Here is a 257,605-nt window from a genome sequence, read left to right on the forward strand (position 1 = left end):
GCTAAGCAGAACCAGAGAGGACTCAAGGAATTCCTTGAAAATTCCTCGCCTAATAAAAATTTGGTTTGTTTGTATGGAAGTGTTATTAACCTGAGATGTAGTGTTGTTCTCCAGTGCTGCATAGTGTTTTGAAAGAATGCAATGAGTGATGGATGTATTTTGTACACGTGTAGGATATGTAGCAGCCAACTGTGTGGAACACTGTCGAATGCTTTTCTGTAGTCTATATATGCCATGTGTATGTTTCTGTGTTGTCTGTGTGCTTGCCGTAGAATGACTGAATCTATGAGTAACTGTTCTTTGCATCCCCTGTGGTTTCTACGACAACCTTTTTGTTGTTCTGTTAGAATGTCGTGTTCTTCAACATGTTTGTATATTTTGTTTGCAATACAGGATGTCAATAATTTGTAGAGTGTTGGAAGACATGTAATTGGTCTGTATTGTGTGGGGTCTGTGGTATTGTTGTTTTTAGGTTTTCATGTAGGTGATGCCCTGAGTAAGAAAATTTGGCATGTCTTTGTGGATTGATGATGATGTGTGTTAGATGTTTAGCTAGTTCCTGGTGCAGTGATGTAAACTTTTTGTACCAGAAATTGTGAATGTTGTCTACACCAGGTGTCTTCCAGTTGTGTGTTCTGTTAACAGTGTATTGGAAATCATGTATGTTTATTTCAACACAGGGCATAGTTGGTATGTTGTGCAAGTTTCTGTTCTCCTCCTCGATCCAGCCTGCATCAGCATTGTGCGTGACAGCACTGGACCAAAGAGAAGACCAATATGTTGTGAGTTCTTCTTCTGTTGGTGTGCCACTGTGCTGTGTATCAGTGTTTGCTTTGTTATTAATTTGTCTGTAAAAGAGTTTTTCATTGTTTGTAAATAATTTATTTTGTTGTTTTCGTAGTGTACATGTTTTGTATCGTTTGAGTCTACGTGCTTTGACAGCAAGTTTTTGTTTTAGTGTATCAATGTATTCTGTAATGTGTGTGTTGTGATGTTCATTGTTTTGTGTGTGTTTTTATTTTCTTGAAAATGTTTTTGAGCTGTTTCCTTAATTTGGGTGTTATGTTGTTTTTAGTGTATTGTGTTAGCCTGCCTAATTGCTGTCTAATGTCATTTATTTGTGTTTCTATTCTTCTCTGCCAGGCAGGCTTGTGATAGAATTGTGTTTTTCTGTGTATTTGTCTGTGATTGTACTTTCAGTCCATGGTGTGTCACTACTGTGACTGCCCCAGCATAAACTAATGTATGAATGTCTGCGAGTGTAGAAATTGCAATGAATGTAGTGTGGTAGTAAGTGAGTGTTTACATAATTTAGTGTTTTTCCTACTTCCTTTGACGTGTTGATTTTTGGTATTCGTGGTCGTTGTGTGGGATCTGTACCTGTATGTTTAGTGAGTGTTTTCCTGAATATATAAGTGAGAGCGTATTAACTAAATCCAAGGTCTATGTTATCAGTGATGGATGAGGAAGTGTCTGTAGTATCATTAGTGGTAATTGTTGTATGTGTGTTATTATCAATGCTTGTTGCTGGATTATCCTGACAGGTTACATGATCTTCATTAATGTTAGATGTTTCTGTCTGTTGATGTATTTGATCAGCAACCTGTTGTTTTGATAAGTTCAAAGTGTTGTTTGTGAATAAGGTTGTTGTGTATAATTGTTTCTTTTTTGATCAACAACCCTTTGTTCGGTTTATTATTATTATTATGTTGGGTGTGAGATATACTCGGTTAACACCGGTGGCTGTGTACTATGCCGGACCAAAGTCAAGGCATAGTAACCAAAACAGAAATTAAAGAAGTGTATCAGTGTGTGTGTCTGTATTCAGGAATTTTCTCACAATATGACATGTATTCAATATAGTGGCCTTCTGTAGTGTGATGTATGTGTTTCTATTCAATTGTAATGTGCCCAGGCTTTTGTGTAGTGTGTGTGGTATGACACCTGTAGAGGAGAGAACAACAGGTACAATAAGCACCCTATCCATCCTCCACAGATGCCTTATTTCCTGGCAGAGTTCTGTGTACTTGCTAATTTTTTCAGTGCATGCGTTTTGTATATTGTGAGTGTTTGGAATGGATATGTCTATAATGTATGTGATTTTATTGTGTTTGTCAATGAGTGTGATGTCTGGTCTGTTGTGGTAAATTGTTTTATCTGTGATTATGGCTCTGTCGTAGTACATTTTGTGCGTGTTGTTTTCCAATACTGTCTGTGGAATGTATTTGTAATATGGTTCGTGGATGTCTACTAATTTGTGTTTCCTTTGCAAGCTCTTGGTGTATTATATTTGCTACTTGATTATGTCTGTGTAAATAATCTGTCTGTGCCAAGAGCTTGCAACCAGAGGTGATGTGTTGTATAGTTTCTGGCATGATGTGACATTTTCTGCATGTGTCATTTGTGAGTGTTGCATCTTTGAGTATGTGTTTTCTGTAGTTTTTAGTATTTATGACCTGATCCTGTATGGCAATCATGAATCCTTCCGTCTCCCCAAAGAGGCATCCCCGAGCTAACCAGCTGTTTGACGCAGTTTTGTCAACAAAATCCTGGGCCAGATCGTAAGGATGCCTGCCATGGAGTGCCTTTCGAGCCCACGATTGCTTAATGGTGTCTATGCTTTTTATATGTTGTGTTGTGTCCATATGATGTGAGTGTAAGTTTAATGGTGTGTTATTCGAGTCTGCTAGAGTTACTGCTTTATGTAATTGTGATGTTTCTTGTTTTTTGTAGAAAAACTCTCGCAGTGACTGTATTTGTTTGTAGTGAAGGTTAACTATGTCAATCAGGCCACGTCCGCCATCTTTACGTGGAAGGGTTAATCTTTCTGTGGCGGATTTAGGATGATGTTGTTTATGCTTAGTAAGTGTTGTTCTTGTTTTCCTTTGGAGTTGCTCAAGATCTGTGTGAGTCCAATGTATAACTCCAAAAGAATATGTGAGTACTGGGATGACATATGTGTTTATTGCTTTAACTGTGTGTTTTGCATTTAATTGTGTTCTGAGAATAGCATTTAACCTACTTTGGTATTCTTTAATTAATCTTTGCTTTATTTGTGTATGTTCTGTTAGTTTGGCCTGTTGGAATCCTAAATACTTGTAGAACTCGCCCTCTTCCATGGATTCAATAACGTCTCCATTTCCAAGTGCAAAATCTTCTTTCTTCAGGATTCCTTTTTCTATGTGAACTGTTTTGCATTTATCTAGGCCAAATTCCATTTGTATGTCCTTGGTGTATGAATGTGTGATTTGTAGGAGTTGATGAAGTTGTTTTTGTGTGGATGCATAAAGTTTTATGTCATCCATGTACATGAGATGTGACAGTGTAAACTGTGTTGTTTTTTCGTGTCTAATATTGTAACCATATTGCGTGTTGTTTAACATGTTGGATAATGGGTTCAGGGCTAAGCAGAACCAGAGAGGACTCAAGGAATCTCCTTGAAAAATTCCTCGCCTAATAAAAATTTGGTTTGTTTGTATGGAAGTGTTACTAACCCTGAGATGTAGTGTTGTTCTCCAGTGCTGCATAGTGTTTTGAAAGAATGCAATGAGTGATGGATGTATTTTGTACATGTGTAGGATATGTAGCAGCCAACTGTGTGGAACACTGTCGAATGCTTTTCTGTAGTCTATATATGCCATGTGTATGTTTCTGTGTTGTCTGTGTGCTTGCCGTAGAATGACTGAATCTATGAGTAACTGTTCTTTGCATCCCCTGTGGTTTCTACGACAACCTTTTTGTTGTTCTGTTAGAATGTCGTGTTCTTCAACATGTTTGTATATTTTGTTTGCAATACAGGATGTCAATAATTTGTAGAGTGTTGGAAGACATGTAATTGGTCTGTATTGTGTGGGGTCTGTGGTATTGTTGTTTTTAGGTTTCATGTAGGTGATGCCCTGAGTAAGAAAATTTGGCATGTCTTGTGGATTGATGATGATGTGTGTTAGATGTTTAGCTAGTTCCTGGTGCAGTGATGTAAACTTTTTGTACCAGAAATTGTGAATGTTGTCTACACCAGGTGTCTTCCAGTTGTGTGTTCTGTTAACAGTGTATTGGAAATCATGTATGTTTATTTCAACACAGGGCATAGTTGGTATGTTGTGCAAGTTTCTGTTCTCCTCCTCGATCCAGCCTGCATCAGCATTGTGCGTGACAACACTGGACCAAAGAGAAGACCAATATGTTGTGAGTTCTTCTTCTGTTGGTGTGCCACTGTGCTGTGTATCAGTGTTTGCTTTGTTATTAATTTGTCTGTAAAAGAGTTTTTCATTGTTTGTAAATAATTTATTTTGTTGTTTTCGTAGTGTACATGTTTTGTATCGTTTGAGTCTACGTGCTTTGGCAGCAAGTTTTTGTTTTAGTGTATCAATGTATTCTGTAATGCGTGTGTTGTGATGTTCATGTTTTGTGTGTGTTTTTATTTTCTTGAAAATGTTTTTGAGCTGTTTCCTTAATTTGGGTGTTATGTTGTTTTTAGTGTATTGTGTCAGCTTGCCTAATTGCTGTCTAATGTCATTTATTTGTATTTCTATTCTTCTCTGCCAGGCAGGCTTGTGATAGAATTTTGTTTTCTGTGTGTTTGTCTGTGATTGTACTTTCAGCCCATGGTGTGTCACTACTGTGACTGCTCCAGCATAAACTAATGTATGAATGTCTGCGAGTGTAGAAATTGAATGAATGTAGTGTGGTAGTAAGTGAGTGTTTACGTAATTTAGTGTTTTTCCTACTTCCTTTGACGTGTTGATTTTTGGTATTCGTGGTCGTTGTGTGGGATCTGTGCCTGTATATTTAGTGAGTGTTTCCTGAAATATATGTGAGAGCTGTATTAACTAAATCCATGTCTATGTTATCAGTGATGGATGAGGAAGTGTCTGTAGTATCATTAGTGGTAATTGTTGTATGTGTGTTATTATCAATGCTTGTTGCTGGATTATCCTGACAGGTTACATGATCTTCATTAATGTTAGATGTTTCTGTCTGTTGATGTATTTGATCAGCAACCTGTTGTTTGATAAGTTCAAGTGTTGTTTGTGGAATAAGGTTGTTGTGTATAATTGTTCTTTTTTGATCAACAACCCTTTGTTCGGTGACAGTGAGGTGAGGATACTGTTGTGTGAATCTATGGTGTAGTTGTTGTCTGTATGCTGTCATGTTTGTTTCGAGTTTTGTGATGGTGTAGTAACTACGGATGATAAACTTATTCATTTCTACTGTCCATTTCATCCGTTGGCGTGGTTTTCCAGTCTTTGTGGTCTGTGGATGCATTGCCACAGAAACACCAAGGCTGGGTTTGTTCCTCACATCTGTTGAGGGCATTGCAGTAGCCATGCTTGGGCCGGTGCTGCTTTCGCCACCGGTAACCAAGGGAGACTGTAGCCTATTTTTCGAACATGAGCCTCTGCCTAACCCACGAACGCGGACCTTGTTAACCCGGGCGACGTCCGAGCCGGTATCACACTTTGATCTAGTTATTACCATAATAAATATCTCCACAGAATGTGGGTGTGGTCACTCTTAGCTTCATTTCTCCCCATAGACCTTACTGGCATGGGTGTCCCTACCAGGAGCTTATGCTCCAGCCTGCATTGTCCTATGGATCAGTAAAATTACTGGGCTCTCCCACCACGACCAGGTGGTGACCACGGGAGAGTTATTATTATTATTATTATTATTATTATTATTATTATTATCAACTCGTCTCGATTATATATATAGATTATTCTAAATGTTAGCAGTTTAATTTTGTATTTTATTTTTTAAACTGCATCTAAATTCTACTTAGAGCTGGTTGATACTGAACTAAACTAGTCCAAAATGTTCTTTTCAAAAAAAAAAAAAAAAAAAAAAAAAATAAACTAGTCCAAAATGTTCTTTTCAAAAAATAAATACTTTGGTTAACTTGGTAATTATAATATTAAAAAAAAAAATTAATTAAATCAAAAACATTTGGATTTGATGACTACTTTCATAAATCATTAAAAACTTTATATTTTCTTTGTAAAACAAATATAGATAACATACATTTAAAATTTTTGTGAAATAACTGAAAAATAAACCTATTAACATACAATAATCTAAATTATTTATTCAATTTTATATTACTATAAGTCTATTTTCAACTACAGATTTAAGTGATATTAAAATATTAAATAATAAAATTTCATATAATTTTTTTAGAATTATATTTTTAGCTGCAGTAATTGCTTCTCACATTATGCTGTTTTTAAAGAGAGATTAAATATACTGAATATAATTTTACCTTAATTGTACAATCACTTGATCCAGATACAAGTCTATTTCCTTCAAGATGTAAACAACGAACTGTACCAGAATGGCCAACTAAAGTCATTACAGACCATGGACTATTAGTACGAATATTCCAGACCTAAAACATAAATTAATGATTTTAATAAACATGATAAAATGGATTTTATACAAGATTATTTCCAAATTAAAATTAAATTTATCTTTAGATATTAAATATATTTATGTTATAAAAATAACAGGATATATTCATACAAATTAATATTTATCTAAATTGAAATAAACTTTATGTGACATATTTTGTCATATTGTTTAATCTAATAATAGTGCACTAAATATTATTCTGATAGGCCGTTCAATTGAAATTATTTAATATAACTTTAAAACTTTAATAAATGTATATTTTTTCCCTCTTATAAAAATAATAAAATACATATATAAATATTGAAACTTGGCATACCAGTTACAGATGACATGTTAATAAAACAAATAGATAAATAATGATAACTTATAAAATGTATACACAAGTATATAGATTTTGTATTTGCTTACGATTTGTTTTCTTTTTTAAAAATTCCATTTGCCATAGTGTTTTAATAACTGCCAAATTCTATATTGATTTCTAACTTAAATACTTTTACAACAAACTACTTCAAACAACCTTTAATCTGTAGTTAAATTATTTACTTAATCTAACATTTTCGGGGGTTTACAGAATACCGGTGCAGGACAAAAGGCAGAAAAAGGAGCTATATTATATAGGGGCACTAAGAGATCGCTGGCGATAAGGATAGAAGAACATAAAAGGAATGTAAGATGCAGGCAACCTGTTATGGCGTTAGTGAACTATGCGATAGCGGATTTGTCTGAGGTGTCTATCAATTGGGATGATGCAGAAATTATACAGAAAGTGACAGACAGAAGACAGCTTAAATATACAGAGACGTGGCATATTTGCAAATACAATGAAAAAGAGCAAAGTATTAATTTTAAAGAATCGTATCGAGTCCCATCCGCTTGGAGAGCGGTTGGTATGCAGCTGTGAGAGAATGATCTGAGATTGCACAGCTGAAAATTTTAAAAGCATTCTAAATTGTAGAAATTTTTTTGAAATAACAGTTCTTTTGTCGATCCTGAAGAGGTTTAGTAAAGCTAACTGAAAATGTTAGATTAAGTAAATAATTTAACTGCAGATTAAAGGTTGTTTGAAGTAGTTTGTTGTGATTATAATAATGCAGTTTATATGGTAATTAAATACTTTTAGTAGTTTTCTATGTTTAATATTCTTTCTGTAGTTGTTATTATTTAATTAGCAGTGTTTTGGTTTAGTTTATTTATTACTCTCTTCAGATAATCAAAGAAATAACTGGTGCAAACATTAAATCAGAAAAATCTAATATCTTAACAGTTTCTTAAATAGTCTAAGTATAATATAAGGTTTAATAGTTTATATCCACACACAAAAACACACTGTATGTATATGTATAGTTAATGCAACATAATGAAATTATGATAAAATAAAAATTAATGCAGAACTAATTTTATCATAAGGATATATTAAAATAATTGCAGATTTTTATATTTAATCTTCATATACTTGTGAATAAATATGAATTATCATACTAATTTGATAAAATTTTTAAAAAATTATAAATTGTGTTAATTAATAATTAAAAAATATTACCTTTATTGTTTTATCTGAAGAACCACTAACAATTCTTGTATCATCAAACTGAACACAAAAGACACCTATAAACAAACAAAGCAAAAACTTTAAAATAATTGAATTTTATTAAATATAATAATAATTGATAATTTGTTACTAAATAACAACTAATTATTAGTTGACATTTAGTAGTAAGTAGTTAAGATTATACCCAAATTAATTTATAAAAAATTTTGAAAATAATATTGTAATTATGAGTGATTGACAAAAGCACTAATGAAGATTCTGAAAGATGGAAATTGTTATAATATGAATCAAAAATTACTATCATAGAAATCAAAATCTGGAAAATTATATTTTTAATAAAATATTTTTATGAAATTTTTATGTAAAAAATTACATTTTATAATAAAAATTACAACACCAATAAATATTATTTTTCTAATGTTTATTCACTTTTAAATATGATCAATTTTCAGACAGTATTTATAGTTTTCAAACTTACCAAAATATAATCTGAAAGATTTATGAGAAATTATTTAATAATAATTGTTCCAAATTACAAAACAGAATCTTAGCATTAAAATAATATATTTATAGTAAAACTAAGTTAAATAATAATAAAAAGAGCAAATAACTTTAAAAAGTAAGACTGCAGAATATTGTATGTGTTTAAAGCTTATTAAAACCATTTTTTATTTCATGTATACAAAAATCAGAGATTACTTATTTATTTACATCTGCAAAGTAGAGCTTATATACTGTATATTCTTCTCCAGTTAACACAGTTTCTAATAAGGAAATCAAAATATGATATCTAATTATATAAGCACTACTTTAATATTCTTTGTATTTGCTTTTATGAAATTAATTGTAAAACATATCTGAACATAATTATAAAGATTAAACAAAAAAACAATAACTATCATAACAAATTTGTTTGATCATATTTTACAACATAAACACATAAAAGTTTGGAAAAATTATATTAGTATTAGTTATAATAAATTGTAGAAAGAACAAGCAAAAGCTTTTATCAAATATTAAAAAATATTGCTGGATTTAATTTGAACCATTAAGCTTCAAGAGATCAGTCTAATACTAACCTGATCTAGCAGTTGTCAATGAAATTAGGAATAACTTGATGGCAAAATTAAAGTTATTAAATTCATTAGCATCTAAATATAAAAAAGCAATCTGCCAAAAATCAGTAGTTTAAATCTATCATTTTGCAATACCATCATCTACTTTTCATGTATGATAAAAAGAAATTTACATCTGATTTAAAATATCTCTAGAATTTTAACAACTTCTCCTTTCTAACAAACAATTAACTTCATTTTTTGTTAAAAATCTTGAAATACAAATAATACCACACAAGTCAAGGAGTCAAAACAGATTATTCCTAGTATAGATATTGAAGCACTTTCTCATTAAAAAAAGTAAACTAGAATATAAAGAATGTAACAGGAAAGTAACTCTTTAATAATATCATTAGTAAAAATTAAAATTTTTTTTCTGCCAAACAAAAATAAAGATTTTATATTAAACATATGTAGATATTGATGTACACAGGAATTACAAATTTTTAAAGTAATAAAAATTAAAAATCACTATGAGAATGAACTCTTCACCCAAAGCCAATTGTGATATAATCATTCTGCTTATTATTTTTGTAACATACAGGTTGTTAAAAATTCAAAATGCTATTATTAATATAGTAATAACTATTTTCACCTTATTAAAATATTTAGTAATTATGATTACCAATCACATTATTATATTCCTTCAATATTTTCATATTTTTTATCCCTTCTAAATCATGTAATTTAAAGTTTTTGATAGCTGATTTGTTTAGCTTAAAAACTCAGAAAATATTTAATCTCAATTCAATATTAAAAACAAACAAACACTTATCTTTTTTATAAACAATATTTAATACTTGTTTGGTAATCTTTCATATTTTTACATTCATAAAGTAAAAAGTTTCTTTAACCAGAATCTAATAGATATTAGCTTTAATTGTTATTAAATACATAAAATAATATACCTTGAGTATGTCCATGGAAAGTTCGAACATGACAATACCCTTTTAACCAGTTTCTTTGCAAACGATATCTTTCAGCAAAAGCTTGTTTCCAATCAACTCCACCATTTGGAAGACGATAATTAATCATCTGTTTCTGTTCAGCTGCACGAGATAATTGCCACTGAGGCTGGCGACAGAACCTTTGCCACAAACACGGTTCACTTGCTAATACATTCCATGATTTGCAAACCATAGCACTCATAGAGAGGCTAACTAATAACAAAAAGAATTAATAAGAATTTATTACCTCTTCATAAAAAATTCGTACATATATCAAAATAATTCAAAAATCTACAACATATCAAATAATCTACAAAAACAACCACTCATACCTTTAAATGCAGTAAGAATTTTACTTTTTGTAATGTTTTCAGTCTTTTTAAATGCCTTTCCTCAGGATAAAAACCAATTGCAATTTAAAAATAAGAACAAAAGCTGTTCTCTGGAACAATTTGCATTTGGAAATTTTAATACTTTAGAATCCCAATCATTTAACTGCACCTGTCAGACTGCCATATAGATTACAAATATAAATTGACAAAGATGACATATTCTAACATTGAAAATTAATACTTACATGTCAGATTTAAATATAAATATATAAAAAATAAACAAGAGTGACAAAAAATCCTGACCTTAGCAAATAACATGCAAATATACAAAGCATTTACAAGTGCAAATAGTAAAATAAAGACGGTAACGCAATATCCAGTGCATGGAAAGCTCTAAAACTGAACTAAAATGTTAAAGTACAGAAGTAGAAAATATTGTATATTTCATGTAAATTATCTGTTAAGGACATGTTTTCTCATCATTCTTGTTGTTTATTTTTTTATATATTCATATTTAAATCTGTCATATACATGTTAATTTTCAATGTTAGAATATGTCATCTTTGTTGATTTATATTTGTAATCTACATAGAGGTCCAACACGTGCTGTTAAGCAATTGGGATTCTAAAGCGTTAACATTTTGAAATGCAAATTGTTTCAGAGGACAGCTTGTATTCTTATTTTTATATTGTAATCAATTTTTATCCTGAAGAAGGGCATTTAAATGACCAAAAACATTAGAAAAGGGTATGAGTAGCTGTTTTTGTAGTTTATGACAAATGCAGTTTTACTGAATGGTGGTATCAAGTAATATTTTATATATATTGTTAAAATTTTTTTTGTTTATTGATACTTGAAATAAAATTTGAATTAAAATATATCATAGAAATTTATCATTTTAATACAATAATTAAATTTTTTATTTTATATATGTAAATAGTCATATAATTATTTAAGCGTTATTAAATTTTATTTTTAAAATATCAAATAGATTTTTAAAACAACTTAAAAAAATTGATGCAATTATTGTTTGTGATATTAAAACATTACAGATTTTATATTTTTGTTCAAATATTTTCTAAAAAATCAAAAAATTATTTATAATTTATTTATTCATCTTAAATTCATAAAAATTTGAATAGAGGTGTTACAAAAATCTTTGTCAAACTGAAGTAATGAGAATGAGCTTCACTAATGCTAAATTTGTTGTTATTTATTTAGTGTTCATCTGACATTTAACATTTGTAATTGTACCATGTCAGCATATTTTATGCAGAAATGTCCATCAATTCATATAAGATTTAAGTGATTTTATTGCACATTATTTATACAATTTATGTTATTTTGTCAGGTTTATGTTAAACACCAAAATTCAATTTGAATTTTGGTGTTTAACATAAACCTGAATCTTCCTAGGCAAAATAAATTAGATAAAATGGGCTACAACTTTTAATCATATTTTAATTTTAAAAATCATGTGACTTTTGGTCCAGACCATAAAATTATATATAGTTAATGAGGCTTCTGGCCCCTAAGTTTTCAGGCGAACGGACAGACAATGGAAATGTATAGGTCTGCAATTTGAATTGCAGCCCAATAAAACTAAACTAATTCTAAAATATAATTTCTGAAGGAGAATGCTTTGTTTAATTATTTTAATAAATGTAATTTGAAGCACAAAGACAACCCTATACACTTTACTATGTTAAATGAGTTTAACAAAACAAAATTCCCCAAAAATTATATAGGGTTAGTGTTTCAAATTACACTAATTCCAAAAGTGGAAAAGATTTTTGGGTACTACAATACCAAAAATATGCTAAATCTGGCAACCTGCTCATCTGTACTGAAGCCTACTGAGTGAAGGGAACATTTGTGATAGAAGCACTATATTAAGAGTACCACATTTTGATTCCAAAAATGAGTGATAAATTGAAATTAATTAAAAAACTTAATTTACTATATAATTATCACTGTAGAAAAAGAAAAATACTGTATATTTTACAAGTATAATAAAAAAAAATGTTCAGCTAAATGGAGATTTATCATCATAGAAGATGCCATTCAATCAAACTAATATAACTTGTGCAGAAACTATATTTCTTATCATTATAGAAGGATTTATCAGTATAATGATAATTATACTGATAATGCTGTGCCAAGGTTTAATTGTATGCAAAAATTTATAAACAGTTATTTACAAAATATATTAATTGGATTGTTAAAGCCACTGCAAACTGCAGCTTTGTGAGAGCAAAATGAATGATGCAAGTGTATGCTCATATCACTACACTAGCAAAGGGATAACTACATGGGCACGAAGAAAGGAGCAGGGCCTTTGATGTCATCAGGTGCGCTAGTGCACATTTGCTAGCGTTTTGCTCTCACAAAGCTGTAGTTTGCTGCAGCTCTTATGTTGAGTAAATGCTGTAAACCTTTAAAACTGTCAGAAAACTTTTATAAGTTATAACTAATTTTAAGAACAATTTATTAGAATTTATGAATTAGTTAAGTTAATATTATAACTTAAAATGCAATTATAACAGTATCAAGATATTTTTTTTAACTTATAATAACAAAGATATAGTATAGTTGACAAATTTTACATATTAACACATCTTTTATGTCCATATTAAATTTATAGAACAGAAATAAACCATTTCATTTTAACAAAAATTTGTCAAAGAATCTGAAAATTATCCATTCAATTAAAGATATCAACTTTATAATATTCCCTTAAAAAAATAATAATTGTATTATCTTTATTTCAAAGGAAAAAAAACCCTAGGTTCATATGAATCATATGGAAATATCATTTAGATCTGGGATTGTCATGAAAAGAATGTCAAAATATAGTGAAATGTACTGTACTTTTTAAAATGCCTATATATTTTTATTTACAGAGAACATTGTTTGTTCCATTCAAGTAAATATTTTTTCTTACATTCTTAAATAGCTCTTATTAATCTAATTGATTTTGGTTTGAAAATAATTCATAATTAAAATTTTAAATATATCATAATATCAAAATTTGAATCATTAATTTGTATTGCAAATTATCTTAATTGTTAAAATCAATATTACTTTCTATGTTATTTTTTCTTTTCCTTTATTCATAAAATTATATGTTGAGAGTAACATATGCAAAAACATCTGTTTTCATGTACCAGTTCATAGGATATGATATAATTATTACCAGCTGTTTTCATAAATAAAAAATTTCAACTTAAAATTTTTAAATCTTATCTGTCAGACTTCTTCATTAGAATCTGTTACACATAATTTGTGTAATTCTGTTGATTGCTTGAATAAAAATTTATTAAGTTTTTATTATTTTACATTAAATCAAAAATAAATTAATTAAATAGTAATTTCATGTTAAAAATGAAAACAAATCATATTTCTAACCTGTATCAAGAAAAGACAGTATATATAAAGCTAAATTTTGTGGTAACCATGATAACAAATCTTCACAATTTGGAGGACAAAACTGATGCATAATTGGAGCCATTGTTACAGATAACATGTGATTTTGAGAAGCACCACACTGATTCTGAAATAAAATATTAAAAATATAAGAAAAATTAACATTTTAGCTATGAAATTACTATTTTATAAAATTTAAACAAATCAGTATTAAATATATTTAATTTTACAACTTAAAAAAGCATAATAATTAAAAATTTAACAAAGTTATTTTTAGAAAACATATTTTACATTCAAGTACTAATGTAATAAATTCTGTAATACTTACTTTCAATTGAAATTGCTAAGTTAGTGTTAAATAATATGCATAAAATTTAAAACACTATTAATTAAATCTAGAATGATGCGGTGCATGTTGTGTGTTCCCAATCTGCGATATATTGTTAGTGAGTGGAGAACAAGTACCAGAGTACACGCTGCATTGTTCTAGATTATAACCACATGATAAGCTTATATAAAGAAATTGTCCGTCAGAAAGGTGATAGATTAACATATAAACGTGTTCCCACTATCTATAATATCCTCAGAAATGGAAAGGACAACACCGACATGCTTAGGGTACCATGAGTTTATAGAATTATGTTGAGAGACAATAGAGTAGTGTGTGATCTTGAGTACATCGACACCACCAAGCAATCACTTAAAATAAGGCTTGCAGAACACAGATATGATATTGATAAAAGAAAATACAACACCACCCTAGCCAGGTAAGCCAGAGACAATGACGTTTAAGCCTATCTAGCCAAAGCTTCTATTATACGACAATCTAAGCATGACAACCAAATCAAGATACTAGAAGCTCTTGAGATATTCAAATTTGAAAAGAAAGACTTTTGCATCAATTTCAAGGATGAAAAACAATTATCTTATGCCTGGCAATCTTTACACCAACAATGATGATTGATATAAAATTCTTTTTTATTTTTTATTTTTGTAAATTCTTGTTTATATTTATATTTTATTGTGTATTACAGAATTTATATTATTGTATATCACATTATATACACTTGTGCATTTTTATGTATTTGAGCATTTTCAAATAATCTTAAAATGTTCCTTTCCTTGCATTCCATTTTGGAACACTTTAACCTGAAGATAATCTCCTATGTAGATCAAAAACAATTGTATTTTATCTGCATTAAACTATGCTAGAATTTCATTTATAAGGTTCATAGGTTTGCGTTTTTTATGACATACAGGTAACTCCCATATAACATGGGAGTTGTTCCAAAAAATTGCCATGTTATGCAAATCCGTGTTATATGAAACAAAGAACTAATACGAAAAGGAGAGTTAGGTTCCAAAAATTAAAAAACATGCTATTATATTTTCATAATTAAGATAAATATCTTTATGAAAATTTTAAGTGATACGTATTAATATAATTCAAATAATGTTTTCTTTGTCATCACTAAGCACTATTAATCAAGGGCATTTTCTTTTTTGCAAGTTATCCTTATCCTCTGAGCATTTTCCTGCATTATCTTCAGATCCATGCTTTACCTTTTGCAAATTGTATGTAATTTTAAATTGCTTGCTTTTAGTTAAAAGATCTTTATAAATTTCCTTATATGGTGCTAAGCACTTATGAAGAATAAAGCAAGTATGGAATAAGGGAAAAACATCTGGCAACATCAAAAGCAGAAGCGTCGAGATCTGGCAACACTGAAACAAGTTTTGAGAAGGACCATGTATATCAACAGAAGGCGGGAAAAGAAATTTACATGCTTAAGTACTAATAGTTCACGAAAATTATTATTAGTACTTAAGCATGTAAATTTCTTTTCCCGCCTTCTGTTGATACACATGGTCCTTCTCAAAACTTGTTTCAGTGTTGCCAGATCTCGACGCTTCTATTTTCGTGAACTATTAGTACTTAAGTATATAAAAATTTATTAGATTTCATGTTGTACGAGGGTTTTACCCAATTCTCGAACCATGTTAGAGTGAATCCATGCTATAAAAGTGCCGTGTTATACAGGGATTACCTGTGCTTTATTCCAGTCTTACAGCATTTGAAGTATTTGGTATCAAAATGATTACTTAAGGCTTCATTCAGGAACAAAACTTTTATTTACTTCAAGAAACATTTTTATTCTTTTGAAAACAGCTTCAGCTCTATATTTGTATCAAATCAAATTCATTCTTCCAGAATTGAACAGTTTTGAAAATCAAACATCTTTAAGAATCACTTTAATTTATCAAGTAACTTGAATACTAGAGCAGAAAAATCATGCAAATCTAAAATGGCTTTCCACCTAATATTTGAAAAAAACGAATCCTGCTTATTAATCACATTTAATAACAAATGTATGTAATATCATTCCAACTTTCTAATATAATTTGAATCTGACCATTACTTTATAACTAAAGGTCTTTCCCAATACACCTGCCCAATACGTTAATGTAGTTCTTGTCCTATTACCTTTAGCAACAGATTTATAAAGCTTTAGATACCATTTTAATGTTCTATACATAAACTCCACATAATAAAAATTATTGTATCATCTTGTCAGTTTAATTACACATAGATGCCCACCATATCTTATTCTTTTAACCTATCCTTGTCTTCTCTCAACAGCTGCATTACATAGGAAGCCTCTTAACCCTGAGTGTTATTCTTGGCTTACGGAGTAAGGAATGCCACTAACTGTTTTCCAGATACAGTACTTATGCTGTTTCTAGTTCCCTTTACTTCTTGCTTATTTCAGTTAGTCTTATTTTCTCCTAAATATGTTTTAATTAGATCCCTGATAGTAAAGAGTGGATAGCCATGGGATATGACTACTTAGAAAATTGGCAACAGCTTGTCTTCTATCAACCTGTAAGGCTATAAAAGGTCTTTTATGAGTACAAAAAGCAACTAATTTGTGTCCTATTGTGTCACTAGAGCACCATATACCTAAAATTCTAAAGTAGTGTAATTCCTATACACTTTACTACATTTTTAAAATTAAACTAACAAACTTTTTAATTTTAAAGATTACAAAAAGCTGAACTGCAGACAATAAAACTGCCATTGATTTATTATACCTTGATAAAAAAGTGTGGTATTTTTAATTAATACAGTATCACCAGTTTAATTACATTGTGTACTTAAAAACTGATCCCTACTTACAGTATTTATTTCAAGCATAAACAAACAAAAAATAAGTTCAAATTACTTGTTATACTGTATAATTCTTAATTATTTCAACTATATCTTGCTCGTCAGTATTTTATATGAAAAATTCCTTAAATGAAAATGATAGCATTTATAAGGAATATGACATTATTATTTTGTAAGCAACTTCAATGCAACTTTATAATGACAACTTCCAACACAAGCACTCCAAAAAACAATTAATAATAAAATAAAAATAATTACATAAGAAAAATAATTCTATAACAGATAACACAAATGTAAAACCAACATCTGTTCTTTAACAGATGTTGGTTTTACATTTGCGATTGCATTTTAGATAAGACTGATATTGGGTCGTACATTATCATATAATATTGGATTTCATATTGTAACAAAGGATGTTATAATGAAGTTCAAATGTATAATATAAAAACTGTAAACAGAATAACTAAATATCAATAAAAATAAAATATGTATTATTTTGTTAGAAGTTGTAAACAATTAGAATGTAAATAAAGTGCATAAAATTAAATCACTATACTTTTTCATTTCTTCAGAATAGCTGAACAACAGAAATAACAAAATAGCAGAAAATTTCACAAAATTTTACTATAGGACATCACTAAATGTAACAAGCAATTATTTATTGTGACATCATCACAATGCCGGGCTGCAATTTTTAATCATATTTTTTTAAAATTTATTTAATTTAAAGTAGATGCTCTCCACCTCAAATTAATAGTACCTTACATCATACTTTCCTGCTAGCAATAGATTTATCTAACTCCTTTCAGGGGAAATTTTTGAATTGAAATAACATGACTTCTAGTACAAACCAGAAGTTCATGCATAGTTAATCAGAATCACCTGCCCAACCTTTCCATATCTAGTCTTGACTTTCATATATCTAACTCCATTTTCAAGATTAAGGAAGGACAGATAGACAGACATACAGATGGATAACAGTGAGAATTTATAGGTCTATAATTTTTTTCAAATTGTTGCCTAATAAAACATTAATAGTTGAATAACATTAACTTTAATATTTGTATTTAACAGCTTCTAATGCTACTCATTATTTTTATTTACAATTATTTTTTAAATATAATTTTATTTTATTTACATTAATTGTACTGTATTTTATTTTTAAAATACAATACAATTAATTCATTCTAGCTAAATTTAAATTAAATAACTAATGATCAACAAGAATGCTATTAATATAATATTTTTGTGTATCAATATAACAAATAATAAATAAATTCTAAAAGACTATATTCTCAGAGAATTTTTATTCCATATTAATTATTATATACTGTAGTTCAACAAAGGCAATATATTAATACCAGATAACACATATCTAATTATTAAAAAAAAAAAAAAAAAACAATTTATCTGCAATACCTGTATTTTTTATTAAAATTATTATTATATTCTATTGTGTTAGAATAATCTACTATATAAAACTGAAAAACTGGGCAGTCTCTGTCACAGTATGCCAAAAACAGCCACTAGGGGCACCCCTAGCTATTATTTAAATTAACAATAAATTCAGTTTTTTGCATAACAATATTAAAATAACAATAAATGCGGTCTCGTGTGTTTTTGACTGCGTTTTAGTAGGGTATACCACGAGAAATTCAGTATATTATTTTTATTTGTAATATGAATTTATTATTTATACCACAAAATGACATCATAGATGCTAGAATGCCCACTAAGATTTGTCCTGGGCTACTAGTAATAATAAATACAGTCACTGTGAGTTTTTCTACAAAAAACAAGAAACATCACAGTTACATAAAGCAGTAACTCTAGCAGACTCGAATAACACATCATTAAATTTACACTCACATATAAAAAGCATAGATGTCGTTAAGCAATCGTGGACTCAAAAGGCACTCCATGGCAGGCATCTTTATGACCTGGCCCAGGATTTTGTTGACAATACTGTATCAAACAGCTGGTTAGCTTGGGGATGCCTCTTTGGTGGATCAGGTCATAAATACTAAAAACTACAGAAAACACATACTCAAAGATACAACACTCACAAATGACACACGCAGAAAATGTTACATCATGCCAGAAACTATACAACACATCACTTTCGGTTGCAAACTCTTGGCACAGACAGATTATTTACATAGACATAATCAAGTAGCAAATATAATACACCAAGAGCTTGCAAAGAAACAGAAATTAGTAGATATCCACAAACCATACTACAAATACATTCTACAGACAGTATTGGAAAACAACATGCACAAAATGTACGATGACTAGGGATTGCAATCCAGCAGTATTTTCAATCCAGCTGGATTTTTGCTGGACCAACATCATTCCAGCTGGATCCAGCGCGGATGTATTTTTGGTGCAATAAAGTGTTATCTATCTATTTATCCAGCAATTTATGGTTTTTTTTTTAAAGAAATAAAACATTTTTTAAAAAGTACTTAAGAAACTTTTATAATTTAAACTAGTCAGTATAAATCAGTAAAACTTCTTACACATTTAGGTAGTAAACTTAACTTTGGTTTGGTTTAACACTTGGAATATAGATAATTAACTTTAAATGTTTAGTTAGATTATAATTATAATGTAATCTTTAAGTTAAATAATAGCAAAGGTAATTCTACTAATTAATTTATATTAATATATTATAATAATGTAAGGACGGATAATCAGTGGCTAAGTGGCTATCAGTCTTACAAGTTTTCTTATATAAGCTCTACTTGTAAGTCTGTAGTTATTTATAACTAATTTAATTATTCATGTTAGTAAAGTAGTGAGTAAGTAATTAGTAGTTAGTTATTATTATCACAATCAAGAATCACATACATTCATATCATCATATATCTAACTGTAAGATACTGATAATCATTCATTTAATTAACTATTTAACTAACTAGGTAGTCTCAGTTTCTCACTAATTTTCACAATAAAATTGCCTAGCCTAGCCCACTAACCATTTATAGAATAAAAGTTAAAAACTCTTACTTAATAGAATTAGAGTAAAAGTTTTAAAATATTAGTCTTGTCTTAAATAAAGTATTTTAAAGGATTAAATAAAATTAAATCAGTCACTTCTGTTAATTTTTTTACTTTTCTGGAAGTAGGATCTCAAGAAACAAATGGTATTGATGGTCTTGTCTCCCAACCTACTTCTTAATGAACTGCATATATATCCTGCTGCAGAGAAGGCCCTTTCTGCCTCTATGTTAGTTGGTTTCAGGGTCATCAAATAATCATAAATCATTCCGTCACGTGATTCATTGATGTCACAACCGACCGTAAATTAGAATTATGCACCAGGACTAGGAGAGGAGTTACTTGTTTTATTTAGCACGAAGACACTTTATTTAGCGAGAGCGCAAAGTCAACTGGCAATTAGATCAGCAGAGGCAAAAGGGCAAGAGGTGTGGTGTAGAGAGGGGGTGTAGCACATGTCGTACTGAACGGCAACGTCACTTTTGCCGCCGAGTGATTGCACGCATAGCAAAGCGGCAACGGGACAACATAGACTTTTGCGGCATTATTTAGAAAGTTAACTGAATATTTGTGGATCTGCAGTGCTGGATTCAACACCTGGTGCTAGATCCAGCAGGCCAAAGAATTTGCTGGATCCAGCTGGATTGCTGGATGAGAGGTTCAGCAATTGCAATCCCTAACTACGACAGAGCCATAATCACAGATAAAATAATTTACAACAACAGACCAGATATCACACTCATTGACAAACACAATAAAATCACATACATTATAGACATATCCATTCCAAACATTCACAATATACAAAATACATGCAATGAAAAAGTCAGCAAGTACACAGAACTTGCCCAGGAAATAAGACATCTGTGGAGGACGGATAGGGTGCTTATTGTACCTGTCATTCTCTCCTCTACAAGTGTCATACCACACACACTACACAAAAGCATGGGCACATTACAATTGAATAGAAACACATACATCATACTACAAAAGGCCACTATATTGAACACATGCCACATTGTTAGGAAATTCCTGAATAGACACTGACACTGACACACTTATTTTATTTTTGTTTTGTTTTGGTTGCTATGCTTTGACTCTAGTCCGGCATAGTACACAGCCACTAGTGTCAACCGAGTATAACGCACTAAACCCAACATAATAATAATAAATTATAAAAACCAAATGAAATTTTTTCCACTCAATTTAATTTTGACAGATTTAAATTTCAAATTTTTTTTTTCTTTTTGAATTGAAACTAGTAGCCTAACCAAACTGCTGTATTATCAGGCTACAATAAGGCTAAACTGTAGCCCAATACTACAACAGTTCACTTGGTTCAGCTTTAATTATTAATTGGGTTTGTGGATTTGTTTATATGAAGCTAGTAATTTACCAGGAAATTCTTTCTTTGTATATACAGTAAAACCTGTCCAAAGTAAAACCTTAATAAAATAGAAACCTGCCTAAATGGGATAAATTCTTAGGAACACAACAATTTTCTGTGTTAAAAAAAAGCCTGTTCAAAACAGAAACATGCTAAACTGCAAAAATATTCAGTAACATATGAGTGCAATTTACACAGGTTTCACTGTATTTGTTTTCAACAAGATAAATTCCATATTTCATCTTAATGCAGAATCGTTTGTTATTGAATAATTATAAATAAAACAAGCCATCACTGCACAATACACTCTTGGTTTTACAATTGCACTCTTAATGCAGTGAACTACATTACATAATTATAAAATTCAAGATGTTTTTACAAGTTAAAATAATTTGTATTAACAATTTTAAAATTAAACTTACCATAAGGGTTTTTAACATTATATTTTTCTGTTCATCATTAAATTCACCAAACCATTTTTTCATTACCTGCAATTAAAATTTATGATTTTTTATACTGACTTTCAATATTTAAAAACTACCACATTTAAATAGCACAATGTTCAAGGTCATACTATCACCACATTATAGAATAAATTTAAATACAAAACAACAAAATATCACACCCTTAATGAATATAAAGTTAACAGCAACTTGAAAAATGAAATCTAAATGTAACAAATATAAAGTTGCATGGTGATTATGATTATCTCATCATGTTTATATAATCATATTGTTACTTAAGTAAAATATATCATGCATTGGATAGTGTCCATATCATTATGTTTTATGCAGGCACTCGTAAATCTGTGTTTATAAATTTTGATGATCTCAAATGCAGGATCAAAAGATCACTGATCCTGCACCTGGCAAAAACTTGAATCCACTTTATACATGATTCATTCCAAAAAAATCGCATTAATCTGGTGGAATGCAAAAGCCATCAATGTGGCTGAAAAGTTGTTTTCTTCTCACACATATCAGTGTTTATCTTATTTAGCAGCAATCTCGAAGTACTACCTACAAAGTTACATTCCTGAAATATGATCAAGGTACCACTATTAGTAAGGTATTAATACTCTTTTTGATACCGACTAAAATTTTACCCAATATTTGTTTTGATACTTTTAGCAACAATTATCAATAATCAGTAATTAAGTAATTGGCAATAAATGATTATTTTTAAAATTCTTTTAGAGTATATTTGTAAAGAATGCCTTCTTTTCATTCTTTTCAAGAATGCCTTCTGTATCTCAACACATGGTAGCATGAATTCATATTATTCTTGATGATATAAAATATAATATATTCTATTCATATTCTATAATTAATTCTTATTGATTCATATTAAATTTTTAAAAATTTGTGTTTTGTTCCTTTAAATAATAAAAATATTCTTAAAATAAATAATTTTTTATAAACAACCTTTAATAATTCTGAATTTTTGTTTGGTGACTATCTTCTATAATTAAAAATAAATAAGTAAATTAAATAATTTAAAATTTCCATTAAAATAATTTCCATCTTTATTTAATTTACTTATTTATTTTTAATTATACAGTGAAATGATGTTATGTAAATTTAAAATGAGAAATATTATCCAGTTGTACTTGGTGTTGGAATATGTATTTATTGTAAGTTTTAAAATAGTATTTTATTGTCAGGAACTTATTATATACAATGTCTTATTTATTTTATTATTATTATTTTTTAGTGTTTTGTAGTAAGGGGCAGTCCATAAATTACGTAAGGTATTTTAGGGTGGATAGGGGTCAAGGATTTCTTATAATTTCTTACTCAGGGGTAGGGGGGGTAATAGATCTTGTCTTATGTAATATTCTTATTTTTATTTTTTGATCTTGTTGAGTGGTGGAGTTTTGAATTTGGCTTCAATTTGGCAGTTTCTATTAAGAACGCTCGTTGTACCAATACCATCTTGTATGACGTGACAGAATAATAATGCTCGCAGACTCGCGCTCTACACATTTTTTTTTTATCATGGAAGAAAGGCCATGTGGTGGTTTCTCTCGCTTGTTTTGTTTTGTATGATGTTTCTGTTTACATGAGCATTAGCTAGTTGATCTGTCAAAGTATTTTGCGTCCTTTTGTGAAAATTAAAATTAATATAAAAATGAATATTATGACGTTGATTAATGATGATAATAATCAAAAGATTGTTAATAATTAAAAAATAAATTTCTTAAAATAAATTGTTCATTCAAATTCATTAAATTTTTATATTTTTAAATTTGTTCACATAAAGTCTTTTATAAATAATAGTGCATATTAATTAACTAGTTAATAATTATATATTTTGGACCTAAGATTTTTAGGGTTTCATAAAAAAAAATTTTTTTTGTTAAAATCTTTTTTTAAAATTATGCCTAAATGATAAGGAATAGGGAAAGTTTCTTACACACGGGTGGGTGGAGGTCTAGAATGGCCAAAATCACCCTTATGTAATTTATGGACAGCCCCTAATACTGCTGATGAGGGGCATACAAACCCAAAACATGTGTAATATGTGTACAGGGAAAATTATTACAGGTGATATAATAAAGAAAATTTGTTTTTTCTGAACTAATTCTCATTCTTGTGTCAATATCTATACACCAGTGTAAAGTCCTAATAATGAGTAATGTCCATGTAGACAATTAAAAATAACTTTAGAAATACGGACTATAAGGCAATTATAATTAAATAAATATAACTAAATTGACAGTCGCTATCATTTGGAAGGAAAAAGACACAATACCTGTGAGTTTTGAATTTAATAATTTGAATGCTAAAAAGCTTAGAAAATCATCATATGATGAATTATATCAATTATCGCTAAAATGGTTTTCTCAACAGAGACTTAAAAACACAACTATTAGTGGTGCTATATTGCAGTCAAAAGCAGAAGAGTTAGGAAGCAAATTGAAAAAGAGTACTGAGTTTAAAATGCAGTAGAAGTTGGATCAAGAGATTTAAAAGAAGACATAGTATTGTAAGCTGAAGCCAATTGTTGGAGAAACAGCTGCAGTAAACATGGATATGGTAGAAGACTGGTTGCAAAATAAGTGGCCCAAAATTAGAGAAAATTTTCAAAATTGTGATATTTTTAACACAGATGAAACAAGTTTTTTTTTTATAAGCTTACACCAAATAGGATGCTAAAATTCAAAGGAGAAAGATATGTAGAAGGAAAATTATCTAAAAAAAAAAAAATTACTATTCTACTAGCTGCATATCTTATGGGAGCAGAAAAGAGAAAATTGTTAATAATCGATAAATCAAAAAAAAATCCAAGATGTTTCAAAAATTGACAGCTACCGGTAAACTAAAAATCTAAGCAAAGAGCTTGGACGACCTTTGACATTTTCTGTAGCGAACTGCAAGAATCAGATGAAGAACTGAGGAAAAAAGAAACCCAAAATTTTATTATTGGTTGACAACTACCCAGTGCATCCAGACATCAAGAATTTGCATTGCATTACACTGGTGTTCATGTTGCCCAATACAGGTTCAAAATCACAGCCTTTAGATCGAGAGATTATACATAGCTTAAAGAGCAGCTATTGGCAAATTCTTTCAAAAATGGTAACTTCTATAAATAATTATAAAGAATCGTTTTCTATAAATCTTGATGCAAAAACTTCATCCATATGGCATGGCAAAGTGTATCAATGCAAACAATAGCAAATTGTTTTTCACACAATGGCTTTTTATACAAACTAATGGAGAAGAGTTTGATTCAGAACACTGTATCAAATGCACATTTATATTGATGTTTTAATGAGCAACTGTCTATGTAATAATTTGTTACATTTTATCTTTGAGACATTAAACTTTAGTTTTTCAAAATTAGATTATGTTTATTTTTTATCCAATATAACAAATGTCTGTTATAATGAACCAGTTCTGACAGTTATAAGCAGACACAACTGTACAGTACATGTTCTCACACCAATGGTTAACACTTGGTTAAGGTCTAAATATTTGTAAAAGTATATAAAAAATATTTTTGTATCGTACACAAATACCTTGTTATTATAAATCTCAATCTCATAAAAGAAAAAATAAAGAAAATATCAAATGATAAAATTGTAATCATCATCAATCTCTTATTATTTCTATTAAATTTTAAAGTTTAAATGTCAATTAAACAACAAAACTGAACCAAATTATAATTCATAAATGTCAGGTAAAAATTGGTCCCCATGGCCAATCCATCAGCCAGGACACTGTATCAAGTAAATTACATAAGAAAACTACCTAGTGAGGGAATGCACCATCCTGTTGAAACAGCACCTGGCAGGAAATCAGTTATTGATTGGACATTCTTCATGCAACTAAAGAAGCACACGTTGAAGTTCATTAAATGTACAAAAAATAACTTCAGCTTTTGTATTAATTTTTGTACTAAAAATCTTTTTGAGTTAATCTTTTTTTTAATCACCAACTGCATTTTGATAAACTACTTTATTTTTTTAAATAAAATTTTATAATAATATAGATCTCTCAGACACCCTGTATTATTGCATAGGCCTATTTGTTGATGCAACAAAACCAGATTAACACAGACCTGTCAAGAAGTAATAAAAATCTGTAATGTTGATTCCACCTCTTGAAATTAATGTTTTTGTGACACCTTCTGGTGAATCCCTTGATATAAGTCAGTTATGTCTATTGAGTTTAGCAACATTTAAATATGAAACTAGGAATTTAAACAAGTTTTAAATGTTTTAAATTTTTTCTTAGTAATTAATGCTTAAACTTCCAAACTTAAACATATCATCATCTTCAATTTGGTATATTATCAACTAATAATACTCTAAAAAAATAAATCAATCTAAATTTTAAAAAGTAATCACTAAAATATTTTCACTGAAGAGCTCAAAAATAATCTGGATAAAGAAATTTTTTCCTTTGTTTTTTGGATTGTTTAAAATAGGCTTTTGGCCATAATGGTCTGTTCAAATACTCTAGATACAAAACTTGAGTTAGAAATTTTTGCTTTTCCAAAGGACCTAGAAAAATAATCATCATAAAGCATTGAGGAAGCACAGTGGGTGATCGTTAACGAACAGTTCGGATAATGAACACTTTTGCAAAAGATTTTTATGTTCAGACAACAAACACATGTTCGAATAACGAACACTTCACAGAACATACAGAAAAAGAAGTGACATAAAATAGTGAATACCGATTTGTCTTCCCTTGTCTCCAGATGACAATTTGAAACTTTTTGGAGTTCTGGAGATGTTGACATCGACCTGATACCGATCAGATAGTACTCCTCAGAATTTTGAAACTCTTCTTTGTAATTCCAGCTTTTTGTTTACCTTTCTGACAAATAATTTTTTATAGTCTTCACGAGACTGTCGAGCAAGTACTCATTACGTTTTGCGTCAGTTTTTATTTACGAAAGGTGAGAGTTTAACTGTCCTATCGGATATTCATTAATGTTTTAATACCAAATTTCAAATTTTATCCAGGCCTTGCATTTAAATGATTTTCTGCGCACTAGTTGATTTCTGTTCTCTGAATTTTTGTAAGTGCTTTTCTGAACTTATTATTTAAAAAAGAAACTGATAATATTATGGAGCATATAAAGAGTGGAGTGTCAAGAACTGTGCTCACCGTAGAAACCAAGCAAGATATAATAGCCAAGGTAGAGAGTGGGCAGAATGGCTTGAACTGATGTTGCTAGGCAGTATGGCTTGAACAGGTCTACAGTAAACACAATCTTAGCTATGAAAGAAATATCAAGAAATCTTAAGCAATTAGAAGAAGTGGGAGGATGTCAGAACAACAGGCATTCAAATGGCATCCAAACCAGAATGAGGTTAATAGGCTTGGAGATCTCTACAATTACAATGCTATTAATTACTTGCCAAAAACAATTCGCAATCGACATTGGACAGATTCTTTAACTCCACAAACAAAAAAACATCTAATAAAAATGCAAGACTGTGTATATATGTATTTTTATTATTACATATATACTATACAACCACCAAAGCCAAATTATCGGGCTAGAGTCAGCTATAATAAATAAATAATTAATAAGACAATTTGGTACTAGAGTTTGGTGTTAGGCGCCATCTCTTACTAAATTTAATAATTATAATTAAATTAAATTAAATAAAATAATTTTAATAATTTGGAACTGGAGAAAAAGAAATCAGCCTGAAGCGGGACTCGAACCCGCAACTTCTGCTATCCGTGCAGACACATTACCAGTTACGCTACCCAGACCTTCAGTCCGACCTCCTCCTCCAGTATATATAAGCTAACAGGATAGAGAAGTTGAAGTTGAAGTTGCACGGATAGCAGAAGTTGCGGGTTCGAGTCCCGCTTCGGGCCGATTTCTTTTCCTCCAGTTCCAAATTATTAAAATTATTTAAGTTAATTTAATTATAATTATTAAATTTAGTAAGAGATGGCACCTAACGCCAAACTCTAGTACCAAATTGTCTTATTATTTATTTATTTATTATAGCTGACTCTAGCCCGATAATTCGGCTTTGGTGGTTGTATAGCTTTGTAACGGGTTAGTTGTTATTTATTTATATTACATATATACTTTCTTACTATGTTTATTCATATTTTTTATTTTTTGGAGCCTCCACAACAAATTAATCAAATTTCCATAAAAACCTATGGTAAATCAATAATCAGTTAACGAACAATTCAGATAGTGAACAAAATCTTGGAACGGATTTTGTTCGTTAACCGATCACCCACTGTATTGCATTTGAACGCTATCTTCTTTTTCCTTAATTATGCAGATTTTAGTTGGTTTATAGGATTCAAAACTGTTCTTCATCAAATGTTAAAGTTATTTGCTATTTTATGAGATTTTGCTGCAGTTGTTTGACAGAATGAAAACTTTATTAGTTCTAAAAAAAATTTAAAAAAAAAAACAATGTTTATAAAACTATATCACAAATAGCAAACTTAAAAAATTTGTAAAAGATTAAAAATAAATAAATATATTTTTTTTTATTTTTGTGTATTTTTTACAACATATAAAATTCTAGAGTTTGTGCTATCAGATCCTGCATACAAAGTACTCTCAACTCCCACATACAATTTCTTACCATGATCAATGGAAATCATAAGATGGCACCCTGGTGCTAATGTTAAGTCACAATTTTTAGCCTTACTTGATGTGTCTGTTGCAAAACTTTATATATTTTTAAAAATTCAAAATTTAATTGTTTAGAACAGTTTCACTGTTTTAAAGTGTTACTGTTCTAAACAAGTGTTGTAATTATTGTACTTTAAAACAGTGAAACAGTTTTAAAGTACAATAATTACAATTAAAATTAAAGTAATTCTAACAAAATTATAAAATTTTAAGTAATTACAGTGGAACCTCGCTTAATGAGCATAACTCATTCCAGAATGTTACTCATTAAGCGAAACAATTTTTCCCATATAAATTAATGTAAAATACAATAATGTGTTCCATGCCAAAAAAAATGCTCAAATATTTTATGTATAACATTTATTCAAAGAAAATTATACAATATACATTGTTAAAGAGCATGAATCATCATCATCTTTTCTTCTAGTGCAAAATGAACCAACCTGGAATGCAAATTTGATTTGCAGAAAACAAACAAAAAAATTGAAATACAGTAATTTCCAATATTTAATTATAGCCTTAAAATAGCCCAAGAATTTGCCATATCGTTTAGCATGTTTATTATATAACAGGCTATGGTTGTTGATGTTTATATGTAACAAGTGAAAGGCCTGATGCAGGCATTGGGGCATACTAAATAGTTAGCATGTATAGCAATGATAAATAATTACAAATGGTTTATCTAAAATGCAGAGACATTCAACAGAACACTGTTTCAAGTGAACTGCCCAGGTAAATCGCATGGAGATCTCTCTGCATGTTACCCCACTAGCCTGCAGTACTTTGCAGGCACTGGTGGTTTTTCAAAAACCCACAAAGCTTATGTTTTTAAAATCATGATTAAAGTATTTCCTGAAACACGACATTTCAGGTAAATACTATCATCTCCCATTAAGTCCCCTTGTAAAGGTGTTTTAAGGATTTGAACTTTTACACCTGTTCTTATAATAATGAAACAAAAAAGCATAACTATCATTGCCATGCACTATAACCTACATCACTATATCCAATTCTTTTTAAATAACACAGCAAGCAGCATGCATGCTGAATACCATCAAAAAGAGTCGCGCATGGACTCTGGCAATTCCTAGGTTTGCTGCTATGCTTTGCTGGCACTCAATACATCGACAGAGACTGGCCCTTTTTTCAGTTTTAAAATAGATAGATAAAAATAATAATAATGAATTCCTATTACAAATAAAAATAATAATATACTGAATTATACTGTAACAATATAAAATATGTATATAAAATATATATATATTGTTATAAATAATTTAAATATGCCAAAAATTTAAATTTTTGGCATACCGTGACAGAGACTGTCCAGTTTTTCAGTTTTATATAGTAGATATGTCTGAACACAAGTTTGGAAAAATGTGTGATCATAAGCGACACTAAGATGCTAGTGGAACAAGTGCTAAATGTGCACACAGACAATATAGCGCACACACAATTTGGGAGTCCCCTCTTCTCGTCACTCGTTATGCAAAATGTCGCTCATTAAGCGAGTAAATTTTTTATACAATTTGCTTTGCTCGTTATGCAAATTACTCATTATGAAAGGTGCTCATTACGCGAGGTTCCACTGTATAGTGCTTATCATAAGTAAACAAAATTAAATAATTTTTTCTTGTAAAAAATAATTTTCTTCTGTTCAAAAAAAATATTCATTTCTTACTGTCTAAAATTAATAAAATGAATTAACCAACTTCTGGATTTAAAATGTACAAATAATGAAGATGAAATAAGAAGTATTTTTATTACTTTTAATATTTTCAGAAGTATTTAAAGTTAAGATGTGAAAATAAATTTAATTGGTTTGATGACATCAGAATAAAATTAAATTTAAAATATTCAAGTTATTTTAAATAGTCCTAAAGTCATTAAATTAATGTAAGAATTAAACTTATTTTTTTTATTTGTTATTTTACACACTTTAATTCCAGAAATAGTTTTTTTTTTTATATCTTTTCATTTGGGCTGCAGTATAAAATTTCAAAGTTATACTTACATCCAATTTCATTTTAAATTCTGATGGATTAATTCTTTTCTGACTGTTAACATGGTTTATTTCAGATTCTGATGTTACTGTTTTGTTTGTTTCCCGAATTTCCCATTTTGGTGTACATTTTTCATCTTGTGCACAACCACAGTTTAAATTTAAATGAGGTTTATAACAGTGCGGGAGACTAAAACATTTCCTTGGAAAAATGATGCTTCTTAGTTCTACTGATGATAATGAAGAATCTATTCCAATAGTTTTAGATGAATATGTTGTCGTACATAAACACTCTCTGTTTGCAGCTTGAACAATTCCTCTTGTAACAATATTAGCACAAAGATCTGAAACACTTTTAGCACTTCTTGTCTGCAAATGTCTCTTGTTAAGTCTTATATTACAGGAAAGAATTTTGTCACAAAGTTCTTCTACAGTTGTGTGCTCTAACTGCCGGCTATGTCGAACAATTACTGGATATTTACAATAACAACATTTCAAACTTTGTCTCTGGTGATAGAAAAATTGTTTTGAATGATGATGATCTGTACATTTACGTGGCATTATGTAACTGTCTATATCCATCATTTATATTATATACATGTTGTAAATAAGTTTGCATAAATATTTTACTGCACTTTTGTATTCAAAAATTTTAAAAAATCCTTTAAAAAATTTATATTTTATTTTATTTTTTCATCACAACTTAACTTATTTATTATATAATGTCTTCTTGAATTCAATAATAATGGTTCTTTAAGACACTGCATTCTTTTCTAGAAGATACCATTTTCTCAATACCTGCAATAAATATTTTTGTATAATAAGAATACATACAGAAAATTAAGATAGACTAAATAATAATAATAAGTAAATTAAATGTAATAAGTATTACAAAAATTGCATAGTTACAATAATAATTGTATAAACTTCAGAATAAGTTAATTTGTTTTTATTTTTCATATGAATTTCACATATTAACTAATAACTACTTTACACAATTCACAAATTTATTTATTAATCTGCTATTCTCATTGGGCTGCAATTTGAAAAAATTATAGACCTATAAATTCCCACTGTCATCCATCTGTCTTTCCTTAATTATGAGAATAGAGTTAGATAGATGAAAGACAAGACCAGATATGGAAACCTTAGGGACAGGAGGGCACAATTAACTGTATAAGAACTTTCAATGAAAATTGAAAGTCACATTATTTCAATTCAAAAATCTCCCCCGAAAGGTGTTAGACAGATAACTGACACAACTCAATTGTTAAAGGAAAAGTATGATGTACAGGGGCAAGCCACTACTAATTTGAGGAGGATAGCATATACAGTAAGACCCTGCTTAACGCTGCCTCGATTAACGCTGATTCGATATAACACGGTCTGCTTGAAGCCTAAAAAACAAGTTCAAAATTTACACTGATTCAAATTATTGTGGCAATTCATTGTTTCGTATATAATATGATTATTCCCAAACACGAACCAATCAGCAAAAGGTGGCAATTCGTTGTAGCACTGTACTTTCCTTAAATCTATGTTTGTTTGGTGGAATTTTGGAAAAAATATAACATTGTGGATGCCATAGACAATATCAATTTCACTTGGTAAGAATTAATTGATAAATGCATGAATGCACTGTAGAAGTTATGGCTTAAAGTATCCAAGAATTCTCAATAAGAAGAGCCTATTGCCATATCTATACAGCAGAACTAGGAGATGTAGACAAGCAGAATATTGAGGAGTTACTACAGGTTTCTGGTGAGAGCCTTATCAATGACCTTCAAAAACTGGCAGAACAAGGAATTGATGTAGAACTGGAAAACAGAGATTCTGAAAACAAAGAACCCAAAGAATTTCTCTACAGATTTCCTTAGTAAAAGTTTGGTAACGATAACCGAAATCATTGATAAAATTGTAGCAAATGATCCAGATTTTGAAAGGAGTGCAATCTCTTGCTACCGACATTTGCTTAAGGAAAGAAAAAGAAAGTGACGAATGAAACTACGCGACTTTATTGCAAAAAACAAGAATTTCAGAAGAGCCAGGACCTTCATCACAAAAAATGAAACTTAATTTCTGTGTGCATATGTTTAACACTGTTTCTTTTAGCGTTTTGTCATCTAGGAACGTATCCCCCTGCATTAAGTGGGGTTTTACCATATTTCAAATTAAATAAATTAAAAATATTATTAAAAATTGCAGCCCAGCATTGTGACAACGTCACAATAAATAATTGTTCATTCTATATAAAATTTTATAATAAATATCCAATATGTTCATTTTACAATAAATCTAGATTTTAGTAATTATTAATTATCAAAAAAATTGAATTCTGCACCAGTTAAATCATTTACAGGTATTGTAAAAGATTTAACTAAAATAAAAACATATATGAATATGTAAAAAGCCTTAATTGTATTACTTTCATTACATAAATCATATTTCTACCTTAAGTTTAAATAATGTTTTAAAAAATTTAACATTTTAAATGTTTCGATTACAAAAGAAATAAAAACATTCAGAGTTAAATTAGAAAATAACTTTAATATTCATGATATACTGATATATAATTATGTTAATTTATGCTATTGCCAATTTCTTCTTTTACAAAAAATAAAGTTTCCAACCTTTTTCTTGCATTTAAGAAATTCTTTTTATGTACCCTTTAAGAAAAATTGTTTCTTATTGACCTCCTTCAATATTACATATTATATGTATGTACAGTACAACAGTTCTTACATATAATTTTATAAAGGCATCTTCCTAAATTTATTTAAAAGTGAAAAAATTATGTTAAGTGTTTAATATTTTTGATACTTTTTTTTTTAATATTTAAAAAGTTTTATTTACCTCACTCAAACTTTCAACTTCCTAAGGAGTCAATACCAATCCCATTGGGAAGCCCTCCCCTAAAAGAAAATTGAAAATTATTTGCTAACCAGTGATGACTGCTTCAAGTGAAAAAGTAAGCAGTTAAACAAATTTAAAAGGAAAAAATTAAAATAATAAGCCAAACACACAAAGTCCTGTAAATGTACTTAAAATTGTTTATAAATAGCTCCTACAAGAATTTCAGAGTTAAAAGTGCTCTCCATTGACAACCTTTCTCAAAGCAGGAGTAACTAAAAATCAGTTTCACCTCAGATGCAAGTTAGCATCAAGCTATACTGTAGCTAACTACAGAAAAACTTCTAGTTATGATCCTCTACAAAGACCAAACTTTTCTTGAATAATACTAAACATATGCATTTTCTTTGAAATTAAACCTGTCTAAAATGACCAGTTAATCAAAGCAACCCTCCAAGTAAAATCAAATTTAACTTATCAGTTTGGGAATTCCCTATCATATTGTAAGGCACTAATACTTAAAGGTGTAGTTTGGTAGATCTCTAACAATTACATTTATCTTTACTTAAAGTATGACTTTTCCCATCCTCTACAGAAGACAAAATTATTTTTAAAAAGTAACATTTTATTGTATTTCCTTTGTTGCTCATTATACATATAAACTTTTCAGTTGTTAATAATTGAGGTATAAATAAATAAAATTGTATTATATCTATATATATAAAAACGAATGCATGTCTGTCTGTGTGTGTGTGTGTTTGTCCTTCATGAATTACCACACCATTTATCCGATTGCCATGAAACTTTGGGAAGTTGTTTAATACATTCCTGCGAAGGTTTATGGCATATGTGAAGATCACCATTTCCCCCTTTTCAAAAATATATTTATATATGGATTAAGGCTTTTATGTCCAACAGATGGCGCTAACTTCCGACGACCTAAGTTTGCTTTTCTGTGAGAATGGACCTAAGCAGATCATTTTCTACCTATCTATATAAATAAAATACAACGTTTGTTTGTTCCTACCGATTCCTTTGAAATTTTGACACAACGTTGCATTCGAATATGCACGTGTTTTTATATAATATACATGTCGAAATTCCCCCTACGGGGGGAGATGGACGGAATTAAGGCTTACCGTGAAGAACTCCGCTTCTATTTATACTATTTTACATGCGGTTTTTTGCGTTTTTAATTGCGTTTTAATAGGTGACGTCAACAGAATATACACTAAAAAGGGATTTTTTGAAATTCCCCCCATGGGGGAAGTGTTACACATTTATAATAGATACATTTTGAGCCACAACAACGCGTGGCTGAGTCAGCTAGCAGCATATAAAAATCAATGTTTATATAGAAATTTTAAAATATATTTTAATTTACTTAAAATACTTTATATAAAATATACACATCTTTATTTCTAAACCTTAACTGTCTGGCAATTTAAAAATTATATTAAAATAAAAAACATTTAGATTTTTACTTAAAAGAGAAAAATAAACCAATACGAAATGGCATTAAGAGCTTTTAGTTCTTTGCAAGCACTTTTGACATTCCTATAAATGTCGTCTTCAGGCAATAATAGTTATTGTCTGAAGACGTTTATAGGAATGTCGAAAGCACTTGCAAAGAATTAAAAGCTCTTTAACACTGTTTCGTATCAGTTTATTCTTCTCTTTACATAAAATTGTAATTTCTTTCTAAAGTAATTTTTTATTTCTTTTCTTCTATAAAAATATATTTCTGCATGAAAAGTTATCCACAATTTATTATATTAAAAACGATACCTTATTGTAAAGAAAATCATTATACAAATTAAATTAAAATAAAAATATTCCAAATAGAAACATTATTTAATACTAATTTAATTTAATTAATAAAAAAGAAGAGAAATGTGAGAATATATTAAATTTGGCAATTGTTTTTACATGACAAACTTATTCAGTTATTGAATACTGTCATTTATTATAATCAACTCCATATTTATTAAACATTACTGTCAAATATTTTGTTTTCAGTTTTAAACTTACTGTATGTTAATATGTTGTGTGATCAGCTTAGAATGTATTTTTGAACTTATATTGAAATGTGAATATTGTTAACTGAAATGACATCCCCTTAAACATATCAAATTATACTACATAAAAGTTCATTCATACAAATTCACTGAAATATTGATAGATTTGTAAACTAAATGATGATAAAACTATCATTGATACAGATGCAATTTCATCTTAAAATCTTATGTTCAACCATAAATACTTTGCAAATATTCTTTTTCTTAGCTATCGCAGAGTATAGTGATTTAAGGTATGGATTTTATGTAACCAGGATGATACCGAGTGGAACTTCGTTAGATGCCTGGGTTGGGTCTAGTTCTTGGCAACGGTGTCATCTGCAAATCAATTTACATGCGATGGTAGGATAACCATAAATACTTTAAAAAAAAAAAAATTTTAAATGAATGTGATATATTCATTACATTTTTATTAATCATCATCATATTTTAAGATAAAATTGCATCTGTATCATTGATATTTTTATCACCATTTAGTTGACAAATCTATCAATGTTTCAGTAAAATTCATATGAATGAACATGGTTAATGTTACCTATGGTTCCAAGATGGCGGCTCGTCTGATTCCAGCAAAGAAACAGTGGGAATGCACGTTCTAATCTAACCTAACCTAACCTAACCTAACCTATTCTAATAATTTTGTTGTAATAATTATGGTAATTTATTAGAATAGGTTAGGTTAGGTTAGAACGTGCATCCCCACTGTTTCCCTTCTTCTATTTGCTGGAATCAGAGACGAGCAGCCATCTTGGAACCATAGGTAACATTAACCATGAACATTAAGCAGAGCTATCAAGAGTTTGTGTGGAGTATAGCAAACTTTTTTTGCCATTTCTTGCTTTAAACAAATGGAACACATAGAATGTTTCTTTATTAATAAACAACATTCCTAAAAATTCTTTATTCTTTAGTTACAACTATAGGTAAAGTCTTAATGGCATAAAGTAGAATCTACCATGATAATAAAAATAGAAATCCCAATAAAAATTTCTAAACAAATAAAAATATCAATTAAACAAAACATGAAATTTTTATAACAATTTTAAATTTTATTTTTTGTTAGTAAAAATAACATTAATTTATAGGAGTAGGAACCACTATTGGCCCCTAAGTTTTCTACAAACCCAAGAAAACATCTCCAGCTCCCTTTCTTGACAACCCTGATATTATACCAATTTGGGTCTATCTTTCAATTTATATATATATTTTATTTTTCAGAAAAAAATTACACATAAGCCTATTAACAGTAACATATATTACATACACATAAAAAAAATAATAACAAATTATACTCTACAGTTGAATATCATATTTTTCAATTTCAATATAAAATTTTAAATTTATCAAACCTATTTATTTTTAATGCGACAAAAACTGGTAGGACTGTAGCTATGAATGAAGGGTGGCAACTCACTTAATTCAGAGCTAGAATCTTACCAGAAAGGTTCACAAAACCCGAACGTAATATTCAAATTGGGTTGGTCTTCAATTTGTCATCAATCCAGAGCTGGATTTGCACAAATGTTAAACAAGCTGCAACTTAAGGCCTCACATTATAAGTCTACAGCTTGGGGGCTCACATTATGAGTCTATTGCTTAGGTCCTCGCATTTTTACTTATATCATTATCTGGTGAAGGGGAAGGGTCTGTATTTTATAGCAGAAGGCAGCAAGTTTAATAAGTCCAACTCTATCTATCAGAAACTTGATGTTTTAAATATTTTAAGGTTAGATTTAATTTGTATGCATTAAATAGTATGTGTATATTAAGAATATATTTATTTTTTTAAAGTAAAAATCTCAATATTGTAGTTTCAATATGTAATGTATATATTATGTACTGTATATACAAACCGTCATATCAGACTTAAATCTATTATAAAAGACTCAAATCTTTCTTATCGAAATAAAAATTACGGTTTATATTACCTGCATTCTTAAATATATCATCCGAAATTTCATTCTACAAAATCCAATAAACTGCATTCACATCCAACGCTAAATTTAAGATTAATACATGCCAAATCAAACTTCGAGTATGCAGAGTTTCTCAATTCGGTCGCTAGAGTTCGCTTTCTTCTGTTCGTTTTTTTTTTTCCTATGTCGTTTGGTCGAATTCAATGACTTTTAATTATGTCATTTTTTTTAAAATTCGTAAATGAATAATATGTTATTATTAATATTGTTAAATATAATTATTGTATTTAATATAAAATGTGGAATTACACATTTACGAGTGAAACTTGTTCCGTAGATGCTCTGGCAATTTTCATTCATTTGCTTTTTTTATATAATTTTTAAAAAAAATGAATATTCTTTAATGGTTTTGAAATGAGTCATGAGAGATCAATTTTATTATCTTCAGTTCGTCGACAAAAACTATGAAAATAATATTACAATACTGATTAACAAAGATTTTTTTTCAACTCTTTCTGCCCTGTGGACACTAAGAGGGCCTCTTTTAGCAAGCCCATTATGGATTCATCCGGCACAATGGGGCGGTCGGGTAGTGAGAGACGGGGCTGGACATATCCGGTCGGATCACCCCCGAAAAATTCCTAGGGATTTTCTACCAGTTAGAATTCGATTCCGAGTCCCCCAGAGCGGTAGGCTGCCACCTTGTCCGCTCGGCCATCCGTCCGATTAACGATTGAAACATTTGTAAACATTTTAAAAAAATGTCTTATACTTTAATTCATAAAATTAATTAAGGATACGAACGCGCGACCATCCGACCAAACTTTTCTGGATTATCGTTTAATCTAGAGACACTTGGCGGGATGGCCGAGCGATTAAGGTGGCAACTGCCGCTCTGGGGAATCCGGGATCAATCCGAACGAATCGGGGAAAAAACCTACAAGTAGTCCTATTACTATAAATGTTTGAATTATAATTGTTGAAATCACATTTCTGCTCTTTCTATGCTCTGAAGGTGGTATTCGTTTTGTCCGAATAGTATACAATTTTACGTAAAATTGACGTAATCAATCATACTTTTTCGTAAGAAAACTAAGAATGACGTCAAACTGGATTCTATTCATTGCGGGGTGAATATCCTGGTTTGTACATATTTTTCTCGAGTAATATACTTGATATGGTATAAAAAAAAACATTGTTTTTTCCGTATATTCAGAAGAATCACACTAAAATGTTATTCGTTATAATAAAAAGTGGTTGCCTAAAGTACTAAACTTGTACAAATATCAGAGAGCAGTAGTTAAAGTAGATGGTCAATACAATGAGGTAGTCAAGATTGAAAAGGGTGTTAGGCAGGGGTTGCCTATCACTGCTTCTTTTCAACATATCTAGAGGAAGAGGAAGGCAGATTCAGTGCCTAAGATATGCTGATGATACGACAATTCTGGCAGAGAGCGAGGGTAAAATGAGAAAGATCCTGAGTGGACTGGAGAGGGAAAATGTGGTCTTCAAAATAAAAATTAATGTAAACAAAACCAGAGTCCTAAGCTGATCTAAGCTGATCAGAGAAAAGGAAAGAAGGGTCAACATCCATACAAATTGAGTTCTTAACCTTTTTTGTTCCCTTTGCCAGTCGGGTGAAGACGACAGACCTCTTTTCAGAAAAATGTTTTTAAATGCAAAACAAAATTTAAAGTAATCCAGTTTTACTGAAATATAGAAACCAAAATAAAAAACAGTGATTCTTTCTTCACAGATTAATAATAATACAACATATTTAAAGTATAGGAAAACTAAAGTTAAATTATAATTTTTAAAGACATGTCATTGTGAAGATTGGTGTTATTTATCTTTAATCAGAATATCAAACTGGTGTGGTATTTGACAAGGCAACATGCATGTCATGTTGAACATCTAATCGATTTTGACATTTTGTTTTCATTGTTACAAATGTTGAAAATACCAATTCTCAAAGGTATATTGTTGCAAATAGAAGCAAATGCAACATAGTTTATTGTTGCTATCTTAAGGTAAAAATCTTATTATTGTAGTTTCAATATGTAATGTATATATTATGTACTGTATATACAAACTGTCATTTTACAACATGAGGATAGTCTCTTAGGGAACACCAGAATTCTCCAAGACTTTTTGAGTTAAACTCCAGCTGTAGTAAGTTTTTCGTCCTAAGATCAATAAGTTCATTTTTTGTTTAAGTCAGCATCTTTGATACAGTTTATATCAGAAAGAAAAGGATTATAAATCCACAATTCAATTTTCATACCAATTTTAGAGAAATGCAACAACCATAACATGATATAAAAATAGCTGTTGTTTTTATTGGTATGCCGACATATACAGCTAATACTACCATCATTTATTACATACATTCATAAGTGAAAGAAATGTTAGATTTCAATAATAGGTTAGGGAGAATAAAGATAATGAGTTCATTTTTTCCAAAGCTCATAGACCCTCAATATAAATGATGACAAAGTGAAACAAATGAACAGGTTTAGATACCCGAGTGCTTGGCTTGACTGAGTGCAGAAGTGGGAAAGAAATCAAGAGGAAAATTGGAAAGGCAAGAGGCATTTAGCAGATTAAAAAACAATTCTGGGTGGGTCTCTGAAATTAGAATTGAGAAAAAGGCTTGTTTTCCTTTGTGGTGCTGAAACTTGGACTTTCAGACAATACATTAGAATAGAAGTCCTAGAGATATGGATATGTAGAAGAATAGAGAAAGTCATATGGAGCAATAAGGTGAGAAATGAGGAAGTCCTAAGAAGATTGGGTAAAAAAGGAGCATATTAGAAGCAAAAAGCTAATTGGATGGGACACATGATTCGAGAGACAGGCGATTCAGTATGATGTTATGGAAGGAATGGTTACAGGCAAAAAGAAACTAGTGAGAAGGAAAATTAAAATGATGGATGACTTAAAAGAGGATAGTTATAAGGAGCTAAAGACAAGAGCTAGTAGCATGGAAAAAGAGATGGTGCACTGCTTCTTTTTCTGTGCTACTAGCAGAAACTTTCTTTTTTTCGTAACTAGAAATTTTTTCCATAACTAATATTACTACTATAGTTCTCCGCTAAAGTAAATAATAAATTGAAAACAATTTGTTTTTAAGTTATTTGAGTTAAGTTTTAATGAATCCAAAGCTTGCAATAATATTGAAGCAATATTCATTTTACATTATAATCTAGTGAAACTTAATACTGTAAAATTTTCATATAATAATCTTTAAATTTTTATTTGTATTAGAATAGCTATCGTCAGCTCTGCTTTTTGAGTACAGGCACTGAATTGAGATCAAGTATTATTATTTTCTTTTTGATTTAGTATTAAGAGAAGTAAGAAATAAAATTCATTTGCATAGTTCTTTAACTGCAGTTAAAGCATACTGGCTAATAGGTTTAGGTTTATTTTGTACGTATTGTTCACAGTAATGCAAAATGTGGGAAATCTGCCAAGGAAACTTTCTAAGGGAAACTAGTCCCTATTTAGGTGTTGCAAACTTGAAGAAAACCTGAAAAACTCCACATGGCAAGTCTGTCAGTGAGGTGTGAATCCACGACCAACTACCAATTTTCAGTGGTTTTATCCACTCAGCCACTGGTGGGCACTGACTAATAGTATCTTACTTGATGAGAGATGAAAATGAATAAACATATATTCAAATAAATATCAGAAATTAAGAGACAAAAATGTCCAAATTCATAATTTTATTTTAACTCTTTTGGCATTAAGAGGGCCTTTTTCCATACCCAAGCCCACAATGGGGCAACTGGATGGTATGGAACAGGATCCAATATATTCAGCACAGATCACTTATAAAATATCCCTGTTAGTTCTCCATCCAGATTTGATCCCTGATCCACCAGAGCAGTAAAACTGACATCTTAAACACCTCAACCATTTAGCTGTCAAAATGTTCCTTTGCCAGGAATCAAACCTGGCACTTCTGGGTGAAAGCCATACATCCTAATCATTAGACCACAAAAGAGAAATCACATAGTTATGCAATTACTAGTAAATGCATCCTACTCAAAAAATAAAAACGTAATATTGAGATGCATAGTTTATAAGCTCTAAAATATATTAAAATCTATATTTTTAAAAATAATTTTATGTAGCAAAATATATAATCATTTAGGTAAAAAAAAAAAGGATATTTAAATCAAAAAGTTTTAATTTTGAAAATAATATGCTTAAAAAATCCATACAAAAAATATGAATGCCCAAACATTAATTTGTTTTTCTTTAACATTTTACTTGTTTTTAATGATCATCATTTATTAATATAAAATGTAAATATATTAATAATACATTAACTTTGTTTTTATGTAATTCTTATTTGTATCAGTTTTTAAAAGAATCTTAAAAAAAATCAGAATTTTTTTATAAAAATTCTATTATTTAATGTTTAGTAAAATTATATAAAACACATATACAAATAAAAACTGATAAATTTTTGATAAAAAAAAAAATGCTATTACAAATTTCTATTTTCAACTAGAATAAAAACTATGATACACCATAAAAAATAGTCAAGATTTTTAAAAAATAGGCACATTAAATTTAAAAATATTAAATTAAGTGCACAGAAACAAAGAATATTCTACTTTAACATAAATTAGAAACAGGTTAACAATTCTTTCTTTTAATATTTTGGCACTTTTAACAATTTTATGTTACTGTTCCAAGTATTTATACAAGACTTTAATAAAATTTTAAGATTTTTTTTTTAATTAAGCAATGTGCCAATGGAAACTATATACGAAATAAATAACTGTTTTTAAAATTTTACGTTATATATTTCTGTATATTATAAATAACATTGGAACATGCTTTCATATATTAGTAGAAAGAGGATTCTTTGTAAGAGATTCTAAAGTTGCCTCATAGAGACAAGTAGATTTATTGCTGTGGTTAAGTCTTACACGTTATAATTATTAATATTTTTTTAATATAATATTTAATAAAAATATTTTAAAAAATTAATATACATTTTTAATTGCACAATTTTCACATTTCTTTAAGTAAAGAAATGTTAGATGATTTTTTTTAAATGTAAGTAGACAGAAAAATGCAATATCGACAGCGTTTCAGATGATCAAATAAGATATGATCATATGACAACTGTGTTTCAGAATATATAAAATAACAATAATTCACTTTTGCATGGATTTATCTTAAATGACTGTTCAACAATTTATATAAAATAAAAATGCACAAAAGAATATATAGCACCATGTGGCAGATGATACTGCAAAGGCATCAAATATTAATTTCCGATTTCATTTGGCAAGGAAACTTGAGGTAACTTGTAAGACATGGCAGTGAAATATGAAGTATACTTGTTAAGGTTGACATTCACGATAGTGGGCAGATCTTTCTTCAATTACGTTCAAATGATTCATCATTTCTTCGTTAAGTCTGTCCAGAATTTCAGAATAATCTTTTAAACGCTTGTCATTCTGTTCAAATTCCTCTTCCATTTCTTCAGAAAAATATTTAAATTTTTTAATAAAAATTTTTAAAATTTATTATTATTTAAATAAAAATGTTAAAGTATTTACCTTGTAATGCTTTAAGTTTACTGTTAGCATCTTCAGCAAGTTTTCTCGCTCTTTCCCTTAATTTTTCTGCTCTATCTTTAGTATCTCCACTTAATTTAGCTTTTCCATTCAGTTTCTGTAAGGCATCTTCGTATTTCTGTTCTAATTCTTTTGCATTCTGTATAGTTAATATAATTATAGTTATCATAATCCTTTTATTCAAAAATTTCAACTAATCAATATATTCAAGGAAGATATGAATTATTATGCTACAATTTAAAAAACCAAACTGTTTCCTTTAATACAATTACTAAATATCCATTTACAAAAGTATCAGTTATCCAAAATAATCTTGGCTGGGCAATTTTTGATAACTTATCCCACTTGGTAAGAAAATAATAAAAAGATAAATACCTTTAATAAAGTAAAAAAAAAAAAAAAACATTAATTTTCCTTCTAGTACAATAGTAAAAAAAAAGATTCTGGCATAAAAATTTAATACATACAAATGATAAGTAATAGTGAAAAAATTGTCTAGTTTATAATAACAAGTTCTAGTCTAAATTAAAAATTATTTATTAAAGTTCTGTTTTTGAAAGAAGTCACTTATTATGCTTTATTTTACATATTTTTTCTATTGTATATCAAACGCATTATTGCTGAGAGACTTTGTTTATTATGTTGAACAAACATTTTCAACCCACTCAAGTGGTCATCAAAGGTGACCTTTTATACATCCCATTGACCTCCAATGACCCACATACCTATAAACTTTCAGCATTTAGGGCTGTGATTAGAAGGCCTTTCCAGTACTGCTCCAACATACATGACAGACTGGAGAAGCTTAATAGGATTTGGGATATGACTAAAATGTTGGGCTTTGGAACGAGTCATTGAAGAATTAATTAATTCTTATACAAATCCTAGAAAAAAGAAGACAAAAACTGATAGAAACATCAGTATCACAAAATTCACTTACAACAGAAGTTTATCCAGTGTTATGAAGAAGATTACGAATTACAAAAACAACAGTACTGTACAAAAGAGGGCCCACGATATATAACTTACTCAGAAACGACAAGGATAAGATCAAAGAGGAAGGGCAAGCAGATGTATACACAATACTGTATAAGAACAACCAGTTGGGTGACAACAAAGAGTATGTGGGTGTCACAACCAGAAGCCTAAACAAAAGAATAAAAGAACACAAGTATGACATAAACAAATGGCACTATTCAACAGCATTATTGAAGATGGCACAAACGGACAGATTCATTGTGGAATGGGATGAAGCCAGAATTGTTGCACCAATACATTCACCAACTCTTGCGTTAACATTAGAAAAGTGCGAAATCTATAAATCTAGCCTGATTAGAAAACGTTTGAATTATAAAGATGTCACAATTTTACCTTCAGCTTGGAAGTATGTAATCAAAAAGAACTTGTAGTTTAATGCATAACATGCAATCGATGCAAAAACCCTATGTTATTATGTTTATATTTGTATTTATTTATTTTATTGTATTTTATTTCATTATTTATTTTGATTAGTTCAATTTCAGTATTTAATGGACTAGTTAGATAGTTTATATTTTTATATATTTTGAATTTAACATATTGTTAGAAACACTTTGAATTCAAATTCCTTGGCGATTTGATAAAAACAGTTCTAAAAGAACTATTGTAAAAGTTCAGGTAGAATCAATAACCTGATGATGACCCCTTGAGTGGGTTGAAAACATTTGTTCAACATAATAAACAAAGTTTCTCAGCAATAAGGTGTGTTTGACATACAATATTCAAAGAGTCTGAGTATAGATTAAAGTCATATTTTTTCTTTTTAACTCTAAATCCTTAGCTTGCTTGATCATTATGAGATTTTGTTTCTAATACATCAAATTCTTTACTGTGCTTAAGCCTAGTGAAAAATTTGGTGCATTAGAGGTTTATGACCTCATTAAGCACGCTTTTCTATTTGTACTGTAATAAATAAGATCTAATACTAGTGTCGATAATGAGATAGCACAATAGTGGGTCTATGAAGATTGTCAACAATCATTATGTAAAAATTTCATAAGTTCGGAAATTAATATTCTCTGAAGTTGATTTTGGTTAATCAATTATTCAGATAATTGAAGATCTACTGTATTTTATTTGGAAGAATTACTTTCTGTCAATTAAATATATTTCTGTTTAGTCACAAAAAAACAATTGCTGTAATATAACACAATCATATCAATATTCATAAAACAAATTTCCTTAACAAAGAAAAAAAAATAGTTACAGAATTTTTATGATATATTTAAAATATTTATCAGGTCAGTCCATAAGTCCATGAGCATTTTATGACCTTGAGAAAAATCTTGTTTTGCTGTTAAAAATGTCAGTCTAATGTGATAATTTTTACATGGAAGTGTTAAATTGGATCTCATTCATATAATACTGTTCAGAATTGTGAACATTTCAGTTGTTTATTTTTGTTAAAATGGAAGTAACCGACGAATATAAAAGCATGTTTTATACTTTTTATTTTTAAGTGGTGAGAATACTACAAATGCAGCCAAAAAAATAAATACTGTACATAATCAAATTGTAATTAGTGCAAGGACTGCGCAGAAGTGGTTTGAAAGATATGGAAACAATGATTTTAGTGTGGAGGATAAGACCCGTTGACTTTGATGATGATGCTCTCTCTGCACTAGTTGAAGCAGAACCATCTTTAACAGTTGATGAAATTGTGGAACGTTTAAATTCATCCCATGGAACTGTTCAGAGACACCTACAACAAATCGGAAAAGTTTCAAAGCTAGGAAAATGGATACCACATGAACTGTCAATAGCTAACCGACAACAACGTGTAAACATTTGCATGTCTCTTTTATCCCGTATTGCTTTAAAACCTTTTCTTGGTAGGTTGGTTACTGGAGACGAAAAATGGATCCTCTATAATAATGTGACGAGAAAAAGACAATGGATGGATCGCGATAAGCAGCCAAAACCAACTGCAAAAAGTGGGTTGCATCCAAAAAAAATTCTTTTGTCTGTTTGGTGGGATATGTCAGGTGTAATTCACTTTGAGCTGTTAGAACCTAATCAAACAATTACAGCTCAAATGTATTGTGAGCAATTAGAGCGTTTAAATGAAAAATTGAAAAAAAATCGACCATCGTTAGTGAACAGAAAGCAGGTTCTCTTGCAGCATAACAATGCCAGACCACACGCTGCAAAAATAACTGTACAGAAACTTGAAAGCTACAACTGGGAAATTTTACCTCATCCACCATATTTGCCAGATATTGCTCCAAGTGATTATCGTCTTTTTCGCAGTTTGCAGAATTTTTTAAAAGAGAAAACTTTTGAGGATGAGAACAATGTAAAAAAGGCTATTTCTGAATATTTTGATTCAAAACCGAAATCATTTTATGAAGACAGGATTAAAAAGCTACCATCAAGATGGCAAGAAATTGTACAAAATAATGGTGAATACATTATAGATTGAAATAAAATTTAATTAAAACTTTTTGCTGCTTTTTTTGTAGATAAAAATACACGTGAACTTATGGACTGACCTGATAGATAAATAGTATTATGTCTTCCTTCTGCAAAAAGAAGTGCAATCATGAATTACATATTAGGATTAATGGAATAAGGAAATGCACCGTTTGGGTGATCTGCCAAGGGAGAGAGTGCCTTCCAGAGACTTTCTATGAGAACTTTCTCCTATTTAGATGTTAGATATCTGAAGATAATCTGGAAATCACCACATGGCTAGCATACTACTGAGGCCATAACCAATTACCAATGTTTAGTGGTTTTAACTCAGCCACTCACAGGAGTAAATGCATAAAACAAAATTTTTACAAATTTAGACTAATTTAGACTTATCCCTTAAGAATACATTCTGCATAGCAAATACACATTTACTGATATAACAAGTTTTCCAGCTTATTTTATGCAAATAATTATAAAAATGTCTTTTTAAATTTTATTTTGATATAAATAAGATAAAATTTAGTGAAATTTATTGCAAAAATTTATAATTACTGCATCAGAAAAAACAGTGTACGGTATAAAAGTACACAGAATAATTCAGTTGACTATTTTTTTAAAAAAATGATCTACTAAATTATGCTGTATAGACAACTTATACAACTATAAAGACTTTCATCACTTAATGTAGTAAAAAATACATATAACTTCTAAATATCACTTGCATTTGTCTGATTTCTTGGTTTAGAATTGATATTGCAAATGTTTTCTAATGATATGTAAACAAATATTAAATTAATTCAATATTCATGAATATGAAAATTTATTTATTATTGAAAGAGAAATAAATCATATTTCAAAATTGCATAAAATAAAACTGCATATGTAATGACTGAACTATAATATCTCTAATGTAGTATGAAAGTATTCCTGATAAAAAGAAGTAAAAAAATATTGATAAGCTATAAGTAAAGAGATTAATCAAATAAAGATTCTTACTGCTTCTGCTTCTTCTGCTAATCTTCCAGCTTTTTCAGCTTCATCGTTTGCTTTTTTAGCATTCAGTTCATTTTCAGCAAATTGTATTTTTAATGGTATTAACTTCTTTTGTAGTGCTTCTATATCATCCATTGATTTATTTGCTATATCTCCAGCAGCTCTAGTTTCACTACTAATCTAAAAATCATAAATAAAATAATTATTAATTCTTTTTGTTCTTATCTAAATTATTAAGATAATTATTGAGATTATTTGATTATTTTTATAAATATAATAAAAAATCCAGCAATGAGTTGCTTAACTCTCCTGGCAATATTTGGTGCCACCATCTTTATGATATTTTATTTAAAAACTTTTTATATTTTTAACTATTATAAAATGGCAAAAAGCTTAATTTTGAAGGTAGGAATGAGTTTTATAAAAAAAAAAATAACAACGAGCAAAATAGTCATTAGTCCGACCCTACTGGAGATATGACACATGATCTCCTTTATCTCCCACCCCTCAACCTTTAATCACCAAAATTTAACAGTATCGATCCCCCTAATAAATAAACCTCCCTACAAAATTTCAGAAATTTTTGACAAAAAGCACAGGAGTTATTAAGCTTCAAAGAGGGTGAACAAAATCGTGCCCCCTATACACACTAACATCCATACCTACAGAAAAAGCCCCCAAATCTTTTTGCATTTCTTGACGTTTCAAGGTCCTGAGTCCAAAAGTTAAAAATCTTGGGGTCATTTTTTGACTGATCCCCATACGTTTCCTCTGTTATATATAACAGCAAGGAAATTAAAAAAGAAATATATTAATCCGTTTTTTATACCTGTGCTAAATCACTTTTTGCAGTCTTAATATCATCTTTTGCTTTATCGATAGCATCTCTTGCAAGTTGCTGAGCTTCTTTTGCTTTTTCCAATGCTTCCAAAACTTGTTTAGCAGTATCTAAAATAGCATCTGCATTTTTTCTGTATAAAAAATACAGTAAAATAAATTTTAAATATTCCATAAAATAATTTTAAACAAAATAAATTTTTAAATAAATTTACTTTGCTTTATCAGCTCTATCTTTCAAAGCTTTAGCTGTATTCTTATCTTCAGCAGTCTCTCTTAGAATTGCATCAATATTTGTCAGACTTTGAATAGTATCATTGATCATTTTTGCTAATTCTGTTATTTCTTCAGGTTTGAGTGATATGCTTTGCTTTAAACACTAATAATAAAAAGATATTTTTAATAATTTTATTTATTATTAATAATATATACATTTTAATATTACAATATATAATAAATACATTCTGTTATATATACAGAATGTATTATATACATCATAAATAAATATAAGGATGCTATAATGTTTAATACAATCAAGCAGCATGATAAAAGTTATCAAATATTTTAAAATAAATTTATTAAAATTTTGAAATTGAAAAAAATAAAATAATTAAGATTTCCTCTTCAGTTTTTTTATCTTTTGCTAGTATTAAAAATTAAAATAATTTTAAATTAATTTGTAATATATAATATACCGAAAAATATGATAAATTATTTAGATATTCATTCACTGAAATTATGATTAAATAATTGCTCATGGTATGCCGAATACTCAAATTTCACATGAAAAAAATAAGTGTAAATTTTGTAAATACTAAATTAGTGTTTTTTGTTTTTTAAAATAAAATAAAAATCTTATAAAACATTTACTTTATTATAATAAAACAACAATGTCTCAGTATAAAAACAATATCTATTGCTATTTATGGATTACATCTTACATTGTGTTTGATATTTTTGAAATTTCAAGCTGTTTCTTGAAAATAGAGTTTGTTGGTTTTTAAAACCCAGTTTTGAAAAAACCATTTTTTTGAAGAAATTTGTATAATTTGAAAACCAAGTTTTCACAAGTAAAAAACCCAGTTTTTGAGCCTACACTTAATATATAAAAATAAATTAATTATTAGATTAAAAACATTCACACTCTGACACAAAATCGTCTCTGGTGTAAAACGGGAATATCATTAAATAAATACTAAAGCCTGGACTCCACATTACCGGAATCCGCGACGTAATCGTAAAACTGAAAGCCAAACTGACAAAACTTTCAGTTTTGGAAGGTTCAGTTGGGCAGAAACAAGAGGCCATGCTTTTTATGCAGTGAGAGTGTAGCGAAAATGACTCACGAGCAGCTATTGCTACACATCTCTGCATCATAGTTTAGAAACGCTTTCCGCTCAAGCTAAACATGGATGCCATAGTCTATCCTTTAATTCCACAGTTACAGCCGAAAGTAGCACTTTAGTTAAAGAACTACAATATTTAAATAAAGAGATATAAAAAATTGAGCATTTCTCTTTCCGAAAATGTGAACAAAGTAAAGAGATAGATGTATAATTATATTTAAAATATAGTATTTTCTTATTCTTTAGATAACTTTCAGAATCATTTTATAAAATTGAATCCTTCTTAATCTTATATATAAAATTCTTGTGTCACAATGTTAGTTACCTTACTCCTCTGAAACGGCTTTACCGATTTTTACCAAATTTTATATGCATATTCAGTAGGTCTGAGAATCGGCTACTATCTATTTTTCATACCCCTACACCATTTCCCCCTTTCAAAAATATATTTATATATGGATTAAGGCTTTTATGTCCAACAGATGGCGCTAACTTCCGACGACCTAAGTTTGCTTTTCTGTGAGGCATTCTGCTTTTCTGTGAGAATGGACTGAAGCAGATCATTTTCTATCTATCTATATAAATAAAATATAACGTTCGTTTGTTCCTACCGATTCCTTTGAAATTTTGACACAACGTTGCATTCGAATACGCACGTGTTTTTATATAATATACATGTCGAAATTCCCCCCAGTGGGGGGAGATGGACGAGATTAAGGCTTACCGTGAAGAACTCGGCTTCTATTATACTATTTTACATGCGTTTTTGATTGCGTTTTAATAGGGTACGTCAAGAGAATGTACACTAAAAAGGGATTTTTTGAAATTCCCCCCACGGGGGAAGTGTTATACATTTATAATAGATACATTTTGAGCCACAACAACGCGTGGCCGGGTCAGCTAGTTTTTCCATAATATTTTTATCAACAGTCACTTCGACATTTTTATTTTTGCAGCATAATATCGTATTATACACACAAGCATCCATTTTGCTTTACACGTGTAGCGGACATAAAAGCTGCTTTATCTTTGCTGCAGCAACCTCTTGCAGCAAACATTTAGAAACGGTTCGCTACATTGCAGTGCTGCATTTAGAAACATATTTCACAGGGTTTGCTGTAAAGCACTGCATAAAGAAATGCGGCCAGACTGAAAGCAGAGTTAAAAATTATTTAACTTTTCCGTTTTCATTCCGTGCTTCTGTCGTACTGCAACCAATAAAAACACGAGGATTTGTGACACGTAGTCATGCGTATTAGTCACATGTAGTTTTATTGTTGTAATGGCAGAAAGTGTATCGAAAAGATGAGGAAACAAACAGATTTGGAATTATTCATTAAAGAAGTTAGAAAATACGACAAAAAATGTAAATAATTCAAAGATTATTAACAATGAAATTGTTAATAAATGTAGAGAAAACAAGGCAAAATCCGTAGCATCGTCCATGTTTGACTCTACGACAATTACAAAACTGATCAATAGATGGCGCACTTTCTCGTAACGTGATAGTAAGTCAAGTTAAAATGAAAACATAACTGAAACGAAAACTCTATGTTTCAATTCTGTTTCTGAGTTTCAGGTAATGTGGAGTCCAGGCTTAAGTTTCATAAAACTAACTACAAAAAAAAAGAAAAAAAGAAAAATCTCCCTATGCCTGAAAAGAGTCAAATTTGGTTCAATTCAAGCTCCAAATGAGATGGTTGGGACCTTTATGCAACCTTATCAGAACTGTAGAGCATGTCCACAGGAGCTAAAAAGTCAAAGGAAAAATACCTCTACAAGTGACCATTCACAAGTTACAGCCCCCCAAAATCGGGTTGCGTGAGATCGATTACATAAACATCTTCAAAAACTTGAAAAAGTGACTTCGTCCAGCCCTAAGACACTAAAGCAAGAGTTTTTAGTATTAGAGGGTATAAACAGAAGAATGAAAAATTTAGATTTATTATTTAATGCTTTCAAGACAATTAAAGTCAACTAACTGGCAAGTGAGAGTTTTTTTCTATTTCTGGCAATTTTGTGTGCAAAATAAGAACAGTTGAGCAATAGATCTATAGACATTCTTTGCTTTCTAAAATCATATTTTCTTAGGAAAAATAAGAAATAAAATATTATTTTGTAGGCATTCATTGTTATTTGTTTTTCTTTATGGTTTTCTATGGAGTAAATTTTATGGTTTAATGTGATATTCTGGCATTTGTTTTTTTTGTTTTGTTTTGTGTAGACATTGGTTGATTTTATTTTGTTATATTTTTGAAATGTTATAAATATTAAATAAATTAAAGCGTTTTAAAATAAGTTGTAAATATCTCTATTTTCTCCATTTTTTGAAAAAAATTCAAAAACTGGTTAAAACTGGTTTCATAGAAAAGTTGAGCTTTGAAAACTGGTTTTTTAAATAGTCAGTTTTTGTATAAACCATACGTGAAAAGGACAATGTTATTCCCCTTATATTATGAGTATAATATTTCTTTTTGATTTTTTAATAATTTGAACTATTCTTTTGAATATGTTCTTTTAAAAGTGCAATGTAATAGTTTTTACTTTTTAAATGATACTACCAGAATTTAATTGAGTTATAATATGGCTAATTAATTATGAACATATTACATAATTTGAACTAATGGTAGGCAATTAAGCTGCTTTCTTATGTTAAATTTAATAATTAGAAAAAATTAATTTAGAAGTGCTCTGAAAGAAAAGATTGATCCAGAGCAGGAATTGAACTGTGCAGATGAGTTACCGATGTTACCCAGACTTTTGTCCTATCTTTGCTTCCAGACTAATTAATTTTAGAATACATACAATTCAAAAATATGGGTTATTTGTGTTCCTAACCAAAGTTGATTAACTATATACAGCATAACCCTCCATGGCAAATAGTCAACTCAAGCTTTTACTCCAACATATTATATACAGTGTATAAAATTACATGTAAACAGAGCCGGACATTTAGTAATAAATAAATGCTACCCAGACAGAAGTCCAGGTAGTGTAATTGGCAACACATTTTGCATGAAAGTTGTGGATTAGAATCTCATTCCAGAGAATCTTTTCTTCCAGAATGTTCAAAAATAATTAATTTAACCCAAGATGGCTGCTTAACTACCTACTTTAAGTCCAAATTTTGTAATACCTTTATAAGCTAATTAAATTTCAATGAAATCATTTTTTATTACTATATATCATGACTTGGGTTTCTTTATAAGTATGTACAGCTTTGTTAGAAAAAAAAATTTAAAGTTTTACAATTATAAATATATTTCTTTGAAAAGCTTTCCAATTCTTTCAAAGCAATATATTTATATTATTAAAGGATATTCTTGATATTTTTAAATTTAGATTCTTGGTATATATTTTAACTTTTTCTATCTTGCAGACATTAAGTAAAAATTTTAATAAGCATATTACACATTTGACCAAGCCCAAAATGGATTTGTCATGTAGTAAAGAATGGATGTAATAAGTCACATATAAGAGTACAATTAATGTATTAAATATCCAATATAATATGAAACAATTAAAAATATTTGATATAGCCTATGATTAAAATTTTTAAAAATTTTCTTACATTAATCAAATACTTCAATCATTAGTTTGTGTATTCTTTATGACTTACTTTTTCAGTTTGTATGAAATACTACAGAAAAATCCATACAAAAATCTATCAATGATAATTTAAATAATAATCACTTACTTCTTCAGCTAGAACTCTTATCTCTGATGGACGAGCTCCTTCTGAATCCAAAAACTTTTCAATATTATCTAACAATAATCCTACTTCTGCTGAAACACCTTCAGATTGATTTTTAGCTGCCTGAGCTCGTTGAAATGCTAATTCTGCTTCATTCAATGCTTCTTCAGCATCTTTTTCAGCTTCTTTAACCTAATAATTTTAAAAAACTTAAATTGTATTTTGAAATACTGTATTTAGAAACTTTGCAATTATTGGTGAGATAGTAAAATTATGATTATACAGAATTGATAAATTACAATATAATTTATTAACTCTAGTAATTTCAAATATTTTTACCAAGTTTTATTTAAATTTCTTTAAAGAATTTTAAACTGTAGTAAATATAATGATTAATTATTGGTAAATTATGAATTTTAATATCACATCGATGACTGATATTTTACAATAATAGAATTTAAAAAAATCTATTCTGAAGTAAACTTGGTTTATTAAGATATTACAATTCTATACAATTAACTTTAGAATAAATCTGAATTTTTAAAAATATTCTAATATTCAACAATATTAATTATTCAAGCATACGTTTATTAATTTAAAGTTAAATATTTATATAAATAAAATAAACTTACAGCCGTAAGTAAATCTCTTGCAGTTTTTTCATTTGTTTTCAAAATTGCCTCAGAATCTTTAGCTAAATCCAATGCACTACGTGCTTTAGAAACAGCTCCTTCAGTACAACTTTCTGATCCACATGTTGGACAGTTAGCACCACCACAAAGTCCTCCACATTCATTAATTCTAGTTTTTTCTCCACAAACCTAATTTTAAATTGTTTGAAATGTTTAAAATTAATTTTTAATAATATAAATTTATTTACAAGGTAGCAGTGTTTAAATATTATATATTGTACATTAAGGTTTCATTATTGTAGCTATGAAATGTAAAATGAATTATGCAAAATTTTGAATTACTACAGATAATTGAACATGTATTGACTGAATTAAATATTTTTTTCTGAATTAATCTTTTATAATGATAATGATTATAATATTTAAATTATATAATAAAGAATTTTAGATTATTATTATTATTTAATTTCAGAATAAAATTTTCAATTCAATCAGTATATTAGGTTGTTTTTTTACAAATATTTTTTTTAAAAATTTCAATATTAGTTATTTTTATTACCAAAACATTTATGTCAGGAATCTGATCTTCTAATGCAATAATCATTGCTTCAGTTTTATTAAGAGCAAGTTCATTTTCGTAATAAGTCTGATTGTAGCGTTCAGCAGTTCTTCCTAATAGCCTTTCAGTTCTTCCTCTATTACCTTCTGATTTATACAAAGTCGTTTGTGCATCTCTCACTTCACTTTCTGCGGCCCTCGATCGTCTTTGTGCTTCTTTCGTTATATTAAGTGCTCCTAATTAATTATCAAAATATAATTATTAATATAACTATGACAAATAATCAATAATTGTATAAAAATGCTTATATTTCAATAAATATTTATACTAACAAGTACAAATAAAAATAAATATTCAGAATAAAAATAACACATCATTTTTATTATATACATCATTTAGAATAAAATTTTAATAACCACTGAATCTTCTTGAAACCTTTTAACCGGTGCAGTATGCTCAAAAATTTTAATAATTCAATGAAGCTCTTCAGTGATTTCATTTTGCAAATAAATGATGTATAATATTATACATTATCTATATTTTACTTTATTCATACAGGAAAGTATATTTTTATATTTAATTGATATTGTCTGAAATTTATTTCTATCGTGATCAAGTTTCATTAAAAGTAACTTAACTATTATTTAAGCAATATCAAAAATTTCAGTTGAAAAATTTTAAATATATGAGAAGGTAATTTGTTTAAATATATATATATATCATGAAAACAACTGCTTAATTAAGATAACCAAAATATCTAATCATTTCAAAGTATTATTAGAGTATGAAAATGTCTCTAAGTAAATATATATTTTACCTTAAATTAACAATTAATTTCACATTTGAATATAGTGGCAAGTTTTATATAGTCCTTTATAACTGTGTGCATTAAAACAAACTTAAATCCACTTAAATGATAAATCATCCAAAAATTATATGATGAAGTGTAAATTTCAAGTCATTAAGTGTAAAAAGGTTTAAATAAATTTGTATGCAAATATGACAGATTGTAGAGTTAAAATCTGATACTTAAACAAATTCTTATAGCTTTTTCCTTAAATAATAAATATTCTTAATATTAAATAATGTTACTTTAATATATATATATCATAATATAAAACGTCATCTAACCTTCAACATTTGCTTCCTGAAGTGCTGTTGCATTATTCTTCATCAACTCAGAATCATGTTGCAAAGAATTTTTTCTTTTTCTTAAATCAGCAAGTTCAAGATTTGCATTTACTATTCTTTGATTTGTATTTTCTAATTCCTGCTCTAAAGAATCTAGAATGTTTTGACTTTCAGTTAAATTACTCCTGAAAATGATAAAATATAAATATGTTGATTTAAAATACATTATGTCTTTAGGTATAACATTATATTAATATCTAAACATTAAATAATTTAAAATTAAATTCTTATATATTTAATAAGTCAACAAAAATTTAAACCATTACAAATGATTTAGAATGATTCATTCAAATGTTTTTCTACAGTTTATTTAATTTTTCATAATTAAAGATTTGTTTTTATAATACAAATAAACTACACTAATAACAATTTCAGATCTTTATAAGTTTTATATATTGATATATTGATGTGTGTAAATTATCATAGGACTTTCATTATTGTTTAAAGGAATTTGAATAAGCTATATTTTGAAGAATTGAAAAATTTTAAAAATGCTTTATGGATACAAATTAATAAACTTATGTCCTGATTTTTATTACTGCTTTATAACAACAAATATAGGAATTTTCAAATTACATGCCTTATATATTTTTATACATCTATTACAATTTTTTTTTTTAACTCCTATCATATAAATGAAAGCCTGACTCTGTGCTGCAGTAAAGTTATCTATTAATGGCAAATGAAAGTTAAACATTTTAATCAGCAAGGTAATAATCAGAATGCTTACATAGTAATTCTTGTCTAAATTAAAACAAGAATCCTTTGTCAACCAGTTTTGAAATGATGCAATTTCCAATAAAGGACTGAATTAATAAAAATATTATATTATTATTTAATATGTTTTTAAGTTTTGACTCTTTTTTTACTCTGTGGGCACTAAGAAGGTCCTTTTTCCTTGCCCACAGTGAGATAGCTAGATGGCGAGAGATGAAGCCCAACATAGCCAGGACAGACTGTCATGAAATGTTTCTGGGGTTGCTCAAAAGGATTTAATCCAGGGTCTGAAGACATGTAGGCTGATACCTTTGTCAATTGGCCAATTGGGTGGCAATTAATACTTTGATTACAAATAAATTATTCATAATTAATACTGAGGCAATGGATTTTTCATAATATTGGGATCATAACAGATCCTTTACATCTACTCTAAAATCAAATTTTTTTTTGTGTGAAAATCCTAAAAATCATTCATAAATAACAATATTTTATAAATTATTCATAATTAAATTCTTTTTAGCTACTATTACCAATGCCATAAAACTATATTGATCATTTTATAAACATTTATCTAGACCAGAGATGGCAAACCCATTACCTGCACAACAATTTCAAGGTACCAACATTGAATGTTTAAAAAGCATTATGTTTTTATAAATTACAAAAATAAAAAAATATCTGATAGATTTCAAAATTATAAAACTGTGATTAAAAAAAAAATATGTAAAATTACAACATACTGAAGCTGATCCATAAGAGCCTTTAAGTCTTCAATATCGCTTCCAGTAATATTAGCACTTGCTAATATTTCACGCACTTCTTCTAATTGTTTTTCCATTGTTTCAAATTCTTTGGTATAAGCACCTGTAGTACCTGTCTGTTTAATTCTTTGAGCAGCATCAATTAGTCGTAGTGTGCGATCTATTAAATAAATTTAATTATATTTTTAATTATGTTATAGATAGATAAATTAATATAATATATTTTCAAACATATATTAAATATAAAAACTAAATTTATTATAGATGTTTCAAAATTTTCATTAAAAAATTATTTTTATCAAAAATTATATTCCTAATTCAAGATGCAGTAATCTTAAAGAGATCAGACTGACTAAATGCAATGTTTAACTCAGAGATAATTAGATAGTCCTAAAAAATTTAAAATCTAATTTTGGCAAAGATACAAAATATTAAAAAAAATGGAATACTCAGACCTTAGACTAAAATAATTGAAGAAGCATTAGAGAGAGAAAATAATGCATACATTGTTCTGAGTATTCTGTTTAATAATGAACCAATAAAAATTTAAATAAGAAAAAAACTATTTCAAAATTGATAAAATATGACTGTTAAAAAGAACTTTCTTTAAATTTTAATATATAGTATTAGTTTTAATAATAAATGTTAAAAAGCAACTAATTACTTACCGAAATTTTCAGTAAGAGGAACTGAGAAGCAATAATTAGAAAAAAGAAATACATTTAAGTTTGTTTATAGTTTATTATGTTAGATTGTAGTTATCCTTTTAAAATTAAGAAATGTTAAGATAAATAAATTTTAAAATCTTTTAATAAAACATGCAATTTGACAAATTTGATAATTCAGTTAAAAGTAAAATGATGATGATGAACTAAATTAAATTTTCCTGCTTTCTATTGAAACATTTCTAATTACAGACAAAAATTACATTTCAAAAAAATGAAATGCACAACAAACAAAGAAATTATTGTTTCTTTCATTGTAATTCTATGTATCTCATATATACATATAACAACAATAATAATAATGCTAACATAACTGGTAAATTAAATATGGAATTAAATTAATTAATATTTGATTAATATAGTGTTACAAATTCTCCTTTTTTTAATACTTTTAGATTTAATCATTTTATCTTTAAAAACAACTGATAGTTTTAAATTGATTGGATTTTTCATAATATTCTGATCATAATAGATTCTTTACATCTACTCTTACATCAAATTTTTTTTGTGGAAATCCTAAATTGTATATGTAATTAAAAAATTGTGTAAAGTGAAATTAATTTTACGCTATTTTTGATTATTCAATGTCAGTATTTTTATTAAATTAATACCAATTTTACAAAAAATTTTTTCAATAAGAATTCAAGATTGATTAAAATTTGATTATTTATAAAATTAGGCAAATACACTAACTGCATTATAAGAATATGATGAAAATATTATACCTTTCAATTCTTGGATAATTTCATCCCAATTGTTAAAGCATTCTCCACAAGGTTCACAATGAGGTGCTTGTCCAGTAAATCCTCTTGCACACTGATCACAACGATCACCTGCAATACCTTCTATACATACACAGGTTCCGTTATCTCTACGGCATTGGGTAGTTGCAGAACCTTCTCGATTGCACTCACATGCTATTAAAATAAAATTTTAATAATAAAGGATTTTGTTTATTTGCAAGTCAGGTTCATAAATGTTGTTATTCTACACAGTCTGGCAATTGAATAACAAGAAAAAGTTTTAAAAATAAAACAGACTTGAAAAAACTGGTTTTACTTTCTACTCAAAATACATTACTCCTGCATTGATACAATCAAATGGTCAACCAACTGGAACTTGGACATGTTCTCATTCGGCACAGCATGAAAAGCAGATGTCAAAGCCAACTGAATGCCTTTCACATCTTGAAAAAGTTTTCCTTTCAGTAACTAAGTAGTTGAAGAGAAGCATATCTGAACACAGTATGATAGACAGTTAAGCACAAAGATCCTCATTTGGGTTAGAAATTCCATCAAAGCAACCACCCTGTGAGCAAACACATTTCACAAAACATAACCAACTGCCTTAACAGGATAATTAGGCCTGATACAAACAATCCACTTCTATAATTGTTGCAAAATACTCTCCTCAAAGATTTTCTATTCATCTTTGAAATGTGCATACCAGAATATTTGTAAATGATATAGAAACTACACTTAATGTTGCTACTCAACACTTCAAATTGATGTCAAAATGTCAGTTAAATAATCAGTCTGATTGACTATTATTTAACTGCCAGATTGCATAATTAAAATATCAAATTATCATCTAATACATATTTTTTAAATTTTATTAAAAAAAACTTAAACTATATTTATTATTAAATGTTTAAAACAATTTTAACTTCAAGTCATAATGAAAATATAAATTTTAATAAAAACTTTATAATTACATATAATAAATTATATTTTTATCTATTAAATATAATTTACTCTATTTGACTTGTAGTATGGAAACTACTCTTAAATACAGTTATCTACTGTTGCTAATTTTTTTAATTTATAAGAATTTTTCTGCATTTGTTGTTATATTCATGATTACTTATTTATATATTACTCATAAAATAAATAAAATACTTACGATAACATTGTACATTTGGATTACCCCAATAGTTTGTTTCACATTCATTACATCTTCGTCCTCCATAACCAACCTTGCAACTACATTCACCAGTAAACTAAAATTAAGTAATGATTTAATAAACAGTTATATAAAAATATCTTTGGTATTTATAAAAGTATTATTAATTTAACAACTGAAAAATTAAATAAATATGCTACTTAATTATACAGTGGGTGATCGGTTAACAAACATAATCCATTCCAAGACTTTGTTCACTATCCGAATTGTTTTTTAACTGATTATTGATTTACCATAGGTTTTTATGAGAATTTGATTAATTCATTCTGGAGACCCCCCAAAATAAAAAAATATATACTTCTTATTATGTTTATTTATATGTAATAATAAAATTACATACATACATAATCTTGCATTTTTATTAGTCATGCTTTTTCTGTTTGTGGGGGTTAAAGAATATGTCTAATGTCGATTGCTTTTCTCTCTTCAGGATTTTCCAGAAGTAATTAATAGCATTGTAATTGTAGAGATCCCCAAGCTTATTAACCTTAACCTGGTTTGGATACAATTCTAAGACCGTTGTTCTGACATCCTCCCACTTCTTCAAAGATCTTTAATAGCAGATATTGGCATTAATCCTCTTTTTCAGAAGAAAACATATCTCGCAGAGTTTCTTGGTGTTCTTCATTCAAGAGTTCTTGGCCTTCTTCTGTCGTCAGATATGTTTCAGGTTCCATTATGAGCTCTTCAATGTTCTTTATTTCTCAGATGTGATTTTTATTACACCTTTAGCTGCTTGAGTCTTCTTGATTATACTGTATCTTTCTTAGATAAGATTAAACTGCAGCCTACTGTAGACCTGTACAAGCCATACTGCCCAGCAACATCAGACATCTTCTGCCCAGTCTCTACCTTTGCTATTATACTCTCACTTTTCGAAAATAAAAACTGATGCAAAACTTAACAAGTGCCTGCCTGATGTCTTGTGAATACTATAAAAAATTGTTTCTGTCAGAAAAATAAAAGGCTGGAATTACAAGAGAGAGTTTCAAAGTTCAGAAGAATACTATCTGATCAATATATACTGGGTTGAACGTCAATGTCTCTCGCACTCCGAAAAGTTTCAAATTGTTGCCTGAAGATAAAGGAAGACTAATCAATATTCATTATTTTACGTCACTTCTTCTTGTGTTTGTTCTATGAGGTCTTCATTGTCCGAACATAAAAGTCTTTTGTGAAAGTGTTTGTTATCTGACTTATTCGTAGTCTGAACTGTTCATTAACCAATCACCCACTGTACTGTTAAAATTTTTTAATTTGGCAACTTTGTTTAATTTTATTAGCAATATCATAATTTATATTTGATAATCATAAATATATACTATATATATTAAATTCAATGATTGGATAAATGAATTTTAAAAAATCAATAAAGATTTCAAAATTTTAAGATTTGTATATTGCAATCCAAATTTGAAAATTAAACTCAAAGAATTCATACACATGTATTTAGTACTACTTTATTAAAAATGAACAAATATTACTAAATTAAGAGAAGATTGAAAAATGCTTTAAAAAAAAAATAATAATAATAATAAGCTATAAAAATAAGCAATTATTTATTGTGTCATTGTCACAATACTGGGCTGCAATTTTTAATCATATTTTAAATTTATTTAATTTAAAATATATGCTCTCCACTTCAAATTAGTACTGTAGTGTCTTGTCACTGTACATTATACTTTTCTATTAGCAATGAAGTCATACTGGTCATCTATCTAACTCCTTTCAGGGGAAAATTTTTGAATTGAAATGTCACTTCTGGCTTGTACCAGAAGTTCATTTATAGTAAATCAGGTCCTCCTTCCCTTAAGCTTTCCATATATGGTCTTGAGTTTCATTTAGCTAGCACTGTTCTTGAGATTAAGGAAAAACAGATAAACAGACGTTGGGAATTTATAGGTCTATAAGTTTTTCAAATTGCAGCCCAATAAACTATAAACACACACCTCAAATGGTCACAGAAAACAACACACAAAATATACTTTTATAACTCTAGAATATATTTAATCAACCTGGATTATATGGAGTTATACAAAGTATACTACTACTTTCATTTGGTTATGACACAGTTTTGGATTATCAAATCTTGTACAGCTGTCATACTATATACATTATACAAAAGTCTAGAAACAGAACTTCACAACAGCGCATACCTCACACTACAGAAAACTGCCTTACTAAACACGTCCATATAATCAGGAAATTCTTAAACATAGCATCAAGTTCTCTGATCCAAAGTGTCTTCCAACTGTATGTTTTCTGTATTGCATTTTGGATATTCTGTGTGTTTATTTTGACATAAGACATGATTGGTATATTGTGCATGTTTTCTTCTTCCCCTTTGATGGGTTCATTCTTGTGTGTGACTGGATTGGATCACAGATCAGACCAATAGTATGAGTTGTTTTTCTGTTAGCATACAACTGTGCTGTCTGTAACTGTGTTATGGTTTGTAGTTACCTATACAAAAGCATTTCATTGTGTGTGAATAATTTACTTCTTGTTTTTGTAGTGTACAGGTTTTGAATCAAAATTAAAAAATCAATTATAGGTAAAATTTAAAATATCAGAATGAGAGGAAAAAACGAATGTCAAAGTTAACAATCAATAACACATCACAAGCAATATAAAAGTTAGACAGATAAATTGATTAGAATCATGTATTGGTAATTTACAGTGGAACTTTTCAGAATATTTACTAATAATAAAACTAAAAAAAAATCAACCCTATTTTGTTTTTATTTATGTTATCCAGATACATATACAGTGATTTAAAATTATTAAATAAATACATTTTAAATTTTTAATTAAAAATGTGTTTATTTAATAATTTTAAACATATTGTAAAGTATTAATGAGTGTGCTAAAGAAGCTGAAATTCACATTTCTAAAAACATTTGAAAAATTTGAAAAATGCTTTGAGTAGTAACTCAAAGCATTTTTCAAATTTCCTATAAACAATTTGTAGACTCATGTGTACTGTTATATAAATATAGCATTCAATTTAAAATAGATTAATAATAAACAATATAAAACTGATTAAATAACTTACTACAGTGCAAAATGACTCCTTAAAATATCATTAAATGTAAATTAATTACTGTAAATTAAACATATTTACAGTAAGGCAGACACTTTCGATGCCTTATCAACTTTCGATGGTAGGTTATGCGCCTACCATGGTCGTTACAGGTAACGGGGAATCAGGGTTCAATTCCAGAGAGGGAGCCTGAGAAACGGCTACCACATCCAAGGAAGGCGGATATTTACAGTAATTAATTTAAAACAGAATTGTTAAGCACAAGTGAAAAATGTCATGCTAATTTCTAACAAATTACCTCATTACATTGTGATGAATAAGAACCTAATGGATCACAATCACATGCTTCACAGCCACTACCACTAGCTATCTTCCAATAATTAGTAGCACAAATACCACAGTCTAAGCCAACAACATTTGGAAGACAAGGGCATTGTCCAGATTCAGGATGACAATATCCTCCATTTGGATCAGTTCCTAAAATACTGCATCCACATTCTAAAGAAATTTAAAAGTAATAATTATTATTATAAAATTATCAAAATCTTATTTACATAATTATACTCTATTATAAATTTTAACAGAATTTTTTGTCTATTATTATATAATCTCATTTGTGATCTGAATTTTTATTTCAATCTTTTCTTTTCTCATTAATTATAAATGACTTCAAATTCAATAATAATTATACTTATAATAGTTGTTTTCATATGCTTATTTTTGCTGTTTTCAACAGTATTTTAATAAAAAATATCTAATCAAGATACTTATACTAAACAACAACAGATCTATGATCCGGATCAATGCTCAAACCATTATTAACTTGATATTATATTTGTAATTAAATATGCACAATTTGATTTGGACAAATAATAATTATTAAAAGTACAAATTATGTAAAAGATTCACAAGTTAATTATTTAAGTAAGCAAATTACTGATGACAATCATTAATTTGCATGTACAAAAAAAGTAATCATTATATATATTAAATATACAAATACACCAAATGGATAAATTTTAAATAAATATATATTAACCTCGGCATTGTTGTCTTGTTGCATCACCAAAGTATCCTGGTTTACATTTCTCACAAAAATAACCATCTGTATTATATAAACACTTCAAACATTCTCCAGTGCGAGAATCACAATTTCCTGGTTCGGCAATATCAATATTGTTATTGCAATTACATTCCTGGCAACTCTCTCCTCTTTCAGTAGGATTTCCATAATAATTATCACTACACCGATCACATCTTTCTCCTAAACAAAATTAAAATGTTAAAAAAATTTAAAAATCAAAATATTTCATATTCTATTAATACACAAAAAAACATTTTATATAAATATCTTTTTATATATTATATATTATCATTATAAAACTTATATTATATAATGATAATATACTGTATATAATATAGAAAAGTATTAAGATTTCTCTAATAAACATGTAACATTTCTTTTAATTGGAAAACTAAACTATTAAGAATTTTTCTTTTTTTTTACTTAATTTATTGTAAATGATTATGAGAGAATATCATTTTTAAAGAGTCTAGAATTTTGCATTAACATTTATAAACAAGTTATATTCATATTTTACTACAATAATTGTAAAATATATTCTCAGTAAATAATAATTGATTAGTTTGGTTTAATATAGATTTCAAAAATAGTCCAAAAATCATTTGTTACTAGAATAGTATGATTAATTCATTTTGTTAATAAATAAATCCATAAATTATTATTACTATTATTTATAATTTCTTAAATATATATACACACACATATATATATACTTCCTATTCATAATCTAAATAGTAAAGTTAACCAAATAGTTTATGCAATCTTATAAGTTACTAAAGAGACATATGCAGCAGTACTAAATAGGGTTTGAAGTATAATACAATTAGTCATTTCTATCTATAGCTTATGAGCATAAAAGACTAATTTAATTTGAAAATTTATTGTATAAAAATTTAGCTTAAAATTCATCAATCCCTACCCTATCTTAACAATTTAGTAAAAAGTTTTTATGTAATGTAGTTTCTATCATTTGTATGGAAAAATTAAATAAATTATATATAAACAATTTTTACACAATAGAAATATAATCATGATTATATTTAATCTACACATTAAAATTTCATTCATGAATGAAATTTTATGATTTAACTATATATAATTTTCAATTCATAAATATAAAAAATAAAATTACATTAATGTAACTTTATTAACATATTCAACTACTTTCACATATCATAATCAAATTTAATAAATTCAAGTAAAAATAAAATTCTCAAGAAAATATTACATTTTGAATTGTTCACATACAATCAATCAAAGATGCATAATGAGTGATGCATGTTAAATTTATACTACAGTAGTTATATTTGTTGAAATTGTTTATTTTTATTTTATGCATACATGCACAGTTATTTATTGTTTATGTTCTGTTAGTTTTAATTAATATTATAGTTTTAAACATAGGATGTGAAAAATTCAAATCATCATATTCTAGATAATGCAGAATTCTATTTAAAATTACATTTAAAACTGATAAAGACTGATAAAAGCAGTCAAAAAACATGTTTATAATAAAGTTATGCTGTTAGAAAGTTTATTTTTGTGATTTTTGAAGTAAACAGTTTGTTTTCACTTCTACATAAAAAATAGTCATGAAAGATTAGCAGAAATCATATTGAATTTTAACAGCAAAATCTGTCTAAAACATTAATATATCCTTAATGATTGAATTATAAATTACAATTTCATTTAATCTGGACATCTAATATTATACTGACATGTTTTTCTTTAAAATAATTGTTTTACATAAATTATTTTAATAGATTTAGACATTAGATAATTTATATTCAATATATATAAAAAAATTTATACTTATATAAATTATTCAACTTTTTAATTTAACTAATAAAATTTAATGAAACATTTACAACAAATTATTTTTTAATAACAAACCTGAATATCCAATATCACAATGGCAAATAACATTTTGAGTGTGTGGATCAATTTCACAGCCTCTAGCATGATTTATTCCACTATCAATTGTTCCTGGACAAGCACATGGTCGACACGGAATATCAATTCCAATCCTTGGGTCTCCATAAAATCCTGCTTCACATCTAAATAACATAAGATTCTAATTAACTAAATATTAAATTCACATAGATAATAAAAATATACTATTTGATTACATTATTTAAATAGACAAAACAGTAATAAGCAATCACTAATTAGGAAAAATGTTATTCAAATTTACAATATAAATGAAAACATTTGTGATCTCAAGCTAAATCTGTTTATGTTAAGTACTGAAATTATAAATGTTCAAGACAGTATACCAATAAATATAGCTTTTCTGACTATTTACATCAATCTTATCACTGAAAACAGAAAATAACTCCATATCTGTCACATGAATGGAATAACATTTGATTATTTCTGTGGCTTATTTCATCAATAGAACAGGGGAAAATTTCAATTTAAATCGAAAACTATTACACAAGTTGATGACAAATGAAATACTTTAAAATATTTTTTTATAATAAAAAGTTTGTACGTCTATATTTGAGTTTGTTTCTTGTTATGACTAGATAAAAATATTCACTTAATTCATATTTAACAATAGATAATATCAGATGTAATTAACAAAATATTTTTATAATGCATCTGAATGCTACATCATGTAATTATAACAAATATACTGTACCTATAATAAAACTAAAATATTGATTATTATAAATTATAAATCAAAACTAAAACTTAATTTATAAAAGATTTAAATTTTTACAACAGATTTCTTTTTATAACTTATAATTTGCATTATGGATTTTTTTCTATTCTCAATTTAATCTAGAAATAATAAAAATAATCCATTTAAATTGGTTGAACTAAAAAAAAAAATAACTTTAAAAAGTGAATGATATAAATAAAAATAAAATTCTAAGATATTACAGTTTTGTCATTTAATGAGAGTTAGGGTTGATGATGAATTAATGATTTGATTTTATTGTCATCTATGGAAAATCAAGGAAACCATGAAAATGTGACCATTCATCTCGGTGACCACTAGTGAAGGTTTGTCTGCAGCTATCGTTATTGCTATATCAAATTAAATAAAGATATGTATGTAAAATATATCTGTATTTTACACATATTGTAAGAAACTGAGTCCGAGCTGTATTTTTATTTTCTAATTTTTGTTTTCTTTACATATATTTTGTTTTGGGGCTTATATTTAGTTAGGGTGAAGGTTCCCCACTCACCCTCTATAACGAACGAAAATGAAGAAACCAACTTACCGAATCAGACGTAGCACCACAGGAAAAATTAACGCGCCATTGCACTTTCCCCAACTTGGAAATCCAAACGGAAGTTCCGACATGAAAAGGGGGAGAACCCCACACACACTTAGCATAAGAAATCATTAAAAGGCTTAAAACAGAGACATCTCAAAAGTGTACTTTTATTTATCAGACAAAATTTTAATGTAAAAGTCTCTAGTGAATTATTGGAAATAAACTGACCAGACAACAATGAAAAAAATCTTGTTAGTCATTTAAGTATGTAAATGAGGGGGTGGTCCCAATAGTAATTGTAATGTCACCTCACAGAGTATAAAATGACAAAGCTGACGGATCAACAACGATGGTGAGCTTCTGAAGAATCGAAAGCGAGTTGAGCTGCCAATAGGATAGAAAGTGAGGTTCGAGCAAGGTGATTTCCAGATAGAGAGAATAGGAAAAGTTCATGGTGATTCGAAGGAGTTGGATAAAAAGGTTCCTAGTATTTGAAGTGACGGATAGTCATAGTTGATAAGTTTGATTGATTGTATATAGAAGTATGTCGATTTTGAATTGTAGGATTTCCAAAGGGGAATAGTAATAGATCTTAGTTGCTAAGTTATCTTATTTTTGTCAGGACTAAGAAGTTGTTAAATAAATTGTTTTTTGAGTTTATTACCTTGTACAGTACATAGTATTTTTTCTAGTTCAAAGAAAACTTGATTTGTTTTTTATTGGTGTTCTATTGTAGTTATAATTTCCAGAGCACGTGAAAGTCTAGGCCTGGCTTTCTAATCACAAACCCACATAAAGTACCCGTTGAGTTATGGTCGGCAAGTCAAACGATTGTTTCCGCACTCAACAACAGTTTTGTCGTCGTTTAGTCCAAAAATTAATTAGTACTTTACAATATCTTTTAATTATTTACTTGAACTATATAAGAAATTTTATTAATAAAATAATAAGTACTAATTCACTGCTCTTTTTTCCTCTTTCATTATTACATTTCTTTTATGATGTTATAAAATATTTACAATTTCTAGTTAAAAAAGTAAAAACTAAAATAATAACTGATTAATAAAGGAATTTCAATTTCATTGTTGACATCAGAAGTCAGTTATAAATGTTACGCATAAATGAATGTATGCACTTTCAGTATATGAAGTTAAAATTAGCATTACAAAACTTACCTGTCACATTTTGGTCCTGCTGTATAGTCTCTACAATCAATGCAATATCCTGTATGTGGATCACATGTATCTGCATGACCATTGCAGTCACATCTTTGACAATTGGGATAATTCCAAAAGCCAGGTTGACATTCGTCACACTGTCGACCATAAGTATTAGGACGGCATTTACACTGTCCACTTTGAACATCACAAAAGTTGTCCAAGGAGCCAATGCTATTACAATCACAGGCTATAAAAAATATATATATATATATAATATTAAAAATTAAAGAACTTATGATAAATTTCCAATATTTAACAAAATTAATATTAAAATTTTTTAAATATTTATTTCAAGTTTACTTCTGAAGCTTCGTAAGATAATAAGCATTCTATATTTTTAAAATAAAAATATTAATAAGGCTCCAGTTCCACATAAATACTAATACAAAAGTTACAAATAATTTAAATTTAAAATAAGTTATAAATATATAAAATCCATGTAATAAACAAAGCATTGACAAATATATCACACTAACCTTAACACACTTTTCAGATATTTTTTAACATATCACAAATGTTTTTGGTCCACCCTAGGACCTTCTTAAGGTGGAGTTCTACTACAGAAAACTCTTTACTGGTGCAATTCCATTTTATTCTGTTTCTGATGTGTTCTAATTTCCCTTTTAAATTTTAAATTTCTGACGATGTGTGCTTGCATCAGATGTTATAATGCTGGTTCATACATAGTCTGCCATGCCCTCAAGAGTTGTTTTTCATCCTTAAAATTGATTGAAAGGCCCTGGCATTCTACTTTAAAAATTTCTAATGCCTCCAAATTCCTAAGTTGGTATATATAACAAGTTTGCCAGATCATGATCGCTTGTAATTCAGGTGTAATGACATTTTCATTGGCATATACAGTGGAACCTCACTTAACAAGCAATGTTTCGCATAACAAATGACGAGGAGAGGGGCAGTCCCGGATTGTGTGCATGCTCCATCAGTCTGTGTTTAAGCCCTCGTTCCACTAGCATCTTAGTGGAACGAGGGCTTAAACACAGACTCTTGTGATCACACATTTTTTCCAAACTTGAGTTCATACATATTACATATAAACATCAACAACCGTTACATAATAAACATGCCAAACAATATGCATATTCTTGGGCTATGTAAAGGCTATAATTAAATATTAGAAATTAAATCATTTGACTAGAGGCAGGCAGTTATGCTGCCATCTTGTATTAAATTTAATAATTATAAATAATTAATTTTTAATTTAGACATTTCTCGAATTTAATTTGGAATTGGTCATTATATTTAATATGAGATTGCAGCATAACTGCTAACCTCTAGTGAAATTAATTAATTTCTAATATTTAATATGGCTTTTAACATAGCCCAAGAATTTGGCATATCAATTGGTGTGTTTATCAGATATATTATCTGTGATTTTTTTGTTTTCTCCAAATTGAATTTGCATTCATTCTGTGCTAGAAAAAAAGATGAAGAATGTTCATGCTCCTTAACAATGTATATTATATAATTTTTTTTGAATAAACATTATACATAAAATATTTGAGTATTTTTTCGGCATGGAACGCATTATCGTATTTTACATTAATTTATATGGGAAAAATTGTTTCACTTAACAAGTGTTTCGCATTACGAGTAAGATTCTGGAACAAATTATGCTCGTTAAGTGAGATTCCACTGTACAGCTAAGTTGGTAGTGTTTTTCTTCTTTTCAATATCAGTGTTTTATGCTCATGAAGGCATTATTTAAGCAATATTTTTGTAGATCTGATATATACAAGATTTCTATTGAATCTGTCATCTTTGAGCAGAATTTTATATACTCCTGGCACTCTTTCAATGTCTGCTCGATCTTTCTCATTCCTTAGTATGCCAAATACATCCAGCTTACATCTGTAAGCTATTTTTGAATTAGTATAAGTCCAATGTCTCGGTATAGAGACTGCATATGGCACTCATACATTATAGTAATATGATAGGGAGATGCATTTCACTGCGGACTATTTTCTGGAGCCCCACTCAATTGATCCTCAAGTTGGTTTTTTTGCTTGTCTGCCATTTTAGTAGAACTCCACCTGAAGAAGGTCCCAGGGTGGACCAAAACCATTTATATTTGAAAAACAAAAAACAAAAGGAAATAATAATAATTAAACAAGATTTAAAAAATAATTTTGTTTTATTCTATATTTTGTTATTTTTTTTTTATTAAATATATTTGTGTTCTATACATATCATTTATTAAATATCATTTGTGTTTATTAAATATCATTAAATATCATTCAAAACAAATATTTATTACATTAGTTAATCCTAGTAATTATTCAAGGATAAAACAATTAATTCTACTATAAATTAAATTAATATTACTGCTTTTAACAATTTTCAAACATTTTTAAAATAAATCATAAGACAAAATATATAACTGTACAAAATAATAATATACTTTAAATATAGAGTATTTATTTAAAATAAAACGTAGAAAGAATTCTAAGAAATTAATTTAACTTTTTTCTTATTTAAAAATGTTTTTAAAGTTTCTTCAAAAACACTAAATAAAAAGTTATAAAAAACTGTTTAGAGCATGCGTAGCCAACCTGTAGTCCCCAAGCTGCAGGATGTCGCCTGCCAAAAGTTCTTACCTGTACTATGTTTGATTAAATATCCAAAAACATAATGCTTGTCTCACATGATTAAAATAGATATATATGTCATCATATATCACTCATATTATAATTTTTAAAAATCTCTATAATAGCCATTGGATACAGATGGCTCAACTATAAAATTTGCTTTGTTGTCTTATGACCAAACAAATTTCACACAAAAATTAATTTGAATTCTATAAATTGCATCCAAATAAAAGCAATAAAAATTTGAAAATAAAAAAGTGTAGTAAGTTTTCTTTTTAAATGAAAAGTATACATATTTCTAAATCAATGACAAATTATTAAAAAAAAACTTATTTCAAGCTAGTGAATGCTCTTAAATTCATTGAACATAAATGTGAGTATCTCATAGTTTTAAATAAACCATTTTAACATTTATTTTTCACTAAATGTGAACATTAAATACTGAAATACTTACGTCTGCAACCAGCAGGGCCAAATCCATAAGTTCCTGGTGCACAACGATCACATTTTCTTCCAACAACATGAGATTTGCATGCACATTTTCCACCAAGCAAATCACACTGTGTACTAAGAGATCCCATTGGATCACATCCACATTCTGAAATGAAACTTTTGAGTAAATTTATTCTATAAATCTAAATTATAGAATATACCACATACAAACATATAATCTAAGATAATAAGCATTCTATATTTTTAAAATAAAAATATTAATAAGGCTCCAGTTCCACATAAATAATAATACAAAAGTTACAAAATAAATTTATATTACAGAAACAAATTTAGAAACTAATTAATATAAAGAAACAAGAATCTATTATTTACCATTGAAAAAATTCAAGAAAATAAATTAGTTTTGTTTATATAACTTAATATTTGAAATATTTGATTATTGGATGATATTGACAAATTTAATTGTCTAATAAAGAGAAAACAACACCTTTCTTAAATTCCAGCAAAAGTTTAACTATATAAGAAGGAACTATAAAAGTTTAACTATATAAGAAGGTTTAACTATATAGAGAAGGGTAGTGAACCGTCTAATTACAGATATACAGAGACGTAAACATCAACAACACAGAACTGAACAGAAAAAAACAGTGGTCATGGACTATATTCCGTTTATTAAAAGTATTGTTAAGAAGGTATCCAAAGAAAGGAACTTACGCATAATATATAGGCGCAACCCGACAGTATACCGTCTGTTAAGGAATGATAAGAGGAAAGAGAAACCAAATGAGCTAACAGGAGTGTACTCAATTCCAATCAGGGACCAACGTTTTAAATCCGATCTAGTGTACATTGGGGCCACCTTGCGTGGTTTACAGCAAAGAATAAAAGAGCATAAGCAATCAGTTAAGAGGACAGTTGACAGCACAGTCCTAGCAGCATTTGCTAAGCAACAGGAGATCACGGTACACTGGGATAGTGCTTCCATCATAAAAGCCACTAGATCTAAACAGGCCGTTAGACATTTGGAGAAATTAGAAATATATAGGGCACAATTAACATCCCATTGCATCAACCACAGGGACGCAGATGGGCTATCGTCTGCTTGGAAATCGTTCATTGGATAACGTAAGATTGTGATATTATATATAGTTTGTCAAGAATCTGCATTTTTTGTCAAGAATTTGCATTTTTTACCGTTTATCGGTACATCGTTTTTGCATAGTCTGCGCAATCACGAGAATTCTTTCCATTCTCGTGATTTTGTAAATTTGAATTTGGTTCGTTCTTTTTGTTTTTTTGTTCGAGTAACTGAAGAAGACTGATGAAATCAGTTGAAAACGTTTTTATATAGTTAAACTTTTGCTGGAATTTAAGAAAGGTGTTGTTTTCTCTTTATTATACCAGTTCCAGTAGGTTTGTTATTCATTTTTATTAATTGTCTAATTATTTAAAAAATAAAAATAATTAATGTGCAAAACTTTTTATTAAAGTAAAATTATTATTATTTTAAAAATAAAATCATATAAATTAGATTAAAGTGAATAAAAGCATTCAAATAATGCATGTTTAAGAGAATCCTCTATTTTATCCTCTGTTTTAGTGAATAATCACTAAAACAAAGAATAATTACTTGAAATTTCACTCTCATTATACAAGATATCCGATGAGAGATATTACAGCTCTTAATATTTATTCAAATTATTTGATCAGATTGGTCTAACAAGCTGTATTCTTTATGTTATAATACTAATCTGAAAGATTAGTTGGTTAACAATGTAGCCTTTTGTCTTTTAAGAGTAAATAAAGCTGAAAAATGTCATAATGAAAATTAAAGTTTTTAAAGCTTCCATTATACATTTTCACTAACAGGAAACATTACTATCATCAATCTTTCTTTAGATGCAATTATATCAAATATGAAATCACAATCAGTAAATCTTTTAATCACAATGTGAAATCGGTATTGGTTAGGAAACTTTTAAAATTAAAAAGATTTAAATTTTGAAATTTTTATTCAGTTTTCTAAAAATTTGCTTGAAATGTTATGAAAAAAATTGAGTATATAATGAGAACTAAATGAAGTAAGATTAGATCAAATTATTTGAAAAATTTTCAAAATTTTTCAAATAATTTGATCTAATCAAAATTGAAAATCAAAAATGGGATTATTATTTTTTTCTTATCAATTAAGATCATACCTTTGAAAATTCTAAATTTTAAACTAAACTAGTCATATTAAAATATGAAATTGGTTGTTGTTATTAACACACAAGAACCTTTTTATATCCCAGTAAGAACAAATTTAGTTAAAACTGTTTTCGACCATACTCATGGTCTTCCTCAGGCTTTTGACCAGTACTGTTTGAATATGGAACGAGTCAAACAACACGTTTAAAATTATTTTATATTTCAAAATATTTAAAAGTTAGAAAATAATTTTTGGCCGTATGCACTACAATAGTGACAAAAATATCACCACATCATCACAAATAAATAATAAAATGTAATTAATGGTGTATAAATGGTAACTACATGCTAGTGTTGCTCTCGTTCTTTTTCATAGCACCATCTCCATGCAGACGAAATATTAGCAGCATTCTTTGCATTAATACAGCTGCCAGCCAGGCTGGCTTTGTATATTTCTAATGCTTCCAGGTTACAAATATGCTCGACCTGACCTTTTTACCAATTTGGCCTTATGGAGGTCGGCTTGTATTTCAGGGTCTGTGGTGTAGGTGGCTAGGATGGTGGTATGCCTTTGGTTGGCGATATCATAAGCATGTTCCTGCATCCTTTTGTTTAGTGAGCACTTTGTGGATCTGATATATACTAGATTACACCGGACTCTGTGGTCTCTGAGAGGAACCATATAGACACCTGGTGCCCGACTTTCCTCAGTCCTGTCTTTGTTGTTGCACAATAGCCCATATACTGTGCTAGACCTCTTATAGGCAATCTTTGTTCCTTTATGGGTAGCAATCTCTTTATAGATAGAGCTTAAGTGTTGGTTGTATCGCATCACCGTGCGTGGTAGGTTTATGCTGTGATTATGCGTGTCGTTGAGCTTTACCTGTGCGTTGTGAGTATGGCGCGCAGTTAGCAGGTTGGTATATGTGCGTGATAAGTTATGTATCATGCCTCTACTGTATCCGTGCTTTACTGCTATGCTTTCAATGCACTTCAATTCTGGCAGAATTGAAGTGCATTGAAAACATAGCAGTAAAGCACGGGTAAAATAATTTTAAACATGTTGTTCGACTTGTTCCATATTCAAACAATACTGGTCAAAAGCCTGAGAAAGACCAGAATATGGTTGAAGATGTTAGTTTTAACCAAATTTGTTCTTACTGAGATATAAAAAGGTTCTTGTGTGTTGAGTATCCTTCCCAGTGATTATCCAAGAAGTGGTTTTATTTTGTTATTATTATTCATAATTTTAGGAAGAAAACATTAATTATATTAATTTCTACATTAATAGTTAGTTAATTTATTTATGATAAAATTGTTCTTGTAAATTAAAAATGTCATTATATTTTTATGTAAAATAAGTTTGATACTTTTATTTCTAAATTTCAGAAATTGTAAATGCAATCAGAAAAAAATAGAGACCAAAAAGTATAATAAATTAGGATAATTCATAATTATAAAATGTGCATTAATAAAATATATCATAATCAGTAAAATTTTTATGTATAATCTAAATATCAATGAATTTATTTAAAAATATAATAATGTTTTTATTTTCCTGTTATAATATTATTATTATAAAATAAATAAATAAAAATATTTATCAATTTTGTCAAAAATTTTTCTCACAAATAACAAATTGATCAAATTACACTGCACAGTTTGGAAAAAAACTGTAAATAAACATTTTAAAATATTATTTACAAAACATAAATATATAAAAAAAAACATTATTTACCATATGCTTCACCATAAACATAAAATCCAATGCTATACAAGTATTTTTTGCAAACGTCATGTGGAACTGGTCGAAGAACATTATAATATGCTGAACCACAACGCAAACGTTCATATTCCTGTCTTCTATAATCATTTATTGGCGTCCCTTGAAAAAATGGTATACTGTCTGCTCGTGGTATAAGAACAACCTATATGTGTTATAATTACCAATTAAATTACTCTTTCAAAATTTGTTTTCTACATAATTTATAATTTACAAATGAAACAAATAATAATAATAATTATTATTTTGTTGGGTTAAGTGAGATATACTCGGTTAACACCAGTGGCTGTGTACTATGCCGGACCAAAGTCAAGGCATAGTAACCAAAACAGAAATTAAAGAAGTGTATCAGTGTGTGTGTCTGTATTCAGGAATTTTCTCACAATATGACATGTATTCAATATAGTGGCCTTCTGTAGTGTGATGTATGTGTTTCTATTCAATTGTAATGTGCCCAGGCTTTTGTGTAGTGTGTGTGGTATGACACCTGTAGAGGAGAGAACAACAGGTACAATAAGCACCTTATCCATCCTCCACAGATGCCTTATTTCCTGGGCGAGTTCTGTGTACTTGCTAATTTTTTCAGTGCATGCGTTTTGTATATTGTGAGTGTTTGGAATGGATATGTCTATAATGTATGTGATTTTATTGTGTTTGTCAATGAGTGTGATGTCTGGTCTGTTGTGGTAAATTGTTTTATCTGTGATTATGGCTCTGTCGTAGTACATTTTGTGCGTGTTGTTTTCCAATACTGTCTGTGGAATGTATTTGTAGTATGGTTTGTGGATGTCTACTAATTTGTGTTTCTTTGCAAGCTCTTGGTGTATTATATTTGCTACTTGATTATGTCTGTGTAAATAATCTGTCTGTGCCAAGAGCTTGCAACCAGAGGTGATGTGTTGTATAGTTTCTGGCATGATGTGACATTTTCTGCATGTGTCATTTGTGAGTGTTGCATCTTTGAGTATGTGTTTTCTGTAGTTTTTAGTATTTATGACCTGATCCTGTATGGCAATCATGAATCCTTCCGTCTCCCCAAAGAGGCATCCCCGAGCTAACCAGCTGTTTGACGCAGTTTTGTCAACAAAATCCTGGGCCAGATCGTAAGGATGCCTGCCATGGAGTGCCTTTCGAGCCCACGATTGCTTAATGGTGTCTATGCTTTTTATATGTTGTGTTGTGTCCATATGATGTGAGTGTAAGTTTAATGGTGTGTTATTCGAGTCTGCTAGAGTTACTGCTTTATGTAATTGTGATGTTTCTTGTTTTTTGTAGAAAAACTCTCGCAGTGACTGTATTTGTTTGTAGTGAAGGTTAACTATGTCAATCAGGCCACGTCCGCCATCTTTACGTGGAAGGGTTAATCTTTCTGTGGCGGATTTAGGATGATGTTGTTTATGCTTAGTAAGTGTTGTTCTTGTTTTCCTTTGGAGTTGCTCAAGATCAGTGTGAGTCCAATGTATAACTCCAAAAGAATATGTGAGTACTGGGATGACATATGTGTTTATTGCTTTAACTGTGTGTTTTGCATTTAATTGTGTTCTGAGAATAGCATTTAACCTACTTTGGTATTCTTTAATTAATCTTTGCTTTATTTGTGTATGTTCTGTTAGTTTGGCCTGTTGGAATCCTAAATACTTGTAGAACTCGCCCTCTTTCATGGATTCAATAACGTCTCCATTTCCAAGTGCAAAATCTTCTTTCTTCAGGATTCCTTTTTCTATGTGAAGTGTTTTGCATTTATCTAGGCCAAATTCCATTTGTATGTCCTTGGTGTATGAATGTGTGATTTGTAGGAGTTGATGAAGTTGTTTTTGTGTGGATGCATAAAGTTTTATGTCATCCATGTACATGAGATGTGACAGTGTATACTGTGTTGTTTTTTCGTGTCTGATATTGTAACCATATTGCGTGTTGTTTAACATGTTGGATAATGGGTTCAGGGCTAAGCAGAACCAGAGAGGACTCAAGGAATCTCCTTGAAAAATTCCTCGCCTAATAAAAATTTGGTTTGTTTGTATGGAAGTGTTACTAACCCTGAGATGTAGTGTTGTTCTCCAGTGCTGCATAGTGTTTTGAAAGAATGCAATGAGTGATGGATGTATTTTGTACATGTGTAGAATATGTAGCAGCCAACTGTGTGGAACACTGTCGAATGCTTTTCTGTAGTCTATATATGCCATGTGTATGTTTCTGTGTTGTCTGTGTGCTTGCCGTAGAATGACTGAATCTATGAGTAACTGTTCTTTGCATCCCCTGTGGTTTCTACGACAACCTTTTTGTTGTTCTGTTAGAATGTCGTGTTCTTCAACATGTTTGTATATTTTGTTTGCAATACAGGATGTCAATAATTTGTAGAGTGTTGGAAGACATGTAATTGGTCTGTATTGTGTGGGGTCTGTGGTATTGTTGTTTTTAGGTTTCATGTAGGTGATGCCCTGAGTAAGAAAATTTGGCATGTCTTGTGGATTGATGATGATGTGTGTTAGGTGTTTAGCTAGTTCCTGGTGCAGTGATGTAAACTTTTTGTACCAGAAATTGTGAATGTTGTCTACACCAGGTGTCTTCCAGTTGTGTGTTCTGTTAACAGTGTATTGGAAATCATGTATGTTTATTTCAACACAGGGCATAGTTGGTATGTTGTGCAAGTTTCTGTTCTCCTCCTCGATCCAGCCTGCATCAGCATTGTGCGTGACAGCACTGGACCAAAGAGAAGACCAATATGTTGTGAGTTCTTCTTCTGTTGGTGTGCCACTGTGCTGTGTATCAGTGTTTGCTTTGTTATTAATTTGTCTGTAAAAGAGTTTTTCATTGTTTGTAAATAATTTATTTTGTTGTTTTCGTAGTGTACATGTTTTGTATCGTTTGAGTCTACGTGCTTTGGCAGCAAGTTTTTGTTTTAGTGTATCAATGTATTCTGTAATGCGTGTGTTGTGATGTTCATGTTTTGTGTGTGTTTTTATTTTCTTGAAAATGTTTTTGAGCTGTTTCCTTAATTTGGGTGTTATGTTGTTTTTAGTGCATTGTGTCAGCCTGCCTAATTGCTGTCTAATGTCATTTATTTGTGTTTCTATTCTTCTCTGCCAGGCAGACTTGTGATAGAATTGTGTTTTCTGTGTATTTGTCTGTGATTGTACTTTCAGTCCATGGTGTGTCACTACTGTGACTGCTCCAGCATAAACTAATGTATGAATGTCTGCGAGTGTAGAAATTGAATGAATGTAGTGTGGTAGTAAGTGAGTGTTTACATAATTTAGTGTTTTTCCTACTTCCTTTGACGTGTTGATTTTTGGTATTCGTGGTCGTTGTGTGGGATCTGTACCTGTATATTTAGTGAGTGTTTCCTGAAATATAAGTGAGAGCGTATTAACTAAATCCAAGTCTATGTTATCAGTGATGGATGAGGAAGTGTCTGTAGTATCATTAGTGGTAATTGTTGTATGTGTGTTATTATCAATGCTTGTTGCTGGATTATCCTGACAGGTTACATGATCTTCATTAATGTTAGATGTTTCTGTCTGTTGATGTATTTGATCAGCAACCTGTTGTTTGATAAGTTCAAGTGTTGTTTGTGGAATAAGGTTGTTGTGTATAATTGTTCTTTTTTGATCAACAACCCTTTGTTCGGTGACAGTGAGATGAGGATACTGTTGTGTGAATCTATGGTGTAGTTGTTGTCTGTATGCTGTCATGTTTGTTTCGAGTTTTGTGATGGTGTAATAAGTACGGATGATAAACTCGTTCATTTCTACTGTCCATTTCATCCGTTGGCGTGGTTTTCCAGCCTTTGTGGTCTGTGGATGCATTGCCACAGAAACACCAAGGCTGGGTTGGTTCCTTACATCTGTTGAGGGCATTGCAGTCGCCATGCTTGGGTTGGTGCTGCTTTCGCCACCGGTAACCGAGGGAGACTGTGACCTATTTTTCGAACGTGAGCCTCTGCCTAACCCACGAACGCGGACCTTGTTAACCCGGGCGACGTCCGAGCCGGTATCACACTTTGATCTAGTTATTACCATGATGAATATCTCCACAGAATGTGGGTGTGGTCACTCTTAGCTTCATTTCTCCCCATAGACCTTACTGGCATGGGTGTCCCTACCAGGAGCTTATGCTCCAGCCTGCATTGCCCTATGGATCAGTAAAATTACTGGGCTCTCCCACCACGACCAGGTGGTGACCATGGGAGAGTAATTATTATTATTATTATTATTATTATTTGTTTATATTTGTTTATTTGTTTTTGTATTAATTATTATGTATTTTGTATTATGTTTATTAGTTATTAGTATTTGTTTATTAGTTTTGTTTATTAAGATTAATAATAATAATGATTTATTATTATTATTATAATCTTTATTCATAATAAGGAGACCTTGTTACAGGGGGAGTTGATTAAAGTACAAAAAACAATAAGTAAAAATCATTAAACTAATTATATAGATATTGTGAGATTCTGAATTTTTTTAGATAAAATATTTTAGAAAATTAATAGAAAATCTTTTAGAATTAAATATAATAATTTGAAATTTTTATCAAAGCTACACATCAAAGAGAACAAGGAACAAATGTTTCCTGTGTTGACAGTCAATTCCTGAGAGAGACCTTCATCTACCATGACTAAAGGGCTGACTAAACCAAAAAGACTCACATCACCCAGTCAGATGATCTTAATTCTTAATTCTTCTATTAGAGGAGAAAAATAATATAAATACAGGATATGTGCCAAACTCCACGCACAACACATTGTCCAGTATCCTTTTATTATGAACTTGCGTGCCATACTCCCTGGGATGGAAACTTCCGCCCAAAGAAATTAATTTGCATAAGTGAAGTTATTACAGAGGTAATATAATATCGTCTGTAAACTCTCTCTCTTATCTCCCATATTAGGGATTATTATATTGTTAACGCTCTCTAGTTAGATGGAATATTTAGTTATTTTATTTATTTCTTTTTCTTTTTGTCATTAAAATTTTGTTGTTTACTTGTTCACTTAGTTGTTGTCGACTTAGTGCATCATGGATTCCTATCTCTTATTCATGTGTCTCCCCACTCGTCAGTTAATTAGCCCTCCTTTTAATGATAAAAATTTATAAATTGTGAGTTAAACTACAATTAGAAATAACAGTTTAACTGGTGTCAGCATCCTAATATGATCGAGGTTCCGCGATCTTCGATCCCAAATATAGTTTATAAGCCATCCTAGAACATTGAGGTCAAATCTTATCGATTTAGTGCCAAGTAAGTGGTCACCTGGTATTGCCCCTTGACCCTCGGCTTATCTCACAATATTAATAATTAATAACTTCAACATATAGTCATTTTGTATAATAGTCATTCAAATCATTAATAATTTGAGTAAAAAAATTAGCAATTTTATACATATTCGTTTTTGATAAATTGCCCAAATTGGATCTATAATTTAAGTCAATATTTGTAGAAATTATATCTGAAATCTGAAATTTTTGTTAATAGTTTTCAAAGCAGTAGTCTCTGAGAAGATGAAGTTCAGAGAAAGTGTTGGAATTACATCAATAACAGGATCTTGAAAAGTCAATAAATGTATTGTTTGCAATTAAGGCGTATTGGTTAAGTAAGTCTCAGTTGAAGTAAAGTATGTTTAATATTTAAAGTTGTATTCATTGTAATAATGTTCAATTGTGTAGGAAGGCTTAAAATATGCAAATACCAAGGGCAATATGTTGCGTTAAGTATAGCATTTTGGTCACTAATCATCGAATGCGAAAACGCAGAGTCCATCATCATAGTATAGGCATTTTTCCAATTGTCAATTGAGTTGTCAAATAAAGAACTAGATACTCCAAATGACTAAAAACTTTATTAAATTTATAGCACCATGTTGTTTTGTTGACATTATCGTTTTTCATTTGAGTATTCATAACGTGAAATAAAAATTTAATATTATCATCTTTTGAGTTTAATAAACGGTAGTAAAATTTAATTAATCTTTTTCATAAAGAAGGGGAAAAGTTGACATCTGTTAGTTTCTGAGCATATCACATTTCCTGGAACAGTACATTTGAGTTTAAATAGTTTATGTAAATATATAATATGGAATTTTTCCAAGTCATAGAATAGATCAATGGCCCAATCGAACTGTCATATAAAAAGAGCTGACATTATTATTAAGTTAAACATTCTCATATGAAGTTTTAAGTTTGTGATTTTTAAACTAACACCTAAATAGAGAGTATTATTAATTAGTTGATTGATTTTTATATTGAGGTATTTCAAATGCATCTGGAATTTACCATTCCAGTTGAAAATTGTACCTAAGTATTTTATATTATTGACCAATTCTAAAGGTTGATCATTTATGTAGAAAGATTTCTCTTGGTTTGCAAATTTAATGTTGTTTCTGAAAATAATTATTTTTGATTTAGCAATGTTAATCGATAAGAATATGGAGTTCAAATAGTCATTAATTTTATTAAGCTTATGTTGTAGGGTAACTTTGGTTAGGGCCAATAAAACCAGATCATCAGTGTGTAAAATGTAATGAAACGTTCTTCCGTATATATAAATGCCTTCTGAATCCAAATGAAACAAATAATAAATACTGACATATTGCAACAAAATAAAAACATTTCTATTTTGCTGTAAGTTAATTTTTTTGAATTTGTTATTGAAATGTGAGAAAGTGTAATAACAAAAAAATATGCAAATTTTTATTATTGTTACATTTAGGAAAAGTTATATATATCTTTGAATATTCTGTTTGTAAGAAGTATTTTCTAAAATATTCTAAACATCAATAAAAAAAATTTTTTAAAGGTTCTGAATAGAGTATAAATATGCACTGATTTTATTTCAGACTGAAGCTCTGTTATTTTGTAGTTCTGAAGATTGAATTAAAATTAATCTAAATCTAAAATTTAAAAAGAAATGTACTTTTTAAAGTTTTTGGATTTAACACTGTGAAATTTTGTTTCTTTTTTCTTTCATTAAAATGTATGAAACTTGGTCACATTAAAAAGACCAAGCTGCTAAGTTTTAGGAAATCAAAATTATTCTTTATTTAGTAGCAAATTTGGCCATTCTATATTCATTTTCAGCTTGCAATAAATATAAACCAAAGACGTTACTAAATAAATAAAAATTCTGATTTCCTGAACACAGCAGCTTCATCTTTAAACTTTGTTTCATTGAGAAATAAAAATTTATAATTAAAAATATTTTGATTTTTGTTCTCAATGTCAGAATCTTGTTAGATTCTCGATGCCAAAATCTTACACAATCTGAAATAAAAAGCTTTATGGCTTATTTATATTTTTATGTCCAATACATCAGATTTAGTTAAATAATATAAATGTATCTTATGATTAAAAATTTACTTAAATATCTACTGTATTTTATCTTAAATAACCAAAAAAAATTTTTTTCAATTTTAACAAAATTCTATATAATTCTGTTTAGTAATAAATATTAATATATAATAAAAATTACTAATTATTGCTTTTATAATTTACTAATTAGAAAGTAGAAAAATTAACTAAAAACTAGTCTACAGAATCAACTTTTACAAATCATAAAAATTAAATATAAAAAATAATAACATAATTTAAATGTTAATTGCATCTCAGAAGTAAATTACTTGACTTTACAAGAGCAAATGAGTTGAAAATATTTGCTCATTAAGAGACACTGAATTATATTAATTATATTTTCAGTGTACTAAAATCATTTCTTATAATATCAAATCATTATAAATATCATTTAATATTAAGTAATATATGCATAAAAATATAAAGCAAGTAGTTTCTTCAGAGAACTATTTTAAGAAATGTATTAATTATTCAAATTAATATGAATAATTAATACATTTCAATAATTAATGGTTTTTTAATTAAATGATTATTTATAAAACTGAAAAAAATTTAATTACTAAGTCAAATAAATAAATTAATTAAATCTATACGATTGTATCCTATTTAATCTATCCTATTGTAAATACTTACAGAATCTATTAGGACTGAAGCAGAAGGGGTGTCAACCTCTCTGTCATAATGTTTAAAATCTATTATAAGTTTATAATTCTTTCCATTCTCTAGGCAAGTTGGAGGATAAACTACTACATAACGTTCATCTGAAAGTATTCATTTTTAATTAAATTACTCAAATCATCACTATAATAAATCAATATAATATACTGTACATCAACTAAATGTGTACGTGTACATAAATACAAACATTTTTTACTACTATTTTCTTAATAATTTCCTGTATTATTAGAGAAACATTTCTTCTGATTTCATGTATAAAACCCTTATATTTTCAAAATTATAGTCAAAAGGAAATATTAAAAATATCAGAAGTTTTCATATCATCAAACATGTTCAAATTGTTAATAATAAACAAGTGAAATAAATTAAAATGATCAATAGCATGATTTTTCAAAATTTAAATCATTTAGAAAAAACAAAGTACCATTAAAAATCTCTTTCAGCCTTAGAATAAGGTTTGAAGTATAATTTAAATGTTTGATATTTTCTCTACAAAAAATGGTCTAAAGCCATATTTTATATTTACCATGAGGAAGAGAGACTACTTTTTTGTCATCTTGCGGAATAGTGTTAGCACATGGTCCAGTAGGATCTATTGGTCCCGGACGTTCTAATGTCACTCTTGCATCCTGCCAGTGTGTTCTAACCTAAATAGTACATAAAATTTAAAATTATTTAATAAAAGTTCAAATGTTCATTCAAAGTCAAAAGAAAAAATAGAAAATATTAAATATAAAACAAACAAAAAATTAATCAATCATAACAGATTTAAAAAAAACATAGAAATCTGAAACTCTCAATCTTAAGCATCTAGATCAATAAATAAAAATGTTACATTACATAAAATAATAATAGTAACCTTTATTGATTTGATTTGCATCTTTACAAGGGGGAGAAAAAGAAAACAAGATAATAGGTACACATACCAGAATAAGTATCATTTACATATACATTAAAACCTGTCTATGGAAACCATCCACAGTTCCTTCAAAAAGTGGTCTTTTAGACAGGTGATCGTCCAATACAGGTGCTGCTGCAATACCATATTTCCAGACATATTTTGTGCACTTTTTAGCCATTTCTACCAAGCAAAACTTGAGGCGAGCAAAAATAACCAAATTTTTTCAACAATAGAACTATATTGGTATTGTATTTTATTTTTATCAGATAACTTGATTTACAGGAGTCGTCATGTTTTTATAAGACAGATTTAATACCAATTTTTTAAAGATTAATACAATACTCGCATTTTCTCAATTATAATGCACACTTTGTTTTTTCCAACTTAATTAATTCAACTTAGTTTTTTTCGTTTGCCCCTCAATTATGTGTATTACGTCATCGATATGGAAGCATGTCATATCTCTCCACCACTTCAGTTTTGGTTTTTGTTAGTTTAATCTTATATTAACCTTCCTTTTTTGATTCCACGATTGTCCAGTTGCCTGTACAACTGAGTTTTGCATTAATGTATTTATTGTGTTTTGAATATTTTGCATGTGAAAATTACTTGGATATTATTTTTCTAAAAATATCATGGAAATAAAGTAAGTTGATGCAGAAACTATTTATTGCACATGTACTGTATATGAGCATAAAAAAATAAATAAAATAAATTTTACCAAATGATGAGATCAGCCGATTAATTGTATTATGTACAATATTTTATACCCCTAAAGAAAATACTAGGTCTAAAGTAAAATAAATTTTATATCCCACAGTTAAACTTTGCGGCTAATTGCCATCATGATAAACCATTTTCACTTTCTCTGATAACTTTAACCCAATTTTTTAATGGCAGCTCTTTGCATTTCTTTTGTTTTTTGGACAATTTCGAACAAACTGAAATGAATTTCCTTTGTAGCTAGACTAATTCATTAACACCTGCACCTAATTTCAAGGGTGGGAGAAGTGCCCGAGGTGGGTTCGAACAAGAGTTTAGACTAATTCATTATATTAGGAGGGGAAACATTGAGATGGGTTCAAACAATAGTTTAGACCAGATATATTTGCGGAAGTGGTCGCTTATTACAGTTGTTGTATGTTGTTTTGGACCAAAAATTGATGCCTGTGGTCGTGTTACACAGGTGGTCATTTAATACAGGTAACTTATACGAAAACTCTATGTATAAACTATTCCGTGCCAGAAATTTTTGTCCATTTTTACAGGTACCCGTCAAATGCAGGTGGTCACCTAAGCAGTTTTCACTGTATTATTAATAATTAAAAATAATTAATAACAGCATGGTGTGAGACTGCAGATTTGGCAGGAAAATTTTGTAAAATGAAAAGAAACGTTCATTTTTATTTTTTTTTTCAATCGGAAATTATTGTAAACAGCCTCCTTCAATTATAAACAGTTAGGTGGGAAAGTTGACACTTAGCTGTCAAGAACTGCAAGTCATCGTCAACAACAAACTGCTTTCCCACGTTAATGCTATAAAAGCTCATGCAGCCAGAAACTTGGCATGCATCAGCACATGGAAGTTATGATTTTACTTGTGCCAGTCAATCTCCATGCTTTGGACTTGATTCCTGTCAGAGTAGACATTCAACGGCAGATCTTCCATACCGTCAGCAACCGCCATACTTCAGCCATACCATCTGATCTCACATAGAGGTATTTTGTTAGAATTCTGTGAACTCTCTCTCCCTAGCAATGGCATTAGGTTTAGCTCATAGCCATCCCATTTTGAACGTGTAAAGCATTGCATTTAATCCTATGTTAACCGCATTTAATCTAGTAGTGCCTTTAATGTAATCTGTATCTGTAATGAATCGCATGTAATCTAGTAGTTGTAACCAATTTTGTTGTTAATCTAGTTAACCAATAAATATTTTATTTGTTAAGACCTTCTGTTCAATTGTCTTCTGTCAATTTAAGGACACCTGTCCACTTACCGATGCATCTTCCCACTTGTTTTTGCCCTCCTAAGCCATCCAACCGGCAAGGAGATCGGGTTTCGCCAACCGTGCAGTATAAGTGGTCAGTGAGGATTAACCCCTGACCCTCTGCTTATCTCACAATATCAAAACACAACAAATACATATACATAAAGTAGACTTAATTATTATACAGTCATTAAACAAAATTAGTTGTAGTTTGTATTATGCTGTAATAGATTTAGTGAATCTTGAAAAAGTTTATATACCTTGAACAATGTTATGAGACTTATATTATCATTAAGCAAAGAATAAAAATTAAATTCATATCCTAACAAAGATTCCTTTAAATGTTCTAATGGTTCACAAGAAATAAATATATGATTCTTAATATCCTCATCAACCAAATCACAAAAGGAACATGTAGTGTTTTCCATAATATTTATTCTTCTGCCATTAAAGAAAATAGAATATAAGTCAAAGCTGTATTATTGAAGATTTAATCCTGTAATTTAGATCTGACAATAAATAATTACATGTAAAAACAATGAAGTATCCAACCAATTATATTTCTGACTAATGTACTGTACATTCTATCTTGCAGCTAATATTTATCACTTAGTGCTTGTAATAATTCAGCAGAAAAAAATGTGGTCATCTAATACTTGAGATTGATAAGCATATGAAAAACCCAGTTCCTCCAACCAATTTTTAATAACATTTGGCCATAAATCAACAAAAGATGATTGCTATACTGCCATCAATTTGTTGTAAACTAATTTTCTAAAGTCACATTCAGGCAAATCAAGAATTTTAAACCAAAATTGAAAGACGTTCATATAAAGATCAACTGCCAAAGGTGGTCTACCTGTAAGGAACTGAGTCCGAGCTGTATTTTTATTTTCTATTTTTTGTTTTCGTTATGTATATTTTTATTTTGGGGCTTATGTTTAGTTAGGGCGAAAGTTCCCCACTCACCCTCTGGAACAAACAAAGATTTAAAGCACCAACTCACCAAACCGACGAAGCACCATAGAAAAAAAAAAACTAATGCACCATTGCACGCCCTTAATCGGAAGTTCATACGGACGTTCCAACTTGAGAAAACGGGGGGGTCCCCCCACACACACACTTAGAATCAGGAGTTACTAAACGACTTAAAAATAGACATCTCAATTGTGTAAAAAGTAATTAAGTGGAAGTAATGTAAAAGTCGTTAGTCGATTGTCGAAATACGCTGACCAGGTAAAAATGTAAACCATTGTTAGCATCTAAGTATGTAAATGAGAGGGTGGTTTCAGAACGATTGTAACATCACCTCACAACTATAAAACGAGCAAGTTCCGACAAGAGAGCGAGGTGAGTTTCCAATTGATTGAGAGCGAGGTGTGCTACCTAGGAAGTCGAAAGCGAGGTTCGAGCAGGTGATTTCCAGATTGAAACAAAAGAATAAGAAAGTTTTTCGACTTGGAGGAATTAGATAGAAGATTCTTATAGCTGAGGTGACGCATAGTCATAGATTCTAAGTTTAAACTGTACATAGTTATAAGTTGAATTTTGATTTTTGTCGGAAGTCTCAGGGAGCTAGTTTTAGATAGTAATTGATAAGTTATCTTGTTTGTTGGTTCGAAATAAGTGTCCTTTATAAAATAAATTGTTTTGGGAATTACTGATTTGTACAGTCTTATTAGTTCATATTAAAACTTGATTTTGTCTTTAGTATTGGTTGACTAATTATAGTTATAATTTCTGGAGCCCGCGAAAATCCAGGCCTGGCATAACTTTTTTTTACGCGAACCCGTTGGGTCGACGGTTGGTAAGTTAGTGATCGTCTTTCAATAGTACTTTAGTTATTCGGATTCGATTAGTACTTTACATACTTAATTTGCATCTTATCAAGAATCCAGAAACTGAACAGTTTAAATGAAAAATCCATTTAAAAAATCATAATTGAGCCTTTTCTAATTTTTCTACAAAATTAACATCCCAAATTGGAAACATATAACTTGAACTCAATTTAAGTATTGAATCAAAGAGTCTAAAATAATTATTGACAAAAAACATCTTCATTTTTGTTAATAATTTCATTATATTTGACATTTTTTGTTTGGAATCTAACAAAACCCTTTCAAGATGAAAAGAAAGCAAACCTTGAGAGGAAAAATAAATACCCAAGTATTTGAAATGAGACACTATTTCCAATTTTTTGTCCAACAAAAAGAAATTCTCTCTCTTCCTAAGTTTTCCTCCTCTGTGAAAAGGCATTTTTGATTTGTCTTCATTAATTGTTAATCTATTGACTATATCATGCCTATATGATATATACAATAGGAAAAGAAATGATACAAAGTATAATTTTCATTATTTGACATGGTCATTTTCATTCACATTTGTTAATATACTCAGAATATACTCTTAATAGTATCAAATAAGTTAGCAATTACCATATATTTAATCCTGAATCCAACAAAAAAATCAGTTATTTAAGATAATCCAAAGGTTTAAAACAGTAAGTATATTATAAATTTAAAACTCACTTTATAATGTTAAATTGCTTATTTTGAATAATATATAAATGCTAACAAGATGTGATTAAAACTTATTGATTTCTATTGCTGACTTATATTTTCTTTAATATAAACAACATAAATCAAATAAATAAAAAATACTGATAAAAGAATATAATTAATTAACAAAACATTAATTAATAACAATATATAAAAATATGTGTGGTATATTAAAAAATTATTACATATATTTATCATCTCACCTGCGATTCATATCGAATAACAATATCATATTCCATAGACGTAGGTATATTAGTTATATCAAATTCAAGAGTAGAACCTTCAAATACTCTCATAAAACCAAGTCCTGTCCAACTAGGGTCTCTATCTGCGTAAGGTTCACGAACCAATACTTGACAATCCTTGAATATAAAAAATTATTATGAATTAATCATTATGGAATTGTTAAATTAATTATTAATCTTTTTACATTTATTTTTTAATTCTCAATTTTCAAATATATCAAAGTTTATTTATTTAACGTGAATAAATACGAGTTGTATTTTTTTTAATTTTTATTAAATTTTAATTTTAATTTCTTTGAAAAATAAGTATTTAGTTGTTTTTTTTTTAAATATGAAAACTTGACTTGTCATTTAAAAAGAAATCCATTCAAAAATTGTAATTATCAATTGATTGTAGTTATTACTTGTTATTCTTTAAATATTTGCATAAAAATCTATAATATAATCATAATAATTTTAATAATTATTTATGCAAATATTTGCAGATAAAATAGCATTATTTGTTACACCTTTTTAAAATTGTAATCACAATTAATCTAATTTTGGAAATTCACACAATGAAATAAATATACAAAGAAATACAGTTTCTTTGTATATTTATTTATTTTTATTTAACTGCAGAAGTTAAATAAAAATTATTTTTACTAAACAAGAAGAAAAAATATATATGCCAAACTTTAACAGGTCTCATTATATTTGACACACTTTCTCCATTAATAACTGGTTTCTTTGAGATACTTGTTGCTGATTCTGAAGTCATATGCATACCACCTACTTATCATCTGATGGAGAGTGATATCCTTTCAGTACAATTTTTTATGGACAAAACAAGTAGTCCTCTCTGATAAAAACAGAGGATGATATCTCAAATTTCATCTCCTGTTTTGGTTATAATAACAAAATAGAATGTAGTGAGAGAATTCTACAGACAATTCTTTTATTTTACTCAGAGAAAAACAAACCACAGTTTTTAGCAAAGACTGTTAACTTTAAACTATTCAAAAATATGTAATAATAATAATAATAACAACCATTTCTCATTTTTCTTCATTACAATGTTCCAAAATTATTCTTTTACAATCCCGAATATTATTATTACCAATTTGAATTTTTGTGTTTTCCTTCTGAAGTACAATAGTGCATTTATAATTTATTTCCAGTAATAATGCATTCCAATAAAATGTCTTCCTTGTATTTCTATCATCAAATAATAATAATAAAAACATCTGTATGTCATTCCTTCAGTTCTATTGGTAAATACTGATGAATCCATTAAATATAATTTTTTTGAAATTATAACTCCTCATTAATGATATATATATATATATTGAAATAGCACTAATCTTGACAATGCAAACATTTTTTCAATAATAATTAAACAACATTCTCTTAAGAGCTTTATTCCATAACTTCTTGTAATTTAATTCAATGTTTACAATTCTCCATTGTCATCAAGACCATGAAAAATCTCAAACATTTTAAATATTCTTAAAAGTTTTTCATCAATTTTTCAATTTACTATTGATTTCTGCATATTCAAAGCAAAGAGTCAACATTTTCTAATTCATTTCAATAAATTTTGTTCTTTCTGCATTCAAGAACTATTAATAAATTATAAGTCATATCTGTATTTCAGTGTTTGTATGAATATAACAATGCTATTGTCTTGAAAACTATTTACAAATAGAGTCAACAGATTTCAAACAATAACTGTTGCAAGATTGTATTCTGTTTTAGCATGTTATGTAATATAATGCTGTTTTGCAGTCTTCAGTTAGGACCAGACTATTTTTCTGCTCAGAAACTTTTAGGCAGTAATTCCACAAGTGTAAAAAGAGTGTCAAAATTGAAGACATGAAACTGAAAGCAACAAAATTTTTCAGTTTACATTAACTGAAATATGGCCAAAAAGTTGAGAAAAATTTAACTTATCAGTACCATGTGGTGTTTCTGTTTTATGTCAACCAGTGAACAGACAATAAAATATTATGTTACATTACATCATGTACAATTATGTCAATTCTAAATTGCAATGGAAAATTTAAAATGGCAGAGGGTAGAAGAAAGCGTGATGCCAATTTAGATACATTTGTAGAAGTAAGGAAATATTATTACATATACAATAAATCAGATCTAAATTATAAGGATTTTATATTTAAAAAACTGTCTGGTTGTTTGGACAACAATGTTCATAGCTATTTTGTTAGAAAAAAGATTTTGAAAATATTTTTGTGATATGTGTATTTGTTCTTCAGAAACAAAACCAAATGTCTAGTTAAGCCCCCTCTGTTTTTACAATCTTGACCCTGGTCTCTACCTCCATTAGCCATCAATGTGTTGTTTGTCTTCTAGATTTGCATTTTTATTAAATAAGTGAAACAGATTCTTGAGGAAGTGTTTCCAATATGGAAGAACAAGAAAAATATTTTCAACTATCAAGATTAATCAATGGGTATAAAAATGTATTAAAGTGTTTTTTACAATATTTTAAATAAATTTTTCAAACATTCAATTGAAAAAATCTGGAGTCACTCTCATACATTCAAAATAAAACTTTCAATCGTACAAATGCATTCTGCAAACTAAATGTTTGTTTATTGTAATCTAATATTTCACATTTATAGAATATTATTTCACATTCATTCAATTCTATGTGCAGTACCAAAATACAATGTTTTAGTTCTTCAATGTAATTAAACAAAAAGACTGCTGTAAATAAAGATTAGTAATTGCATAAATGTCATTCATGTCGAATTTTAATTACTTTTTAGCCTACTAAAGTGCATCTTGATTTCTGTATTTGGAATCCTATAACAACAAAGAAAACTGAAACTAAACAGAATATGAAATAGCTGCCAACTTCTGTTCTCTGCTAAAGATGTTACGCCTATAGAGTTGCTGCTTTACAGCAAAAAATATGTTTCAGTCACTTTTCTGTTTCCTTCTTTTGAACAGAGATATATTGGACAACCAAATAAAATATACAATGCCATCTAGAAACACAAAGTTATAAATCAAATATTGCTACTAACTTAGAACTTTCCATACAGAATACTTCATTGCCAAATCCTCATAATTTTTATGAATTTTATCATATAATTCAGGATGTTTTCTTACATTTGCGAGAAATATTTCTAATTTGATTGTGCTGTGTCATATCTTGTTTTCTACCATATTACTTGAATAATATGGCATTTCATTGTACACAAACAATCATTCTGATTGTGTCACATGCTAAACAGAGAAATTGAACAGTGTTAAATTTTGCTTTTAGCCCTCTTTTACTCATAAATAATTTTCTTGTTTATCATAAAATGCATTTTTCTGCTTAGAAAATGTCTAGTGTGTCACCACCTTTCATTTGAATGATTTTTGTAAAGTTTCATACATTCAAAATAATAACAAAATCTACAAATGAGACTTTTTTATAATGTATAATGTAAAGAAAAAACAATAATATATTTATAAAAATAAATAATAATAATAAAGCAAGCATTTTTATTATGAAAGTCAGTAATTTTATCTTTATTAATTAAAAGTATTTTAAATTTATAGTCAGTCATCCTATTAACTATATTATTATTTTTAAACATAATTTTAGGATTTTATGAAAATGAAAATTAGAAGAAAATCAAATTTAAATGAATTGGAAAAAAATTAAACTTTATTAAGATTTCATAATTCTCTTGATTACAGTAGAGAGTCGTTAATTGGAACCCTGGTAATCGGAATCGCCGGTAATCGGCACGATTTTCAGTCGGACTGTGTCGTGCTGAATCAAACACTTTTGATACTAAATTTACTTCTAAAGTATAATTTTCATGTTTTTATATTCTTCAATATATTTATTTTGTTTGTACAAAATGCAGAAATAATTTTTAACGATACGATAGCCTCGATTATTATTATAAAAATTTTCGTTAGGCTTAAAATCGACGAAAATTCAACACGAAGCGACACGCAACGGAGAAAAATTCAACACGAAGCGACACGCAATGGAGAAAAATTTGAACATCAGACAGGTTAATATATTTTTTCGTACATAATTGGTAATCGGAACAAATGACTAATCTGAACCACCCCAGTCCCCAATTGATTCCGATTTTCGACTCTCTACTGTATTTTCATCAGGATTTTGTTCTAAAAAATTATTTTTATAAATATCTATTTGTTATTCAATTTCAATACTGAATATAAAGTAAGTTTAAAATTGATGATAATCAAAAATTTGGCTCTCATAAATAGTGACTATTAGTTTAAAAAATTTGACAACAACTAAAACTAATTTAAATAAAAATCAATTTAAAAGCTTTAAATCATTAATTGAAATTAATTAGTAACTTTCTAAAATATATTAACACTCACAGAGCTGCCTTTTCCAAGTTCAGCTTCATACACTAGATAGTCTAAATCAGGAACGAAATATCCTGCTTCTGGTTGATCACATCGTCTTCCCATGACATGAAACCTGCATCTACATTGACCTGTTTTCACATCACAATTGCTTTCGTATGAGCCACCAGGATCACAATCACAAGCTTTGCAGCCATCTTCATCAGCACTCAATCCCCAATATTCTGGCTAATTAAATATTATATGTTACTATATAACATGAATAATATGTATATTATATATATGCACATGATAAACAAATTAAAAAACAATTTCAAACTTGTGTTTTCTTAATTCTTAAAATTTTTCCTTCTCACATGGATAATATATATATATTATTTATATATAACAAACGTAATTTCAATTAAATGTAAAGAAATACAAATCGCTAACAAATGACATAAAATTTGTTTCAAAAATTTGGTAAGCCATTATACAAAAATTTTGCCCAACAGAGATGATAATGCACCATCAAAAGTATTTGTATATATATTTTATGCTTATATAAAAGCTTTAATGCCAAAAGACAGTTGTTTAATGTGTTACTTATGTAATCTGGTATCAAACTTTATTAATTCCGATGATAATTCAGCTCTAATGAAACTATAAACAGTCTTATGCTTTAAACTTATTATAATTTTATTTCATCCTTAAAAATTTCTTATAGAAATAATTTACTATAACATCTAATAAATTCTTCTTACTGAATAGAAACGTAAAACTATTAATATTCATTGAAATTATAAAATTATAATTTCAATGAATGAAAATATAAGAATAAATAACTGAATAAAAAAAAATTATTTTATAATTTAAAAATGAAACTGTAAATTTTGATTATATAAAGATATGGTTTTAATTAATATTTGTTACATTACCCAACTAAACCTACCTATACAGTCAAATCTCATTACAGTGATTATCAGTAGTTCTCTATGCAATTCATATTAGCTTAATGTAAAACATCTCATAAATGAACAATATCCTCTTCTGCAATAAATCTGTTCTTACTGTACTTTCTCTACAGCAATAATAATATAAATTTTAATTAATTTTGATAAATAGAAGTCAATACAGACAACAGTATAGTTGCCAGATTTAGATTGTTTTTGGTATCTTAGTGGTAGTTTTTGGTATTTAATTTAATGTAACATAAAGTTCTCTTTAAAAATGCACAGGAATGTCTTAGTGTTAAAAATTACACTTATTAAAATAATTAAATAAAGTATTCTCCTTAAGAAATTATATTTTAGAATTACTTTAGATTTACTTAGTTCATTTTTGACTAGGAAAATTATGGTTTTGACTGAATTTGATTTTTAACATATACTGTATGTAAATCATTTCAATCTTGTACTATAGGAGGCTAACAAAACAGAAAAATATGTTTTTCTGTTCTAACATTGTTTAACTGTAGAAATTATCCTATTTGCAGTCTGACAGTGTTAAATGAGGAAGGAGGTATTTTTTTTAAACTTTCATTACACTGATAAATCTGTCTATAATAAGATTGTTTTTCTTGTTCTGCTAAATATTGCTATAGAGAGATTTGACTGTATGATGTCACATGAATTACAAATTCAGATCAGTTAAATTTTGTGTCTTTTTGAATGATTCTGTTGAATGAATGATGTTTTTACATGGTAAGCGTATACTTACTATGTGATAATATACCATATTCTGAAATTAATTTTTTCTGTCAAAAATTCTTAATTATAAAAATTATAAAAAAATAAATTGAAAGTGTATCAATAATATTTCAAATAAGTATTGTTTCTGCAGATTTGCTGAAATAGATAAAACTCTGTTAAACTTATATCTTCTAATGAATCTATTGTTTAAATAAAAAATAGTTCCAAAAATTTTTATATTTAAGCAAAACATATTTTGTAAGTTTAGCTAAAAACATTTGTCATGTAAAATTTTCTTGCTGAGAGTATTTTTAATTTAAAAAATAGATCCGATAAAAAATATAAGTTTAATAAAGTTTATCCATTTCAAATTGTTTATTTTAACTTACAAAACAAATCACTGCTAGATTTAATAAAATAATTTTAATTAAATTATTATTTATTTAAAAAATGTATTAAAATATGATTCTATTCAAAGAATTTTTATATACTTAATATAAAATTTATAGAATTATAAAGTTTAAAATTAGCTTTCTTAAAACTTACTAGACATTGATTACAATCTCTTCCTACAACATTACGTTTGCAAACACATTCACCAGTATAGACATTACATCCTTGATTGTCAATAGTTCCAAGAGTATCACAAGTACAAGCTTTATTAAAAGAAATTTTTTATATCAAACATAATGTAAAGATTAAATAAAATATTTATTTGTTACAATCATTTATCTATCTTCCTACTTTACCCTCACAACCATCTGGATTTTCAGCTTGAAAATTCCAAAATCCATTTTTGCAGTGATCACATCTCCAACCTTCAACATTATTCTTACAGTGACAACTACCAGCTGTAAGTCCAAGCAATGGATCAGAATGAGAATCACAAATACCATCGTCTAATGAACCTCGGGGATCACAGTCACAAGCTAAAAAAAAATTATTTAATAAATTCTAAACCCATTTAAATATTTTAGAATAATATATACAACAACCCAATTAAATTAGCATTGTCAAACAATTCTCCAGATTATTTACTGAGCTATACTTAATGATAATTTAATAATTAGATGTACAGCAACTTGGCTAGATGTAGATAGTCGTCTTACAATAAATTTAATAATTAGAAACACTCTGAATTTAAATTAAAAATGAATTTCTCTAAATTTGAATTCCATTTTTCTTGAAAACATTTCAAGAAGCAGAGTCCTAAAGCATTACAGAATGGTTAAACTCCCAACCTATTATAAAATTATAAAAGTTTCATGGTATATTTATTACCAAATTTTAAATATTTCTTATTTCAAGTAAAGAAACAAATATATAAAATACTTAAAACTAAGGAATCAAAACTTTTATTTACTAAGATAAACATTTTCATTCTTTAAGAACAGAACTAATTTGAATTTATTGTAATATATAGAGCCTAAGCTGTTCTTAAAAGAACAAAAGTGTTTTTCTCTTAATAAATAAAAGTTTTGGTTTCTGAATTAGGCACTTTGTTTTAAGTATTTTTCAGGTACCAAGTAGTCAGGAAAGTTCAAATGTATAAAATTTTAACTGATAAAATATAATCTGAAGTTAATGAAATTCAATCGCTTGTAAAATAAATGTAAAAATTTCTACCTACGTTGACAAATATTTGGATCAGTCAGATCACGTCCAGGATCTTGAAAGAAAAATGGTTTACACTGCTCACAAAGTCTACCCATAGTATTATGTTGACAATCATCACAAACTCCACCACTTAGTCTACCAGTTGCTTCAAAAACAGCTGCATCGAAATGGCATTTAGTAGCATGTCCATGACAATTACATTCTGAAATATACAAAATGACGATATATTTAACATATTTATTTATTCTGTTTCTATATCATTGGCAGGCTAATCCTAATGATACCTTGATATTAAAGTTATTGCTGTAATTTTTTTCTTACAAATTTTTTAAATATTTTATTAGAATATCATATAAGTTTTATTATTGTTCTGTTCTTTTCTTCTTTTGAAGTTTATAATGAAAAAAATACAAGCAAGTGAAGAGTCATTTCACATCTGAAGTATTCAATTCAACTTCTGCCTTACTTTTGTAATTTTAAGATTCTCCTTCTAAGTAATATCAAAAAAGCCTTTTGAAAACCAGCATAAAAGAGAATTAAATTAATTTGTCATAAAAAGTCTTGCATGGGGTAGATCAAACAGAAATATTTAGTAAGAACAAAAACCTGACTATTCTAATAAATTAATCTAATAACAAGGCATAAATCAAAATAAAATTCACCAACCTTATGTAGGCCTTACACATAAGTGAGAAATCTATAACTAGCATTTTCTGTCTAAGACCTTCTTTGAATAGATTTTTTTCAGTATGATTTCTCACTTATGTGCAAGGCCTACATAAAATTGGTGAATTTTATTTTAAGAACAAAGACTTTGATAAAATATTTACAGCCGATATTAAACATCTGTTTTTACTATCTTCTTCAGGAAGTATGATCATATAATACAATTTACTAATCATAATGAAATATTTGATATTTCAGAGCAAGATTTTAGATTTCTCAAAAAGATTCAAAGAATATGGAATAAATGCAGTCATTCAGCACAGTTCTCAAATATTTATCAAATAATAATAATATCAAATCAGTTTTGTTGATACCAAAAAAAACTTTATGTACAATGCAAGACAAGGTTATATCAATTTGATCTAATGTTCTCAAGTGTTTTTATTCACTTTCAAAAACAGAATTTTAACAAATGTAACATTTATTGCATTCTTTACTGGAAAGCATTTTTTTTAAATGTATGTTTAATGTATATTTTTTTAACATATATATTCCAGAAGAATAACCTCCTCTAAGACTAGTAACCTAGGTTCCATCTTATGTAATCTGTTTTAATCAGGAGACAAAGATCAATTTGTTCAAAATGCTTTAATCATACTTGTTATAGTAGCAATGCATTTCAGGATTGAAAAAATCATCCCCTCAAGGCTACAAACAATGTATACAGCTGACATTAACAATTAAAATATAAAATCAAAAATGTTTTCAATTCTAAAATGCATTGCTACTATAACAAGTGTGATTAAAGTGTTTTAAATGAATTGATCTTGGTCTCCTATTTAGAACAGACTACATAAAATGGAACTTAAGATTATTAGTCTTAGAAAAGGTTATTCTTCTGGAAAATTTCCATTTATGTTAATGAAAAAGTCTGTCATTGCAACTTAGTTATCTAAGTCGTTGTGTGAGCAGTTTTTTAATTTTAGAGCATTCTTTCTCTTAACTCTTTCCACCCTGTGGGCATTAAGAAAACCTTGTCTTTTTATACATCTATAGTGGATTCAGCCAAGCCCACAACAGGTTCTACAAGTATTAAGTAAAAAAACAAATTAAATTGAATGTCAAAACATATCACACTGTAAAATTGTTAAAAATAGAATCCAACATTTCATATTTTGATCCAAAAAATGATTAAAAGAAAACTTTCATTTGGTGTGAAAAAACCTCAATAACTTGAATTTTTGGAGCAATAATCAGGATTTTAATATCAAAGTAGTATCAGCAATAACTCAAAGACCACATTAATTGAAACCAAAATAATGAGTTTTCCTGTATATCATTTAGAATATGCCAAATACCCCATATATGCAATTACACAAAAGAAAACATCATCCGTATTGTTAGAAGTTTTCTTAAAGTTAATATTAAATCTTAATTACTTTATTGTTTACTAATGATAATCTTATATTTCTAAAATTCTGTTTTCATGTTATACTAACATTAATAAAATGTTTATTTTTTTCTCAGGAAACTCTTAGCATTATATAATTACAAATTATTGCAAAACTCAACATAAAAACTGAATTATTAAACAAATTCAATACTTACTTTTACAAGCATTTGTTTGTCTCCCAATTGCTGGTTGCCATTTTTGATCATTGTAAAGGTCTTCACATTCTTCACAGTTTGATCCTTTAGTATTGTGTGTACATTCACACATCCCATAAACCTAAAAATTTAAAAAAATCCACACAGACAATTTAATTAAAAGACTTTTTATTGGAATTAAATATTTAAAGTTTTTGATTAATTTTATGCAAATTTAAGTTACATTTTAATAAAAATTTATTTATAAAAATATTTTACTGATAGTAACCAAATGAACACCTGAATTCATAACAAGCTTTATTAAGATTACAGGTATTATTAATATTGATATAAATTTGGCTGTTTGTTTGGTTACCAAATTGTAACAAGTTATTTATATAAATTATTATATTTTTATAATTATATAATAATCAGATAATTCTAAGTTTAGTTTATATTGTAATCAGCATTTTATCTGTTGTCATAAATTATTTTATTGTAAATTATTATTTACTAACTTCATATATATTTTCTTGGCTGCCTTATTCTTAACTTATTCAGAGTTGTAATAGTTTTATCATTATCTTTCATTAAATTTAACAAAATAATTCTCAAATTAAAAAAATAATTACTATTTATATAATTATGATATTTGGCTATTGAAACACATTACTATTAACTTAAAAGTAAGATGAGATAGATACTTTATTAAACTAGTTAGAAAACCTTTATCTTTCAAATTGTAATACCATAGAAAGCTTTGAAAAAAAATACAGGTTATATTTTACACATATTAAAAAACATGATAAATAATTCATTTTGAAAACATAAATTAATGGTAGTTTGTAAAAATAATTGTATGTTTATTTAAGAAAGAAATTTTTGACAATTATTTATTAATTGGAGTAATACAGATAGAATTTACAAAGTATTATGTACTATTTTTATAATAATATAATTAAATTTTTAATTAACTAATATAGTAAAATCTGTGTAAACTAGAATCACATGGTACCAAATATTTCTTTCTGTTTAGACAGGTTTCCATTTTATTCAGGTTCTGTTTTGCACAGGTTCTACTGTAATTAATTAAAACTTTTTAGTATTAATTAACTAAATTACCATATCTGTACGAGGCAACTGATCAGTTTCATCTGCAATACATCTACTTGCATGTCCATAACAAGAACAACTTCCTCTAACAATCATATCATATATTGAATAATAATACTTTTCTTTGATTTCTTCTCTTGAATCTAGAAGGTTATCTCCTAGTGTATGTAGCTTTGTAAAGTTTATCCTAAGATTTGTCATTTTTAAAAGATTCTGAACAGAAATGCTATATGGATCAACAACGGGAATGTTAGGTGGAAGTACTCTGAATATGACCTATGGGAAAAAATATAAGATGTTGTAATTGTTTATAAATTAATATAAATATATGCAGTATATTAATTCAACTGAAATAGGAAACTGTCTATTTAAAAAAATCTTATTTAGTAATTTTTAACTGCATTGTCCAGTAATTAGTCATTGAACTGTTTACAGAATATTTATACCCAATTGTTTTATTTTTAAATAAATTTTTTATTATACAAACCTCTCCGTCAGTAGAAGGTTCGACACTTGAATAATGAGAATCACACACAACATCATTTATATGCTGACGAGGTCCAAATGGCACTCCAGGAAAAGACTCTGCACAGTCATATGCATAATACTGATAAACCTAATATGATTGAATAGAATAATGAAATATATAAAAGAAAACATTACAACATAATAAATTACTTAAAAATTAATCATTGTAATTTTTTTAAAGAATTATTAAAATAAAAACGCAAATAACCAAATGAATAATGCATCACAATGAATACAATAACTTTTCATTAAAATCTTGTTGTAAGTTTGCAAAAAAGAGAAATTAAATTTCATAATTTATAATCAAATGAACTATCATTTGTTCATAAATTACCTGAGAAATTACATAACACATTTTAATCAAGTGAATTATAACTAGAGCCGAAAATTTTTGCTTTTGGCAAATTTCTCAGCTATATTCACATGGAATGAGCATCTTTCAATTAGTATAATTTAAAAATCCAGTCTCAATATGACTAAGTTTTTTTGGCAAAAATCAACGATTTTCACCCTAACTGGCAAATTTGGCAATAGGTGGCAAAATCATCAGTTTCCCATGTGCTTCATGCAAAAATGTCTAGAAAACAGTCAATTGAGTTTAAAATTGTTTCTGTGATTAAGGAATTAGGTGGCAATATATTTTGCCATACCAGAAAAACAATTCTCTGTGTTAAGTGCTCTACACACGTCAACTATGAACATGATACACTTAAACGACTTTCAGAACATCTCAACAGTGCAAAACACAAGAAACATAACACGCTACCGTCACAAACACTGTTGTTTGAAAATGGAAGCGATTTTGATAAAGAAATAGTTGAAGCATTCACCAGTGCAGCTATTCCGCTTGAAAAATTAAATAACAAAAAACTGAGATTGTTTCTCGAGAAATATATGAAGAAGCCGATCAAAAGAGTTCCAGGTATTTTTTTTATTGTAATTAGTTTTTTTAATGAAACGTTTATTTTATTGAAATTGATGCTGCTGTTCACGATTGTGCTCATAATTTAGCTGAAATATGATTTTACTTGAAGTCTCATTGTGTTATTTATTTTTTTAGCACTGCGGGCACATCTTCAACTCAGTAATTTGGAACTAGAGGTAGGCATTAGGTGCCATTTCTTATTAAATTTAATAATTATTATTAAATGTATTAATATTAATTTAATTATAATTATAATCATAATTAAATTTAATAAGATATGGCATCTAATGTCTATCTCTAAATTACTCAATATTTAATTATTAATAGCAGCAGTAGTGTAGCCTGATTTAATCTGACAATCGTTTGGCTTTAACTAATTACATATATATACTATACTATAAATGTGACTAATATATTCTTTTTATTTATCCAATTTTCAATATTAAAATATCTATACGCTAAATAAGTCAAACAATTATTAATAATGTAAAATTACAGTGAATGATGATCTTCCCCATACATTAGTGATTAAAATTACATATAATTTGTATAAGAGACAAAAAATTGCCATTAGTCAATTGAAATGCTAATGTATTAGATATGACACTGCATATAAATTTTTTGTTGAAATTAAAATTATTTATTTATAATCAAAATTTATTTGAAAGTTAAATTTTAAATATTAATAATAATATTATTAATATTCTAACCTTCCAAGAATTACCAAAATCATGAGAACGTTCTATTAACATGGCTGCAGGACGGAAAGTCTTAAAAGTTATAATTAAGTGAGTAAAATGAAATTCTGCTTCCAAATCCAATTGAATTGCCACATTTTCAACACCATTTTCAGATTGCCACCAAGTTTTCCTCTTTTTTCCAATTCTATAAATTAAAAAAATATATTATTTTTACAAAATTTGTCAATCTATTATATATTCAACAGAAATTAAATAAAAATATTTTTACTTTATATTAGAAAATTGTTACTTAAAGATAAAAAATATACCCATACTAATTATTGAAGAATAATCAAATATTCATAAATTATTTATATAGAACTAATACATTTTTATGTCAGAATATTTTTCAAACCAATTTTGATTCATTTACATCCATAAAATCTAGAAGAACTGACTTCAATTTGTTTTAAAAGCCAAATTTTTTAATAAAATTTTGAAGATAAATAAAAATCAGTGTAAACTGTTTGGAAATAAAAATTCATTACTTCAATATAAGTAGTTTATAAACACAGTCAAACCTCTGAACAACAGCCAGTGAGGAGAGCATAAAATGGCCATTGTTTGAAGATTATTATTACTTATTTATTTTTAAAAACAAGAAGACATACAAAAGTTTCTGAAAAAATGTCCTCTGTTTAGAAGAGCCATTGTCAGGAGCCATTATTAGAGGTTTGATAGTATTTAATATCTGTCAATGATTCTTTCTGTGTGAATCCTATGCATTACCTAAACTGTTCTTTATTCAAAATTTTTCTAAACTATAACTATAACAAATTTCTTGAATAATCTCTTTTTAATATTCTTATTAGAAATTATTTAATTACTTCAGTTTTATTAAAATTTAGATATGAAATTTATAATTTAAAATTACTATTTTTAAAATGAAATTAAAAAGAATTAACTTTTTAACAATATTAATTGATCTATTGATTAATATTGATCAGAGTCAATTAATTTAATTTAATTAACTCAATTCATGACTAAAATAATGTAAAAATGCATTCCAAAAAATAAAAGTTTATTTTATTTATATATATATTTCTATACTGATTATTTATACATTCAGTTAACAGTTTCTCCAATTTTAAAAGTTAAAAATTACTACTTTCCTTAATATAATTAATATTTTTCTTTTATATCCATTTTATTTGAAACAAAAAATGAATTAAAAATTATCGACTGTTAACGAATAGAATAATACACATTTATAAGATAACAGAAATTCAGAATATGATGAAGTAATAAATAAAAATAAACAAACAAACTTGAATCTAAACTTTACAGAAAAATTTAAAAACTTATTTTTAAATTCTAAATATATAATCAAAAGTAGTAATATTCTTCTGAATGCTAATTTAAATAATGGTATTTAGTTTTATTTAATTTATATTTTATTTCATAAATAATAAGAAAAACAAGTAAACTGGATGAAATAAAATCAAAATAATCAAAGTAAAACATCTTAAAATCCAGCATATAAATTTAAATTGATCAAACGTTTTAAATAGCTATCTTCGGTATGTATTTAAACAATTCTGTTCCAGAATATATAAAGATGGCCATGTAAAATAACCAAAAGCATCCATTTAAGTTAAGATTTCAATAAATACCAAAAATTCTTATTCTATTACAAATAACGTTAAAAAAGAATTTAAATTTAACTGAAACATACCTTTTTCTTTATATCCATTGAATGATAAAGGGTTTAAAATATTATTATCATCTTTTTTAATCAAATATTTTCTTTAATTTCTATTGAGGCATTATCATTTATAATAATTTTATTATAATTAATGTTTAATATAATTAATTTTGTTATAATAATTAACGATAATGTTTTAATAAGTGCAATCTGAATAATGAAATTATTTGCTATGTATAGTTGATTAAAGTATTTTAAACTTAAATATAAATATTAAGATTTTACTCATGTAATTCTTGATTTATTCCTAATAAATATATTTTTAATTGTATCTTTCTCTAATTTGGTAGCAAACTTTTCTAAAAATATCCTGTATATAATAAACAGCTTTCTGTAGCTCTATATGATATTTTATTGACATATATAAGCTTGATTATTGACAATAATCAGCTTAAAATAAAACTGATCTCATCTTAGCAGTTCTAAATATCAAAATCTTAGAAATGATAACATTTATTTTTTTTTTTGCAATAAATTAGTGTAATGTTACCAATTTCATGAAAAATTTAACATAAAGAAATACAAGAATCAAAATTAAAATACTTTCATTATTTATTTTTAAAAAATTATTAAATAAAATAATAAAATTTTTTAATAGTTTCAAAAATTATTTATTTAAAAAAAAAAAATCATTATCTCTATTAAGCAATTTATACAAATAATATAAATTACTTAATAAATTGATACTTCACTTCTATCATTTATATCAGTTGTATCATTTTATTTTAATATTTAATTTATATTATTATTTTATATGTTCTAAAATAATAATTTTTTTATACCTTGATACAATATTTTCTATACCATGATATAACTTTGTATTATTTTTCTGGTGAGGTCGAGAATCACAATAGAAACATTTCTTTTTCTCTTGTAGGTGACTCACTATACAATATCTTTTAATCTCTGTTAGACCACATGTTGACGTTGCTCGAAGCTTATCTTCTCTTCCAATCAACAGATTCCCAGTAGCTGGATAACAACTAGATTCTTCACAAGCATGTGGTGAGGAGGAAATTTGATTATATATACCTATAAATATTAATATTTATTTATTAATATAAAAGTCTATATAATTTAGAAATTTAAAAAATATGCAAAAAAAAAATATATATATATATATATATTTTTAACATGAAATATTTTAAAATTTCTTTAAAACAGAAATATAAAAAGCATTTTTTTTAAATTTTATTTATTGTTAATATTTAATTAATAGATCTTTAGCAAACTTATCTTCAGATTATACAAATATCAGTTAATGTTTTAACTCTTTGAACTCTGAAAATGTCTTCTTCCTATATATCTGGATGTAAGATTTTTTTTACTCATCAGGTTAGCCTTTAGTGGTGAGAAATTTGTGAAACAAAACCAGTCGAACAACTTTGCATTTGGCAAATTTCATCTCAAACAGATTAATGCAATTTTGCCAATCTTGCCTTTAAAGAGTTATACCAAACATTTTAATGCAGATATCCTAATTAAGTTATTATTATTTTGATTTAACTAATCAATTTTATATAAAATTATTTTAATTTCTTAAAATAAAAAATGTATTAATTTGAAATTAAAGGTCAAATCATTGTTATAAAAGAAATTATGCTTAAAATTAAAATGACAAAGTTATATTAATAAATTATTTGTATTAATTACTTGTATATGTTGTTGTTATCATCTGTATTTAAAATAATACAAAATAATAAATATAATTAAATTCTCTATTTAATATTGATGTATATTTTTATCATTTCTGAAACATTTGTTACTATCTATGTAAAATCATAAATATATATAATTAATGTGGCAAACAACCACAATCATACCAGGATATAGTTAATCACGTACTCTGGTTTGACAACTTGGTTTAGCTGTGTTGTCAATCAACAGCTAAACTGAGTTGATTGACAACATGGTTTAGCCATTCGTTGAGTCCTGGTAGGGCGACTCTTTGCGCAGGTGCGACATGGCTTTAATAATTTTTTCTAATTTATATTCAAACTCTTGTTTGAATTTTATTCCAAAACGAAGAACCATCAAGGAATAATTAAAAAACCTGATGAAGAACTTGGAAGGAGTTTGAAAACGTTTGTTTTTGTTTGTTTTCATTATCTACACACCACGGAGTATGTGATTAATATGGCAAATCTATTTGCTGTAATGTCTTATCATACAGCTTCATTCATCATTAATTGTTACATACAAGCATCCTCTGTTTAACATCTCATTTAAGGTTTTCTGATATAACATCTTTTAGATCCTAAACTTCAAAGAACACACATCTCTCTCAATATAATGTTTTTTCTCCAAGGTTTATACAAATTAAAAAATATGGTTAGATCATTGAAGAACAACTTTGTCACAAATGTTACAAATGAGTAATAACAGTCTTATTCTCAAACTTACTGGGGTAAGTAAATAAACAATCACAAACAAAACCATTTTAACCAGTAATTGAACTTAAATGTAGTTTCTGAATGTTTTCGGCCTTCACTAAGGCCCGCCTCAGGTGTTTAACTAAACTGACTCCCAAAAATTAGAACGTTAGAACGATGATGCTCAACCTTAAACTTTGAATGTATCAAATTCATGCGGTTGATTGACTTTGTTTGAATTTCTCATACAGGTACTTCCAGCAAACATCGTCATTTACAAAAGATACGTGGATGACCTGTTTATCCTATGGAAAACTGAGCCAAACGTTGATGAGTTTTTAACATGCATGAACAACAACTCTTAAGGTCTCACCCTTAAGCTTCATCAAATTAGTTACTATAACACTCATTTCTTAGATGTCAGCATGAATCTCAATAGGGGCAGGGTGGAATGAGTGTTTAATACAAACCAGGCCACGTACCACTATTCATCCCCGCAAACTCGCCGGACCCCTTTTCATATAAAATCGCCGCATTCTGTGCCCTAATCACATGGGCCTTCATGCATCACACCAATAGGCATGACACTCTACTGGAGCTAAAACATAACAGTTGAACACGGCTACAGAAGAAGCATGGTACGTAGTTTAGCCCTTTAGCCAGCATCTATGCCAACCAACTCCCAGTCTACTTCTAACAGAGGCCAATAACGCATCACAGGCTCCAGGTGCACCATTGTTCAGTTCAATCAACATTTGAACTCCATATACAAAGATATTGCAGATCTGACAAGCACAGAAATCATGTACAGGAGATCCAGTACAATATACAAGCTGCTACACAATACAAAAGATAAAATAGATCAAAGCAGAGCACCAGGAGTGTACTCTATTCCTCTTAGGGATGATAGATTCCAAAGAGACTTAGTATATATTGGCTCAACTATTCGTTCAATATGTAAAAGGGTACATGAATATCAATATGACCTTCCAAACAACATGCATACTGCATACCACACCCTGTCCACGTATGCCTCCGGCCCAGAAGTACATGCTGACCTCCAGAACACCAGACTAATTAAGCAAGCCTTTCAAATAGACCACATTCGTAGCCTGGAGTCTTGGGAAATTTATAAAGCCAACTTGAAAGAAAACTATTCACTTTAAAGACTGTGAGACAGTGGCACATGCATAGAAGTACCTGTATGAGAAATTCAAACGAAGTCAATCAACCGCATGAATTTGATACATTCAAAGTTTAAAGTCGAGCATCATCGTTCTAACGTTCTAATTTTTGGAAGTCAGTTTAGTTAAACACCTAAGGCAGGCCTTGGTAAAGGCCGAAAACATTCGGAAACTACATTTAAGTTCAATTACTGTTAAAAAGGTTTTGTTTGTGATTGTTTAGTTACAAATGAGAAAATGGCCAAGTCAATCTTACACTGGCCAATTGCATTAACTGCAAGAGACAATGTGAAATTTCTGGCAAATGATGGTCCAGCACCACCTTTAATCCAGACAATATTACAAGAAGGAACTTGAAATTTCTATGGCTACCAGACTAGTTTATTGGGTGGCCACAGATAATGTTGCATGTACAGAATGCTTATTTACATTATGTATAATGCACTTATTAGTGGTGATAATTGCAATTTTGTGATATTCTTAGTTTATACACTCAAACCTGTTTTTGTGCGGTCTATTTTTGTGCGATTTTTTATTTGTGCGATTTGTTTTGTGTGATTTTTTGTGTGCGATATATGAATTTCAATCAAATTGGTATACTGCACAAAAATAATTGCACAAAACACATTGCACGTATAAAAAATCGCACAAAAAAAGACCGCACAAAAACAGGTTTGAGTGTATTGCTTAAATTTAACCACAGTTATGACTTCTAAAAGAGACGAGAGTGTCAGTGGTGATGTCAAACAAACACCAATTAATATTGATCCAAGATAAAGTGAAACTATTGAAAAAAATGGACCATAGTGTATTGGTGCATAAGCTGTATCACATACCGTATTTTACGGACTATAAGACGCACTTTTTTCTTCGAAAAATTGCCTCCAAAATTCAGGTGCGTCTTATAGGTATTTTTTTTTTTAAAATTGCTTAAAAATTAAGGTGCGTCTTATAGTCCGTAAAATACACTATATGGAATTGGTTCATCAACTGTTTATGATATAAAGAAGAGAGTGTTGATGTATTAATATGCAAGTACCTGTACTCATTTATTTGTTTATTTAATTTACATTTAATATTCATTTAAATTAAGTTTCTTTCACTCCATGGTATACTTTAGACACATGAGAAATGTAAAATTAGTGGGTTAGAGGTACATTGATGAATTATTATAATATTGATACATGACCATGATTGGTCAGGAAAAATGGCTAATCCAGAAAGGCTTTGGAACCAAGGGTGCTGAAAATTTAGTGGTGTATTTGTATAAGAAAAATTTACATTTGTGTTCCAAAAACTCCATTATATCTTTAACATAAAAATATGTGGAAAATAGTCAAATTACATTCCAAATGCAACTGATTAGAATGTTAGAATCATATGCAGATAAAGGTGTCAAGAAATAGAATATGCATATTGAATATATATACGGCACTTGAATAAGCATCATAACATATAAACACTTCCTATAGCAGAAAGCCTAAACACTTTTGTGACACTGCTAAGAATAGTCAATCAATTCTTCAACTTATTTGGCTGAGATACTGTTAAGAATGTGTTGCAATTTATTCCTTACTTTTTTATTTTTAAATAATGCAAACAAAAATTTACAAGGTATCGCTTTATTACTGTGTATTATTTGCCATGCTGTATTGTTAACATGGTACTTGTAGTACAGCATGCAGACTATATATGTTACTGCATACAAAAAAAACTATTTATTAGCAACTATATTAAGGTTTGGTAATCAGAAAATGATCTATTAAACATTTTATATTCTAATATGATAGTTTGTAACTTATTTTTAACCATTGTATTGTGTTTTAGTTGTTTTTGGAAATTAGTTGAAGGTTTTGGGTTGACATTGTAATACATTATACTTTTTCGTATTTAAAATAACGGGAAATAGGCCCCCTGGTTAACATTTTTCTGCAGAGCATCTGATTTGAAAAAACAAATTACTGATGTTAAGCAGGAAAAGCTTGTATATATTTCAATATGAAATTGTTTCTGTATAGTATGTCATATCAAGGACATTATATAGAATGAAAGTCTGAAAAACATGCTTATTGAAATATAAACTTTTATTAACAAGTAGTACAGTTTGTTATTAGGTAGGAAAGAAACCTTATCCTGAAAAGTATTGCTTATAAATAAAAATGAAATTTTATACATTTATTTTTATAATTTTTGACTGCAAAAAGATATGGGCAAAACTCTTTATACAGATTTTATCTGTTCTAAGTGTCCTTCATCTGCTATTCTTAATGCTATGAAGGCTCCCAAAGTAACAATTAGTCATTTTATTCTATAATAATAGAAAACAAGTTTAAGCTTGAGCATATAATTTACATTAACTGAGCTTTGTTAGTTTTTTAGCAGTTATTGAATATTTTGAATTTTCAAAGGTTAATTAAGTAAAAATGTAATAGTTCAAAATTAATTAGGTAGCCTAATTGCTAAAAAAAATCATTGAAATTCAGCAAATTATGACTGAACTAATTAATTATGGTTAAACTTTCAACAGATGATGATATGCTTAACAGTAAATGTTAAATAAAATTTTCTATGAAAATAATTAAATTTTGATAATTATGATTAGATTAATTAGAAAACTTATTACAAATTATTATATTAATATAAAAATTCAATGATGTATTTAAAATTATTTGTTTTTATACAAATTCACCTTTATACTTCTCTTCTTTGAGACGTGCATCTTTTTTTCCGTGACGAATATGTTGGCAGTTATTTTCTAAAAAAATAAACATAAAAACAAATATAATTTTAAATATGAAAATAAATTTATTATTATTACTTTTAAAATCTATTAGTCAAATTTTGGGTATTTTATAAAATATTTATTTCTCTACCTTAAATATATAATACAGTGTATTCTATTATTTTGATACTTAAATATGATTTCAAAAACAAAATAAAGAAAGAATAAAACAAACTTTCTACTACTAGAAAATTTATGTTTCTACTAACCTATATTAGATACAACTAAGTTAATTATACTTGTCTGATATTTAATTTTATTTAAAACTATTGCTATTTCTTGATCTCTCTCTTCATTGAGATTTATTAATTTTAATATTTTTACACATTACTATAATAGCAAAAGAAAATTATAAAAAAAAAAAAACATATTTCAGAATTTTTGATTAACAGATGAAGACTGCAAAAAAAGTATGAAATGAGGATTTTTAAAAAAGTCTCAACAATCAGGATTGTAAAAGTATTTGTAAATGGGATTAGCTCTGAAACAGCAATATAAATCATTCCATTCATTTTTTTTACATAAAATATCAATTTAGGAGATACATTATAAAGAATACTATAAACTAAGATAAGATACACTATAAAATGAAGCAGCAATAACATCAATCCAAATTTAAAATTTATATTTATTTGTATTTATCATATAACAATTAAACAAAAACATATATAATCAAATTATGGTAAAACAGTGCATTACAAAAAATGAAATGTATTATACTTATATAATACTGAACTATTGGGTGAATAATTTGTACATTAAATGAAATTTATTAAAATAAATTTCATTTTATGTACATTTTATTTCATTCAATTATTACAGTATGAGAAATGGCAAAACAATATAAAACATTATTTTATTAAAACTGTATCTTGATTTCAAACAAAACAAATTTTTTGTTACCAAATTAATTTATGTAAAATAGTGATTTAGACAAGATCAGAATAAAATTTATCAGAACTACTAAAGTCAATTACATACATGTAACTTATTAAACAATTCAAACATTAAATACAGCTATAATAATTTATCTAAAGAGTTCTAGCCTGTTCCAGCAATAATTTTTTATTCATCAAATGTTTTTGGCTATCTGAATAGCCATCTCAGAATTGAACATTCATGTATAATAATTCAAATAATTAATATATACTGAATGAATGAACTTCTATTTTAAATTCAATACTCTATAAAACCTGTTTTTGCCAGATAGACAGGTTTTATATAAATGAATGATAATAGTAGCTATTTCTCAGATGTTTTGAAAAATCTGTATTATTAAATAATCACAACAATGATCTTAATTTAATATTTGATTTAAGTTTTACAAAATACTCATATTATTCACTAAATAATTCTACGGTAACAAAATGAAAAAATTACATTAATAGCAATTTAAGCTCAAATTGATTATTATAATTATTTATACATGTCACTTATTGTATTAAATACACTAAAAATATTGCTGAGTGCAATATTTCAATAAACATTTTGCCATATGTCAATATATATAAAAAAATTTTCTTTCTAGTAAATTTTAGAATAAAACTTACAAAGCATATTGAGATAACTTTTTATTGTTGTTGAGATATTTCAAATTGTACAGTAGTCAGTAAAACTAATTGAAACTAACAGAATTACAAAATTATTGCTTGATGTCTCAAATAATAAATTTATAACAAAATTACTGGTAGTTCTATTAGATTGATATATTAAAGACCATCCAGACAGATTTTTCTTATTTACAAACATATATTGAAAGATTGATGTGCTACTTTTGGAAGATTGAATCATCATTAGCTGCATCAATTTTTCAAATCTAATGTTAATTCATATCATTACAGTAGACCTCCCTATAACATGGGTTCATATAACACGGATTTGTATAACACGGCGAAAAAATTGCAATCGTATTCGTATAACATGCTAAAAGAGACTCTTATAACATGGTAAAACATCATCGCCTGCTCATGTCGCGACAGGATTGGTCGAATCTGGACCAATAGCGGATATTGTACAAACCGTTGAGTTTAAACGAGCACTGGACCTACTAAAAAACACTTTATTATTTCAATGGCCATAAAATTATATTTTTATTAATGATGTCTCCAAAGTTAAGTTATTTTTCTGCAAAAAATTCGCTGATCAGGAAACACGTGCCCGCCACTCGATGAGCCGCTCCGCGACAAAAAAAGCTTAAGCAATGGCGTCGTCGAATGGTGCACATTCGGTAAATAATCCTACAATTTTTTGTTTATAGCATAGTTTATATGGATTATTCCTAAAAAATTATATGTGTTTTGGAAATGTTGAGTCAAATTAGTCTAGAATCGGTTAATTTTATGAAAGAAAACCTTTCAAACAGCTGTAGCCCCTAAACTGCACACGTGCCTGGCTGTGATTGGCTCATGTATTTAAGTGACTTGTACAACACAGATTCATATAACACGGAACGTATCTACCATGTTATAGGGGGTTTACTGTATTGCAAACATTTTTTTTGTGATATTAAAATGATAGTTTCAATTGTCTTCCAGTTCTTATTCATCACAAGATATTAAATTGAAACTGTTAATATATACCATTTCATTCCCACTTCAAATAAAAAGTGTTAGGAGTGATGATGTGAGCCAACTTTAGTGCAAGAGTGTTGCCTTAATGCACATGACAAAAAATATTTTTTGTTAGTTTCAATTTAAAAAAATTTAATGATGTAGTTTTTTAGTTGATGAAACTATTCTTTTAAGTTATTGTTTTCTTGTAAACAGTGCTCTTTTTCTAAAAAAAATTACCACTGGTGAATGAACACAGTATATAGAATTGCTTTCACTAAGCAATTCTCAGTATCATGTATTGGCCACTGAAGCTATCTACCATATAGCATACCAGCATGTTCTACTGAGAAATAGCCCTTTTTATAAATATGAAACTTTGTGGATGATCAGTAGAGCCTTAAATTTTAATTGTTTTGAATATTTGTCATATTGATATTTAAGAAGATTAGGACATATTATTATAAATAAATATTATATTTTGTCTTCTCAACCAAACATATTGAATGAAATTTAAAATAAAACAGTTTTTCTCACCAAAATAATGCAATAAATAACTCATAGATCCATCAATGGCTTTTACAAAAGCCATTGATGGATCTATGAGTTACTCAAACAAATTGACAAAATGAAGAATACCAACTTGTAAGTATTTAAAATAGTCTTAGACTCAATTTTATTTTGTTTTCAAACTTAAATTTCAAATTTTTTAAATAATAAAAACAAAAATATCACCAATTTTTCATCTCTTTTAACAATTTTGACAAAACATCATCAATAAATGTGTGAATCACATTATTAAGCATAGAAACAAAACTTTCTTATCTTTGAAATATGCATGATTTTTCGTGTTAAAAAATTTTTTTTATACATTTTGATAGCAAGATCTTGATATCAATGTTCTGTATGAAATTACATTAAATTTATTGTCTTCAATATAATACAATATATCTCTTTGTTATACCACTCATTTAGATATATCACGTTATTTTTTTGTCTTCCAAATATAAAAGTGCTTTATCTTATAACTAAAGCAATTAAGTTTTTTTAATAATAGTTTTAATCTTCAGTTTTTTATTACTATTACAAATGTTTGTATTTTCATTATTACTTTTGTCAAAACTATTATTTTTTATAATTTTAAGAATGGTAAAAATATTGCATTTTTTGCTCTATTTTCATTAAAAAAAATAATAAACTCCATACTAAAAAAATACAATGTGTACTTTACAAAATTAAGTTTTAAAATTAAAACTGATATTTAAGTTTCTGTTTTGATCTGGAATTGATTTTCAGTTTTAATTTCATTGTTTTTATTTAATATTTATAATTAAATATAGATAAAATAATATAAAACACAAGCAAAAGTTTCAAAAATAATAAAAATATTTGCAGACATCAATTTCTCTTTTATTCTTTTATTTATCAAAAATTATTATTATTATGCAAGCTTTTAGCTGATCTACTTTATAAATTATAATTTAATAAAAATATATAAAGAATATTTAAAAATTTGTTGTCATTTATAATTGTAAATAAATAAATATATATATATAATTAATAATTATTATAGGGTAATAAACTTTAAAAAGTTTTAGCTCTAATCTGTTGAGTATTTAAAAATATATATATCAATAATATATTTAAATTGCTGACTCATATACTTCTACATATTTAAATGATATAACAATTTTAAAATTTTGCTATATATAGTATGAAATGTTTGATGCAATCATTTGAAATTTCAGCTAGTACTTTATTTTAGAAGTAAATTGTTTAATAAATTTTATATTTTTTTCTATATAGGCTTATATTTAAAATTATTTAATTAAATGAAAATTCATCCAGATCTCGCTGGAATAACTCGTTCTCTACCTTCACAATTTTTGCTATCGTAGAATATACGTTCTTCCTGGTGCATCTGATAGCCCTTGTAAGGCACATCTATCGTACCTTGTTAATTATAGGCTCATTACCTGAGGGTAGTTGTACTCGGAAAATGGTCATCGGGAACACTCCATTATTTAAATGAAAATATTAATCTTAATAGAAAATTTTTGTTGTACAGAAAAATAAAAATCATATCAACTTTTTGTAATATTAATATATACTTTTGAACATAAAAAAAAATTTGCATGCAGATATATCAAGAAAAAAAACTAGATTTATTAAATTAATGTGTTTCAATATTTAATTAAGTAGCCTAATTTTGAATATAGAAAAAATGAAATATAAAATTTATTTGTAAATATTGTATTAATATTAAAGACGTATTCAAATTCAGTTGACAGTTTGATATCATTTCTGCTTCTATAAAATATTAATGTAAATAAATATTATGTGCATAATTATTATTAGCAAATATTTAAAAATATATTTACTTATTGCCATAAATGTATTTCAGATAATTTTTTAAAGATAACGCAAATAGTTTTTTAAAATATAAACTTGAAAAATAATGCAATAGTTCTGAGATAATTTTAATTTAGATTTAATTAGGAAGCAAGTTAACAATTACAACAAAAATTCGAAAACAGTAATGAATACTTATTTTAACTCCATCCTATCCATTTTTATCATCACCACAACAGCATGTTATAGCTTTGTGAGGCACAGGCAAATTTGAATTGGGGCCATGTACTATACAGTGTTGACGTCAGACATTTTTCTTTGAGGGAATTTTTTTGGAGAAACTATTTTCTTATAAAAGATTGGTTTGGGGTCCCCTGTTGGCGGGGACCCAAGCAATTGCCCTTTTTGCCCATAGGGTAACACGTCACTGTATCATCAGTATAAATTGCATCTTATTAGATATCTCTGTATTTTGTAATTATAAGTCTATGAGGTTTTCTTAATTATAATGTGTTAGTTATGTTTTAACTATTATAACTGTACATAAAAAATGATACTAATGATAAAAATAAATCATACAGAATAGAATGAAAAAACAGAGGGTATTTGCATATTTTTCACTTTATTTAATATGAATTAGTAACAAGCATCATGTTCATTACTGATTATTCCTTTACTTCGCATCATAAATATAAAAGTCATAAACTGAAAGCAGAAAGAAATTATCTGTTAATACTAATTTTAATAAGCAATATTTTGTCAAAAAAATTACAGAAAACATCAAAGTTTTATAATTAAAATTAATTTTAGAATAGAAAAGTTTATGTTCCTTAAAAATGAAAATGTCAATTGACTAAATATTATTTTTCCTTTGTCTTAAGTCCAGAAAAGTTTCTCCTTATAATTTTTAAATTCATTTTAATTATTGAATTAAGAAAAATAATGCAACTGTAACTAAATTATGCACTCATTTTGTACATAAATAGTTCATTTATGACATGCATACTAAATATGTACTTTATAAATAAAACAGTATTTTTTTTGTAAATAATCAAAATGTAGTTTTAGATATTTAAATGATTTAGTTTACTGAAGTTATGTAAACTTTCAGTAAACTAAATCATTTAAATATCTAAAACTATATTTTGAGTAATTTTGAATGAGTAATTTTAGCATAGAAAATCTTCTATGCTAAAATTTCTCAGTTTAAATTAAAAAATGAATAAATAACATCTGTGAATTACACAAAAATTCAAAATACATCAACAATTTTCTGGCAAAAAAGTCCTTTTTATTACCATATTTATGAACATATAAGAGCATGCTCTAAAATACAAGTATATGGGTATTTTCTTATAGATTAGCACTATATTTCACAAATCACATAAAATATACTATTTTTTAAAAACTTTTATGGTATCAGGAGCTTTTTTTTAAATAATCATTACCACAGAGATGTCATTTTATAGTTACTGCATCAGTACATTTACACTGATGTAGCAGTTCAGTGCTCTTAAAAGCCAAAACAATTTGACATGCAAACAAGAATGATCTTAAAGGCATACTGTATGTTTCAAAAATGCAAAAAACAAATTATTTTTACATATAAAAGCATACTCTTACTTGTGCAGAAATGTAACAAACACTAAACTTTTTGGACACTTTCAATGCCCATCGTTAGGTACTTTCGAAAATTAGTGCTCAAAACATTCAGTGTTTGATAATAAAAAGCCATTTTTGTTGCTGAAAAATGAAGGTGTGTTGATAAGTGTTGAAGTAAAATTCAGTTTGAAACTCTCATTTTTCACAGAAATTCACATTTAATTAGCAATTATTATTATTAACATTATTTTGCACAATAAATTTTTATAACATTTTATCTCTAATAAAAATTTCTCTATTCATAACATAAAAGCATATTATGGCTTCATTAAATAAAACTGTTCAATAAACAAAATCAAGTTCTCTCTTATAACTGATATATCAGCTTTGTTCAATTATTAATCATTCTTTATATAGGGTGTGGCAAATTAACCTGAAGGTTTTTAAATTAAAATAACTTACAAGTTATGTAATTACACTAAATTAATCATCATCCTGCACTTAACCTGAAAGCATTTAACATAAGATTCAAAAATAATTACTTTTTGAATACTGTGTTCGTGAGATAGCATCTATCGTTGTCTATGTCTACACACTCTTACAACTGTTCTTTAAACTTTGCATGACTTTCTGCAACATTTCAGGAAGAATTACTGCCACAGTTCTTGAATTGTTTCTAGTGTCAGTCATTGCCTGATCCTGTTTAATCCACAGATGCTGGTATTCAATATCAAATTGGCACAAGCCCAGTTCAAGAAAGTTGTGAAGCATTTTGATGCAGTGAGCTGAATTTACTGTGTCAGTCCTGCCTTCTTCGTTTTCAAAGAAATAAGGACCAATCATTCCAAAAGTACACCATGCCAAATAATAACCTCAGCACTGTAAAAGTTGTTCCTATAACTCATTAAGGTTTCTCATAAAACAAAATGCATTTTTATTATTTTATACAAATTTCAATAGTTACTAAATGGCTTTGAGTTAAATGGCATGTGTGCTCAATTTACTCTCTCCACCCCTACAATTTCAGTCATGGGTATCTTTAAAAACCATCAAGTTAATCAGCCATCCTGTATATCAAAACACATCATACCACTAAATATTATTTACTTTACTAAGGCATAGAATTATTGTAAAAAATGTTCTTGCAAATTTTTTAAAAACTTTTTATTTATTATATTTCAAACTGTTATTTCAATATTAATAATGTTATTAAAGAAACATTAATGTTAAGAATATTAAAAGCACAAAAGGAAGAGTCCTAGAATAAGTAAAATACAAAATAATTACTTCAGCAAAAGCTAAGAAAACATATCTTTAGAAATTATATAAATTACAGCCAGGCAGTCTTCCCAAATTATAGAAATAACTGAACATTCAAAAAGACAAAAGATCAGAGACAAAAACACTAAGATCAGTATCAATATGCAACTGAAAAGATAAGAAACATAGTTAAAGATATATAAAGGATTAAAGGTTAGTAATATAACTGATATATCACAGCAAGTATATAAGATAAAACTTGAGAAAATATGTAGAAAAGATAGATATAGATGACAAAATTAGCAATAAAAACATAGATGCAAAAGAAATAAACAAAGAAAAACTGAAAAGATAAGATTTGTTTTGAGATTGAGACAGGACAGAAATTGTAAAGAGATAATTTATAAAATCAAAATTAAAAAGGAACAAAATGTAAAATTTTTGTGAAAATAATAATACTGTATTTGAAAAGATCAATATATTAAGACTAAATATTGCCATATTTAAAACATTGTTTAAAAGAAGACAAATTTTAATCTAACGAACATGTATTCTAATGAACTCTTATCACTCGATTTGTAAAATGTTTTTATACAGAATGATGACAAACAATTCATGTGAATTAGAATATTACATTCAAGTCCACTTAACAGAGCATCAGATATGGGAGCAGTTTGCTTAATTAAGAGAGCACGATTCAAAGTTTTCTCTCCAAGTTTTACATGTAGCATGATTCCTGTTAACAGAGCACTGAATAGTAGAACAATCTGTTTAAATAAGCACCAAATCAGCAGCAATCCACATAAGAGAATACTATGCTAAGGAAGATTTATAAGGATCAATCTTTAATTTTACAGTAAATTACCACATAGGGTGCATAGTGACAGGACTCTCTACACTACAGTATTTGTTGAGATTTGTTGAAATATGCAATATGACTAAAAGAAAATGAGTGGAGGAAGTTAAAAAGATTGAACAAGATGAAGACAAAATAGAGTGTTCACAAATCAAGAAAACGCATTTCTCATAAAGATGCATTGTTTTATTTAGGCATGATGAAAAAATATTTAGAAGAAAATTTTACTGACTGTAATACATTATATGAGATTGAGGAGATAACTGAAAATAAAGCTGCGAGTAATCAATCTGAAACAAAATTATGGATTTAAGTAAATTTGTTTAGGTTATTTATTGCATCAATAGTTATAATAGTAATAAACCAAACAATCACCATAATTAGTCTATTAGTACACTAATCAGGCTATTATTGAAAAATAGCCTGATTAGGCTTAGTGATGTTTATATTGATATATATATATAGTTATAATAGTGCAACAGTTCACCTTTTTAACTTATCATAAATTATTTTATATAAACTATCATAATAAAATTTGATAGAAAATAACTTTATTCTTTCAGTATTGTACTTATTGAATGTTTTTTACTGTATGTCAAAATTTCTGAATGCTCTCTAATAAGAACATTCAGAAATTTTGGATCAAGGGTGCATTCAGAGGAATTCATACTATATTTCTGGGAAGAAATGAAAGTAAACTATATTTCTGGGAAGAAGAAGTAGCAACTGGCTAATATACTATATTTACTGAACATTTGATAAAACAATAAAATTGATGATGTAAAAATGATAACAAATAAGTAAGCAGAGTAAATTTATGTGATAATGAATTTTAATATATCCGAGTGTGTTAAAAGTCATATAGATCACCTAAGACACGAAGGAGTGTAGAGAATCAAATGCCACAAATAACTCCCTGGGTGATCTTGTTACTTTGGATAAGGGAACATGATGCAATGATCCCCAAGGATACTCTTTTAAGTGGACTCAACTATATTTAGAATTATTTGACAATGAATAGCAAACATATTATCCATAAAAGATATATACATGTTTATTTATTTATTAAAGAAAATTTCTAATACAGTATTAAATTATAAAATAACAATCTCTGTTAATGCAAATTTGAGTTGCCTTTAAGTTTAAAACAGATTAAATCAAAGAAATTAAAAATTTCTGTGTAGATATGAAACAAAACTGTTTCTGTAATAAATGAAGAAAGATTTCATGAAATGTTTGAAGGATCTAAAATAAACAAATATATTTATATGTGTATACAGAGATAATCTTATATGTTTAACATTTCTGAAATGAAATAAGCTTGTAAAATGTTACTGTTCCATTTTCAAAATAATGCATAAAAATCAATTGTAAAGTACTTTTAAACTTATTAATTATAATTATAAATAAAAAAAGTTTAAAATTAAAATTTAAAATCTATAGGAAAGTTCTTTGGTAAATTTCTCAGCCAAAGAACTTTCCTACAAGTATGAAAATTACAAATATCCATTTTTCATATTACTAATATTTAAAATCATTGTTTCTTAAAAACTTGGAAATACTGATATTTAATGTTCTAACTATATATTAAGAAGCATACTTAATACTAAATAGTAACAAACATAATATAGTATACTTATATTAACTAATGTTTAATAAAATTAATAGCGTAATAGATGTAACAGTTTATTTTTCATTTAATATATTAAAATAATAGTTATTTAATTATGCTACATTTTGTTATTTATGTCATTGATCTTTAATAGTTTCAGCTAAAAATATTATATATACTACCATCTTATAAATTCTTCTTAACATAATCTAAATATTACAGTAAACAGAGTACTAATGAAGGCAACCACTGATTTACTCTAATTTTAAATAACTTTTTAGATAATAAATAATAACAATCCATTACTATTATTTTTATTATTATTGTGTCTGGATGCCCGTTCCATTAATTCATGCAACGTACAGGAAACACTCGAATAAATATAGGAGCGAAAGGAAAATATATTTTAAGCCGACAAATGCATATACAGTATATATAGATTTACATAATGCATATATAATTAACAAACACAGTTGTTTCCATTTATTAGAATTTTAATGCAACATACTTTACAAAATCATTTTTTTCTTTTAATATTTTGAGAATAATAAACAATACACATTATTCAATAAAAATATTCATGAATAAACAAGCATAAGAAGAAGAAGAAAAAGTAAAAATAGGTTTTATTTAAAATGATATTCAGGAATAAATGTTTTTACATCTCCAAATTTCTAGTCTGGTTACTTGAAATTTGATTACTTATCCAAATAAAAAAAAAGGCACATTGCTTAATCAAAAGGAATGAGACATATATAACTATTGGTATCATTTTTGAAACATGTCAAACTTTTCCTATATAAATCTATATTTAAATGTAATTGAAATATTTAAGTTTTACATCTGCTTGAAATTGACACAAAACTATTTTTAACAATGAAAAAGTTCAAGTGGAAGAATAAGGATGAGGAGGAATTCCGCCTTCCGTTCTATAAACGTTCATTTCCGCAAAAAAAGGGGGAAGTAGAAAAATTAACTTTATCATAACTTTAATTAACACGCGCATAATTTACTAATTAAATCATATCGATATGTTTGTACCGCGAATTTGAAACTATAAAATAAGTAATTGATAAGATTTTTAAACGGAAACAATAAAGTTTTACCTGGAAGATTACATAAAACAAGGAAGATGACTAGGAATAAGTTGTAAGTTAACGACGTCTCCATGTTGCCGTCGGTCTCCAAGCCAACTCCCTCCTTCTTCGGGTTCGATCGTCTTCCGCACACCCACGCCCCTGCCGGATGCTTTTACTGACCTGGAATATGTCAATTAAGAAGGGCCTTACATTGGCAACAGGCCTCACCAACTGCTTTAGGCCAACTCCAGCTGTCACTAGTTTGCAACTGAACCGAAAATCAGTACCTTATTAGGCGCTGTACTTTCACCGATCTATCATAAAGTTTGACACAAACGATTTAAAACTAATGTTTTTACAAAAATGGGGCGATTAATTTTCATTATCTGACTTAAAACTCGTTATATATGTAGTTTAATAATAGTTAAAGTAGATAAGAGAGTTGATTTTGTAAAGTTTTATAACAGATGTTATCGCGTTAGTATGAATATAATTAAAAGTATGTCAATATGTCCTCGCTTACATAACTAGCGTACAGTAACGAAGGACGTTAACCAAAGAACAGATTGCCGAGAGTGAAAATCGTACAGATGGAATAGAAGTCAAAGGTCGGCAACTGCGACTCGGTTCATCAGCCGCCTTACACTGCTATCAGTTTATGTAGAACAATATCACAGAAGAATTCTTTCAAATATCGAAGCGTATTAACATTCCTTAAGCTAAATAATTCTGATCCTGTATAAGTGAGGCGATGAACTATGGCAGAAATATTCACTTAATTATTTATAATGAGCAGTAATTTTGTCTTTAACCTTCTCTAAAATACTTTAAAACGGCTCTTAAACTCAGTATTATAATGATTATATACTTTAAAAATGAATTTCTCTAATTATTGTAGGAGGGTTTAAAAAAACCTTGTAGCATAGATGTGACATTTTTTCTCGAAGTTCCTCTCGCTTTATTTCTCACTTTTTTACATCCCAACTGTTATACGTATCAGATTTCTCCAACCGGAACACATTGGAAGAGACTCATCTATAAAAATAATTTAATCTTTTAAAGTAATCATAAATTACTCTTAATTTTTCAATTTGTGTATATATTGTTTGTGTTATGTTCGTTCTAATGATCTTAATTTTATGACGTTAAAGTAAAATTAAATATAAGAAAATTTATTAACATCGGTATGAAAGAAATAAATATTTTAATAGTGACAAATATAAACATATGATCATGATAAAATTTTATTTGCCAATATTTGCTAATAAGCCTGCAATTTCCTTTTGCATTGTTATCTAATAAGCCGCTACTTTATGAATTTCGCATTTAAAAATTTTTATTTTTCTTAAGAATTTTTTTTTTAAATTACTATTTATTATACTAAATAGTAATTCGATATGTTATAGACGAATATGTAGATTTAATGAAATATATACCGGTATACTGTATAGGGCCTTAGGGAGGTGGGAGATGGGATTTCCCCCGCCCGGGCCCGAATAAAACGGTGGGATTCTACGCCTACAAATTAGTGATATTTTTACGAAGAAAAATAAAGATTTTAAGACTGCTTTTTATTAATAAAGAAACGTATTTTATTTGTTAAATAAATGGCCCGTTCTATTCCCAGTCCCATACAAGCTCTCGACGGTCTTGAATATAGGCTTACGTCATATATTTTGCGATAAATAACGCAAAGGATGGGAATAATGCGTCTAAATTTGAAGCTGTTTTTAATTTTTTACAACTAGGGTATATATAAAAGTATTATTTAAATCTTTGCCTCAATTAAACATACGAGAAAACACTATACTTTATTCCTCCTAGTTTTTTTTAATAAAAAAAAAAAGGAAATAGTTATAATGTATGCCAAGTAAATTCTTTAGCGATGTGGAATGAATATTAAAATTTAGCAATCTACTTAAAATTATTTTTTAAATTAAACGTAATATGTCGGATCCTGTGAGCCTGATAGAACCCATAATGGATTCGAAAAAGGCTCTTTTAGTGCCTTTCGAGCAGAAAAAGTTATATAAAATAATTAAAATATAATGATATATGAGATTATTCATAAGTAGATGAATATTATAAATTTTTTATCCCGGTTGTATAGGCATGCGGAAGTATATATAAACAGTAAGCAAGGTTTATTATATTGGGCACGTTGCGTAGTAAAGCGCTTTAAAACAGCTAGATAAGCAAGCCAATGACGATCCGTTTTAAATGAAACGGATTACATGATTGGCTTGCTTATCCAGTTGTATTAAAGCCGCTTTAACAGACAACACGCGTGTTGTATTTACACGTCATAACTGAGACTATCCTAGTAATGAATAATCAAATACACTTTAGAATATATAAATATTCGGCTTTAATTAATAATTTGTAATTTAGTTCTTTAATATCACCGTATAATTTGATGCAAAGTAATTATTTGCATTATATAAGCCTAAAATCATATATTTGTTATTTATATTCTCCATTTTTTGCCGATATTCTTAAATGTCATGAAATTTATATGATTTATTACGCTATCTATGAGACAAAATTCCATGAAAATATTTATATTTTAATATATTTTTTCTGTTTTTTAACTTTTATCTTGATTCAAACTTTGAAATATTATGTAATAATGGTAATTTAAGTTACTGTATGTGAATAACTTAGGCTATATGTTTTAATCATATCAAATAACAGTGCATGAAATTGAAAGTAAATAGTTTTTAAATATTTATATTAAAAAATAATAAGATATTAAATTAAAAATACTATTAAATATTTTTAATTTAAGAATTGAAGTATCAAATGTTGGCTATCGATATTTAAATTTTTGTTTGGCTATGAGTAAACCAATGACATAGTCCGTTTTAAATGAAACGGGCTACTCCATTGGGTGCTTCTAAGTGACGAGCAGATAAGTAAGCAAACCAATAGTGTAGTCTGTTTCACATGAAACGAACTGTACTATTGGTTTGTTTACTTTTACTAACTTACAAGTTAGAATCATCCAATGGGCACGTTGTCTAGTAAAACAACTTTAATACAAGCCAATGACATAGACCGTTTCATTTGAAACTAATTAGCGAGGTTGAGGCCGAAGTTTTAAACGCGAAAACGTATACGTCGGACGTTCAGCGCAGCTTTTCTGTAAGCCTAGAAGTTTGACAATGGTGTTTGGTAAGTCAGTGGAATCATGCTCGACATTCCAAATGCCATTGTCAAACTTCTAGGCTTACAGAAAAGCGGCGCTGAACGTCCGACGTACATATTTTCGCGTTTAAAACTTCGGCCACAACCTCGCTATTATATCATTGGTTTGCTTATCCAGCTATATTAACAGACAATGCGCTCTATATGCTTTCTATTTCATATCTTTTTTATGATGAGGATTATACGGCAAAGAACCCGGATGGGCCAAACAACCCAGAAATTTGATCAAAGCATGTAAATAAGAGAAGTTGAATTGGTATTTTGAAGTCAACATTATAATTTTAAAATGCTTATTCAGCCCTCCACATTCATTAATGCAACATATAATCAGCACTTAATCCAGTTTGTTTTTACTGACATAAATTAAATCTGATATAAATTTACAATAATACATGAACAATTTGTGAATTAGTTATAAAACCCGTCATTTCCGATTTGTAGCTATTTTTTATCTTAATTTTGGGTGGCCAAATTAAACTTACTGTAATATATTAATAATTTTAAAATTAGATATTATAGTTTTTTCCCTAATTATAAATTATCATCTATGTTTATCGTATAGATACATAATTTCATTTACTTCCATTTCAAAACTATACAATTACAAATTGCAAGATTTTAGTATAAGACAATCCAATTCGCGGGCGATCTGCCGAGGATTTTCTATGGGCAATTGGCCCCTATCTAGATTTTACAAACGTGATGAAAACCCGGTAAACTTCACGTGGCGAGGCTCGAACCCGCGAACCATGTTTATTTTTTATTTTTTATTTTTTCACTTGGCCACTGGTGGGCCTCAAGTTCTTAGAAAGTTTACATTAATCTAAATGTATTATTAATTCTAAATAATACCTTAATACATTACATCGAAACTAAGCTGTCTAAATACAGCAATATAAACAGCTTTCAGTGTCGAGTATTCAAGGAAATGGAATCAAATAAATAACTCTTGATTGTTATTTAAACAGTGTTGTCTTTTTTTATTTTTAAATTTAATTTTAGCTTTCAGAATCTTATAGGATGCATCTCCGATTTCTGTTTAAAGTAAGACAATTTTGATTACTATGAAATTAAGCCCGCATTTTTTCTTAAATAGGAGGATTGGAGACAATTTGTAAATAGAATTTATTCGAAAATTTGTATCAACGTGGACAAAAGCGAAATTCTTATTATATTTTATATAATTTCATTATAAACAAGTTCATTTTCAATAAATACTGCGAATAAATGTAAGTGATTAATATGTGCTGTAGTAAAAAGTTCGACACATTTCAGTGTAAAGCCAAATTCAAAAATAACTAGTTTTTTCCATTATCCATCAATATTTCTAATTCATCATCTGCTATCTACTTGTGTAATCTATCGATCAACATTAATAATTGCATTAATAACTTCATGATTAGATTTTTTTTACATTTTCTGCCCTATGAGAACTAAGAAGCCCATTTTTCAGACCTTGCCCATCACCCGGTTGCTCCGTTGTGGGCCTGGCCGAATCCACAATAGGCTGGATAAAAAGGTCTTCTTAGTTCCTACAGGGAGAAAAGAGTAAAAGAAGAGGAAGGTGCTGTTCACCAGTGGCCAAATGAATAAAACCACTGAACACTATAATTTCTATTCACACTATTATATTTTTAAGTCAGAAAATGCCACACAATCAATAAGAGACAGTAATCAGGTGAAAAATTCATTCCTTGGGTCTATTATTTTTATCGACTGAAGGAAGATCACCTATCATAACCATATACAAGCTGTAGAGATTTACAATGTTTCAACAATACTTTTATCCAGCGTATACATGAATTTGAAGTTTGTCCTTTGCTGAAATTGCGACATCGAGACAAAACTCACGATACCATTTCGTCACTTGTTGTTCTAAAATAAATTGACGATGAAAATTAATATCCTAGCTGAGTGTGCAAGAGAGAATTCATAAAAAGAAAAATAAAGTGTCAAAACTTCTTATAGAATAAATATATTTATATTATGTGCAATGAAAGCATGCACCAGCCTTGATCTTGCACACTCAGCTAGGATATTAATTTTCATCGTCAATCAAGGCTGGTGCATGCTTTCATTGCACATAATATAAATATATTTATTCTATAAGAAATTTTGACACTGTTTTTCTTTTTATGAATTCTCTAGTCCGTATTTATATGGACACTACCAAGACCTTTTTTCCCCATGCAGGTCCACAATACGACAACTCTCTGGTGAGGGACGAGAGGGACCACCTCCGAAAAATTTCTGGGTTGTTTGGCCCATCCGGATTCTTTTTCTGATCCCCAGAGCGGTAGGCTGATGCCTTAACCACTTCGTTCATCCACCCGTCTATTCTGGTATTAATTTTAATGTTTATCAGTTTACTACATTATTTAATGTTATTATTTCCTATTTATATATAGTCGTATTATTGCTTTTATTTATATTTAATTTATTATTGTTTTATAATATAATTATTTTGGTTCTCAATGATTATATTTAAAAAGTTAAATAAAAAATGTTTTTATAAAATATAATTTTTATATAAATTGTAAAGCATGTTGCTTCATTTCATAACTTATTAATTAAACATTTTAATAACTTTTATACAGTATTGCTTTTCGGCTGTCATATATAACAGAGAGAAAACATGGCGATTCCAAGATTTTTACATTTTTGGGATCAGGGGACCCCGAAACGTCGATAAATGCAAGAAAAATTTTTCTTTATGTATGGATGTTAGTGTGTTTGTATCGGGGCACGATTTTCTTCACCTACTTTTGAAGCTTAATAATTTCTGTACCTTTTGTCGAAGATTTCTGAAGTTTTGCATATTATGGAGATTGGTGCTATTGAATTTTGGTGGTTAAAGATCGAGGGGGGTCATGTGCCATATCTCGAGTGGGGTCAGACTTAATGAAGATTTTACTCGTTATTAGCATTTATATATACCGGTATATATTTTTAAAATAAAACTTATCTCTACCCTCATTTTTTGTCATTTGATAATACAGTAGACCCCCCTATAACACGGTAGATAAGTTCCGTGTTGTACGAGTCACTTAAATACATGAGCCAATCACAGCAAGGGCTGTGATTGGCTCATGTATTTAAGTGACTCGTACAACACGGATTCATATAACACGGAATTTATCTACCGTGTTATAGGGGGGTCTACAATCAATACTATAAAAAGTTTTTTTGTACATAAAATTTCATAACTGCGCCACTCGCAATTTTAACTTTTTTTTGCCGGGAAAGTTAAGCAACTTGTTGCTGACAATTTAAATTTTAATAAATTAAAAAAAAAAATTATTATAAAAGAAATTATTTCTTTGCTTGGGTTTTATAACTAATTCACAAATTGTTCATGTATTATTGTAAATTTATATCAGATTTAATTTATGTCAGTAAAAACAAACTGGATTAAGTGCTGATTATATGTTGCATTAATGAATGTGGAGGGCTGAATAAGCATTTTAAAATTATAATGTTGACTTCAAAATACCAATTCAACTTCTCTTATTTACATGCTTTGATCAATTACATGTTATTTTATTTAAACGGCATTAATTTATAACTTTATTTTTCGTTTTCAGACAATTGGAACATACGGTACATTAAATACGTATGTAATGTAAAAGTTTTTAAAGTAAAATATAAATACGATCTGCTTATATTCATTTTTTTTTAAATTAGAATATAAATATGCAAAGGTAATTAATTTTTCTGTTTAGTTACATTTAATATAAGCCAATTCAGTTCAGTCTAAACAGCGGCCATTTTTTTCATTTTTTAAATAAAAATGCGTACAAATTAACCTCAAAGCATTGGCAATTTTTTTTTAATGTTCCCGTCACTGGTAATTTAAAGGCTTTCCTGTATGTATGCAAGCCCTTAGCTGGGAGGGAGACCGGAAGTGACTGAGCCACCCCCTATCCATTATCCTAAATGACGAAATTCTGTCAACGAAAACTGCCTGAACGGAAAAACCTGTTTAAACCGGAAAACCATGCGATTCCGGTACAGGTTTTTACCGTATTATAGGCCTATACGTTTCCGTTTTGAATAGGTTTTTTTTTTTAAACAGAAAATCGCTCGATTCCGAAGAATTTTTTTTCCGTTTAGACAGGTTTTCGTTTTATTCGTGTTCCGTTTCAAGCAAGATGGTAATTTCATTAAACGTAACAAGAAACGTGTTTAACTTGGGGGGGTCGTCCATTAATCACATGTACAGTTTAAGAGAAGGGAGGATCGAGAGAAGTACACAATGGGAAAAGAAGGTATCGAGTCATTGTGTACAGTACGTGCTGTAACGTACTGTACTTTTGGAGGTGACATGAGTATCGGATCCCCAGAGGTTTTAGGAATAAAATTTAAACAAAAACCGTCTTAAACAACAAATGTAAAATTAAAATCACTGTAATGACTGTTGTTCGTAAATAAACAGTCTTTATGGTACGCTTAATATTTCTTCATTCTGATTGTACTTTTTAGATCATCCTCCAGAGCAAAATGTCAGTTACGCCACTGTCTACGTGGACTTTTTTTAGTGGTGTTAATGGCATACGAATTTGTTCTTATAAGCTCACTTACCAGTCACGTGGATATACTACGAGAAAATATTTTTAGAACGTTTGTCATTTCTTTATTATCGAAGTATATGAACTATTATATACGTAATTAAAAGGGAGTGAGTTTTCCAAAGGGACAACTGTATACAACAGGGAAGGAGGGGACAAAAGTGACTCAAAAACTATACAAATAATTAATGGATCTTTTCTTTTCTGGAAGAAATTATATAATAATGGATAATTTTCTTGCACAGAAAATCATTTTTTTTACCATTTCAATTATTACAAATCAATGCGTTTTGTTTTAATTTGTTTCACTCACGATACTCGACAGCTAAAACAAAAGGCATTTTACTTCTAAAGTAAACTTAGTAAACTGAAATCGAATGAAATTCGTCTTGTTTTTTAAGACTGAGTGAAAAATAGATGCAAAAATGGCTAAACGAAGATCATTTTTTAAAAATTATTTATACATTGACCTATAAATTGATTTTATTACATTAGAAGATCTATAAAATGGTTATATTTGAAATTTTATTCTATTTTTGAGGGTTAAAAACAGGAGAAATCCGGGATTGTCCCAGACAAACCGTGACTTAGATACACCTTAAACATAAAGGAAATGTATGGATGAATTTTAAATAATGCTTTGATCATAAAATTTCATAAAATCTGTCTACAGTCAACATAAAATGAAATGACTGAAGGAAATTTAAAACCATGTAATGATCCCCTTTAGGCGGGATTGTGCAATCTCCTTTAACACTGTATAAAAATTCACTGAGAGATCAAGAAAGAGTATTTTCACAAGTAATCAAAGCAAGTGATGACGACAAGAATTTCTAATAAAATATATTATCCTTTTCGTTAAGCCATGAATATAACCATGAAGATCGGCTAAATTTATTTAATTTATAATTTTATTATACTGTAAAACCTGTCCAAAATGGAAAAAAAAAAAATTGTTGTTTGGGAAAGTCAGTTAATAAGCATTTATAAATAACAAAATTATTTATTAACAAAATTTCTACAGCTTCCCAGGAAAACATTTCTGCTCGAATGTTAATTTTATACATCACAATTGATATGTAAGAAGTTATTATATATATTATATTATAATATATATAAGAAATTATATGAATATAAATTAATTTTTTCTTTCCAGTATAAATTATTATTAATTGCTTTAAAAATATATATTTAAAAAAAATCACAATTTTCATCCAGTTTTATTTTTAAAATAATATATATTTTACTGTTAAATTATATATTAAAGTTTAAAAATATATAATAAATTTTAAAGTATGATTTATTCAATTAAAGTCAATTAATTCTTCATTTTTTAGAATAAATTTTTGATTTTTAAGTTGTATGATTCATTCCTAATTATTCCCCATTGACAGGAGATGTGAGCAGCAATCTAAACCAGACTTTAGTAGTAAAGTACGGTACTGGGATATATTGTATTTGATAATAGTATATAAATTTTTAAATATTTTGTAACTTTTATGATTAAAAATCGAATAAACATTTTAATCGTTAGTAAACATTTCGATAGCTTTGGCAAATAACGTGAGATTCATTAATGAGAACGGAAGTGAAGGCGCGCCCTTCGACTACCCACAGTTCAAACACCCACCCATTTCCTGGCCTTGAAACTACAGACGTCCTTAAGGAAATGCAATGATTCCCACCTTAACTTAACTATATATAGTGTGCTGCACCATATTAACAATTAAATTTCCTACTTATATTGATGTCTAATGCCCTATAATATATAATTATCTCTTAATGATATATTAATTTAACAATCATAATGAGCATTTGCACTGATTTCATAAGTGGTAGATGATGTACAAACTGATGATGGTGATATTTCTGTTTTGCAAAATTATTCGATTTTTTTATCTGCAAGAAGTTAGAGTGATGGCTGTAATTATGCCCCATATACAGGGCCGTCTAGATGTGACAGCAGGGGATTTTTTCCAGGACATGGGAAAAAGTTAAGGATTCCTATCCGTATAAATTAATGTTATTTTTACTAACAAGAATAAAACTGTTTAAGGCTGCATTATTTGTTTTAAAAACGTGGCAAAAGGGCCCTCTGTATCCAAGGCCCTATAAACGGCCTTGCTCAGATGATTAATAATTTAGGGTCAGAGAGTATTCTTTAGTTCGTTTAGAATATCAAACATAGTGGCGGATTGACCTACAGCCTGTAGGCGGATTAGAGCCTTTGTACATAATTTTACAGCATTGTAAACTAATAATGTGTAATTGAAGCTACAGAATTATTTATAAATTATGTTACATAATTGCAACATTAAAATTGTTCTATTGCAGCAATCCAGTACTGAAAAAATGGCTTATTGTTTGGGATAACTTGTAGAAATTCTTGCAGATAAGAAATTAATGAATTAATTTTATTCTCCTTTATATGAAATTAAAATTAAATGCAGTATTATAGATCTGCTATTAAACAAATAACTATATATAAAATAGTAAAACACCATTGATGTAAATTCTTGTAGTATATTCTGTGATCCTAATATTAAAATTAAGTAAATAATAATATCAAAAATTAATATTTAAAATATACATATTTAGAATGTTTGACTTATAGATGTAATAAGCTTATATAAAATAACTTCCAATTTTTTAAGTCACTCTCAAGCAAAATATAAGATTCAGATTTACAGAAATTTAATAATTATGAAAAAATTCAAATAAGTAACTACAAATTGATATCTGTTTTTTCATGAAAAACACATTGAATTCAAATTTATCTTTAGCTAAATAATGTGACTAATGAGATTCTTAATAAAATTTTAAGTGTTTTTTTTTAATAACTCTTTCTGCCCTGTGGGTACTAAGAGGACCGTTTTATGAAGTCCATTATGGATTCAGCCAGGCCCACAATGGGGCAGCCAGGTGGTGAGGGATGAAGCCCAACATATCCATACAAACCACCACCTGAAAATTTCTGGAATTTTTCAACCCATCCGGATTTCATTCTGGGTCCCCAGAGTTGGAGGCCACTACCTTAACTGTTCAGCTGTCTGGCTATCAGAAAAATCTCAACATTTTATTAATTCTTATACTAAGGGAAGAATGCTTTCCAAATTTTAGGAACTAAGACAATTCGGACAAACATATAATGCCAATTCAACCATTAGACTGATGATTTAATTGTAAATATTTATTAATATATTTAAAAGTTTATGGATTTAAATCTGAATCAAAACTTTATTATATAATCATTTGGTAGATTCTAGAACTAATTATATTTTAATTCTTGTGATTAAAGAGTTTGTGATAATGGCTTATCAACAAATATTTTGTATTTTCATTGTATTTATCTTTATTTGTTAAAATTTTAAATTATTATTATATTATTATTAATTTAAAAAATAAATTATATTTTGTATGTAAATATTAACAGTACATTTATTAAGAATATTTAAGTAATTCATACTTATTATTTAACTTTTAATTAAATGAAGTTTCATATCTGTTCTGTCACTTACCAGATCTTAGAATATTGATATTTCTTTTTGCCACAGTAAATTCATTTATGAGACTATAAACACACAGTACTTTTTTGTTTTTATTTCCATAAACCCATCGTGGATTCAACCAGATTCACAATGAAGTAGTGAGAGACAAAGCTTGACGTAACTGGGACAGATAATCCAAGAAAAATTCCAGTGGAGTTTGCACAGATTTGATCCTGGGTTTCGCAGGGTAGCAGGCTGATGCCTTCCTTAATCATCTTGGCCATCAAGCCATCAATATACAGTACCTAAACTATTTACTATCTGAGTTTTTTGCATATAGAAATTCTTTATTAAACATTTCAACAATTAATTATAATTTTTCATAACCATAGACAGCAGCAGGAATTATGCACATTCAAAAGATAGAATGAAAATATAACTATACTAAAATGTAATCGTAGATTTTTAAATCAATCATAAGGTTGTGGGAAAAACAAAAATCATTTTGTATTTGATTATATTATGCTTATAATAAATAAGCAGAATAATTATAAATAACTTTTTTGGCAGATTTCACAAGCAATAATAATTAATGAAAGAAGAAAACTTTACCTAGGACAATTTTAAGTTCAATTAAAATTTACTTAAAAAAAACCTTATTACATATTACATAATTTATTTATAAATATAATAAATATTGAATATTTAAAAATAAAAAAAATGTGTCACAGTACATTAACTTTCATTTCGTTGATAAACTGTAGATGAAACTTTCCATTTTTATTAAATAATTATCTTATCTCATACTACCCATTCATGGAGATATACAAGGATAAAAGGCTTATCAAACTGTATTGGAGCATTAGAAAATCTAGATCTCATCAAAAAAAGAATGATTTTCTTCGTGGGATGCATTTCGGTCTTCACTAGACCCTCTTCAGCCACTATTACAAAAATACAGTTTTATATTTTTATCTTTCGTCTCTTTGGAAAACAACTCTACAGTTACATATTCATTTGTTATATTGTCATTATATACTTACGACAATGATGTAAGAAATGATAACAAATTTTCAAAATGTATAAACTACAGTAATACCTTGGTTTTTGTTGACTTCGGTTATCAGCGGTTTTGGTTTTTTGTCGATTGCCTCGGATTTCATCGGCGTGCCCAAGTGCTAATTTTGCAAAAACAAAGGGCAACTCGTGTGTTTTCCGGTACAGTGTGGCGTTATTTCTTGTTCTGTGAGCATTACCCTGCGATGGCCCACCAATGGCCAACGTTTCTGTTCCCTGAACACTGGGAGCTGGTGGTGGGTTCACGCTTTGCCAGGACAGGCTGGTCATGTGGAATTTTCCGGGTTTTCTCCACGTCTGTAATGCCTGAATAGGGGTCAGTTACCCTTAAATGGACCTCCGGAAGGCATTATTCTCCGCGATACGACCATCATAAATGCACACAACTACCATTACATGACAATTACATCACACTTTACCACGGGGCAATGTAGGTTAGAAGCTAACTTCTATGTCCAACTAATTTCTACAAGACAAGACATTACTCAGCACATCTAGCCAAGCAATTCCATTGCTTTCCTTTAGATTAGTTTTTTTTTATATTAATTTCTTATTGCTTTTAGTATTTAATGCTACATTAATTCTCTATAAAATGTGTTATGATATGTATTTTGGACTGTCTAGAACAAATTAATTGGATTTACATTGATTCATATGGAAATAATTGCCTTGGTTTTCGTCGATTGTTTTCAGACGGATTATCGACAAAAACCGAGGTATCACTGTATTATTTTTTCTAGAACAGAAATAACTTAATTTTCTAAATATGATAATTTGATTTCCTTATCTAATACCTGCTTTTTCCATATCTGATATAACATTTCAGAAGGAATTTCAGTTTTTCCAAAAATGCAAATATTATTTAAATGAAAAAAATGAAACATTAAGTTACATCAATTTTTTACAATAAACAGAATATAAAGAATTTGGTAAATCACAAAATAATTTAAAGACTATTTTTTTAAAATGTTAACGATTTATACAAGTTTACTTATACTAAATTCAAACGTGTTCAAGTGGAATGTTTGTTTCATTAGCTGTATTTTTCAGTACGACTTATTGGTTAATGAGACAACTAATCACAATATATTCCACATACTTTACAGTCATGTATATCATTATATTTTCTTTTTATCCTATCCAAAAAATATATGCATATTGTTTATGACAAATCATATATTTTATGTAAAGTATTACAACTGAAAGGATTCATTAGAAAAGTTACCATAATTCTATCTACACCACAAAGAATAGAATGATTTTGTTATATTTTAGTTATATACATGCTAAGTTTATTAATACACCATTCTAAGTTTAAAAATCTAAAACAAATTAATAGACTAATTCATATGTCCTGTTTGAATTTTATAAAATTTAAGAAATCTATAAACAATTTTTAATAATTTTAATAAATAAATTCACATATATGCTTTTATTTTCAATTTTCTTTTTGAGAATATATTTACAAACACAACAACAAATAAAAACAGATTTAAAATTAAACGAATAGTTCATATTTCTTACAATTTAATTTTTTCTGTCAAAAGGTCTGTGCAAACTCAATAATAGATTTTATAATCAATGTCAATCATCATCATCATCATCTAAAAGATATTCTTTAAATTTCTCTTTCATTTGATATCTAAAAAATAATTAACAATTATTATTATTTATATTCCATTTTATGATTCAAAATTTAAATTGTATAATAATATAAAATATTTAATTAATATATTACATGAAAAGCATTCAGATTTATTAGAAAATAATGTGATAAAAATTTTAAGGTTCCAAGATATAATTGTTGTTTAATCATCTAATATATAAAATTAAGTAAACAAAGAAAAATATTTTTTCAAATGAATGCTAGAAGTGCATACTCTTCTTTAGTTAGATGTAAATAAAAATAAATAATCCTAGAAACAAATTAGGCGGATTTTTTAAAACGCCATTAAAATCAAAGCAAAAAAAAAAAACAAAACAAAAATAAAAAATTAAAGAACACACCCACTGTAAAACAGATTGTTCACTGCCTGTTTGTTAAGAAATCTATAATAAATTTCAATATTTTCATTTCTTTTTCCTTATTTGTTTTTCAAAATTACTTCATCAATATCAAATTATATCAGCAGTTTTATACATTATAATTTATTCCTCTTATTCAAGTAATTAAATACTATTCTCTTTTTATTACAAACATTTATTTATATTTAAAACATTTTATCAATGTGATTAGTATCATGTTCTGCTTTACATTTAAAATCATTGCAGCAGTTTTCCCTTCTATGTAATATTTTTTTTTTACAGTACAATTGGAAATAAATATCAAATTAAGGCAGTTTACTACAGATTTTAGAATTAGATACTTGTTCACAACCGGAACTGGGAGAGTAGTGTTGTATGGGCAAGCGCCAAATCCGACAGAGGGCGCTTGCCAATTAACCGACGTTCATACATAGGCTTAGCACTTGTAAAGCTTGAGTGATAGTGATACTGTGACTGTCAAGTTCTCGTGTAAATGATTTAATAATTATTAATTTAATTATTATTATAGCTTATTTTTATTATGGATCGATGGTTAAAAATGGGTCGTTTAGAAACGAGACATGATAATCGAGATGATAGTACTGAAAGCTGTAGTGAGGTACCGTTTCACCAGACGAAAAACAAAGGAAATGATGATAGAAAAGGGAAAAAGCGAAAATATGACAGCGACTATCTACAATTGGGTTTTCATTTTACTGGGGATGAGTCGGAACCTAAACCGCTTTGTGTTATATGTAACGAAGTTCTTGCCAACAGCAGTTTAAAACCATCACTTCTTCGTAGACATATTGAAACAAAACATCCGACACACAAAGATAAACCTCTTGAATATTTCAAAAGAAAATTAGCAGATATCAAAAAGTGTAGCCTTTCTTCTTTCTTGACTTCAAACGAAGATAGTAAAATGGCCCTTGAAGCATCATTTCGAGTAAGTTATAGAATTGCAAGATCTGGACAAGCGCATACAATAGCAGAAAATTTAATTGGACCATGTGCGAAAGATATCGCCAAATGTATGCTTGGGGAAAAGGCAGCAAAGAAAATTGAGCTAGTTCCCTTATCAAACAACACGGTGTCGCGTAGAATTAATGACTTGGCTAATTATGTGGAGAACGAACTTCTAAAAAGAATAAAATTGAATTATTTTGCAATTCAACTTGACGAATCGACGGATGTAACAAATGCCGCAGTCTTGCTTGTCTACGTTAGATATCTTTTTACGAATATTGTTCAAGAAGATGTACTATTTGCAAAACCTTTGAAAACCTACACAACTGGAGAAGCGATTTTCGATATGATCAATGGGTATTTTGAAAAGAATGGAATAAGCTGGTCTTATTGTGTGGGTGTGTGTACAGATGGTGCAAAATCAATGACAGGAAAATTTTCTGGTTTTGTGGCACGGGTGAAGAAGATCAACGAGAAAATTCAATGGACTCATTGTTGTATTCATAGACAAGCTTTAGTATGTAAGCGTATTCCTGCAGAGTTATCTACTACTTTAAGTGATGCTGTGAAAATTGTGAACTTTATAAAATCGCGTGCTACAAATTGCCGTCTATTCCGTACGCTTTGTGAGGATTTTGGAAGTTTCCACGTTTCTTTACTACTTCACACAGAAGTTAGATGGCTTTCCCGTGGTAAAGTTTTGACGCGTTTGTTTGAATTGAAGTCTGAAGTTCAAGCATTTTTTATTGATCATCCGTTTCATTTGTCTTCTTGTATATCCGATGTTCTTTGGCTGCAAAAGCTTGCGTATTTAGCTGACATTTTTTGTAAACTGAATGAATTAAATATGTCTTTACAAGGCGAGGGTGTCACCATTTTCAGTGTACATGATAGAATTGAGGCTATGTTGAAAAAGATCAATTTTTGGATTCAATGCCTGCAGATGAATGAGTATGGATGTTTCGATTCTGTCAGCACTTTTTTATCAGAAAATTCAATTAAACTTGACGAAAACATTAAAAGGAGTATATGTGAACATCTGAACTATCTTCGATTAACTTTCGATGACTATTTTCCCAACAGATGCAATATATCCATCTCAAACAACTGGATACGTAATCCATTTCAAGGAAATGTAAGTTCAGAAACCTCTCTAAATATACTGGAAAAAGAAAAACTCATAGAGTTATCTTGTGACAGTTCTCTAGAAGCAATTTTTAAAGATCAATCTTTAATTGACTTCTGGCTCAGTATACAAAATGAATATCCTGTTCTGTCAAAAAAAGCCATTGAAGTTCTATTACCATTTTGCACAACATATCTATGCGAGAAAGGATTTTCAACATATACTTATCTGAAAGATAAATACAGAAACAGGTTAAATGCAGAACCTGATCTAAGACTGAAATTGTCAGATATTGAGCCTAACTTTGAATTGCTTTGTTCTATCAAACAGCCACAAATATCCCATTAAGAGTTTTTCCAAATTAAAACATAAGAACCAGTTTGTTAAATTTATCTTGTTTTCAACTTTTATAGCCATCATTTTAGTCTTATTAATGTTTTATTTAAATGTTTCACGATTAATATAATCAATTATTCTGCAATATGTAAAATATATATTCTATCAAATTTTATTGCTTTTTTTTACCTGTCATTAACAACTACATAGGGGGTTCGTCAAATTTTTTTGGACCTTTCTTTTGGTTCGCGAGGAAAAAAAGGTTGGAATAACTGGTTTAATCATCTAATATATAAAATTAAGTAAACAAAGAAAAATATTTTTTCAAATGAATGCTAGAAGTGCATACTCTTCTTTAGTTAGATGTAAATAAAAATAAATAATCCTAGAAACAAATTACAGTTGTCCCTTGATAGTCCGATGTTTTGTAATCTGACATGCATTATTTTGTACAAACAAAATAAATATATTGAAAAATATAAAAACAAAAAAATTTATACTTTCAAAGTGTGAACACAGTATGTACATGTTTACATATGTACATAATTAATCTACCTACATTGTAGCATTTAGTTATAATGTTTATAAATTATTGTATGTACTGTATTATTTATGCCTATACATACTGTATGTATACATTTATTGGCTTCCATATTTCTTTTAATAAACATGTTTTAGTTAACCGAAATGGGTGTTTCATTTCCATATTCACCTAGGTAGCATTTTACTCATAATACATGTTATGAGTAAAATGCTGAATATTATAGGAATATTATAATATTAAGGAATATTATAGGCTACTGCTAGCAAAACAATGCCAAATATGCAATCACTTTCGGTAATCTGGACACTTTTGGTAATCCAACACCCCTTTGGTCCCATACCTGTTGGATTATCAAGGGACAACTGTACTTATAAAATTGACAATTTTTTTCATTTAACTGTTGTTATTGTTAAAAATTTTAAATAAAAATTTCTTTTTCCATAAAAAAATTTATAAAGAGAAATCTTTCTCAATGTATTATATCCAACACTTTATATGATTTCAAGAAAGGAAATAAAAAAAAAATATGATTGTTTATGAGTATGACATAGACATTAAAAGAAGATAAAGTTTTTCAAGAGAAATTATGATAACAAATTTTTGGTAAATCTCAAATGGATTAACTGATGACAAGACTATTCAGACAGATGATGAAAAGAATAATAATATTAATAAAATGGGCATGTGAATCTTGTCAATACAGTAGAGCGTCATTTATCCGAATCAATTGGAGACTGGGGTTGTTTGGATAACTGATTTTTCAGATAACCGATTATATACAAAAAAATATATTAACCTATCCCATGTTGAAATTTTTCTCCGTTGCGTGTCGCTTCGCGTTGAATTTTTGTCAATTTTAAGCCTAATGAAAATTTTTATAATAATAATTGTGGCTATTGTATCGTTAAAAATTATTTCTTTATTTTGTACAAACAAAATAAATATATTGAAAAATATAAAAACAAAAAAATTATACTTTAGAAGTTAATCTAGTATTAAAAACATTCGATTCAGCACGACACAGTCTGACTGGAAAGCTTTCAGTTAACCAACGTTTCGGTTGATCGGCTTTCAGATAAATGACGCTCTACTGTATTTATTTTGGCAAATTTATATCTATTTATATAAAATTGAATTTACAAGTAATGCTTCTACATCAAATGTTATGTAGACAAAGATCTGTAGAGATCTTATATAAGTAAATGTACATGTATCTACACAAATAAGATTGGATCTATAATCTAATTATATGTATATAAATAATCTTTTAAATCTAATCTTGTGTAGAGCAGTGCTTCTATTGCAATTTACCATCAATTTTATGAGATCATTCATCATTTATTTACTATACTATTATTAAATTTACCTTTGGTTATACAGTTTCTGTATTTTTAAAAGATTAGCAAGTTCAAAACCATTCAGAACAGACAGAAAGTATCTATAAAATTATGTTATCCTGTTTGGTACTCTTATTATCAAATTGTGCATTATTGAATGTTTTATTGTATTGTTACTATTAGTTTCTTAACACAACTCATTAATGATAGTGGACACTATTTAATATAATATTTTAAGCCAAATGCAATATCTTAAAACCATTATAATTATTAAATAATTATGAGTAATAAACAATAACTACAGCAATAAATAATAAAGTTGAAACATACCTTGATAATTTTTGTTTGATTGCTGATGGAAGTAGATTTTGATTGTTCTATTAGAAAAATAATATTGAAATCAGATAATTCAAGAAAATAATGAAATTATAAACAAATAAATAAAAACTTAATAAATCAATCTTCAATTCTGAATAATATTTAATTTAATGAAGTAAAATTAGCATTATTTTCTCTCATTAAGAAATTGTAGAATAATCAGTTTTAATAAGTCCCAAAAGTTTATGCAAAAAAAAAAAAAAAAAAAATGTAAATATGCATGCAAATATGCTAAAATTTTTTCAAACTGTGTTAATGTACTTTTTCCTAAATAATATTTAATAATCAATCATGTTGTTAAAATAAATGAAGTAAGAAGTGTGCAAATAATAGGAAAACTAAAATTTTGCTTAGATTTTAAGATTACATTTACTTAACTTTTATATTGCAATGCACAACTAAATAGTACTGAAAGTTTTCAACAGCAAAACTTTTTCTATTGATTGCTAGTACAGATTTGTACCCAGAGAAAGAATGCTCAGCATCACAAGAGGTAATGGAAGCATATTTTAAACACAGAACTTCTTAGACTAATAGTTCTTCCAGGGTTTCTAGAGAAACATTTTCTTTTTCTCTTAATCAGTCTGCAATAAACTTCAAAATAGTATATCTTTCATTTTTCTCCAATACATAATACAGTTTGGAAATAGCATGTACAAAAGCAACTTTACTAGTCACTAAAGGTAAAACTCTGTTTTACCTTCTCAACTATTTACAAAACATACACACAACAAGTATGCTGTTTTTCAAGCTGCAAAATCACATCATAAAGTAAATGAAAATTGGCTTGAATCTACACAAACTGATTACATATTCTTCTGGAATAATGTCTGTGTTGTACATATAGCAGCAGTTTCCTTGCCATCAAGCTCCATAACTACTTTTTTTAACTGTTTGGAAATTATTGGCATAATTTTTAACAGCATTTAGTAGGGAGCACCATAGAGTAACAACTGATTGCAGAGGGAGTGGAAGATACACTGATAAATTCTTGAACAATCCTACTCTACAAAGTGCTTTTAGAAATATTTTTTCATACATGAAATTAGTTTATCCATATTGCTGTATTTCCCTTTACTTTCTCAGCTATTCAATGCATTGCATGCATAAGGCATGTAACGTATATCATTTTAGAACACAGCACTTTAAGTCCTTGACCAGCCTTTTTCACGTAAGGTACAGCATCAGTAATGAACAATAAAATAGCATTATAAACTATACCATTTGGCCACAACACACTCAGTGAATGATTAAGTAATTTTGCAATTATCATGTGATTGACAACTTCCAAAACTTTCTTCCATCATAAGTAAGTATGTTTTTCCGTATCCATTCATATCCAAAGTTCTTATTATCATGCTTACAGCTACATGATCTACACTACTCAATGTTTCATTGATACTAACCTATATATTTGTTTTGCTTTTTACCTTGTAATGAATTTTATCAGGTGTCATGGTAACTTTTTAGTAGATATGATTTTCTTAATGAAGGTTTGTATATTTGTTTGGATGTTCTTTTGAACATTTCTTTAAAAATCCTCTGATAACATGTTTATTTAATTTTTTACTGCTGACAAGAATGCTGAGTATAGATCCATATTAGATTGAAACACTCAAAGTATCTGTTTATTGCTGCTCATTAACAGGCTTTATCTTTCCTTTGCTCATTTTCTATGTGAAAATTGTTTTTAAATATTGCTTGACTTGAAACAGCTTATCTGATCCAATTTTTATCCAATATCTTATCATATATTTTACGGAAGAGTATCTTTCTATCAGTTGAAAATATAGATTTTCTAAATACACTGACATATGAATTAATTTACTAGCTTTTGTTGAAACCATCACCTTACTCAATACACTGGCTATTTAAGGTTTGAAAGTCTGAAGAGTATTCATTCATGTCCTCATATACACTATACACACTAAATATTTTGTCATCATCAGAACATGGGAACTCTCCCACATTCTCAAACTACATCATGTTTTCTATTTCCATTAGTTTGACACTGTATTGCTTCAATTTGTTGTAATGTTTAGTTTCTTAAATTACTACTCTGTTTTAATAGCAATTAGTATGGTCAACCCTTCTGTCAAACTTTTTTTCACATCTGCAGTCACTTTCATGACCCTTATTTGTACATAGGTCAACATCAAAAAAAATTTATGGTTGTGTCAGCATTTCCATATAATTCATTTACATTTTGGATCAGTAAAGTTTTGTTTATCCAAACATCTCTATGGATGAACAAAAAAAAAGTATATGAACCAAAAGAAATAGTGCAAACTGATACAAAATTAAAGCATTTTTATGTTCAACAGTAAAAATAAAAACAAAGAAAAGATAACAAAAACATAACATTTAAATTATTTCATCTCACTTAGCTCATTGTTTGCTTAATTAAGCAAATAATGAGCTAAATATGCATACAACATTGCTGTAGCATCAAATATTTTTGATGCTACAGCAATGTGCCAAAATACATTCAAATAACATGGCCCAAAACTTTGAAAAACCACAAAAACTTATTTTTACACACTCCCTAAAGATATAAAGATATTTGGAAAAAATATGCATTTGCATGAACTTCTGGGCCTTAGTTTTTAATAACTGGATTTGAAAGAATCAAATAAAGTACACAAGAAAAACTTTTATATGATGTTTTCAAAAATCACTTTTATAAACAAGAGCGTCTGAAAACACAAAAAGCTAATGCAGTCAATTGATCTTGCACAGTTACCAAATTTTTAAAATTATTATAGATAAATTAAACTTACCATATCTTTAACAACAATTTGACAACTGTAACATAAATATTGAAAGGATTCTGTTCTGAAAATAAATTACATATCTAATTTTAAAATAAAATTTTAAATAATAAACACTAATATATATATTTAACAGTTTGAATGTTTAGTAATTATTAACCCAAAATATTTATTATTTAAAACATAAACAATCAAGACTAATATAATTATAACATTTTTTTTTAAATTTTTGAAAATATTAACGTATTATTCAAATAACTCATATATTTTTATTATTTTTATCTTTTAGAATTCTTTTTATATCTGAAGTCATTCGATGCATTAAATTTTTTATTCGTCTGAATATATTAGCTACAGAAACATCACCAAATAGACTTATACTTATTGGGCTTTGCAATGCTTGTTATAATTGTATGGTTGGTTATTCAGCATATTTCACCTGAGGAAGAACTATTTAACAGTTTGAAAACATTAGTGATAAATTGTATTATTCACACACCAGTAACAGGTTCTGGATAAGGTGTTGACTTATGTATTAGTTACATTTTTATATAAATAAATAAATGGAAAAAATATATATAATAATAAAGTTTGTAAAATTAAGAATAACCACTAAAATAATCAAGAAATATTGATCAATCAACTTTGTTGAAATAGTTAATATTTCTTATTGAAAATATCAATAAGAAATATTAACTATTTCAGTTTAATGACTGTAACAATCTTCAAACTTTTCTCAATCATTCTGTCTGAACTGTACAGAATGTTTAAAAAAAAATTCAGCACTTGCATAGTAGACAGTACACATCATACTGAGAAAAATGACTTAGTAAACATTAAAAACTCAACTGTTTCTGAGTTAAATAATCTGATAAAAACCTATTTTTGAGAGAGTTTGTGAGTCTATGAGAAGATGCAAGAGTACAATTAAATAAAAAGAAGGACATGTGGAACACCTGCAAATATCAAGGTAAAGATTTGTTAAGATTATCCTCTCTTTTCATGTCACATGCAGCATATAGAAGCCAAAAAGTCAGTTGTGATACTAACACACAAAACTGTTTATAACTCAGCAAAAATAAGTTGAAAATGCAACCGTTTCTAAGGTTTTTTTTATTCAGTATGGTTTGAACTATCGACCATGTAAGTGCTCAACTCTTTTTTGAACACCTTGTATAATATACTGCACTGTCACTAATCTAAACTATTATAATAATCTATGTTTTTGAAATTTGTTGTGTTTTGAGAAAAATCTATGATTTTTTTTTTCAAAGCACAACAAATTTAACAGTTAATAATTAACAGTATTGCTTTATTTGCTTCTTTTTTGAATTCTATAGTGTAGAAATCTGTATTATTAAATTAAAGTAATATCGTATAAAATTCAAGTTATTATTTAATTATTTTCAAGTTAGAGAGCAGTAGTAAGATAAAGCATGAAACTTTTCTAAACAATAACTGGATGAAGAAAACAATCTTGGCCTCCTATTGGATGGCCTGACCATTACAATCATCAGAAGATTACTATTCAATATATATAAGGTTCATCTTTCATTGAATGAGATATATCGTATTTTACGGACTATAAGAAGCACCTTAATTTTTAAACAATTTTTAAAAAGAAAATACCTATAAGACGCTACGGACTATAAGACGCACCTGAATTTTGGAAGCAATTTTTCGAAGAAAAAAGTGCATCTTATAGTCCGTAAAATACGGTAGTTCATACAATTATATATAAATAATACCTAGATTCTGATCCAATTTTGTTTCTCTGACAACATTTATTATTTGGAAGCTGACAATTACTTCCTATACTTGTTGAAGCTTGATTTTCTAGTTTCTGGCAGAGTCTTTCAGATAACTGCAAAGCTTTCAGAGCAGAACATTCTTCTATGTTTGTTGTATCAATGTATGACTAACAAGAAAAAATTAAGGTATTTAGAAAAATCAAATATATTATTAAGAATTAAAAACAATTTAAAATATTACATTTGAAATAGAGGTAATTAAAAATAACAGCGTTAAACTAAGAATTCGTATACATTGGTATCCAGTAAAATATATGACATAAATATCAAACCATTATTAAGGAACCAAAATATTTAAGTTTTAGATATGTTTTCAGAATATTTGATTTCTTAACTTCAGCTATTGAACTAAAGTTGAAATTTTAAATTTTGATAACTCTAATAATTGTCAAAATTTAAAAATTGAAATTTTATATTAGTCAATTTTAAAGAATTATATTATTTATGTAACTGAAACAATGATATAAAAAATTTCTAAAACTTAATATTTTGATTTCTTCTTGATGGTAGTTTTTTTTTTCATATAGAACTGTTACTCTTGAAAGTTGATGATTCAATAAGGTAATTTATTATTGTTGTTATATTTAAAAAAATAAATGTAATATGTACCATTATTATATTTAAAAATATTCATAATAATTATTAAGTATTTTTAATAATGTGAGGTCCTGGAAGGAATTTGGAATTTAGTGTTTAAATGTTAACGAATATCTGATGGGACAGTTAAACTCTCATCTATATAAAATAAGATGACAGTGTCTCACAAAGATAATTAAAATTTTCTTTTGTCAAAAAGGTAAACCAAAGGCTTAAATTACAAGGGAGAATTTCAAAGTTGAAGGAATTTTATATGATCAGTATCGGGTTGAGTGTCAATGATACACTCTCCTGCCCCCCAAAAGGTTTCAAACTGTCAACTGGAGACAAGGGAAGACCAATTGGAAAGTGATGAGGGAGATCATCATCCAATCAGAATGCAGAATTGAGAAGTGAATTCCTTTAAAAACCTGCGTTTCAAAAACACAAGATTCTTTTCTCCAAGATCCATTCTTTTTTCTCCACAATTCATGTTCCAAGGAATTAACTTTCAAAAACACATCTCATCCCAAAGCTATTCTTTCTACTAAACCATACTACTCAGAATACGATCCAGCCATCTTAAAAGTTTAAGTCCTCTTTGTTGTACCTCGGTGGAAAAAAAATATATAATAATAAAGTTTGTAAAATTAAGAATAACCACTAAAATGATCAAGAAATAGTGATCAATCAATCTTGTTGAAATAGTTAATATTTCTTATTGAAGATATCAAACCAGTTTAATAACTGTAACAATCTTCAAAATTTTCTTATTGGATAGTCATATTTTAACTGATCGAATCTATGACTTTATCCACAATTTCATCAGACAAAAAGAGTCCTGGGGCCATCAACCCATAAGATGTAAGTCGCTGAGGGACCAATCATCAATGACAACAGCAACGTTCGGACTTTTCCTAGACTCTCTCCTCTGATTGAACAATCAAGCTGAATCCTTTGTAGGCAAGATTAACAAAACTCTTGTAAGCATATTTTTTTCTCAATTAAATGGAATTAAAATGTAAATGGTAAGCCTGATTCAGTGTCCAAACCACACCTATATAAGACCCAACTCCTTGTCCATCACAAAAATCGCATACAATCGGTGGCCTTACAATAAGTTATATTTTGGGTTGTCCAAAAGTTCATAATGATTTTTTATAGATGTTAATTGAATATGTTGAATGATGTCAAATCTATTAAAAGGGTAAGATACCTATGAATGTAGTGACATGTTGCATTGAGAAGTGTCCATTAAAAAACTTCAGTAGGATTTTTTAAAATTGCTTTTAATCCACATCTTGTTAAAATGGAACCAAACAAGATGTATTTTTGACATTTGATGCTTTTCTTTTTCTGAAAAGGCAAAAATGCAATACAAACAATAAACGAAATATGTACTGTTTATGGTGATGATGATGATGTTGCTGAATCAACAGTTTGCAAATGACTTAAGATGATGCTCCATTCTTGGAAAGAATTTTATAATTATTTATTTTATTACTAAATTTAAAAAATTATATTAAATTCTATAACTTTGAATGTTCGTTGGGACAAATTGAAAAAGTGAAATGGTTTAAATAAAGCTGTAAACATTTTTTTGTAAATAAAATAGTTTATTACCTTAACAAACAATGTTGAAGATTTGTTCTTATTACAGTAGTGCAAGATTTTTGGATTTCAAACATAATGACTATACTTTGATAATAAAATTCAGTTAAATTACCTGACATAAAATACATTTATTTTTAGATATTTTGTCGGAATCTGCACATAATTTATTGCCTATTCTGAAAATAATAAAAACATAACCAAAATTAATCACCATCAATTAATTTAAAAATAAAATTAAAGGTTTCATTTACTTTTCCGTAAATTTCATGTAAGTAATGATAATATACTTTTAATATAATTATTAAATTACTAATCATTATTTTATTTTATTATTAATACAAATTATTTTTTAAAATAATTTTATAATGTAAATTTGAATATTTTTATTCTTAATTAAATTAAATATAAATTTTTTAACTATGCATTAGTTAAAAAATTTACAAGTAACCACTCATAATTCAGAAACTGTGTTTTTATTTAAACACTTTAGACCATACATTATAATCATAAAGTAGATGCACACAGTACACAGCAACTGTAGAATATGTTAATCAATAACAGATTTTCTCGAATACATGAAAAAAAATAAACTGATCAAATTGTAAAAACGCATTTAAACCTTTAAATTATGTTCAGATATTAACCATTGTATTTGAAAAATCCAGCACTTAAAAAACATTAAGTATTTGAAAAAGAGTTGCTCATTAAGTGGAACAGGAATGAGTGAATATAAGATCAAAAATGTTTTATAAATAAAAATAAGAGGCAGTTCCTGAATTAAGAGTGGTTATTTGTAAAATTTTTTATACAATACGGTGCAGTGATTTACTGAATTCAAGGATAAACATTAGTTTATTCTATCTTAATCTTTTTTGTCATTTTTAACATATAATAATAATAACAATAAATTTAAAATAATTACCTGTAAATTGTAGAAACTGTTGCAGGAAATTGAGATTGTAAACCAACAACAAAATTTTCAGTAAGTCGTAAAATACTAGCTTTGTTGTCTGACTAAATTAAAATAATTTTAAGCATAGAATAATATTAAAAATTTTCTATTGTATCAAAAAATCAAAATTTATATTTGGTTCAATTAACGATTAAATGCAATCGAATTTAATATTTTTTGAAATTGTTACTCCATTATTATGAGATTATCAAATTCCTGACTAATAAGTATTAATATAAAATATATTAATATTTAATTAAATAATACATAATTTGATTGGAGTGGAGCAAAGATAATAAAATCAGTTAAAGAAAAAAAATTAGCTAAATTCATTGAGGTCCTAAAAATTTATTAGGCTATCACATATAGCAATTACATCAATAAAAGAGATTCAGTAACTATTTCAATGCTTGTTGATAAAGCAAGTAATTAAATATTTGGTTTAATACTATAATAACAATAAAAGACTAATTAAATATCAAAAGCTACATATTTATTAAAAAAATATATTCATCTTTAATTTTGATTTCTGTTCTATTTTAAACCAAATAATTCTGTACAGTTTATCACAAATCAATACTAATGATGATAAACTTAATACTAATGGCATAAATTAATTCTGCAAAGAACTAATTAATTTATTAATTCATGCCATTAGTATTAATTTTATCGTCATTAATATTGATTTGCGATAAAAATAAACAGACACCAACTTAAGCTCACCTTTGTAGATAAGGTTTGTTTAACTTGATATGGTATATTTAAAAAATGATTGTACATGGCTATTTCTTTGTTGAGAAATTCTCTGAAAATATAATAAATACTTCTATAAACTTTATAACATAATAATAATAATATATAACATATATATCAGTCAACTATGAAGGTTAAAAGACGAAGCCGAAGCCAAATCCAAATTATTAGACTATTAAATTTTAGATAAAATAGCAAAATAGAAAAAGGCAATGACAAAGGTTTTATCTCTTGTGAATGCTCTGTATTTTTAAATTTATTAAATATTAAATTTTAGATTTATGAAATATAATAATTTTATTAAATATATTGTATAAATAATTTAGAATAGTTGCAATACAAAGATGTAATACTAAAAAAAAAAAACATGCTTATAAATTATTGACAATCTCTGTTTTTTTATGAGAAAAAGAAATAATACCTTACAACTAACTATTTTGATTATAAGAAAACTATGCTTTATTGAAGTAATCATTTAAATATTTTTAAAACCTAAATGCTTTTGCACTTTCCGAGATCAATGTAAATTATATTAAAATTAAATGTAAAAAAAAAAAAAAATGAATTTTCTGAGAACTCTTTTCTTTTTATATTATTTTCCAGAGGTTTGTTAGAAAATATAACTACTAGCACTTATGAGAAAAACTCTCTTTACATTAAAAATAGATGCATTTTTGATGTAAATAAAGAGTTTTTCTCATAAGTGCTAGTTCTGACATATCTCAGAAAGTCAGTATAAAACGAGTATTTCTTGGAAAATTTATCTTTTTTTAAATTCAATTTTATAAAATATAGAAAGTTATAATACCTACATAACCAAACAGATTTCCTGATTTCTTATTCATTTTCATATAACCATTTATCATAGTTAAAAAAATTTTTGTACAGAATATTCTTAGTCAGAAACTTTGTTGTGCATTTTGAATTTAAAAAAAAAAAATATAAGTTATAACTGATAGATATTTGCGAATTTAAAATAAAAATATTTTTAAATTCCATATATAAAGGAAACGTTAATTGTTTCATTCTAAAAATTAAAATTCTTATAAAATTTATAGTTTCACTGCTCATTTACCTGTATATTTCCGCGGATAAGATGACCTTCAGATAAGATGAGGTATAAATTTTCGTAAAAGTTTTATAGTTTTAACATATATCTGTCCTATGAGATGACCCTCAAACTATCAACGGCCTATGAATTTAGTTTAGATCGGCGATCATCTGGATAATAATACTGTATAGTGTATACGGAATTATACCCTATTCCGTAATTTTTCAAATGAACAAATTTTATTTTCTGCCTTGCTATTGTTGCAAACGTTCGCACTGATTCGGGCATTTGGGTAACGACCTTGACTATTCACAAAAACATCGTATGGGCTATTCTATTTTGTGGACATGCCCTACTCTCTACTAGTAAATAATTATGGTTTGTCTGTTTCTTTTATAATGGTTTTAATTTATATAAATTTCAATCTAATTTTTTTGTATCTGTCCTATAAGACGACCCCGGATTTTCGGAGTCTTTTTTCATGATTCAACTATCGTCTTATCCACGGAAATATACAGTATATATTATGAATACTTAATTAAAACTAACAAAATTAAATTCTTTATTTATTTATTTATTTTAGTTACAATGGGAAAAGTCTGAGTAAGACAAAAGATTTCCTCCCCCAAGAATAAAACCTGTGATAAAATAAACGACAGGTAAATAAAAGAGCTAAAAATACATCAAAATTTATGTTTGTGCAATACATCTTCAGATAACTAAATAGATTCCTTTCTAATTTTATTATGTTATTATAAATTTATTAAAATATTAATTTAAAATATAAAACTACCGCATTGGTCTGAGGATTGGTATTGCATATCTGCCATCAACAAAGCCCTACAAAAAATTAAGAATAAAAATAAATAATTTATAAAAGTACAATGTTAGTATATAATAAATACAATTCAAACACATGAAACATAATAAATTATTCAATTATTACTTAACCGTTTCATCAGATATATTAGCTCCACATCCTTGAGCAAGATCAGACAACAACCGAATAGCAAGCAAAGTGGCAGATTCACCAACAAAAATCTTAGAACAGTCAACATTTTTAGCAATATCCATAATTAAGTTATATCTATAAACATGAAATATATAGAATATTAAAAACTCTTTAAATACATTTTTAAGAATGTTTAAAGTAAAAGTACATTTAATTTTACAATATAATAATAATGTAAATAATTAATGTAATATGTAAAATATAAAATTTAAATATAATATCAGAATTTTCTAATGATTAGCATAAAAGCAATTAAATTTAATAATTTATATACAAATTTTATAATTATATTAGAGAAAAGGTCAATTTTGGAAATTCAAATTAGTAATAATAATAATAATAATAATAATGATTAGGAGAAATAATAATACTATATATCTTTGTACACAGATTTGTAAAATACTATTTTAAATTAAATAAACTATAATTTCCAAAATTCAGTTTGAATTTTGACAATTTAATTAACCATGATATTAATAGCAAATTTTAAATTTGAATATATGAATTGAATAAACATAAAGATTGAATGTTAACATAAATCTTAATTTAATCTAATCATTACAGTAGACTCCTCTATAACATGGGTTCATATAATATGGCGAAAAAATTGCGATCGTGTTCGTATAACACGCTAAAAGAGACTCGTATAACATGGTAAAACGTCATCACTGACTTGTGTCACGACAGGATTGGTCGAATCTGAACCAATAGCGGATATTGTACAAACCGTTGAGTTTAAACAAGCAGTGGACCTACTAAAAAACATTTATTATTCAACAGCCATAAAAATTATATAAACTTATAATTATATTATAAGTTTATATAATTTTATATATTTTTATATATTAAATTATATAAACTTATCAGGAAACACGCATCTGCTGTTCGATGAGCTGCTCCACAATGTAAACAAGCTTAGGCAATGGCATTTTTGAACGGTGCACACTCGGTAAGTAATCCTACAATTTTTTGTTTATAGCATAGTTTATATGGATTATTCCCAAAAAATTATATGTGTTTTGGAAATGTTGAGTCAAATTAGTCTAGAATCGATTAATTTTATGGAAGAAAACCTTTCAAACAGCCATAGCCCCTAAACTGCACACGTGCTGTGATTGGCTCATGTATTTAAGTGACTCGTACAACACAAAATTCATATAACACAGAATGTATCTACCACGTTATAGAGGGTCTACTATAATTATAATTTAAGACAGCTCTAATGAAACATTTATAGTTCTTACATTGGTTAAATGGTTAGGCAACTTAATATTTATAGATTCTCTCATCAAATATTAAGTGAAACAAATATTGTTTTCTATACCCTACAACTAAGAATTAAATTACATAAAGATGCTCTTCAACTTAGTGTTTTGACATACAATGGCTGATGCAAGTAAAAAAAGTGGAAGCATGAGAAACATTTAGAATTTGAATTCAAGCTGCTCTACTTATGCATTAATGATCTTTCTTGGGACCATTTTTTTTATATATACCATCTTATAGCTTGTTTTGTTTTACAGTATACTCATTATGTCTGCAAAGCACCCCACTGAGTCTCAATGAGAAAATGAAAAACTTAAGATAATATCCAAGTATAGCAATTATGGCAATCACTCACAAGTTTGGGCTATTGTAATCAACAATAGCCTAAACTCATGTTGTGTTCTGTACAAGTCACAATGTTATGTACTTTATAATCTTGTATATAGCCTATTTACTTTATTTTTTATTTTTTTATAGCCTATTTAATTATTTTATAACTTTTAATATGGTAATTTCTACATTTCATTCTGTTTGTTTAACAAGATTAAGCTCAATAATTTAAATATTTATTATTCATCTGTCTTTAATTCAGTGATTTTTCTTAATGCAATGTGTAGATAAATTATATTGTAGGATTCATAAATTTTATAAAATTATAAAACATATTTGCATGATTTTTACCTAGTAAACTTTATATCCTTTGTGCACTGCTGCTAATTTTTATTAAAAACTAATAATAAACAAAGAGCAAATGTCATTTAAATATTGCAAATGCTTATTATCTTCCTAATTTTGATATAAACATATTTCTTTTACCTAGACTATTTTTTAATTTTATATTGAAAAATACTTTAAAACTTTCAAAAAAAACTTTAGCAATCATTAAACTTTTTATTTATTAATTATTAATTTCAACCTACCTTAAATTTTTTATGAAATTTTCTTTAGAACTCAATGATTTAAAACTATCTAAAGCTTCCATTAATAACTTTTTTTCTTTGTTATAATTAATGAAATTGAAATATGATGCATCCAAAGATTGATAAAATACACTTTTCTCATCATGGTATACCTAATAAAAAGCAAGAAAAATCGTAATAAAAGTATAAAACATAATAAAATTAATCTTCTAAAAAAATAAACTTTTAAAACTAAAACAACATATAGATTCTTCTAACAATCAGATCTTCAGATTTAAATCTTGTGATCTTTTATATTTATGTTTAACTATTTTCTACTATTTAGCTCTTTTAACGAAATGATATTTTAGTTCCGCATAAACAAATTCAATTGGATTTACTGACTAATTTCATATTTAAATTTTAATATACATATATAATATATTTGTAAATGATAAGATTTTAAAGATACGTTTGAATAAGATTCTATCTGAAATTTAAACAGAATGCAGAATGTATATTACTATGAAAGTTTATAGCAAAGTAAAAAATATTGTTGAATTTGATGATTGTGATTGTTAAGGCATCAGCCAACTATGCTGGAAGACCAGCAATTAAATCCAGGCGAATAACTTAGAAATATTTTAGGATATTGTCTGTCCTAATCTGTCACTGCAACCTCAATAGGGGCCTGGCCAAATCTACAATGGGAATAGAAAAAAAGGCCCTCTTTGTGTCCACAGTACAGAAAGAGCAAAACAAAAATATATAATAATAATAATAAAGAATATGAACGAATTAAAAACTTTCTTTACATAAAACAGAAATGAGTGAGGTAAAATTGATTAATAACCTTACTAAATAAATTATTTCATAATGTAATTACTTTCTGGTAATCCTTCATATAGTCAGAATTAATATTTCAACTAAATCTATATAAATAAAAATGTAAATGTTCATTTGTTCAAAATCTTAAATCTCTGAAAGTTCTTCATTGATTGCTTTGAAATTTTGACACAACCGTGTCTCCAACTTCCTGTCCAAGACCGAAACTTTACATAGGAGAAACAGGAAGGAAGTTGGAGACACGGCTAAAAGAACACGAAGCTGCTATTAGGTTAAAAAGACAAGAATCACCGTGGTGTCTACATTGTAATAAATTTAATTGTAAAATAAATAGGAATAATGTTAAAATATTATATAAAGTAAAAAATTGTTTCAAAAGAAGAATAATAGAACATTTTTGTAGTGTAACATATGCAAATGTGATAAATCTGAATACCGGAATGAATGTAAATGCATGCTGGGAAAAAATCACCCAGCATAAAAGGAACAGAAATTGTTAAAGTTCAATATGTTCACTGATGAAGCTTTATTGTAAGCGAAATGCATTTGGATTTTGTGAAATCGACGAACACGAAGTTATTGGTAATTAAAGTTTAGTATTTCTTCGTTATTTGTTTATCTGATAAAATAAATCACTCAAAGTTGGATAAGAAAGAGAAGTTTTACTTGTTTTTAATTTGGAAATAATTTTATTTATTTTTAGAATTTACAAAAAATTTTAAGAATATTACCGATCCCATTATTTTAAAGTTTATGAATATAGTTTAATTTAATTTGTAAATTTAAATTTTGTTTAGAATTGTAAGAAAGGTCACTTTAAGAGACTCTACCTGACAATGGTCAGTCTTGATGGAAGACAAAAATACTCACTTTTCCTGTGAATGTCAGGATGATGCAAGAGTTTTTGAAATGTATGGGGGTAGTAGTACAGGACACAGAGACTCACATGGCTACCTGGGTGTCAGAGTTATTCAAGTTTAATAAGACAAAAAAAAAAAAATGCTTACACTAAGTTAAAGTGAGGAATCATAGATGGTTATACACAGGAGTGGGGAAGATTTGTCTCTGAATCCAGTGAAAGAGTGGGGAAGTTCATCTCTGGGTTCTCTGGAAGTAAATCTTGTCTGCAAATGTCACCTATAATGTTCATGCAACTGTCGTCTGCAATCTTGATGCCAGCTTCTTTGAAGGGCAATCTTGATGCAGACCGCTTAGATGAATGGTCCTGGACACAACCTCAGCCACAACTATGTCCTTGAAAGTCTGAATTTTTATCCTGTTTTCTCCAAAAATCTCAATTTCTAGTTAATCCAAACTAGTGGTTTCTCGCATCTTCATTGGTCCCCAACCTGTTGCTAGGAACATGATTTGGGTCGTGGGGTATGGACCACTTTCCCCAGGACAGGGTCACACTCCTTCCCAAATGACTGTCCCATAAATTACAGACAATAGCAAGGTTGTTGACTGAAGTTTTCAATGCAAAAACGTGTATGTCAGATGTTCGGCACCACTTTCCTGTAAGCCTAGAAGTTTGACAATGGCCTTTGGAATGTCAAGCATGATTCCACTGACTTTCCAAACTTCTAGGCTTACAGGAAAGCAGCGCTGAGCATCCGACATACACGTTTTCACATTGAAAACGTTGGCTTCAACCTTGCTATTGTGTTTTCTCCTGCCTTGGAGAAGATGCAGCTTGGTTTGTATGGTCCCAGTCACCACCTTCCTCTGAGGAAGCTTTCACTTTTTCCCACTTCAAACTCGGTGTAAGGTGACTGCAAAAGCTCCCTTGGCTATTGCTCTCCTGCTCTCCCTTGCAATCTACGACCAGGAATGTGTCAATTAAATCTCAGAAATGCGATAATTAAATCATATTGCACCCTGTTTCTCCACAGCCCTGGTTCTGTTTACAAGTATAAATCACTCATTTATTGACATTGGTTTGACAGATTGTCTCTCGTCAGAGGGTGAGGTCCCAGCCTCACAGAATGAACAAAATTACCTTCTTTTTGATAACTGGATCAATGACTAAGTACATCAAACAAAACATTTACAGGAAATTGGAATGTACAGAATAAATAACTAGTTCTGCACATTAGAATGCTGCTGACCTGAGACAGATCTTGTGTAAGATTGACAATGTTTGTTGAATTTGCATTAAAATTATTTATTCATTCTGTAAGTTTATATTATATGCAAGTGTTACTTCACTTTTTACTCAATCTATCATTATCATTCATTCATAGTTATATCCAATTACAATATTTTACTCAACCAAACAAATGTCTTAATAAATTAGGTTACAGATTTGCTATTAGTATTGAGTATCAATGTATTGGGTTTAGGGAAGTTACAATATTTTATATACAATATAATAGTTACAATATTATATACAATATTTTAGCCTAAAATAACTGATAAAGATACATTACCATTTCTAATCTAGTAATATAAGAAGGAAATCTGGTATCCAACATGATTTTATAAATTTCTTCATTATCATCATTGATTGTTGAAAAAATTGAAGTTTCTATTAAATTAATAGTTATGGTAAATAACAAAATATATAGAGAATATTTAAATGTTAATATATTATTAATTAATTTTTTGTTGTTAACTTATTTTATAAATTATTAAGTGACAATATTTATTTCTTAATCAAATTTATTAAATTTACATGTATAAGATCTACAAATATTTTAGTTATGCTACTAGTTTTATTACTTCTATAATTAAATAATTCAAATTATATCATAAATAAGTTAAGTTTATACACAAAAATTATACTCAATTTCAATAAAATAAATCATAATGAACATTTGTTGTTCAATTGATAAAATAAAATGAAAAACAGCAAAAGCAGGATAATCAGGAAAATACGGATTATATTAATAGTTTATACATAATGATGTGTGTGATAATGTCAAAATTATATCAAAATTACCAACTGTTCAACTCAACAAAGTCACATTTGGAGAATTGTGTTTCACACATTCTTATATATAGTATGTGGTAGAGTCATAAACCAAACTTTTAATATAACTTTTATTATATCATTAGAACTATTTACAAAATATCACTTTTAAAATATGTACTTTCTGCAGCTATATACTTTGACAACTTTCAACCTGTTCTGCATTCCCTCTTTAAGTACAATTGTTGCAGCACCTTTTCACTTTGTTGAGATAGTTTTTTAATGTGAAAAGCCTGGTACATTAAAAGTTTGTTTCCAATTGTAGACACATTAACAAGAAGTTCTATATTGACATTCTCAATTGCCTCTGACATGCAGTAAGATGGAAAAAATGGTCCCATCTCTGTCAAGCAAAAAAGTGGATTCTCCAATATGATAATGCATTGCATTTGCTAGTTAGTGAATATTTGACAAAACATCAGATATCCATACTTTCACATCCTCTTCATGTACAGTATCTGTCCTCACTGCTGCAAACTTTCATGTCAATACTAAAATAAAAGTTCTGCTGAAAGGTCAGATTCAAATCAGCAGAAGTGAAAAGTGCTTATTTTGAAGGTAGAACAATGTTATGTTTACAATGTGAGTATTTCTGCAAATATTCATATTGTTAATATAATAAAAGTTATATTAAAAGTTTAATTTATTTTTGACTCTTCAATGTTTATACATTACATATCTAAAAGAAATAATTTTATATACATTAATATTTTTCTTTTGGATCAATGTTACTCTATAGCAGTACTTCCCAAAGTTTCATATTTAACCAAATGGCTCAACATGAAACTTTGGAAAGGACTGCTATAGGACCATTTGTTTAATGTACAATTTTCAGCTTCCTGAAAATATGTTAGGTTATAATTTAATTCCGTGATTTTTGTTCAAAATGACAAAACAACAAAATGGAGAAAATTCTATCTCTAAAAAGATAAGAAGACAACCACATTGTCTGAATTGCCATCTGTGAAGAATAAAGGTCAATATCAAAAGTATAATGTCTATTGTTTCATTGATAATGAAATATTGAAACTGATACATCCTGAGTGTCCATATCACTTTAAATATGCAAACTGAAGTGAATATTAGATGTATCTATTGGATACATCTAATACGAGATTGAATAATAAGATTGAAATCCATTACTTTCTAAACATGATCATAGCTTCCAAAATATTAAATAAAAACTATAAAGTTATAGATTATCCATAATTTCTGCATTATATTGCCAAATTTTTATACTTTTTTAAGTTTTATAAATAAAAATGTAAATAAAATGGGATTCATCATATATATTAATCCATTCAAGTTATTATAAATAAATTGTACCTAGAAATTTATCTACTTACCATCAATAAAAAGTAAAATAGGATTGAAACTTAGTCTTTTGTGTGAAGCTTCTTTTAATCCCTGAATAAGTACATAAAAGACACATTAAAGTTTAACAATATATGAAATAAAACTAATTTAATGTAATATAAATAAATAACTATAGTTACAAAATAATTCAAATAAATTACAAATTACAAGTAAATCAAATAATTTATTTTTTAAATTAATTTATATATTCAAATTTTTCACCAAAAAATCATAATGAATTTGTATATAGTGCAGTAAAACTCTTAATGAACAGGTTTAAATAATGATGTCAAGTCGATATAAAATGGGCATTGTCCTAATCAAACAGATCTGAGATCAAAGTCTAAAATATTTTAAAATAAAACTTTTTGTCTTTAAACTAACACTTCAATAAAATATGAAGTAATAAATATAATTAAAATTCAAGAAACAAAGTTCAAAACTTAAAATGACCATTGAAATGTCAGTCGGAATCACGCCTTTCAAATCCTTTTGTAATTATCAATAAAATTTTTGATTTCTTGAAGGATTCAGTTATAATTTGTAAATCTGTCTCAGAAATTAAATGTTTAGTGTTTACGTAAAAAGATGATGTAGTAAAAATTAAGTGTAGGTAATTTGTCAGCTAAAATGAACAAGGAAAAAAGTCAAGTCTTGAAAAAAGAATGGAGGAAATCAAAACTTTAAAAGAGCATTGTATACAAATAGAAACATGAAAAAACATACAAGTTTGGACTATTTCCTTTTTAGTTTTATGTAAACATCTAAAAAGAATAAAAATTAATTTTATAAGCTTGTACAATAACTTTAAAATGTTGAAAATTATAAATTCATTTTCTGGTTTCTTCCTAATAATTAGTACTTCTTAATAGCAGATATTTTACAATTCCTGCAGGTGACCACTATTGAGAAATTTTGCTATAGATAAAGAAAATAGAATTATTTTTAGTTCAACAAATGCTAGTAAAAAAAAAAATCCAGCAACAACTTTCTTAACTTTCTGGCACCATCTGATCATATTTTATTAAAGAAACTTTTTATATTTTTAACTATTATAAAATGACAAAAAGCTTAATTTCAAGGATAGGAGTGAATTTTATAAAAAAACTAGTGGATGGGCCCGGCGTTGCTCAAACAAAATTAACGATAGTGGAGATTAAGATTATTACATTATAGTCAACCTTACCCGTTTTCACAGAATGCAAGAATTGGGTTTCCCTGTTTCCAGGCTAATTACAGAATTTTTAGATGGGTCTAAAAATATGTTCGATTTCCCGCAAAAATGAAAAAAACTGCATCTGCGTCTTGCACGTCGCTTTCTCTTAACAATTCCATTGTTACGTAACACTCTCATTGTTGACAATTCCATTGTTATGTGACACTTCCATTGTTACTTAACACTTCCATCAACAATGGAAGTGTTAACCCTTATTCCTGTCCCTCTCCCCCGTGGGGAGGAATTTCGAAAAATCCCTTCTTAGTGTGCATTCTCCTGACATATCCTAACTGTGTACCAAATTTCAACTTTCAACTCCTGACCGTTTAAGCTCTGCGCTGATTATTATTATTATTATTATTAATATCATCAACTCGCCTCGATTATATATATAGATTGCAAATGCTAATAATGAGTAAAATAGCCATTAAGTTTGATCCTACTAGACACATGACACATGACACATGACCCCCTTTATCTCTCCACCTCCTTGACCTTTAATCATCAAAATTTAATAGCATCAATCCCCCTAATATACAAACCTCCCTGCAAAATTTCAGAAATTTTTAACAAAAAGCACAGGAGTTATTAAGCTTCAAAGAGAGTGAACAAAATCATGCCTGCTAGTTAGTGTTATCAATCATGCCTGGATGCCTGAACAAAATCATGCCTGGATGTTAGTGTGTGTATTTAGATACACACACTAACATCCATACATATAGAGGAAAAAACCCCAAATATTTTTTGCATTTCTTGATGTTTTAAGGTCCTGAGTCCAAAAATATAAAAATCTGGGGGAGTCATTTTTTAACCAATCGCAACACTTTCCCTCTGTTATGTATAGCCAAGAAAGTAATAAATATACAATAAATTCATTAATAATCGAAATTCAAAATCTTTTAATTAATTATAACTTTGACTATTTTTAAACTTATAACTAAACCAATAACTGCTACAATCTTTCAAATCTTTTTATAAGAGATAATCATTAATAAAAGGAAAAAAAATCAGAATACTCTAAATTGTTTTTCTACATTTCAGTTTTTAATTATGCAAAACAAGTGAGAAAAGATTAAATGTATATTTATAATTACAGTAACCAGTATAGTTATATATAAATTAGATATGTATTTGAATTAAATAAGAACTTGAAGTATATAAGGTAGAAATTACAGAAATAATATTTAATTATTAATTAGGCTAATAAATCTGATTTATGCATCCCCACAATACACAATTAACTGGTTTCAAGAAAGCATCAGATATAAAGCAAATCGACTTTTATATGGATATATAGGCACACATTCCCAAAATAAAAAAATAATTACCCAAAATTTAGAAAGAAACTGTATTTTTCTAATTAGTACATTAGTAACTTAAATCAGATGAATCAACCAAAGTAAGAATTTAGTCTGGTTCTTTCCTCACCCCTTTAAATGCTCTGGCTTGGTGGATTGGCAAGTTTCAACTCCATTACAGAATTAGTCATAAAATATGGTCTATTATGGATCTATTCAGAGTTTATTATGATTAAAAACAACAAAATTATTCTTTGTAATGTTTCAGATTCAGCAGCTGAGAAGAACTGAACATTTATAATCCACTACATGTAGGGTAGTATAATTGTAGATATAGACATATGGTGATTTTACACAGTCTATTTTGATTTTTTGAAATCACATTGCAGCAAAATCACAAAGTGAGATAATAGAGAGGTTGAGGCACATGTATTCAGCCCAAAATGTGAACGGCGGACGGACGAGCACCACCATCTGGCAATTCTATACAGTCGATAATGGCGTTTGCTACATTTAGAATGGCGAGTAGACAATCGGCTTAAACTTCTTCATTTTTTTTGTGTTTGTGGTTAAAATTATGACGTATTTTATTAAAATAATGATTATTTAAGCATTTACGAATAATATTGTAAAGAAACAGACAATTTTAATCCAGAAATTATTTAATTATTCAATTTATTAGCAAGTGATGTGAAGTGTCTACAGAATTTACATATATTTGTCTTCATAATAGCTTATCATAATTCTGATGGAGTAGGTTTGTTCTTCCACACCATCTTCTACCATCAACAGCGTAATAGATTTGTAAATTTTCTAAAAATTAATTTTCTGAGCTGTTTTCAAATTTACATAAGCCACTACTTCCCTCAACAAAAGTATGAGGTAGTCCTATCGTCCAATCGTGCAGTATGATACACAATGCTAATTAAAAATAATTACTTAGTGTTATTAAACATCCTATAAATACTTTTAAACAGTTTAATTTGTTTATTTACCTTTACTGGCAACCCTCAAAGTTAAATGTATCCGCCATTTTTTCAACAATTTTTCCTGTGGGTCAATGCACGACATTCACTGAGTCACGTGATGTTGTGAACGAGCACCGCAAGCTCTTTTAGTTGGATTTAAAATGTCAAATATGTACTTCTGCTTGTTTAACATTTGTACTGTGCCTCAACCACTCTAATATATAATGAGAAATACCTGTATATTATATATATATATGTATCTTTGTAGAACAATAAAGTACACAACAGTTACAGAATAATAAATTCTAATTTTTTCATCAGAACTGTAAAGTATCAACAAAATAAGTGCATGTAAAAGCATAAAATAAAATTTTAAATCAATAACTGACAGTTCTAAAGTTTCAGATTTATCAAAAATACTTCAATGTATAATATTTACTTACTTCTTTTATCATATGTAACATAGCAGATGATGACATTCCACCAGAAAATGCAATTAAGATCTTTTCTCCTCTTTTTATTTGTTTAGATTTACCTAATGTTCCACGAAATTTGTGTGTACAGTAGGCCAAGAAACAGGAACTAAAAATAATTTATTTATTTATTTAAAAACAGCAAAATGTAAACATATATAATAATTTGTTATCATGAAAATTCTTTACACTGATTTCATTTTGAACAATTTTATAAACAAAATTCCAGAATATATATTCATATATTGGAAAGAAAATAATTCACAATTTACTCTATATTTATTATTATAATTAATAAATCATAAGAAGAATATAGAGGGTGTATCAGAATGACTTTTTAAAAATTTGGGGGATTGTAGAGGATGAAATTTTGAACATTTTGATATAAGGAACCATAGCCGGAAATGTGATATAAAGTTTCTACAGCACTTTGCACTTTGCAATCGGTATGCTGAACGAAACAGCAGAATACAGTATTTATGACAAGTTTTATTGACAAAACAGTAGAGTACAATCAAACTGTACATTGAATCAGTGGCTGCACTACTTTAGAGTAAATGTTCAATGTGACGACCACCAACTTCGATACATCATGTGCAATGATGAACCATGTTTTGTCTGACTCTCTGTATGATGCCACGCTCCCCTCTGATGGTATTAAATGCTGTAAAGATGCACTCCATAAGCTCATGAACTGTTCCTACAAGTGTTGCGTACAGAAGGGACTTTACATAACCCCAGAGGAAGAAGTCAAGAACAATAACATGATGTCAATGGATGGAAGGGTAGCTACCAAAGTGAAGGGTGGTCAAGCACTTCCTACCGCAGTAGAAACTTCATATCACATTTCTGGCTATGGGTTCCTTATATCAAAACGTTCAAAATTTCATCCTCTACAATTCCCCAAATTTTTAAAACATCATTCTGATACACCCTGTATTTATATATGTCAATTGCAAAACTGAGATATCTGAACTTGGTTGTCTTCATTATATCAGAAGTTTCAAAAGTCAGCTTTATCGAAAAAGAACATATTATCCCAAATATTTGTAAAAATAATTCTTTTAAATTTTCTAATTCCACACTCTTGAAAATTTAGACAATTTGTAACTTAATGTCATTATTTGAAAATTCATTGTATGACTTGGAACTAACAAGTGCTCATTAATAAAAAATCATTAGATCATCTAATTAACTATCTTCCTGACTAATGACTTTTTGAAACACATTCTTTTATGTTAATTTTTATATTAAATACATATCAAAACATTTCAATTCATTGAAAAATCATAAAAACTTGTTTCATTCACACTAACTGGAAATATGTTTCACTTATTGCTTTCTAATTCTAAATTTACATGTCTAGAGATGAAAATGGAATGGTATGTATAGTATGCACATCTCAACGAGTTTTGTTATGCGAGCATTCGGTTTTGTTTTAAATCTCCACGTTCTATTTTTTGAAGCATTCCATTGAATTTTTTGCCTGAGGAAGAATTATCTTAGAAAGTTCAAAAACGTTGGTGAGAAAAGGTTTTTTCACATGATTTACACTGGTAACAAGTTCCGGATTTAGTGTTGATTTTTTTTTTAATATTATCTATAAATACTGAAAATATATTTTTAAAAACATTCAAATTCATACCGACAAAAAGAATCCTTTCCATGAACTATAGATGCTTTTTCGTTACATCTTCTACACAAATTTTTAGCCCTGGAAAATAAAATATTTTGTTACTTCTAATCATTTACATATTGTAGTATATATGCATGTATATTTCAGGTATTTACATAGAAAAAAAAAAAATAAAATCAGAAATAAAAATTTTATTTTTGTTTTGAATAAATAGAACAGACTTTTAAGAAATTATATAATTATAAATATTTTGAAGGAATTATGTTTGTTAGATGGAATCTAATAAATCTATACATTATATATATTCAGTAAACAGATGAATTTTGTATTGTATATCATGTGAAATCAATCCTTTACACTAACTACATCAGCAAATAAGCTCATTGAGTTGATTATACAACTTTATATCATATAAGTATTTTTTAATTTTAAACAATGTTTTTTAAGGTACTGTTTCAAGTTTTTACAAGTATTTTAAATTTCATCAGATTTTGTAAATCATTTGAAAAGCAAGGAATGTTAAATAACTGATTGAAAAACAAAGCATCAAAAGCCTTTAAATGAGCAATATATCAAATATTTAATGAGAAGCTAATGTTTTTGATTAAACAGCCAAAAACATTAGCTGCACATTACAATATCTGTTAATGTTCACACAAAATTTCACGAGAATACATTTATATTAACTATGATAATAATCAAGTTTAATAACTATTACATTTGTGAATCTTTGTGAAGATACAAATGCAGCACTGAATGAGGCAGTTGAAATGTAATCAGAGCTGTAGACCATGCCACACAGGAGTAAAAAAGTCAAAGGAACCAGTGTTCTATATATACCATTGGTTCCTCTGCAAGATATAAGCCCCCAAAATCAGCCTATATGGAATTTTGAAAACCCCCAAAAATGGAATAAAATTTAAAAGTGAAAAAATCCAAAACTATTTCTCAAAGCAATACTAAAAATCAACTGTTTCCTACTTTACTAGAGACAGCTAAAAATATCATAAAACACAAGAAACACCATTGCACCGGATACTTCTGGGTCGCACAGTATGTGCCATTAAGCCTATTGAATGTTTAACAAGCAGCCCAGTCTTACCAAGGGTCATAATTAGAGATATGGTTCCTTTGACTTTTGGATATCTAGGGCAGGGGTGGCCGACCGGTCGATCGCGATGCCAATTTTGGTTGATCGCTCACGGATGTCTTGACTTAATGTGTTACACTTGTAACTGAACGCAACGCGTGAACGTAACGCGCAAAACCAACAATATGCATGCAGTTATGACTGGACTCGTAGAAAACACAGCCATTTAGCTTGAATATTTGATACTGTCATGCGGTAGCTTCTTTTCTTTAGTATTAACAATATTATTATTATTAATCAATATTATTTATCCACGGTGACAACGTTGAGTTTCAATTTTTCATTTGTTTAAAATGTAAGTACCTGTTCTTTATGTTTTAAATTAAATTATGGCTTTTCTTACCTATCTATTTACTTGATAAGTGAGCGTTTTTGGCAACAGACCTCTATATTTTTGGATTTTTGGAAATACGTCAATTGAGAAAAATATCCCAGTATCACCAAATGTAGCAAATATATTTATTCCTGTTTCGGAACTACATACCTGTGTGAACTGGCATTTTCATACTTAAAGTTAACGAAGACTAAACATTCTGTCCTGACTGATTCCCATACTGAAGAATCATTATTATTATCTTTGTCAGGATATACACCTAATTATGTTTCCTTGGTAAGAGACGTGCAAACTCAGTCCTCCCATTAATGTAACGTAATAAAATAAATTCTAAATCTGTCTTTACAGTAGCTAATTTGAATTAATAAATATTGTTAATAATTACTCATGTTGTTTTAATTCCCCTGGACGTGAGTTTTTCGCCCGTTAAATAATTACATTGTTTTTTACGTAGGTAGATATACAGGGCGTTTCAGTACAAAGAGCACTCCCGCGAGCTATTGATAGATTAGCAAAAAATAAGTCTAAAAATCTTATATCATTCTTCCATGATAAATTTTCCTCGCCCAAAAAAAAAATCGCGAAAGTAAAATCTTATAATCAAATTATCAGCCGTACTGTGCAGTTTTATAACAACTTTTTTAAGTTTACGAACAAATAGTACCACAATTTATACATTGTAATTGATAAAAAAAATTAAATTATATTTTAAGTTAATAAAAATCTATCTTGAAAGTGTCGAAAAATAGATTTTTTTTTAGGTGCCGCCTGTACGGAAGGAACTCGTAACTGCAAATATCAAAAGTTGGGTCTGGAAATTTATTTTCTTTATGAGCTTATATCTTCAAAATTTAATAAGCGATTTAAAAAATAAAAAATAGTTTTGAACATATATTTTCCTTATCTACCTATAGCTCGCGGGAGTGCACCTCGTACTGAAGCACAGTGTATAAACATAGTATGTATTTCACACCCCCCACGCCACTTAGACTATGCCTACGACAACGAGTCGATCGCGACACATTTTTAAGATAAAAAGTAGATCTTATGTACACAAAAGTTGGCCACCCCTGGTCTAGGGGACCTAAATTTGAGGTCCAAATCCCTCATTCAAAATTACCATACTGAAAATGCACAAGTATTTACTGTAATTATACAATATAAACAAACTGGTTTATGCATAGCAACTAGAAAAGATTGTACAATTCTAATGTCCTAAGGTCATGAGTCTAAACCATGTTCAGAGAATTATGGAGTACAATATCTCATAAATGTTCCATTAATTCCTAAACAGACTGTGATTCTTTATGATTTTGCTTTTGTTTTTTACGAGCAATTTTATTTAAAAGGCTCAGTAGGGTAAGAACCTTACATCTTTAGTTTACAAGATCTAGGGTTCTTCTCAGTGGCTAACTGGTCTCGCCACTGAGCCATCATTTCATGTTTTATTACAACGGGCACGATTTAAGAGCGTCATCCATATTTGAATGAACTAAAATTCAATTAGTTATCAGTGTAATTATCAATAATTATTCAAATAATATTAGATCGATTATCGTTTATCGTTACATAAAACATTGAAATCGTAAAATACAATTTAAACTCACTTAGTTTTTATTTCTACAGTTTCATTTCCGTCTTCGACTGAACACATCTTAAAAATTTTATTTTAATATGTTTAATCGTAAAACGCGATCACAAGCACGTGTCAAATTCTTTTTATGAAATAAACAATTTTATCAGTGTCGCCATCTGCAAAAATTAAAATTGAAAAAAAAGAAATAACAAAATTTATCAAATGTTCTTGATTTTATATTATAATTTTATTATACTAAATAAAACGAATAAATAAGTAAATATTATAATAATAGGAACAAGCTTATGTACAAAATAATTTTATATTTGCGTAAAAGGAAGATAAAACTATCTTGGATTTCAAATAGAATTTCTCTCGTTTTTATTTTCAATCGTCTTAAAAGAGATTTTTTAAAAAACTCTTTTTGCCCTGTGGATACTAAGAGGGCCTTTTTAATCATATCCACCATGGGTTCAGCCAGGTTCACAATGGGGGCATAGGATGGGAGACGGGTCCCAACGTATCTGGGACAAAGAGTACATAAAAACTTCCTGGGGAGTTGACTTGCACGGATTAGCTCTTGGATATTCTAGAACGGTAGGCCGACACCTTAACCTCTCGATCATCCGGCCGGCTCCCAAATATGAATTCGACTAGGCTTGTAATGGATTGACGGTTGAATGGCCAAGTCGATTAAGGGCTTAACCCAGTGTTTTTCACCTTTTTCATTGAGTGGCACCCCTGATTAAAAAATAAAAAATCGCGGCACCCTTGACCGGCGACGGATCTAGAATTTGAAAACGGGAGCTTAATGGGGGGCAGATGAATTTTTTGCGAAAACGAATGTTAATGCGCAATGCTGGGGTGGGGTCCGGGGAGGGAGACTCTCTCCCTGGGAAGAAAAATTTTAAAAATTGACAGTTTGACGTAGCATTTTAATGCAAAAATAGTGTTTCTACGTGTTCAAAATCAAAATTTAAGTCCATTGAATTTTGTCGAAATACTGACAATGAGTTATCTTGAACTACACTTAAGTAAATTTCCAAGAAAATGCCTAAAATTCCTAAACTTTGCGACACCCCAATCATGGCGCCGTGGCACCCTAAGGTGCCGCGGCACCCCGGTTGAGAAACACTGTCTTAACCTATCGCTCTAGGAATCCGGGATCAATTCAGACATGAGAAAAGCTCCATGAATTTTTCGGGGGTCATCCATCACTCAACCTCAACCCATTATGTGTGTAGCCGAACTCATAATGAATATGATTAAAAGACCCACTTTGGTGCCCAAAAGGTAGAAAGAGCCAGAAATTAAAAAATGTTCAGTGGATAGAAGTTCTTGTTTCCAGATGGTTTTTCTGCTTAAACGTTGCCAGATTTATTACTTTTAGAATTTATACCGTTGAATGACAACAACATAATGTATATAAATAGCCTATAAAGTGGAGCGCTCAAAATTTAATCTTGGGGAGTCGAATTGAACGGATAAAAAAATTTTAATGATAATTCAGTACCTTATGTGACCACTAATTTATAATTAATTGAAGACACGACATAGTATAAATAAATAATTAATTTTCATTATTTCTTTATTTATACTGTATTATGTCGTGTCTTCAATTCAGCCTACCGCTGGTGGGTCCGAAATCGAATCCGGGCAGTCGAAAAGACTTCGGATAATGGCCTTGAAAAAGACTATTTTAATGTCCACAAAGCAGAAAGAGAAAAAACAATTAATCCGGCCTTGCTAAAGCAAGGCGAGTTAATTGTTTAGATGACAATATGGTCATCTGGCAATTCTGGCAAATATCAGACAGGCCGTTAACACGCGGCTGAATGGCCGAGCGGTTAGGGTGGCAACCTACCGCTCTGGGGGAGTCGGGATCGATTCCGGACGAGTCGAATAATTCCCAGGAATTTTTCGGGGATAGTCCATTTGGATATGTCAGGTCCCTTCCCTCACCACCCAGCCGCCCCATAGTGGACCTAGCCGAACACCTAATGGGCTTGCGAAAAAAGGCCCTCTTAGTGCACAGAACGGAAAGAGTTTTAAAAAAGCGGTAAGCTGACGTCTTAACCAGAGCCGATACTGGTTTAATAAATATTTCTGCCACTTCGAGCGCTTCGATCGCGTCAAGGCGTAAGTTAGCTGGAGCATAGGGAGAGTCAGCTGTAAATATTCGAAATTCTTTTAATACATGAAATTTTTTGTTTTTAACTCAGATATTGCTTTTGTCTTTTTTTTAAAGAGCTGCTTATAAATACTATTTTAATTCGGTTTTGAACATTATTTATTTGTAAATGTCTTTAATTTTTTTTAAATATTTATATTTTTATTAATTGTCACTTTCACGATTTTAGACTTTAAATTGATTAGACTGCTTGTTTTTTGCTTACAATTTGTGTTCATTTATAAATATTTTTGTGAGTTTTTGTTAAGGGTAAGAAAATATAGTCAAAAAATTTATAGTTAAGCCTGTATATACATTATTAATATGGGATGTCTTCGGAATTCCCGAGAACTCTCTGAATCAGGAAGAAAAGGGAATGATGAGTGTTGTAATAAAAAGAAAAAATATGGCAAGGCTCCCTCTGTCGCGTAGCAGCAGAGTTAACGTTTTTTTAATGTAAACAACCTGCATGCAAGTCAGCCATGTTGTTTACTCGTGAAGTCCACGTGTAAAGTTATTTAATTCAATAAAAAGTAATAGGTTATGGGCCCAGTCCACGTCCAGTCCACGTGAAAATAAGAAAAGTACAGTTTTGAATGAAAGAGATCACTGTGGAGCGTCTGTGAAGTTATACTTGGTTGAATACGTGCGAACGAAAACGAATAGAAGGAAAATGGCTGCCAGCGGGGATTACAAGGTAAACGTAGATAAGCTCGAAGGGCCTGAAGACTGGGCAAAATGGAAATGGCACGTTTCTATGGTGTTGCGTTCATACGGATTAGAAGATATTATTAACGGAAAACGTGTACGCGTTGAGTTACCAAACAGAGCCGACGAATGAACAAAAGGCAGCATACGCTGAGTGGCAGAAAGACGACGCAAGGGCGGCAAGTTTAATAGCAAGTACGCTAAGTAAACCAGTTGCTGAGCTCGTATTGACGTGCAACGGTGCGAAAGAAATTTGGGATAAATTACGTGCGCGATTTGAACGCAGCAGTACGCAACGTTTGAACATGTTAATTGAAGCCTTCTTTCGAGTTAAACGGAATGAGAAGGAGGACATTAGCACGCATGTTGCCAAATTGCAAAAGTTATTTGTTGATTTAAACGACGAATTAACGAAACACGAAGAAAATACTTTGTCTGAAAGAATATTAAACGGCCGAATTTTATCTACATTGGGAAAGGACTATGATAATTTCAAAGACCTTTGGGACACGATTCCGTCAAAAAATCAAAGTTTGAATTTACTCATTGAAAAACTGTGCACGATTGAACTGCGTGATCAAGGCACAACCGAAACAAATGCGTTTGTCGCTTCTGGCGAGTATAAAAAGAAGCAGAATTCTGGAAAAACAAAAATGTCAGTGGAACGGGCAAAACAAAAATTTCCATGTAACAAGTGCAAACAATTGGGTCATTGGGCAGCAGATTGTCCGCAGAAAAAGACAGGTGTCGGGAGTACTAAGCAACGAAGTGTCAATGTATTCATTTCACATGTCATGGGCGCGTCGGTTGGAAATTACATTGATGCAAATAAATGGTATTGTGATAGTGGCGCAACCAAGCATATTACCCCAAACAAACAATACTTCGTCTCATATAGAGAATTTGTTGTTCCTGAAGTAATCTCACTTGGAAAGCAAAATGTGAGTATGTATGCACATGGCCAAGGAACAATAAGGATTCAAGTTCGACGAAACAATATCTGGTATAATGCTGAAACGAAAAATGTTTTGTACGTCCCTGATGCAAGTGTCCACTTGTTTTCTGTCAGAGCAGCAGCATCGAACGGCTACAGGATAGTAATCGATGAAAGAAGTGTTAAAATTCGAGACGAAATTGGTAAGAACACTGTCATGACTGGTTACATGAAAAATGGTCTGTACATGCTCGATATACGCGTTGTAAACCATATAAAAACATTCGAGTGAATTTTGTGACAGCGTCTGATACTCTACAGGTGTACCATGAAAGGTTTGGTCATCAAAATAAACAGCATGTAAAAGATGTTTTGAAGCAAATGAACATCAACGTAGAAGGTTGCAAAGAAGAATTCTGTGATGGATGTGCTTTGGGAAAAATGCATAGACTACGATTTAAGCAAAGAATGTGTGGCCGCCACGCCAGCGCCAGAGATCCCGAGCACTGCCTGGCAACACTTGCCAACGAGATGTTGGCTGGCAACGTGAAAAAGGAAGCGCGAAAGTTCGCGGGTTTTTGCCCGGATGTTGGCCGAGGATGTCGGTGACAGTTCTCACCTTTTTAATAAAGTTTTTTTGTTACTGTTCATGTTTGTCTGCTTAGTTCTAAAGATCAGTAGGATCGAATGACAAAAATGAATCGTCCAACAGTTACTGGAGAATTGATCCATGCAGATGTGAACGGACCAATGTCCACCGAATTTTTAGGAGGAGCACGTTACTACATATGTTTCAAGGATGACTTCAGCAAGTTTCGACGAATTTTCTTTTTGAAACAGAAAAGCGAAGTTTGTGATGTGCTTGAGCAATTTTTAAATGAAGCTAGAACAAATGGACATGTCAAACAATTCAGATGTGATGGAGGTACGGAGTTTGTCAACAAGAGAGTTGCTGAATTGCTCGCAAACAGAGGGATAGAACAATGGATTCCTCCACCTTATACACCTGAGCAAAATGGTGCAGCTGAACGCGAAAATCGTACCATTGTGGAAACAGCACGTTCTATGTTGAATCCAAGCAAATTACCGAAAGGATTGTGGGCAGAAGCATGCAACACTGCCGTATATCTTTTGAATCGTACTGGAAAATCTTCAGTTCAGAACAAAGCTCCTTATGAATTATGGTATGGTAGACAAGTAGGAAGACTTGATCATCTGAGAATCTTCGGCACTGGATGCTACGTACATGTAAACAAGTAATTTTCGATCGAAGTTTGACAATAAAGCTATTTTCGGACAGTTGGTTGGGTATGTTAACGATAAGGATGGATTTCGAGTCTGGATTCCTTCTCAAAGGAAAGTGATTATGAGTCACGATGTGAAATTCAAACCAGAAGTCGTCTGCAATCGGCAAAGTGATACTGTGGAATTTGACTTTCCTCAAGAGCAGCAACCGACATCGGGTCGGTGCACTCCGTTGTCTGAGGTGAAGGAACCGGAGGAGGTCACATGCCGAAACGGAGAAAATCAAATCAAAACTGAAGAATTCGTCACGACGTCTTCTTCTGGAGGAAGCAACAATCAAAGTGAATGTGATAAAAGAGAGGAATCAACGGAACTTTTATCGAAGCAAAATAATGAAACTTCTGAAACTATTCAAAAAATTTAAAAAATCAATGGGATTGGTAAAATTTCAATTCTAAAAAACTTTAAATTAAAATCCAAGGAAAAAGCTACTCTTTAAAATCCGACTTCGAGTGAGTTAAGAAGACAAAAAAAGAACGAAAAGATGCTATACTTTCATAATTTTATTAATTCCATTTCCCAAATGCATTTCGCAACGCCTCATCAGTGGGTAGTTGAGTTTTGGTAACCTCCGTTCCTTTTATGCTGGATGATGTTTTCCCAGCATGCATCTATCTGCATACCGTCATTCAGATTGATTAAATTTGCATATTCTTTTATACAAAAATGTTCTATTATTCTACGTTTTAAACAATCTTCTTCTTTATAAAGTATTTTTATATTATTTCTGTCTATGTTACAAAAATTATTTTTATAATGTAGGTACCACGGCGATTCTTCTCTTTTTAATCTTATTGCTGCCTCGTGCTCTTTTAAACGTACTTCTAACTTCCTTCCGGTTTCTCCGACGTAAGACTTCGTTTGTGGACAAGTACAAGATAATTTATAAATTACACCTGCAACATCAAGTTTGTTTAACATATTGGCATCATCTTTGTTTATGACATTAACTATATTCAACAATTTGTTCTTTTGTTTTGCCACGATACATATAGAATACTGTTTAAAAATTAATTTATATCTCTCATAAAGTTTATGTACATACGGAAATTTAACATATATAATATTATCAATATGATTCTTTACATTATATCTGTAATTTACAAATTGATTGTACCACTTACATAATAAATTCTTTGGATAATCATTCAATAAATATTTTTTAAAAAGTTGTTTTATTTCTTTATCTATGTCTTCTTGTAAGGATGTCCTATTCACTATTTTTTTGAGGTCCATAGTAAAGACGTTTTTCTTGGTTTCTACGGGACAATATGATTTGTAATTAATAGTCTTTTTTGTATTACATAATTTTTCGTACTTACGGAATAGCAATCGGTTTTCCTTTCTCAATATAGTAATATCCAAATAATTTAATTCCTGATTTTGTTCTTCTTCACTGGTGAACTTTAAGTTGTTACTCAAACTGTTTGCATAGCTTTCAATATCTTGGGATGAAGTTATTTGTGAGTCATATATAATTAATATATCATCAACGTAACGTGCGTAGTACTCTATACCTGGAGCCTGTGATATATTTTCATCAATCGGTATCATGCAGATATCAGCCAGTTTTGGTCCGACGACCGATCCCATAGAGATTCCATTCTTTTGTCGGTAAAAGTCTGTGTAAATTTTAAAATAATTATTTTTAAATATAAATTCAATAAAAATTAAAATGTGCTCAGGTATATTATATCTATTTATGGTTTCTTTAATCATTTCTAGTGTTATCGATGGATACATGGATTTGATATCTAAACTCATAAGACAATGACTTTTTTTAATTTTACCTTTTAGTAGTCCATTAATTAATTCATCTGTGTTTTTTATGCTGTAGAGTGATCTATCGATTTTCTGCAAGTAGATTTTCAAGTAATATTCAAGATTATATAAAACTGTTTTTTTAAAATCCACCAATGGTCGACATATATTACCAGGTTTATGAGTCTTAATTCTTAGATTTAATTTTGGATATCGTATATTATTAAAGTCTAATATCTTTTTTACCTGGTGACTTGGGACTTCCTGTTTATATTTCTTCATTAATTTTGTAAGATTTTTCTTTATTTCCTTTAACGGATCTATTGGCAACTGTTCATATTCGTCAGACGTGACTATTTCATTTTTCTTAAATTGTAATTCTTCTTTTGTTAATATAACAAGTTGATGCGATTTATCTGCCTTTACTATGGAAAGGTTATGTTTCTTAAAAAACTTAATTAATCTTTCTGATTTTTTAATTATTTTATTTGCTTTTTTATCAGTTATATAACTATTTTTACCTCTGTACTTGCCCAAGTCTTTACTTAAGTTGGCTCGTAGCTGTGCTTTATCCTCGTTGGATCCAGATATTTTCCGTATAACATTCTCAACTTCTGCTACTATCGGATAAGGTTTAGCGTACATTGGTAAGTTCATATTAAGTCCCCAGGACAACAATCTCAGAAAATCCCGTGGTATATCTACAGAAGTAAGATTAATTACCAATTTATTCAACCAATCTTGTTTTTCTAGTTCAGTAGGATACTCAAATTTAATTTTCAATTTCTTATTTTTATTTATCAAATAAGAATCTAAATTATTGACAGTTACTCTATTTCCACTAGATCTTTTCATTTCTTTTAATTTTTTCCTTAGTAAAAATATTTTTTTACCTTTTATCTTGATTGCTGACTTTATAATCATTTTTTCTATTTTCTTGACATCACCTAGTTGAATACTAGAACGTATAGACTCAGGTAAACGGAAGGTTACCGGTGTATGTTCTTCTCGTAAGAAGCACTTGAAGTAGTTCACATCTATCGTCAATCGGTTTATTTGTCGCTGTAACTCCTCTATCCCCATTCTTCGATTCTCAAAGTGCTAAAACTATTCAAAAAATTTAAAAAACCAATGGGATCGGTAAAATTTCAATTCTAAAAACTTTAAATTAAAATCCAAGTAAAAAGCTACTCTTTAAAATCCGACTTCGAGTGAGTTAAGAAGACAAAAATAATTCATTTGGGAAATGGAATTAATAAAATTATGAAAGTATAGCATCTTTTCGTTCTTTTTTTGTCTTCTTAACTCACTCGAAGTCGGATTTTAAAGAGTAGCTTTTTACTTGGATTTTAATTTAAAGTTTTTAGAAATGAAACTTCTGACAAAGAAAACTGGAGAAGCAAGAGACAGCGAGATAAACCATCCTGGATGGAAAGCAATGAATTTTTAATGATAGCAGGAGTTGTTGCTGGGGAATACAAAGACCCAAACTCATTTTCTGAAGTATTGCAATCGAACGAGAGAGAACTATGGATGCATGCTATTCACGAAGAAATGGAATCTCTAAAACAAAACGACACATGGAGGTTAGTCGAACGTCCGAAGGATGCACAGGTTGTGAAAAATCTTTGGGTTCTGCGCAAGAAAACTAAAAGTGATGGAAGCACTCGCTTCAAAGCTCGGTTGGTTGCAAAAGGTTATGCCCAAAAACCAGGAATTGACTACGAGGAAACATTTAGTCCTGTCGCACGTTATGACACCATTCGAACCTTGTTAGCAGTAGCAGCTGCAAAGAATATGCAATTGGAACAGTTTGACGTAAAGACAGCTTTCCTCAATGGCATACTTGAAGAAAAAGTGTATTTGGAACAACCAGAGGGTTTCGATGATGGTACTGGTCGAGTATGTCTCCTGAAAAAAAGTCTGTATGGGCTGAAGCAGGCACCACGTTGCTGGAATAAACGATTTATCGGATTTATGAAGAAAGCAAGTTTTCAAAACAGTACTGCAGATCCTTGTCTTTTTTATCGAAACCAGAATAAAAGGCAACTGTATATCGTAATTTATGTAGATGATGGTCTTATTGTCGGCAGTGACAAGAAAGAGATCGCTGATTTTTTGAGAGCTCTGCAACAAGAATTTAATATGACGACAGGGTCTCTCGACAATTTTCTTGGGATGAAAATAAAACAATATGAAAATGGATCAATTACAGTAAGTCAAGAAAATTACACAAAAAGAATATTAGAAAGATTCCAAATGGCTGAATCAAATGCAGTCTCAATCCCTGTTGGCTGTGAAGAAAGTGATCTCGACGAGGCAGTGTCATCTGATACACCCTATCGCGAGGCAGTGGGCTGTCTCATGTATCTTGCAACTGCGTCTCGTCCAGATATCGCCTTTGCAGTGAATAAAGCTGCTCGAGCTACAGAGAAACCAACTATTCAAAATTGGAATCAGGTAAAGCGTATATTTCGGTACTTGAAAGGTACTATGAACTGGGGCATCATTTATAATAAAGAAGAAGAACTGAAAGTCTACAGTGATTCAGATTTCGCTGGTGACAAGAAGACAAGACGTTCAACAACTGGAATTATCGCGAAATTCTCGAATGGAGCTATATCATGGACTAGCCAATTACAAAAAGTAGTGGCAACTTCCACAACTGAAGCAGAGATTATCTCAGCAAGTGAAGGAGCAAAAGAATTAATCTGGCTACAACGTTTGTTGTCTGAATTGATTGAAATGCCAAAGCAGCCTCCAACGCTATATATTGACAACGCAATTTCTATAAAGCTAGCAAAGAATCCGGAATTTCATCAACGGTCCAAACATATCGAGGTTCGACACTTTTATGTACGTGAAAGATTTTTAAATGGTGAACTCAAATTGGAGCACATCGACGGAAAGAACCAATTGGCCGATCTGTTGACGAAGCCGCTTGAATGTGTCCGATTTGAACTGCTAAGAGAAAAGATTGGTTTACGAAGATTGTAACCACGTAATCATTAAGCAAGTCTTATTTTTTCTTTGGAGGAAGTGTTGTAATAAAAAGAAAAAATATGACAAGGCTCCCTCTGTCGCGTAGCAGCAGAGTTAACGTTTTTTTAATGTAAACAACCCGCATGCAAGTCAGCCATGTCGTTTACTCGTGAAGTCCACGTGTAAAGTTATTTAATTCAATAAAAAGTAATAATGAGAAATACATACATTTAATTATGGAAATGTTAAACCATGTGTTAAGACAGGATAGACTTAAAGTACAGTATTACAAAAAAAAAAAAAAAAAAAAAAAATGGAATCTAGGGTTGCTTTGGAGTTTATCAAGGTTAAAGCCCATATCTTTATTTATTTATTTATTAATATTAGGTGAATTATTGTAGTTTGCACTGAGAAAAGAGCTATGATATATATTATTCACAATTTATATTGTTTTTATTAATGAGATAGAGAGAGATTAAAGTTGAGCCAAAACGTTAGGAACAGCTTAGAGAGTGGGGAGTCAGTAGATTTAGTTCTTGGATTTCAAATAGAGGAAAAAGAGGAAATTCCAACTATTTAGACAACATATTTAAGTTATTTACAGGCACGTAATAACTTAGAATTATTAGAGGATGGTGAGTTCAGTGGCGTAGCGAACATAACTGGCCCTGGGGCATGACACTTTATTGGCACCCCCTCCCCCTTCCAGAAACACATATAGTTTGTCTTAGAAACCATTTGGGCGCCCCTCTGCGAGTGGCGCTCGGGGCATGATACACCCCCTTGCATCCCCCCTCGCTACGCCACTGGATAAGTTAGAGGTTGACAAATAAAATAGGCAAATGTAGGATGGCAGAAGTTCAAGCAGTATTATTAGATATTGACAGTGATAGTGATTAGTGATGACATGGAGTCTAAAAGAAAGACATGTTAGTGATGTTTTAAACCTATATAAACAAAGAACAGGTTTTTTTTTTTTTTTTAAACTCTTTCCGCCCTGTGGGCACTAAGAGGGCCTCTTTTAGTAGGCCCATTATGGGTTCGGCCAGGCCCACAATGGGGCGACCGGGTGGTGAGGGACGGGGCCCGACATATCCGAACGGACCACCCCCCGAAAAATTCCTGGGGATTTCTCGACCCGTTCGGATTCGATCCCGGGTCCCCCAGAGCGGTAGCCTGTCACCTTTACCGCTCGGCCATCCGGCCGCACAAGGACAGGTGTAGTAGGCCATCAATAAATCTTCATTCATATTCTACTTTTGATAGTGCAGAACATTTTATAAATTACCAAAATATGTAGAACCAATGTGAATGTCACAAGAAATGTAATTTCTCACGTCAAAAACACAAAACTATTTCGTTCCAAATACTATACCGAATCAAGTAAAATTGTATAGCACACTTTATGTAGTGTTAAAGTTTATAAATTATTTAAAATATAGTTTGTCTTTATCTGGATTAAATTTTTATGGCTATTTAAATGTATCAGAGGATAAGCTATGGTTTTCCTAATTATACGTCATACATATATAATAAAACAAAACAGTAAAATGCAAATTTATTTACTTATTTTACCATTACCTATGTATTGAACAGATATGTTATACCCAGAAAAACTTTCATTCACAATATGTAGCGATATAACAGTTTTAAACATCTCTATTTAAAACTTTAATAAATTAAATCGAAAATATAATTATTTTCGATTTATCCACATCCTCATCTGTAATTTCAAATTATTATCTTATTCAACTTTTTTATAAACCAAGTACTGTATACTTTTTCTTTCTTTAAACATGATATAAAATTAAAAAATGTATTTATGAATACGATTTTTTTTGACAGAACAATAGAAAAAAGTTACAAAAAATGCCTGAAAATGGTTGTTTTGCCTTTGCTTTTGGCTGATAGAGGAGTGTATGCTGTGAGCTTGTACTCCGAAAGAATAGAAAGACGATCGCTCAGTGACCGAAGAGTCGGCCTTATAGAAGACAGCCAATCCGGGAAGACAGATTAGAGGTCACTGCTGCAACCAAAGTCGGCCTTATCGGAGACGGCCACCGCGAGAAAGGGGGATAGGAATGCCTTCCGGGAGGACTTGAGGGAAGCTAGCCCCTATTCAGGCGTCATTGGCAAGGAGGAAAACCCGGAAAAACCCTGAAAATGGTAAAACTGCCTACTAACTAAATAGATAAACTAAATTCTCGCCCAAGTGCGACGCTAACGCCAGCTATCGGAAACCTGACATATTAACTCTACTTCAGAGCGTAGCGCAAGGACCAGTATATTTAGCGGCTCTGGTTCTTAACCGTCTCGGCCATCCGGCCTGCTGGTGGATATGATTAAAAAGATTCTAATATAAAGCGAAAAGAATAAAAAAAATAATGAAAAAAACTATATTTTATTTGTTACAATTTATTTTATACGTTAAGTTTTTAACTTTATTTAAAATTTACATAAAAATTAATTTTTATGTATTGAATGAGAAAACCAGAAGGCGCCTCTATCTGCGATATGTTGTAATGTTTGTATTAAGGCTGAAGTATGTTAGAAAATCTACGGGATAAAATTATTAATGTTCAGCAAGATTTATCGGCGAGGTAAATATAATTAATTAATAAATATGAATATGTAGATTCGATATAATATGATTTTAAGGTCAGATAAATTTTACACGCTCAATAATGTCACTAATTGGCTTCGCATTTAACGTTATGTGGTAAAAGTTACTTTTAGTCAAATTCTCTACAGGTTATGTATAGATAATTTATCGAAAGTAACTTCTCATATATTTATAACTGCATTTGTTTCTTTTTGCTTCCTACATCAATGCAATTTGTAAAAAACACATGTTCTTAAAATTATTTTTTATATTCAAAATACCTGAAAAAGAAATATCTAAATTTGCTTTTAAAAAATAAACGATTCTGTGATTTTTCTGGCCAGCTCTGTGGAGCATATATATTTTGCAATATCCCACTGGTGCTCTGGCAGTGGTACCAATATACCATGTATTTTCCCCAGTTGTCGGGTGCAAAAGGGGTATGGTGGTGCATTATTTTATGGGCAAAAAGGGCAGTTGCCTGGGATCCCCACTGAGGGGCCTCAAACCAATCTTTTATCAGAACATATTCCCCTGAAGAAAAATATGTGAAGTTGAATTGACACTGTACGCAGGGCCTCCTAATTCAAATAACACAATCAAATCAACGCTTATCACAACTGTTACTACTTTCCGCCGATAACTCTACACGAAATGTGTCGTTAGTATTAATTTGCATAACACAATGCGATAGTTCGCAGCTCCCTCCATACTGACGTCATTAAGTAACCTGGATCGAGATTACCGGAAGGTCCGCCATCTTGGCTACCTAAGGTAACATTAACTCATGTTTTGATTGACTATTAAAAGATTAGTAATGGTCATTTATTACCGTGATTATAATGATTTTTTTTTTTTTTGGGTCATATTTTTTCTGTTTTTTCATAACATATATTAAATAGGAAAAACTGTTTTTAATATATGGAATTTTTTTATTAGAAACACATTTCTTAAATCTAAACACTTTAATATATTTCTTATTTACATAAATTACTAGAGCTACTGTCAGCTTTTATGGGTCTTGTCAACATGTCAGCTCAGTGCTAACATTGTTTTTTCACCATTTTGGTTTCTTTTTTGTTTTCACTCTTATTTATTCTGGCTAAATTAGGAAATTTAGCTTTGGTTTAAGAATTAAGTATGCTGTTACAATATTCAGTTAATATTATTCATAAGTGGCATTTGTGCTATCTACTGGTTATTTCTATAATATGGCCTGTGATACTTTTCAAGCTAAAATTTAGCTACAGTAAAACCTCACTTATCTGGCTACCTTTGGGATTATATATTTATATTAAAACTTATGCAGTTTTACAGGGGAATTTCAGGAGCTGAGGTAACCAAAATTATATTTTGTAAGTTGTAAAAAATTTATTTTTCAATTATTTTATTCAAAAACACAATTTTTTTTTTAGATCTGTCAGTTTTCTTTTGGATGTTTGAATGAATGATACATGTCGATTTTTTTCCAGATATCAGCTTTCTCAACATTTTGAAGATGACAGGTCTATAACTATACCTAGTCTATATAGGTCTATATATAAGCTTACTAAAATTATTTCTTATTCAGTACATTAAAATAATGAAATAAACATAAATATAAAGTGGTTCAATTCACTAATTATTTTAGCGCATTCCTTTAATTGTGAATTATAATTAATAAATAATCAAAACGAGAATTCTTTAGAAATGTGATTGCCGAATTATATCACAGATGTCAATATATATTTTTAAATATTATTAACTAATAACTTTCAGGCATCTTCCATATTTATTCTAGCAGGTATGTTTGTTAGAAAAGCAAATGTTTTCAGTTACTTTCAGTGACCTTCGTTGTTATACTTTGGCAGATATTGCCATATCAAATTAAAATGCCGCTAAAAGCTGGAAAATAATACAACTTCTGTACTTATTCTAACGGGATTGTTAACTTTTATTATTTATTATTGTGATGCATTAATTCTTGAGCAGCTGTGTATATTTTTTTTTTCTGTGGAGTTAAGGTACATTTGTTTGACATTGAAATATTGCTTTGCTATAGAATAGATATGCAATTCTGATTATTAAAATACATTATGATTGTAATTTACACATTCTTATTTTGCAGTTTTGAAATAATGCTCTATTTTATTAGTAATAAATGTTGTTGTTTATATAGAAATTAAAATAACATTCTATACATTTATGCAGTAGCCTATAAAAAAATTTACAGAATTGAATGTCAACTTAGGAGTTAAATTCAATAATTGTGAATGAAATTTTTAGATTACTTTGTAGATTATTTTTTTAGAATTTTTAGATTACTTAGATTTCATTGTATAATGTAATCCAGTTTTAGTTGAATTTTTTTATAAAAAAAAAAATTTCTCTTATACACTGGTAGACAAAACTTAAGGATGGATGTTTTTTCAATGATTACAGTTTGAAATTGAACTGCAGCAGCCTGTTGAAATAAGCTTGAAATCATGATGTACTCTGTTATGTAAAACTTATGCAAATGTTTGAGTTCCTGTGTTGGTCATGTGACAGCACAGATGAGAGATTTCAAACAATCTGCACGTGCAGTCAGTTTTTGTTCAATTTGAAATTTGAATGGAAAGGAGCAAAATTATAATAATGAAATTCTGGACATGTCTTCTAGGCATCATTTAGATGATTTTACTTGTGGAAGAATAATTGGAAAGCTGGAAGAAGGGCAGCAAATAACAGATGTTGCCCATGAATTTAATATTGCACATAGTATCATTTCTAGGCTATGTGCAGCAGGCACAAGGGGGAGGTCATCCTAGCAGTACAATGCCCCAAGAAGATCAGTATATTGTTCTTTCAGCAAAAAAAACTGATGCAGCACAGCTGGTGAACTGGCAAGTCATTTACAAGCAGCCACAGGAACTAAGATATCCTCTAAAACTGTTGCAAGATGTTTGCAAAATAAAGAACTATACACTTGAAGACCTATTGTGTGTGTCCCACTATTGAGAGTTCACCAAAGCGCCCATTTGCAATGGTGCCGTCTGCATCGCAATCACACTAATGATGACGGGGCTACCATGCTCTTTTCAGATGAGAGTAGATTCAGTCTGTTGTCTGATTCTAGACAGCAACTGATATGACATGAGGCTAGCAGTGCTTATCGTCTTGAAAATATTCAGGAAAGGGAACGATATCCAACTTGCAGTATCATGGTGTGGGCAGGCATCATGGTTAGTGGCTGTACGGAGTTGTGTGTGCTTGACTGAGAGACTATGACCCGCCAATGGTACATTGATGAAGTTCTGTTCCCACATGTTTGATTTTTCCAAGGTGCTGTCGGTGAAAAGTTTTGTTTTATAGATAATAATGCACCTTGTCATCGCACACAGGCTGTAGAGGAGTGTCTTGACAGCGAGGATATTCATCACATAGTTTGGCCAGCCCTTTCTCCTGATCTGCATCCGATTGAAAATGTACAGGATGCCTTGGGGAGACGTATTGCTGGTTGACAATATCCACCAACAAATTAGGAGACCCTCATCCATACAGTGAAAGAAAGTGGGACAACTTGTCTCAACAGCTCCTGGATCATGTTCTGAGTATTCCACATCGTGTACAAAGTTGCAACAGATATAGTTAACTTATTTAATACTGGTATTCAGACTTGAAGATTTGGTAAGATAGTTTTAAAAATTATTGAATAATTTCTGTTTAACAATTCTGGTGTTTGCTTATGTGGATTTTTAAGATGAAATTAACAGATAAATTTTTAAATATCATTTTGTAAAAATTTTCAATATGTTTTCAGATCAGAAAATGTTCTCTGATCAAATATTATTTGACTGACTTTTATAAAATAGACCAATAAAAATTTATATTTTATTAACAAAATAAACATTAAAACTGTAAAATTCAAAATGCATATGATTGTACAGAAATATCTTTTAGGATATTTTTAATGATAGAAGCATATTTTTTGATAGTATTAAGAAATTTATAATTTGAAAAATTTTTAACTTAATTTTTTAAGCAAACTAAGGCTAAATCATAATGAAGTTTAATATTCAGAAATAAAAAATGATTAAATATGATTTAAAAAATGTTTTTCTTTTATAATTGTATTAGCATGACATCAATCTCAATTCATTGATTTTAGCATCGTATCTTTTATGTATCTATGCTTTTGAGTGATAAGCCTGAATTGAATGCATTGTAAGAAGGGTCAACTTAACATATCAAAAGACAATTATAAGTTAACATTCTATTTTAGACAAATTTATTAACTTCATTAAAGTTACAATTGAAATAAAAGATAAAATGAATAACATTTTATCAAATTTAAAAAATTTTTTTTTCCAATTTCCCAGAAACAATAAAAAAAAAAGAATCAATATTTTGGATTTATGTATTCAAAGAATTTATTGATTTTTCTCCACAGAAAGTATAAATTTTAGCATTGGTATTATTTAGAGTAACTCTAGTAAACTCTTGCTAATTTGAATTTAATTACTTAACTTTGTGAATGCCAATTTCTTTCAAACTCTAGATTTAACTTTAATTCTAATTCTGATTACAGATAAAGTCTTAAGGAATCAGAAAATACTTTGAGTTATCCAATATTCAAATTATCAGAAATGTGTGAAAAAGTATATGTTAAAACGTCTTATAAATAGGAGGGATAAAATCATAAGTAATTGAATTACCATATTTCCTGTAATAATTGCCTAGTGGGAAATTTTTTTGGGGGGAGTGATTATTGGAGTATAAAAATATTGACATCGTAGGATGGAAACAAACATAATTTCAAAAGAGATGATAAAAATAGTTAAATCAGAATATTGTAACAAATACAGTGGAACCTCGATATACGACTTTAATCCATTCCTGATGTTTGGACTTATACCAAATAGGACGTATACCAAACCAACCTTTCCCATAAGAAGTAATGTAAAATTGATTAATCCGTTCTCATGTAAAAAAAACCCCTCTTGATATGATATATTAATGGGGTTGTAAAATAATTTAAACACTGTTTGAGCACATTAATAAAAAAATAAATTTTATTATAGATTTTTAAAGTTATTACAGTATATTGTATTATGTTATTTAAATCATTAAATCAAAATCAAATCAAACTTTCCTTAATACTAATAATCTGTTTAGAAATTGATTAAACCCCTTTCACAATGTTACCAGATTTAATAATGTCTTTATTTTTCACGATTGTCGATATCGTCGTTCTCGGAATACGGTATGCAACAGTTAAATCTCGAACATGCATGCCACCTTCATATTTCTCAACAATTCTTTTTTCAATTCCATTGTGATTCTAGTAATTTTTTTAGTTTTCTGTTGCTTTTCATTTGCCTTTTTGCAATTCATGATTAATAAAAATAATAAAATTTTACTTACAAATTAAAATCAGAAGAAATTTAACAAAGTTATAAACCGTGGGACTGCAAATGTCTAGTCTGGTCTAGTACACTGATAGTGCTACTTGTTCATAGATAGCGCGTATAATTGAATTAAGTCGTATACCGAGCAAAATTTGTTTCGTCCAAACAGGACGTATTCTAAAGCAGACGTATATTGAGGTTCCACTGTATATAAAAAATAATTTGAATGAGGTACTTGAATTACCTTTAATTAACTTTGTAAATTTGATCATTTCTGATATTCAATAATATTGAACATCAATAACAATATTGGCCAATATTCATTTTACCAGCTTCAATATTGGAAAGTATCGTATCAATAAATGATTATTTGATAATATTGAACAATAATATACTGCTGCTTAGATCAACTGGTGTGCAGTTTATCTCACAATACAAATTAGATGGGCAATTATTACAAGAATATTTATGCAGGCAATTATTGCAGGAAATATGGTAGCTGACTTCAGATTAACAAAGTTACACTTCATTCCAGTTTAACTATCTTGTTTGATGTTTCTCACAAACATTAATTCTTCCTTTCAAGGATTTTCAGTTACTGCTAGATATCAATGCTTTGACATTTTTTTTTTTTTTTTATAAAATAAGATACTTTGAAAACAATATTTCAAAAAATTTTATCCTTTGTATATTTTTTACAATTAGATACATTATTATTTACTATTAATGAATTCTGAATATGGTAAATTTCTACTGCTAAATTTTTAAAAGAAAGTGACTTGTTAGATTTATCAAAAACTTACTTTATTGGAGAACCAATACAAAATAAATGAACATGATAAAAAGTAATGAATACTTTATGAAAAGTAATGAATAATTCTGCTTTATCATTAGGAGCCTGTTTATCATAAAATGTATAGAAGTTGAAATTCAGAACCTGTTTTTGTATTTAGTGAAATGTAGACATTTCTAATGATGAACCAGTAGATTCCAAAGTACTTGGGACTCGTTATGTTTTGATTATATTCATTTATTTTTTGTTTTCTCTACAATTAAGACGATTTTGGATATTTGTAAAAAAAACAATCCTCATACCGGTACATCTAATATCCAATATAACTTCTTAAGCCTTTTAAATTTCTGGTACTCAATACGAACATTAACAACCAATTAACTAACGTTTTCGATCGCCTCCGCGATCTTCGTCAGGTTCTTTTCCGATGGTTTTGAAATAGAATGCAAATAGAATTCTTTCAAAATTCAAACGATCGAACCTCTCCCACGTGCAATAATTGCGAACGATCCAACATGCATTTAATCTCCATGATTAAATGAAGGATCTCGGAACACAAGTATGATGTTGCCAAAAAAAGACACACCACCGCCCTGTTGACGTACGCCACCAACCCCGATATAAAGGCAGATTTTGATAATACCAGCCTCATTGAAACATCATTCGACACGGACCGCATCAGGGCCTTGGAGACCCTTGAGATTTACAAGGTGTCAAAATCGGGGAAATGTATTAATTTCAAGGATGGCAACGTTTTATCATATGCGTGGCGATATGTCTCCGAAGTGCACCCGCAATGGTAGCATCTCAGAGTAGTGTAGTATTCCTGTACGGATGGACAGAGTCATTTTTATGATGGTATCATGGAGATTAAATGCATGTTGGATCGTTCGCAATTATTGCACGCGGGAGAGGTTCGATCGTTTGAATTTTGAAAGAATTCTATTTGCATTCTATTTCAAAACCGTCGGAAAAGAACCTGACGAAGATCACGGAGGTGATCGAAAACGTTAGTTAATTGGTTGTTAATGTTCGTATTGAGTACCGGAAATTTAAAAGACTTAAGAAGTTATATTGGATATTTGTAAAAATTGAAGATTAATCTCAAAGCAGGTCCAGACTTGTTGTATATCCTCATATTATATTACTGTGGCATATTATTGTGGATGGCATTTTTGCCATTGTATTGAAGGAATTATATGCAATATGGGAAAGCAGTCTGGATTTGGACATGTTTTATCAGTCTATTGTTTGACTTCCACATTGGAGTTCAAATGTATATGTTACTGTGAAAGTTTGTTTTTTTTCCTGCATGTTTGTATTTGGAGTGGTGTGAAGTAAGAAGGAAATTATTAAATTAATTGATGATACAAGAAGAAAGATGTGATTTGGGATCCAGAAAACTGAATGCCAAAAAATACAGTATCACTGCCAACCTTTCCTGAACAAAATTGCTTTTTTTAAACACTATATCTATATAAATAAAAATTTAAATGTTAGTTTGTTCAAAATCTTAAATCTCTGAAAGTTCCTGACCAATTGCTTTGAAATTTTGACACTACGTTTCATTCGAATACGCGTGTGTTTTTATATACTTATATAGATGTCGAAATTTCCCCCATGGGGAGGAACAAAATTAAGGCTTACTGTGAAGAACTAGGCTTCTATTATACTATTTTAGATGTGGGTTTTTGCAATTTTGATTGCATTTTAATAGGGTACATCAAGAGAATGTACACTAAGAAGGGATTTTTCGAAATTTCCCCCCCGCAGGGGAAGTGTTAACAATGGAAGTGCTAAGAGAAAGCGACATGCAAGATTTACAGGTGCAGATGCGGTTTTTTGCATTTTTGCGAAAAATTGAACATATTTTTAGATCCATTACAAATTTTCTAATTAGTTGGAAACGGGGACCTAATTCTTGCATTCTGTGAAAACGGGTAAGATTGGCTATAATGTAATAATCTTAATCTTTGCTATCGTTACTTTTTGCCCGAGCAACACTGGGCTTACCTGCTAGTTGTTATAAATTTTTAGTCCAAATGATCAAAAACTCAAGATCTGATGGATGCATCCTTGTAAAGTTTTTGTACATCCCATTCATTAATTGAAAATTAAGACTTTCAATAGATTTGATCAATGTAAACGTCCCTACTTTCACAGATTTGTGGCATCCACAAATGTCCTGACTACTATTATTTGCAGTCACTGCTATGGATGTGATGATTGCTGCTTAAAATCTGGGTCAGCACTTCATTTCCTGATAATATAAGGAAACATGATATAGGAAGAAAATGAGCCATGTTGTATTGTATTGTATCACCAGATTCATATGCCATGGTGGTATGATACAAGGATACACAAGTCTGGATCTATCTTTAGTTTTAAATTTATTAGATTTTTTTCATTCAATTGAAATTAGATTAATAATAATAATAATAAATTAAGAATAATCTTTATAACTTAAATTAGTAATATATATTTATTATTAATCTGTGAAACCCCAAGCCATCAGTTTTTGATGACAAAATGTAATGTATGCATAGATTCGCCACTCAGCCATTCAAGTTTTATTTTGTCTATGATGGGCATTGCTGTTTCTCTTTATGATTACTTGGCAGTGCTGAATTGTTGCAGATGTAGACTACCATCCTCCTCCACATTCATTGGAAGAGGTGTTGTCCAGTTGATTCTTCTTTTGGTGATATGTGAAAGGCACAGTTTACATATCCCAACAATCTGATTCCTTCAGGATCTCTGGAAAAGATTCACCACATTGTGGAGGTCATCACACTGGAAATGCTTGATTGGGTCTTACAGCATTTGACTATCAGTTGGATTTGTAATGGGTGACCAAAATTGTGCATGTTGTGTACACAGAGGTACTTTGAGTGACACATACTACACTTGACCAGTTGCACTTCAATTGGAGATATGTTATGATTATAAAGTAAGAAATATAGAAAATACATTCTCAGTGAAACCCCACTATTCTTTTATCAGTATCATGTACAGTACTTACATGCATGTAAAGACTTGCAAAAATTTTGTCTAATTAGAAAATACAGTAGATCCCCCATAACACGGTAAATATGTTCTGTGTTATGTGAATTCTGTGTTCTACGAGTCACTTAGATTTTACAAATACATGAGCCGTTTACAGCCTGGCACTTCTGCAGTTTAGGAGGTATGGCTGTTTGAAAGGTTTTCTTCCATAAAATTAATCAATTCTAAACTAATTTGACTTGAACATTTCCAAATCACGTATAATTTTTTGGGAATAATCTATATAAACTATGCTATAAACAAAAAATTGTAGGAATACTTACTGCATGCGCACTGTTCAAAGACGCCATTGCTTAAGTTTGTTTTTGTCGCGGAGTGGCTCATCGAACGGTGGACACGTTTCCAGATAAGTTATTCTTTCTGTGAAAAATTCGCTGAACTTTGGAGACATCATTAATAAAATATAATTTTTATGGCCATTGAATAATAAATGTTTTTTAGTAGGTCTGTTGGTTGTTTAAACCCAACAGCTTGTGCAATGTCCACTATTGGTCCAGATTCGACCAATCCTGTCGAGACACAAGTCGGCCATGACAATCTGTCTCATTCTCTTACTGTGTTATACAAATCCGTCTTATATGAACCCATGTTATAGGTGGGATCTACTGTATATAGAAAAATTTGAAAGTGATGAATTTAGATTTGTTTCAAAATCATGATTGTTAGTTTTTATCAAAATTGTGTGTATAATAACACTTTTAATTTCTTTATAGAAAAGCATGTAGGAAACAAATGAAAATTACACCTTCATAAGCAATGTATAAATTTATATCTTTAGATATAATATGTATCTTTTAATGTATAATAATTTTTCTTTTTTTACAGTTTGAGAAGTCTAACAACTGGAGAATCGTCATCATTTAGGTAAATTTATTCATTTTCAGTTTTTTTTAAATATTTTTATACTGATTATTCACTAATTTTTGAAGAATTTATTATTAAAAGTAACAGCAAAAACAGGATGTTATTAGTATGAACAAGCACAAAAACCCAATAATCCAGTATGAACTAAAACTTATGGTTTTAATAATAAATTGTTATTTTTATACTGGATTACTCTCAACAATAAAGTTGAAGATTAAAAATTAAGTAATTATTGATTTAATAAAGATTAAATAAGATTTTTTTTTAAAATCATATGTTGATGCCAGATGGCTAAGGTGGTTGAAGTGTCAGCCTAATTGCTGGGGACTTGAGATCAAATTTGGGCAATAACTACAGAAACTTTTCATGGGCAATCTGTCCTGGATCTGTCTCATTACCTGGCCATTGTGGGCCTGTTGAATCTATGATAGGTATGATTCAAAAGGCTGTTAGTGACCATAGAATGGAAAGAGAGGAAAAAGTTATATCTTTATAATACAATTTGGAAGATACTGTATGAAAAAACTGTTTCCAAATTATCCTTATTTTGAAAATATGACTGCGAAATTGTGAGCATTCAAATGTGATAGTTTGAATTCATTTTCTACCGTATTTTAGACATTTACATTATGTATTCTTTATTTTGACATTCTCTAAATTAGTGCAATTTAATTAATGTTTTTCTTGATAAGACACTGTACAGATCCTAATTCAAGAATATAAATTTATTGAGTGACATTACACAAAAAATTAATTTTAAGGAAGAAAATTTCCGTAATTGAATTATTTGCTCTTTTAATATTTTTGAAAAATGATGAAATATTTATTATTACTACAGATTCAGAAAATTAAAGGAAAATAGAAAAGTGTTATAAATATTTTATATGTTAGAAAAAAATTATTATTATACTGCTTCAGTCAAGCATAATTATAATTTGAGGAATAAAAAACTTTGTTTAGCTTTGGCATAACTTATATACTGTAGTGATATAGCCATCTTCATAATTGTATCTTTTAAATAGTGAAATAGAATAAAATGTCCACATCCTTTTCAAGTAATGCTAAAAAATAAACAGGAAAATACAATAGGGCCTATAAGTAATTTTATTTACATTCTTTGCTTATATTATTACTAGATAGCTCCCTGTCAAACATGATAGAACTATGCAGTTAATGGTCTGGCCTTCAGGTCCCAGTCAGTGGTCCCGATCAGGTCAATCGGAGCCTCCTTGTTAATATGTTACTGTAACACGAGGAAAGGGTAAAATATATTTATTCCATTTCTTTTCTCTAGTTAATAGATTGTTTCCATCAAACACTACTTGCTTATCAGACTGACCTGAAAGGGACAACATGCAGACCTTGATATATAGGCACTTCTACCATTTGTGTCCCAGATATGGATTCATACCAAAATTTCTATAGCCTTGAAAAAGGTTTCCTTGCTTTGCTTTCTTTTAGATGTTGATATACCATGCTTCTAAATAAAAAATACTGATTCTGATGGAATGAAGTAGTGTCATCTGGTCAATAATCCAATTTTGGATATTATAACAATAAAATTAATAACATTAATTAATAAATAATATAATAATATTACTATTAACGTTTATAATAACAACATAACAATAAAAATAATCATAAATAATAATTAATACAACGTGTTATGATGTAGCACCATCTGTGGAAAAAGAGACATCAAAAAAACATGCAGACATTGATTTTATTAGTAGTATGTAAGTAAAAATAAGTTTAATTGAATAATTTTTTTTCCAAATTAGTTTCTATAAAAAGAGGAACATTTTACCTTTATTAATTCTGATAAAATTGTTAATCATTTGTTATAAACTTCTGTAAAGTGATGAAATATTTCAAGCAATGCTGTTGCTGAAAATAATAAACATTAATCTCTCAAATCTTTTAAAATACAAATATTTTGTGGTTATAAATAAATGTGCATTGTATATTTATTAGAATTTTATATTTTTAGATCAAACCGAGCACTTAATTATAGAAACTGTAATTTAAATGCAGGAGCTGATCTACTACATCAGTAAGTGTATTTTGACAATTAAAAATGAATTTATAATGCACTGTTTTTGCTATAAAAAATTTTTATTAGTTTTATGCTAACTACTGTTTATATTATAAACATTTTATATTAATTTTGCATTAATCACACTTTGTTTTTTTAAATAAAATTTTAATGTAACTTTTTCAAACATTTATGCTACATCAATATTAAAGTAAAATTTTATTTATATTAGTTATCAATGTAAGTGGGAAGATCTTCATAACATAGCAGAAGAAAATGCAAAAACGGCCGAGGTATTTTTTATTACTTTTATTCTTTTAGAAATGCTTTATATGAATATCTATTAAGTAAATTTTTATAATGAATGCTATTTATAGAATATTGATAAGCTGATAGGTGACATTCATAAATATAGTGAAGAAAAATTAAATGCAATACAGCAACTCAACTCTCAGTTAAGTCTTCTGCCAAAGTTGCATAATAGTATTCAAGCACTAATGACTAAAATAGGTAAGTTTGATAACCTGCAAACACTTTATACATTTTAATATGTAAAATACACATTTTATACATGTTCATATACATGTTCTATATAAAATAACTGATGATGTCTGTTAAGGACAGACAAAAACATTCATATCAGTAAAAATATTGGAGCATTTTTTTCTGGTTTTGGTGTCTGTATCTTTACATTATTTGTGGTGATTTGTTTTACTGTGGTCTTAAATTTTTATATACTGTAGTATTTGATTTAATTCGGTTATGTATGCGTATAGTACAGTCAAACCTGTTTTTATGCGCTCTTTTTATGTGCGGTTTTTTTTGTGCGATATTTTATTTGTGCGGTATAGTTGGCGACTAGTCTCGTGCGATTCGTCACGTCTCACGTTGACTTATTATAGCTAAATAAACTTATTATAGCATAAATGCACTTATTATAGTAATATTATTGCATGAATATGCGAAAAATGAAATAATTTACTTTTTAAGTCAACAAAACACCACCTGGACAAAAATATGTAAAACAGACGATAGACGAGACGATGCAGTCAAGTGCTGACATCTGTTGTCAATAAATTCTATTTCATACGGTTTTGAGTTATTTTCTATGTGAGACTTTTTTTATGCTGTCCCTGTTGACCGCATAAAAAAAATATTTTTTTAATTGTGTTGCGAAAACTATTTTTTATAGCCCCTCGTGAAGTTTCGTGCGATTTTTTTTTTTTTTTTTTTTTTTTTTTTTTTTTTTTTTAATGCGGTCCCTATCCCCCGCATAAAAAACAGGTTTGACTGTATATATATATTGGGTGGCCAACAAGTCTATCGCAAAGCCAGTTTTGGTCGATCGCTTGCTATGTCTTCACTTAATGTGTTACACTTGTAATCGAACGCAATGCGTGAACGTAACATGCAAATGCAACAGTATGCATGCAGTTATGACTCGACTCAGAAAAACAAAGCCATTTAGCTTGAATATTTGGTACTGTGATACAGTAGCTTCTTTTCTTGAAAAAGGAAATTGTGGAATTTATATCTTTTCCTTTTAAGAAAGATTTGTGTGAAACGTATTAGCCAAAAAATTTCAGACATATTTCGTATGAGCAAAAGGCATTAGAAAATGAAATTTATAATTTTACAAACTGATTTAATCTTACAAGCCAGAAAATTTGAAGATTTTTGGAAATGCGTCAACCAAGAAAGACAGCCCAGTATCACCAAATGTAGTGAATATATTTATTCTTGTTTCGGATCTACATACCTGTGTGAATCGGCATTTTCATACTTAAAGTTAATGAAGACTAAACAACGTTCTGTCCTGACTGATTCCCATATTGAAGACTCATTATTATCATCTTTGTCAGGATATACATCTAATTATGACTACTTGATTAGAGACGTGTAAACTCAGTCCTCCCATTAATGTTAAGATAAAGACAGATTTAGAATTTATTTTATTATCTGTAACTATTTTGAATTAATAAATATTATTAATAATTGATGTTTTAATTCCCCTGGATGTGAGATTTTTGGCCCGTTAAATAATTATGTTGTTTTTACATAGGTAGATATACAGGGTGTTTTAGTATGAGGTGCACTCCCGCGAACTATTGATAGATTAGCAAAAGAGTGCACCTTGTACTGAAACACAGTATGTATTTCACACCTCCCCCTCCCCATTTAGACTATGCCTATGACAACAAGTCGATCGTGATATATTTTTAAGATAAAAAGTAGATCTCATGTACACAAAAGTTGGCCACCCCTGATATATATAACGTTTGAAAAGTTTCCTGAGACCATTATAAATAAAGTCTGCTTTAATTAAATATTGTTTATTCTTTTTTCCTTTTTCTTCTTATTATTTTTTAAAAGGTGAATTGGAAGGACTTTTTGAAGAAGTTGAAAGTTCAATATTATATTTAGAAGATATGATTGAAACCCAAGAACTTCAAGAAAAACAACTTGATTATAGATTTCAACTTGCTCTTTTTCAAAAAAAGAAATTGGCAGAATACGAACAAACTAAAGGTTTATAGAATTTTATTTTTTTTTTTTAAATGAATTAATATTAAAATTAATCTATGCAACAAAATGAATTAACTCTTGAAAATAATTTTTTTTTTTATAGTTAAGTTGGCTGGTGAACATGCTTGTAAAGTCTTAGAATTTGAACAAAAACAAAAATCAGTTTTACAAGAAAGACAAGAAGCATTTCGCGAAGCATTTGAAGAAGAAATGAATCACTATAAAGCTCATGGACGTATAGAAAGTAAGATACGATGACTCCTGTATGAATTTTTACATATAATTATAAAAAAATCATTTTATCAAAAAAAAAAAATAATACACAACACTCCACACAAATTTTTATTCCAAAATGTAGCCACTATGCTAAATACATTTACAACAAAATGTTATGGCAACTTGGACATAAAACTTTTGGAATAAGATATCATATAAAAAGAAATTTTTATTATTTTTATGATCTAATTAGTTTAATTTTTAAAAGATACTAGACTTAATTCTAATTTTCTGCAAAAGATTTGTTATGAAATACTTTATTTTTTTTTTCTAATTCAGATTATATTTGTTTTTGAAGGTTTTTTTTTCAATGCAATGAAATGAATTAATTTCATTATGCAGTCGATTCCGCTTAATTGGGACACGTTGGGACTAATCCATTTTGGCCCAATTAAATGAATTAATAATAAGTTCTAAAATAAAATATATAATACGTAGGTAAATAAGTGGATACCTATTTTAATGCTTTATTAAACCAAAATACAGAAAATATTTGTACTATAAATTTGTTATACTCATGACGATAGATAACTGATTTGCATCAGGCTAGTGTTGCCAAATACAGTATTAGTAGTGAAGTACACAAGGATTGACTGTTCGATTCGTTCCTGATCAAACAATTTTTCCTTTCTCCCTTTTTAGTTAGAACATGAGAAAGGAAAGGGTTTGTCCAAAAGTCACCTTACAGTCTTCCTTTGAGCACAGTTTCTTTTTACTTGGAGATGGGCCACTTTGGTGGAAGCATCCGTACAATATGCCAGCTCCAGATGCTGGTCTCAACGATCGGATGGCTGCTGTCCAAATCTAAATATAATCATGTACACAATACCTTCCAAGGGAACTCTAGCTGTCTTCCAACTCAGTCAAGAGACCTTGAAAAATTGTCTGGGAATTTTTATCCCTTCACTTTTAAGGGGATCGTCTGGTCCAATCTGGTGCAGGATCAGCATTCAGGTCTGCCTCAGACAGGATCCCCGTGTGATAAGTCCCATTATGCTGATTCCCTCTGGAAAAACCGAACTGCCTGAGCGAAAGACAAAATCACTTTGTCTCTACCAACTGTTAGGCCTACATGACATTAGTGTGTGTAGTCTACATATTTTCAGAAGATCCCTAAAATATATCAAAAATTGCTAAATTTCTTTTCTGCTACTGTCCCAATTAAGCAATTAAATTATGTATTAATTTATTAGTTTGATTTCTGTTCTTTGAGATTTGGTTCAATAAAGAGGCTGCCCCGATTAACCGGTAGCCCAATTAAATGAAGTCGACTGTATATGATTATACATAATTATTTCCAAAACGTTGAAATCATGTTATAAAGTGAAGCATAATTATTAAAATGTTATGACTAAGGCTTTGAATATATACTTTTTCGTTACTTATAAACTGCAGTTTTCTTACAAATGAGAAGGTAAAATATAATTTGGAATCTATAAATTTTTTCCCCATCAAAATTACAGAATTAAACATGCTGCATTTTGAAATAAAATCCAGTTAGATATTTAATACAAAATTGTTTAACTATTATTGTAAATTCCATCTAAATTATTTACAGGAATTTCTAGCTGTAGTAGTGGAAGTGGTGTGATGCTTTCAGATATCAACTTGGAAAATGATCGAACTGATCTAGATGCCTTTTTGGCTGAAGAGGCAACTGAAAATTCATTCATTCCAGGTAAAATTATCATTTTTATCTAAGATGAAAAGATGCTATTTGAGAGGCAGTTTTTAGTTCTTTACTAGTTTGCAAGGTTGGGTGTTATTTGTAATAAGAATAAAGGTAAAAAATATATTTAATACAAAAAAATTTTGTCTTTACAATCCATCATTTCACAATTCAAATGATTAAAAATTTATATTTTTAAACAGTTTACATTTTTTAATAAAAAGTTGTTTTTGTAAGTGAAGATTTTTTTTGTTTCATTTTGTTTTTGTTTGTCAATGGTGACTGTGAAATGAGAGATTGTGAAGACAATTTTTTTTGTATTAGATATATTTTTAACTATTTAAATTACCATTGGCCACCTTTTAATGAAGAATAAAGGTATTGAATAATATCTATCAATGTAGGATTTAAAATTAAACAACAGAATCTATTTAAAATTCATAATTTAATAAACTAGCTTAAAAACTCTGCAAAAAACAAAAAAAAATATATTCTACAGCCTATAAATCTTCAGATTTTAGCTTATTATTTAGAATTACTTAATTGATAATTCTTCTGATTTGAAGAATCAAGTGATTCTTCAAATCACTTAAGTATAGATTGTCAGATACAGAATTTTTCTATTGACTGAAAATGTCAGATTTTGGTCTGTGAAATCTTAGCAGCTTTGTGTTCCTTTGATTGTTTTTATCTCCTTAACTACTTTGAGGAAAGCTAAAATTTGAGACTTTCATATATTGTGAACCACTATTAGTTTGTGGATGTGTCTTTTCTTGTAAACATTTTACAACATCAAATGCTGAAAATATTTTGTTGCAGATGAGATGAAAAATAAAAATTAGTAATTTGTTGCAAATAAAAATAGTCATATAAAATCAAGCTATAATATATAGTTGAACTTTGTTTTAATGAGCATTAGGGGATCAGCAAGATTTCCTCATTGTAACCATGAAGAGCAGCGATGTAACTAGGGGAGAATGGGTGGTTACTTTGGGTGCAAACATGGGGACCCTGTGGGTGGCAAAACAAAATTTGTAGCTATGCCAGTGATAATTAGGAGGAAATCTATCTTTTAGTTTTTAATTCTAAATAAGTTGATTCAAAAAATAAATGAATATATATATATATTATGGAAAATTTGGGTGGGATATATATATATAAATTTCCCACCCAAAAATATTGATTGGATTTTTATACCTAGATTAATTTGTATCTACATTTGATTTGCTGGCTTTACACATACAGCCATCTATTGGCAAAAGACTTAAGAAAATGATAAACTATATATACAGGTATACCTCACCTTACGTCGGTAATTGGTTCCAGGAGAGGCGATGTAAGTCAAAAAACAATGTAAATTGAACCACGGTGGAAAATGCCAATAATGAGCACTTAAAGACCGCTAAATAAGACGACGACACAGAAACACAGATGTTTTCATGTTTCCTTCTCTAGGATTTATGATGATTATATTAACATTTACTGCAGATGTACATATTTTAATATGATTTTATGTGCTTTTAACACTTTTCTAGTGATATTACAACTTCAATATTTGTGGCGGATGGATGTAAAGTCGAATAAAATGACTTAAACTTGATTTTTATTTTTCCATATACTTTTTTGACAAACGACGTATAATCGAGAATGACGTAACTCGAGGTATACCTGTAATTCTCACAAAAGATTTAATTTTAAAACATATATTTATTCATTTAATTACTGCAACAATGATATAGTGTAAGAGATGCACTATATCATTACTGTGACAGGTAGTGCACAGACTTTTCAGAGGGTGACACTTTCAATTCTATGCAGGCAAGTGCTAAGTATTTAATTTTCCAAATCTAACAACTCAGGTTTTTTAATTTCTTAACAGTACTTTCTTAATTCTAATTAGCACTCTCCAGTAGCTGAGTGCATAAAACCACCAAATTCTGATAGTTAGTCGTGGGTTCGGGTATGGCCAATGGGCCGGCCATGTAGTTTTCCCGGTTTTCTTCATGTTAGTAATGCCTAAATAAGGTCCAGCTTTCCATAAGTCTTCCTGGGATGCATCCCCCTCAGCAGATTGTTCACATGTTGTGTTGCCATAACCAAGTAAACCAAACTAATTCTAATGAGTGATTATTTATTGTGACATCATCACAATGCCGGGCTGTGAGTTTACATGAGTGTTCTCAATTCTTTTAGTGGTGGTCTTGCCCTTGTACATCATACTTTTCTGGTTTGCAGCACAGTTGTACTGATTATCTGTCTAACTCTATTTGGGAGAAAATTTTGAATACAAATAACATAACTTCCAGTCCAAACCAGAAGTTTACATATAATTAATTTGGGAATCCTGCCTCTAAGCTTTCCACATATGGTCTCAACTCCTTTCTTGAGATTGAGAAAGGACAGATAGATGAGAGTGGGATGATCTGTAGTTTTTTTTTCAAATTTTAGCCCAATAATTTTTCTATAGATGCAATATTTACAAGAACATACTTCTCATGTAGTTTATACAATCTGTTGCAAAATTATAAACATTTTTTTAACACATGAAAGCAATTCTTGCATTTTTACAAGATTTTTTTATTTATTTATTTATTTAAACAAGTCATATATCTTTCTGATGTTAAGGTCAGAAAGATACTTTGATCATACTTTGTCAGAACTTTGATCATGTACAGGGCCATCACAACCTATCCAACATGGATCTCTTTTTAAATAGTACTAATTAATGACTGGTCTAATAGTAGACCAGTATTAATTAGTTGTTGCTACATATTATATTGACTTTTGATTGAATTACTTCAACCTCCTTCTGCAACAGTCTCTTCCTGTTGTATCCAGCAGTATGGTGGCATTTGAATAGTAATATTACATAACACAAGGTTACCAGCCTGCACAAACATGTTATAGGTGGTTTTCCAAAGCATTGAGATTAAATATTTGATCCACTAGAATTCTCCCATCAAGCATGACAGAATATGTAAGAGAAAGTAGAGATTGAAGAATTGAGAAGAGCTTCTAATCGAGCCTGACATTGTGATGCTGTTTCTGCAGCCTTGACAAAGCCATTTTTACTCGATGTTGCTCAAATCAGACTTTATGGCCTTCAGGGGTCTGTTCTTATTCTTTTAGATCTATAATTTACCTGACCAATTTTATTCTTACACTTTCTCCTATGTAAATTTTTTTTTCGACAAAATAGTGAGTCTTTTTAATTCCACGTTGATAGACAAAGATGAATTGTATGTATGTTAGTTAGATTAGCAATAATACTTCCTAAATAACGGGCTTGTTAGATAGTTATTTCTGATTGGATAATAGAACATCACTTGGTTGCTATGGAAACATTTTTTAAAAAAAATTTGTTACAGAAGTGACACAATGCAGCTATCATTTTTAAAACTTACTCATTAAATTTAAACTTTAAAATATGCCATTTGCCAAAATATTTAAAAATGCCACTTAAGGAAAATTTCCTTGTCAAACATGAATGCCACTGCAATGTAAGTGTGAGCAATGATTCGAAATCTATAAAACGTTTATTCTATAGCTAATATTCTGTAAAATAAGTAGCCTCTACTTTTTGTCAGAACATAAAATGAATATAACCAAAAATTTCATATGGATTAGACAAAAATTGCAGGAGTTAAGATATTGTATTTTCAATTTCTGTCTATTGACCATTTGAATTTGTGTCATTTTGGACTATCAGAGTATCGTGATAAATGTGACATTGGTAGGCTGAAATAACCAAACTTTTTATATGGTTTTTGTTTTGATGTTAACCTTTGTAGTTATATAAATCAAATACAATCTTATGTAAGGGTTTATCATACCAAGTGACCAATCTAACACATTTTAAAAATTCTTTATTCCTCTATTGTACACAATTTTTAATATAACAGAAGGGTTAGAAGTATGAAATAATTTTAATCTTTGATGTTATTTTTGTCCAGGCAATTTGAATTTTTTTTGTTCATTTGCCAGTGATTAATTTTTTAAAAAGACTATTTTTTCATAATTAATATAACTGTGAGATTAATTGAAATCAGGCATAACAAGAGTACTCCACGGATATACTGAGCAAATTTTTGGTAGCTATGCAAACATGCTTAATAGTTCTAGTAGTAAGAAATGTGATACCAAATTCTTAGAAGAGAGAAAACTGAAAGGATTACTTAGTTTTGCATCAATTACAGGCTTATTTATCACTTATATGAACTACAATATAATTGAAATCAGGCATATTATTTATGAAAAAATAAATTGTTATATGAACTACAATATAATTAATATTTAACAATTTATTTTTTCATAAATAATATGCCTGATTTCAATTATATTGTAGTTCATATAAGTGATAAATAAGCCTGTAATTGATGCAAAACTAAGTAATCCTTTCAGTTTTCTCTCTTCTAAGAATTTGGTATTACATTTCTTACTACTAGAACTATTAAGCATAGCTACTGAAAATTTGCTCAGTATATCCATGGAGTACTCTTGCTATAACTGTGTGAATTTATGCATATTCCCATACATTTTCTAACTGTTATGGCGTTTTGCTTGTTATAACCAATTTCAACTGATTTATATATACACACACACACACACACGTTTTCCTCAAATGCAAAAATCCTTAACTTTGAGGAAAGACAACCAAATGACAAACGTGAAACATTTCAAACAGAAAATTATCAACATTTAAGTGCCTAAATAATTTGGATGGCATGATTCGTTATGAGAACAGTCTACTGTTGATTACATTATCATGATTAAAAAAATTCACTTAACTTCGTGTATGATGATAAATAAGCCTTATAGTGATGAGGTTATTGTTATGAGCTAACATGGTCATATTACTTGCTTACAATATATTAATTTGACATAACAGATGAACATTTTCTTTTAATCAACTTCATCTCACTTTTGCTAGTTGTTAATCAGTCAATAAAATCCAAATTTTCTTTTAAAGGTGGTCTTACTCTTCTAGGTAAAGTAAGTAAATGTGTTTACAGCATATATCTCTATTTCAGCACAGAATATTTAAGCTATCTCGTGCCTTTGGCATTCTGTCCTGAATTTTTTTTGCTGTATTCTGGTTTTAAAAAGTGTGCATACTTTTATTTAAATTTACCTACAAAATATTCTACATGAATATGTGCAAAAACTGCTTAGATTTACAGCAAAAATTTTACAATTAAAATACAAATAATTCTCTCTTATACACAGCTGTATTTCTGTTATGATCATTACTTGTACTAAGATGTCTGGTTTGAACTGTATTGAGTATTCTAAAAATAGGAAATGGCAACTGTTCATATTAGCAGACTGGCAGTCATGCCTATGTTTACCTAGGCCAACTGTTGATTACACATATTTCTACTTTTTAAGTAGCTTTAGATAAGACAAGCAGGTTTGTGCCTTGTTTTAGATGCCATAAAATAGTAATTTAAGAGAATTTCTAAATATAAGTTTCCTAAAACTATCATTTTTGGAAGTTTACACTATATTGTTAACAAAAAAGCAAAGATCATATTACATAATTATTATTGCCTAAAGAATAGAAATAAGGACAAAAGTCCTTATTTCTATTCTTAATAGGACTGTTAAAGTTGACAAATATATTAAGAATCATATTATATAAATTATAGAGAGAGATATCAAGAAGTGTTTGGTGCATCTTTTAGTTTTAGTTTTGATTGTATATACATATACAATCATATATATATATATATATAATTTATTTATTTTCACGAGAATAGAGATTATTAGTAGTGTGACTAAATCATGTTTTTATTTAAAATGTACATATTCTTTTATTTTTAATGCTTTCAAGATACCTTCAAACATATGAATGAATATGATGAATTATAAATAATAATGAAATTTAATTATATATTTTTTCCAGTAACAACAGAACAACACCTTTCAAGTGAAGAAACTGACACTTCCACAGATGTTGAGAAAGTCTAAAGAATTTTATGCATTCCTTCTTTAAAATGAATGTAAATATCTATTGTCCTTTTATGTCAAATCTTATAATCAAAATGATAATGTTTTATGTATATTTTGATTTCTTAATATAAAGATGATTGAGGGTGGCTATGTAAAGAAAAAGTTGATTATAAATAAAATTAATTTATTCCCTACTTATGTTTATTGTTTAGAACCGAATTTTCTGTTACGGTGGACACTAACTGTGTTCGAAATATAAAAATGTTGATGTGATGGAAAATATATAAGAAAACAAGAAAAATGGGAATGTATTGTGCCCATCCCCATTTCAAAAGTTGCCAAAATCCTGTTTTATATCTTAATTACAAATTAAGGAATAATAAATATCAATACAGTAGAGCATCAATTATCCGAAACAATTTGGAACTGGAGTTGTTCGGGTAAACTGATCACGTACGAAAAAATATATTAACCTATCCCATTATGAAATTTTTCTCCGTTGTGTGTTGCTTCGTGTTGAATTTTCGTCGATGTTAAGCCTAACAAATTTTTTTTTTTTTAAATAATCATTTCTTCATTCTGCACAAACAAAATAAACACAGTATATTTGAAAAATAAAATAAAATTATATTTCAGAAGTTAGTTTTTATATCTAGTATCAAAAACATTCCGATTCAGCATGATACATAGTCCTCAGAAAAACACTACACAAAACAAGCAAAACTTTTTCTTGGATTTATCTGGAGATGTCAGCCACTTGGGCTATATTCTCTGACAAGCTGAAGCAAAACTCTCCACTCAGCATGGGGAAAAAAGGACATGCCAGTATTTGAATGAGGCTTTAAGTACCCTCTCGTGGTCATGCCAGTGCTGCCAGCTAAAACACGCACACCAACAAAAATATCAGAGTAGCGCAAGACATAGCCAAATATTGCAGCGCCATAGCACTAGCGGAAATTTGAATGTGCAGACTGAAACACTTTCGGTTAACCAATGTTTCGGCTGTTTGGTATTTGGATAATCAATGCTCTACTGTACATGTATAAACATTAATGAAGCATGCAATGCCATTTTTTCTCTAAATGCATTTTATTGAATTGAATTCTAAATACAGGTATACCTCGTCTTACGTCGGTAATTGGTTCCAGGAGAGGCGACGTAAGTCGAATTTACTTGTGTAGTTACAACGTAAGTCGTAGTTTCGACTTACGTCGTAACTAAATGCCAATAGTGAAGGAAACGCCAATAATGAGCACTTAAAGACCGCTAAATAACAAGACAACACAGAAAAACAGATGTTTTCATGTTTTGTTCTCTAGGATTTATGATGATTATATTAACATTTACTGTAAATGTACATATTTTAATATTAATTTATTTGCTTTTAACACTTTTCTAGTCATATTACAACTTCAATATTTGTGGTGGACGGATTTAAAGTCGAATAAAATGACTTAAACTTTGATTTTTATTTTTCTATATACTTTTTTGACAAACGACGTATAATCGGGAACGATGTAACTCGAGGTATACCTGCAAAAAATATTGTGATGATATTAGCTGTATTTTGAAGTTGAATTTATGTGAAGCCACAATGTTTAAAGCTCCAAAGTGAAAGTCAAGTGATTTTTGGCACTTAAAACATAAATGTAATCTAATATCATTTTGATATTCCAGAGAATTTATAACCTAGTGAGTTTTTTGGCATTTACAACATTATGGCATTGCACACTTAGTTTAAAACTCAAAATTTTTAAATGAAAAGGATACACAATTATTTGTTCAGGATAAAATATTGTAATATTTACTGTAAATGGAGAATTATCACCTCTTCCAGTTGTCCAGACAGGATAGGAATGTTTTAAGTAGGTAGTAACTGAAAAATAAAATTATTCAAGTGAATAGAAATATAAATAACTTTGGTAAGTAACACAGACCAATGCATTTTGGACACCTTGTAGGGTATCTGAGAAGTGACTATGCAGTGAGGAATTTGTAATGTCAAAAAAGTTATATGTATGGCATTGCATTTGAGACCTGCAAGTTGTATGTCCTGCATTACCGCTTTCTCCTAGTTGTTTTGAAAAATTTCTTTGCTTATTACTTAATCTGCCATGGAGTCTGGCCTACTAGGTCTCCAGACCTCACTCCTCTGGATTTGGAGCTTCTTGGAGACATTTCCAGCATTTTCTGTAGGAGAAACTACAATATTGTGCATAGAACTTCACTTTGATTAAAACTTTTACACTGCACAGTAACTTTTCAGATGCTTCTGCATATCCTATAATTTTCTTTGAAACAATATTTAACTGAGGGATGTCTGGTAGTGCCAAATACATCTGGTTTATTCTACATGTTTGACAAGTATTTTAGCATTTGACTATTACATATCACATTATTAATTTATTATTTAAAGCTGTTTTAAGTATTTCTACATGACTCATAAAGCATATTGTTAGGCATTGAACAATGCAAGAAATTTAAAACAGTAACAGCTCAGATATTTTTAAAATTAAACCATAATATTTCTCTTGTAAGGATAACAGATGATAATCTTCAATGCTTTTTACATGTATGATTACCATATATAGAATATTAATACATTAAAATGTTTGTTTTGTGTGTCTTAGGCTCAAAGAATGAAAATGTTCATAAAATAGCCACAAGAAATTTCACATCCTGGCTGCTTATAAAGAGCCACAAACAAAATTTGTTAGTGACCACAATGTGTTGTTATACAATGCCCTGTTGAAATTGCGACAGAAGCAATCAGGTTGGTCTTTATCAGCAACTTTTGAGCATCCCCGAGAAAAATTTGTTTATTTAGTTGTATAAAGCAGTATACAACTATTAGTCATTGTAAACAAGAAACATTTCCTTATGAATTTTCTTTGCAGGAAGTCCTTTTGCCCACAAAAAATGTACAACACCACACTCCTCAAGCACGGTCTCCATTCTGAAACTTAGCTGTACATGACACGTGCATGTGGCACCCAGAATCTACTATCTAAACCATCAAGGTGGATTTTACTGACACCTAATGACACTTTTAGAAGTTAGCAACTGCTATTTTTAGCTATTGCATATCGATTTGTGATCTATTTTGAAAGTTTTGAAATTATTATTCATCTTAACCGGTTGTTTGCGGAGTACTGCTATTGGAGTAACCGGTTTTCGTTAAACTGTTGCGGAGTACTCCAGTTGGAGTAACTGTCAATTTTCTTTCGTAATTAACTAGTTGGTGGCGATTTAAGCACTGATTGGCTTTTATCTACATAGACTAAGTCTGTTTCAACGAATAAGATATTTGTTACCACTCCGTATTTTTAAATTTAGGCACAAAACTCCTCCATTCCATGTTAAGTCTACAGGAGACCTTTCTTTAGTTCATTTGACAATAAAATCCTAGTTAGCATGCCCGTTAAGTTCTAATTGGTATATTATAGCTAAATGACTATCCTTTGACCAATAAGCATTGACTTGGGTTTGTGGGGTGGGAACTTTCTTGGAAAAAGTTATACCAACTTTGAGCTACATTGTCAGCTACAAACGTAAACAAACAATTATAAATCGTTATTCTTATCTATTTTTAGCATGAATTTAATAAATTTTTATGTATATTTATCCTATTTAACAAATAAGCTTGTTTTTTAAGCCATTCAGCCATAAATCTTTCAAAAAACAAAGTACTTCCGGTTATGGTGGTACTTCCGTAATACATAAGATATACATGTATAGTCATTAATATAATAAAGTAATAATCACTTATTATAGTCTACTATTAGTACAATAAATTAAATAACGTATAAATAGAATCAAATACACATCATCAGTAATAAAAGTGTATTAACCTAGATTTAGAAAGGCCACCACCCTTCCACGCCGATCGGTGTTATAATCTATAGGCCGTATTATTTCTTTACGTTGATTTAGAAAGCTGCAGTTTTTTTTATTTGACAGAAAATATACATGTCTAAGTAACGTATGTAACAAATTAATGGAAAATTTATAAAAAAAACGATTTTTTAAATATTTTAAAATCTTAAATTTTATTAATTTTTTTAAACGTACATAATATTTTGAAGTTAACAATCGTAAAGTGTAATATGTACGTGATAGAAAACTGAAAACAGATTATATCTACTACAATTTTTAAGCGAGATATTGCAAATTGAAAAACCACTTTAAAAACCACAAAACCTGTACGCAACAGCGGTGTTGTTTCGGATTATCGAGTGCGCAGCTGACAGGTTAAAGGTTGTATCTTTTGAAATAAAAGTTTGATGTTATCTTAGTTTGTTACTGAATTGTTACCTTTATTAACAGTCTTTCACATTAACAACAAACTGGAATTATAGAATTCATTTTCCGTTTATTATTAAATTATTTGATCTGATATATAGAAAAATTATTATATAAATCAATACATTAATTAAATGTTTAATTAAAGAAATATAATTAAAACTGACCACTTCTAGATGCATATGACGACAATATAGATTCTAATCTGTAATCATCAATATTTGTTGACGAAGGATTAACGACAGGTGTCTGAAAGTTATAATTTTTAACTTTAATTAGTTTTTGGTAGCACAGTCTCTATGCATTAAAAAATATCATTATCTTCATTAATAAATACAAAATAATGGAATTTCATTTAAAATAATTCTATCATAAGAAAACATGTATATTATAAAACAAAATAAGCAAATTTTGTGAGATTTACTTATAAAATCTTAGAAAAATATAACTGTCCAATTACAGATGAATAATTTCTAATCAGACAATAAAGTTTTTATATTTAGTCTAATTTTGCATCATACAAATACTTCTAAATGCATTAAACAGGATCTTCCATAAAGAATGCTATAGTAATGTTCAAAATAACACCAGTCGGATTGACAAAACACAACATTTATATTGACGAGACAAACATACAAAATAAATACAAAAAAACGTTTACAACTAGGTATCCACAATACACTAATCTAAGTTACAACCGACTATGTTCCGTACAAGTTCGGAAGGAAGGACACCTTACGACCTCCGCTAACAGACTTAGTACTCGCAACACCTCTGAGTCAGGAAAAGTTCGTGATAGTCCAACGGGAGTCCACTTACACCAGGTTTCAGCAAGGTCCCAAAGAGAGATAGATCCTCCTTTTACCCCCCGAAAACTGCTTCTTATATCGTAGTCGACATTCAAATTCTCCCACATCCAATCAGCTTCGATGTCTTCATAAAGTCCGGCCAACGGCCATTCTCCGACAGCCAATCGTCGATTCCAACCACAACGGCTTTCCCAACAGATCTTCTCTAACGATTCTTCCGTAACGGCTATGATTTTGAATTACGAAAGTTTCCATTATCTTACAAACAGCGGGAATCGCTCACCTGGGCGATTCCATCCACTACAGCTATCATTTTAAATTATTATAATGTTTTCAGATAATGATTAACATAATAATGGACAGTTCTCCAACGTTTTAATACAAGTTTCACATTAAGAAATTGTAATGAACCAATATGTCCATCACATGTTCAACTATTACTCAAATTTTTTGTACACTTAGTTACAGCACATCCATTTTCACTCCTCCCACATCAGCCACAAGTCTATAGCTCCTGCATATTAATCATGTTGCACAATGACATTGCATACTTCTCGGATAATAATTAACATAATTACAGTAATTAAAAATGGTAGCATTCATTTTGGCAGACCTTGTTTAATATATAAGAATATAATGAAAAGTTTTCAATTTGGATATCAAAATTAATTCAATTTAGTATCTGAAATACTATTAATAACAAAAACTGCTTCAATTATTTAACTTACATTAAATCTAACATCGTGGCCTTTATGATTAAGAGGCTCCTTCTGATTTAACGCCAAATCTCCAACAACAGAAAGTGAAGCACCAGGTAAAGGCGAACTATGATGAATGTAAGCTAATCCTTCCATTATGAATTCAGAGTATAACTGAATGATGCATTTATTTAATTTATTTTATAACGAATAAAATTAATTTTTGGCTAATAAATACTTACGTAAAGTTTATATTCAAAGAATAACATCAATTTTATGGAATGTACGTTTTCTTTACTGGTAACAGGAACATCTAATTTAATATTAAGTATGTCATTTTTTCCATCTCTGTTCACATCATCTTCTCTGTTCTATTTTTGAAAGAAAATACATATATATTTAAATTTTATTTTAATAATTTATTGTTGTTTGCTGATTTATTTTTAAATATAATTTTAAAAGAAAAATCTTCACTTCTACAAAACTGTGTTATTTAATGTATACTTATCAACAAATTAAATCAAAAAGGCTTCATTAGAATGTTAGTAACCATATACAAAATAAATAGATTAATTTATTAACAAACTTTGCATTTATTATCAATTAATTATGTTATTAACAGGAAAATTGTGACAAATAGTTTTTTTAAGATCTTCAGACTATTCTGAATAATATTTAGTTCAGTTATAAATTATATATACAGAGTGGAAACTTACATCACCCGTTTTCTTGTTCTTGTAAATGAAATACTGAGAGATATTGTATGGCACATTACCGTATTTTATTTGTCCAGAATATCAATATGAGCTCCATTGTAATCATAGCAGAGTGACATCATGTTTGCAGAGATATTCACACAACCATCAAAAAAGACAGGTCCAAAAATCATTGATACTTAGACAAAGTCATTTTTGAGCATCCCTTCTTTGTTGGTGGAGGTGTGAATAGCAAATGCTGCTGTCTTTCAACACAATGGTACTTGTGCTTGAATAAAATATTCCTTAACGGATGGATTGGCCATGGATCCAAAGCATTTCCAGCACCTCTCCTGGTCACCAACATCACATTACCCCAACCTTATGAACCAAACAATATTTTGTGAGATTTCATCAAGAAGCCAGTCAGTCAGTCGACAGAAGACTCAAAGAGTGATAGGATTATTTTTTCTTGTCACAACAGATTAACTTACAAAACATGCTGGCAAACTTTATGTCCTATCAGACTCTGTCATGACCATGATATAGGTCATATTGTTATTCTGGGCAAGTAAAAAATGATGTATGTTCTAACATCTTCTATGTCAGAAACAAAACAAATAAAAATACAGTGGAACTTCGCTTAATGAGCAAAATTCGTTCCAGAACCTTACTCGTAATGCGAAACATTTGTTAAGTGAAACAATTTTTCCCATAGAAATTAACGTAAAATACAATAACACCAAATGCGTTCCATGCCGAAAAAAATACTCAAATAACATATTTACTTGCATATAAGACAAGGTTTTTATTCATTTTTCACTGCTTCAAAAATCTAGGTCGTCCTACATGCGCGAGCAAAGGATCCTTTGCGTTTTTTCAATAATTTTTGTGAACCGTGTATTCTGCCATTATAGCAGAGTGCTATCGAGGTCAAGGTGAATGTCGCTTTTAAAGAGATGATCCAAAAATAGCTGGTCACTTAGCAATGATTATAAATGTAGTTATTTCATATTTGTTAAATTGGTATTTTTAATGAGTATTTGTACATTCTGAATCATTAAAAACAAACTTTTTCCTGTCATGTGCATTATAATCTTTTGGCTTTGCTACATGGGTATCCGGTGCGTGGAAAAGCAATCTTCAAAAGCTGACAGCAGTCATTCAGAAAATATTGCATTTTAAATTCACTCGCCGGATCAGAGGACGATGCTTTGTGGAGTAAGAGCGAAAAAAAGAAGCTTCAGAGGGTGAGTCTGAGTAGAATAAAATTAGAATTGTATTAATAAATCTAATTTTCTTTATTTTGATCGTTAAAGTCATACCTTGTCCTATATGAGAGATCGTCTTATACACGAGTAAATATGGTATTTTACGCATAACGTTTATTGAAAGAAAATTATACCATATACATTGTTAAGGAGTGTGAATCATCATCTTTTCTTCTAGCACAAAATGAACCATCCTGGAATGCGAATTCAATTTGCAGAAAACAAAAATCACAGATAATAGCACGATGGAGCATGTACACAATCTGGGACTTCCCCTCTCCTCGTCACTTTTTATGCAAATCATTTTTAAAAAATTTGATTTACTCGTTATGCGAGGTTCCACTGTATATTAAAAAAAAAAAAAACTTTTAAAGAAATGCTTTTTATTCACTTAAATGCACTAAAAATTAAAAAATACATTTTATTCAGAAAATTGAAGTTTTGGGTCATGTTGGCGACAACTTTACGTCCCTCGACTCCCATCCCTAGCACAGCTTAGCTACTCCATTCCTGTTAATCAACTCAACTTCGCATCTACAACTAACTTTCCCAAAGCATAATTAATTACTAGCACAGGCATGTATCTACTTTATTGGCAATCTGATTTACATCAACTGAATTGAAAGCTGCACACAGAAAAGCAAACAAAATATCATGATAAAAAAACTGATTTAAAAAAATTTTAAAATTTTTGTGTGTAGAGTTTCCCTATGTGTAAATACAATGGTTTGCAATATACTTTCCATGTTATCTGAATAATACATAAGAAAATTCCTATGAAAGATCTTTGGCAGTAGAGATACTGATTATCTCCATTGCAAAGCATTTTCTTGGAACAAGCAACTTACAACACATGCTAATGTAGTTTAAATCAACAACAAGTTGAAGAAGAAAGGTTAGAAACATTCTATTTATACAAAATTATTTTTCAATATGTATTAATTAGCAATTTTCAAGTTAATAGAAATGTTAACTTACAGTTATTAAAGGAATTCGGATATTTTGATAGGTTATTTCATTTAATCGAGGACAAGAACTCCAAAATAATAAATTATCTTCACCAGTCTCGACAATTAATACTAATTCATGCTTAAATTTCACTTGAGGTTGTTCTCTGTAGAATTCGATTTTTTTCCAGAATCCTGTAAACAATAACGTCAATCTTTAACCCAATCTTTTAAAGGAAATTATTTTAAATCGAGCGGATAGAAACTGATTTACTCACCTTCTGTTCGGTAGGCGATTATAAACGGTAACGTTATCATGAAAAATGTCGATACAACATAATATATCGTGGCTTTCGAACAAATTGTTGTTTTATATTTAGTATGAACCGAATGTGAAAATACTTCGTACACGACCATGCTTGCTGGTCGTCACATGTAAACAATGTCAGTGTTGCCAGATCGATGTCAAATATGATATTTTTTCGAAGTTAATAATTCTTTCAAAAGGAATGAATATTAATAAACACATTTTATTTAGTAAAATTAAAAGTAAATAATTAACTAGGTTTATTATTAATTTATGGACATTTGATTTAAAGTAATATATGGCTGGCGTGATGTTTTTAAGACGCCAACCTTACTCTCGGGGATCCGAGACGGTCGAAAACCCAGGAATTTTTCGAGATGATCTATTCCGGATGTGTCGGGACCCGTGGCCCTCAACACCCAGCCGCGCAGTGCCTCATTCTGGGCGTGGCCGAGCCTACAATGGACAATGAGCCCGATATAAAGGCCTTCTTAGTATCCATAGCGGCCATTTTTAAAACTCTTTCTGCCCTTTGGGCACTAAGAGGGCTTCGACCAGGTTCAGAATGGGGCGGCCGAGTGGTGAGGGACGGACCGACATATCCGGATATGTCGGCCCCGAGACCACCACCTGAAAAATTTCTGGGGATTTTTCGACCCGTTCCGATTCGATCCCGGGTCCCTCAGAGCGGCAGCCCCATACGGCCGCCTTGATGGGAATAGCTAGGTGGTGAAGACAGGGACCGATATATGCGTGACTGACCACCCGTGAAATTTTTCGGGGTGGTCTGTTCGGATAAGTCGGGCCCCGTTCCTCACCATCCGGCCGCCCCATTGTTGGCCTGGCCGAACTCATAATGGGCTTGCTAAAAAAGAGGCCCTCTTAGTGTCCACAGGGCGGAAAGAGTTTAAATATACAACCTTAACAAGAATGTATTAAAGTAAAGTTTTCATTAAAATTACTTGTTAGCCCTAATTGTTCATGTAAATTATACAGAAAATTTACAGAAAGCAATACCAAAGCTATTCATAATCTGTTATCGACCTTACTGATCTACACATAATTTCTCTATATTAATTTGAGTTACAGTCCACAGCAAATATATTTAACATCAGATTTTATTCTTGGCCTGTCGACTAAGAGTAAAATCCGTGTAAGAATCCGTAAAAGGATCTCCTGAATCACGCAAAAAAGCGTGATTCAGGAGATATTAAGAAGACGACAATTAGCACATAAACAAGCGGGTTTTTCAAATCTGTTATTCGTCTATGCTTATCTCTTATGACCCCTTTTTGAATGGGAATTGTTATCAATGACGTAAACGCAATTATAGTAACTTATTTCACAACTAACCGAGTCAACAGCAACTTGGCAATATTAAATTAATAAGAATGGTTTATTGTATAGAATTCATTGATTCAATGATTGTTTATTTTATTATAATGCAAAAAGAATAAATCTGTGTAATAATAGTAAATTTTACATTCGATCCTTGGAGACGGCAGATCTTTGAAATCATCATTATCACCCTTACAAATATTCATGTGTAGAATCTAGTAAAGGATTTACTAATAAAAAATCTTTCATTCAATAGTCATAGAATCGGATAGAAGCCGTTATGAATATTTATTCGTAGCAAATTATGCAATTTCACGAAATAAACAAGTGTAAATAGCATAATCTAACTGATAAAAATGTAATAACAACATTCTAAAAATAATACAATTCTATCCGACATTTGTTTATTTTTCTTTATGCGTTAGTAATAACAATATACACCCAATGATGACTAAGAGAATTACTAATCTGTACGATTTCCCTTCTCTTTAATTATCAATAGCGTACTTATGATTCAGTAGTTTCAGTCATGCGATTCATAGAATTATCAATCAGCCGTTAAAATAAACACTCCACACCTATCTGACGTGTGTTATGAAGGAGTTTTCTCAAGTTGCCAAAGTAATTTTTCCTAAATTTTCATTTATTGAAAGATCTACTTGTATAAATGATATATATACTGTATATAATAGTCTTATCTGGAAGTTTCATATAATCGAATATGATTAAGATAGCTTTGTTGTTATGGATTAAGTTACAATCAACGAATGAAGAGCACTGAAAAACTAACAAACAGATCCATATCATTGTTTAAGTTTATAATTTATAATGTAAATAAAGAAATAAATTCTATATAATTATGAAATGAACTATACAGTAGATGTATGTAACCATAATGTGATCGAGTAGACCTATAAAATAATCCATAAAGCAAAATTTTAGTACTTGGATGTACTCAATTTTCCTAATTATTATTTGTATATATGAGTGTACACACGTATAATAGGGTAATGAATAAATAATACATTTAAACTCGTTAAAACTGAATTATTTCGAATTTTTTTTTCAAATATTTAATAAGGTTATAACATAAAGAGATGAGATAAAATGGTGTAAAAATTTGTATAATTATTTTGCAATATTTTAAATGAAACCTTTATTATATAGAGTGTTGTTACAATGGAAGAATGTTAGCAACACAATTATAAAGTTTACAATATTTTTTTTTTTCATAAACTATAGAAATTATATTACAAAAGGAATTTTTCTTTATCCATATTTATTCATTTATAACAATAAATTTAATCACATCATTAATAATTTGTAATATTTTGTAGTGGAATTTAACAATTTTTGTTAGGTTAACTTTTATGAAAATATTTATATAGCATTTTTTCCTCATTAGATTATGAGTTTGCAGCATATTCCGGACTTCCTTATATTAAAATAATAATAATAATAATATGCACTTTGGACATCACCTTGTCCAAAATGCAGATTCATCAACTTGTCTTTACATCTGTGAAGGTTATCTTTTGCAAAAAAGATACGTTATTATTAAAAATCAGCTGATCTTTTATAGCACGAAGAATTTTTCTTACAATATAGTAAATTAACGAACACAATCATTATTTCTGGGATAATTTAAGATAATTGGACACTAGAAGATATTTTGACTTTTGCCTTTTAATGATGTCTCAAACAAGACATTAACTAAGAAGAAAGCCTTCATTTAACTCGCTTCTTTCCTGAAGCAGCCTTGTGAAAAACCCAATTTATTTAAAATATTAGATGCCCGGTATTCTTGTACAGTATTATAATCCTGGTATAATAATTATACCAGACATCCCACACAATATATGAGATGCCCGGTATTAAAATATTAGATGCCAATTGTCTCTAGTCCACCAGTGACCGAATGGATAACACCACCGAACACTGGATTTGTGGGTTCGCGCTTCGCCAACGGGCCGGCCACATGGTGTTTTCGGGTTTTCTTCACGTTAGTAACACCTAAATGGGGGCCAGTTTCTCATAAAATACTTCCCGAGAGGCATTCCTCCTTGGCAGATCGCCCATGTGTCGTGTTGCCGTACGCCAGTGACTCAACATTAATATATTTACACAGAATCCTGTCTCCTTCCATTCTTAATGATAAGAGAATCCTGTATCTATTGTATTTTTAGTACTTGTGCAAAAAGTGATTCAAATAATGAATATTATAATTATAGTTATTTAAATGTTGAGATTAAAATAGCTGATAAAGTATCAATGTCATGCTTATAAAAAAAAAAACATTAGAAAAGATTGTGTAATTGGGAATTACCCTAACTGTAATGAATGTTTTCATGGTGATTTGATGATAACCCATATTAAAAAGTGTTTAATTTTTTAATTATTGTGTAATGTAAACTTATATCAGTTAATTTTAAATACAGTACTAAACAATGAATTAGCAAGTAATATGCTAATACTTAAAGAGTATACTGTTATCAAATTGGATTACTTTATTATATTTTCTAAAGGGTAAATTTATAAAATATAAAGACACAAGAAAAATTATAGAAAGAAAAGATATAAATATATATTTGTTCCTTCGGAATTATTTTAATTAATTTTTTTTGAAAAATTATAAAAATATATCTAAAACATTTAAAACTATTATATACAGTATATTTAGATATACTGTATATAATAAATTATTGTATAAATACTTTCGTATGGCTCATACTCCAGTATTATTTTAGCATTAGTTTTTAATTTATATCCTATTTTTTATTTTTAGCGCTTTTCGGCGGGTGAACACTAAGAGGGTCTTTTCTTTACCCATTGTTGGTTTGGCCAGGCCCACAATGGAGGCGGCCGTGGCCCGACTTATCCGGGATCATAGATTAAGAAAGAAGTCTGGGACAGGCTGCCCTGGAAAAGTTTCCATTGTTGCTTGCCCGGATTCGATCCCGGATCCCATAGAGTGATCGCTGATTTATTAACAGTCTCGGACATTCTGGTGTAGCTTAATTATATAATCAATAAAGTGAATTATCGTATTCTGGATATTACTATACATTTTTAAATGAATATTACTGTCTAATAAACACAATGAATTAAAAATAATGGGTAATTCCCTGTTATGGTTATACTTCCTGTTGTTACATTCAATGAGTAAGAAACAAAAAATGTAGTTCGCACTAGTAATAATGATCTGTCCATTCCTGACATCCATTTAAACTATATATACGTATAAAAAAAAAAGCCTTTTTTTTATCTTTGAGAATAAAAGAAAACCAGAACAGGATCTATCATTAATTAACATTCTTTTTTAATTGGTATCCGGTTTTCACTACTCACGATTATGGGCGTCAGCAGAAAATTTTCTGGATAAAGGGAAAAGCTTAGAAACAAATAATTACATCACTAAATTTTTATTTATTTATTTAAACTTTTGGGCATTTTGTCGTAAGTAGATTAAAAAATACAGTACCGCATCAAATCGTTTCCATAGTCGAGGATCATAAGCATGGGCATCCCCTCTGCGGATGCCCATGCTTATGATCCTAAATTAAACGACTCCTATAAAATTAAGCATATTTGCTAACCGTTTATGAATTATTTTTTCTTTGCCACTCGACCATGTTGAAACATAAAGTAAGATTTAACGACCAAATATTAATTTAATGTAAATGCTATCTTTATACCTCGCAATGCAAAGAACTCTTTGTTTCTAAGCTGTTTATATATGAATTTATTAATATTCTTAATTAATTAATTAATTAATTAATTAACTTTTAAATTAAGTTTTAGTAGATCAGATCATTTGCAGTCGGCCATTTTGTTATAGGTCTAAGAAAAAGTTCGATTGCTTAACGTTCTTTAATCAGAAGACATTCAAGAATAATCAACCGTAGCATTGATAAATGCAAGTAATAATATCAAATTACTCTAGAATCATAAGCCGAATACAAAATATTGTGATTTGGCACGATTATTCAGTAATACTATATTTAGGCTCACACCCATCTTAGTTATTCGCTTGTATTCCTAAATAAAGAAGCTTTATCTTAAATCAATAATAAATCTTTTCAAGTGAAGTATAAAAATTTTGAGAGCCGTACTTCCCTTATTTAATTGTGCCATTTACTACGCTCGTTTTAAATGTGAAATTTTCTTTATAAAATAAGAGAATTATTTACGAGTTAAAAAATACAATTTTACAGTCGTTCCTATGCTTATTCTATTCTAATTTAATTAGCATTTTATGTCATTTTAATTTAAAAATGTGCCTCGAAGCAAACCTCGGAGCAACTTACAAGGAAACACGTCTGCAAAGTAGAAAGTTTAAACTGACGAAATCGAGAAAATTAAAACTAAATTCAACTTTAAGGTCTTCCTAACGTTTTTATTTACATTTTTATATGAAATCGGACACTTTATTCATTGAAATTTAAATTATTCCAACGTCTAATTTCGTGTTATTTACGCAATAAAAATTTCATTGAGATAAATCGTTTCTCGTACGTTGCCAAGATTTTTACGAAATTTTAAATAAATAAATAATAAAAAACGAATGCCAAAAGTCAAGGATAATATTTATTCAAACATTTATTAATTTAATACGTGATCAGAGAAGTAAAAAATAGCCTCTAGAAACGTTTCCGTATAATAAATAGCAATTTATCATTTAACATATCCTCGACTAAGTAATTTGTAACGTTTTTATAACAAAATAAACTGAATACATTTCGTTAATAAGCGTTTTTATCCTGAAAAATCTACAAAAGTGTATTCAAAACAATACAGTTTTTGTTTTGAAACATTATATTTGCAAATCAGCCGAAGAGGCTAATTAATGCGGTAGACTTGTAAACATTACACAATTCAACCCACGAATGAGATAATTAATGCATAAAAACGTATTTAAAATTCAAAGACTAGTTCAGTTTGATTACTTAAATAAAAATTTTTAAGTTAATTTAACCTATATAATATGTAAAACAACATATATCTGCCTAATCATTATACTTCAAAGCGGTTTCATTTTACGAACTTGCAGACAGAATTCCAGGAATATTCCGTTTTATCATCTTGATATATATTAATAAACGGTATTAAACGATACTACAATTTCATATTGAGCAACTATAACTCGAAATTCTACTTAAGACAAGTTTTTATAAGTATGGCAATAGACTGCGACGAGTTAAACGATAAAAATTCTTTCTAATAAGGTACAGTACTTACTATACATAGAGACAGGCGAAATTATATTGGGAAAAGAATCTAGAAGAGCTTATCTCTGTTTAAAATTCTTGAAATTGAATACGAGCACTTAAATTAAGTACATTGAAAATATATTTACATTTATTTATATAATTATATTGTAGCTCTCGAACGAGTTTGAATCAGATTAAAAAGGTACTTCAACGGATTTAGAAAGAGGCATCGGTGTCAATCAGCGAAGTATTTTACTAAAATTATCTGAATTGATCGTCGCTTTTTGCTGTTTTCTTTTCAAAATCTCCTTATTTGTACACGACTCTCGTTTGTTTTCAATAAGGCATTCGGCAATTATTTATTTTATTAATAAACAGTAGCGATTTGCAATGTGCGAAGGCCTTAAAAATGTGGACTTTTTGGAGCTCTTTTGTAGAAAAATATAATTTGAAACCTATATCACACGAAATTTGATCTAAGATCCTAGCCTCAAGCATTCTTCCTGATCCTAGATCAAGATAACCTCAAACACCCTTCTTGAGCCTAGATCAAGATAGCCTCGAGCATCCTTCTTAATCCTAGATCAAATTTTCTTGATCTAGGATCCTAACCTCAAGCATCCTTCCTGATCCTAGATCAAGATAGCCTCAAACACCCTTCTTGAGCCTAGATCAAGATAGTCTCAAACATCCTTATTGATTCTAGATCAAGATAGCCTTTTGAAGTTATCCTGATCTAGAATCCTTCTTGATCTGGGATCAAGAATTTTTGAGGCTACAAAAACACAAAACCACAAGGAAGGGTCTAGTTTTCTACATCTAAAACCGCCATTTTTAGTGCATAGTACGGTTCAAACTGTCCCGTTTCTCTTCACATAAATTATCACTCGTTGATTTATTTTTATAAACTTAAGATTAGTTTTTTTAACACGAGTGCTGAAAGCTTATATCACAAAGTTATACAATATTGTAAACTGGATCTTCTTTTTAATAAATTAAACGAAATAAAATATGAATCTATAACAGCTGTTAAACATTAAGCAATATTAAAGACCAAAGGGCACGACACGAATTTAAATTATAAAGATTTATTCCTATCTCATCTTAAATCATACAAGTGATTTATTAGATATAATCCTTTTATATTTATTTAAATTTAATTTAAGAATATTTTCTACAAGTTTATCGTAAAGTGCCTTATTTTGTTTACATTCTAATTCACTTCACATAACTTCGAATAAATGCGGAACAACAAACGAACGTATTCACGAAATAAAAATAATGTTTCCTTGTTTTATTTTATTTCTTTTTTATAATTAAAACGATCCGCTCGAATTGTAAATTCTGTTGAATTAAAGCGCAGAAGCCGAAGGACTCAAGGTCAAGGAGAGAGAAAAAGGTTCAGGAGGAGAATTTAGTCCCCAGTCACGTGACATCCCATAGCCTATTTAGTTAGTAGAATTTCGTAAGTGTGCTATAAGGAAACTTGGTCGTGAGGTACGAAACAGGTAGCTCAATATCAGGTAAAAAATTCCCCCTTTACTACTCCATTAACGTGTTTAATTAATAGGGTAAGATGTACAGTACATCTTATAATATTTTAGAATTAATTATAAGTTAAATAATAAAGTAATTTTTAAAAATTATGTAAAAAATTGCCGGATTTTTTACGAATTTTGCGCGTTATTCGGTAGTTTTTTCGAGGAGATTTGGCCAATATATATATATATATAATAAAAATTTTTACATCCTTGTCAGTTATGTATTTATATGGAAGGCAAGTCGCTCTGTTTTACTCTAGGGAAATCCTACTGGCGTGATCCCAAGACTCGAAAGATATAAGAAATTTTCTTCCTGTCAATAGTTGTAATTTTAGTTACACTATAATGTATGTAAAAATAGATATTTCCTTCCTTCCTCTTAAGTAATTATAATATTTTGAATTCTGCTGAATTTACAAAATTCTCTGTTGAAGTTCGCTCTTTAAATCTTTTAGAGTGATTTAGTGTTATGTTTCTCGCTATTCACACCATCTAAATTTAGTTTTTAAGTAAAATACATAGAAAATTATATCTTGAAATACTGAATTTAGTTGTTTGAGCTGATTATAATTCATCTTCTCATTACTTTTACATCCTATATCTAGACCCAACTTTACATTTAAGCTAAATAATGTGTAGTGTAGGAGGGTCTTGCGCATTATTGTTTGGTGGAGAAGGGGCCCGCTTGTAAATTAAAGCTTAGAGCCATGACAAAATTCTAAATTCAACCTTGCTTGAGAAACATTAGTCATATTGATAAGGCACAATGTACAATTTTTGGTATAGTTTATATAATATTTACATGAAAAATATAGGCCTACTACACTTTAAATCTGTTCATAAACAAAAATAATGGAAGGTTTAGTATAAAATTAAATAAAACATTCCTTTAAATATAATAAATTCCTTATAATTTACTGATTTAAAGCGTATTAAAGAACATAAGAAGCCTTCCTTTGAGGTTTCTTCGGGAGGATTCTACAGAAAACTCCCCCTTTTTATTTAAAAAATAAAGAATTATTAAATTTTAGTACCATAATATTTAAAGTAGATTATTCATTTAAAATCCTGGCTAATATTGAAAGAAAAATGAATAACTTTATTGTTTATCTACGAAACAAAATTATATAAAGTTATGACATTTTTAGTTGCTTGTTAACCTTAACATTTCATTTTATATGAAAAGAAATTTCTACGTGATAACCGTGACTTAGTAAATAAAAAAAAATCCATTTTATTATTGAGGAAATTACTTTTGCAACGAGACTTGTTAATGTCTATTATTCTATGAATAGCAGAATCCATTACTACAGTAATACTATGTTTGCTTTGGCTTTTGATTAGGAATTTGTAATTTATTATTTTTACGTAAGCTGTATTTTTTATTAGTGATTTTTTTTACTTTCCCAGCTGTTATATAACAGAGGGAAAGTATGGCAATCGGTTAAAAAACGACCCCAAAGATTTTAACATTTTTGGACTCTGGGACCTCGAAACATCGAAAAATTCTAAAAAGATGTTCGTTTGTTCTGTATGTATGTTAGTGTGTGAGCGTAAGGAGTGAGTGTTTGTGAGTGTGAGTATGGGGACACGATTTAGTTCGTCTACTTTGAAACTTAATAACTCTCGTGCCTTTTGTCCTAAATTTCTAAAATTTTGTAAGGAGGTTTGTGTAGTAGGGGGAAATATTTATGGAAATGTTCAGGAAAATCGGACCTTTAGTTCGGGAGATACGGCCCTCACACCCTTATCGTCTCCCGAACCGATCTGAAGACTTAAAAGTAATGGTAGCGATGATTAGGGATGAAAACAAAGAATGCCGGGGAAGTCCAGCTTCTTTATTAGTGATCTGGCTATATTAGGATGACCATATGTTCCGGTTTGTCCGGGACAATCCCAGATTTCTTATTTTTAAACCTCAAAAATATAATACAATTTTGAATAGAACTATTTTAAAAGTCTTCCAATGCAAAAAATAAGGAGAAAATAACACTCCATATTTAGTCGTTAATTCCAGTTTACCAAGTTATATAATAGATATTTATAAGACGCATTCATTTCGTCTGAATATTTTTACGTCAAATTGACGTCATCATCTTACTTTTTCATAAGAAAATTGTAAGAATGATGTCAAATTGACGTAATAGTATACTTTATTCGAACTAAACATGTACCCATAATGGTAATGACAGTTCTAGTTTACAATGCATATCCAATCAGAAATCACATAACTTTAATTTTTATTTGTTCTGTTTACCCAGTTTAGTACCTTATTATACGAATCGATACATATCACAAGAAATTTAATTTCGTATATTTATTTTTTTCAAAAAATTAAAAATGTATAGTAAAGATTTATAGACAGGCCCAGATAGAGAGATCCTGATAAACCAGATAGATTCTCAAAGAGGTCCCAGATAGAGAGGTCTGATGAGCTTCTCTGGGAATCTATCTGGTTTATCAGGACCTCTCTGGGAATCTATCTGGTTTATCAGGACCTCTCTGGGAATCTATCTGGTGTATCAGGACCTCTCTGGGAATCTATCTGGTTTATCAGGACCTTTCTATCTAAGGTTCCGGACACAAGAAGCACCCAAAATTTAGTATTTTTAATATAAAAGATTATATGAAGGCGATAAAAATTAAAACCTGATTTTATTTTATTTTATATATGTTTATGGATTACTTTAATGTAAAAATAACGTATAAAATTGATAAAAATTAAAACCTGTTTACATTTTATTTGCATATATTTATGGTTTATTGATTTATTTTATGTAAAAAAACATATGAAAGTGATAAAAATCAAAATCTGTTTTCAGTTTATTTGTATATTTATATGGATTTTTGTGAAGGGTGAGGTATCACATCTGTGACTAGCTCGAGCCTCTCTCAGGTATTGCTCAGGTACAGTGTAAAATCGAATTAACCTTATTAAACTATAAATATTAATTAACTATAAATTGATAAATGAGAATTATAAATCAGTTGAATTAATTAATTAAACCTAATTTTTTTATTTATATTTTCCTTAAACTGAGTTTGTGTAGATATTTTTCATGTTAAAATAATCATTCATTAAGTCAACAAGTAAAATAATAATTGTATTTTTTTGCATTTCAAGAGGTCCTAAGTCCGAAAATGTCTTTTTTTTTTTTTTTGACCGATCGCCATACTTTTCTTCTGTTATAATAGCCGGGAAAGCAAAATTTCTTATTTTATTATTATTTATCAGTAAAAAAAAAAAAAAAAAAAGACATTTTAACGAATCGAACAGACAGACAATTTAGAAAGACAGTTTTAGGTTATACACTAAATAGACAAGTGTTTGACACACAATCCAGTTTTAAGTACTTGTCGTTGCCATTACGTAACACTGCAAATTTGTTTATTTGACGAGATGCGGAGTACACGACTCGACTCAACACGTAAATGCACGACGTTTGAAAATAAACTTATAAAATTATAACTAAACAAAATTTATGTTTAAATTTATACATTATTAAATTAATTTTTTGCATAAATAGTTATTTAACTACATCTATTATTCGTAAGGAAGAAGAAAATAAATAATACGGACAGATCCGGATAGGAGGGTCAACGGGACAATGCGGCCTAGGCTGCGAAAACAGCTAAAAAATGCAAGATTACCTTACGGCAATTAGTGACAGTTACCGTATTTTACCCTTAGCTCATCAAACAACAGCGGCGTATTCAGGATTTTGTGAATAATGGTGTTTCTAAAGGGGACCAAGACACGTGCCCCTTATCATTTCTCGGAGAATATTGATTTACTTTAGTTACCTAATCTTATCTAACTGTAACACGCGATGTGCGTTATGATATTTACTTACAGTGATTGCTTATGGTGATGCAGCAAAACTGGTGATTGCAATAGCGCTCCTGCAGCATTGCAATCACTAGTTTTGCTGCATCACCATAAGCAATCACTTGCACATTGCAGGAACATCAATCGTACAAAATTATACATTTTTCTTTCTTTTCTACATCCTTACAATTCTTAAAATCTATATGTAAAAGTATATTCTAAGTGAAAATGAGGTAAAGGTTAATTTCTTTACGTAAAACAACACGATATAAATTAAAATTTCTTTTTAGTAAATGATTAAAAGGAGGGTTCTTTTTGTCTGTTTTATAAAGTTTACTCATATATTAAGGCGTTGGGAAAGTGGTAGGGCCTGACATTTGTGAGATAGATTAGGCCTTTCCTCATCTCTCTCAGGCCTTTTCAATTGTTCGATTAGTAAATAAAACTTCGAATTAAATATCCGAAATTGGTTAAAAAAAAAAAAGCAAGTTTTTAAATATATATTTACATTATAGGTTAATTACATAAAACATTGTTTTGATTAAGACATTCACGTAAATATTTATGATTTATTGTAACAAAGTGTTTATTTGCATTTCCTCGAACGAGTATTTATAAGCAGTTTGCGTAACATTTAATTTATTCAACAGGAAATAATATTTGCACGATTAAATGCAAAGACCTAAGCAGAAAAATAATTTTTATATTTCAATTATACATTTAAAATATGTATAATTTGCAATATTTATTTATATTTGGAAGCAAAAAAAAAAAAAAAAATTAATATGCATTTTAAAACGTTTTAGATCCAATAACCCGACAAGCATTCGATATTAAATAACCTTGGTAATTTTTTTATTATTATTATTTTGCATACTAATTGACTAGTTATTAATTTACCTAAGTTGCTACTTCGCATTCCACAAGTAACCGGAACCTCCGTCACCAAATATTTAAGTTTTTTTGCTAATTATATTATGATTGGAAATGTCTAGTTTTCCACTTACAATGCTGACAGTTGCCAAAAAAGTTCAAGGCCTTCGAAACTCTACACGCTACGTGTAATGTCAACCTTCGATAAACAGCCGCTGTCATAAAATATTATATTTAATATTTAATTGTGCATAAAATCGATATGTAAATAATAAAATTGCCCATTTTTATGAGTAATTTGATGTGTATTAATTACTACAAGCGATGCTAAATTGGAATTATAAAATGGAATTAAAGATTTTTTTTTAGCCCAATTTGAATTAAACAGATATAAAAACCTTTATAAAATATTAAATATAATTTAAATTAATTTTTAATTAATATTAATCAACATGAACCTAATTTATTTTTACTTGCCGCATTCCCATCAATTTGTTACAAGAAGGCGTTAAGTACTTACACTATTTCAATACAAAGAGAAAAATCAAAACTGCATTTCAAGGTCCTAAGAATTACTTAAATATATTTCCTGTGTTTTTCTATTCAATTTATTTTCATTATTTTTAAATCTCTTCCATTTTTGAACATTCTTTTGAATTTATAAAGGAAACAATGAGACTAGAAATGGTTAAGAAACCTCGTAGAGCACGGAAAAAAATCACAGGATTACATAACAACATATTAATTAACCCCATTATTTTCATTAACCATACGTTTTATTTATAAAAATAATGTTTAATCTTTAAAAACATTTTAAAAAAACTAAAAGAATGGTTATTTTATACCCTTATGAAGAGAGCTGGTTTGTAATGTACAATAAGACATCTCAATATCATGGACATCCTCGAAATTGAATGTATTTTTGTGGAACTGTTAGTGTTCAACTTAGAGAGGTTTTCCTTATATAGTGGTCTTTCAAAGGATTGAATTGGATTGATGGAATAAGACAGCTCAAAGAGTAAGCAATCTGCCAAAGGAATTTGCCTTTAGGAAAAGCTTTTATGAGAAATTTGCCAAAATTTAGATTTTTAGAAATTTAGACCGGAAAACTCCACGCTACCAATCCGTTGGTCAAGTGTGAACCCACGACTAACAGTGGTTTCATTTACTTGGCTACTAGCGGGCACGACTCTAAAAGAACCGAGTTAAATCATTCCTAATATCTAGACTTTCTAGAGCATAAAGAATAGTAAGTAAAGTCTAACAAAATAGTTCACTATATCGAGTGGTCCTATATGAAGAGTCCATAGTATAGTCCTACATTTCAATAGGGACTCTATTATATTCGATTTTCTCACACTTCAATGACGAAATCCCCGATTCCGTATTAAAACAGCGCTTCCTTTATTTATAAAAATCCAAACGTCATTCTTTTATCAATTATTACGAGGTTTAGACTAGTTAACGTTAACCTGTTCTAATTAACGTACGTTTCCCAGAAAAATATAATAAAAGAGGTCAGATGAGAATCGAGCAAACAGGAAGTGGTAAAGGGAGTAAACGGTAAATTTAAAAGAAACATCTGTTTAAGGTAGAATTTAATCGAGAGTAATTAAAAATCGTAACACATGTTTGCGGTTTACCACCGACTAAAAATGGTATAAACAAAGAGGAATCGTTTAGTTCTTCTTCGAAAACTTTGCTACGATTTATTTATTTCGAGAAATTAAGTTTATTCACATCCGAAATTATCTAGCTCATACTCGTTAAAAACTGATGTATGTTACTATTGGTAACTTACAGAATGTCCTTAATATAAAAATAGGTGACTAAGCGAAAGAAACGTACTGTTTATTATAAGGGTTTCAATTTTCTCTTCTTATCTACGTCCGTATTTGAAGTTTGTTTTAAGAGAACTTTCAGATCGATTCGACTTGAAAAAGTAAGTTTCTAGATTTTTCTCCAATTTAGCAATAAATACTTCAACATTATTCGTGAATTCTTTCACTCTGTGTTTATTATTTCTTTATATTCCATTGTGTTCCCATTGTGTTGCTTGAATTCTTTCGAAGATATTGTTAATTATAATACCAATTTTAATTCAATTTGATAATTGGGAGAGTCAGATGAAAGTAGAGCATGGAAAAATTACGAAAAACAATCATCTTTAATGGATTAAATTCAAATCCTCACAGTGGAATTCTTTCTCATTAAGTGGCAAACATTCAGTTAAAGACTTTTTACTCCCTAAATAATAAGGAAAAAATATATTTTTATTCTTGTATTAGAACCAAATTCATTGATTGAGTATTGTTAAAAAAAATAAGTGTCACCATAGGTCATATATATCATAGGTCATACAAAAATTAACCTGTTTCCAGCTAAAGAAAGAGTCATACAATGTATGACCTATGACACTTGTATGACTCTTTCTTTAGCTGGAAACAAGTTAATTTTTGTATGTTTTAAATCGAATTAATGTAAATATGGCGATACGAAATAAAATTTATTAAAATTAGATTATACAATTGTTTTTTTTTCTATAATAGGTGAATATGGCTACACGTCCGAGAGGTTCGAATTATGGACGTTCTAGGAGTATGGATCCTGAAAAGGAACATAAAATAAGAGAAATGGAAAGATTGAGAGAAGAATATTTGAAAAGAAAAAGAGAAGAAATGTTGAGAGAACAGGCTTTGAAAAGTAAAACATTAATTTAACTTATATGTAGTGTAGGTTCTGGTAGGCTATGATAAAATTGTGTGGCCGCACAGGATGGCAAGAGACAATACACACGAAATTTATACTATTTACACCCATGACACCCAAAATATCTTGGACAGGTGCAACATAATATAGATAGTAAATTTACATAAAACTTACTATTTACCTTAGCTGCACTTGTGCAAGAAGCTTTGGTGCTCCCAGAGCACCAAAACTTCTTGCACACGGGTGCAAATAAGGCTAGAGTTGGTATTGCTAATATGTATTAAATACAAATACTCTTTAAATTAAAGACTTAATTGAGCGTATTTAATAACTTTCAGGTGGAGGACAAACTCTCGAAGTTGACGTTGTGGAATTGTATGCTAAGGATAATGCCTTAGATCACAACACATCTCGATACGATCTTCTAAATGGCAAAGATGCACCTGCAATTTTCAGACGTGGCCAACTTTTCTACATGTGTATACGATTCAAGCGAAATTTTGATCTCAGTCAGGATAAAATAAAACTGATATTTTTAATAGGCAAGTTAAAATTTATAATATTCAAAACGTTTTGATATTACTTAAACACTATTTCAATGATCCGATGTATTATTTTTTTTTTCATTTAAATTCATAAATAGATAAATAACTTTTTGATTTTTCAGGACCTCAACCACAAGTTAGTAAAGGAACTTTGGTTCAATTGCCCATAACTGGAAATCAATCGTTTACAAAACCAAAATCTCAATGGGACATACGATTGCACCATCAGGAACAAGCAATTGTACATCTGCAGGTTCAGATAGCATCTAAAGCCATTGTTGGAGTCTGGTCTTTAAACATTGAAACTACCCACCCAAGTAGCACTGTTCCTTCGCATTTTCAAGCAAGCAAAAATATTTACATCCTTTTCAATCCTTGGTGTAAAGGCAAGTAACTTTTGTAATGATCTGAATATCTTCACACTTCTATGTATTTTTACAAGTCTTATATAAATATTATTCATATATCAAATATTTTAAACAGTAACTGATAAGAGTGAATAGCATAGAAAGTATTCGTTTTTTTGTGAGGTAGTAGAGATTACGACTCACCCTGAGCACTAAGAGGGCTTTTTCATCAAGCCCATCGTAAATTCAGCCAGGCCAAAAGTGAGGTAACTGGGTGGTGAGGGATGGGGCCGACATATCCGGACGGACCACCCCCCGGTAAATCCCCAGGAATTTTTCGACCCGCTCGGATTCGATCCCGGGTCCCCCAAAGCGGTAGGCTGCCACCTTGATCACTCGGGCATCCGGCTGTCGTTCCTGGGTGGCTTCCCGACCTTCTCAATCGTTTATCCAAATCCCACGATGACTTCCGAATTTGACACATCCTGCCTCGTCTGGCGAGATGGAGGGGCATCAGAACCCTGAGCTATCTTCGAAGGCTACACTAATCTTGGATTCGTTGTCGTAACGCGTTTTGGACTCCATTCCGAAGTATCCCACTCCTCCTGAGCCGGAACACAGCCGGAACTAAGTTCCACTCGATGCACCCTAGAGGCTCCAAAGCATCTCTCAAGACTGTCATCTTTTACTTCGAATAGAGGCCACTAATGAAGCCATCAAGCGTTTCACCAAATATCCCACACGAAAAAAAATCTTCCCATTCTGTTATCCGCAGATTCTGAATTAGGAGAAAAAAACCTCTCTCCACCCGATTCCCTTCCAGATGCCACTTTAGCTAACGGATTCCTTGCCCTGAGGGTTATCGCCATTGCACACGGCTCTCTGTTCCTAACACATAGTCTCTGCTCCTGCTGTTTCTCAAAAATACGTTCCTCCTTTGCATATCCCAATGTGCTGAGTCCTGTCGTTCTGTGCTACCCGTTACATTGGAGATACGACTGGGATTCTGATTTACATATGCGCGCAGACACACGTGTAACTCGATGCAGACAGGCTTTGTACTTCTCTGCGTCTAGTGCACCGCGTCCATAAGCTATCCCGATAGGCACTAGTCACATGCCCATAAGCTATCCCGATAGGCACTAGTCACATGCCCATAAGCTTGGCATTGAAAACATGGACGAGGACGCGGAACGAAAGGTGATACTGGAGATAAATGCGTGTTCCATCAACCGACTAGTTCCCAATAATCGGCAGCAAGGCCTGCCCAACGCCTACCAGTCTCATGTCCAGTAAACCTCTGAGTCTCTGCCAATTTTAATCCACTTTACCGTAATTCCTCCAAATTTTTTTCGCGAAAAGCGACTCGTCGATTCCGTGTATTAAGAAATCAGTTCAATCCGCCGTGAGACACATCTGTACATGACACCGTAGAAGCTCCCATATTGACAAAACTTTCCAAGTCGTAGTGGAACGTTATAATCACCAAAAAGTCACTTCGTGCAAATCGCGTTCCAAAAAATCCATGCAGTGACTCACCACAGACCTCAATTCAACTACTAATTTTTTAGGACAAGTAGTCGGCAAAGAGCCCGTTACTCCAGGCAAAAAAAAAAAAAAAAGGAAAGAGGCTTATCATCAACCCCACTTCATACCTTCACGTAACTTCTCTCGTTCGACTATGACGACACACCTCTAAAAGTGTCCTTAGCCTACTCGGAATGAGATCCATCGCCCTTCTCATGGATAATAATGAACTTAACATGCCAATTATTTATGACAGGAAATTATTATTTCTTTTTAAATATTAAAACTTCCCTTCAAGCAGTCTTTGAAAAACGCTCCGTGAATGATTTGATGTGAAATCTAAAATTTTCGAGACAATTTTATGGATCTAGATTTATTCTTTTCATCCCTCTTCAACCCATCCAACAAAACACCCGAAATGCAATAATACCTTTCGAATATCTACAGATTTTCCTTGCAGCTTAAATAAAGGCATTCAAATACCCACTGTGATTTCCTAATTTACAGAAGTATAATATCTGTCTACTGTGAATTTACATCACATAGATTCTCGTCTTTTCACTGAACAAATTTGGTTTGAATGTTCTTCACCACGATTAATTATGGGTGCTAAATGGCAGAAATCGAAAATAAAATTACGTCAACAGAGTTCTGGGAATCAAAACTTAGCATCTCGAGGCCCCCAGGATGCTCATGATTGATCTATAACAATCATATATAATAGGGTCAGATGTTAATTTTATGCACTTTTTATGTGTTTTCCTTAATTTTAGTGTTAAATAGTAGACCTATATTAACAGTTGAAGAGATAAAAATGAAGGTGCTTAATTTTAAGATATTTTTATTCCAAAATTTTATTAATTAAAAATCATTAATCGCGGTTTTATTTACTATAAAAATGTTAATGTAAATAATTTAATTAATTAATTTTTAATTTATTATTATTGTTTTGTAGATGATGCCGTTTATATGGAAGACGAAAAGTGCAGAAACGAATACGTTCTTAATGAATCTGGTAAAATATTCGTGGGATCTCATAAAGCGCCGAAAGGCAGGAGATGGATTTATGGACAAGTACGATCTTATACAATAATCTGTTTCATTTAGAATATTTATACTTATTTTATTATTATCTTCGATTCAGTTTTCATCCGCCGCTTTACCAGCAGCTATGGCTATTTTAGAAGCATCTCCTCTGGATTACGTGGGCCGTGCAAATCCTGTTAAAGTAGTTAGAACAGTATCTGCAATGGTAAGTGTATGAATTGGATTTTTTTAAAAGTCTTCTTCCTGCGAGCACTAAGAGGGCCTTTTTAGCAAGCCAATTATGGGTTCGGCCAGGCTCACAACGAATGGTGGAGGATGGGCGGGCATACCTATACGGACTGCCTCCCGAAAAATTCCTTGCTGTTTCAACCCGTTCGGATTCGATCCCTGGTTCTTCAGAGCGGCAGGCTGCCATCCTGATCCGTGCGGAATTTAACGTTATTTTGTCGGTATTAACAAAGGGATTTATGCAACCGGCTTGTACACACCTCGTGATACTCATGCAAAAGTTTATTTAATCATTTATTGGTAACTAGTAACTGGTTTTAAAACATTTACTTGGTCACTAGTAATCAAATGTTATTGCTTATCTGAAATGAACTGTTTCTGACAAAGTCTTGTATTACAACTTTCACTGTTTCCGGGAAGCGACCAGTAAGCGCCCAAAGTAACGGCTACTTGAAGCATCTGTAGATCAATAGAGGAGATTGGCAGATCGGCCGGTCTACTTTAAATCTTTTTCAATAATTGGAAGTGATAAATGATACTAAACGTGGTAAAATACGTAAGGAAGTCGGTTTTGTGCTGAACATTGTTTTTTGTAGAACTGGTTTTATATAAAATGGAAGGGATGTCGACACACAGTACAATTTGTGTTTAAATTAATGTACGGTAAAGCCACCCGACGACGAAGTATTACCATACTGCTACGTACGACCATTGCATTGCGGTAAGCCAAATTGCCACGTGCTCTGTCGTTATTTTAATGCCGTACACTAATTCAATCATTGACAGTTTTAATAATGTAAAGCCGTCTGGATATTTTCTATTGTAATTATTATTCACTTTATCCGTATTGAAATTTTTCTGGTTAATTCTCGAGAGTCATGCAAATTGCCTTTGTCGTGAAAGCTCTTCAGTTTGGAGTCATCGATGACAAATAATGCCGGGAATTTAAAAGAAATGACGTTCCTTTGTTCTTGAGTGAACTAGCTTACACCCAATTACACAGCAACTTACCATAGTGATATTCGCGACGAATAAACACAAGAACTCCAGTAAAGCGCGCGTAAACAATCAAATTGTAAACAAACCACAAAGATAACGCGAGATAATTGCGCATGTTCATGACGTCACTCGTGATGCCGACCTGTAACCTCTCTATGGGAAATTGGCCCCTATTTAGGTGTTAGACACGTAAAAATTTTCAAAAAATTCCACGTGACCAGCCGTCGGATAAGCACGAACCTGCGACCAGTATTTAATGGTGGCCACCGAGGGGCGCATTCTACAGTACCTTGCCAAATTATTATACCCATTGACTAATATACTTTTTGTACTATTTTCTTCTCTTTTTTATAATATTGTTTAAGAAATGAGTATTTGTTTATGCTATTCTTATTCTCTATTATATCCCAATAAATTTTTTATACCGCAACAATGTAAATGTAAACAAAAAACTCAATTTCTACTTCAGAAAGGAAACTGATAGAGGTTCTTATTAAGGTATGGCAGCATAGCGCATTTATGAGAAAAAAATTAACAAATGTATATAGAGTATTCCTCATGATATAGAAGAACTACTGGCTGTTTAGGGTGGTCATTCAAAATACTAATTTTCATTTTTTGATTATGGCAGATTAAACTTTTCCAACTATTGTTACATTTAAATAACTTTTATTCGTGAAATACTTTGTATAGATTAATAGCGAAGATGATAATGGTGTCTTGAAAGGCCGATGGGATGGATCATACGACGACGGTTCCGCGCCTTGGGTCTGGACCGGAAGTACTGCCATTTTGGAAGAATATCTTCGAAATGGAGGAAATGCTGTTAAATACGGACAATGCTGGGTTTTCGCTGGAGTTTGTACCACCGGTATATTGTTTAACTTATTGTATTATTAATACTACTATTCTATGTATTACATTAATCATTATTATATTTTAGTATGTCGTGCTTTGGGCATACCTTGTCGTCCGGTTACTAACTTCGTATCGGCTCACGATACTGACGATACGTTGACCATTGATAAATTTTTTGATCCCAAAGGAGAGAAAATGGAATTGAATGACGACTCTATTTGGTAAATGTACTTCATTTTCTTCTTTATTTGTAAATAACATAGTTCAAATATTAAAACGAATGTTTTTAATTAAAGGAATTATCACGTTTGGAATGACTGTTGGATGACAAGACCCGATCTTCCTCCTGGTTACGGAGGTTGGCAAGCCGTAGATGCAACTCCTCAAGAAACGAGTGACGGTAAATTTAAATCCACAGTTGTGACCATGAGTATTTTTTCCACGTAGACTTGTAAATGTAATTATTAAATCTTCAACATATCCATTGTTTAGGAGTTTATCAAACAGGACCCGCTTCACTGGAAGCAGTGAGAAGAGGTGAAGTTGGTTTTTCGTATGATTCTCCTTTTGTGTTTTCCGAAGTAAATGCCGATATTATTCATTGGCAAAAAGACGATGATGCGCCAATCGGATGGAAAAAACTCAAAACTAACAAATATCAGCAAGTTGACCCTTTATAATTTTGATTTTTTTTGTATAAAATGTAAAGTAAAATTTTTACATTTAATATTTAATGAATTGCAGTGTGGGTCGTTTCATTTTAACGAAAAAAGCAGGAGTTGAGGATCACAAAGGTGATAGTGACGTAGAAAATATAATTAATCTCTACAAAAATGTCGAAGGTGAATAAAACAAATCTTTAAATGCTGTGTAATAAATAAGTTCACAGCAATAATTTGCGATTATATTTGATTATTTAGGGACTGCAGAGGAAAGAATTGCTATACGAAATGCCGCAACGTATGGTAATTTTACAGAACTGTTTGAGATGCCTGCAACAGGAGAAGAAGACGTATTCTTTGATATGTTGGAAATTGATCAAATTATGATCGGAGAACCATTTGATATTGTTTTGAAAATTGAAAATCGTAGCAACAGCGTCAGAACTATACACTCTGTTATGTCGGCTAATACAGTTTATTATACAGGAATTAATGCACACGTGGTGAAGAAAGAAATTCGAAAATTAGTATTGAATCCACGTCAGAGTAATTATATCATCTTTCTTTCTTTCTTTTTATTTATTTGATTTTATATATTATACACATACTTTTATAATTTAGAGGAAACATTAACTATTAAAGTAACTAGTCAGGAATATTATGATAAGTTAGTCGACTATTCGATGATGAAGATTTATGCAATGGCTACCGTAAAAGAAACCAGACAAACTTGGACAGAAGAAGATGATTTTGCTGTTGAAAAGCCAAAATTGAAGCTCGAGGTATATTGCAATAAACAATTTAATAATAACTAAAGTTTAATCGATAAATGAATCTCAAACAATGTGTAGACATAAGGGAGACCTATCAAATTGCTATTGAGGACATCAAAATGACATTTCTATAGTGTTTTGAGATTCATTCATCAACAATAATTGAGATGAGAAGCTCTTATAATATAAAGTACAAAATTTTATATAAATATTTGAATAATTTTTAAGTTTTCAAGTATAGGATACATTTGTCGTGATAATTATTTATTTCAGGTGTCTGGTCATATCCAAGTAGGTCAACCATTCGATCTCATTGCATCTTTCGTCAATCCACTGGATAGAATACTTCAGGATTGCGTATTTATTATCGAAGGTCCTGGGCTCTCTGAACCTCATCGATTTTATTTCAGGCATGATTTTCATTCATTAAGCTAACTTAAATATACTTTTAGTAAAATATTAAATAAAAAATGTATTTACAGAGATATCAATCCAAAAGAGACAGCTGTTTATAAAGAATCGTTCGTTCCTTTTAAGGAAGGTAAGAGAAATATTGTGGTAATGTTCAGTTCACGTCAGTTAATAGAAGTTCAAGGTTCGATGGAAGTGGAAGTTACACCTTAAAACCGTTTCAAAAGAATATTTTGTGGCATGGCTAAGGTTAAATTTTACTATTATAATAATACAGGATCAATATTTTAAATAATGGAATTCAGCTAACTAATAATTTATATGTAATAAAAGGCTGTACTAATAACAAATAATGTTTTATAGCCCATTTGATGCAATAAATATGATTGTTTTTCTTGTTGTTTAAGGAAACGTTCACAAACCACGTAGCCTAATTAAGAGGAAGGAGGTAAATCAATAGCTACCCTGGACCATTACAATGGGGAAGGGGATCTGAGTCACGTAGCATAGATTTTTTTTTTTTCAATAAATTGTTGGATCATAGTATCAAGGAAACTATTATCAAAAGCAATGTTGAATAGAAGGGTCAATAAATGATCGACGATAAGTGATGCCACAGCAACATAATTGCCCAATTGGAATTATTTTTATTTAACTCATTATTACAAAAAAAATTAATATGGATTAAAATTAATTCCCTAATATTTCCGAATTTTCTCTGTATTTTTCGGACAGACATTACAGATTGATAGGCCAGTCTATATGAAGTTATGGTTCATGAGTCTTCAAATTATATCTGCTTTATGTATATAGAAATTTACCAATATTCAACGAAGAAACAGTTAATACGTTCTTCCTAATGTCTTCAATTGTTATCTGTAACAGATCCACGTAACTATTTTATTGTGTATTTTTCATGCGTGTTCAGAGAGAGTTGCAAAAATGTTTTCTCTATTTCACCTATGTTTAAATTTAAAAATGAAGTAAAAATATTTGAGAATCCGGTTTCCTTGAACTACGCCGTTTTAGGGGTAGGCGCAAACATAGAATCATCAGGATGGAAGGAGGTATCGAAATTTGCAAAATATTAGGCTACATGGGTTTGTGGACGTTATCTAAGTGCCAATTCTGATATACCCAGTTTTATAAAAATAAAATATTGAAAACATTAAATTATGTTTCAATATCTTTAATTGATTTAGACTAAGGAACCATAAATCTAAAGATTATTCGCATGCATCAACATAATAATCTCTTAACATCAAATCGGATTTTTAAAAATAAATGAAAATTTAATTTACTCAATAAACTATATACATTTTACAATATAATTTATTCAAATTTATATATATATTTACGAATTTCAATAAGAAATAGATTATTGAATTTTATCCAATCTAACAAGTAAGTTTAAAATCTTTTAAAAAAGATTTAAATATTAGTGACATAATCTTGAACGACATCTTGCTTCAGGCGTGGATCTGTCCTGGAAATGATTTTATTTAAACGAATATTATATGTTGTCTTTGAAGTTTTTTGCTTTTTAATTTGCTTATTTATAAAAAATGCAATTAAACCAAACCAAAGAGGTGCAGCAGTAACTAAAAGTTGTGCTACTACAGGTACCGCTGTTAAATCTGCATCCGGTTGTGGTACAGAAAGATGTAACAGGATGAAGGCCACGCTAGCATTTTGCAATGCAGTTTCGATCGAAACTGCCAAAATTTGTTGTCTAGTAAGTCTTGCTAACCAAGCAAACATCGCCCCAAAAGCATAACCGCTCCAAGCTACTGCCGTAGCTGCTATCAAGACATTCCAATTAAACAAGAAAAAAATGTGCAGGTAGCTATAAATTCCGATAGAGATGCCTACTGTCAGACAGATCACAGTAAAGGGACGTGATATTTTTCTTGATTTTTCTGCACATGCGGGTCTGTATTTTTGTAAAAGGAGTCCCAAACCGACTGGAATACTTAATCCTAATAAGGATAAAACTATACTTTTATATGGCACCTGCAACACTCCGTCACTAAATATTGTACCTCCCAGCGTAAATATCCATAGCGGCATCATACCTAAAAGAATTATTTTCAACATTAAATCTTATAAATTTAATTGAGATATGTTAAAATATTCTCACCTATAGAAGCTATAGTGCTGACAAATGTCATAGTGACACTTAATTCTAGATCACCGCCGAATATCAAGGTCCAGAAATTGCTTACAGTTCCTCCAGGAGAACAACCTAGAACAAAAAGTCCCAGTCGCAAACTGTAGTCCGAAAGTAGCAATTTTCCGAATCCGAAAGAAGCCTGAAACACGAATAAATTATAGAGAAAAAGTTAATTACGATTAGTTTCAATTAGAAATAACTCTGTGAATTAATTGAAATTTATTTCAGTCTTTCTGTGCTAAAAGTTTTTGATTTTATCAGATCCAAAAGCAAAATATAAAACGAGACTTTAGGGTATTTGAGGCAAAAATAAACTAATAATGTCGAACTTTGCTCATTTTGGAGAACTATGGTTTCAACCGTCCTCCATTAAACTGTATTTTTTTAAAACTCTTTTTCCCCTGTAGGCACTACGAGGGACTTTTTAATTATCCTATTATGAATTCGTCCAGACCCACAATGGGGTTTTCGGGTGCTGAGGGACACAGCACGATATATCCAGATGGATCACCCCGAAAAATTCCTGGGGTTTTTCAGCCAGTCCTCTAGATTCGACCCAGGGTTCCCCAGAGCGGTAGGCTGCCAACTTAATCGCTTGGTCATTCACCGGTCTTTCGAACTTATTGTCTCCCTGTCCCCTTTTGAGTAAAACGATTTTTATTATTTGTTTAATTTTACTGTTTAGTATCGCTAAAATATTACCAGCAGACATTTTAATATATTATTTTCTTGTTATAAAGTAATAGATTAATTTTCATCATTTACTAGAGCAGTGTTTCTCAAACTTTTTTGTCTGGTGGCACACTGAAATTATTAAATAAAATTCACGGCACTCCTATTATTATTATTATTTGCTTTTTTACGGTTAGTAAAGGTATGAAGGATGAAAAGTCTTTGAAAAAAAATAAAAGTTTTTTAAAGTAAGTTTATTTCCAAACAACACAAAAATATTCAAACAAAAGTTATTATTATAAAGGTATCTGGTGATAAAATGAGCTCTGAATTTTTGATGATTTACTAGTGCTAATTGATTCCTTACCTTTGCTACCAGTAACCACTTCTTGATCATTAGAATCTTCACGTTTTCTTTTTTTAATGAAAAAAATTATTCATAATATTGAACGACATAATTCACTTCAATATTTTATTATAAAATTTAATTACAAGTTAATAATTTATTTGTTCTTGTTGTAAAGAAGAAAAATATTTGTATAGGATGCTTTCTCGTTATTGTCTGAACATATAACAATAATAAAAACAACTACTTACTGCATTCAACGCATTTATATTGCACTTCTACTCGCTGCAGGAACAGAAGAACAGACAACTAGTAACTAGTTCGTTTTTTTTAAATAGTATTTACGTATCGCCAATTACCGAGTCATTGAGACAAGTGGCGATGTAACAAGATTAGTAGAAAAAACCAATATTCATTTTTTATAATTGTTTTAATTATTTATTTAATTTAATACTTTAATTCCATTATTTTAAGTAATTTTAATTTAATTATTTAAAAATTTCGCGGCACCCTTGTGGCGTACTTGCGGCACCCTAAGGTGCCGCGGCACCCGCTTTGAGAACCACTGTACTAGAGTAACAGAAAGAGAAAAGCATTACTATTAATCAAAGTCGGACAAATGCCAATGTCAATAAAATTTAGAGACTCAGAGTAGTGTTGTTCAAAAGTTGGTAATAATTCTAACATTGAGTTTAAATCCTATTTAACATCTTGTGATTTACAATTATTTAATACAGTTTATGACAAGCTACATTGTTATAAATGTTCTTTGTTGTACAGTACAATGTTCGTTCAATGTCTTCCTTTCTTGTATCCTACGGATATTTTATTTAGTAATAGAATTAGCCAATATGGAAAAGAAAACTTATCATATTTATGCCTCGCATCTTACATAAGAATTAACGTACAAATTAGGACATTAAATCAGCTGTTAAGGAGAACCATCTTGGAAATTAGAAAAGCAAAGTACGTTCGACGTCATACGAAACCGATTTCTTAAGAAAACTCAATGCAATAGAATATGAGAGATTGAGCCTGATCTGTTTCAGACTCAATCTCTCTCCCTCACGACAATAGAAGAATCCCCTTCAGTCAATATAGAAAGGAATAGAGGAAAAAATTTAGGTTTTTAAAGAACATTTTAATTTGATTTATATTGAAGTTGTTTACAAATTTACAATTGATATATAATATATCTTATAGGCTTATTAATATAAACAAGACACTGTTACAAATTCCATCGATAATGACTATATATAGTATCAGTATATACAGTAAATACAGCTAACACTCGATTACATTATAAAATATTTAATTATCCGATGTTTAATTGAATTTAAAAGAAAGAAAATTATTAGAAATATGCATAATAAAGTGTGAAAAGTTCATTTCAAACACAATAAGTCGCAATTTTATAATAAATTAACTCTACTTAAGAAATTCTTGAAAACGTTCTGTGGATACCTAAGCTTTGGCAAAATAGTTTAAACAACAAACAGATAAATAAATCTCAGTAAAGTTGTGTGTAATTTATTAATACGAATTAAATATATTTTCAGATATTTACATCAGTTATTTATTTATATAATTTAGATCCCAGCGGAGAATTGTGCTACAAGCAAAATAAAAAATTGCTTTGAGTTCCGAACTTAGAGTCTTAAATACAAATGTAATTGTATGTATATAAATAGAAAATTAAATAGACTCTTAAATTACCTCTAGATGCATTAATTTGCCACTTTTAAAACTGCATATTATAAATTAGAACATGAAAAATATATCAGATATTAAATTGATAAACAATAAGCACTTAAAAGTATCTTTACTTTCAGAAAAACAATCGTAATTCAAGATTTTCAACGCTAATAAATTCTCAACTTTCGAAAAAAAACATTAAACTAATGCTAAAATCGAATAGAAATTTTAAAAGTATTTATGTTAAATATTTATATCATTAAATAAAGTTTCAATTTTATCAGTCAAATTGTCAACAACTTGTCTTTTGGAGTGGAATATTTTAATAAGATTAAAGTTGCGTGAGTTTAAATGCAAATAAAATCAGGCGATTTGAATGCAAAATGTCAAACAAATACAAATAAATAGCACAGAGTATTGATATTATTAATAACATGACTTAAAGACTCGTTTTAATTAATGGAAGTTATTCATAAAAATTATGAATTAGACGAAGGATTTACATTTAAAAAAAAAGCATTTTCAGTTGAAATTTTGTTTTTAAATTATAATAATTATTTTAATATCTAATTTACACTCAATTTCATTTAGAATAATTACGATAATTTTAAAGTATTATAATTGATAAGGAGAATTATCAAATGAACTTACCAAGGGCATAAAGAGGAATTGACATCCCAAACCGATGATGGCGGCCGTTGGTTTCTTTAACACTCCTTTGATGTCTTCAATCGACAAATGACAACCCATGTTGATATTGTTGAGGAGCACTAACGCCAAAACGATTATAATAAAAACATTGTGAACAGTAGTGTGTTTCTTGATTATATTCATAACATAAATCCCAGATATTTCGTTAATTTCATTATCTAAACAATTAAAACTATTTTCGCACTCGCTGCAATTGAATCTAAAGAAGCATTTCCGTTTAAGAGTCCATAACAATTGATTATGACCTATCCTCAAGTTTTTAATGGTAAAGGTGAAATTATTTTCCATTTCCGAAGGTTGCAATTCAATATAAGAATTCTCTACGATTTCCGCTAGCTGAGGGAATTTCGAATTAATTTCAAAGATCAACGTCTGTGCGCTCGACGAGTTCCATTTTAATGCTCTCGATTGATTCTTCCATTCATCCGGATGAGATGAATTATATTCGTGTGAATGGAGTACCTCAAATGTTATCACGTTTACGTTATTCAATTGACCCTCTTCGAGATGAGGTGGAAAGAATTTTAATCCTTCGATTCGAAACGTCTGTTTGGCTGTCGAGATTTTCACAAATATTAATAAGTTAAAGCACAGGCAAGATGTCCACAACATCATTCATCTATCGGTGGTTAAAACTTTTAAAATACAAACATATCCATCAATCGGCATCGCAAATACATTGAGATAAAATTGAATGCTGTAATACATGCGACCTTTGTTCGTGACATTTAATTAACTGATAAGCGGTTCAAGGATAAAAATCTTATTTAAAATTTGTTTGCAGTGAACTCGTAAGAAGTTTTTTGATAATATCTTTAGGTTTTCCAGAAAATAAATAAGTATGTAATTAATTGTTATTATATTTTATGGTGACATTATGTACTCTTGTGTAAAGTGTATACTCTATTAATCCATTTCCGTTAATTGTATAAATATATAAAATATACTACACAATGCCCCGTTGGGGCCCCAGACCAATCTTTTTGCCTGTAGGTTAATACCCCATTGATATTACACGTAATTACTAAGTAAATAATACATAAATAGATTATTATTCCTCCATTAAACAGTTGCTTGGTTTTATTTTCTTTTATTTTAAATTATGTACATAAGGTTTATAATTACATTTCCATTACTTAAAACTTTGAAAGATATTATTCGACAATTTCATAAATAATTTTAAAAATCACGAAAATAAAATATAATTAATTTATCTTTCTCCGACGAATGAGAAAATTGATTTTATCTCTGTTTTATATTACAGACAAACCTCTAGTAGTGGGAACCTCTAAATGGCGGCCATTTTCAGGAACGTTTCTATTGAGATGAATAAAAAAAAATAACTCCAAAACAAAGGCCATCTCCGAAAATGGCCAACTTTTCCGTTCTCGTCAGTGGCCGTGTTCGGAGGTTTGATTGTATTTAAATTATCATATAATATTTAATACAGGAGACGATTATTTAAAATTTTGAAATATAAATGATCTGATTAGTACAGTACATCTGTATTTGTTGATTTCATATGTAAAATTTATTGAATAAGTACGCAAGAAATGGAAATTATGATCACAAACCAATAACTGTATTGCAAACATGTAATAGGTCTGTATGCTGAGGAAGTATCTTCATCTGAAAAAAGTTCACGGTATATAAACACAAATATTTTTGTTTATAATTAATTAAATTGTATACGATAATAGATAATACTAACAACATTCGGGTCCTGGGCATAATAATTTACAGGAACAAGGACGAGTAGATAAGTCCAAGACGTAACCTGTTGGACATTCCTTTCCGTCACAACAAGTATTCTTATATTCTGAAGGTTTTATATTTCCTGCAAAGTAATATCAATAAAATATACGCCAGAAGTTTATATAATTATTGATGTATATAACTAGTAATTTAAAATATGATTTTAAAAAATATATATTTAACATATTCGAGCCTCCGATAGATGCCACCAGTAAGCAACGTTGAACAAAATGAATACAAAATAACCTCCGGACAGCGGCCATTTTTTATGTTCCCATCAGTGGCTATTGTTTACAAGTTTAACTGTGTTTAATTTTATTACATTTATAATTTAACTATTGCATCATTATATATTTAATCAGATAGATAAACACTTACGGCATGTTTCGCACATACTCCTACAATAATCCTTCGCCACCACATTATCATCTATAGAACAATGAAATCGTTCCCAAAATCCAGGTTTCTTGCCACAAAGGGAATGGCTATCTTCACATTTTCCTAAATTATCAAATTATTAATTAAATTTATATTAGTTTGTATAATATAACGAATTAAACCATAGTGTTAACTCACGAGAACAATCTAAATAATCCCAACCGTCTAAACACGAACAGCTACAACTCGAAGAATTGAGCTTGGCACAGTTGTAGCACTTTAAACGACATTCTAATAATAAAAATGAATTAAAAATTTGTCATTAAAATGAAATTCTCAAAAGATTCTAAACATTTTATATTAATTGCAAGTGGATTTACCGCAAGTCCAATTCTTTTTTTTACATAAATCCTTGGGAACTAAATATGGTATTAATGCAAAACCATTCAGTGTGCATTGAATGTTAACGTAAGAATCTAATAAGGTAAAGTACATACCACACAAATCATTGAGGCAAAAACCTCCGAGTTCTTCTGCACAAAGAGAACAAGGTTTACCTACTAAATAGGGTCTCACGCCCGAAATATAACCTCTGAAACAAACAAAACAAAATTAATTCGTTTTAGAAAGCGGTTTGAATTTAGCGTTCGAACTCTGAAACGTTCGAAGTACGAGATTTTATATTTTGTTATACGTTTTAGGGCTTTTAAGGAAATAAATAATCTTTGTAGAAGAAACACCAATCTACACCAATGCTTGCCTTGTCAAGCATTGGTGTTCCTTCCTACAGAATTAATTCGCAATACAACGCGGTTCCAAAGTGCGATTATCCAAGTGAACAATCCTTTAAACCTTCTGTACAACCTATACAAAGATGGTAATATTCTGATTTATCTACGTCAGCGATTTTCAAACTATTAAGATCTAAGGACACTTTCAAAACACAAAAATATGTTTGTGGATCTATGTGTGTATATATAGTATAGATGTATATAATTTATATTCAATATGTGCATATATTTGTGTAACTCCTTCTGTAAAGAAAATTCAAAATTTTACATGTGAAACACTCAGCGCCACTCTTATTCTTACGTAGATATATAATAATCAGAGGCTGCCATAGAATTTGCGAGGTCCTAGGCGTCATATTTTCTCGCCTATATGTAGGGCTTTATTCAATTTGCTGTAAGTTACATAAAACGATTCATATGCGAATTTCTTGTAAACATTAATTAGTAGTGAAGTTGAACGACTCTGTAGGTATGTGACTTGTATACATACTTATCGTACGGAAAAGAATAAATATTCTATAAAAAAGCTCGTTGCAACCTGTCCGTATATTTTTAGGAAAATAAACGTATATTGGTTAGAGTACCTAGATATCAGAGTAGTGACACACGAGCCATCGCCGCCATGTTCTGTCGACTGTCATCACGTGGTCTATGGGTTTACATTAAGAAATGACGATTTTTTTTTACTTTAATAAAGCATTTCATTCGTAATAAAAATGCTTCATTAAAGTAATCCTAATTCAGTAAATGCTAATCCTCTACAGTTCAGTTTCATTGTAGAGGGCAAGAATACATATTGTATTTTCACTGATAAAAGTAACAGTTCAGTTTTCCTGTTACTTTCTAACATATTGTCACACTGTCACACCTCCATAAACGATGCTTACTAAGTGGAAACATGTATTATCTTTAAGGCAGAAATACCGGTAATTAAAAGTACTGTAAGTAAAACTAAACTAGTAAATACCGTACATGTAAGAATGTTTTTAAAATTTTCTGTTTAAACACTACTTTACTGTAAACGCAAATTCACACCCCTTTCTATCTTTACCCAGTTAAGAGAGTTTACTGTAATGATAGAGTTACGATCTACATATTTTCGACTTATTTTTTATAATTTGATTTAATTCACTCTATTTCCTTAATGTGTTTAATAATTAAAAAAACATTTGAAAAACTTACTGTGGATAGTAATGACAAGTAAACATATAAATATTTCTTCCACATTGAGAAAGACCACAACCTACTAAATGCGTGGAAGCCCACATCAACTGAAAAAAAATAAATAAATTATCTGTTTAAAAACACAAACTTATAATTAATTGTATTCACGTACGTAAATATGCATTAATTACCTGAATATAATGACCACATTCATTGATACTGCAATCTAAAGACCGAAAATCAAGAAAGCGCCTTTCGTCGTACCACAACCAAATTCCTCTACTTGTCAAATTGCTACTTCCTTTGTACAGACTCTGTCCCATTTCATGAGGGTAGATCGGATAATCGGGCAGACCATGTTCCATTATGCATAAATTTCCGTAAGCTTGAGCTACAGCAGCTAAGTCTTCATCCCATTGCTAAGAAATAAATTGGGGCGTTCAGGGAAAAAGTATACAAGTAGAAAATACTATAACTTGAATATTTTAGAAAAAAAATTTAACATTGGTCTTTTAAAAAGGTGTGTTTATGAATATGAATCGTATTTTGCATAGGCCTATTATTATTATTAATACATAATTTTTCAGAATATGAGATCTATGGATTCCTTAGGGATCTGATGATGGTTTTCAGAGCCTGTGAACTTGGACAAAAATAAATCACTCGGCCATCCGGATGCCGCAACTTGTAATCATTAAAGTAATAAATTTTTTATATTCACATTTATTTTATTACACGAAAAATTGCCCTTCTTGAGACTTGCACATTGATTTGATCCGCCTTTGATGTCATAGATAATGTTCTTATACGAGTTAATAAACATATTTCTCTTAGTAACGAAAAAGAATTGTATACTTTTGGAACCTAATGTCATGTTTTATATTAGTCGTTTGTTTCTTTCATTACGGATTCGCATAACACGACACTTTTTCGGAACGTAACTACCGTGTTATACGAGGAATCGGGTGTACTTCTGTTTACTCGATACAATATAAAAGTCAACATAGATTATTATTTAAAATTTTTCCAAAACATCTGCAAGATATTCTGCAAACATTTCACAAAGATAAATAACAATAGACTGTATACGTCAGTGTCCTTACTATAGGAAACCAGACAGATTAGTTACACTTACTGTATTAACTGAACGTAATCCTGTTTCAGTAACGCATATATTAATCTATAATAATTATAGATTAGGATATTGTTAATTATTAATGATCAAAAACTGTGTAATGATGCGACAAGTCATATTTTATCTGGAATAATTGATCGTGTTCGAGCGCATTCGTTTATTTTTTACGCCCCTCTAAGAATGAGGCCTGTTCTCTGTATAAGAACTTCTGGTCTGAACCGGAAATCACGTGACTAACAATTAAAATATGATAAAAACTTGCAGCCCGGCATTGTGACAATGTCACAAGAATTGGATTTTTATACGTAAGAACTGATATAAAGTATGAATTTTAGTACAGATAATAACATTTGATATCATTTAATGATTTCAAATGAATGTTTTTATAAAAGTTTTCCTTATTTAAAGAGGAGATAAACATAATTATCGCCACTAATTGTCGTATAAAAACGTTAGAAAGCGATATACGCTTAGAAAGTGAAATCCTAAAATCACCCGCTGTCATACACATTTGTTTTATAAATAAAACCGAAGTAATTTTTATTTATTATTAATGTTATTTCTTTAATATTTAAAAATTAAAAATTAATAATAACAGTATAAAAATTATTTCTATAAAATATTCTGTCGATATAGACATAATATAACTAATTTTATATTATTCCCACATAGTTTTAAGGCATTAAAATACAAAAAAAAATTCAGAAATAATAATTTTAAAAAAATGATAATTAAAAGCGATAGATTTAAATAAATCGTTTATTAATTTTTTTTAAAATTTAAACATTAAATTAAGAAAATGTGAAAAAAATACGGGGTTTTTTTAAAGGCTGAAACTGTTTTTTAGACTACTTTTGCATATCAGATATCAATTAGATAATGAATGATATCGCTTTCTAAGAAATATATGAGATATTAAATGAAATAAACTCTAAATTTCCAGAGTTTTATTTTTATTTTAGACTTCTAGCTACAATTAATCAATATATTTTTAAAAATTGCTGACTTAAGCATCCATTACACATACAGTACAGGAGACATTTTAATAGTCCATCTCTTTGAAAAAAAAGTAATAGTAATAATTGAGAAGGAGATAATAAACAAAAAATGTTAGTAAAAAATATAAAAAATATGACGTTTAATGAAAATAAAAAGATAAATTAATTTAGTTTAGTAATTGAAGGATGGAGTTCGTCGTATGTCTGCCTTCTAAAAACTTAGTTTTTGCAATTAAAAATTCTTTATTCTGCTCTTTTTAATTGGATTTTAAATAAAACTGAGAATAAAAAGATTGATTATGCATTAAAATCCGCTATTTTATCACATTAAATTAAGAAAACTACATTAACTTATTCCACATATTTTTGGTTGTGAATATTATATCACAAGCCAAATTTATTATATTCTGCAATTATAAAAAAAAATAAGTAATACTTTAAACTTTCAAATTATATAATTGCTTATAACCTTTTATAATTTGGTGCTAAGTATGTTTTTTTTTTTTTTTTTTTCGGTTAATAATCGTTTAAGTCCATTTATAAATTCAAATTCTAGAAAATTACTTGCAGATATATTCTAGATTTTGTATTCTAAGTGAAAATTATAGAATATGACTTGATAATACATATTATAAAATGCTAAAAACACTTTAAAGTATCATTTTTTTTTTTTTTTTACCTATGCTATGTCATATCATAGGCTAGATGCAAAAATTCACTTTTATTTTTATTAAATAAAAAGTTCAGCAGCGAGTTGCTTAACTTTCCCGGCAACATTGTGTGTAGCGTCATCTCTTATGATATTTAATTTATAAACATTTTTTATAACATTTTTCTTGTTTGATTTTTTTTTGTTTTTGCCTATCCGAATTTACCTGTTTTTTCCGAATTTGGAAGGGCAGTTGCATTCTTCGTCGCCTGTGATAATAGCTAAATATTACTTGCATCCTATGAGCAAAAAAGGGTAATTGCCCGAGCACCCGCCAACATGGAGCCCCAAACCAATCTTTTATAAGAAGATATTTCCTCAAAAAACTTCCTAAAGATGTCTGAACTCAACACTGTAGATGGGTCCTCTAATTCAAATTTTCCTGTGAAATTTTTTTCTCACCTAATACATAAAAATTTTTACTTAGATTTTCATAATTTTATATGATTTATGCTCATTTAGCTTTAATTTCTCTGAATAAAATAAATAAAAAAAAAAAAAAACTGTCGTATTAATGACTATTTATACATTCGCGGAACTCGTTCCACCTCAAAATTACACGAATCATTATATATACACACACACGTGTTCTAAGAATATAATTTTATGTTTTAGAGCCGGATTTACCTATAAACGACCGTTTAGGGCCCGAGGCTCGACAACCACGAGGCCTCTAGATCGTTCTACGAGTTTATAATTATTTGTTTCGTGAAAACTTAACAATTATTAGTAAATATAAATACGAATATTGTTTTCATAATTGATCAGTTCAATTATGTAACGTTAAAATATTAACACGAAAATTACGATGAAAATGCTTGACACTTACGTGTACTGCCGATGTATTTTATTTGGTAATAACATTCATAATTTTTATTCGAAACTAAAACACGCAATTAATAATATCGTGAAATATCTGATAGCTGCAGAAGTTAAGGAATTTGGTCTACAATTATGCAATGATATTTCTTATCGTTTATGCATACAGCAAGATGCAGATTTGTGCTTATAAAAAGTAGAATTTTATAATTATAAATAAGATTTTAATTACATATAAAATCGCCATTTCTAAGGAAGATGAGATATTAATAGTAGTCGCATTAATATAAAAATTAATAGTTTTATATTATTTTATTGATTATCGTGTAAATAATTAACGAAACTGGAAAAAGCAACCACAATAATATTAATTAAACTGAAATAAATACAGTAAACCTGTCAGAAACGGAACCCGAATAAAGCGGAAACCTGCTAAAACGGGGAATATTCTTCGAAACGAAGCGATTTTCTATGTTAAAGAAAACCTGCTCAAAACAGAAACCTACCGTACGATTCCGGTTTACACAGGTTTCTCTGTATAACGGAAGATTATGCTGAATATAGCAAAATAAATCAACCGTTTTCTAATAAAATTATTTAATTTATCGCTTTAGATTATTCTAAACTACACACACACACACACTATATATATATAAAACATATAAATAAATGCAGATTCTCACCATCATTCTCATATTTGCAGCCGGCGGAGTTGCATTACGTCGATAGCCATTATGAAACCTCACAATATCATCTTTGTCTTCCTTTGTTAGAGGTACACTTTTACCTTTTGTTAAAGGCATGGCTTCTATTTTAGGATTTACTTGTTCTTGTCCCGAATAATCATCGTAAATTTTAAAAATTTGAATATTTAGCGAGAAAACTGGGACAACAAGAAATGCCCACTCAATGCTCGTCAAGAGTGTCATATGATCTGTAATGACTTAGAACCGTAGTGTGATGTCTTTCCTTAACTGTGTTCACTCCTTTCGGATATCCTGTTTTAGTGGAGAAGGAAGTAAAGTCGATTATAGTAAATTTTATATTTATTCACTTAAAATTTATTTAAAATTATCAAAATTTAAAATGCAAACTAATTTATTACGTTGTAATTTTATTTATAAAAATGAATACAGCGAAGTTGTTTTAGTATATAAAATTTAAATTCCCATCTTTATTTAGCAATTTTAATTGTAATTAAATGGTACATTTAATCGATTGGTGAATTTAATTATAATTAATTAATCGGAAAATTCGCTTTCGTAACGAATGCGATTGTTTCTTAATTTCAAATTATCGTCCGAATAACCTTCCAATTGTTGCTCGACATTTTCAATTTGTTTATTTATCTGATTTAATTTTTTAGTCAGAGCATCCCGATGGGTGAGGAAGCGAGTTTTATCCAGTTTGTTTCGAAACAATTGTTCCAATTGCTGATTAATGTCGTTGATCCTACGTTCTTCATTATAAAATTTACTTTGCAAATCGGAAATACTTTCCTTTAACTCGTTGATGGTTTTCTTAAATACGAATGCCTTCAATCTACTTTCGACCTCTTTCTTATTTTTATCCCATCCTTCTTTAACGGTCTTCAAATCGTTTTCGTATTTACTTAACGCTTCGTTCATCTCGTCCATTTTCTTTTTTAAATTTTGTTGGATCTGAGGCCTGTTTTGTCGGGATTTATTTATGAAAGAATTCATTTTTTCTTTAGTAATTTCTATTTCTTTCTGCAAATTTCTTTCGCTGGCTTGAAATTCGATGAATACAGTTTCGATATTCGCGATTCTTTTATCCAGAGCACTGTTCAAATTCTCCAAATTTCGTTTTAATTCCTCCAAGTCGTGTTCGCAATTACAGCACGAGTGACACCCATTCGGTTTCTCCCTCTCTACCTGATCTAATTTGAATTTTTCCGCTTGATTATTCCGAATATTCGAATTTAACACGTCACTCATATCCGAAAATTGCTTAATTCTTCCTGTTTTATCAGAAATTGTATGGATGCTGATCTCCTTCTTACTCGCCATTTCGTAATTGTTGAAGATGTTAATTTTATTTTCACATTTTCCCAAATTTTTACATCCGTATTCTTTATTATCTATCGGGGGTAGCTTCTCTGATTCATCTTGAACATTGTTATTCGGAAAAGGTGTTTTATATGCTAATTTATTTTCGTATAAATTGCAAATTTTCGGCAGCTTAACGTAATTTTTGCTACGTTTTGCTTTAGGATTATCTTCGATTTCATCTCCAGTAGTTTCTCCGCTGATAGAAACCGGCATAATTTTAGAATATTCAATATTTAAGTCTTCTGAATAGTCCCTTTCATTGCTGGATTTATTCGTAGTATTTAAATTTATGTTTTTGACTATAATATGAGGATAATCTTTCGAATGTTCTTCAGCAGTTTTGAGCATGGCCGATTCCGAACACTGCAGTATTTGTTCATTGGAAAATTCATCTGCCGATTTCTCTCCAATTATGTTTTCTGATGATTTTTCATCCAGTTTATCATTTCCATAATTTCCAAGATATTGCACCTCGACTTTAAGATCGTTTTCCTGATGCACGGTGTACATATTTCCATCTTTCATATCAACAACAGAGTCTAAATTCGATTCTTTTTGAATTTCTACGATAGAAGAGTCGATGCCATCTTGAATTTCCAAAATATTTTCAACAGACATACCCTTGTTTTCATTTATATATGAATCCAAACTATTGGCTTCCATCGATTGTTGTCTTCCATCGATCCATTCCTCCGTTGTGTTTTCACCCAGATCAATTCTAACAGTTGAACTCCGTAATCCAATTTTACCCAAAATATCGCGTAGAATTATTTGAAGGATTTTAAAATTGATTTTTTCGTCAGGCGAGAATGCAAAATCCAAGAGTTGTTGGTGAGTGTATTCCTTAATCATCGTCAAGACTTGGGTTTCTTTGTTGTTTCACCAATACTCAAGAAGTTACTCAATAATCAAATACATTGTTAAATGAATATTTTGTTATTGGCAGACATGTAATTGTATAATTTCAAATATATAACTTCTCAAACGTTAATTATTTTATGTAATATATACGAAATAATTATAAAACCATAATTTCATAATATTATTTCTGTGATTATAAATGGATTTAAAAACAGAAAAGCATGTAACAATATTATTATAACAAATTTAGGTTAATGTTACCTATGGCTCCAAAATGGCGGCTCGTCTCTGATTCCAGAAAACAGAAGAAAGGAAACAGTGGGGACGCACGTTCTAACCTAACCTATTCTAATAATTTTGTTGGTAATAATTATGGTAGTTTATTAGAATAGATTAGGTTAGGTTAGAACGTGCGTCCCCACTGTTTCCTTTCTTCTGTTTTCTGGAATCAGAGACGAGCCGCCATTTTGGAACCATAAGTAACATCAACCCAAATTTATTTATTTATCAGATAAACATTAATAACAGGTATAAACGTATAAAATTATCTGATAAATAAATAAATTTGTTATACTGGACACATTAAATGAATTTTCTTGACAATATTGATAATGAACATATTAACAGAAACTGTATTTCTATATTTTCTGTCGATGCTACTGTAAAATAGAAAAATATTTTATTATTAAATTGTTAATAGAATATTTGAGAAAAAAAAAATATATGTAGTAATCAGTAACGTAACTAGAGAGGAGCCAAGGAGACGAGGCCCTAATCTTCGTAAATAAGCGGCCGGATGGCCGAGCGGTCAAAGTGGCAGCCTACCGCTCTGGGGGGACCCGGGATCGAATCCAAACGGGTCGAAAAATCCCCAGGAATTTTTCGGGGGGTGGTTCGTTCGGATATGTCGGGCCCCGTCCCTCACCACCCGGTCGCCCCATTGTGGGCCTGGCCGAACCCATAATGGAGCTACTAAAAGAGGCCCTCTTAGTGCCCACAGGGCGGAAAGAGTTTTTAAAAAATCTTCGTAAATAAATAAATGAAAAAATCAAATAGGTACAGGAAAAATAGATTTGAATGTACAGAATGTATATACAACTCGAGTAAGGAAGGACAGACAACAGCCGGGCGCCAGTGGAAATTTATAGGTCTGCAATTTGAAAGTCGTAGTCCAATATCTGAGAGTTTATTCTTCATCCACAGCAATACAGGGGTAATTTCGCACTTTCTAATTCGGATTTCCCCCTAATATCGTTTTCTAATTACGTTACTGGTAGTAATACTATAGATTTAAAATAAATAATTAATACATATATATTTAATACGTACAGTTTGCTATCTCGTAGCTATGGATAGTTTTATTTGTTTTATCAATTTCGAGAAGAGGAAAATTCGATGAATCAGTTATATTTAAGTTTGTTGACATAAATTCTGAATTTTCTGACTGATAAAAATTTGTTACCGAATTACTTTCGTAATTTTTTCTCTGTATCATTTGATGAAAAGTTGAAGATAACCATGAATTATTGGTTCCCGTTGCATTTAAATTTCTTTGGAAATTTGTAAAATTGATTAAATTTGTTTGGTTTTCTAGTCCATTGGAAATCTTCTAACCAATTTTCTTCTAAAATATTTCAGTCGTTTTTCGTATGCTTTAAGCAATTTGGCCCGGGACATAAAACTTCGCACTGGCAATCAATTGCACATTTGTAAAAGTAACCAGGATGAAAGAGCTTACCGTTGAAACAAATTTTAGAATCATTACAGTATCAGTACAGTATTTTCGATGCCTCCTATTTCAATAAACAAATTAAAAATTTTTTAAAATAAAATTGCAAAATTTGAAAATATGTATTAAAATAATTATAATGTAAATATTAGCCGAAAAAACCGCAAACCTGCACAAATATTTTAAGGATTCATCTAAACAATTTTTAGTCTTACAATCGACTTGTAAATCTTCACAAAGAGCTGCCATTTAAAAGAAAATTGAACAAATTTAATTATAAAGAAGTTTCTAAATTAGTTTTTAGTTAAATTCAATCTACTTACTCGAACAATCAAGAGAATCCCAGCCATTAAAACAGTCACATTTGCATGTAAATTCATTCAATACACCACAGCTGTGGCATTTCAAACTACATTCTGTAAATAGATGATATGACAAAATATATTTGAACATTTCAAGTACAAACGAATGAATCCAACTTACTGCATGGGATATTTTATCTTTTGCGAGAAGATTCATTTATAAAATTAATATATATGTAAGTGTGGCACGTAAATATTGAAAAATAAAACATTTAATTCTTTGTATAAACTACTTACTACAAAGATTAGCGATACAGAGGACATTGCTTCTGTTATAAAGATTACAGAGACTACAGCCTCTTCCGATGAGATAAGGTGGACTTACATTAGTTCTCCTGAAGAAAATGAAAAAAGTTATTAAATTTTTTCTAATATAAAACAAATGAATATATAAAATTAACTTATTTTGATTGATAATGACAAATAAATAAAGAGTCGTTATTCCAACAATGAAATTTATACCATAACCAATTTTATTAGTTTTTGACATAATCATCTGGGGTACCAATAGGTTCATAAAATGAAAGAACAATTGTAATATGTTAAAATGCAATATGTTAAAATCAGTTTTTGTTAGGTGTTTTTAAATAATATATCTATAAAGTTCCTCCGTGTAGCGTATAGCGTACAGCAAAATGGCATCAATTTAATCTTATACCACGATATCCAAGCTTTGCGTAGCGTGGATATGACGCCATTTTGCCGCACGCTATACGCTACATTCAAGAACTTAAATCCAGTTTCATCCACTGGTATTGAAAAATGTGAATGTATAAATCCATGTATAACTGAGCATCTTTAATCTGGCATCGTTAGGACATGAGATATTCCGAATTTTTAACGGATCATAGGTATTGTGCGATAACTTTTTTATTTGTTAAGTTATCCAATTATTACACGTGAATATGAGATAGTACTAAATACTGCCTTAAAAATTTACAAACAAAAATTTAACATAAGCATGAAAAACTCTGTATTTGAAATGAATATGGAACTTAGCAAATTTATCGTCTTGAATGAAAAATTTATTTCAGAAAATTTTAAAAGTCATAAGTATATATAAAGTTTTTAGATTTATCAAAATTGCAGTATTACGAATTACGGGTGTTCCCGGATTACAGATTTTCAGAGTATTGGTGTTTTACTACATACTGTATTTATTCAGTCAGATGAAGAAAAAAGTATGATGTAAGCTTCTCCAATATGTTATCTTATCTTGCAACGAGCAATTATTTAATTTTGTGATATCGTCACAATGCCGGGCTGCAATTTTTAATTCATTTAATTTAAAATATATTCTCTCCGTCTCAAGTTAGCAGTGGCTTGCACCTGTACATCATACTTTTTCTTTAACAATACAGTCATACCGGTCATTTATCTAACACCTTTCATAGTTAATCGGGGCTTCCTGCCTGCCTCCAAGGTTTCCATATCTGATCTCGTTTTTTATCTATCCAACTCCGTTCTTGAGATAAAGGAAAGACAGATAGTCGGACGGACGGACAGCTGACAGTACAAATTTATAGACCTACGATTTTTTTAAATTGCAGTCCAATAAACGACATAATTTCATGAATATTTACACTTCAAGCTGTAAATTATAACATTAAATAACAACTTTTTAAACGAAAGATATTGTGACATACAGTATTTATTATTTAAAAATATATAAGCAGGGCCGTTCCTAGAGTATCTGCCGCCCGGGTGCGAGAATAATTTTGCCGCCTCTTCCCCCAAAGTTGTTAAAAATTTACAAATAAAAAAGATAAAGTAAATTTAAGTTAAAAAAATTGTACAAATATACACAGTTTATTTAATAGAATATAATGTTACAACTTATTTGTAATGTAATAAAGAAATAAATACATAATTCATACATACAGGCAAGGATGCTAACATATCTACTATTTCTACTAATAAGTTATACAGTAAAGTTTGCTTTTCTAGCCTTTTTTAATGTAAATGTCTTAACAATGTTAGACACATCTATATTTTCTGACAGCTCTTTTTCAATACTAATAATGGATAAGTCTGAAAGCCTTTCTTGCCCCATTGTGGATCGTAGATAATTTTTTATTATTTTAAGTTTGGAAAAGCTTCTTTCCCCACTAGCTACTGTGACAGGTAATGTTAAGAAAATTCGTATAGAAATTACTAAATTTGGAAATAGATAGATGAGGTTATTTGTGAATAGGTAGTTAATAACATTCAATGCGTTCATTTCAGAGGTAATATAGGGTGCAACATTGTCAATTTCATCATATAAATCTTGAGCTAAATTATCTTTTTGATTTTTACATGGATCACATAAACTATTCTCTAGAGCTTTACATTTTGCAAATCTAATTGATTTATCCATTTGAAGGAAATTATATAGGTTGTTAAGAAAATTAAACAATGTATCATGCTGCTTTATTTGCTCGAACCTTTCTTCCAATTTTGATAATGCGGTGTCCAATATTACAAAGTAAAAATTAATTTTGAATTGGTCAGCCGGGTCTTTAGGTGCCTCGTCTTCACACGCGTAATCAAATAATCGCTTTTCTGTTCGGGGTCTCACAATATTAATCGGAGGAAACGAAGGGTCACAGTCGATATCATCGGCAATTTTTTTGGCCTCTTCTGAAATATCATTAAAACCTGCATTTGATCTAATATTAGATAAATAAGTTTTCGTCTGCTCCAAGATTAAAACGATATTAGGTAGTGTAGAATCTGACTCCTGCATCACTTTACTTGCAATATTAATTTTTGTTAACACAATATTCCATGTAATAATAGAACAAATAAATTTAGACGACTTGATTTTTAAGATTAATGAATTTGCCATATTTCTGGTTTCAGGGTCTCTGCTATTATCAGAATAAAGTGCAAATAAAGCGTCATATATTTTTGCCAAATTGTATCTAAGAACTTTCAAAGCATCTATTCTACTTTCCCATCTAGTACTAGAAAAAGGTTTTAATGATAAAGTTGGGATTTCATCTTTTAAAACTTGCCAACGTTTAGTCGATGCAGAAAAGAAAACGTAAAGTTCCTGCACAATAGCAAAGAAATTTGTAATTTCTAAAGACGCTTTTGCAGCGTCATTAACAACTAAATTTAAGCTATGGGCCGCACAAGGCACGTAAAAAGCTCTAGGGTTTAATTCAAGAATTTTTTTTTGTAAACCATTATTGCGACCCTTCATATTCGCACCATTATCGTAACCCTCCCCCCTTAAATCTCCTAAACAAATGTTGTGAATCTCCAAAAAATCCAATAAAACATTGGTTAAGCCTTGTCCTGTCGAATCTGATATTGAAATGAATCCCAAAAAATGCTCCCTAATTTCTATTTGCTTTGATTTATTATTTAATAAAACAAACCTTACTACAACAGTAAGTTGGTCTTTGTGACTTACATCAGGAGTCGAATCTAAAATAATAGAAAAATATTTACTAGCTTTTAACATAGATATAATTTCATGTCTTATTTTCTCTCCCAGAAGGGAAATTAGTTCGTTTTGAATATGAACACCTAAATAATGAGGCATATTTGATGGAGTTTTTCTAATCCTGTTAATATGATCGGATATCGTATCATTAAAGTTTGCAATTGTTTCAGTTAATTTTAAAAAGTTTCCATTTTGTTGCTCATATATCTTGTTATTTTCACCCCTAAAACTCAAATTTTGACCGGCTAAAAATTTAACAACATAAATTATAATTTTTAAAACAGAAACCCATCTATCTTTTTCCATGTTTATTAATTTCTCATTTAGTGAATCAGTTGTCGTTTTAGAAGAAATTGATTGTTTTAGATCAATCCAAGATTTTGTATTACAAATGTGACCTTTTGATTTTTCATGTTGTTCTATAACCTGACTTAAATGTCTCCAATCATTATAACCCTTAACTAAACCACTAGAAAAAGTTTTAAATATTTTGCAAGGAAAACAATATACACAGTCTTTTGATTTAGAATACACCAGCCAAACTCTTGGAATTATTTCCCCATTACACAGTTTTTTTTATAATAAATAGACGAGAAACCTCTATTGTATTTATTTAAAGCAAACGTTATATCAGCTTCTGTCAGTTGGGTAGGCCCTAACTCTATCAGAGTTAATTTAATTTTATCCAATAAAACACCAGGCCAATAGTTAGGATCCTCATGAACATGAAGATTTTCATTTTCAAAACTTACTTCTTCAGGACTTTGTTCTTTTAATAAAACACCTGCTGCCATTGTAGTTTTGGTATTCGACGAGTCCTCCTTTTTATCCCCGCTACTGACCACTATGAATTCGGTCTCCGTCATATTTACATCTCGAGCTTGGGAACTTGATGGTGCCTCCTGTGATGTTGTTGAGATTAAAAACGTTTCGAGTGAACCACTAGCCTTTTTAACTGGCCGGATGGCCGAGCGGTAAAGGTGGCAGCCTACCGCTCTGGGGGACCCGGGATCGAATCCGAGCGGGTCGAATAATCCCCAGGAATTTTTCGGGGGGTGGTCCGTTCGGATATGTCGGGCTCCGTCCCTCACCACCCGGTCGCCCCATTGTGGGCCTGGCCGAACCCATAATGGGCCTACTAAAAGAGGCCCTCTTAGTGCCCACAGGGCGGAAAGAGTTAAAAAAAAAAACAAAAACAAAAAAAAAAAGCCTTTTTAACTAATTCTTCCTTTTCACGCTTTCTTTTTCTGTACTGTGCGCCGGAAAGCCTTTTTCGATTATCAGACATCTACAAAAGAAAAAAAAAAAAATCAATCCAAGTTATGATTCGTCGAAAAAATTTTGTTTTCGAAGATTTAAAGAAGCACAAATTAATTAAGCTTTGTTTTTCGAAAAATACCAACTTTTGAAAGGAAACTTTACAAAATGTTTTATTTTGTCTGAAAATTTCAACATTTTTAATCAAAACAAAAAAATATTAAGATTATGCTAATCTTTAATTAAACTATATTTTACTAATAAAAAAAAAGAAAAATGTTTTACTATTGTTATTATGTTGGTATTATTATTTAAGTTATAAATTTGTTACACAATATAAA

General features: G+C 29.3%; 9 protein-coding genes and 2 long non-coding RNA genes across 14 annotated transcripts; 2 read left to right on the forward strand and 9 right to left on the reverse strand.

Annotated features, from left to right (window-relative positions):
• Positions 1 to 6,216: 6,216 nt before the first annotated feature.
• LOC136982938 (uncharacterized) lies at positions 6,217 to 37,471 on the reverse strand. The gene is made up of 7 exons (XM_067279514.1): positions 37,333 to 37,471; positions 30,489 to 31,274; positions 21,760 to 21,825; positions 13,761 to 13,905; positions 9,981 to 10,232; positions 7,949 to 8,013; positions 6,217 to 6,385 (listed from the first exon to the last, which is right to left on the reverse strand). The coding sequence occupies exons 2-7, from the start codon at positions 31,059 to 31,061 to the stop codon at positions 6,224 to 6,226; spliced, it is 1,263 nt and encodes a 420-aa protein (XP_067135615.1). The 5' UTR covers positions 31,062 to 31,274; positions 37,333 to 37,471; the 3' UTR covers positions 6,217 to 6,223.
• A 4,550-nt stretch (positions 37,472 to 42,021) lies between these two features.
• On the reverse strand, positions 42,022 to 122,078 carry LanB1 (laminin subunit beta-1). The gene is made up of 32 exons (XM_067279435.1): positions 121,707 to 122,078; positions 110,277 to 110,342; positions 104,814 to 105,063; positions 102,297 to 102,471; positions 100,621 to 100,749; positions 100,143 to 100,409; positions 99,042 to 99,162; positions 96,781 to 96,969; positions 95,900 to 96,079; positions 95,697 to 95,806; positions 93,493 to 93,708; positions 89,086 to 89,244; positions 83,959 to 84,079; positions 83,388 to 83,515; positions 75,361 to 75,550; positions 71,437 to 71,580; positions 68,332 to 68,563; positions 65,817 to 65,980; positions 63,879 to 64,103; positions 63,138 to 63,337; positions 59,737 to 59,833; positions 58,560 to 58,751; positions 57,089 to 57,269; positions 55,569 to 55,753; positions 54,438 to 54,673; positions 53,879 to 54,067; positions 53,250 to 53,438; positions 48,422 to 48,585; positions 48,199 to 48,340; positions 47,373 to 47,549; positions 42,906 to 43,062; positions 42,022 to 42,826 (listed from the first exon to the last, which is right to left on the reverse strand). Exons 1-32 carry the CDS (start codon positions 121,768 to 121,770, stop codon positions 42,687 to 42,689), a joined length of 5,379 nt encoding a protein of 1,792 aa, XP_067135536.1. The 5' UTR covers positions 121,771 to 122,078; the 3' UTR covers positions 42,022 to 42,686.
• A 13,334-nt stretch (positions 122,079 to 135,412) lies between these two features.
• Positions 135,413 to 145,265, reverse strand: LOC136982939 (uncharacterized). The gene is made up of 4 exons (XR_010881948.1): positions 145,254 to 145,265; positions 143,515 to 143,569; positions 140,687 to 140,733; positions 135,413 to 135,661 (listed from the first exon to the last, which is right to left on the reverse strand). It is a non-coding gene; the product is annotated as an uncharacterized lncRNA (long non-coding RNA).
• Positions 145,266 to 147,146: 1,881 nt separating this feature from the next.
• Positions 147,147 to 167,341, reverse strand: Ctu2 (Cytosolic thiouridylase subunit 2). The gene is made up of 10 exons (XM_067279511.1): positions 167,295 to 167,341; positions 162,538 to 162,676; positions 158,603 to 158,663; positions 156,715 to 156,812; positions 153,461 to 153,612; positions 151,209 to 151,349; positions 149,182 to 149,263; positions 148,429 to 148,520; positions 147,619 to 147,682; positions 147,147 to 147,248 (listed from the first exon to the last, which is right to left on the reverse strand). The coding sequence occupies exons 1-10, from the start codon at positions 167,339 to 167,341 to the stop codon at positions 147,147 to 147,149; spliced, it is 978 nt and encodes a 325-aa protein (XP_067135612.1).
• A 12,260-nt stretch (positions 167,342 to 179,601) lies between these two features.
• Positions 179,602 to 202,469, forward strand: Dysb (Dysbindin). The gene is made up of 9 exons (XM_067279451.1): positions 179,602 to 179,723; positions 189,779 to 189,817; positions 191,808 to 191,870; positions 192,085 to 192,145; positions 192,230 to 192,362; positions 194,226 to 194,381; positions 194,482 to 194,622; positions 196,213 to 196,332; positions 202,229 to 202,469. The coding sequence occupies exons 1-9, from the start codon at positions 179,668 to 179,670 to the stop codon at positions 202,291 to 202,293; spliced, it is 834 nt and encodes a 277-aa protein (XP_067135552.1). The 5' UTR covers positions 179,602 to 179,667; the 3' UTR covers positions 202,294 to 202,469.
• On the reverse strand, positions 190,904 to 191,289 carry LOC136982951 (uncharacterized). Its single transcript, XR_010881953.1, has 2 exons — positions 191,157 to 191,289; positions 190,904 to 191,060 (listed from the first exon to the last, which is right to left on the reverse strand). It is a non-coding gene; the product is annotated as an uncharacterized lncRNA (long non-coding RNA).
• On the reverse strand, positions 202,467 to 211,434 carry LOC136982893 (transmembrane protein 231-like). The gene is made up of 7 exons (XM_067279450.1): positions 211,276 to 211,434; positions 211,029 to 211,192; positions 208,327 to 208,455; positions 208,115 to 208,258; positions 206,745 to 206,826; positions 204,046 to 204,151; positions 202,467 to 202,632 (listed from the first exon to the last, which is right to left on the reverse strand). The coding sequence occupies exons 1-7, from the start codon at positions 211,412 to 211,414 to the stop codon at positions 202,467 to 202,469; spliced, it is 930 nt and encodes a 309-aa protein (XP_067135551.1). The 5' UTR covers positions 211,415 to 211,434.
• Positions 211,435 to 219,244: 7,810 nt separating this feature from the next.
• Positions 219,245 to 235,374, forward strand: LOC136982886 (hemocyte protein-glutamine gamma-glutamyltransferase-like). Of its 3 annotated transcripts, XM_067279441.1 has the most exons (16): positions 219,357 to 219,375; positions 224,029 to 224,068; positions 226,645 to 226,798; positions 227,143 to 227,346; positions 227,472 to 227,735; positions 230,179 to 230,297; positions 230,368 to 230,475; positions 232,191 to 232,368; positions 232,441 to 232,576; positions 232,652 to 232,755; positions 232,848 to 233,016; positions 233,100 to 233,197; positions 233,276 to 233,563; positions 233,639 to 233,799; positions 234,064 to 234,200; positions 234,273 to 235,374. In XM_067279441.1, exons 3-16 carry the CDS (start codon positions 226,651 to 226,653, stop codon positions 234,412 to 234,414), a joined length of 2,256 nt encoding a protein of 751 aa, XP_067135542.1. In that variant the 5' UTR covers positions 219,357 to 219,375; positions 224,029 to 224,068; positions 226,645 to 226,650; the 3' UTR covers positions 234,415 to 235,374. The 3 variants fall into 3 exon arrangements, with proteins under 3 accessions (XP_067135541.1, XP_067135542.1, XP_067135540.1); XM_067279440.1 differs by lacking the exon at positions 224,029 to 224,068 and having other exon boundaries at positions 219,245 to 219,375; XM_067279439.1 differs by lacking the exons at positions 219,357 to 219,375; positions 224,029 to 224,068 and adding an exon at positions 222,216 to 222,300.
• LOC136982888 (hepatic sodium/bile acid cotransporter-like) lies at positions 234,940 to 240,709 on the reverse strand. Of its 2 annotated transcripts, XM_067279445.1 has the most exons (4): positions 239,739 to 240,709; positions 236,342 to 236,513; positions 235,784 to 236,276; positions 234,940 to 235,687 (listed from the first exon to the last, which is right to left on the reverse strand). In XM_067279445.1, exons 1-4 carry the CDS (start codon positions 240,411 to 240,413, stop codon positions 235,633 to 235,635), a joined length of 1,395 nt encoding a protein of 464 aa, XP_067135546.1. In that variant the 5' UTR covers positions 240,414 to 240,709; the 3' UTR covers positions 234,940 to 235,632. The 2 variants fall into 2 exon arrangements, with proteins under 2 accessions (XP_067135546.1, XP_067135545.1); XM_067279444.1 differs by having other exon boundaries at positions 234,940 to 236,276.
• Positions 240,710 to 240,846: 137 nt separating this feature from the next.
• On the reverse strand, positions 240,847 to 248,560 carry LOC136982889 (cysteine-rich venom protein latisemin-like). The gene is made up of 9 exons (XM_067279446.1): positions 248,231 to 248,560; positions 244,078 to 244,305; positions 243,905 to 243,993; positions 242,429 to 242,523; positions 242,312 to 242,350; positions 242,130 to 242,222; positions 241,932 to 242,054; positions 241,510 to 241,635; positions 240,847 to 241,427 (listed from the first exon to the last, which is right to left on the reverse strand). Exons 1-9 carry the CDS (start codon positions 248,474 to 248,476, stop codon positions 241,330 to 241,332), a joined length of 1,137 nt encoding a protein of 378 aa, XP_067135547.1. The 5' UTR covers positions 248,477 to 248,560; the 3' UTR covers positions 240,847 to 241,329.
• A 134-nt stretch (positions 248,561 to 248,694) lies between these two features.
• Positions 248,695 to 250,541, reverse strand: LOC136982887 (putative leucine-rich repeat-containing protein DDB_G0290503). Its single transcript, XM_067279442.1, has one exon. It carries the CDS (start codon positions 250,469 to 250,471, stop codon positions 248,789 to 248,791), a length of 1,683 nt encoding a protein of 560 aa, XP_067135543.1. The 5' UTR covers positions 250,472 to 250,541; the 3' UTR covers positions 248,695 to 248,788.
• Between the last annotated feature and the right edge of the window lie 7,064 nt (positions 250,542 to 257,605).

The sequence above is a fragment of the Centruroides vittatus genome, unplaced genomic scaffold (assembly GCF_030686945.1).
Source record: "Centruroides vittatus isolate TY-2023 unplaced genomic scaffold, ASM3068694v2 contig_874, whole genome shotgun sequence".
Classification (NCBI taxonomy): Eukaryota; Metazoa; Arthropoda; class Arachnida; order Scorpiones; family Buthidae; genus Centruroides; species Centruroides vittatus.

Coding starts and splice junctions, on each gene's coding strand:
- Dysb (XM_067279451.1), top strand. CDS start 179,668: ATGTTAGAAAATCTACGGGATAAAATTATTAATGTTCAGCAAGATTTA. Junction 192,363..194,225: donor AGCACTAATGACTAAAATAG/GTAAGTTTGATA, acceptor ATTTTTTAAAAG/GTGAATTGGAAGGACTTTTT. Junction 194,382..194,481: donor AGAATACGAACAAACTAAAG/GTTTATAGAATT, acceptor TTTTTTTTATAG/TTAAGTTGGCTGGTGAACAT.
- LOC136982938 (XM_067279514.1), bottom strand. CDS start 31,061: ATGATGGATATAGACAGTTACATAATGCCACGTAAATGTACAGATCAT. Junction 13,906..21,759: donor TAATGTTAAAAACCCTTATG/GTAAGTTTAATT, acceptor ATTTTATTTCAG/AATCAGTGTGGTGCTTCTCA. Junction 6,386..7,948: donor CTTCAGATAAAACAATAAAG/GTAATATTTTTT, acceptor TTTATGTTTTAG/GTCTGGAATATTCGTACTAA.
- LOC136982888 (XM_067279444.1), bottom strand. CDS start 240,413: ATGATGTTGTGGACATCTTGCCTGTGCTTTAACTTATTAATATTTGTG. Junction 236,514..239,738: donor AATTCCTCTTTATGCCCTTG/GTAAGTTCATTT, acceptor TTCGTGTTTCAG/GCTTCTTTCGGATTCGGAAA. Junction 236,277..236,341: donor CAGCACTATAGCTTCTATAG/GTGAGAATATTT, acceptor TAATTCTTTTAG/GTATGATGCCGCTATGGATA.
- LOC136982893 (XM_067279450.1), bottom strand. CDS start 211,414: ATGGTCGTGTACGAAGTATTTTCACATTCGGTTCATACTAAATATAAA. Junction 211,193..211,275: donor AATCGCCTACCGAACAGAAG/GTGAGTAAATCA, acceptor TATTGTTTACAG/GATTCTGGAAAAAAATCGAA. Junction 206,827..208,114: donor GCCACGATGTTAGATTTAAT/GTAAGTTAAATA, acceptor TATAACTTTCAG/ACACCTGTCGTTAATCCTTC.
- LOC136982887 (XM_067279442.1), bottom strand. CDS start 250,471: ATGATTAAGGAATACACTCACCAACAACTCTTGGATTTTGCATTCTCG.
- Ctu2 (XM_067279511.1), bottom strand. CDS start 167,341: ATGTGTTCAGTCGAAGACGGAAATGAAACTGTAGAAATAAAAACTAA. Junction 162,677..167,294: donor ACTGTAGAAATAAAAACTAA/GTGAGTTTAAAT, acceptor AATTATTTTTAG/TTCCTGTTTCTTGGCCTACT. Junction 149,264..151,208: donor ATATCTGATGAAACGGTTAA/GTAATAATTGAA, acceptor TTATATTTTCAG/AGAATTTCTCAACAAAGAAA.
- LanB1 (XM_067279435.1), bottom strand. CDS start 121,770: ATGGAGACGTCGTTAACTTACAACTTATTCCTAGTCATCTTCCTTGTT. Junction 63,338..63,878: donor AACAAGACAACAATGCCGAG/GTTAATATATAT, acceptor AAATTTCTTTAG/AATGTGGATGCAGTATTTTA. Junction 54,674..55,568: donor TCAGGAAGCAAATGTTGAAG/GTTAGATGACGT, acceptor ATAATTAATTAG/GAGCACTTAATATAACGAAA.
- LOC136982889 (XM_067279446.1), bottom strand. CDS start 248,476: ATGACACTCTTGACGAGCATTGAGTGGGCATTTCTTGTTGTCCCAGTT. Junction 244,306..248,230: donor CTGCAAATATGAGAATGATG/GTGAGAATCTGC, acceptor TTTATTTCTTAG/CAATGGGATGAAGACTTAGC. Junction 242,351..242,428: donor TTGCCTCAATGATTTGTGTG/GTATGTACTTTA, acceptor TACCATATTTAG/TTCCCAAGGATTTATGTAAA.
- LOC136982886 (XM_067279440.1), top strand. CDS start 226,651: ATGGCTACACGTCCGAGAGGTTCGAATTATGGACGTTCTAGGAGTATG. Junction 230,298..230,367: donor GGAGATGGATTTATGGACAA/GTACGATCTTAT, acceptor TCTTCGATTCAG/TTTTCATCCGCCGCTTTACC. Junction 232,577..232,651: donor TTGAATGACGACTCTATTTG/GTAAATGTACTT, acceptor TTTTAATTAAAG/GAATTATCACGTTTGGAATG.